This window comes from Rattus rattus, chromosome 1, assembly GCF_011064425.1.
Source record: "Rattus rattus isolate New Zealand chromosome 1, Rrattus_CSIRO_v1, whole genome shotgun sequence".
NCBI lineage: Eukaryota > Metazoa > Chordata > Mammalia > Rodentia > Muridae > Rattus > Rattus rattus.
The window spans coordinates 83,693,483-83,981,840 of record NC_046154.1 but is presented as its reverse complement, the minus strand read 5'-3'; the positions used below and the strand labels follow the sequence as shown (position 1 = coordinate 83,981,840).

The 288,358-nt window shown below is 37.3% G+C and overlaps 1 pseudogene; it reads right to left on the bottom strand.

Annotated features, from left to right (window-relative positions):
- Positions 1-80,769: 80,769 nt before the first annotated feature.
- LOC116896663 lies at positions 80,770-86,303 on the bottom strand (annotated as a pseudogene).
- Between the last annotated feature and the right edge of the window lie 202,055 nt (positions 86,304-288,358).

Sequence of the window (288,358 nt, the reverse complement as noted above, 5' to 3'; positions counted from 1 at the left end):
ATGGCCTTTTTTCCAACACAAATTGACTCAGAATGTACATAACCTAACTCACTGAGTTATCACCTGGAATCTTCCAGTAAGGAGGAAAGGAAAAGGAATGAGTCTCAATCTCTCTCTGGTACAATGTACTCATCAAACATGACAGATGTGAATGAGGATGTATAGATTCTCTGGATCATGGAGGAAGCCACTGAAAGTCAATGGGAGTGATATGCAAAGATGAAAGACAAAAGAGAGGCAATTCTGGTTAAATAAATGGAGTCCTTGATTTAAAGCATCTCTAATATCCAGATATACACTTGTCAAAATGTTTGAAGGATGATGCAGTTTCCTTTTGCATTAGTTCATCTTGCCTAAGGTAATTTTTTGTCTAAGGGTTTATCTCCACTGACTATACCAGGTGATAATTAAGTCTTCTTAATATGAATCTGCTTTTACTCTAAACATTTATAGAATATGTGGTTGTACTCTCATCAGGTGGTCTTAAGGCTTAATGATAGAAGAAACAGAAGATTCTGGGATAAGCCACTCAAAAGAATTTCTAACATGTTCTTTACAACCTTTTTCCTCTGACTTAGTCCCTATTTTTACAATAATCCTACATTTAAATAGAATTTTATTTTTGTATTGGCTACTTTACTGGATGCTGTGACAAAATATTGAGCAAGAATTAAGTTAAAAAGAATGTAGATTTCTCTATTTCTCCCAGACCCCAAATTTCAGTTGAAGTGGAAACTTTAGGGTTCTGTGGAAAGTTGGTTAGATGATGTTTTGCTGGGGCAAACAGATGAAGGAATGTTTTGCTGAAGTGGACACAGGTGAAATACTAAGGCAGACTTATTAGGGAACATTAAGCTGAATCAGACACAGGTAAAAGTATGTTCTGCTAAATCAAACATGTTAAAGGACACATGATGAAGGATTCTTTGTTAATGACACAGATGTGTTGGTGTTCCTTACATTGTATAATAGAGATGCATTTGTCAGAATTTCATAGAGAAATAGACGACAAAAAACTTTGGTGGAGTGCTGCAGTGTATTGACACTTCTAAGGACTCAGGCTGATTAGCAGAGTGATATCAACTGAGACAGATATACATCCTATGTCAAAACACATGCTGACATGACACATGCTGAGGCATGACACATGCTTAAGCATGACACATGCTGAAGCAAGACATGTGGAAGACATGTAGTGTTGGGAGGGTATAAACAGGACTCAATGGACAGTGATGGAGACTGAGTTTGGCTTGCTGGTAGAGGTAGCTGTGCAACATTTGTGTCTCATGTCTTTGTTGATCTTCACTTCCCTGAGAGAGACCCAGCCAAGAAATTTTCCTGGTGTTCCTCCTGGTCCCCCTTGTTGACTTGTGCTACGGCAGAAGCCTGGTTGTTTCTGCTAGGTAGTGCCACCACTGCTGCTATCCTGACTGTACTGATCTGGACTGCCTGTATATCCATAAAGTGTTTGCAAGTGGACCAAGCTGCCAGTGCTAATCTGTGAACTGAACTGTTGGTTTCCAGACAACATGGATTTGTTGCTCCAAAGACCCTTTCTAAAGTGATCCACTCATTCCATATTCTTTTTCTCACTCTCTCTGATGAGTGGTGGGCTAAAAGGGAGGTTAAGGCATTTAAAAACCATCATTAGAAATGGGTTTTGAAAATTTTATAGTTACACTCAGGCTCATCCTTAGTGCTACAACAGAGCAACAGCTATAGTCTCCCTTGTCTCCTCTACGTTTCTCCTATGGGTCCCACAAACCATTGCGTTCTGTCCTCCCTCTCCACTCAATAATGTGCCCACCTCCAACTCCAGCAGACATTCTCTGTTCAAACACAGACCTAACCTTCTGGAAGACTAGATACCCTGCCTGCATGCCTACCTTCTCATGCTCTTTGTTTCATTAGGACCAATGCTTCGATCTCATCTCTAGCATTGCAAAAAATCATAAGCTATGCCCTCCTTTCCCCCTGCCAACCTCTCCTGTGAACCCAATGAGCCAGCTCTTCCTACCTTCCTTCCCCTGACTTTTCATTGTATCCTAGACTCCAATACCAGCAGGTATTCCCTGTGAATATACCATCCATGAAGTCCAGTAAATCAAGCAATAGCCAGCCATCACACTCTGAAATTCCAGAGAAGAATTATAAACCAAGGAACAACACACTAACCCAACTAAGACAAACTAAGTAGTCAGCACTTAGACCTAAAACCTTTCCAAACCATGATGCCTGGGGGCCTGCATGACAACACCACCTATCACAGCCAGGACAATAGGTTTCTACTAGTGTTTGCCTGTCCTACAGCAGAAGTCCCTGAATAATCCAATATAGCTGAAACACTCGAAAAAATATTAAAGCGAAGTATATGAAGATGATAGAAATCTTTAAAGAGGAAATCAACATATCCCTTGAAGAAATCCAGGAAAATACAGTTTGAGGAAATTAAAATAAATCCTTTTAAATATCCCAAAAAAATCCAATAGTAGAAGGAAATGAATAAATGTTCATGTTCAAAGCCTGCAAATGTAATTAGAAGCAATAAAAAAACTGAAAAGGGACTTCTGAAAATTAATAATTTAGATATTTGAATGAGAATGATAGAAGGAAACTTTACCAATAGAATACAAGAGTTGTAAGAGATAATCTCAGATATTGACGATACACTAGAAAGAGAAGAAATGGAACCATCAATTAAAGAAAATGTTAAATCAAAATAGCTCCTGACTCGTAATATCCACATAATCTGGAACACTGTGTAACGACCAAATGTAAGAATAATAGGAAGAGAGAAAGTAGGAGAATCTGAGAGGAATGACCAAGAACATATTTTCATCAAAACCACAGGGAAAAAAACTTATCTCAAAGAAACAGATGCCTATAGAGAGGAACAAGAAGCATACAGAGCACGAAATATATTTGGCCAGAAATGTAAGTGTCAAACTTACTTTCCATAATAATCAAAACACTTCCTATGCAGTATAAAGAAAAATATTAAAAACTTGCAAAAGAAAAAGAACGAATAGTAAATAAAGGCAGATCTGTATGAATTTCAGCTGACCTCTTATGGAGACTCTAAAAGTCAGAAGGGTCTTCGACAAATGTGCTACAAATTCTAAGAGATATCAGCCCAAACTACTATAAATTTAAAAAACATATATTAAGAAAATACAATATTCCATGATCAAAACAAATTTTAATAAATGAAGACCTAAAGATGCTACTAAAAGGGAAATTGCAACTCAAGGACATTAACTACACCAAAGAAGGCACAAGAAATACATAACTTCACACAAACAAAACCAGAAGAAAGAAAACATACAGAGAGAGAGAGAGAGAGAGAGAGAGAGAGAGAGAGAGAGAGACCATTACCATCACTATAACAACAAAATAACAGTAATCAACAATTAGTGTTTCTTGATACTTCTCAATTCCCCTGCCCACCCCCCACCAAAATAAAAGACTCAAAGTAATAGAATGGGTGAAAACTCAGGATCTATTCTTCTGCTGTATCCAAGAAATAAACTTCAACATCACTGAGATATTATCTTGGGTTGTTATGTTGAAAAAAAGTTATTCAAAGCAAAAAGACATAAGAAGCATGGTAGTGAATTCATTTTAACAGATAGTAAAATAGACTTCAAACAATTAATCAAAATGGTCAGGAAGGATACTACATACTCATCAAAGGAAAAAAGTACACCAAGATTACATTTCAATTCCTAACATCTATACCCTAAACACTAGAGCATCTACTTTTCTCTTCTTTTTTCTTTTTTTAAAAGCTGAAGAAAAATCACTGTGTTTTCTTTGATATTTTTCAGAACCTATTCCCTCACCCCTACACAATAAATCTTTTGGTCATTGTTCTAGAAGCTTTGTCTTACCATAAGTTTAACTACCTTTTTTACAGATGCCTTCAAAGTCACATATGTACAAAGGATTTATTCATTTTTAAAATTTCTTGTTGTTTATTTTATTTATTTCCATTTCAGATGTTATCCCACTTCCTGGATTCCCTTCTACCCTTATCCAAACTAACTGAAAGGCATAGAATACCCAAATAGCAAAACAAGAAACAGAAGGGGCATAAAAACAGACACCAACGAAATCCAGAGAATCATAAGGATATACTTTAAAAACAGCTCTCCACCAAATTGTGAAAACAGAAAAAAGGAGGGGCCGTAACTTGTCTTGCTAGGTAACATTTATGAATGTTAAATAAAGGTGACATAATCAATTTAACATAATTATAATTCTTAGTGAAATAGATGTATTCATTAAAATTCTTTCAGGTAAAAAAAATGCCTAGAGCCAGATGGTTTTAATGCAGAATTTTATTAGAACTTTTAAGACCATCAAAGACTACTTAAAGCCAATACTCCTCAAATTATTTGACAAATGCAAACAGAAAGAACATTGTTTAATTTATTTTATGAAACTATAGTTACTCTAATACTGAAACCACATAAACACCCAAAAAAAGAAAGAGCAATACAGACCAATGTTCCTTATGAACATCAATGTAAAAAGTCAATAAAATTCTTGCAGACCAGCTGTGATGTACAAGGTACCCAGAAGACTTGGGACTGAAACTCTTCCCCAACTCATGATTGCCAGCACCTACATGGGGGCAGATCAGCCTGTCTTAGCCTTGTTCTCAACAGCACAATCTGCAGGGCTCTCAGGTGATCTGCTATAGCCAGGGCTACATATTCCCCAAGAGATCTTCTGTAATACAGGGAAACAGAAAAAAGGCTCCAGACAGAGATACCCAGGCAAGCTATCACCAGAGATAAACAGATAGCAGATGGTGAGAGGCAATTGCAATATCATGTGCAACAGAAGTCAATGTACTTTGACACCATCAGGACCCAGCTCTTCCACCAGATACCCCAATACACCTAAAAAACATGATGCTGACCTAAAATCCTATCTCAAGAAGGTAATGGAGAAATTTAACTCACTTAAAGAAATACAGGATAACACAGTTAACTAGGGAGAAGTCCTTAAAAAGGAAACAAATAAATCCCTTGAAGAAATTTACGGAAAAATACAATTTCACAAAAAGGTGAAGGAATAGTCAAAGACTGAAAAAAGGAAGTAGAAAAAATAAAGAAATCACAAACAGAGGCAAGCCTATAAACGGAAAACCTAGGAAAGTAACTAGGAGCTACAAATGGCCAACAGAATAGAAGAGATGGAAGAAAGAATTTCAGGCATATAATATACCATAAAATATACTGACAAAACAGTCAAAGAAAATGCAAAGCAAAAAAACTCCTACCAAAAATCAAAACAAACAAACAAATGAACAAAACAGAAAATCCAGGAAAGAATGAAAGTCCAAATCTAAGAATAATAGGAATAGAAGAGAGCAAGAATACCAACTCAGAGGACCAAAAAACATCTTCAACAAAATCATAGAAGAAAACTTTCCCAACCCAAGCAAAGAGATGGCCATAAAAGTGCAAGCCTACAGAACCCCAATTAGATTGGATCAGAAAAAAAAATCCTTCCTCCACATAGTAACCAAAACACTAAATGCTTAGAACAAAGCCAGAATATTAAAAGCTATAAGGGAAAAGTTCAAGTTACAAATAAAGGCAGACCTATAAGCATTACACCAGACTTCTCAACAGAGACTATGAAAACCAGATCCTAGGCAGATGTCATACAGACCCTAAGGGGACAAGAATGCCAGCCCAGGCTACTATATCAAGCAAAACTTTCAATTAACATAGATGGTGAAACCAAGATATTCCATGACAAAACCAAATTTACACAGTATCTTTACACAAATCCAGCCCTACAAAGGATAATAGATGGAAAACTCCAACACAAGGAGGGGAACTACACCCTAGAAAAAGCAAGAAAGTAATCTTGCAACAAACCCAAAAGAAGATAAACATACACACGAACATAATTCCACCTTTAACAACAAAACTAACAGGAAACAACAATCACAGACTGGATATGTAAAGAGGACCTAGCATTTTGCTGCATACAGGAAACACAATTCAGTGACAAAGACAGACACTACCTCAGAGTAAAAGGCTGGAAAACAATTTTCCAAGCAAATGATCTGAAGGAAAAAACCAGAGTGGCCATTCCAATATCCAATAAAATTGACTTTCAACCAAAAGTTATCAAAAACTATAAGGAAGTACATACACTTCTTATTCATCAAAGGAAAAATACACCAAGATGAACTCTCAATCCTGAATATCTATGCTCTAAATGTAAGAGCACCTACATTTATAAAAGAAACCTTACTAAAGCTCAAAGCACATATTGCACCTCACACAATAAGAGAGGGAGACTTCAATACCCCACTCGCAGCAATGGACATATCATGGAAACAGAAATTAAACAGAGCCATAGAGAAACTAACAACTTATAAGCCAAATTGATTTAACAAATATCTACAGAAAATTTCATCATCAAATAAAAGAATATACCTTCTTCTCAGCACCTCTTGGTACCTTCTCAGCACCATTTTGACCTGCTTCAAAATTTACTATATAATTCGTCACAAAACAGGCCAAAAAAATACAAGGAGATTAAAATAATCCCATGCATCCTATCAGATCACCACTGACTAATAACAGCAAAACACTTACCTAAATATGATAAAAGCAATATAAAGAAAACCAACAGCCAATATGAAATTAAATGTAGAGACAGATCCCACTAAAATTAGAGAGAAGATAAGGTTACCTGCTCTGTACATATTTATTCAATATAATACTCAGTTTTGATAGAACGATAAGACAACAAATGGAGACCAAGTGGATACAAATTGGAAAAGAAAATGTTAAAGTTTCACTATTTCCAGATGATATGAGAGTATATATAAAAGACTCCCAGAATATCTACCAGAGAACTTCTAAAGCTGATAAACAACTTTAGAAAAGTGGCTAGTTATATTAGGTCAAACTAATCAGTAGCCTTTCTTTATACAAATGATAAACAGGTTGAGAAAGAAATTAGGGAAACAATACCCTTTACAATAGCTACAAACAGTATGAAAGATCTGTATGGCAAGAACTTGAAATCCCTGTGTAAAATTTGATGAAAACCTCAGAAGATGAGAAGGTCTCCCATGCTCATGGATTGGTAGGTTTAACATAGTAAAAATGTCCTTCATACAAAAATCAATCTACAGATTCAATGCAATTTCATCAAGATTCCAACACCATTCTTCACAGACATGGAATGAACAATCTTCAACTTCATAAGGAAATATAAAATCCCAGGATAGTGGAAAAATTTCTTAACAATAAAAGAACTTCTGAGAGAATCACCATCCCTGTCCTCAAGCTGTATTTTAGAGCAATAGTGATTAAAACCCACATGGTATTAATACAGAGACAGACAGATTGATCAGTGAAGTAAATTGAAGATCCAGATATAAAGCCACACATTTATGGACACTTGATTTTTGACCAAGAAGCCAAAAATTTACAATGAAAAAAAAAAGCATACTTCATAAAAGGTGCTAGTCCAACCGTGGATGTCTGTATGTAGAAAAATGTAACTAGATCCATATTTATCACCTAGCAAAAAGCACACATCCAAATGGATCAAGGAACTCAACATAAAATAAGATACACTGAATCTTATAAAATAGAATGTGGGGAAGATCCTGGAACTCATTGGCATGGCAGGAAATTTCCTAAACAGAACTCCAATGACTCAGGCTCTAAGATCAACAACTGATAAATGGGACCTCATGAAACTGAAAAGCTTCTCTAAGGCAAACAACACAGTCAATAGGACAAATTGGCAAACTACAGATTGAGAAAAAAAATCTTCAGCAACCCCACATCTTGAAGAGAATGAGGTATCTTGTCCTGTCTCTGCACTAATCCTTGCCTTGCACTCCTTTGTCTCTGCACCAAGCAAAAGGGACCAGCACTCCCTAGACACACACACACACACATACACACACACACACACACACACACACACACACATACACACACACACACACACCTTCCTGTAGGCAGATGCTGGCTTGAGAGCACAGGAAAAGGCAACTTGCCCTAGTTTCAGCATCACAGAAACTTGCCCTCCCTCTCTTGATTAACAACCAGCATTTCTCCAGTGTGATGGCTCCTGGCCTTGAAGGAGACAGGAGCCAATACGCTTGAAGTGATAAAAGCACACTCTCAGACTATGGGAAAAAGGCAATTAAGTGTTCTTAGACAGCTGTGACCATTGTGTACAATACAGTAGCTTCTGATAATGAAATGACTTACTTCTTCCCAGGAAAGTCCTTTTCCAGCTGCATGGTTCTGCCCTTCTGTCTGAACAAATGTTACCAGGTTTGAAGGGCGGCACTCCTTTACCCATCCCTAATCATGTAATGCCATAGCTCAAGAATCTGTTGATGCAGGCACCTATATATAATCTCAAGCCCCTGGATATGAGAATTCCATTCCTAACTTTCGGAGTAGGGAAGGCTTGTGATTCAGGTCAGATCCATATAATAAAGACTCTCTTTGTTCTTCATTGGACTCACAATTTCTGGCAGTCGCCTGGGGTTCTGCAAATTGGGCATAACATTCTGATCGAGGGCTAATATCCAAAACATATAAAAAATTCTAGAAGCTAACCTCCAAAAAATAAAATGACCCAGTTCAAAAATGGGGTACAGAGCTAAACAGAGAATTCTCAACTGAGGAATGTTGAATGGCTGAGAGGCACCTAAAGAAATGTTCATTAGAAATCCTTAGTGATCAGGGAAATACAAATCCTAACAACCCTGAGATTCCATATCACCCCAAAAAGAAAGGCTAAAATAAAAACCTCAAGTGAAAGCAGATGCTGGTGGGCATGTGGAGAAAGAGGAACACTCCCCCATTGTTGGTGGAATTGCAAACTGGTACAACTGCTCTGGAACTCAATCTAGTTGTTCTTTAGATAATTGGAAATAGACCTACCTGAAGACCCAGACATACCACTCCTGTTCATATACCCAAAAGATACCCCATCATACCACATGTGGATGTGCTCTATGATGTTTATAGGGCACTTGTTCGTAATAGCCAGAAGCCAGATGTCCTACAGCAGAAGAGGGAAACAGAAAATGTGGTAATTTACATAATGGAATATTACTCAGCTATTAAAAATGAGGACTTTGTGAATTTTACATGCAAATGTATGGAACTAGAAAATATAATCCTGAGTGAGGTAACCCAGACCCAAAAAGACATATATGGTATGTAGTCACTGGTAATTTGATATTAACCCAAAAGCTCAGAATACCCACAACTCACATACCTTATGAAGTTTAACCAGAAGGAAAGCCAAAGTGTGGCTTCTTTAATCCCATTTGGAAGGAGGAACAAAGCAATCTTGGGAGGTAGAGGGAGGGTTTTGAGTGGGAGAGGGAACGTGAGGGGAAAAGGGAGAGGGTTCAGGTATGGGAAGAGACAGGAGAGAAGTCCAGAAGGCTAGGAGAGACAAAAAGGGGATGTCATTAACTGAAATACCCAAAAGAGGGGAGATGGAACCTAAGAGACCACTTCTAGTAGATAGATGAGGCAAGGGGTCACATACCCACGTCAAATTTTTTTTATCCAGAATTGTTCTTATCTAAAGGAAACATAGGGACAAAAATATGGAGCAGAGACTGAAGGAAAGGCAATCCAGAGAACCCCATTTTGGGATTCAGCTCATCCACAGACTTCTTGCAGACAGAAGCCAAGTCTATCTGCCTTCATGCTCTGCCAGGATCTGACTAAGACAGATGCAGATATTCACAGCCAACTACTGGATTGAGCTCCAGGGACCCTAATGGAAGTGTTAGGGAAGGATTGAAGGAGCCTATAGGGACTGCCACCCCATAGAAAGAACAACTGTATCAACTAACAGAACTTCTCTGAGTTCCATTGGCTAAATCACCAGCACAAAGTTTATATAGATAGGTTCATGACTCCTACTACATATGTAGCAACGGATTGCCTTATCTGGCATCAATGGGAGGGGAGGCTATTGATCCTGTGGAGGCTTGTTGCCTCAGTGAAGCAGGATGCTAGAGGAGTGAGGCAGAAGTGCCTGGGTGGGTGGGTATACCTTATTAGAATCAAAGAGGAGTGAGGATGGGATGAGGTTTTTTTCAGAGAAGAGACTAGGAAGGTGGACAACCTTTGAAATGTAAATAAGTAAAGTAATAAAAAAAGTTCTTGCAAACCGAATTTATGAATACATAAAAACAAACAAACAAGAACATGACCTGGTAAGATTCAATCAGGGTTGATTCAACATACAAAAATGAATGGATATGATCCATTATATAAAGAAACTGAAAGAAAGGAAAAGAGTACAGTCTTCCCTTTACATGAAAAAAAAAAAAAAAAAAGCTGTGTGAAAATTCAAAATCTCATCACAATAAAAGTCCTGGAGAGATTAGGAATACAAGGAACATATCTATGAATAATAAAAGCATTTCACAGCAAGCCTATAGCTATCAACATCAAAATACAGGGAGAGAATTTCAAATCAATTCCATTAAACTTAGGAACAAGACAAGTTTGTCTGCTCTCTGTATATATGTTCAATATAGTACTTTAAGTGTAGCTACTGCAAAAAGACAAATGAAGGAGATTAAGTGGATATGAATAGGAAAGGAAGATGTCAAAGCATTATTATTTGCAGATGATATGGTAGTATAGAAAATAGACTCTAAAAATTCCTCCTAGGAGTCACACAGTTGATAAATAACTTTCAGTGAAGTGATTGGATACACGAATTAAAGAAAGAAAAACAAAAAAAAGGAACAAAACAAAACAGTCCTCCTATATACAAATGACAAACTGAGAAATAAATCAAGAAAACAGCACCATGTACAATAGCCTTAAATAATATAAAATATCTTGGGGAAACTCTAACCAAACAAGTGAAAGACTTGTATGATTAAAAACTTCAAGTAGTCAATGGAAGAAATTAAAAAAGATCTCAGAAGATGAAAAGATCTCCCCTGCTCATGAATTAGGATTAACATAGTCATAATGGCTAACCTACAAGAAGCAATCTACAGATCAACACAATCTCCATAAAAATACGAACAAAATTCTTTAAAAATTCAGAAAGGACAATTCTCAACTTCATGTGGAGAAACAAAAAACTCAGGATAGTTAAAAACAATCTTGGTCAATACAAAAACTGCTATAGGTACCACAGTCCCTGATTTCAAACTGTGCTACACAGTATAGTAAAATAAATACAAAAAAAAACAAAAAACTCCCAAATTTTATGTATTGGCATGTAAACAGACACATTGATCAATGGAATTTAATGAAAGGCCCAGACAAAACCCCCATAAACCTACGTACAGCTGATTTTTGATAGAATTCACCAGAAATGTGTACACACACACACACTCACACACACACACACACATACACACACACACACACAAAGACAGCATCTTTGACAAATGGTGCTCCCCAAAGTGGATATCCTCATGCAGAAGAAAGTAAATAGATTCATATTTATCACCTTTTACAAACACAAGTCCAAGTAGATAAAAGACCTCAACATAATATCAATACACTGTACCTGATAGAAGTGAAAGTGGAGAACAGCCTTTATCACATTGGTATATGGAACTAAGTTTTGATTGGAACAGAAATAGTACAGGCACTAAGATCAACAATTAATAAATGGGGCCTTATGAAACAGAGAAGGGTCTGTAAGGCAAAGGATACTGTCAATTGGAAAAAGGAGTAGCCTCCAGAATAGAAAAGGGTTTTCCAACTCATATCCAACAGAGAATTAATATCTGAAATATATAAAGAACTCAAGCTACTATATCTAAAAACAAGTAATCCCTTTATAAAGTTCTCAATAGAAGAAACTCAAGTGCTGGAGAAATACTTAAAGAAGTAGTCAACATCCGCTTAGTCACCAGAGAAATGCAAATCAAGCTACTTTGAGATTTTACATCTATCACAATGGCTAAGATCAGTAAAATTGTGACACCTCATCAAGGTATGTATGTGAAGCAAGGGGAAATACATATGGAGATTTCCCAGAAATTTGGGAATTGCTCTACTTCAAGACCCAGCTATACCTTCTTGGTCATATACTCAAAGAACACTGCACCCTAACAAAGACACTTGTTCAACTATGTTCATTATATCTTTATTCATAAAATCCAGAAAACTTGAAACAGTCTAGATGTCTCTCAACCAAAGAATACATAAAGAAAATGTGATATATTTACACAATGAAATATTATTCCACATTTTAAAAAATGACATCATGAAATTTGCTGACAAATAGATGGAACTATGGGGGAAAATTAATCAGCCTGAAGCAACCCAGCCCTAGAAAGACAAATATGCTATGTATTCACTTATAACTGGATATTATCCATTAAATAAACCATAGCCAAGATAAAATCTGTATTCTAAACCAAGTTAGGTAAAAGGAATAATCTAGGTGAGGATGCATGGATTCCCCCTAGGAAGGGAAAATAGAATAGATTTTGATGGTGAACTTGGGCAGGCATGGACAACAGGCATGGACAGGAGCGGGGGGATCAGTTTTGTTGAGGAGGATAGGGATAAAAAGAGCAAGTGCAGCTGAATTGAATGGGGTTTGAGGGGTGCTGTAGAAACCTTGTGCAGCTGAAACTTCCTGGAATCTATGAGAGTGATCCTTGTGAGAACTCTTAGTAAGAGAGGATATAGAATCGCAGTGGGCTAGTTCTTGTAGCCAGGCAAAGTTTCCAGTGATAGGACTGCATTAATTTGGTTAAGTGATTGGCCAAAGAGGTCCTAGAGAGATTTCCAAACAATCCAAGCTAATGATAGAATAGAGGTCTGCTCTCTAAAACTGACAACAGGGACACGTTGCCAAGGAAAACATCTATTATAGCTAATTGAACATAGGGAAGTTATGCTGGTGCTTACATAGAACCTTCATTCCTAAGTTCTAGACTCTTTAGTGTGGGAATTTACTCTTCAGGTTAAGAAAGAGGAATCAGGAAACCAGCCCAGCCACAAAACCTTTGACTAACAATCTGTCCTGTCTGCAAGATATGCTGGGACAATGGTGAGACAGGACCTGCCATAGTGTCCAGCCAATGTCTGATTTAACTAGAGACCTACTCCAAGGGATGGAGTCCATGCCAGACACTGCTGGCATCTAGAAACTAAATAGCCTAGAGATCTTGGGTAGAACAAATTAAGACTGGTCAAAACAAACAAACCAATCAACAACAGAGCAGCAGCTGTAGCAACAACAACAAAAATACCAATGAAGTGATTCCTAATACTATTTTGCTTACTCATATATTGGTGCCTTGTCAACTCATCATAGAGTGGTTTCCCTTGGCAGTAGATGGAAGGAGACATAGAGACCCACAGTTACACTTTATGCAGAAGATGAATCTAAATTGAAGGTCTCTATTGGATGTGTCACCTGGGAGCTTGGAAAATCCCACAAAAGAGAGAGCTAAAAGATTATATGAGTTAGGAAGAGTGGAGTATACCAGAAAAACATGGCCCATTGGATCAACTAAGCAGGGAGCACATGGACTCACAGAGACAGAAGCAGCAAACAATGGACCTGCATGGGTATGTACCAGGTGTTTTGCATATGTTGTGGCTGTCAGACTGATAGTTTTGAGAGACTCCCATCTGTGGGAGTGGATATGTCCCTTACTCTTTTGCCTGCTGTTGGGACTTCTTCCTTTCTGTTGTGTTGCCTCCTGCCGCTTTGGTGTGAGGGCATTTACCTTGTATCAGTCAGTTTTGTTTTTCTGTGTTTGATTATAGTCTCTTACAGGCCTACTCTTTCCTTACAGAAGATGGAGGGGAAATGGATCCAGCAGAGACAGAAGGTGGGGGATTGGCCTGGGAGGAGATAAAGGGAGGGGAAACAGTGGTTGAATGCAAGAGAAGAATCTATTTTCAATAAAAATCAGGGAAGAGTTTATTTTTACTAAAAATTTGAGGGTATGACGAGTCTAATCATGGTAGCAAGGACATGAGGTTGATTGGTAATCATGGTGTATCATTGTGTCTGCAGCTAGGAAGCTGATGGTCAACTATCTTTTTGTATTTCTTTCAGGCTAAAACTCTCCCATATAGGATGTTGCTGTTCTGATTTAGAGAGAATCTTCCTCTCTTTACACTATCATAAACACAACAAGAGATGAGTCCCCATAATGAACCTATATCTAAACAGCTTGACAATATTATCCATCAAAATATTATATAGTACTATTCATTATATAGCAAACACCCCTTTTTAAATGTATTCAAAATTTGGACATTATGATTGAAACTTGCATTTCTCCATTAAAATTTCCAGTTTTCTAGAGAGAGCCTTGTAACAGAACTTTTCCTATTCCTATGACATCCAGGCCAATAAAATCTACAAAAAGTTTCAAGTTCTTAGATTCCGACACATATTTGCCTTTTGAGAGAACCACTTACATATTTAGGCAGAGGATTATCCGGGCTGAGTGTCAAAGCACTCCTAAGATAGCCACATGGACCAAATTTAAAAGGTCTGGGAATCTAATTCATTTGAATAGCTTTGAAAGCACTGCTAGCACTATAGCCTGAAATAGGTACTGGGATGATATTAGAAGTACAATATATAGGACCTCTCGTCCTCAAAAGCCAGAGGTCATGTCTAATATCTTTGAAGTGTACTACTAGACAAGTGTACAGTATGCTATCTGAAGCTGTATCCCAAATGGCCACTCACTGGAGATGACTCTGCTGGTGGCCTACAAATTCCCTCAGATGTGCCAAGTTCCTAGCTTTTCAAACTTTCTGTACTTTCCACTGCAGCCTTGGTTTCCCTCCCAGAGCTCCATGTGTCTTTTTTTTTTTTTTTTTCGGAGCTGGGGACCGAACTCAGGGCCTTGCGCATGCTAGGCAAGTGCTCTACCACTGAGTTAAATCCCCAACCCCAGCTCCATGTGTCTTATCAGGAGGTACTTGCTGGTTCGCAAACCATGGCACATCGTGTGAGGCCTTCCAGACTTTTCTTTGGAAAAACTCTTTGTTCCATAAGTCTTAAATTCCTTGCGCCTTCAATTCAAGGACCACAGTACGGAAGTGAAAGTTCTGCTTTTGGATAAAGCTACACCAGAGCTGTTTGAAACCACAGTTATTATACATTCTAAGTATTTAATTACTGAAAAGGAATCAACATATCACATGTAGGTTTATAACAGCATATGTGTACTGAGAATTTTTGTTTCTTTATAAAACACAGAAAAGAAGATTTTTTTTTCCTTTAAATCCCAGGTGTCAGGTGCTTCAGAATGTCCACAGCAGCTGATCATTACTCCCCTCAAGCTGTAGCTGATGAGTGCTTTTGACAGGTGCAGCTAGCTTCTGTTAGTGTATGACATTTTGAATTCCTGGGACTCTTCAGAGGGCATATAAATGCTAAAGCCCCAGTAGAAGAAACTGGGTGGCAAGCTGGTAGCTGTTGGTTGCAGCTTGTTCTAGTTTGTTAATGAGTAGCATGCAAAGAGACAACAAGAAGAAATTAGATATACTCATGGTGGAGATCAAACTTTCCTGAAGGAACTCAACAGGAAGAAGTCTAATGATGTCATTGTTTCCTTTCTCCTCTAAACAGGGAAAATAGGGGCGGTAAGAGATGGAAAAGAAAGAACCCACAAAATAGTCTAATGTTCAGCTACAAATGGAAAATCTGATTTCAAATGCCATAGAGGAAATAGCAGGGTAGGAAAGAATGGATGTTTCTTTTCAAGATGCTTGCAAAAATTTTATTGTGGTCGATTGTACTTCTATGTCCTCTGCTTTGCTTCCAGAGATTTTCTGTTTTTTGTTGTTTTTGTTTTTGTTGTTATTGTTGTTGTTTTAATTTTTATCATTTCTTTCCTATATTCTGTCTCCAAAAAGGTTGGGAGAATAGCTGATCAGTTGTAAAATTTTTAGGTGGAAATGGGGTAACATGAGAAACAAAACATAGTCGAAGTGGGAAAACAAAAGCATTTACTCTGCCCTCTCATTTCTGAAAGGGTTAGAAAGTTGGCTGTACAATTGGAAAAATTGGGAGTGGAAATGGAAGTGGTTGGGAAGAGATTAGTGCTGGAAGAGGGAAGAATAAAACGTTTAGACCCAGAAGTTTGCAACAGGAGGAAAGAAGAAAAGAAGCTGTGACCCCGCAGAATGGCCAGGTTAAAGAAAAGCCAAAGCAGCTCATTTTGAGAGAAAAGGTTAATCTTGAACCAGCTGTGCTGCCAGGGGGGGTAACAACAAAAATTAAGAGCGTTTTCAGATAAAAACAGCCAAGACTCACCAGGTCATAGGGGGAAAATGTATTAAATGGGCTATGGTACTATAAGGTTGTGTTAACATCAAAATGGAAGCCTGAAAATTTTCCTGTTGGGGATGTGGCTTTCTTTTTGTTTCCACAGGACATGAAAAACAATGGATACCATCAAAATTGATAAAGATCAGAACTGGGAAGTAGATCTCTCCTGAAAACCTTGACCACTGATCTGTAAAACATTTAGTTATCAATGTCTCTATTTATAATTTCCCATAAATACAGCACAATTTATGGCTTAACACAGAAGTTAAAGGATAGTGATACTGTTGGTTTCCTTTTTTCTTTTTTCTTTCATCTTTATTAATTTGGGTATTTCTTATTTACATTTTGATTGTTATTCCCTTTCTCAGTTTCTGGGCCAAAGTCCCCCAACCCCTCCCCCTGCCCTTCTATATGGGTGTTCCCCTTCCCATCCTCCCCACATTTCTTCCCTCCTCCCAACAATCACGTTCACTGGGGGTTCAGTCTTGGCAGGACCAAGGGCTTCCCCTTCCACTGGTGCTCTTACTAGGCTATTCATTGCTACCTATGAGGTTGGAGCCCAGAGTCAATCCATGTATAGTCTTTGCATAGTGGCTTAGTCCCTGGAAGCTCTGGTTGGTTGGCATTGTTGTTCATATGAGGTCTCAAGCCCCTTCAAGCTCTTCCAGTTCTTTCTATGATTCCTTCAACGGGGGTCCCATTCTCAGTTCAGTGGTTTGCTGGTGGCATTTGCCTATGTATTTGCTGTACTCTGGCTGTGTCTCTCAGGAGAGATCTATATCCGGTTCCTGTCGGCTTGCACTTCTTTGCTTCATCCATCTTATCTAGTTTGGTGGCTGTATATGTATGGGCCACATGTGGGGCAGGCTCTGAATGGGTGTTCCTTCTGCCTTTGTTCTAAACTTTGCCTCCCTATTCCCAGCCAAGGGTATTCTTGTTCCCCTTTTAAAGAAGGAGTGAAGCATTCACATTTTGGTCATCCTTGAGTTTCATGTGTTCTGTGCATCTAGAGAATTCAAGCATTTGGGCTAATAGCCACTTATCAATGAGTGCATACCATGTGTGTTTTTCTGTGATTGGGTTACCTCAGTCAGGATGATTTCTTTAAAAACACAGAACTACATGAATGTTTTTGTTTTATTCCCAGGTGTTGGACACGGGGCCACAGCAGCTGACTATGATTTGCCTCATGTTATAGCAGGGGAGTGGATTACTGCTGCAGATAGTTTCTATGAATGTGTGATGTTTGGAATTCTAGGGACTTTTCAAAGGACATATGAATGCTCAGTGCCAGATAGAAGGGGCTTGTTGACCAGTTGGTTTTCAGTTGCTGTTGTTTGTTGTTTGTTGCAGTTTGTCAAGTAGACCTCTGTGACAAAATGAAAAGAAATTCAATATCCTGATAGTGAAGGTCAAACTTTCCCAAGGGACTGGACACCCCTACTCAGCAGGAATTCTTCTAACAATGCTGTTACTTCCATCCTCTCCATCTTTTTTTCTCTCTTTCTAGTGTTAGGGCATTGAGAGGGAAAAGGGGAGGGGTAGTGAAGGGTAGAAGTGCAAAGGAACCCACAAATAGCCCAAAATGCAGCTATATTTATGATTATATTTAGCTCATGTAACAGGTTGTCAGTTCCAGCTCTAGGAGATGAACAGCATTATACAAGATATCACAGGGCTTGATAAGGACACTGATCTTCTTTCCACAGGAGAAAGGCCAGGAGTTTAGATAGAAATTCAAAACCAGATTTACATTTGAAAAAAAAAAACATTACAAGGAATGGATTGGGATTGACAAGGAAGGAGAAAGTTTAAGTTGACAGCTAATTAGAAAATTACTATCATTACAATGGATGTGATATTTGTACAGAGGAGATATTGATGAGGATGCTGCAAGATATTTAAGTGCAAAATTAACATAACTGGTGGTCTAGATTGAGGCTGTAAGAGGAAAAGTTCAGCAGAACACTCAATGTAACTGCTTATCTAATGACAAATTGACATCTTATCTTGGAACAAGTGAGTGCCCTGTCCCTGGAAGCATTCAAAAAGAGTACAGACTCCTGACTGACAGGTATTCCTTAGCCAGCAATGAGTGAAGATTGGAGTAGGTAGTCTCCCAACTCTGAAGGTCCAACATGATCTTTAGGTTTCTCTGATTGTCTTTATCACTAAAGGAGCAAATGACTTCTTTAGTCAATGAAGAATATAGACAAACTTCACCTCTCAATACAAATTACCTTCATTTTGCAGAAATCTATCTACTTTTAGAGTTCTGTGCATCCATTACCTCTCTGAAGAGTTTACAAAGGATTGAAACCTAGAACAGAGAAAAAGATTTTGTCTTTCTGCTTCAATCTTTTTTTTAACAATATATACATTTATATATTGAGTTTTACTTATTTTCACCCCACCTGCCTCCCTCATCCCTGACCCCAACTAGCACCCTTTTTCTCAACAAGACCCTCTTCTCCTTTTGTGGGTGGCCAGTGAGTTTAACCAGCTACTTTTCTAGAGCATAGGTATGAAGTTATTCAGTGGAAAAAGAACAGCCTATTTGTGGCCATAGAATTAAAGAAAATGTCACCCCTGCCCCGGGAAAGTTAATTGTTGGTAGTCCCTTTGGGAGGCTTAGGGCCTCATGGGCCTTTGGTTCATCCATGATAAAATGTGGATGGTCCCAGTCTTTTTACAGACAACCATTGCTACAGGGCTGTCCTGTATGCAGTGGCACTGCCATGTCTAGAGGACATTTTTATGCTGCACATCTCCACAATCCTCTGGTTCTTAATTTACTTACTTTGAAAATAAGATCTCTCTACATTGTTTCAAATATATTTTCATTATACTGACTTTGGCCTAGCCATCGATTACTTCTCTACTTCTCTACTTCTCTTGCCTTTTAGGTACTCCTGGACACGTTGTTCTTCCAGCTTATAATGCATTTCCCCTATATAGCCATTCTCGGAGTACACTCAGCTCATTGCCGTGATAATAACTCCATTAGGAATAAGAAGACCATTCACTTAATGTGACTTGTGCAGCGGGTACTGGCCATGCCTCTTTGGGAGCCATGCTCCATTATGTCTCTAAGAGTCCAATAGACACCAAAGTTACACATGTGGAACTGAGGGGAGATAGTCACCTGCTGAGATTTCCAGTCTCTTTTGTCTCTGAACAAAGAACCGGACCCAAGACACGTGGATATCATAGAAATAGAGTCAATTCACTAATAAGAGAAGAGGGGGAAGAGGAGGTTGAAGAGGAAGAGGAGGAGGGAGAGGGGGACAGGGAGGGGGAGGAGAGGAAGAAAAGGAGTCAGAGGGACAGGAGGAGGAGGAGGAAGAGGAAGGGAAGAGAGGAGGAGGAGGAGGAAGAGGAAGAGAAGAGAGGAGGAGGGGGGAGGAGGAGGAGGAGGAGGATAGAATTGGGCTTTCAAAATACAGACTAATTTTCATTTTCCCAGTTACTGACAGAAAGGGGATTTGTATATATATTTTCGGGCAGGGAACAATTGGGGCTGATCAGTGTGCCAGGACTTGTAAGGAAGCCTTTTGTCATAAGTGTCTCTCAGGCTCAGAATGACCCAAAGATTTTCAGGGTCCTCAGACTCCAGTCTCCAATGCGTCTCCCGACCAGCAGAGGGCAGCTGCAGGAAGCCATCCAAGGACAACCTCCACCCCCATTAGAGCTAATTAAGCCGCGAGAGACAAGAGGCAAATGCTTTTCTGTAGCGTGAAAGCAAACAGAAATACTCCTGGGCTGAGGGAGGCGGGGGATCCGCTGGGAGAGACTATTATCAGCTTCCAAGAAACCAGCTGGATGGAGCCGCGGTGGCTGCAAGTGGACCCAGTCCCTTGGGTAGCCGTCCTATGGGCTTTTCCTGAGCCCCTTTTCTTGCAGCAGGCCCACAAAGCAGTGGAAGTCGGGCCCAGAAATGAAGATGCTATGGAGCCGACTGAGTGGCTAGAGGCCAAAGGGCAGATGATTTGGAGGAGAAAATCCAGCCCAGACCCACCAACAAAGTTATAGGATTTTCTATAAAGCCTCTGTGCACTAACTGCTGAAAATTCAGTATATTTGTGTGGAAGCTCAGCAAATTCAAGCAAATCATACGTTTGGCTATTTGTTCACTGAATATACATACAGGGAATATTCACACGCTAACACAGAGTGGTGGTGGTGGTGGTGATGAAAGGCTCATCTACCAATTCATATGCATGTTCAGGTCACATGCCCCGCTGGTTTGGTTCAGAAGACCTGAATTCCTTTTCCATTTACAGCATAAATCTGTGCAATCTTGCAACCTTGATCAAGTTAAGGAACCATTTTGAGAGTTTCCTCATGTGTAAGATATGTAAGCCAGCCCAGTCTGGTTTCTTAAAATATTACAGCCTGGAAGCATTAAGTCCTTGGTGCTTAGGTGACCAAGTTAAGTTTCAAAGGACCCTCAGACAGATCCCCACTTATATATCAAACCTCCAACCTTAGAGGGCACAGCCTTGGCTACATTCTTGTTCCCAGATCCTTTTAGTATCACTAAGGGTCTCTAGACCTATATGACATCCTGCAATCTATAACAGCAAACCTGTAACTTTTTCACCGTAAGCATAATCACACTGAAAATGAGAACTTTTTTGTCTGTCTTCCTTTTTCTCTTAACTAGTACAGAGCATAAGAATTTCATAAACAAGTTTTTAAATAGCCTTGGACTGTTTCCTAACATGCATATATTCACACTTTAAGTTTTCTATTTGTATGGTCCACACACATACATTCTATCTACTATAAATAATTCTCAAGGGAAAAAAAATCTTCATCTCTATATATGTGTTCTCTATTTTGGGATGTAAAAAAATCTAAAATTAAATTGCTAAAAATTAAATCGTATTTTAAGATCTTTTGCTCACAATGCCAAACTGTTTTCCAAAGCAGTTTCCCTGGTTCATGGGCCTGCCAGAAATGCATGAGTTTTGACATCATTGTGTGCGCAAAGCTTTGGCTAGGCTCAGCCCTCTGTTTTATGTTTGAACTTTTGGTTTGCCAACTCAGTGGGCAGAAATATTATTTAGTGATGTTAATAGGCCTTTCTTTGATTCTTAGAGAATGAACCTTTTTTCTTTTTGTTTGCTTGATAACTGGTTGCATGTATTTCCTCTTTGGGGACTTGTCTGCTAATGCTCTGTGTTCATTTATCTGCTGCGGTCTTAGTGAGTTTAATTGATTTTCATGGACTCTTTACATAATAAGATAGTAATCCTTTGTTCTATTTGCTGCAGAGTTTCAGTTTGCTTTATGCCGTTTCCTTTGTACCTTCTCCTGTCAATTCTAAGCGTATGCAGCCACTCATCCCCCCAGAGGCTTGATAAACATTCATTTCTAATTCCATATTTTTTTCTCTCTAGCCGATTTGATTATGCAAGCTCAAGATTCCACAAGACCATTACAGACATGCAGTTCTGGACTTTAAAGATGAGCATTCCCAGCACTGGGTTATGTTCCATGGTATAGATACCTGATGTGTTTTAGATTTCTTATGTACTTTCCCTCATTCCTTATACTGCAACATACTTAAAGATAAGGACTAGATATGTCTCTTTCCACATGTACACCAGGACCTAACCACAGTGCTAGGCATATAGGTTTCATAAGTACTGAATTCCACTTGCCCTGATCCAGACTTAAGAAAATACTCCATGGACCGCAATCAAGACTGGATGGATGGTCAGGTGCCTGAGGCCACCTGGGACAACAGACAAAATAACCAGTACACAATTGCATGGTATGTAGAAAATGATACTAAGAACACAGAATGTGTGTAATCATGATAGGGATATGCTGGATATGGAAATAAAGCTTGATGACTGAAAGGCTCTAAAGTCATTCAGCCACAAAAATTCCATTCTCCACTGTATCACGTGATCTTTTCTAAAGGTGACATCTGAACATGTCATTTGGCCCTCCATTGATCATAAAAGTCCCTTGGAGGTGGGATATAGTTCATACTCATGATAGCCTTCCTTGTTCATTTTCCAAGATTCCTGCCAGTTTCCTTTTGCTCATATACCAATTCTTCTTGTTCAGCAGTCGTGCACAGTTAGGCTAAGCCAATCACTTTGCACAACTGTGGCTGGCAGGTGTAGTAGATGCTGGCTAAATTTGCCTGACCACATTAAGTACATAAACTCATAAGCAACTGGCGTCACAGAGATGAGATATGAACAGATCAGGCATGTATTTCAGAAAAACAATTCAGCTGTCTCCCTTCAGCATCCATCTAGTCAGGAGAACTGAGGTAGCATGGAAGTGATTGAGATGAGACGCTCTTCTGTAAGGAAGATTTGATCCAGGGAATCTAGAGATAGAAGAGGGATATGTTAGTGCTGGAAAGGAAAGAAAATAAAAGTACAGGCATACAACAAAAGATAGCAAGAAGGAAGCATTGTCCACACTCTGTGTCAAACATGTTTCTTCTTACAGCAGAGAAAGACTACTACAGGCATTCACACTGACCAAAATAAAAAAAAAAATTGAATGTGAGATGCCTGTCCTCAGTTCATGTATCTATAGCACAAACTCTATACCTAAGCTTAGGGAGACTGAAAAAAGAGGAGGTGGAGAGATTATAAGAACCAGAGGACTGGGATATCCCCTGCATAGCTGTGTCTTTTACATCTGTAAAGGAACTTGCACACATTAAATCTCAAAAATATGGCTGCTTAAAAAAGGCTCACACATTGACAACACTGTTAGGGATAGGGAATATCTCAAAAGCCTCAAGCTACACATGAAGAGCTATAGAAAATTAATGGCTACTGAGAGGAGGATAATCAATCTTTCCTGGGGATGAGCCTTCTGATAGGTTATCCAATCCCAAGCAGTCATCTCTAAAAATATATATGCTAACAATACTCAGTGGCTTCAGCAAGTTTTCTTTTCTTCTTTCTTTCTTTCTTTCTTTCTTTCTTTCTTTCTTTCTTTCCTCCCTTTCTTCCTTTCTTCCTTTCTTTCTTTCTTCCTTTCTTCTCCGCCTCCTCCTCCTCCTCCTTCTTCTGTGTGTGTGTGTGTGTGTGTGTGTGTGTGTGTGTGTGTGTGTGTGTGTGTATAAAACAGTAATACTTAAGTCATGGATATGAGTGGAGATCTGGGGAAACAGGGAGGAATGAAAACTATTTAATTATAGTACTTGCTTAAGAATAATAACAGGTATTCTATTTATGTCTATGGATTCCAAAGGCTTAGACAGAATCCATGATACTCTTGCCCCATCATGCCAAGCAAGACACAAGAAATGGTCTCCATTTTCCACAAGAGAAAACTGAGGCTCTGGAGTTAACTGAGCATCTCACATGTAAGCAGCTAATACACAGGGGAACTGAGGTCCTTGCCTAGGATCTGCAGGTAAATGTTCTGTGTCACCATTCCCAACTGCAGATGCCTTGCTCAGACCATTGCAGTGGGTGAAATCATGCCTTTAGGGTTAATGATCCAAGTGAATAATTTTCACTGACCTTTGTTCTGAAGAAGAGAATTACAATATCTTGTTCTTCCTTAAGAAAGTTAAAATATCCAAGTCAGAAAAGAGGTCATTTGCTGCCACATTAACTGTAAATGCCATTTGCTTGCAGTGATATCTCCACATCTGACTTTTTCTTCCTTTCCCCATGGCTGAAATTACCAAAAAATAGAGCAAGGGAAGGAAGAGATAAACAAGGGTCAGAATGAGACAAAGAATGACAAATGACACCTCTTATCAAGCAGGCATATGAGCTGGGGGGAGACATAGATGTCCTTATTTCCTCCTTCAAAGAGGGACAGCTCCATTGTGTTAGCAATTAAAGGCATACAGCTATGCAGGAAACAGGGCAAGACTATTAGAGTAGTCTTGGAATCCATGAGTTACAAAAGTAGAGTGACAGCTCTGGGATGTTTTACAACTCTCTTTAATGCAGGAGCTCTTCATCTCCTAACATGGCAAGTCCTAAGCCTAACCATTGTTTCAATGCCAGCTGCTTCATGGAATTTAAAGAAGATATACATATCTGTCATGTTTCTCTAGACATAGAGAAAGAAGTAGAATCAATGGAACACTCAGATGTGCAGCTATCTTTGAGTCTGAGAGCCAAAGTTGAATGAAATTGCGTCACAGAAAAGATTCTCATCTGGAAAAGTCCAAAAGGTATATCAGCCGTTCATATTTTCAGCTCTTTCCAGTTGAATGCTTCCAAATACAAGAGAGATATCCACTTGAAAAGCCATCTCTAGTCATAGCATACATCTGCATTAAGATAAAGTACTTCAAGAAAATATTAGATATATCAATAGAATTTTTATCCAGATGTAACTCCTGTATCCTACCATTCAAGACAGCTGACCAACGATAGATATATTCTAACAGCTGACCTGTTTTCTTTCTCTTCTCGCTACCTTCTTCTTTCTTCTATTTCTCTTCTTAAATTTTATTCTCTCAATCCTTACTTCTTTTTTCTTTTTTCAATCCTTCTCCTTCCTATAAACCACAATCCAGGTTTAAATAATTTCCTGACTTAAGGAAAACTGAGTTCTTCTGACACTCAATCTAAGACATACTGTCTAAAAATCATTATAATAACATTTAAAATTTTACTTTGGCTGTTCAGGCTATATTTGTGCTTATATATAGACATCATTTTAAAGTAAGAGAAAGTGGGTGTGTGAATGCCACAGTGTGTGTGTGTGTGTGTGTGTGTGTGTGTGTGTGTGCGCACATGTATGCGCGTGCGCACACACAGGCACACACACATACACACAAGCATTCACACACAACGAAAGACTACCAAAAAGAAAACAAAGACAAACAGGTAGGGACAATGAGTCATATTCTTTCATTTAGAGATTCAACTAATGAAAAAAAAAAAGAAATATTTGTTGTGAGCTTGCAGTTTTGTTAGGTGCTATCCTGGCCCTATTCCCAAAAGTACCCAGTGTTTGAAGTAATATAAAGCAATTATAACAACCTTGTCACAAAGGTCATCTGCGGACTTCAAGGATAGGCACACAGCAGAAAAAGTAGCTTTAAGATCATCTCTCAGAACATTGAAACTGCTTAAGTAATGACTGTTCATGTCCAGGTAAATCTAAAACTAAGGGAGAGAGAAGAGTTCAAAAAACCAAAATCTCTTAAGACCAATAAAATGCACATATGGTGCAGGAGTTAAAAGCACCAGTGATAAAGATGAGAAAGGACATATTTGTCTATGTGTGTGTGTGTGTGTGTGTGTGTGTGTGTGTGTGTGTGTGTGTGTGTATGTCTTTAAATGGAAAGCAAAAGTGTGGACTATTGAAAAATCTACAAATAGTCATTGTTTCCTGGTTCTAAATCTAAGGATGTAGCAAAATGTGTTGGCAATGAAGAGAAAGGACTATTGAAAAGTGTTTTCAAAATATACTTTTTCCTAAAATGAGACATTGATGGACTAGAGGACAGTTACCTGTGAAGAGATTTTCTTTCTTTCTATTTGAAGGAGAGAAGTCAAAGAACCTGTGTTGAGAAGTTGGAGGAGTGGTGTCAACAAGCAGACAAGTTTATGATTGGCTAGTTTAATCAGTTCCTTGTGCTCCACGGCACATGGACTTTATAGTCTAGTTTAGAACCTAAAATGCAATTAGGTGAATAGCTCAGTGTAGGCTATATGAAAGAGAGGTATTTTTCAGAACAAAATAAAGAATGAAAAGAATAAAAAAGAACTCAAAAAGTTAGACCGCGAGGGACAAATAACCCTATTAAAAATGGGGTTCAGAGTTTTCTGAAAATATACACCTTGTTCAACATCTTTAAAAAATGAAATCAAAACAACCCTGAGATTTCACCTCACACCAGTGAGAATGGCTAAGATCAAAAACTCAGGTGACAGCAAATGCTAGGATGCGGAGAAAGAGGAACCTCCTCCATTGTTGGTGGGGTTGCAAAAACCATTCTGAAATCAGGTTTCTCAGAAAATTGGACATTGAACTGCCTGAGGATCCATTTCTCTTGGGCATATACCCAAAAGATGCCCAAACATATAAAAAGACATGCTCCACTATGTTCATTTATTTATAATAGAGAAGCTGGGAAAAGAACCCAGATGCCCTTCAAAAAATGGATACAGAAAATGGTACTCTAGGAATATTAGCTATCAAAACAACGAAGTTTATGTTCATAGGCAAATGGTTGAACTGAAAATATCATCCTGGAGCTCACAGAAAGACATACATGGTATGCACTCACTGATAAGTGGCTATTAGCCCAAATGCTTGAATTACCCTCAGAACAAATGAAACTCAAGCGGATGATCAAAATGTGAAGGCCATTCATTCCTTTAAAAGGGGAACAAGAATGGGAAGAGAGAGGCAAAGATTAAAACAGAGACTGAAGGAACACCCATTCAGAGCCTGCCCCACATGTGGCCCCATACATATAGAAACCACCCAATTAGACAAGATGGATGAAGCAAAGAAGTGCAGACCGACAGGAGCCGGATGTAGATCGATCCTGAGAGACACAGCCAGAATACAGCAAATACAGAGGCGAATGCCAGCAGCAAACCACTGAACTGAGAACACCCCCGTGAAGGAATCAGAGAATGAACTGGAAGAGCTTGAAGGGGCTTGAGACCCCATTAGTACAACAATGCCAAGCAACCAGAGCTTCAGGGACTATACCTAAAACTATACATGGACTGACCCTGGACTCTGACCTCATAGGTAGCAATGAATATCCTAGGTGGAAGGGGGAAGCCTGGGTCCTGCTAAGACTGAACCCCAGTGAACTAGGCTATCGGGGGAGGGGCGGCAATGGGGGGGGGGGGGAGGAACACCCAGGAAGGGGGGAGGGAAGGGGATGTTGCCCGAAAGGGAAAGGGAATAACACTTTTAAGAAATACTCAAGCAATAAAAAAAAAAAAAAAAAAAAGAAAAGAATGGTATCATAAAAAGTAGAAGTTTTCTAACAAAAAATGAAGGAAATGTGGAGGAAGGAATTAGGACACAAATACAATAGAATTGCTAAATGTCACTAATTTAAGAGACATTGATTAGCATAGTAACAATAGTCTTGAGCATTGCTAATAATCAGATGTCTGTCCTCACTAAATAATTATGTAATATAATGCACTGGTTTATGAGCAGTATATACTCATTTACATAAGAATATCATATTGTGCCTAATAAATATAATTTTATCTGTTGACTGAAAAATATGAGTAGCTGGTAGATACATGTAAATAAAATTTCTTACTCAATTTTATAAAATATATTCTGTGAACTCTAAAGCATGATAATCAGGGTAAAATCAGAAAATGTTCTTACAGCAACATTTCATTGGCAGTGATAGTTCAGCAAGTAAAAATATTATAGTTGTTTAATCATTATTTCCCAAAGGAACTAAGCATATCCTATTTGTTTGGCATCAGTAAGACCTCCCTAACTCCGTCTCTAAACTGTGAAAGAGAAAGTGTTTTCTAGTGGTTATGAGTTACCTGTTTGGAGGAACCTTTAAAGAGATGCGACCAATGCACAGAGATATTGACAATCAGACTAATCGAGTAAGTGCCAGACAAGGGCTACAGTATATTCCAAGATATCCCAACCCTGAGGACTCAAGTATGGTGGGTCAAAGAGAGTAACCCCTGTTGACCATAAAAGTGTTTGAAGTTAAGTTTTCATCATTACACAATTTTGATATACTGGAGCCGTTAAAACTAAGACAGATTTCCTGCAAGGAAGTTGGAGATAGAAAACAAGCAAGGTTAGATGTAGGGTTAATCTGCGGGCCAGCTTGTGCCTTCACAAGGCTGCCAGCTCTCTAACCACTCAACTGGAAGAACTTTGCTAAAATATTAACAGGTCACAGGCAATTGCTGCTTCTCAAGTTAATTAGAACCTGACTGGCAGAAGTGCACTTTTTCTGAAAAGGTTTGTTAGCCAAATGCCACCTCATCCCCAACTCTGCAATTCAGGAAAGATGAATCGATTCAATATGTAGATATTTGGTTGATGCCCTGGGAGCAAAGATAGATGGATTGAGCTAGATGGCAACATAAATCACTTTCCAGTTGGGCACAGTCGTCAGTAAGTCAGCTTATCTTTTAGGTATACACTCATATGAATGCCTTAGGGAAGTATCCAGAATTCCATATCCCACCCAATCATGCTTCCTGACATTCAGGAAGTCCGTAGACTTCTTCAGTATAAGCAATTGCTCAACTTAGGCATTCTCTCCATGAAGACCTTAAGCATTAGCACAGACAGACATAAAAGATACTTTCATTTTCCTCATAGACAGTGATTCATTTGACACACTTGCCTGACCTCTGTGTCCACCACCAAGCAAAGCATGCCATATAGACTCGAAGGGTACAACAAATAAAAATATTTTATATGAAAATACATAGAGGCAATGATAAGCTTAAAAAATCCCTGAGAGAATAGTCGAAAGTTATTGTAGACAGATAAACTTTTAGAAGCATTTATGTTGTAGGTCACTTGGGAACCTCATTTTTCTATCTGAAAATAAATTGCCTTTCTGATCAGTTAGAGATGTTTGTGAACACTTGTCTACATAAAACAATTAATTCAGTGTCATACCTTTTAAAAGAATATTGTTTGATTATTTAATTGATATTTTTCAATTGATATATTGAAATTCACAGTGCTAAAATTCAGACCTACTTATAAAGATAAACAAAAATAGAAAATTAGCAAACTATTGGCTAAAGTACTTTATTATAACAACAGTTTTTTAATATCTGTTGGATTCTTTCTGTGTATGAGGAAATGAGCCAATCTGTTTTCACCTGCTGTCTTGTTCAATCACCACACCACACCTCAGAAACAAAGCAGAAACAGGTTTCACATTGAAAATTGTATGGCACAATGGTTTGGGACTATACTTATTTTGACTTGAGATTCAATTTACATACATATCCAAGTGGAATATTTAAGTGGAACAATAAAGAATAATAAATGCTCAATAAGCAGCCTTATTCTTATGATGCTGATTTTTATTAGTTATTTTATTAACTTACATTCCAGTCCCTTGGTCTCCTGACTCAGTTTGTCATACCATTCCTCCTCCCTCTTTCTTCCATGAAGAGGGTCTTCTCCCATACCAGGCATCCCCCTTCCTTGGGGGCTCAAGTCTTTCAAAGATTAAGTGCATCTTCTCCCACTAAGGCAAGACCGAGCAGATTTCTGCTATATATGCATCACGGGCCTCAGGCTAGCCCATTTATGCTCCTGGTTGGTGCCTCAGTCTCTGGAAGCTCCCAATGGTCTGTGTTAGTTGAGTGTTCTGGTCATCCTATGAGGTCACTCTCCTTTTCAGCTTCTTCAATACTTTCCCTAATTCAACCCTAGGAGTCTCCAACTTCAGTTCAATGTTTGGGTGTGAGTATGTGCATCTGTCTCATTCTACTGTGTTAGAGCCTCTCAGATGATAGTCATGCTATGCTCCATCTGTAAGCATATCGTATGCAATGCCTTACTTCTTTCCTCATTAAAGTTATAAAAAGTAATTGATAAAAATTATTATTTTTACAGGGCATAATGTATTAAGTTGGAAATAAAAACAGAACTTTCATATGTGTTATTTCAAGCATGAATGACTCAACCTTGAAGAGACACACTTGCATTTTGAATTTTGACATTCTGTATACACAATTGTAAAATTACCCCCAAACTAGTCATCGAATCAGCATACATTGGCATGAAACTACACTTAGTTTTCTTCATCCACTTTAAAAAACAATGGTATTCTACTCTGATTTTGGCACCTTGTTTTCTGGTCCCCGAGCCCATTATCTCATTACAGGGAAGGCATAGGTATATACACTCATATACACTATGTATATACATATACATAGGTATATACACTAATATACATAGGTATATTAAACACTCAGAAAGTTTCACACACTTGTCAGACATGAAACCCACTTATAACATTGCAACTCTGCAAGAAAGGGCATCATCTTCTGTGTTTGACAGGAAAGGGTTGGTAATACAGTACTAAAAAGCTAAATATCTTGTCTAAGATCATTCAGCAGATGAATACCAGCATCTTGGTCAAAAATCTCAGATTTTACCCCATGTTCATAATACTGCCAGCTTCCTCCCAAAGGTGAGACACCTTGAGGTGTTTTCAAGACCACACCATGAGTTCCTGTGTATTTTAGGTGAAAATATGAAATTTGAGTCCTCTTCGGCTAGGGACTCTGCATTATTATTTCTTTTCTTAGATGAGTTTTAATTAAGTGAAGGAACCCTAAATAACACTGCCTTTTGAAATACAAACAACATAGGAGAGTATGTCAATAACACATTTTTTTCTAAGATCATTTTAGAAAGTAGATTTGTTGACCCACCTCTGGGAACATATAATTCAGGGAACAATGAGTATGATATTCAGTGTATGGATCTCTGGGGAACTAATTTATGTAGGGGTTGAGAAATGCCTAGAAGGTCTGCAAATAAATCAGGGCACATTCATGTAGCCAGAATTCTAGTTATTGAAGCTAACAAGCCCTCCCTCTGTGCTCCTTCCTTCTCTGCTTTTTTCCAAGAAGATGGGATAAGCTGATATGTTCAAGAATAGCCAAGAAGCGAAGGAGAAAGAGACAAAAAGTTTTCCTTCAAGCTAACATAATTTTATCTTTCGTATTTATTTTATTTTGTATTTTGTATTGGTCATGTTCCTTCTGAGAGTCACCACTTAATTCTTCTTCATCATCACACACATGAACAATGCTGTGGATTTCTTTGCAGAGACACCACTCATAATTCCAGGAACTCATTGTCTTCACCACACCAGGAATCAGAATAACACTGGAAATACCAAGTAACGTGCTTTCCCCTCTCTTGACTGAAAACATCCCCATTCCCCTTTGTGCTCAGGATGAACTATGCTTTCATCTGATCTTTGGGCCCTGAATACCTAAGACTTATATTTCTACTATGCCTTTTTTTTTTAAAAGAACATTCTTGTTTATCAAGCCTGAGACTTGAGTGAGATCAGTGAGGTATTTGGCCTGGGAGCCCAATGGAAGACGATGCCAAAACATTCAGTAATCAAAACAAATAGCACACTAATTTAATACTTTAAAAGAATACAATCAATTCAAGTAAGTCCATGATGAGTAAAACATCAAAAGTTTATATAAAATTTTCTGTGCCAAGCAATATTGGAGCCTGAGGCAAAAGAAAAAAATCAGTAATACTATTTCTGTTTTTTTTATCTAAACTTCTAATATTTTATTCATCATGGATTTTTGGCATTGATTTTGATTTTTTATGTATTAGCATTAAATATCAGCTCTAGTACTGGCAGTTATAGCTAAGATGTGACAGTATCAGATTACAAAGGACTTGGAGAAGTATGGGAAAAGGGGAGATTTACAATTTTAAAAGTCTTCTGGTTCGTGAAAGAGAGAGACTTAGAATGTGGAAATTAATATATGTGGCATTGTGGTGGATGCCAGAAAGTCTTGGAGTTGAGTCTGAGGCAGGAGAAAATGAGTCTGAGGTAGGCCTGGGTGACATAAACAGTTTGAGGCAAGCTTAGGTTATAGCAAAGTTTTGTATAAAACTATATTAAATAAATAGTGGAGAGATGGATGAGAGTTACATAATAGATAATGATATATAGCCAATAGATAGATTACTGACACATAGAAGCACATAGTTGGTAGATAATATGTAGATGATAGACAGGATAGAAAAGGAGATGAGCAATAGATAATATATAAGTAGGTAACAGAATATATATATATATATATATATATATATATATATATATATATATATTAGATCTTAGATATTAAGGGAAGAAGAAAGGAAGGAAGACAGGATGGAAGGAAGGAAGGAAAGAAAGAAGAAAGGAAGAAAAAGGTTGGTTATTGGGAAATGCAGGCAGTCACATAGTTCTAGAAACCGAGCTGGCTTACACTCTCCAACATTTCAAGTCATAATTATAATAGCCAGGGTTGTATGTCATTGACCCTCTTGATGAGAAATTGAGTAATTATTAAAGTTAAAACAGGAATCAGTGGTGAACTGGAACTTTTATTCTAAATCTCTGTATAAACATTACTTTATCCATTCAATCACCAGAAATTAAGCATCTAAAAGGAAGAGTTGCTTGGAATAATACAAGACATTCTGATAATTTTTATTTTAGGTTACTGGTGGCTGCATTTTAGTATCAAAATGTCCTAAACAATGCATAGGATACACTTATCTTACAATCTAGATATCATTGTTGATCAAAAATATGAATATACTACGAATTCTGAGTCTATACTTCTTGAATTTGATAACCACTGAATAAGTCTACTGCTAGCCCTAAACCTGAAATTTTCATACATGAACATGTTATTTACATTATTTCTTTCCATCCCTTCCTCCTCCAATTTTTCATATGTTTACCCCATTCCTTTACAAATTCACGACCTTGTCATAAATTACACACACACACACACATACACACACACACACACATACCACACAACACTATCATCATCACCACTAAAACAACGTCAACAATAACAACAATATCAACAACTGAGCATTTAGTTTTTCTCATATGTACATGTGTTTAGGGCTAGCTACTTTTGAGATAGAGAATATGTAATGGCATTGAAAAACAAAATTTTCTTTCTCTTTGTAACCAATTACTGGCTGAATTTCATTGTGTATGTGTGGAGCCTTATGTAACTTTGCCCATCCACTTTGCCGTGTCAGTTAGGATTATCCTTATGCATGTTTTGCTTAGACAGCCATTTTGTGGAGATTTCATGGATTCTTGTCATGTCTAGAGAACATTATTATGAAACAGGAATCCTGGTCTTCTGTCTCTTATAATTTTTCTTTGGGCCCCCACAAAGTGCCAGAACATTGCTAAGTCATGAGAACATAGAAAATGTGAAATATACCCAAACATAATTCTCATATTCTCATATAACAGGGTGACTGAGATAGTAATTGGTTGAAAATATCACATGAGAAATTCTAAATATAAACTTGTGATAATTTCTTCTTCTTAAAATTATTTTACCTCTATGGATATGTGTATCTGAGTTTATGTATGTGTACCTCATAGATGCACAAACTCCTGGAGGTCAGAAGGAAGATTGGATCCTTTTAGAACTGGAGTAACAAACATGCGTATACCACCATATGTGTGCTGGCAGCTAAACCAGGTCTTCTACAAGGGGAGTAAGTGCTCTTAACCACAAAGGTACCTCTCTAGCCACAATTGTATTGTGATGATATTTTACATTGGAGAAGTTTAGAACATAGTTTCAGGACACAACATGATATAGTTCATTAGAGAATGCTTTCTTGGGACAGAAAAAAATTAAATGAGATGTTGGGATTTATTACATACATAAAATGAGTCTGTTTCACACAAAAATGATAGCTTTGTAGCAACCAATTAGAAGTTGGGAGGAATAAACTGTGCTGAAGTGAGGAGAAGGTCTATCACAGGACATTAATGAGAGAGATATTTGAGGATGTTAATAGGAAAGAAGCTAAGGAGGTGGGCAGATGAGACATAGAGACATGATGCTCATTTTTAGAATGACAAACTTCATTATGGAAAAAAATCCGACCTGTTTTGAAGGTCTTAAACTAGAATCTGAGCTGGCCAGATGCACATTCTTTAAAGCTTCATTGCTTCTAAGCAGGGAGCATAAGAATCAGAAACAACCAAGTAATCTGTTAGGTTCCTCTATAAGTGAAAACAGTAGCAGTCTAGAGCAGAATGAAATCTGAGGACATCTGAATCCAGTGTCTTTGCCATTGCCTCAGGCCATCAGCAGAGAGATGAAATTAGTGATAATGCAAATGGAAAGGAAAGGATAGATGAGGGAGACACTGTGAAAGTAAAATTGTCACGTCTATTTCAATAAATGTCTCTTGATTGATTGAGTAGAAATTATTGTTTGATTCCTTCCACAGCAACTGAATAAAGCACACACATAATGAAACTGTTTAAAGATTGTTTTTTATGTTTTCCTAGCTCTCTTAATGTCATCACATGTCTCCTCTTTTGATTGTGTACATGTAGCACGACATGTAATTAATCCTGCTGGTAGCAGGATGTGTAATTAAGCATATATGCATGGTGACTTGTAATTAAGTACACATTTATTGTGATTGTGCATTCATGAATGCTTCCTAGTGTGTGTAATTATACATGTGTCAGATGGCATGAAATCATAACTCGTCAGTGAACAGGATACAGTCTCAACTCATATCTGGACCTGTAAATTGGTATTAACCTACTTATTTAAAAAATAACCTTGGTCCTTGAATCTGCTCTGCTATAAGAGATGGGGTTAAGAAAAATCCGTATGTACAAAAAGAAATCTCTAATTTCCTTCAGTATGCTTATAGTTCCTTTATGTTCAGTAGTGAGAGGAGGATATTGGAGTAATTTCTGCACCATGTACAATATGTAATGAAATATTCTTATGTACATCAACATTATGACATACATTTTCTAGTAGTCCTTTCTGACAAAGGCAGTAGTTTGGCAAGACTGTGAAGGAGGATATGCCACCATCATTGGTAATGTTTGGCAACAGACCTTAAACCAACCTAACTGTCAATGAACTCCAACTTGTCTGTCTAACAATTAGATTTAGGGCATAGACTGAACTCGGGTCAAGTCCTACAATTTCAGTTCACAAATTGCTTACTGTCTTTAAGCCTCTCTTTTCTCTTACTTGGAAAATAAGAAAATACAAAAAACAACAACAGTATCTTTCCTGGAATCCAATGAGATGGTATCAAAAGTCTTGGCATGATGTAAGACTCACTTCTTAGATATTCATTTCTATAAATTATATCTCAAATTTACTATAATTATACAGCCTGGGTAACATTATTCTATATTGCATATGAGGATTCAAAGCATCAGAAAAGTGAAAGTGTGACACAAGTCATAGGGATAACACAGGGAATTCTAACGCAGGTCTATTGGATTTTACCTCTTTTTTATTTAATGTTGAGATTAATATAATTATATCTTCACCCCCTTCCTTTTGCTTCCTCTAACTTCTTTATGTATCTATCTACTATACTTTTTCAAGTTCATGGCTACTTTTTCTTTATGTGTTGACAATACTCCACATATACATAAATATAACCCGCATAATCATCTAGACAGTGTTACTCAGATTTGTAGATTTTCAGAGATAACCATTTGGCATTATATAACTAATTGCTGTATCTTTTCCTGGAAAAGACTTTTGTCCTGCTCTTAGAAGGAACAGGAGAGAATTAGTGACAGTGATTCCTTGGGCAGACAGGTCTGCAGTGGAATGGTATATTTTATTGCTGTTTATGACTTAGAGGCTGCACAGTATCAGGAGACAAGTAGAGAGTGAACCTACTGTTAAAAACAAACTCTTCATGCAGAAAAAAGGAGTTTCCTAGGAGTTCAGATTTAAGACCCATAAATGATTAGGGCGTGTACTCAGGGTAGTGTTTTTTAGGGTCTTTTCACCACGGCTATCTTGCTTACCATTTGAATAATTTTCTGTTTCACATACTTCACCCGGTTGAAGTTTGAAGGATGTTGAAAAATGAAATGAAATTATTTTGAGATTTCATCAAACCCCAGTCAGAACAATTCTTGTAGAATAAACAACAGAAGAAACTTGAAGGGATATGTAGAAAGAGTAACTCATGTAGTTAGTGAGAATGGGAACTGGTAAAATAACTATGAAATTTGGTGAGAAATTTCTTCCAAAAACCAAAAGTAAAACAGTCATATGACCCATTTATACGATTGCATTGATACTTAAAAGACGTGAAGCAAGCATAGCACATATTCACGCTTGTTGATGTACTATTCACAATAGATGAGAAATGGAATTCATCCAGATTCCTAACAGATAAATAAATAAAGAATGTGTGACCCACATATGAAATACAATTGTATTCATCTATAGAAAATGAAATTACAGCATATCAAAATCTGGTAAATAAGTGACACTACATGCTCAAACCTAAATAGGACATCTATATTATACCTTCTCCTTGTGAGGGTTCAGAGGACAGCATGGAAATTAGGGTGAAAAATGGTAAAATTCAAGGTCAAGGAAGATTGCTTTATTTGTCATCTGACCATGGCAGAGCCATTACACTAAAGAATTGTAGTCACTATTATTGTCTGAAAAGAAGGTTTAGTCTGTCACCATTCCAACAAGGAGGGAAGTTGCTTCTCTCAGCTGAGGTTCCACTGGCAGTTGATCGGCACTGTTGGGGAGAGTCAGTTTTCTTCAGTGATGTGGGCCAAGGGACACTGCCAATGCTTCTGTGGGTGATTCTGGACCCATATCTATATTGTTTGGACTAATTAGAGTCATTGGATTATAGTTTCAAAAACAGGAAAGAAAAAATATTTTGAGAAGAGATTCTCGAGGACAGTCCCTGAGCAGCTGAGTATATGATCCAAATTCATTTATTCATGTATGAACTTACCACAGAATAATTCCACTAAAAAATGTAGAGGGAAAAGGTAAAACTGAAGAGCATTATGTTAAATGAAAAAAGTCAGACTAAGGCAAATATCATTTTTGCATACATACACAGTATACAGACTTAAATTTAATTTTATATTTATGTACACATACATATTTAGGATATCAAAACTCAAACAAAGCTATGAGAGGGGAAGAAGAGGCCTAAAGGAGTAAGGAGTAAGTGATAGGATAACTGAGTCCTGTGGCATAAAAGCCAAGAGAGCTAATATAAGGAAAGGGGGCAAGCAACAGATGAGTACAGAAGGCTCAGAAAAGCAGCAGAGTTGGAGTCATGAATAAAAAAAAACGCAATAATAATAGTTAAATGATAATGATGATAAATATATGTACGAAAATATAACTATACTCTGGTGTCTTTGATACGGGAAGTGCCTCCGCAGGCTACCAAGAAAGAAATGTAAGCTCTAACCCAGCCATAAAACCTTTGATCTACAATCTGTCCTACCTGACAGATATGCTAGGGCTGACTGCACAGAACTTGTGGGAGTAGCCAACTCATGTCCGATTTGACTTAAGGCATATAGGATGAACTCCGTACTTAACACTGCTTGGGTGACCACACGTTAGAAACTAGAGAGCCCAGAAACTTGGGATAAATCCAAACACTACTGGTCTTAAATAAAACAATGAAATGACACCTAATGATACTCTGCTATCTGCATACATTGGTGTCTATTCTGCCATCATCAGAGAAGCTTTCTCCTGCAGCAGATGGGAACGGATGCACAGACCCACATTACATAAAGAGAGAGGGAGAGTCTTTTGAACACACAGCTCTAAATGGAATGTCTCTGAATCTCTCCTCCAATATTCAAGGAACCCTGAGGAAGAAGAGGCAGAAAGAGTGTAAGAAGTAAAGGAATGGAGCACACCAGGACAATAAGGCCCTCTGAATCGAATGAACAAGGCTCATACAAAATCAGAGAGACTGAAGCAACAAGGCCAGCACCATGTCCTCTGTAGATACATTATAGCTTTCAACTTAGCCTTTTTGGGGACTTCTGAGTATGTGAACAAGTAGGCATCTGATACTTGTGCCTGATCTTTGGGCCCTTTTCCTTCAGCTGAGTTGCCTTGTCCAGCTATGATTTGATGGGTTTTGTTTTATCCTATTATACTTTATTTTGTCATTTTTGGTTGTTATCTTTTAGAATCCTGCTCTTTCCTAGAGACAGAAAAGTAAGTGGATTCAGAGGAGAGGGGTAGTACAGAGTAGTAGAGGGAGAGGAAACTATAATCAAGATATATGAAAGAGGAATCTGTTTTCAATATAAGAGAAAAATAAATAACAAATGCTAACTAAAGGTAGTTTTTTAGAGGATTGGAAATGCTCTGTATTTTCTTTTTTATTGTCATTGATTCATTATATAAAGAAATTGGTTCTATGATGACATCTTGGTATAACGTTGTGTCTTAGTTAGGATTTTATTGCTGTGAAGAAACACCTTGACCAAGGTAACTTTTAAAAGGGCAAAGATTTAATTGGGGCTTTTCTTTTACAGCTTCAGGGGTTCAGTCCATTATCATCATGGTGGGAATCATAGCAGTATCCAGGCAGACATGGTTCTGGAGGAACTGAGCGTTCTACATCTTGACTGGAAGGCAGCTAGCAGGTGACTGTCTTAAATGATACAAAGGTCTAATAATTAAAGGTTAAAACAGAATAATCTTAGTGATAGGAATGTGTCTTAGTCTTTCCAAGCATCGTGAAGAAACTGTGTTCCATCCAGTGGATGCTACATATCTGTCTGTATGTCTGTATGTATGTTTGTCTGTCTATGTACTCTGTCTAGTATGTGTTTGTGTGTGGATTGTATTATAAAAGCTGAAAAGCTTAACACAGAGGAGAAAATAGAACATAGAAGGGAACAATAGAAAAAATGGGATCAAAAAGAATCTTGAAGAATTCAGAGCCATTCTTGGTATGTGTTGGGCATCATATTTCCTCTCTCTGAGATATTTTTCTTACACTGGGAACTTATTAACATGGGCATGTTAATACCTTACTCATTGTCTTATTGAGAGAATTAAATGAAAATTTACAGGGGCAACTGGCGGAACTAAGCATATGATGAACCTCGTCCCCCTTCTCCTCCTCCTCCTCCTCTACTTCCATTCCTCTTCATTTCATCTTTGTTCTTTCTTTCCTCCTCCTTAGTATCTTAGTATGCTACCTAGTTGGATTATCTTAGTAAATGTACATTGAACAAAAATTACTAAGATGTTTTACTGAAAATTTGTGAGGTCCATGGGTTTATTTTATTGTTTTAAAGTTTGAAACACTTTAAGGAATGAAATGCATTTCCCTTAGATGAGGATGTCTTTTGCTGCTTTCTCAGAGTTTTGGCCAGGAGATGGGCAGAAAAGGAAAGCTCTCCCCGGGATCTCCCCTTCCTGATTTCCCAGCCATAACCTGTCTCCTTCATCATAGCCTGTGATTCCACTACAAAGCCTCCTGCGCCAGACAAACACTGTCTGTCTCATATCCTCAGTTATCATGTCAGCATGGAGACACAGGTTGTCAGAGTGACAGGGGCCTGTCACAAGGCTGAAATGTTTTCTGTCTGCATGGAGAAAGGTTTTGCCAGAAACAGGGAAGAGAGAATTGCAGACATCTCTTGGGGCCTAGGAGTTGATTTCATTTCTTTGTCATAAATGATATTCACTCTTATGCTAAAGATGGAAGAGAGTGAGGAACTGACGATGGGACGCTAGCTTAAAGGTGGTAGTACCGGATCCATGGAGGAGGCTTGGTACCCACTATGATGAAGAAAAGCAGCCCAGATCAGTTGTCCTTACCCAACTATTAAAAAGATCAAGAATTTCCTAGAGTACCCTAGTCTGTGAAGCCTGTATTGCACATAACCTGACAACAGAGGTCAAAATATTCCCTAGCAACTTCTGACTCTATCCAACAACTTGAACTCTCCTTTTTATTACACAGATTTCACTGTTTCTAGCCCACATGTCTCCATATCTCACCTTGATTGCTTGGTTTAACGTTTCTTCCTATAACATTTAATAAACTCTACTAGAGAATTTTGTTCAGATAGTTTGATTTCCAATTTTGTTTATATGCGCAATCAGATGTATTAAAGAGAATAAACTTTCATCTGTCGAGGAAGCTTGGAGGTTGCTATTTGGATGGCAAAGTGAAACACTTCTTGGGCTTCATTCTTCTGAAGGGATTCTGCATGATATACTATAAACTGTATCTCAATCCAAAATCCCTTTCTACTGTGGATTCCTATGATATTGATGTGCTTGCTGATCAGCCTCTTGAGCCCAAAGACCTGTTTGTGTGAATGACTCACAGTCTTCTCTGAAGAGTGTGGTACTTATATCCGAAGAACAGGAAATACCTGACATTTGTGCCCATGAATCTTGTATATCAGTGCCTCTGCCCAATAAGTTCATCAGTGACAAAGAGTCACCTGGGCCCAGTTGATTTTGATTGGAAATCTGGACTTTATTCTCAATTTCACTCCATTCCTTAGAAATTTAATTTTATTGCTAAATACTTCTAGGAGAGATTCCCGATGAAACCATAAAATCTTCCTGCAAGACATTTTAGACACACCACCCAGGCTTTGCAACTCTTGGACTAACAGTCAGCTCCTGAGAATTCACACCATGACAAATCCCCTTTGCTGTCATAGCATGTAGATTTTAGTGACTTGGCCCTCTATCTAATTGTCTATAGTGATGACCACACTCTCCACTCACAGATAATATATAAAGAGAACATAGAAAATTAAGATGATAATCTGTGGAATATTTAAAAACTCCATAAATGCATGTTGATAGGCAGGAATTTCTCACAGTGACACGAACATGAACACTCATAGAAATAAGGTATGGGTGCTGCCATTAGGAGCTCCTGTCAAACCATTCTAATGGTCAGAAAGGCAAGTAGCAATCATTAGTACACACAGTGCAGTAAAAGTCAGTATGAGCGTAGATGGGGCATGGCGGAAGGTGTGCTGACTGAGGAAGGAAAGTAGAAGCTATATTGTTATAGCAGAAACTCATTTCAGAGAGAAGGATTTGTTAGCATATTAGAGGCAAGCAGTTGACATTAAACTTGACATAGATAAGAATAGCTAAAGAATGAGGATGTCAAAGTTTGAGGATGAGCTATTCTCCATACCGGTTGAGGACTTTGTGTTTTATTTTTTTTTCTATGTTTAGAACTTCGATGTTTTTATTTGTACAAGTCCATTTTTAAAGCCTTTATGATGTTAAAAGAAACGATGTGATTAAACAATGGTAAGAATTCAGTGTTCCACAGAGTAAGTGAGGAGCAAAATGGCTAAACTCAATGAACAGAAAAGAAAGGGTGATAATAAACCTTGAGATGAGGTGCGTGGGGTTCAGATCCCAAGGGATTTAGCTGTGATAGGAATAAGACTTCATCTCTTCACAACAAAAGCTTAGAAATGGAATTGCAGGAGTGAGATAAGTGCTATGCTGTTGGGAGGGGGTTGGGTAGAGAGTTGATGATGAGGGAGGAGCTGAGAAAGTGTTCCTCACATAGCCTGGGAAGACTGAGGAACATGCACAATACATAGGTGAGATGGAACCTTGCAGGACTTGATCCACCATTGGGTCAGAATGACAACTGTATTTTAGAGCCTGGAACTACCAGAAGTCCAGGAGTCTGGTAAAGGAAAGCTTCTGAGTTGCTGAGTTTTAACATTCATTCTTTGATTAGCATCCTTTGGCTCTGTAGGCATTTCAGCAGGCACTTTCAAGCATCTCCTTTTGGAACATCACTATGCTGCAAAGGTATGAAATCCCATCTACAGAGGTGACTCTGTGAAGGTGATTTGCTCCATGCCATACATTCAGTGGGAAAATCTGCTTGACTTCAGTGTCTGGTCACTTGACCATCAATTTCAGATATTCAAACCAGGTAATATGCTTTTCTGAGAATGTATTCCCCACAAGACAAGGGTGCAGGTGCAAACCCATGGGCAGTTTGGAAAGTCAAAGTCTTTTTAAAGTTTAAGTCTAATCAAGCAAGGATAAGAGATGAATCAATTCTAAGTGTACTAGGTGGTGTACAAAGGAATGTATTTGCACATATCCAGATGCCTTACCAAGGCTATAAAATGATTTTATTTGAAAAGGTTACGTAGATTGGAGATAAGTTGGTAGACAAAGAAAGAGGTTTACAAATAGGCAGATGGACTGATAAAAGGGAGAATAAGCCTTCCCAACTACCCTGGGGGTTAACTCCAATAAAATAGCTCTGTTGGAATAATGCAGTGCTTGAGAGATGGGGTGTAATATGCTTAAATGCTTTTACAGTTCCACATTAAAGTAAGTGGATGGAAATTCATAAAATATTGATAGCATTTGAAATGTGTTCATTCACAGCTCTGCCCAGAATCAGGAGCAGTAGCAGAAGGGTTGGCCCAGGCTGGGACCATCCAAGTATACGGGGTGGCATCTGGTCAGGTGACCCTGTACTGAAAACACTGGATAATGCAAGCAATAGGGTAGAGAGGAAGGACATCCATTTGTTGTCTCTGTCTAGCAAGAAAAGTTCTGACCAAAGAGTTATATGCACCATGGCAAAGGAAAAGCGTTCTGTATAACAAAGCACACATTGAGTCCTGCAAATGTCGCTGGACTTTTTGCTTTTCTTCTATTCTGAGTATGAAGTAAGAAAAAGAGCACTTGACCTCACTATCCAGTCTCTGGCACAAACTGATTATCCAAAAAGTGACGATTTGACCACAGGAGGTCAATCAGAATCTTTTCCGGAAAAAATCTTAAGTGCTGTTCCAGAGAACAGCAAATGGCCAGACCCAGGCTACTTGCAACTTGGGAACAAAGGCTTCTATGAATCTAAAACTTTGCAAAGGACAAGCAGAAACAAAGTAGAAAACATGTGTCATAACATTAAAACTATTGCTTCTGTCATCTCATGAGAAATATTAAAGATTTTAACTTCAATAATTAATTACATATAATCGTTAATAAAATCTGTAATATTTCTAGGTCATGTTGAATGTACTGCTAACATTTGTAAACTATTTCCTGGCCTATCAGGTACAACCATATGATTGCTATTGTTGTCAATTCCGTTGTATAGATGAAAAGCTAAGATTTGGAGAAGACACCATTTCCTAGTTTCACACATTTACATCTAAGAATCATGGAAATCCTTAGTTTTAAACCCATACCTTCTACTTCTTCCCTGAAACAAATATGAAACATATAGACTGGATACCTGAGAGTAGAGTTTAGCTTTCCAGGAAATTCAGTTCATTGTCCATACACTAGCCCCATGTAATATCCGTAGACATTGTGTCTTAATACTCTACTCAAGATTTCGTCACCCCGCACAGGCCTGGAACTTCTGAGTGGCTCTGTCAGACTCCAGGGTTTATCACAGAAATTCTGTCACTTCACATTGAAAATGTTATTTTTCTTTCTGCTTTGTTTCTAGATCTTCAGTGAAAACACATTTTGTACACTACCAAATTCATACTTCTCATAAGACATTCAACATTTCCCACAGACTGACCCAAAAATATCTCCCAAGATTCTTAGGCAAGTCTCTCAACACTCTCTGTATACTTCTAAAACAAAAGGTATCCCCATTCAACAGATAGCATCATTTTTCTATAGATAACACTTTGATACCATGAAAGAATAAGGTCTATCAGAGACAGGGAAGAAAAAAAGGGAAGAGAGGCAAAAACGATGCTTGAATTCCTTCATTCTTAAAGACAGAGAGTTCTGAATTTTATGACTCAAACAACACACTGAATTTATCAAATGTGTGGTAAATTATTAAGTGAATAATCACAGCTAGCAGATATGTGTGTGTGTCAAGAAGCCTAGGCTTCATGAATCTGTTTCTATATAGTCCATGGAGAGACAAATATCATGTATTATGCTTGTAATGTCATATTTTGTCATACTTAGCATCTTTAAAGATTCAACAGTAATATGAAATGTACTCATTTTAATTCATAATAAGAAGCTGAAGTTTGTAGTTTCTCAAACTTCAAACATATAGAGAATGAACTATCGAGAACTCAGAGTTGCTATGTGAAGATTGGAATGTGCTTATTTAGAGATAACAGGGAAATTTGAGGTATTTCAATAACTTTGTCTTCAGGCCAATTATTCCACTAACAGAGCAACAATCAGGTTAGAAGTCATGTGAAAGGAGCTTTCTCTCCAGCATAAATCTTCTATATGATGTGTTTTATAGTTGAGAGTTCATTCTCTCCTACAATTGCTCTAACCTCAAGTTTATGATACCTGCACACCCCAGCCACTGCAACACTACAAAAAACACTGAGCATCCACTTAGTCCTACAAAACTGTGGGCCAAATACAACTTCCCATACTCACAAGCAAAACTCTCATTCCATTATGTTTCAGAGACTCAAGAACAAAGAACTGTTTATTCCCAACAATGCTGGGATTTGTTTTAATGAAATCTTGCACAGCTCCTGAATGTTTTCATTGGAACCATAGCCTTTTCTTTCTTTGTGCACATTCTCATTTTAAGTTTCTATCACCTAGAAATTCACTCATCATTAGGGACACCTTTCTGTGGATTAATGGTCATTATATTGAAGTAATAAATATGCTGATATATGAGAATGTGAAGCAGGGCACTTTCTGGGAAGTTGCGGCCTCTGAAGGTCAGTACCACAATGTTTTGGTTTTTGGAGATTAAATTGTAGTGGCCTTTGCCAATAGTTTATAATTCTGACAGAGACAGAGAGAACTACTATTAGAAAAGTGGATTTCAGTACACAGACATTGGTGGACATACTCAACAGATTTAGTCCCGGAGGTGTGTTGTTCCCATGTGCCCTACTGCTGATACGATAATCAGCTCCAACTGAGTTAGCTAGAAGGTATCCTTTAATGTAATGCAAATGCAATTAAATCCTTTTTAATCTTAAGGAGGGTTGTTGCCTGGATGATCCTCATAAAATAAAAAATATTCTGTTTTTCTGTAAACTCTGTTACTTTACCTATATGACATTAAGCAGCAGCTCTTGGTCTCAGTTTCCTCGGAGTCTCAACTTCCTTATTTATTGATGTAACTGACTTGTTCTGGTGGCCTGCTTGAGAACCCACTGATCAGATATCCTTCTAGCCTCTTGTCACATTTTTTCTGCTCATACCTCAATCATGTCTAAGATGAACTTTCATCCTATATTTTCTTATATTTCATTCTAGAGGAAGCGCCCATCAAGATACTACAGTGCTTATTTCTTTCAAGATTGTAAAGATCTTGGAACCATAGCTGACTTTTATTTTGTTTGAACCAGCACCTTTAACAACGTCTAGAGTTATGTGAATGGAGCACAAAATGTTTTGAAAGAATGATAAGTATTAAACCGTATAAAAGCACTAAAATGAAAATATAAAGACAATATTAATCTATAAGTACACATGGAAGTATAATTGATGCCTTTAGTCAGAAGCTTACCAAAAGACATATTATCTCAACATCTTGGCAAAAGAAAATGACAGGCAACCTTATGTCACCAAATATTCAAGTCAAGCCAACCTAAAAGTCTCAGTGGCAGCATTTTGGGCTCCCTCTAATTTTATAGGTGTCAAAGCTCTAAAGATTGGTGAATTTATCTGTTAAGAAAGAGCTAATTTTAGTCAAGATAGATCAAATGGTAGAACAGGAAGGAAGTAATATTCTATTGATTTGAATACATGCTCAAATATTACCTGGAATCATTTTGGCTATATTCCTACTGGGTCAGCCATGAAATCGGAGCAGAGTTCTTCCCACTAAGTTTACATGTAGGGTTGAGGTAAAGCTTCAACTCAGCTTCAGTAGCCAACTCTACAACACACACATCATCTTTCCTAGTCTATCCTACCTCTACGAAAGCTTATTGAGCTTGCCTTTCAAGGACATCCTTAATACAATGGCAAAACTAGTTTACCCCAATCAATAGTGAATATTACAATGTAATTATATTGGCCATCTCTAAGAAATACCACATATACAAATGAGAACTTAACTTTGTATTTTTCTGTCCTCTGACTAGTCCTTGTCCTGTATCTCTACTATTATAATAATGCAGGGAAGTTTAATAACCTCATCACAAGACAATAAGTCAAAGTGGTGTCTTTACAGAGAAATAAGCTAAACATTTAACCAGTATTGGAGTGATATGTTGGGCTTAAAAATAAGATAAGAAGATCACACTCTCCTTCATCATAGAAAGAAATGCAAATAGAAATCTCACAATGCTCAAAAGGAAATTAGTAGGAAAGATAGAAGGGAAGAAAAGGGGGACCTCAAAAATGATAAGTTACATATCAAGTGATATGATTCTTCTCAGTTTTATTTTATGTTTGTGGGTGTTTGGCCTTCTGGTATATCTATGCAGCAGGTGTATGCAGTGTCCAAAAGGTTAGAATAGGGAATCTGCTCCCTTGTAACAAGAGTTAGAGATGTTTTTGAAACATTATACAGGTTCTGCAAGTCTTTCCTGGTTCTTCTGGAAGATTAGCCAGTAATGTGAACCACTGAGGAATCTCTCCAGTGCTTCTTTTTAATTTTGGCTGCAGTAATACTTCTGTTAAAATTAGGCTTACATATCAAAAGCTGATAAGTTGGGTTTTTGGTTTTTTTGTTTGTTTGTTTGTTTGTTTGTTTCTTTGCCCTCATGGTGGTTTCTACCAATAAAGGGGTTAAAATTTACCTTTGGTATAAAATGCTGTAAGATAGAAGCAAAATTCAAGGTGTTTCTAAGAGGCACAGAATCAAAAGCATGTGCATCTCTTATATACCTTACTTAAAGCCTGAATGAGCAGGTACTGTAGGAAGATTCCATACTCTTTCAAAGATTATAATATCTCTTGACTGCAAATGTTACTGTATCTTAAAAAGGATATGATGCTAAATGAATAAAATCAAAACATATAGTATGAAGATCACACTGCTAGGTGGATGTTAACAATCATTTCTAAATACGGAATTCCTGCAGTCAGTCTGATTGGTCAGGCCATGATTTCTAAGCAATCAACAAACTATGCACAAGCATAAGCATCTCTGCACTGAGCAGGATTAGCAATTTACAGGTCTGTCAGTGTGGTATGAAGTTTCTTTTCATCAGGAATCTCACAACTTTGTTTGGAATCAAAAGTAAAAAGTTCAAACAAATTAAGAAAGATGGGAACAGACCGAAACACAGAAAGAATCAAGTATAAGAGATACTAATGGAGAGGAAGAGGGGAAGGAAAGTGAGAATTGTATAAAGAGAGAGACAGAAGGAGGGAAAGAAAAAAGTAGAACATGAACTAAAGGAAATTTTAAGTGGATGGAAAATAATAGAGATAGAAGTGAATGAAGACGGCATCAAATAATTCTGAGTTCAAATGCAAGCTTTACTACATATTAATCATACATGTTCCTGAATAATTTATTTAACTTTCAAAGTCTTGGTTTTCTTATAAGTAAAGTGGGAATGATGTGTACCTTATTACCTAGAATAGTTACGAAGAGTTTTGTAGATGGTAAAAATAAATGTCTGTATAAACCTTAAGGGGAGCTCGTTGTTTAGCAATAATAGATACTGAGGTTATTCTGCATCATTAGGTGTCGGACAAGTTTATCAAAATGTCATGTGTTACGTTAAATCATATTAATAGATTGCTTCATGCTTAAACATCTTTTTACTTTTGGAGTAAACTCCACCTAGTGGATTCTTAACATTTTAGTACACTGCTATTAATATTTTTTCCTACACACCCCTAGCAACATTGTTCACTATTTTTTTTATTTCCTTGTGATTTATTGGTAAAATCTTTGATAGATATTTGGAACCGCTATTATGGTTCTTATGAAATTTACCTACATCCAAGAATGTAACTTGAGGCATCCTATTGCTTCCAGCTAATAAACATCAGACAATCATAAGCCAACCTTATTTTCATACTGTCATTATTTGCCCTTTAAAAATAGACATTCTACTCCTACAGTTTCACAGCATGTGGCTTTCAAAGCCAGTATTTCCCCTTCCAGCCATCATTTCTACTTAGTTGTACAGACAGATATATATTTAATGCTTACCAGCAGGCCTTCTGTCAATGCCTCTCCAGTCAGTTTCATTCTGTGGTGGTTTGCTTAGGGAAGGCTCCTGGGAGCAGTATTTTCTGGGTTCATGCTTTTTGGTAGCAGTTTGTCTACGGTTTTTATACTTGAAAGAAAGTTTGGCTGAGTTCATAGCATATGGCTCATATTTTCTTTTCCTGAGTATCTTAAATATGTCATTCTATTGTCTTCTGACATAAAGCATAGCTGTCAAAGGTCTGATGAGAATGGGATTATCTTCCTATTGTGAGGGACTTGAGCAGTTTGACTCAGAGAACAAAATGTAATTTTTAAATATTCCAGTACTTGTTATTCGGGGTCTTGTTTTAGAAGCGTATGTTCTTCCTTTTGAATATATGGTTTCTGATGTGTTGTTGTTATTTTGAACATTAATTTTGAAGCTATTTTCTTGTAAATGTACTTTTGTTATATGTGCTTTCTGTGTGAATTCAGAGTACAATACAATGAGTATAACATATAAAAACAATGCAACAATATGTGGTTACTTTTCCGATTTTTTTCCTCGTTCTCTCTCTTTCAGAGTTATTTTATGTATATTTCATTTACTTTTTAATTTTAAAAGTTTATTTCTAGGGCTAGAGAGACAACTCAATAGTTTAGAGCTCTTGCTGTTCTTCTGAAGGATCCAAGTTCAATAAAAAGCATACACTGGCAGGAGGAGGTGGGTGCTCACAATCAGAGGTAACTCACACTCCAGAGGACCCAGCACTACTTGTGGCCTTCATAAAGGCACTGTACTCACATGACATATACAGACAGACACATGCACATAAATAAAAATAATTAGGTTATTTCTTTAAAAATGTATACTCTTCTTTATTCATTTCTCATAAGGCATTGCCTGCCATATTCTTTGCACTTGTGATTTCTTTTAGCTTAAATACTTTATCCTGAAAGAGCCCTTTGTTTTTAAGTATTTTGAAAGTTTCATATCTTCAGTTCAGCTTTTTCTTTTTCTGATTTGGTGATTTCTTTTCTCTTTGTATCATTATCTTAATTTATTCTACTTCATATTGGGCACACCTTTTTGTTTTTTTCAGCGTGCTTTCATTGAAGTCTGATGTATTGACAACAGATGTGTCATTATTCTTATTCTCCTTTTCAATGCTTACTAAGTGTGTATGGAACAGTAACTGGATTATTTATCAACTCTTATGCAGAACTAGTTTTCTGTGTTCTTGGAGAAAGCACTGGCTCTAGCCATACTCTTTATCTTCACAGCACTAGAATTGTCTCTTGTTTTGCGTAACATGTACACAGACTTTTCAAGATATGTTTTCTTTCCTTCTTCAGTTTTAATTTGACTCTTTTCACTGTAGTTTTTATCCAGATAGGTTCTTGTTCTGAGAGGCAGCTTACCTGGATCCCTCTCTATGCTCCCTTGAGGATTTCTGTATCACAGTGCATATGGGGGAGGGAGAATCCCAGTAGATTAAGATGCTCCCTCATGTGCTTCTGCCTGCCTCCCCATGAATGCCTAATGAAGATCATATTCTGATGTTGTTCATCATAGGATATGTTACAATTCTGCCTCCTCCTTTGAAGAGTCTGGTATTGTGCAGATCCTAAACAATCACACTTTATCCTCCTCTGTTCATAATTTAAGGTTTTGAAAATACCTTAATATCTTGGTGGATTTTCTTTTTCTGCTTAGATAGATGATGTCGTTGGAGGGCTTTGAGTTTTATCATCGTAGCTCTTTTCGTTAATGAGGGATTTAGGGAGATGCAAAAATCATCTCATCAATGTCATCTTTCAAGGCTTCGCTGTAGTGCCTTTTGGAGTGATCTTTAAAGACTCATTTACAATGACATCCAACATGTACAGCTGCCACAGAGCCAAGAATAATCACTGGATCTATGTTAAAGGTCAGCTCCCACTTGTTACAAATGCTGTCACATAACATCTAAAAACCTTAATAAACATGCACAAGCAATGTGTTTTGAGGTTATTTTAGACAAATGTGTTTTATTCAAACAGTGAACTATTACTTAAATTATTGATTGAGAATTTGTATAATGACAAGATGTAAACATACTTTATCTTTTTCAGGCATACAAGTCTAGTCCTTGAAACTTAGATACAAGGACTCCCAGGCACTCAACACTGACACCCAAGGTTTACTGGAAAATAATCTTAGAACAATCTCATTTAAGAGATGGGACAACATAATTTCCCATAGTTAGAGGAGACAACATATGTAATATGTACATATATGTAATGTACTCCTGGAAAAAGAGATATTAGACTTAGAGTGTTTCAAAAACATTAGCCCAAATGGAACTCAAATGCATTGATTGTACTGACAAAAATGGAGAGCAAATGTATTTTTTAAAAACAAGATATTACCCCCCAACACACACACATGAATGTATTCACATAGTTAATGGAGTTGGTTTCATAGATATGAGGGGCCTCTCAAATCATAGGGTCACATCCTTTGTATCTTGTATGGCTATTGAGGAAAGTCTTATTTAGAGATCTAGAATCAAAAGTTACATTTCTAAATGCTTCCCTGTATACTAGTATTAGATATATAAATTTTTTAAAGAAAATTACTGTTATAGCAGAGACAGAGTTTTGGTGGACTGTACATAGAAAAGTACATTGTCTCACCCCTGAAATGAGATTGTTCTAAGTTTATTTTCCACTAAACCTTGGATGTCAATGTTGAGTTCCTGTGAGTCTCTGCATATAAGTTTCAAGGGCTAAGACTTGAATGCAGCTTGACCTTTCTGGATCCAGTATGCCTCAGACACACACACACACAGACACACACACACACACACACACACACACACACACACACACTTATATGTGCATGCATATATGCACCTTGTATTCTGAAGGACTGATGAGAAATGTGGTCTTCACTGACTGTGGAGAAAAAGCAATTATACCACCTATTGCACAGCAAACCTTCATAAATGTCCTTCTATCATCCGCCTTTCTCCAGTTATATAGCAATTATCACATCATACCTTCCTCCACACCACCAGAATCACTGTACTCCTTTTTGATCTCTTATTTCTTGATGACTTCCTACCTTTTCATCAGGCATGCTTCCATCCAAAGTATCTCCATCCTCCATGACAATAATGGATGTAGCAACCCTTCCATTGACTTCTCGCTATTCTTATGATTCATTCTATGCATAACTTGACTTTGCTAAGGGAGAGCTAACTAAACATCATTTGTTTGTCACAAGATTTGTTTGTCTGTGTTCAGAAAAACAAATAGCATGTAACCTGTGAGTTGAATAAAGCAAATGGTTGATCCCAGTGCTGCTGGCCATTATTCACTATTGAAAAGCCTTAGAGTAGTGGGCTAAATTCACTGCAAATGGCAACATTAGATGGAGAATGGATCTCCTGTCCGTGGCTTCCCCAATTTGGGGATTTTTACTCAAACTCAAATCTATATCATATTCTTTCTTGCTCTGGAAAGTTTGAATAATTTCATCAGCTGTCCTGGTTCTTTATCCTTGCATTGCACACATGGTAAGACTTCTTAGCCTCTATAACTGTGACTGTAGAGTCATTCCCTTTCTATGTATAGAGGTGTATACTTTCTGTTTCATCAAAAACTCTACCTGCCACCTATTCTCCAATCATGATTCTTCTCTCAAACCTACCCTCCTCAGAAAAAAGGTAGATGAGTTTTAACAGTGCTTGTCTCAGGTCCTTATTCGTTCGCTTTTTGAGCTCTTGTAGAACTAAGAGTTTATTTCAAGATACTTGTCCTTCCCACATTATCCAGTCAGAACAAATGACAAAAATATATCTTGTGATTGCTATCAGCGTGGTTGGTTTTTAGATGAACCAAAGACAAGAGATAAAGTATGCTGTTAATTGCTATCATTGGAACTTTAAGAATAAAACAAGATAGGCATGAAAAGGTGAAGTACAAAAGGACATAGAAATCATGGTGTCCTTATTTAAAGTTATAATCCTGATATCTAGATTCACTTTAATTACATAGGAAATGGGGTAGGAATGTCACAATTAGTACTTAGAAAAATAGTGCTATTTTTCTGTATGTGTATTACATATATATGCTAAAGGAGAGAAAAGAACACAAAGAGAAAGAGATAGTGAGACAGAGAGAGAGAGAGAGAGAGAGAGAGAGAGAGAGAGAGAGAGAGAGAGAGAAAAGCAGAATATGAACACAAGAAAGTAAGGACACACAATTGCTAATGGAGTCTGTGATAGTGTGGATTAGAAAAATTTATTCTGGCCACTATAACAAAGCTTTCTATAGTGCACTGATATAAGTCAGAACTTAAGTGTCAGACAGAATGGCCTGATCCTGGAAAGAAAATGAACATTTAGTGAAACACATTCAACTGTGTCTGTAATTACTTCCTCCCAACAATTCTTTCTTATTTCCCTTCGTGCAGATGACTAAGGAGAAATGAGAGGATCTGCCCAAGATCATAAAACTAATAAAAGTTCCTTGACTCTTGAACTCATGTTCTATCCAGTTGCTGGTACTGCTTTTCAAGTCCCCTTTCTCTACTGTGATCTTCAACTTTCAATAAGGGAATCATTTTGTGATGTACTATATAGGGTGTTGATGCCAACCGCCCTTCACATCTCTCCTAGCCAGTGGTGACCATGCAGCTTTTTTTAGAATCCACAGACCCATAGTCAGCCACAGAGACTTAGCTTATCCAGATGGAAAAATGGGGAGGGAGGGATGAGAGAAAGAGGACTAGAGAAAGAAAGAGACAGAGAGAGAGAGAGAGGCAGAGAGAGAGAGAGACAGAGACAGAAACAGAGAGGATGCACTCTCTGTAGACAAACTCTGCAGCCTAATCCTCACTCTCCTTCTAATGCTGGGATCGAAGCCCTCCCTTTTCCCCCCACCAGCATTGCTGCTGAGGATAGCAGCACAGCTGGAAAAATAGATAGGTCTTTCTAACCCTCTCATGCGTGTGCTGTGGGACCAGGTAGCTCTATAAATATGGTAATGGCTTCTCAAGCATGCCCGAACTGGAAATGAGACCAAAAGGCTGGAGAGAGGCTGTTCCCACCGATAACCACTGTGGCAGTCTTGCCAGAGGAGAGAGTGCCTCTGAGGTTCAGGTCAAATTAGCTATCCCCCACCCTTGAGTAGATCCCTTCTCCCCCTCCTCCTTCCTTCCCTATTAATCGCCCCTGCCCACCTGTTCTGTGATTACATTGATGACATCCAGGAAGGGAAGGAGGCAAGCAGCAGCTCATGTTTAGTCTATTACCAGGAGGCCTAGGCTTGTGATAAAAAGCATACACCAGCAACAACACGGCTACATTGATGTGTACAATAGAGAACCAGCTTGACACTTTCCTGCCACGGTCATACTGAGAAAACGACAGCTATAATAAAAAGCCAAATGCCTGTTCAGCCTAAGCAGGCACAAGCTCAACGATGCTGTTTATACGAAGCCCTTCTCCAGCTTCCCTTCACCTAAAAGAGTGGACACCCCCTACCTTGCACGCACACACACACACACACACACACACACACACACACACACACACACACACACACACACACACACACACACACAATACCCTGAAAATATAGTCTGGAAAATAATGCCAAGCATTTTAGTGACTTGAAACAAAACTCTTATGGTTGCTCTAACCTCTAGTTAGTTTGCCCTTTTTCTATCACGTAAAAATGATAATGTCTGATGGTTAGGTTTTATTGCCAATTTAAAACAACCCAGAGTCACCCAGGAAGCAGAACTCACATGTGAATAATTTCTTCAATCAAATTGGCTTGTGGCCACGTTTGTGAGAGATTGTGTTGATTGACAGTTAATAGGTTGGGACCATCCAAAGGGTAGAGGGTAGGGGCTATAAATCTACATGAGCATGAACCAGTGAGCCAATAAGCAGCCTTCCTCCAAAGTTCCTATCTCCAGTTTGAGTTCATACTCTGATTTCCTTGGTGATATCAGATAACCTGGAAGTATAAAACAAATTAATCCTTTCTTCCCCAAGTGGCTTTTTGTCGTAGTTTTTATTATAGCATCAGAATATCAAACTAGAATATCAGTTTAATAAAGAAACTTATTTTTATTAAACAGTTCAGTTATTGGACAGTTTCACATATTTACAGAACGTGTTCTTGTTCCTCTCTCCCATTTATTCTCTTTTATTTTATCTCCCATCCTTAAGCAGCTTTCACTTCTCCACACAAATGTCTTTCTCAAATTCATGATTTTGAGATTTTTTATTACTCAGTTATTTTAACCAGACCCCTGTGTGTGACACTGGATTGGTAATGCTGTTGTGATCAGTGAGATAATACTGAAATCAATGATATTTGTTTACTGACCCTATCAGCAGAAAAACCCAGTATACCTTTCCTCTGTTCATGACTGGATGTTGATGGACCTACTCTTGTGCAGACCTTGTGCAGGTATCCACTATTTTTGTGAATTGGTGATTGCAAAGGTTGTGTCTTAACCAGAAAGTAGCATTTTCCAGTCCTTGTAGAACCATTTAAAATATTAGATTAATATTCTTCATTTACTCTATGAGATTTCTTATTATCATGCCTTTTGTTATGAAGTAGCAGCTAAGACTCTCACTTTTGTGAGCAAAATAATGTCAGCAAGGAGACAACATAAAACAGAGGAAAGGCTTTTAGTTTGAAGCTTAGATCCACAGGGCACTGAAAGAAAATAAATGAGAAACTGCATATTTTAGATTTTCTTTGGCTGGCCCCTTTGGCATTGGTGATACTATGAACACTTTCTCAAAATGATGGTGTATTTTTCTATGTGCATAAATTAGGCCCAAAACCAACTTGAAAAACTAAAACCGTCTCATCCAAGTATCACATGAATACACTTGAAGCTTATTTTATTCAGAAATTAGTAAGGTGTTGTAAACCAATTCAAAGGCGCACTTAGAGCATGTAAACATTTAGGCATTCAAGACGACTGCAATACAAGTGGTAGGACATAGGAAACCCACATGTAAGTAGGAAGCTGACTAAGTGAAAAGGTGGCGGAGAGTTAGTTTCACCTCAAATGAACAAATTTTGCCTCTACAGACAGGATTTACCAGAACTGCCTCCAGGTTTCCTTGGCACTTAGAGCTCTGCAGTAGCCCAAAGGCAGTGAAATGTGGACATTGCCGTAGGGGCCAGATAACTACAGAATGCCCTCAATGTTATCTAACATTTCTCTGAATTCCAGTAGACTTTACTTTTTATGTTTTTAATTATTTCAAAGTTTTGTGTTTTTCTCGACGTTTACTTTCATAGGACTTTAGAAGAGGGTTCAATGTTTACTTGTTTTCTAGTGACTCTTCACTAAAAATTATAGTGTCATATCTATTTATAAACACATTATACTGGGCATTATAAGTGATATGGGAATGATTTTAAATGTATAGTGAGATGTGTGTACCTTATGTAAAAATGCTACCTCATGTGTTGTACAAGACTTGAGTACTACAGGTCCTAGAACCAGTCTCTCATAGAAACCAAGGAACTTTGCATTATTTATAGTCTAATGGGGATGAATAACAGGGTCCAAAAAGAGATAAAAAGGAAAGGAAGAGGAAGAGAAATTTTATTTGCTTGATACTGAACACGAACTAGACACTTCTTAAGAATGATAACATATTCAGGCTCCAAACTGTTCACCACTGGGGCTGTGATTCTGAAGTCTCATGCCATTGGTGATCATAGAATTGTACCTCCTTTTAGCAGCAATTCCCACAATGTGAGTGGTTGCACTTACCTATTTTCCCAGTTAGAACTGAAAAAAGGAAAAACAACTTCAATTGCATAGCCTTAGAATATGATATCACAAGTAAACCTTCATAGAATATTATAACGACCACATTCACCAGGCACTTAGCAACTTCAGTTGGGGTGGCAAATTTGGGCTTCACGCTTGAAGCAGTTCAGACATGGTCAGTACATTTCTGAAATAAGCAATGTAGGAAACAGGTGCCAAAATTAAACAGCAATAAACATGATTAGAGATTGTGGTAAAAGTTTTCAGTAACAGGATAGAGATAAAAATTTTAGACTGCTCTCCTTTAGATACAGGGCAAAACAATTTGAGCTGTGAAGCATGATGAAGAGCTGTTGGCCACAAGGTTAATTTGGAACTGTTCTTTTTTCCAGACAGAGAAAACGAGAATGTGTGAAGTCCCTAGGCCAAGAAAGTGTTTGACAAAATAAGAAAATGGAAAAGCCAGTATACCCAGGGTCATCAGGAAAAGGTGATAGACAATGAGGTCTCAGTTTAGACTTATTCCAGAAATATTTATAAAATAGTCCCCTACTGACTGAGATCTTACTGTTATCTCAGTGAAGCTAGCCTTCCCTACTTAGTAGCTAGCATAGTGGTATGCATTTAAAAGAAGAAGCAAGGGAAAGAGTCATGAATTAACTTGTGTCCCTTCTCCAAAAGTTATGTTGATGTCTATGAATATAACCAAATTTGGAAACAGATATTATGCAGATGTAATCAAGTTAAGATGAAGCCATTAAACTAGGTCTTTCTTGTGATTTGAATTTGAAATGTCTCTCATAGGCTCATGTGTTTGAACACTTGGTTCGACGTTGGTAGGACTCTTTTGGAAAGGTTTGGAAACTTAAGGATGTAGTGTCTCACTGGAAGGCAAAGTTCACTCAGAACAGGTTTTGAGATTTAATAGCTTAAGCCACTGAATATGAATGTGCCTATCATCCCTGCTGCTCTACCTTCCTCAGTATAATAGACAACATTTCTTGTTTAAGTTACTTATTGTCAGGAACTTAGTCACAAGAAAAAGTAAAGGATACAGCTCTCATCTGATATGGCTCATATCCTTATGAAAAAAGACACAAAATTACAAACAAAAGGGGAGATGTTCATTTAATAAAGGTGGAGATTAAAGTACTATATCTGCAAACCAAGGCTGTAAAAACCTGTTGGAAAATCACCAAAATCCAGGAAGAGGAAGAGGCCAGGAGTAGCTTGCCTTTACTGATGATTTCAGTTGGGACTTCTTACCTATAGAACGGTGAGAAAATGCACTGCTGCTCTTTTCTGATCACCCATCTGGAATATAATTTATTAGAACAGCCTCAGAGAACTAAGGTAGAAGGCTTCCTGGAAGAAGTGACATCAGCCTACCATTCAGATTTGCAACTAGAAATATCAGGGCTTTATTTGAACAACAATTTGGAATGTCTTCACCAGAAGTGATATGAAATCTTTCCTTTCTTCACCAGTTCAGAGTATTCAGATTCTGCAAAGGTATCTAGAAGTTCAATTTTCCTGCTAGGTGAAGAGAGCCACGTGTAGCTATAACTTTCAGTGAAGAGGAGGTGGCACCTTCAACATGGGGATGCCCTCTCAAGAAGTGCTGCTTCCACATTCTCTGATATTTGGCACTCGTCATGCTTTATATTTCCAGTCTGACATCTTGTGGCATAATAAATGTAGAAGTTGAGTCTGAGATTTTAGTGAGAATAGAGTTCAGACAGAAAGTCCCTGAAAATCTCTTTTGAAGACTCTGTGATTGACACTGATTGTCACACATTCACCAGAGCCCAGGCCACTTGCCTGTGTCAGTAACAGCAGCATGAGTGGGAGGGGAGTGAATCTTGCCTTGCTATCTTTAATTAAATCACCACTTTACAGATATTCTCTTGGTCTGCAACTTATTACCATAGCCTAGATCTCTTGCCCTCGCTGCTGAATTCCACTGTGATAGATCTCCAGTCCCCTATGTCTTCAACAAATTTCTCTTTGAGTGGAAAAGCTTACATTTTGATTGACTAATATGTTTTCTATCATTTCCATCCAGTAGGAAGTCAGGACCCTGTCTAGTACACGGCAATGTAAGCTAGTCTAGTCTGCAGCTCTGGAGTCAACAAGACAAAGCTTAACTTAATTCAATATATCTAAGAAACCTTCCAGGTCAGTGTAATATGAATGTCACTACTCACCAGGGAAACAAAGTCAGAAAGACCAGATGTCTTAGCAGAGTCTTGACCATAGGCAAATTACATGTCTTTTTTTAAATTTTATTTGCAGTAGTCACATGAAACCATCTATAGTATAGGATTCCTGTGATGATTAAATGATATAAGCATAAATAGAGTACTTATTGCAATATCTGACATATAACAAGCACATTTTAAAGTTGGTTACTGCTATTACTGTAATTGTTATTATAATCAGTTCCTTTGCTGTTTTATTGTTATTATTATAGTAATATTATACTATAGCACTTGAAATGGTATCTTAATACTCAGCTGGACTAAATGTAGGACAATATTATTATAAGTATTAAAGAAATAGTAGAGGAAGACCACTGTGGAAAGGAAGAAATTCCCTCTTATATTAAGCCTAACTTCTTTACTTCATCACCACTGGATTTTCCACAAGTTTTCTCAATGGTGCCTTTACTTTGCAGAGAAACTAGACTTGTTTGGCACTGGTTGAAGTCATAAAGAAAATCAAATATCATAAAAGAGCCCTCCCTGGCCAGAGAACATTTGCAGAAGCCAAGAGCTATACAAGAAGTTATGATCCATGACATGAAACATAGACAATAAAAGATGATGCTAGATGGAGTATACAAAGCAATGTGACAGACAGTCTACATTTGAGATGCCACATTAGGCTAATGGCAATGTAAAGATTGGGACCTGAAAATAACAATGATCAAGATGACAGATACTGTTCCTCTGGAACTTTGGGTGACCCTGGCTATATGGTGGGAAAGCAAACCAAACAAGATTATTTAAACATCTTTTAGAGTTGCAATTTTCTACTGGTGGACTGTAATTCATCCATGGTGAAGCTCAGGTCATCTTATCTCATATGAGGAGTCTTAAACGTGAAGACCAAAACTGCACAACTAGAGTCGTCTTTTTTGTTTAATTATGAGCCATGTAGTCTCCCAAAGGAACACGTTGTATCATGTCACTTCTGTGATCAAGCTTCAAGACTCTCTGTCACAGAAAGGGCAATGTCTAAATTCCTACGCTGTCTACATGATGCCAGAAAAGGAGAAGATGAATGTATAAGAAAATGAAACAATATTTGACAGGACCTAAATTTTGTGTTTATTTGAGAGAAAATCATCACCAGTTGAGTGACCCTGACCCACAACCAGGCACCATTCTTGATTTGCCTGGTATCTTAGTCAAATACATCTACTCAATCCTATCAAGCAGTCACAAGGCACTGAAGTCCTGTTACTGTAACTCCAAATTGGTTTTTGAACTTAGCCTTGTTAAGCATTCCTTAACTATAGTCATTGACCAAATATAAATCATAAAAACACTTTAAACTTGTCTCTCCCTAGTGCTCCCATATTTATCTTTGTAAATGGGAAAAACTATGACTTATCTGTATCAGAGAGATGGGTAAATGGGAAATAGGCCATGAGAAAAAGGTTTATCTAGAGAAGAGGCAACTAAAAATAGCAACTAAAGTTTAGTGATTGATTATTACATACTGGACAGCTGCTAAATTCTTTCTGTTCATTATCTCAGTCCTCTAAAAATTCCATGGAGTAGAAATTATGACTCAAATGGAATGCTAAGTTAATATAACTATAAGTTCTCTGTTGCTTCTCTCATTAAGAGATGGGCTTTAATTTCCCACTTCTTGAATCTAGGTCATGTTAATGACTTGTTCAGTTGGGAGTAGGCAGCAAGAGTGATATACGGAGGTGTTGGAGCCTAGGTTAAGAAGGTTTTTATAGAACTCTTTTGCTCTTGAAACTTTGAGGAACCGTTTAAACCCCTATAGTCCTTCATCTTATGGCTTTGAAAACACCAAACCTTAAGAAGAAATGCTGAATTAAAATGTCCCATGGATATGGAACCAGACATAGAAGTGCTAAAGACATAGGCAAACGATGAAAATTACCACAATAAGTAGGCAAGGAAATGTATCAGGCACCAGCTGACAAGATATGGACTCGATGTGGTATACATATGACCTCCAAATTCTTAACAACAAGACAGTATTGAAAACCATAAGCAATTAAAAGACTCATGGTCACATAGTAGATATGGCAACTGATCCCCAGACCAGGCACTCTTATTCTAGAGTTTGTGAACTTCAACATGGGGCCCCACTGTGTGGTTAAAATTGTGTTTTAAGGTTAGAATAGCAGATATTTCTAGAAAATGACAAAAAAGACACAAAAGGGATGGAGATGAAAAGACCATCAATCACTCCAGAAGTTTCTGTATATAAATGGACAGAGATACTTTCTCCTTGTTTTATGATCCTTGACAATTTCATACATGCATGTATTTACTGAGATTGAAGGCATTTCCCCCAATATTCTCAGATATACTTCTTGTACATAATTTTTTTCTTTTTGGATATTTTCTTTATTTACATTTCAAATGTTATCCCCTTTCCAGGTTTCTCCTCCAGAAATCTGCCAACCTATCCCCCACTCCCTGCCTCCATGAGGGTGCTCCCCGACCCACACACCCACTCCCTTCTGCCTGCCCACCTTGGCATTCCCCTACATTGGAGCATCAAGTCTTCACTGGACAAAGGGCCTCTCCTCCCACTGAGGCCCAACAAGGCCTGTCCTTTGCTACATATGTAGCTGGAGCTATGGGTCGCTCCATGTATACTCTTTAACTGGTAGTTTAGTCCCTGGGAGCTCTGGAATGTCTGGTTGGTTGATATTGTTGTTTTTCCTATGGGGTGGAAAACCCCTCAGTTATCTCAGTCCTTTCTCTAACACCTCAATTGGGGATTCCATTCTCAGTATAATGGTTGGCTAAGAGCATCCACCTTTGTTAGGCTCTCAGGTAACAGCTATATCAGGCTCCTGTCAGCATGTACTTCTTGGCATCTGCAAGAATGCCTGGGTTTGTGACTGCATGTGTGATGGACCCCCATGTGTGGCAGGCTCAGAAGGGCCTTTCCTTCAGTCTCTGCTCCACATTTTGTCTCCATATTTCCTCCTGTAAGTATTTTGTTCACCCTTCTTAGAAGTACTGAAGCATCCACACTTTTGTCTTTCTTCTTCTAGAGCTCCATGTGGTCTGTAAATTTTATCTTGGTTATCCGAATGTTTGGGGGCTAATGTCCACTTATCATTAAGTACATATTGCATGTATTCTTTTGTGATTGAGTTACCTCACTCATAATGATGGCTTCTAGTTCCATCCAGTTGCCTAAGAATCTCATGAAGTCATTGTTCATAATAGCTAATTATTACTTCATTTTGTAACTGTACCACCCTTTCTGTATCTATTCCTTTGTTGAAGGGCACCTGGATTCTTTCCAGCTTCTGGCTATTATAAATAAGGTGGCTATGAACATAATGCAGCATGTGTCCTTGTTATTTGTTGGAGCATCTTTTGGGTATAAGCCCAGGAGTGGTATAGCTGGGTCCTCAGGTAGTACTATGTCCAATTTTCTGAGGAACCTCCAGATTGATTTCTAGAGAGGTTGTACCAGCCTGCAACCCCACCAACAATAGAGGAGTGTTACTCTTACTGCAGATTTCCACCATCATTTGCTTTTACTTGAGTTTTTGATTTTAGCCATTCAGACTCATGTGAGGTGGAATCTCAGGGTTGTTTTGATTTGCATTTTCCTGATGACTAAGGATTTTGAACATTTCTTTAGGTGTTTTGAGGCCATTCGATATAAATAATAAAAAACAAACCTTAAGATAACATATCATTGTCTCTATTTTATTTTCAGGAAAATTTGGTAGACTTAACTCTGGAATTATCAGAATTAAGGATTTCCAACATTTTAAATTACATTTCATTATTTAGTGTTTGTGTATACACATGCATGTGCAAGTTTATGTGCATGTGTTTATGTGTGTACATATGTGTGTGCGTGTATACATGCATGTGTTCATATGCATAGTTGGGGGACCACATATTGAGTGAATTGATATGCAGAGGAAGACTTAAGGAAATCACTTCTTTTCTTCAATGATACGGGACTCAGGATTTGAACTCAGTCGGTCATTATTTGTGTCAGGCAATTATACAAGCTGAGCCATCTTGCCAGCCCCAGAATTAGATGTTAAGCTGAGTTCAAGACACAAAGCTATTATGACCAGTGCTAACTGCTGTTTACATCTAGGTAGCAGGCTTCGGCTCTGCTTTCCCCCACAAAAAAGGCATCTGATTGATTACATAGTCTAAAGCTCTAGGTAGGGTTAGAGTGGGGTAAGGTCAGAAGAGATTTATTCTAATTCTACATCAGAAGACAAAAACTTTAATTAAATGTGAGAAGAAAACCCTGCCAGAGCCTGAGCAGGGAGTCCCTACCATCTGATAGTTTCAATTTTCACTTACAGCTTACTTTCCAGATTGATGTCCTTCCCAGTGCCTGCTGAAGAAAACCGTTGGCTCCTATAAACCACCTTCTAACCTCACAGGCTACTGTTGTTTTAACTCTCATTTTGACAGAGATATAGACAAGGTTAATAATTAAAATAACTCATCATTGACTCCTCTCTGCGTGTCATAATCTATGCAAAGTGTTTGCACCGTCGTTTCTCCTTAACACCAACAAACCTCTATTGGGTAAAAAGTATTAGTGCTTTCATGTCAGATGCTATAATTTTCTTTGAAAATTAGCCTGGTCTATGTAAATTCAGATGCTATAACAAGTCTTTGAAAATTAGCCTGATCATAAGGTAAATTATTGTCAGGGTTTAAATTGGAACTTGTAGATGACAACTGAACTGAAACTTTCCAGGTACCAACCAGACATTCTCATTGGCTCAAGCATAATGCCCCATATCTTTCACTTGAAATCTGAAGACACACAATAGTACTGTATGTTATTAGCACCAGTACATAGCCACACAATATTAAACTCCATTTTATAAACACAGGGAAAAGAAGAGTTTTTACCCAGAACAAGTCAGTCAAATAACAATAATAACTAAAGTTTATATTGTTCTTTTTATGAGTTTTCCATTTTTCTTCTGGTTTGTCCACATGATAATAAACATTATTATCACCCCCATTTTAGAAGTGATCGAATTGATGGACAAATGGAACAAATATCTCTAAAACTACCTGGCTATTAAACAGAAATGCAGAAATACGACCCATTTTTCCTATCTTCTAGTTGTCAGCTTTTACTTCTTTGTAATTATACCCACCACACCTTGTGTGGATATATCTGTCATCTTCATGGGAGAATGAAATAATACTACCAGGGAATGGGTCATTACACTGGATAGTTGAAGATTTGGTGTTTAAGTTCTGGCATATCAAGTAATTTAATTAAAAAGAAAGCACATTGGGGTTCTTCTGAGGAAGTACTTATTCTCAAGAATAGCACTCAAACTGCTTCTATCATGACAATGAGTACATCCTTAAATTCTGAATAGTCACCCCCAGGAAGCCTTACTCTTTACTTCTTACTACTTCTGGCTTTGTAGAAAATTAGCATGGGCCTCATTAGATTCCAAAAATATACCCTGTGGGAGTTGTAATAAGAGATGCTGTCAAATACACTAAATTTTGTCATTTTTGTACAACACGTGGGAGAATCTGCAGAGGGTCCTTCCATTTGGTCATTTAAAGCTAAATAATTGTGTGTCTCTTTGTTTCCAAGAATTACTGATACAAAAAGAAACTCGTCTCATGCCTTGATGTAAAAGTTAAAGGGTTCTTGCTCACAGCCAACCATTGCACTGATCATCCAGAGTCCCCAGAGCTCCCAGGGACTAAACAAGCAATGAAATGTGCACATGGAGGAACGCACAGCTCCAGCGACATATGTATCAGAGGATGGCCTTATCTAGCATCAGTAGGAGGGGAGGCCTTTGGTTCTATGAAGGGTCAATGCCCCAGTGTAGTGGAATGTCAGACCAGTGAGATGGAAGTGGGTGGGTGGTTGGGTGGGGGAGCACCCTCATAGAAGCAGGAGGAGAGGGGATGGGATAAGGGGTTTCTGGAGGGGAAATCAGGAAAGGTGATAACATTTGAAATCTAAAAAATAAAATATCCAATTAAATAAAGTAAAAATTATTAATGGGTTATCATGGATGTTTCCCTCTGCATCCCTGAATCTGAGGGGCATTAGATATTAGAGAAATGATCTGTTTGGGGACCTATAGACAAGTGACCAAAGCCAGACTCTTTGTAACAGTACCTAAGGGAGACATCAGCTCCAGCCTTTATCCATAGTTGTCACCCTACTCTTAATACCTACAGCTGCAATGAAAATATCAAAATGGCATTACAGGTCAGTGGTTACCTTTTAGGTTAAAAAAGAAAAAAAGAGGAAGTTCAATTCTGTAGAGACAGTCTTGGTACTATTAGCCCCAAATAAAATGTGCTAGTAAGGAAAAACCTTGTCTTACAGACATGATATAGCTATTACACTCATGAAATCACTACAGCTGTAGTCTTCTGCACATGACTCTTCCAAGATGTGGAATGGCAATATTCGATCCCAGATGGAGGACAGACTCATGTGGCTCCATTATTCTTGATTGCTTATTTGTAATTAATAGTTATGAGGAGAGAGGCTGTCATTTTCTTCATTTGTTTGCTACTAATAAAATAACCTCACACCTATACTTGGTCAAAGAACTCTAATTAAACTCAGTAGGCCACACACAAAAGGAAAACAAGACACTAAAAATGGGATTTGTTGAGAAGTATTCCAGTGGGAGGGAGGAAAAATTGAGAGAGCAAAATAAGGAGATTTGAAAGTGATGAAAATGTGTTATTTACCTATATGAAACTATCTTGCTATGTAAAAAACAAAAGATGTTAATTGGAAAAATGAACACAGAAAAGCAACTTTATTAACTTCCTAGGTTTATCAGTATAAAATGCTACAGGCTAGGTAGATTAAACCACCAAACAAATTACTCTGTCATAATTTCAAAGGGTCAATACCTCAACATGAGTTGCTGCTCAGGCCATATATCCATACAAAAAAAAGAAGAAAAAGAAAGAAAGAAAGAAAGAAAGAAAGAAAGAAAGAAAGAAAGGAAAGAAAGAAGGAAAGAAAGACAAAAAAACACAAAAACCGCATACCCTAAAAAAGACCATTCACTGTCTGTTCTGTTTTTCTGTTGCTTCTGGAAACTACTGGCCATTAGTGGTGTCCCTGGCAAGTGTCTTTCTATGATTTTTACCCTATAGGCATGTTTCTTTTACCTTTCTATTGGTAACAGTTATTACGCTGGAGTCTACATTCATCCAGTATGATTTATTTTCACGACTACCCTAACAAGGACCTGGTGTCTCAGTAAGGTCACATTCACACAAAGTAGAAGTTAGGACAGCAACATTTCATTTTAAGGGATATGTTTAGCACCTAACAATAACCCAACAGATAAGTAAGATTATTAGCCTAGAGAGGGAACTTCAGAGCATTGAAAGACATAGTATGATTTAGGAAAAGTAGGTATGCTACTTGTTCAGAGGGAGGTATCACAGGATAAAGGGAAGGTTCTGATGTCAAACAGCCTAGCAATTTTGAAACTTGACTAAGGGGATTTAGATTTTCTGAAGCTTGCTATATGGCATATTTCTGTTTTTTAAGGTGCATTCATCTGTTGTGTGGGAAAGATGGATGTAAGATAATTTAGCAGGGGTAAAATATTCCAGGAGCAGCTCTAATTCCAAACAGATGGAGATAGACCATTCTCCTCTTAGACCTCAAGGGCCTGCATCTAATACTCCTATATCCTCTCTTCTGCCTCTTCTAGTCAAAGGTTCTTTACAATTTCCAACTGCATTTTATTAACTTGTAACTTTCTTCTACCTTCTCATTGGTAACCTGGTTTCCCAGATTCACCCTCTTTTGTCTGCTCCCATTAACTTTAAAATATTACGGATTGTATTTAGTTTAATCTCTCTGGCTAATTTCTTATCCTTCTCTTCGCCAGGAACCCAGTTTGCATTTCTTAAAAGTAAGCTTGACCATGAAACACCAATGGGTCTATAGAGAACAATATCTTTGATGGGCATAACCATCAGTTTGCCTTAAAAGTTTACACAGGTAGCTATGTGATTGAAGTGAAGATTTTGCTTCAGTGTTCAAAAGTTGCAGAATAGAGAATGGTCAAATATGCCTTTAGATCTGGAAAATATCAGAGTTTACCACTAAACCCTAGAAGGACAAAGGACACAGCATTTAGGAATTTTTTTTCCTGTTTACAAGTGCGGGAACTGAACTTGGGGAAATTTGAAAGCTCAACCTAGGTAACTATGAGATCTTTGCTAAACTGAGTTTGGAATAATGGCCATCTTTTTCCTGGGATTCCCTCAAGTTCTTGTTTCATATCTTCAAGCACTGCACCACATGGAACCCCGTCCACTTCCTGGAACACATGCTGCTGGCTAAGTCTCCCACTCCTTCCCCATATACTGTACTTGGTTCTCTGCCCTTCTTTAAATATGTTTTCTTAACTCATATCATTGGAAAAAGCCTCTCTTCTTTGGGTTAGCTCTGGAATTCTATTAATACCTCCATTAATTTGATCAGTTCCAAATTTTCCTTGCTTCAAATTGAAAAACACACACATACCAGCACTGCTGTGAATTTTTTTTTTTGAGAAAATTGGACATAGATGCTTCTGACAACCCTCCCATTTCTGAACCACAGTTTTGTTTTTCATTTCTAAAAAGAAAATGGATTCTAGAACATTTTTGAAGTGCTCATAGGTGTAATATAAAGGAAAAAAATCATTTTACCCTTTTATACCAATTAAACAAAGTAAAGGTTTCTACCTTATAAGATCAAATCTCAAAACCCTGACCTTGCCTCAGTGTCCTAGGAAATTCCAAGAAGTCCCTGTTGTTATTAGCAAAACAAGAATAAACAGTATCATCCGCTCTATACAGAGTTTAGACTTCCCTGATGTTTACTATGTAATGTGTACTTCAAGCATCAGCTCATTTAATAACTTTAACAACCTAAATTACCGTTTGAATTGTGTACACAGTGTTACTAAAGTATAGAGAAGTAAAGAAATATGCTTGAGATCACACAGCGGGTAATTGAGAGAAATGAATATCAAATGTTATTGGCATGGGTCCCAAGCCCATGCTCTTAGTTACTAGGTTAAGTTGAGACATCTCAAAGGCTTGGTGTTCTGAAGACGAGCATATGTAGCAGAATTCTTTGGTTTGATTTGTTTGGTTGGTTTTTGTTTGGTATTGTTTTCTTGGTTGGTTTGTTTTTGTTTTAATTTTTAAATCTGAAGTCCCTTGGTCATTCACCCTGGTTGATTTCATCTATTATGGTAGTAAGCAATTCACTAGCTTAAAACTTTGGCAGCGAGAATGTCGTATAACTGGTTAGCTTTACTCACCAGTTATGAAGCTCTGGGTGTCACCACCTATAATACATCTTATAGCAGTCTGTCTGTGGTCAAAAAAAGTTTATATATATATATATATATATACACAAATTACTGCTGACCTGGCCATCCCATTAACCTTGTTTGATTCAGTTGGATATTCAGCCTGAATTCCCCATCACCAGTCTCCTGAGGTCAAACCTTGCCATGTCTTTAATCATGCCCTTCTCCTTGCTAGGAAACAGATATGGTGACAAGATGGGGATGGCCTTGGGACAGAAAAGTATGTGTCTGTTCTATGCATCTGATGTTTGGATACTCTGCTTGTGAGAGCAGAAGACAAAGAGCTCAGCCTCTGTGGGATAGCAAGTATTTCAGAAACATTTGCTGACAAATCAAACTCCTCAGAACTCCATCTCGTCCCTTTTCCTGGCCATCGTCTGAATTTCAGCTTTGATAGTTGAAGCACTGGCTCTAAGCCAAGTAGGTGAGTAGTCTCATAAACTGAAATATTCCAAGTCATATATTTATATTTATATATGGACTATAATGCAGATTTTTTCACACAATGTTCCCTTGTACAATATTTATATGACTTGTAGAAGAAAAATTACTTTTCTAAGTTCATTTTGACTGTGCTGGCACAGTTAGCTTCAGAGTTGGACAATGCTGATTCCCAGATTCCAAGGGAATTTTAGTTTCTTCACTTTTTAAAGAAGACATATTTCTGGAAAATTAAAAGGATTACCTTACTGATATGGTTTATGCAGTGGAACAGACTGGCCCCAAACCACAAACATGTTGCCTTTATTTCTAGTTCTTGGTATCCATGTGATTATATACTCCTCTGTCTTAGTCCTAACACAAATACTGAGACCCTACTGCTGTCATATTTGTAACAAGGAATTTCCCAGTCTGAGGCATCTCCTCCATAAATAGTGATAAACTGGTTGATAGCTGCAAGGATAAATGGATAAATGTTTAAATAACTGAATGAATTAATATATACATTGATCATTCGTAAGGTTAAGACCTACTGGAAAGTTACGAAGTTAAGGAATAACTGACAATATTATCACTCATGGATACCAGAGTCTAAGTGAGTTTAATATGTTTTCCTAAGCATGTGATTTGAGAGAGAGCAAGCCATTTCTATCAGTATGGAGTGTTGCTACCTGGAAGACAAAGGTTATACCAAGTAGAATTGGACTGCTAAACATGCACGTTTCATTTCTCCCCAGGTTATGAATCTCCTCTTCAGATTATTCCTGTAGATAGTGCATTATAGAAGTTAGGTGATACCTGACTGACAATGAAGGGAACAGGGGTAATAGACAGAAGAGTACCAGGCCATAAGATTTAGGTCCTTTAAGCCTTATAGACTTTGGAAAGATTAAACTATAGTTCCGTGAACAGAACTCACTTCTCACAGTGTCTCATTAGGCACAACCATCAGTGCCTACAGCCGGGAGCTAACCTATCATCTACTCACACCTCCTGTTCATAAGTGACAGCCCAGCTGGCTGCTCTCTCCTACATCAGATGTCAAATTCTTGGAGATAAAAGGTAATGCTTTTCCCAAGAAACTGTGGCTTGTATTCAACCAATATTTCCTGGGAACACTAGTACACATGTCCTGATATGTTGGGTGCTTTGAAAAAGAAGAATAAAGATGGTCTTTTAAGTAAATTCGTGTTCATTACTATCGTTCTCGTTGGTTTCACTATTATGATTAAGTGTTTCCTTTGATGAATGATAATCATTATCCCAGAATTTATCAAGAATTCAATATTTCATCTTAAACAATAATGACAATTATTATATGACTTGGCAGTATCCACCAAAATTTCATACCCCTTCAGAATTTCAAAATGTGTTCTCAATTGTAAATACAGTATTTGTAGATGTAATGAAGCTGAGTTATTATAGGACTACCAAAAGTTTTCAGTAAGTGACAAAACCTAGCAAGAAGCAAGGAAAACTTATTCCTCAGAGTCCCTTGAAAGCAGTGTGATCATACCGTGACCTTGATTTTTGACCTCGAGCTTTCAGCAAAATAAATAAATAAATAAATAAAATTTTTGGTTTTAGGCCACTCAACTCATGGTAAAACTCTATGACAGTGCTAGGACCTTAGTACATTATATGTCTTGCCTTTTCTTCCTACAGAAAGCACTACAGGGGTATATAACATGATTTATCTCCTTTTATTTTTCAGATGAAACCCAGAAAGTGGTTATTTGAACACCTCCCTGGTGGATGTGGAAAAAGCATACTTAAAGGAAGGACATGACATGCTCAAGTCTTCAGTTGACTGAATTGTCTCCACCAAGCCGTTAAATAATGTTCACAGTAAGCAATCCCATAAACTCATGAATTAGTGGTGGCCATATACTCTTTCTCTCCAATATCTATCTATCTATCTATCTATCTATCTATCTATCTATCTATCTATCTATCTATCTATACCACATCTACCAAAAATACTTTTTAAGTTAACAGGGACAGCACATGTAAAAGTGAGATCCACCTTGGAAGATTGTCACACTAAGAAAGTTGTACAATCTCTGTGAACTTCTATAATATCTATCTAATAGTATTATAATTGCAAATGAAGTAACTTATTGAAGTAGATTACATGACAAACTATATGGTAGCTATTATTAATCATATTATTGTTTAACCAAAATTGAGTATATGCTGCCCATAGTACACAGAACTTCCTCTTTGTGTCTACTGTTTCACCTAAATATCATTTGCTCCTCATTTAGCAATGGTCTCCTTTTGCATACATTCATTCCTTTTTAGATCCCAGAGATGCCCTTAAGTTCATCTTCCTTCTCTGAGGCAGAGTATTTAAACATACCTCCCTTAAATGACATATGCACTTCCAATATGATGCTGGTGTCTTAGTTTGAATGACAAGCCAGAAAGTTATTATGCTTGTGATTTTAAGGTAAAATATTCTAAAATATTTCAATATTTCTACCTTGTGAACTTTTTATATTAAGAGACTCTAGAGAATCTCTTTAACATGAGAATCATGTTCATTTATTTTCCCAATCCTTTTCTCTCTTTCCTTAGACTTTTAATTGATCGATCTGGACTTTGTTTCTGAAAGAAAAAAGGGATTGTATCATTAATGCACAGTATTACAGCTTCTCCTTCAATCTTCCAGTTATGCAATTCTTCCTACTAATTATGAAGGTTTCACAATACGGTTTGAATGGTTCCTCTGAGAAGTATTTTCAAGTTTAATTTTCTCAGTGAAAGACATTAGTACTGGAACTCTGAATGGTGATTGGGTCATAGAAACACCATTCTTATGAATGAATTTGGGTTTTCTCACCCTAGGTGTTAGTTACAAACAGAGAGAATTTGGCTCCAATTTCTTGGAAATATATGCTTTGTGATGCATTCTACCATACTATGACTAAAAATAGTTCTTCATCAGGTACCAGTGCTGTATGATTGTACTCCCGGCATCTAGAGTCCAAACTGAAAAAAAAAAATTCTATTACACTCTACTCAGCCTATGATATTCTATTATATGAGATAACAGACTAAGACACTAAGCCTTGATTTTGAGACTTATCAAATGGTCCTGTAAATATATTTGAGTTTACCCTAATAGGAAATATTCAGTTGCTCAGAAAGAACAATTTGGAAATTTATTACTGTTCACTCTTTCAAATACCATTCTAAGTTTTTTTTAACATGGATTAACAGATCCAACCTTGACAGTAACAAGTCATCTTTTATTGCCCCTTTCATGTAGTGGATAAAACTAAATCACTGATACCGCAAAGCTAATGAAAGGCAGAACCAGAATTTTCACCCAAACTTAAGCACAATGCCAAGTGACTCTGGAGGAAAAAAAATGTAGGCAGCTCATTTTGGTAAATTAGGATACATGAAATATTCTCCCACCTTCTCAAAATTGGCTATAATGAGGAACTATCAATTGTACTTCAACACTAGGAGAATGAGCATAACTAAGTCATTTGTCCTTTGAATTATGAATAACTTAGTCCACTACATTTAAAGGGCTCAAGATAACAATGGGATAATGCGAATGAGAATAAAACATGCAAATTGTCAACTATATGTCTCCATTGATGAAGTTATGCGTGACATAGGACTACTCTCATAAAACATATCACCTTCTTAAGGTTAAAAAAACTATTTGGAAAAAAATAGAGCAAAAAGAACCTATGCTACAAGACTGCATGTAAAAGTGACTTTAAAATACATTTGAAGTAGATGACAGCAATGCTTGCACAACTCTGCAAATTCACGAGGCATTATTGATTTGTACATTTAAATGCAAAAAAGTAAAACCATTGAAGTTTATAGCATGTAAATTATACCTCAGTAGAGCTGTTAAAAACAATAGGATGGAGACAGTAAAGGAAGACAGTGACACTTCAATTGTTAGGAGCCTGAATATCTTACACACAGACACATATAAGCCCAATCTACAAACCTGTAAGATTTGCAAAGATCAATGATCCTGGAGGTAGAAGTTGCAATATTAGGTTCCAGTCACAGATAAATGAAATCTACAAAGCTTTTTGTTGTTGTTATTTTTTTAAGACAAAATCTAGAGTTTAAGGGTAGAAAATAGCTAAGTATGCATATGTGCTTGCTGCCAATCCTGATGACCTGAGTTTAATGCCTGACAATTACACTGTTAGAAGAACGAGCACACTCCAAGAAAAACATCCACTGACCTGCTTATGCACACTACGGCACAGATGTGGCCACATGTGCCATACTCACAATGTGCTTGCGTGCATAATAATAGCAGGGGACTGAAACAGATGCAGTCCTATAGCCAAACATTGGACGGAGGTCAGGGACACTTATGGAAGAGTTGGGAGAAGAGTTGGAGGCTTTGAAGGGGATGGGTACCCCCACAGGAAGACTAACAGAAAGAACTAACCTGGACCTCTGGAAGCTCTCAGAGACTGAGACAAAAAGCTATGATTGTACAGGGCTATAATGAGGCTCCTGGCACATACATAGCAGACATGCTGCTCAGTCTCCACGGCTGCCTTGTCTGTTCACAGTGGCAGAGGATGCACCTAATCTGCCAGACACTTGTTGAGCCAGTGGAGGGAATACCCCAGGGGGCCCACCATTTCAGAAGAGAAGTGGGGGGGGGGAAGGGGAGGGACTCTGTGAGGAGGTACTGGGATGGGGAGTAGTGCTTGGGGTGTAAATAAATAAATAAAAATAATTTACTTAAAAACTAAAGAAGTACAAGTGAAAATTTCCACTCAATAGTATAAAGATCTAAAAATGTAACAATATATAATTCTGTAATCTATGACTCTGTACCCTCAGTTTTAACTTATGTGAAATGAAGGGACTTTATTTTATAATGTTTTTCTAAGCAATGACATTCAACATACAATCTTAAAATGGCATCACTTATGAGCACAAGTCCTGCACTACATGAATTCCTTGGGCAATAAGGGCAGTGATCAACTTTCCGCAATGTGCAGATTAAAAACTTGAAGCTTTGTAGTCTTCTAATGTTTTTGTTCTTCTTATACTGACTCAACAGGGCCCAGGTAACCTCCAGATATACATAGCTAGCTACTATACTGATGAGTGGATGGGGTTGTGACATAAAAAAAAAAAGCATTTTCTCAAGCTGCAATCCTCAAAAAAGCCACCCAGAAAGGTACTCTTGGGTTATATATGAAATACATTTGAGTGAGCCATTAGAGCAAACCAATAAGCAGTATTTTTTCATGGTCCTTTCTCCAGCTCCTGCCTCTAGATGCCTGCTTGACATCCTGCCCTGATTTTCCTCAGTGATGGACTGTGATCTGAGAGCTTATAAGATGGAATAAAACCATTACTTCCCAAGTTGCTTTTGGTCATTGTCTTTATTGTAGAGACATAAAGCAAATGCCTGGCCCTAAAATTGTGGTACTTTAAGAGATAGTGAGGACTTTAGGAAATGGTATTAGGCTGGAGAAAGAAGTTCATTATAGGTGAGGTCCTTGCTAGTATATTATACATGGTACTTCCTTTGCAGGGTGTGGTAAAGATTCTTTCTCCATATTCTGCTGCTTCCCTGATGTTCTCCCCAAGTTCAAACACCCATGAACTGAATCATCTGAAACACTGAGCTAAAGTAAGCCTGCCCCTCTGAAGGTGTTCATGTTTGGTGTTTGGACCACTGTGATCAAACTCAATATGTAAACATTTCTGAAGGTTATGGGTGTTTAGGAAATCATCACTTAACCTATCTGAATTATATACTCTTTTGCTCAGAAGGCTTAAAGCTCTAGGTTTATCAAGACAAAGAAGATGATCTTAATCTTGGTTGCACATAATGTCATCAACCGTAAGTAAGTAAGAAAAATTCTGAGTTTTGGTTTCTTCATATGTTAAATAGAAATCATCTTCATTTCTTTGAGGATGTATGCTCAATGAAATTTAAAATGGAAAGCCTAGTAGGTACTAGCACACAGAACCTTCTCTAAGCTGTAGTAGAGATATTGGGATCTTCCTTATCAAGTTGAGTGATGAGGATTTTAATTTAAAACAATTTAGTTAAAAACTTATTGTTGACTATGTATTCCTCTGAGGAGTCTTCAACCCTAGACCTATTATTGTGACCTGTTTGTCATTTGATTCGTGTTATTCTCCTGAAGCTGGGGAACAGCCGGCAGAGTCCTATGTTGATTCTGTGGAAGACAAACAGACTGAAGAATTTTTGGCAGGCAAGATGCAGACAAGGGAATGTGGCTCTAGATAGATAGCTAGGGGACTTTTTTCCCCATATTAAACTATTGATTTTCCATAAACTAAAGGCACAAAGGCCAGTGAAAAAACAATTGAATCCAGAGCTGGATGTAAAAAAAAATTAGACAGCCCTATGTCCATTGTTGACCAATTTCATAAAGTAACTTTCTTTTAGAGTAAGGATAAACCCCCTCATTGCTAGAAACAAATGGAAAGAAAAAAGAAAGAAAGAGAGAGAGAGAGAGAGAGAGAGAGGGGAGGGAGGGAGGGAGGGGGAGGGAGGGAGGGGGAGGGAGGGAGGAAGGGAATTTAGGGCAAGAAAGACAGTGTCCAGTGTCAATTGGAAATGAAGACAGAATGTAAGTTCTGGCCTGACAGCTAATGAGAACATTGCTTTTCACCTTTTCCAGAGATGGACAGGTAGGTACTGATGCTCTCTCTACTTGATCATTCTCTGTGTTCCTTATGTGAAGATAGAACAAGCAGTGGGGATCTGACAGGTTTCTGAGAGGCAGATGAGAAGATCCGGGTGGCTTAGCAGATGATTTGGTCTGTTATTGCATGTAGTTTTACAAATATGTTTTTCCTGAGACCAAGGCTGTGCTATCAGCCCACTCCTGGCTCCCCTTTGTTCCACCCAGCTTAGCTGGCGCCACTGACCCAACTTCTCTTTCCTATGGCCTTTGCTCCTGAAGCTCACTGCTCCTCCAGCCCACTCCCAAGACACTTGCTTCCGGAAGGGTCACATTGCTAGCCCCACAGGAGACCTTTGAATCCATGGATAAAGGACACACACTCAGCTTGTCACTTTTCAGGTTGCTTTTCGTGGCACAGTTGCTGGGCATAGATACCTCCTGCCTGGAAACGTGTGCCCTTACCAAACCACCATCTCCGTCTCTCCATTCACCCCAAACTCAGTGGCTGTTCCAATCAGCGCCTGCCAAACAACTCTGGCAACCCGCCAGCAGCAGAGCCGCAGGCCACCGCTGCCCCAAGAGCTTACATGATTTCTGTTTTTCACTCGTTCTCAAGCATAGCAGGGGAGAAAAGCCCCCCCCACCTTTCCCTGCATCTGTTTCACCTCTTGGAATCTGGAATTCCTACCTATCTGGAATTCTTTCTGTCTAGCAATTGGATCCTGACCTTCTTTATTAACAAATCAAGAGCCAATTAAGGAACTATACCATAGTATCATACCTCCCCTTACAGACTGTATTAATTGTTTTTTGCTTCATGTAGACTCTAGTTTTAGTTCACACAATATCTCTACCAAGAGCTCTGATTTTCAGCCAAAAGTAGAGCTGGAGGGTAAGTACTGAGAAACATGTCAAGTAAATATCTGGGCCTTGGGAGAGATTTGAAGTAAGGTTTCCCAAAGTACACACTTAAACCTTTCAGAATAAAATCTTCTCTTTTCTCTTGAGTGGAGTAAGCATGGGCAGAGCACTCAGGGGAAGTCATGGCCCAAGCCACAGTAGAGATATCACTCCCTTCTATGTCAATGGACCAATATTTAACAATATTTACTGAATATAATGGTGGTATACCACACATATCAGCTCAGGAAAATCTTCACAGGGGAGGACAGAAAATGGGATACACCTTAATGGTGTATAACCTTTATGTTAAGGTTACTCTCTGAGAACAAGTCCAAGGATTTCGAGGCCAAGTATGATCTTCTATAGCTTCATATAGTTACTGTATGATACATTTGACAAATGGTCACAGAGTGATATTCAGAATGCACTGCCATTCTTCCTGGAACCTAAAAACTAGGTAGGTCCTGGAGGTCATGCTGCACCTTTTCAAGATATTATCTCTCATCAAGTCCTGGGTTAAAAGTCAATTACTCAGGGGCACTCATAGTTCAGGGACCACCTGTCATATAAAATCCCATGATTTGAAGACAAGATTAATTTACCTCCAACTTTCTAGGCAGAAGAGGTTTGCCTCTTGGGGAAGTAGTATTTTGGGAAGCAAAGCATCTAAGCACATTCTATCTGTCTATTTTGGGGCCCTGGCCTATCTTGCATCTTCCCCCTTTCCTGTAAAACGAGTGCTTCCTTTCACACATGATGGCAATGCTGCCACCTATTCACATACTTCAAGTAAGACACCTAAGTTTTACAAACAATGAACTCAGAACCTACGAAAATCTTTTCTTCTGTATTATAACCCTCTATGAACTCCCTCCTTCTGACATACATTTTCTGTACTCTAAAATGTCATTTAATGATCTCTGAGCCTTCTCCTTTTACGAGAGCTTGCCATAGCTTTTGCAACAGCAAACATTCAAGAAACAATTGTGACTCTTAGTGTGGATCGTCAAGTGCAAGCCATGAGATAAGGGTTGGGTATACATAGTATTATTTTGTTTGAATATATAAATAAATAGCAGTAAGAAAAAGTAGATGTGAAACAAGGTAAAATGGGTAGTCATCAAAATGTAAAATGTTAAGGAAATAATTACTTATGAAATTCATGTAGCTGGTTTAGAGCATAGATTAAATCATGTCATGAAGTGGCAAGAAATTTTTATATATTTTTATAGATTTGTATAGATTTCATACTTGTATATATTTTCTTGAAAATGTTTGTGAAGTGGGTTCATTTCTAACCAACATATATGGGGTCAAAAGGTTCAGTACAGGAAGATCTCAGGTAGGTACTAGTCAGGCCAGAAGAATGGAGTGAGAGGCACACTGCATCTCACCTAGACCTTTTCCTGTATTCTGCCTCTAAGTGTTAGGCATTTGATCTACAGAGGAAGGAGATATTATATAAATGAAAAGAGAAACTATCACATACATAAATTATTAGCAGAGTGAGTTCTGTCCATTAAACTCCTTAAAATACTAGACATATTGTCCCTCTTAAAGAAAAACACTGGATTTGTTTAGGTATTTATACCTTGGACTGACAAAACTGAGATCCTGGTATATGCAGTAATAGATTTAGAGAAATTAGCTGGTGTGGTCACAAAAATACATGTAACTGTCTCAAGAGTAGGGTCCAAGGCTTCTGAGATCAACACATCTTTCTCTTCCCAAAAAAAGAGAGGTTTTTGAGATTATCACTAATGTAGATGAAGGCTGCTTAGGACAGGATCATTTCAATAATGCAATTTAGAAAGGAAAGGATGCTGAAGGCAAGTTGAAGGTGTACAAATAAGTTCTTGAGAGATTTTGCTCTTATTTACAAGTTTTTCTAGTTCACAATCAGTTTTTTTCTCTTTGTGTGATGTAGTTAATATATTTGTTTTTACACATATACATGTGATGTGTATATATCCATCCATGTGTGTGCACATGTGTATATGAGTGTATGTTGGGATATAGATAGATAGATAGATAGATAGATAGATAGATAGATAGATAGATAGATAGATAGAGGGGAGGAGGTCAGAGAACAATATGGTATTAGTCTTTGCCATTCACCTTATTTGACACATGGTCCTTTTGCAGTTTGTTGCTGTATTCCTGAGTTTCCAGGGATTGCCCTGTCTCCTCTTCCCATTTCCCTATCGGAGCCTGGTGATTTCATATATCTGCCAGTTTCCCTGGCCTTACATGGGTTCTTCAGTTCAAACTCAAGACTTCATACTTGTTCAATAATCACCTTTACTGCTCAGCCATCTCCACAAACCTAAGCCTTATTTATTTAAATATTATTTACATGCAATGAAATTTTCCTTTCTAGGTATACAATTTGGTGGGTTTTTATAAATAAAAAGTCATATAAAAATCACTGCCTGACTTAAGGTACAATATTTTCATCATTCACAGAAGTTCCCTGAGAAACATCTTAATTCGTTCCCTCCATTTTCCCTGGTGCCAGGCAACCATTGATCTCACTTCTGTTCCCATAGTTTCTTCTTTTGAAAATGTTATATAAACAGGATCTTACAGTATGTAGCTTTTTGTATCTAACTTGTTTTCACTTAGCATAATGCTTTGAGGTTCATTCATGTTGCTGCCTTTGTTCAGTTTTTGTTGTGGAAAGCATTCTATTGTGTGGACGCATGATAATGTGTTTATCCATTCAGCAGTTGATGGACATTTGGGTTATTTCCAGTTTTGGATAATTATGAATAAAGACACTATAATCAATCCTGTCCATGGCTCTGTATGAACATGCAGTTTTACATTTCTGTTGGATAAACATTTTTGTTGGATTTTTGGAGCATATAATGGCATAGGATGTCATGTGCCACCCCCTAAATAAAGTTTTTACGTTAAAGACTTAAGACCTTAGTGCCTAAAAATATGTATGTAGTGGACATATTTAAAAGAGGAGCACCTGTTAGAGACAGACATCAGAAGAAAAAAATTGATTTTGGAATTCTAGTCTCTAGAATTTTAAGATAACAACTGTTGTGATAAACCATGAAGCCCTGTTATGCCAGCCCCAGGAAGTAATACATGCAGCAAATACACATTATTCTTTTGACAATCTAACAAATGTTTTCCAAACTATCTACACCATTGTATACTACTACATAGAATCTGAGACTCTAACCTTAATTTTGGTAATAATAATAACACTGTGACTATATTCAAATGTTTATTTGGTTTTAGTTCCCATGTATGTATGTTTTGATTATCTGTATATTTATGCGTGCTAAGTGCATAAAGTGACCACAGAAACCAGAAAAGGGTGGTGGATCCTCTAGAACTAAAAATACTGAGTCAGAGGCTACCCTGTTGGTCCTGAGACTAAATACAGGTACTCTGCAATAGTAAAGTGCTCTAACCACTGAGGAATCTCTCCAACCTGACTTCATATTTACAGTTTACTTCTTTTTTCTTTTCTTTTTTTTTTTTTTTTTTGGAGCTGGGTACCGAACCCAGGGCCTTATGCTTGCTAGGCAAGCGCTCTACCACTGAGCTAAATCCCCAACCCATATTTACAGTTTAGATTCCTCTAATGAACAAGTTCTCAAGCTTTCTAATGATGGTAAATCTAATACAGTTCCTCATGTTGTGGTGAGCCTAACCATAACATTATTTTTTTGTTACTTGATTGTTTTGATTCCAGTACTATTATGAATTTTAATGTAAATAAAATTCTAATGACTCTAATGATGTGCATTTCTTTCATGTTTATCAGTTACTATATCTTTGATAAAATATTAGCTTAATTTTAGAATTGTTTTATAATTCCTGCCCTGGGACTTTTAGTTCAAAATCTCCACCAGATTTGTGTTGTGTTTACCTCTGCTGTGACTTGCCATCATGTTTGAAGTCACTGGTTTCTATGAAATTTATCATAATGTCTTTCTGTTTATCATGTATTGAATCTTATTTAAGAAATCTATTTTAATATCCCATGGAGTTTTGCTTTGTCCTTCTGCATAATCATTTGGGGAAGGTATATTGTTCTTTCTGAAGGTATAAAGTTGTTAATATCAACCAAGGATGAGGGACAATCTGAATGCCCCTTGAAAATAAAAAATAGATAAATTAAAAATTATTTTTTAAGAAATTACTGCTCTCAACTAATGTGCCTAAAGTCATGATCTCTTACAAAATGGTTGACCAAAATTTTGATATCTATTAAATAAATTAAATCTAGAGAGAGAGAGAGAGAGAGAGAGAGAGAGAGAGAGAGAGAGAGAGAGAGAGAGAGAGAATTCCTTCAACCACCAACAGTGCATAGAATTTAGAATGACTTGGAAATCAAGTGTAATTTAATCTCAGGTACAATGAATGAGGAGGAGGCAGTGGGAGAGAAGTCAAAGGTCACCTTTGGATACAATACTATAAATTGTGTTTATTTTGTACATATTGGGACCAGGAATAGGGTATATCTGAATTGTATTTAAGAGTTCATTCTGGCTTCAGCATGAAGATGAGAAAAGGGAGTAAGGTAGGTCTGTGAATGGGAAGATATAATTGATGGCTGAGAAGAACATATCCTCAAAAGGAATGTGCAAAAGAGAAGAAGTACTTCTAAGTCCCTTAAACATTTGGGAACACTCTGAACGTCCTGCTTTTATGTTTTCGTTTTTGTTTTAAATACAATTTTTATTATGTTTCCACCATTTGTAATTATCACAAAACCTACCTGTCTTTTTTTTTAGTTTCATCATGAGATAAATACAAAGTAAATGTCATCATTTGTAGATTGATTTATATAGCTATATATAGCTTTCCTTTGTAATAAAATATCTTTTTACCCTAAAGCAGAAAACAGCATAGCACATTATAATTCCAAGGAACAATTTATATTTTAAAAAGAACAATTTATTTTGAACTAAACTCAAGTTCCATTTAATCCCAATGAACAAGGAAATTGACAACAGTGCAGGAACCTTACCTATTGCCTTATATTTTTAATAGCATTATTTTAAACTTATATACAATAACACATGGTTACTCTATTAGAAACAGGAAGATAATTGAGACCTGTATCTCTAATGAACAAATGTTCAAATTCATATAATTAGGAAGTCACTTGTACAGCTTGAATTCTTTCTTTCCCCTCATGCAAATCTTCACAATATGTTTTAGGTCACTTGCAAATAAATTGTAAATTTAGATGATATTCCAATTATAATATTAAATAGTAAGTTTTTCAAGTAAGAATGTCTAAAACATACTGCTACTGCTTTGTACTGATGCTATTCTCCGAAGATAAAAGTCTGCCTGTTTGGAGGAGTTGGTAACTGTGTGCCACTCAGTTTCTATTTTCCCTTTAAGCGTTTCTTTACTAAATTTTCCAAGGAGAAGAGATGTTCCTCTGCATCTCTGGCACAAGTTTCTTAATAGAATCTACTTAAAAAAGGTATCCTGTATTTCCTCCACTTGGACCAGCTGCATTAAAAATTTGTTAAGCAGTGTCTTCTAGAGGTGCAGGTGGACGATAATTAGGATTGCCACACATTCCAACATATAGAAAAACACAGAATGGATTTGGTGTGGAATCATTCACATAAAAAGTGACTGTCTAGGAATGTTGAACATTTCTTTTGGTGTTTCCAGGCTATTCAACATTCCTCAGTTGAGAATTCTTTCTTTAGCTCTGTACCGCATTTTTTAGTAGGGTTATTTGGTTCTCTGGAGTTTAACTTCTTGAGTTCTTTGTGTATATTAGATAGTAGCCCTCTATCAGATGTAGGATTGGTAAAGATTTTACCCAATCTGTTGGTTGCTCTTTTGTCCCATTGACAACATCCTCTGCCTTACCGAAGCTTTGCAATTTTATGAGGTCTCATTTGTCAATTCTTGATTTTAGAGTGTAAGCCATTGGAAATTCAGGAAATTGTCCCTTATGCCTATGTATTCCAGGCTCTCCCTGACTTTTCTTCTGTTAGTTTCAGTGTATCTGGATTTATGTGGAGGTCCTTGATCCACGTGGATTTGAGCTTTGTACAAAGAGATAAGAATGGATTGATTTGCATTCTTTTCCGTGGTGACCACTTGTTGAACCAGCACCATTTGTTGAAAATGCTGTCTTTTTTCCACTGGATGGTTTTAGTTCCTTTGTCAAGGATCAAGTGACCATAGGTGTGTGGGTTCATTTCTGGATCTTTAGTTCTATTTCATTGATCGGCCTGCCTGTCTCTGTACCAATATCATGCAGTTTTTTGTTTTTTGTTTAAATCAGGGTTGCTCTGTAATATAGCTTGAGGTCTGGGAAATGCAAATCAAAACAATTATGAGATTTCACCTCACACTAGTCAGAATGGCTAAGATCAAAAACTCAGATTTTATCAGCAGATTCTGGCAAGGATTTAGAGTAAGAGGAACACTGCTTCTTTGTTGATGGGATTGCAAGCTGGTACAACTACTGTGGCAATCAATCTGGCAGTTCTTCAGAAAATTGGCCATAATACCACTTGCGGCCCCAGATATACCACTCCTGGGCATACACTCAAAAGATTGTCCATCATATAACAAGGAGACATGTTCCACTATGTTCATTGCAGCATTATTTATAATAGCTAGAAGCTGGAAAGAACCCAGATGTCCTTCAACAGAAGAATGGGTATACAAATTTGCACAATGGAGTACTACTCAAATGTTAAAACAATGACTTCTTGAAATTCTTATGCAAATGGATGGAAATAGAAAATATCTTGAGTGAGGTAACCCAGTCTCAAATGGTATGCATGATGAATGGAGATTAGCCTAAAAACTCAGAATACTGAAGGTACAATTCATAGACAATATGACTCTCAAGAAGAAAGACCAAAATGTGGATGCTTCAGTCCTTCTAAAAAGGAGGAACAAAATACTCCTGGGAAATAGAGGGTGTGAGGGACTTGGGAGGAAGATAGGACGGGAAGGAGAAAAAGGATCTGCAGAAACCGGTATGAAAGGAGACAAGGATGTTGTATAGGTCAGGAATTTGAACAGAGCTGTGTAGCAATGGGGACTGGGAAACTGGGGTAGCCACCAGCAAGTTGCAGATGTCAGGAAAGCAAGGGACGCTCAGGACCCAACAGGGATGAGATTTTCCAGATATCAGGAAAGCAAGGGTCTGTCAGGACCCAAAAAGGATAAGATTAGCTGAAACGCCCAAGAAAGTGGAGGAAAAAACCTGTAGAAACCATACCCACAGGTCAGGCAAGACCTCCTGGTTGTAGATGGGACCACCCACACTTCTTAAAATTTTAATCCAGATTTATTCCTGTCTAAACAAAGTACAGGGACAAAAAGAGTGGAGTAGAGACTGAAGAAAAGGCCAACCAGAGACTGCTCTACCTGGGAATCCATCTCATATGCAGCCACAAAAACAGTCACTATTGCTGATGCCAAGAAGTGCTTGCTGACAGGAGCCTGATATCGGAGTCTCCTGTGAGGTTCTGCCAGAGCCTTACTGATACAGATGAGAATGCTTGCAGCTAACCATGAGACTTAACCCAGGGATGCCAATGGAAAAGTTAAAGAAAGGATTGAAGGAGCTGAAGGGGTTTGCAACCCCATGGGAAGAACAACACTAACACTAACCTCCAGAACTCCTAGGGACTAAAACACCAACCAAAGAATACACCTGGGGGGGACTCATGGCTCCAGATGCATATAAGCAGAGGATGACATTGTCTGGAGTCAATAGGAGAAGCCCTTGGTGAAGGTTTTTTCCCCCAGTGTAGGAGAATGCCAGGGGGTTGAAGTGAGAGTTTGTGGGTGGGAGGAGGATCATCCCCATAGAAGCAGATGGAGGGGGATTGGAGAGGTGTGAACTGGAAATGGGGATATAACATTTGAAATGTAAATACATAAAATGTTTAATAAACAAATGACTGTCATAATTCTGTAACTTCCTTTCTCTCTAAAGTCCAGGTATGTTTTTAATTCTTCTTTTCCTACACTTAGTTTGTAAAAAACATCCCATACACTAGGATTTTCAGCAAAGGTCACAGCTCTTCCAGGCTTGCCTGAGAGCCCATGCTGGTTAGTGCTGTCTTGCCAGAAACACTGGCTGTAGTTTGTGATGTAACCAACCAGCTTGTCCTGGTAGGGGAAGTAAACCTTACAGATGAGCAGTAACCAAACACAGATGTCTTTCTGGACCCTGACCTGCAGCACCTGGGATTCCGAACTGGACTGCCCACGGAGGGCCCAACTTAGAAGCTAGGAAAATTAAATGGGATGCCTTTAAAAATGTGCTCCAAAAATTCTCTCTCTCTCTCTCTCTCTCTCTCTCTCTCTCTCTCTCTCTCTCTCTCTCTCTCTCTCTCTGTCTCTCTGTCTCTCTCTCTGTCTGTCTCTGTCTCTGTCTCTCTGTCTCTCTGTCTCTCTCTCTCTCTCTCTCTCTCTCTCTCTCTCACACACACACACACACACACACACACACACACATACACACATACATGTCTCAGGAAAAAAATAGTTTTCAAATGATATTCATCTAAATGAATTAGTGAAATTTTACCAACAACACATGGAAACTTCTTTACAATAGAACACATTTTGTAACACAAAACAAACTTTAAAATTTCAGAAAATATAAAATAATTCCATGTGTTCTACCTATCATTATGCAACAACACTGTAAATTGGCAGCAAACAACTCTGCAGTTAGTACATAAACATACGATAATTACCAGCTTACTATGGAAAATGATTAAGTCAAAAAAATTAAGAAAAAAATAAAATTATTCCTCATCCACATAAAAATAGAAACACAGCAAAACCACAAGAACATATAAAAAGTAGTTCTGATTGGAAAATTTATGTCCTACATTCTTATGTCAAATAATCAAGTCAAATCAAAGATAGTACAAGGAAATGACTGAGTACAACTAAAGAATTTGGGAATGCAGGAAGAAACCAAACCCAAATCCCAAAATTGTAAACAGTCCCACCACAAATATAAAGAAAGAAAGCAATACAAAGAATCAAATTTCTTTAAGATAAACAAAAGTGACAAATTCAACTACCCAAAAGGAAGAAAGACATGAACTAATCAGGAATGAACAAGGAAACAATATAATAAACTTCAAAAACTCAGAATATTATACGCAAATACCTTTAAAACCTACACTCAATTCTACTGTAAATCTAAAAGTGATGAATAAATATCTAGACACGTTCAAATCACCAAGCTAAACAAAAATATTCAACCTAAACCAAACATAACAATAAATATTAAAATCAAAATACATATTGAAACAGCAATAAAAAGCATTTCAACTAAAAAAATTTTACACATAAATTTAGAGAGGACATCTACTAGAGTGTAAAAATAATCTACACCTAATACTTCTTAAATTATTAAAAAAATTGAAAGAGCAGAAAACTCCCAAATCCATTCAGTAAAAGCCACTGTTGCTCTCCCACCACAATCAGGTAAAGACACTAGAAAAATCTGCAGACTAATATCCTCATATAGATAAACATAGATGCCAAGAGATGCAAAAATCCTCAATAAAATACTAATATACAGAATATAGGTATGTGTAAGGTCATTCATCAAGGTCAATTTGGCTTTATCTTAGAAAGTCATGGATGGCTCGATACACATAAGTTAAAAAAATTAATAGATTATAAAATTTTTCATAATGTCAAAACACATGAGCATTGTAACATGGGCAGCAAAAACCTTTGACAAATGTTAACATGCTGTCACTATAAAAGTCCTGAGAAAAGTAGGATAATGATAATGATATATGTGTCAGACTCACATCAAATATCCTAAATGAGAAAAGAGTGGAGCAATCTCATTAAATTTGGAATGAGACAGCAATGTCAACTACCCCTTCTTCATTTAATATAGTACTAACTAAGGTGATAAGTAACAAAATGAAATTAAATGGGTATAAATATGAACAAATGTAGTCAAACTATCTATACTTTTTTTAAAAAAAATAGATGTTATGGTATTATTCATAAGAGAGCTCAAAATTTCCACAAGAAAAAAATGTAAGAAAAAAACATGTATCCATGGCTCCCACTACATATATAGCAGAGGACTGCCTTATGCAACATTAGTGGTAGGGGAGGCTTTTTGTCCAGTGGAGGCTTGTTGACCCAGGGAGGGGGATGAAAGAAGGATGAGACTGGAGTGTGTGTGTTTGAGGGGGGAAGCGCCCTCTTAGAGACAATGGGGAGAGAGAATAGGGTGGGGGGGCTTGTGAAGGGAAAGATCAGGAAAAGGGACATTTGAAATGTAAATAAATAAAATAATTAATAAAAAGAAAGAAAAATACCCCATGTTTACTAATAAATACAACTAATAGTATGAAAATGCCCATCATACCAAATAGAATTTACAGATTCCATGTAATTTCGATACAACACTTCAAAGCATTCTTTGCAGTAATAGAACAACATCATTCTGAAATTTACATGCATGCTGAAAAGATCCCAGATAGACAAGGAAGTCCTCACTGAGAATAATAAAACAATACTAAGGGGACTGCTATTGCAGATTTAAAGATATAATAATGAACAGAAAATGCATAATGAATTAAAAGAAGCATAATGAAGACCTATTAATTTTGAGGGCCAAATATCTGGACAAGGCTTAGCTGTTTCTCTGTAAAGCTAAGGCTCAGTTCTTATCTGGACACATTTTCAAGCACACACACATGGTGACCACATTGATTCCTTGTAGTTTTTAATCCAAATAGTTCAGTTTCTCATTTAGACCACAAATGTTGTTTCTTCAGACTTCCTAATCTTTTCAGGTAGTCTCCTTACTTTCTAGTACCTGTAAAGTCAGCAGAGGAGCAACGGTGGTAACCAGTGTGAATACATAATTAACAGTCATAATGCAATGCCATTCTTTTTGTCAACCCAGACCACCATCTGTGTCATTACTTGGTAGTTAGAAAAAAGTCATGTGTTCTTCCCACACTCAAAAGCACAGAATAAGAAAAGGTCTGAATACACAAGTAAAACTGCCTTACTGCTAACCTTACATTGTGTCTGCCACATCCCATTTAGAGTGAGGAATGAGCGGGTCACACAAAAAGGGTAAGAAAGACAAATGGATGAGAACACAAGGCCAACAATCAATATACTCCCACAACGTAGTAGTGTCAGGAGACAGGGATGGCCTCATTAGTGAGGACTGTTTAAAACGCATTTCTGTGAATGTAATATTTGCACTGAGATAAACTAACGAAAGAACCTGTGGTTTAAAAAATAAGAACGTCTCAAATTTGGAAACTATCTAAACTATGGAGATACTGAAAGTGTAGGAGTAAGTCTTAAAATGAACTCTTGCTCAGTCTATTTTCAAATGATGGTTTGGGCACTAGGTCCTTCCTTATCTTCCAATTAAAGTGACTGCTAAATTGCTATAGCAGGAAGCCTGTCTTCCAGACAAAGGGTACCAAGTGGCTAATGAGGTGAATAGAAGATCATGAGAGGAAACACCAGGAATTTATGCCTGACGGAACTTTTCTCTGTCTGTGATGTCCAAAGGGCCAGGGGAGATAATATATGAAAGATACAGGCCTCAGAATTTCCTGAGAGAAGGCAAAGGCCAGGGATCATATATTAGGTCATGCCAGTAAAGGAAGACACTTTGCTCAGACTGTGGTACGTAACTTGGTAGACCATGGAGACAAGAGGTTAATTGACTGGAGAATCTGATGGCTGCTACATCGAAGAGGCAATTTAAAAAAATAAAATAAAAGTCAGAGTCCTTGGACAGATCCAGAGGACTGTGGAAGAGAGGCAGCCATGCTATCAGTTTCTAAGAATGCACAGTGGGAAGGGTAAGCTCAATTCTGGGCTCAAGCAGGTGGTAACAGTACCTACCATGAATTGTTGCAGGCATGCTGATTTTTGTATTTCCATTAAAGATGTCTTTTTCCTTAGTTACATTGCCTTTTAAAACAGTAACAATAAAAATTGATCAAATATATACAGATATTGTTTGCCCCAGTATACATTTCTAAACATCCTTTTTCTGTTCAAAATAAAATGCTTAGCACAGCACTTGGCACATTGGAGATTTTCAAAAAAGTGATGACCGCTATTAGCATTTATATTATATCACAATTTTCTTCAAGATGTTAAAACAAATGGACTTACAGAGGTATTCTTTAACATTTCATCAACCACTAATTTTATAAGCAATTTGGCAATACCTTATCAACTCTCTTACAGAGATACTAGGCCCTCACACTTATATGCTAAAACCTAATAAGGTGTTTTTGTAGAGTAAGTAAGGATCAGGTAGTTGTAAACATTGTTTAATAGCTAATTACTATACTTATGACTTGTATATAAAATTGTATTGTAGGCCAAGCCAAGTGCATTGCTGTTAATTATATTTATTGACTTTCCAAGTAGTAGGTAGAGAAAATAAAAGCCATTTATGTTGAGGGTCTTTGCTATATTCCTAATGTAACTGGCATAATCAGAAATATATATATATATATATATATATATATATATATATATATATATATATATTTCTTACATGGACAATCCCATCAAAATACCAATTGTGGGAAAATCCTAGAGCTGTAGAAATGCAGAGGAGGTAAAGTCTGCTTCATCTCCTCCATTGGTTGCTTAGTTCATCTGCACAAACATACATGTGTGTGTGTATGTGTGTGTGTGTGTGTGTGTGTTATTCCTTCCAAATAAAAGTATAGTGTCAGAGTTACAGAGTTTCAGAGTTTCTGAAAACTATTTACTCTGTTCCACAAACTATTAATCAGTAGGATAGAACACTGTTTAAGGGAGGTATATATTAACCATTTATCTTTATGTGCAAGTGTGATATATATTTGTATATATGTGTGCACATATTTGTGTGGGAGAGTCCAGGTATACATGTGTCACTATATATGGAGAGGTATCACATTCAGATATCTGTGTATTTATCTTTCATTCCTCTGAGGTAGTTTCTTGTTTGTTTTTTCTACTGAATGTACCAGATTAGGGGGACCAAAAGCTTCTTGCTGTTCCTTCGTGTCTACTTTTCACCTTTCTGTAGGAACACCTTTAAGATTACAAACATGTACTACAACATCGCATTGCTTTTGAGTCCTTGGAATCCAAATGCAGGGCCTCACGTTTGTAAGGCAAACACTTTACCCATTGAGACATGTATCTTCCTCTCAGGAGGCATATGATATATAGTGCCAATAGTGAACCCAAATCTGGTTGTTAGAGAAAGGTTGATAACTTATTGTAAGCTTGGATGGGTATGACAACTCTCACATTATTTAGTTGGGAGAACAATCTGTCACGGCCAACTAAATCATTGTAATGAATAAATTAATGAATGACCAATCAAGTTGCTTTAATAATCCTTGGAAAATTGGCAATTAATTGAGAACTATAGCAATATTTCAAAACTGTAAAACAACAACAAAAAAATCATCAAAATGGTTGCGGGCAGTAGCTGCACTCTTTTCAAAAAGCCTCCTCTGCCAAACACCAAGTTTAAATTTAAGTCACCATCTATCAAGATACTTTCTGTTTGACAGAAACTACACCAGGCTTTGTCAAGGTTCATAAAGAGCATCTCTCCTCTCCAGTGGCTCTCTATTGGGAAAGAAGACAAGTTTTACACACTAATGAGAACATAAAGCAAACAAACATATCTATACTGTTAAGTAGTATTATCTAGAAACCTTCTAAGTGCTTGCACCTTTCATGGATAATCCTATTCAAAATAAGATGTATGTGTAAATCCTGGAGGTATAGAGATGGTGAGGAGGGGTAAGCTTCCTTGCCCTCTCCATTGGTTGGTTAGTTCACTTGCATGAACAACTTATCTTTCTATAAGTAAATGGCTATTCACAGATAAAGAAGTTGGAACTCTCTTGGCTTTTTGCTAGAACATCTGTGAACAATAGGAGTTGGGCAATGAATTTACAATAGCCTTGGTGCTTTGAATTTGTAAGACTTTCTTTTACATTTGTTATTAGTTTTATTGCTGTTTTAATCTTCAAGCATTATCCATATTCCCTCTCTGGAATTTATGTAGATAACTACAAAGATCTTATGGCAATGACTCTATGATTCAAATTATATTTATTTTTTAACAGTAGCCTTAATTGCATGTAGAAACAATCATAAACTTATCTCACCTTCACCTGTTTAAGTAGGAATCAGCAAAGGCAACATAGGAATTTCATACACTTTCAGGAGAGTTTTACAAGATCCCTGTTGCCTCAGAGTCCCAGCCATTGTTAACTGCTAGAGCTCATCCTACTTCCAATATGCAACTGGCACTCAACATCTGGTTTGGGACTGATTGAGATTCCCACTAACCACAAGTACATAGAAGTATAAATCTAGGAATCATGGATAGGTCAGTGTGTGCAGTAGCCTCAAACACACAAAAGAAGTCATTGTGTAAACTTAGCAGTTGAGGAGTTAAGTAGTAGAACTTATATATAATTTTCTCATACTAGAAGACGATAAAAACTTAGAATATATAATTTGTGCTTGACAGATTTGAAGGTATCTCTGTAAGGATATGCTTTTCACTTTTAATATTAACAACTAAACTGTCATTCCAGATTTAGCAGTAATTCTTATAATTCATCTTCCAAAACAACATAACAACAACAGCAACAAAAAAACAAACCCTCAACAGACTGACTCAGTTACTCACACGGTATTTTTCTTAATTGCTCTTTGGTGGTCTCAAGTACTTTGTAATCTTTGCGGCTTCTTTCACATCCTTATTTCTCTCTCAGTCTTCATGGTGATTCATTATCCATTTACTACATCCTAACGTTGCATTTTACAACCTACAAGCCTATTTTTTAAAAATCATGACCATAGTTGTCCTCATTTCCATCAGCTGCAACCCTTACAGCCTATGGGATAAAAGGCTGTAAAGTTTCTACAGTTTTGTGTGCTACTCATGAAATTCCATTGAAAGTCTCTAACAAAATAAAGACCGAAATGTTAATGGCACTACAAGACTGCACTTCTATCAACCAAGATATGTTCTAGTGTGTCTTCCTGCCTTAGTTCTTACTCCATTTTATTTGTCTACATGACAACCTGGTCTTACCAGGCTTTACACATTACATAAAATTCTTTTACTCAGTTTACCACCACCATCATATGCAAATCTTGCATTGCCACTTTATCAAAGGCAGAATAAATTCAGATTCTCCAGTCGAATTAGAAAGCTTTACAAAATAGTGCTTTATATTTCTTCTCCAGTTGATTCTAAAGCATCCTCTCATAGAACACTATGTTTTGGGCTCCCTGGCCACCTGGAATGGCCATTTGTTTGGTTCAGCAAATCATATCAAAGTTTAGAGGCTGGAAAGCATGAATTAATATTTAATATCTCTCCCACTTTCTGTTAGTCATGAGTTTGGGGAAGCTTAGCTAGACTGATCTATTAATAAACTTCACATTCGACATATTCACAGAGGATGCTGTCATTCAAATAATAGATGGGGCCAGCATGACCATTTATAAGGAAGTCACCTACATGGCAAATTTGGTGCTGATCTGTACTTAGACCATTTCCATATGGAAACTCTAAAGGCATCTGCTCAACTCTGTGACACAGCTTATTACAAAAAGCATTGGGTGATTGCAGACTACTCTACCAATATCTCTTATAATCTATCAGAAGTCACATGTAACTTCTGGTATAGTGTCAGTTATCACATACCAGTTTGAATAACTGTGGCAGGACATAAGAACCATTGAACCCTGCTGGGGTCCAGGTATCACACTAGCTTCTATGCTGTAAATCTAGAGAAAGTATTACATAATAGGGTTTGTTGCTATTCTTTCTCACAAGAGTGTCTTCCTTCCCTAGAGTAATGAAATAATTTCTGCCTACTATCATATAATTGATTACTCACCTTGCTTCTTTAAACATTGCTTCTAGGACCATTTGATTTGAAATTGTTTCTCTTGGTAGGGAATAAAAAGTATCAGTTGTTCAGGCAGAATGAATTGTGGAGAGCCAGTCCATAGCACAGTATTTGTGTATAACAATACTATATCAGTCTAAAAATGTACCAGTATGAAGGAGTACTTGCCTATCTTGTACAAAGCCCCAGAATTGATTACTAATATAGCAAATAATAATAATAGCAATATAACTACTTGCATAGTTGAAATTTTCTTAAAGAGTAGATCTTAAATCTTGCCACCATGCTCTCAAGAGAATATACTATTCACTTCATAATGTTTGCATATGAAAAACAGTGGCTGGAAAGAGACTGGAAAGTTTTGAGACTACATGAAGTTCTCAAGGGAAGTGATATTCCTGGATGTTAACATTAAATACTAAATAGCCGCAAAGTTTATAGACTCAAGATCTGGCTGCTGGCTTAGAGCACTATTGGAATCTGTACATCTTTAAAAGATGAGTGGGATCACTAAAGGAAGTTAGCTCATAGAGGTGCACTTTTGCAGAATATACTAGGAACTTAGTTCCTTCTCTTTCTTGTTGTTTCCTAGTGACAAGGAAGTGGTCAAGTTTACAGATCTTTCTACCATGATGTTCTAAAATAATGTCAAAGAATCAGAGACTGAAACCTCTATAATATAAGGCCAAAATAATTTGCCTAAAATATTAGTTTAGAAGGAAGGTCACAGTGAAGAAAAGGTATCAGTATTTGATTTTGATGTGTTTACTCTAGCTTTGTTTATGTACATGCACATATACATGCACCTGCCATTTGCAGAAGCAAGAATATTAAGAATATTAGCAGAATGAAGACACAAAAAGACAAGGCATAATGTCATTGTAATTAAATTTAAATCATTGAATTAATAAAAACATAGAGTGTAAGTTTGATCAAATGAGATTTTGATCAATAAGTACCAAGCTTCCTATAAGATGAATATTGGGGATCTTATCAGAATTGTGGTATCTCTAGTTAATATCTACAATTTTTTATTTGAAATCTGGTTAAGATATCATATTTGAAATGGCCGAGCACTTTATAATGTATATATACAATGATAAATATGTATAGAAAGTGATGAATAAGCTATTTTGATTGTTTTTCTGCATGGTCCATATGTGTCTTAAATCATTTCATTATTCCCTAGAGTATATTCAAAATTTGCCAATTATATCTTAGAAGTCTAAGGCAAATTAAATGAACAAACAAAAATAGCCCCCATTTCTGCCTCACTACTTTACATATTATTTTTCCTTTGGTAAGTAGAAAGTTCTTTATTATTCATACTGATAGTCCAGGGCCAGCGGGCATTGTAATCTATAAGTTGCTATAAGGATTATATAACTCCTGTAAAGAAGTACAAGACTTCAGAGGAATCTCACTTGAAAACAGACCAAACAATCATGGGTTATAGGAGGAAAGTATTATACTATGACAGATGAACCTTGGTCCACATGAGAGAATGTAACAGGATATTCTTAGGGCTTACAAGAAATTTGAAAGTTGCATTTATAACATAAATTTTAAAAATTTGGTACTACATTGTAGTTATCTAATGCTATATTTTGTATACTATAATATCAAAAATATGCTTTTACACATGAGCTAATTGTATGTAGTATACATCATGGATGTTTAGATTACACTTATAAACCCACATATTATTTATAGTAGACAATCCTATACAATACACTATTTTTCTCCTTAAATATAGGTTCTAAACTACTTTAAATAGTAGAAAACTGAAGAGGCTAATTTATAAATTGATTTGTACTACATAGTGAAAAAACGTTTAACTCAGAGACAAAATGTTCTTTTTCCAACCTGAAAGTTAATTACATAATCAATAAAAGATATCTAAGTAAAAATAGTTGCAAAACCATAGGATCATTCTATTGGATGAAGAAAATGCATTTAAAATGCCATTACAGGAAAATATTATTAATTTTTAATATTATTAATTACAGGACATTTCTAAATAAGAGAAACAGTATCTCCTCCTGGCAAAATAACAAATGATAAACAAATGATATCTCTTACACATGGTGATATTGTAAGAAATGGTTTATTTAGTCTTGCAAATGTAATTTCACAGTGTATGCATACATAAAACCACGATGATTGAAAAACATGGAACTCAGTAGCTAGGACACCTCAATATCTCATTTGAACATTAAAGAGGCTATTATAGGTTTCATATTACAATTTTAAAAACTATTCAAATAACCTTCAGAAATAATGTCAACTAAGATCAGATGAAAATAAAAGTTTACATAAGAACATATTTTAAACTCCATATACTTATCCACTGATATAAAAATAGAACACATTTATATGCCAATTATGAAAATGAAATATTAATTTTGTGAGAAAGAAATGCAAGATACTATATAACAGGAAAAGGATGTACAGAACCTGTCATATAATGATAGTAGAAAAATCCCAGCAAAAATAAAGACTTTTATTTTCAATGGATCATTAATCATAGAACAATTGGGTGGCTATATATAAATTAAACCTATATAGAGGATAGGGATTCTGCTCAGTGGGAGAAAGCCTGGGAAGAGCAAAGAACTGAGCTTGATCTTCATTACTAAGGAACAAAAGAAAGAAGCAGGGTGAGGATAAAATAATGAGCATCACTTTGACATATTGAAAATGCATTCAATTTTATTCCTAGATACAATGTGATTTAAAAATCAACAGATATTTATATCTCATTAAAAAACATAGCTAATTGTTAAGCCCAGTATGGGTTTTACAGTTCAAAGCAACTGTAAACTCATTTTCTCTTGTTAAGCAAGCAAATGACACACATATTCTGAATATAATTTTGTAGTGTAAATTTTATAACATTGGATTTCAGATATTTGAATGTTATAAAGCATCTAGAACACCACTTGAGGATTAACTTGCATAAAGCTTGCATAGGTATTCTTTACAATATAGGATTTAATTTCCTTAGGAATTCTCAAGTGAGTTTTAGGGTAATTGTTGAAATAAAAATATTTCCTTTGATTCCTAAAATGCTAGGATCTCAATCACATGTGTATTGTTACATTTATAAAATATTTCCATGTTTATTAGCATGGATATTAGAGAAGAAATTCTCATATTCTGTTCATTCATAGAGATTGCCCCTAGAATGACTTTCTCTTATGTTTTCAAACACACTGACAACCCTTTCCTACAGAATGGAGACAAGCTTTCTCGTCTATGTTTTAAAAGGAAATGGGCCATCTGGCAGGTTATGTCATTCCTTAAAAATGGTTTTCTTTATTGTGAAGTCTTTCATGTCTTTAAAGGAAATAAGGACATTGAAGGTACCCTACATTCCTCAGTTTAATCAGTTTTCTTTCCAGTATGAGTTCTTTCATGTTCATGAAGGTAACTGGAACATCTGAAGGTCTTTAAATATATACATTACCACATCATGGGGGCTTTCTCCAGTAAAAGTTCTTTCAGGAATTGAAGAGACATGTAAAATCTGAAGACTGTATCACGTTTCAAACAGTCATAAGGTTTCCCTCCAGTGTGAGTTATTTTATGTCTATAAAAGGAATCAGATTATCTGAGGGCCTTACAACATGCTTTGCATTTATATGAACTTTCTACAAAATGAGTTATTTCACATTTTCTAAAGCATCTATGACCTCTCAACACTTCACCACATTGTTTTGTTACAGGGCCCCTCAACGATGTGAGTTATGTTTTATAATTAAATAAGATAAAGGAAAATTTTCATCACTGTTTTTAAATTTATAGGATTTCTTGCTTCTAAAAAGCATTTGATGCATTCTAAGCACATGAGAAAAGATAGACATTTTCCAAAATTCCATCCACTGTGTTTGTTAGTCTAGTCCTTGCTTGTGTTGCCATTATCCCCCAGGTTTTGCAAAAATAAAGTCTTTCCTACAGTTTACAATTGTATGATTTCTCTCGAAATTCCTCGCAATCATTTTCATATATCCATAACCAAGTTGTTTGTGTTCAGAGTGATACCTGGTATGTCGTCCAACACAACACAAGCACAGGAAGAATCACCATTGCCTCTCATGCCACATCCAAATGTTCTTACTCCATTAAGAACTTCCTTCAGGATATACTTACTCCACTCGGCTGCTTCCTTTCCTTTCATACAGCATCTTTAATATGACTTCCTAGGTTTCTTCAGGGGTTTTGCTTTTATTATCTGTGTTTGGATCTTATCATTTGCTTCCTATGACCCGAGTTTCCTGAAGGTTTACCATAGTATATTTCAGTAGGTATCCTGAAAAGTTTTGTCCTACTGGGTCAAGAACTCAGAAACAGCTTCAAAATCATTTACTGTATTTCGAATATCTGAGTATATACGTCAATAAACCCACCATTTGTGGACAACAGAGTATCGTGGACAAAGGAAATGATGGTTAGCATGGAAGCAGAACTCAAGTTGCACAGTAAACACAAATGACAAAGACCCTAACACTGGTACTTTTCCTGATAGTTGTTACTAGAGGTTCCAGGAACTGTTTTGCCCAATTTATTAATTGTTACTTTCTAGTATATGTAACTTACTTTGACAATGTATAGTACATTAAATGTACAGTAAATATGTGGAAAATGATTAAAAGAAGAATTTTTCAAGTTGAAACACATATAAAAAACCACAGTTACTACAGAAATAGAATTAAAAATTCATTACTTTATTAGAAAAATTTACTGAAATCATATACTGAGTATTCAGAGACTTAGAGCAATAACTTTAGCTTTTGAGAAAAAAAACATATTTATCATGACAATTAGATTAAGATGTCACCCACATTTCATTGCTCATTGCATTCAATCGTTTGAAAGTATTTATTTTCTTATAGTGACACAGTGTAAGAAGCATATGAAGTAAATCTTTCGTTATCAGCTGACTATATCAGAATCGGGCTCTTCACACACAGGACACCCTTACATGTGCCAATGTTAGAGCTTCTGATTTTATGAGAAACACTAATTTTATGATTCATAGTTGTAATCTTGATAGTCTGAACGAATAACAGAAAAGTTGAAAATACTCAAGAATGGGAAAAAGTCCAGAGAACAGAAGTTTAAATCCAGTCTGATTTTAGAACTGAAGCAAAGTCCCTGGAAGCTGTTGATCTGGAAAATAACAATTGAACTTATGCAATTCTAGAAAGTAGAAAGGAAAAAAGCGAATGCATAGTCATACAAAGAAGACGTACAAGACAATGTAAGGGGCAACAGGACATGAGAAAGATAACACCGGAAAGAGCTGAGAACCAACAGAAAGATCGAAGAGACCAATACAGATAGACCTGTTCCCTCCTGAAGCTAACCACTTTCTCTTATCTGCGACTGAGTCATTCAGTTTCTCCTGCTTACCTATGATCATCAGAAACTTTCACCAATTCTCAGGCTATTCTTTCCACATCACATAGTATTGTTCTTTCTTATCTGAGACTAGAGTCACTATGGACCTGCACTGTGCTATATTTTATTGTTAACTCCTCAGTGTATATTCTATATCTTATTGAGGTAATTGCTAAATGAAATTATGATCCTGGGCTTGGCAGCAGACGAAGCATAACCATTGGTCAACTTTTAGAAGTTCTGCAGAAATAACCATTATGAAAATCAATCTGTGGGTGTCCCAGAAATTTAAACATAAAATTATTCCATGGTCCAGCAAACCCATAAAAATGAAAATGAGTCTTCTAAGAGAGATCTGTCCTTCCACACTAATTGCAAAATATAAAATACACACAATAGCCAAGATATAAAAGCAAACTAAGTGGCCACCAAAAGAAGAATGAATGACAGCATAAATGGAACACAATAGAATATATTTAAATAGAATCAATAAAATAGTGTCATTAGAGCATCAGGGATAGAACCGGGGACATTTTTAAGTGAAATAAGCTAGGAACAGAAGGATCAATTTCACGTGGTTTTTGAGGAGTGGATCTCATGAAGTAGAAAGTACAAAGGTGTGAAAAGCTACAATTGATAAGGAGAAGGAGATTATGCCAGAGAAAAACATTTCAAGTGAATCTACTCTAAAACCAGAGGACAGTAGCAGATAAAAAATACAAATATAAAGGAGAATACTTAACACATTACTCATGTTCTCACCACAATAACAGCTGTGTGAGTGTGAACCTCAATGCTATCCATTTAACAATACAAAAATAAGTAACTACACATTAAAGATTTTTAGGTGATTCCGAGACCAGCATGGAAATTACTAAATCTGAATTCCAAGAATTCTGGATTGAGGTCATGGCTCTTTTACCTACAGTAAGTCACCTATCCCTGAGGCTGTTTCCTTATTGGGAAGAAGTTACACTAGACCACACATCTCATATATAATAATGGCCAAAGGCGAGAGCACAGATGAAATGCTTAGCTCAGTTGACAGTGCTAAAAGGATGCTCAGCGAGTCTTCATTATTATCACTTTGCAAATGAATTCATGATATAAAAGTTAGTATTTATAGGATCCAATCCAAACGGGTTAGTTGTAAAGCCAATGGTTATATGTTTGTTTCCAACTCCTGTTCCATGTCAAGGGCTCCATGCCAATTCTTTCCAGGGACTGTGACCCTGTGAGAAGGCAAGAAAGGTTCTTTTCTTTAATCACAGGGTGTTGATTAGGTATGATTGCATGTTGCATGGCTAATATTGATCTGAGAAATGATTGATGCTCACCGATTATCACTGTCTCATCTTTGCTATAATTGCATGACATATTTGGTGAGGTCGAGCACCGCTCACTCAGAGCATTAAAAATAATTTCTACAAATGTGTTTCCTTGGAAGAAATTGAATTATTTCTAATAGTCCTGTGTATCTTCCTTGCAGTCCAGAGAAAAGTGTATCCATAAATTACTCAATTGACACAGTTGTGGATCAAAATGGCAAGATAGTTGGCTGCAAAGTTTTCTTCCCAGATCTATTCTGGAAGAATGGCAGGACTGGCAGAGGCTTAGGGGTGCCACCCTAGTTACCAACAAGCATGACTTGTGGTTTCTCTTAAATAAAGTGGACAGGATACTAATCCATGTTAGAGTTTTGGAATATGACAGCTATGACTAACTTCTCTGTTGTGATCTTTTTATGAGGATTTGCTGACTTTTCTCAGCTAGAATGAGATGGGAAAACTCAGAGTAGAAGGTGTGCATGAAAAATCAATCACAAACTTGAATGCAAATGTTTGCTAGATCACTATGCATCGAATGCGCTTTGACCTTCAGTTTAGTCATCTTTTTTTTAAAGATTTATTTATTCATTTATTATATATAAGTACACTGTAGCTGTATTCAGATACACCGGAAGAGGGAATCGGATCTCTTTACAGATGGTTGTGAGCCACCATGTGGTTGCTGGGAATTGAACTCAGGACCTCTGGAAGAGCAGTCAGGTGCTCTTAACCACTGAGCCATCTCTCCAGCCCCAGTTTAGTCATCTTTAAAATGGGGCTGGGTTAACATGTTTGTATCTATAAAGCTCCTGGTATACTCATAAAGTGCTTTTCTTTGGGGTTAGTTCAAACACTAGACCTAGGGAGAATTCTTTAAATGTTTTCTTTACCATCTCTAGCAGTTTAATTTCCCAAAATATTAGCTATTTGCAAAGCACATTATATTCCCAACAAATAAAAAGAAATTCTTCAAACATTTAATTTGTTATTCGATGCAGCATTCAAAAGACAAGTGAATTAAAAAGTTAGAAGCTAGAATAACCAAAGAAAACAAATTATTTATTTTCATAAAGAACCAATAAGTCAATTTTTCTGAATTTAAGTGAAGTCATTTCTAATTTCTTTTATACACTAATAATGAATTATTTTCTAGTTGCTTTGGCAAAGATAGTTCAATCAGAAATGCCAAGGTGTAAGCAAGTTTCATCATGCATTGTCAATCCTATGCTAAATCTGTATAAATCTATTTCCCACTGTTTATAAAAAGTTATAGTATTATAAAGACTGTAAGCTTTGTGTTAAATATTTTATGAGTGTTAGCTAGCACAATCTTAAGAAGATTTCATTAAAACATACATTGTTTCTTGTCCCTAATATATAAAAGGAAAGTTATAAGGGTGACAGGTACCCAGATACATTTCCTAAATCACACAGTAGTACATTCAAAACAAGGTCTGCCTAAGGACCAATTCAAGGTCGTTATCACTATGCACATAGACCTGATGTTAATAATCTGTCTTAAGTTTTTTCAAACTTTTGAAATTAATACATATTCAAGAGAAAGCATAATTTTAAATTTAGAATTTTTATCTTTCACTGGGCTACAAATATGTCACAAGATTCTGTCATAATGCTAGAAGGCTTCAGGGAGATTCTTCTTCTAATCACAGTCACATAGCCAAGGGTCTGCAGTCCTCCTCCCTCTTCTCCTCCCAGTCACACTCTTAAAAATCCCTCTCTCCCTTTATTCCCCCCTCTTCTCCTCGGAGAAAGAGAAGCCTCGCTTTGATACTACCCTGCTTACGGACATTTAGTCTCAACAGGAATAAGCACCTCCTCTCCCACTGAGGCCCAAACAGGCTATAGAGGTAGGAGAAAGGTAGCCATTGACAACCATTAGAGTCGAAAATAGCCCCACCCCACCCCACCCCACCCCATCCCACCTGGCTGCTCCAATTGTTAGTGAACACATATCTCCATTTGTGACCAAGCTGCACGTCGGTTACAAATTTGTGGGGTTTCCAAGTCCAACCTCTGCAAGCTTTTCAGTTGGTGTTCAGTCTGTCAGCCCATATGGGTTCAGGTTAGTTGACTGTGAGGGTCTTCTTGTGGTGTCCTTGACTCTTCCAGATAGCTCAATTCAATCTCCCACTCTTCCACAAGACTTGCCAGCTCTACCTCATATTTAGGGTTCCCTGCTCTGTTTCTGTCTGCTGCTGGACGAAGCCTCTCAGCAGACAGTTGTGCTAGGTACCTTTCAGCAAACATAGCAAAGTATCATTGATAGTGTCAGAGGTTGGCTCTCTCACATGGGATGGGTCTCATGTTGAGTCAGTCATTTGTTGGCCTTTTCCTCAGTCTCTGCTCCCAAATTTTGAATTAAAGTTTTTGTTGGGTGGGTTTATATCCCATCCCTCCCTAGAAGTCTTGTCTGGGTGCAGGACGTGGCCACTTCAGTCTCTATACCCGGCTCTGGTAAGATTCTCAGCTAGGGTCAACCCCACAGATTTCTAGTACCCTCCCCCATCTCAGGTCTCCAGCTAGTCCCAAAGATGCTCCTTACTTCCACTTTCACTCCCAGCCTTCTCCTGCTCCCTCCCCACACTCCTGATCTAGATCCCCATGAGACTCCTTGTTCCCTCCCACACTCAGTTCAGTTTCTCCAGAAACCTATGATGATTATTTTGTTTTCCCTTGTATGTGATATTCACACATCCTTTCATAGCCCCTCTTTATTACCTAGCTTCTTTTGTCTGTGGATTGTAGTATGGTTATCAGGTGCTTAATGGCTAATGTTCAAATATAAATGAGTCCATACCATATGCATCTTTCTGTGTTTATGTTACCTCACTAGGGATGTTGTTTTTCTAGTTTCATCTGTTTGTCTGCAAGTTTCATGATGTCTTTGTTTTTAACAGCTGAGTTCTCCTCTATTGTTTACATGTACCACATTTTCTTTATTCATTTTTCAGTTGAGGGACATCTAGATTTTTCCTGTTTTGGGCTAATATGAATAAAGCTTCTATGAACATACTTGAGGAAGTGTCCCTGTGGTATAGTGGGCATTTTGGTGTCTATTCCCAGGAGTTTATATCTTAGTCTTGAGGTAGAAATATCCCCAACTCTCTGAGAAATTGCAAAATTTATTTCCAAAGTGTCTATATTTTGTACTCCCACCAGCAATGGAAGTGTGTTCTTTTTGCTCTCCATCCTCTCCAGAAAGTTCCAGCACCTGAGTTTTTTATCTTATCCATTGTGATAGATGTGAGATGAAATCTCGGGATTGTTTTTATTTATATTTTTCTGATGACTAAACATATTCTTTAAGTGCTCTTGGCCATTAGAGATTTCTGTGTTAAAAATTCTCAGTTTGGATCTGTGTCACAATTTAAATATGGGTTATTTGATTTGATGATGTCTGGCTTCCTTATTTTGGGTGGCAGCCCCCTGTTAGATATGTAGCCCCCATTCTAGAGGCTGCCACTTCATCCTATGGACTGTGTCCTTTGCTTACAGAAACTTTTCAACTTCATAAGGTCCCATTTATCAATTGTTTTAAGTGCCTAAGTCATCGGTTCTGTTCAGGAAATTGTCCCCTGTACCACTGCTTTCAGGGCTATTCAACACTTTCTCTCCTATTAGAATCAGTATTTCTGATTTTATGTTGAGGTCTTTGATCCACTTGGACATGAGTTTTGTGCAGAGTTGTAAGTATGAATCTATTTTCACTCTTCAATATATTCACAGCCTCTCAGACCAGAAACATTCGTCAAAGAGGTCTTATTTTTTCCATTGTGTGTTTTTAGCTTTTGTCAAAAATCAAGCATCTGTTGGTGTGTAGGTTTATTTCTTAGTTTTCAGTTCGATTCCATTGATCAATCTGTGTGTTTCTATACCAATACCATGCAGTTATTGCTATTGCTTTATAGTACAGCTTAAAATCGGACATGATGAGTCCTCCAGAAGTTCTTTTTTCATTCAGGATTGTTTTAACTATTCTGGGTTTTTGTTGTTTCATATGAAGTTGAGAATTGTTCTCCCAGGGTTTTTTTAATATGTACAGCCTGCATTCTTTAGAGACTAATGAGAGCAAAACAACTGGTAAGGGATTTGTGCATCTTAATGACAACCAGCAAGTGAGAATTCCTTGTGTATTGACTTTATCAATGAGCTCAAGGATAAAAATAGCAATGTCAAATCTTGACTTATATGACAGTAATCTTCTAAGCAGCTATTATGTATCAGGAATTAGACTTACTACTCCATACACAGAATCATGATGAGCTCAGACGTTTATACTGTCCACTGCCAAAAACCAGCTTCTGATTAGAAAGAGGTTCTGAGATAAGAGGTGTATGGGTGTGTCAAAAACAAATAACTTGAGGTTAAATAGAGGATACAAGATGACAACCTGTGTTCTACTTGATACAACTTTCCAGTCTACTTCTCCCTATGTTCTGCTTTCTCTCTGGAGATGTTTCTGTCTATATTCTGCTTGCTTGTTATTCTAAGAGATCTCTGTCGTGTTCTGCCTGCTATTCTAAGAGGTCTCTTTCCATGGCCTGCTTGCTTGTTTGTGCGTGTGTCAGTTCTCCAAGCAGCTCTCTTTTTCTTTTTATACTAAAAAGTTCTCTGGATAGCTATTTTACATATCAGTCCATTCATTTACTCCAAGTTTTCCTTGTGATTATCTTATGAATCCGCATCCCATGACCCCAGGGCTTTGATTTTTAGGAGACAGCAAGAATATAATTTTTTTCATAGCATTGCAAAGCAATTCAGAGATCTGTCTGATTTTGTTTTTTCTGATTTTGTTTATTTATTTATTTATATTCCAATATTGGCCCCATCCCAGTGCCCCTTCCAGGAGCTGTTTACCCCATTTCCCCTCCTGTTTGCCTTTGAGAGAGTGCTCCCCACCTACCCTTACCTAACTCCCCCACATATCCCTTGCCTAGGGGATCAAATCTCTATAGGATTATGCAAATCCTATCCCACTGAGATCACACAAGGCAATCCTCTGTTACATATGTGCTGGGGGTTGGGGCACTGACAAGCCCATGTATGCTCTTTTCATTGTGGCTTAGTTTCCAGTAGCTACTAAGAAGTCTGGGTTATTTGATACTGTTGGTCTTCCTATGAGGTAGTCATCACCTTCAGTTCCTTTAAACCTTCCCCTAACTCTTCCATAGAGGTTCAGGATCTTAGTCCAATGGTTAACTGTAAATCTCAGTTACCTGTTGGTAGAGCCTCTCAGAGGACTACCATGCTAGACTCCTGTCTGCATACACAACATGACATCAGTAATGATGTCAGGTTTTAATGCCCATCCATGGGATGAATCCCAAGTTGTGCTGGTCACTGGATGGTCTTTCCTTCAATCTCTGCTCCATTTTTGTCCCTGTATATATCGAAATGATGCTCTACCATTTCACAAGGACTTGTGCTCTACTATGTTCATAACAGCCTTATTAGTAATAGTCAGAAGACAGAAACATACTAGAAGTCCTACAACCGAAGAATGGATACAGAAAATATGGTTCATTTACACAGTGGAATTCTATATAGCTATTAAGAATGAGGATATCATGAATTTTGCACACAATTAGAACTAGGAAATAGCATCCTGAGTGAGAGGTATACCAGACCCAAAGGACATACATGGTATGTACTCAGTGATAAGGGGATACTAGCCAAAAAATACAGAATACCAATGATACAAACCACAAACTGTAAGTTTAACAAGCACAAAGGCCCAACTGAGGAGGGAGTGACCTATATGGGAGGGGAGAGGAGGAGAGAAAAGGGGGTGCAGGATCAGGTATGGAGAGAGGCAGGAGAGAAGCCCAGAGGGCCAGAAGAATGAATGGAAATATGGATGGGGTGGGACCTTTGAAAAGTTCCAGAAACACCAGGACTCAATGGGAATGACTTTAGCTGCGATACCCAACAGTGACGAGATGGGACCTGAAGAGACCACCTCCAGTAGATAGACAGGGCTTCAAGTGGAGGGATAGAGTCAGCAACCTACATAACACAATTTTTGATACAGATTTGTTACTGTCTGTCTGTTTGTTTAGCACAGACACTAAACTAGTTGGGTGGGACCCTGCCCTGAGATTACCACTTCCACCAAGCCTGAGCCTAACCTTATGATATTCTAAGCTAATCCTGAAGTCAAGAATCCATCTGCCTTTGTAAGCATAAACAAAATTTTATTTGTGTGGGATCATCCTAAACCTCTTTATCTCTTTCTGTAGAAATTTTCTAACAAGGTGGCTTACAGTGCAGATCCTTTGTCCCTTTAAATTCATGAAGCCCCTCATATCATTCATATTGCATCCTTATTTTTTACACAGTTGAGAAATTATGTTTTCAAAATCATTTATTTAGACTTCTCTCTCATAGCCTCAAGGACTGTTCTAAAGCTTCCAGTCACTTTGCTGAGAGAGAGCCATATCTTCAACTTCTGGACTTATACTGTCATTAACGTTAAAAGGGAGGACATTTCTCAGAAGGAAAGAGTACTCTACTGCAAGTGGATCCAGAAAATATGTACATTGTTACAAAAACAAGCATTATGCTCACAACAGCCATTGACAATTGTGAAGGCTCACACCAGGAACCTATACTAGGAGTAGGAACCATGTCACTTTGTTCCTAACAGAGCCACATTGGCCTCAGCAGTCCACTAAAACTTACATCTGCAGTTGTACTAAAAACAGGGATTGGGATTCAATCAGGAATACTAGAAACACATACTTCCAAGCTTGGGGAAATGTAATGAAAGAAAGAAATGGGGAGGGTGAATTTGTGTTTCTATATGTAGGCTTGTTGAAGGATATCAGGAAATTTTCTCTTACTGATTTGTCAGAGAGAAGCACTATAGGTAATATCAACAGTGAAAGTCAGTTTTATCTATACAAGCATGGGGAAGGCAGGCATTCTAGGCAGATATAAAAGTGTTCACGAAGATCTTGAACCTTGAACATATATGTATTTGTCTTTAGGATATGAAAATCAGGACATCTAGCTAACACAAAGGGAGAAGAAACATGCAAGGCTATGTTCTCATAGATGGTCAAAATACTTCCCAGTCCACTTGGTTTTCTCTAATATGACGCTACCAGTCCTCTCTTATAAGATGGTGGTTATTTCCTGGTACCCCTGAAATCAGTAAGCCATGTAATAAATCTGAGCAATTATATTGCCATGCCAATGGGTCTTTGTGGAGTAGCTTTTCTTTGTCCTACTAACATATACTTCTTTGTAGTTAGAAGCCAGATTCTGTGTAAGAAGCATGACTACTCTGAGAACTTCATAAATTTAGAACCTAAATTCTAGAACATCGTGAAGTGAAGCATTCCTTTCTCAATGATAATTATAATAGGCATGTACAAATAAACATAAGTTATCCAATAAGAAGAAATGAAATATTTTTACTCTGAAGACACTTTAGCAAAAGTGTCAGTCATGATTATTTGTATTTGACAGAGACATGGAAATAATCAGTAGGATGGTTGTGTTCATTGTTTTTAATTAATATATGAATCACTTCTGAATCTCAAAGAAATATTTATTTTGTCTTGTGGTTTTAGAGATTTCAGTTCACAGTTGGTGAACTTTCAGTCTGAAACAAAATTAAACATCATGGCAGGTACCATGTGGCAAGTTCAAATACCTGACTCTGGAGCCAAAGGGGAAATAAAGTCACAGAAAACAGCCAGCGGGGGCTGGAGAGATGGCTCGGAGGTTAAGAACACTGTCTGCTCTTCCAGAGGGCCTGAGTTCAATTCCCAGCAACCACATGGTGGCTCACAACCATCTGTAATGAGGTCTGGTGCCCTCTTCTGGCCTACAGATGCATACATACATGCAGGCACAAAGCTGTATGTTGTATACATGATAAATAAATAAATGTTTAAAAAAAAGAAAAGAAAACAGCCAGTGCACACGCTCCTCTTCAAATGTGTATTGTACAGGACCTATTTCCTACTAATTAACCTCTGTCTTTTTTCCCCACTAACTTTAAACAAGGCTATCATACCACAGGACCCCATTGAGGTATTTACCCAGGATCTAATTGGCTCAGAATTATTGCGTCATATGCTTCTTGACTGTAGAAAAAGATTCTGTTTAAGAAGTGTGGCTAGTAGATAGACACCAAGATTTAAATATTGGGCCTTTTAAGGCAAAAGAAAAGCCTTAGGTGAGTGGTGATTAGAAGTTGTTGGTTTATGGAAATGAAGGTGAATGTCACCTTTAGCAACCATAGTCAGCTTTCTCTGATGGGTCTGACAAAGAAGTTTATTTACATTGGCTTCCTGGACTGGGTTCTGCAATCTTAAGGGTAAAAGCTTTATTGTTATATAGGCTATGCTCATTGCAGTTTCCGTTTACATACTAAATACCCCACCTACTTACAAAGTTTAGATTTCACTAAGACTATTGTTCCACTGCTATATTTGTGGTTCAGTGCTTTATTCCGTCATGATCTGATGATGGGCTTCCTCAGGTAGTTCATGGGAGAGATGCACAGCAAGATATTATTCAGAGAGGGGGGGGGAGAGAGAGAGAATGAATGAATGAATGAATGAATGAATGAATGAATATAAATGGGATATCTCCTTCAGCTCCCCACCCCCAGAGTTTATGAATCCCCACAAAAGACAGTGAAGAAAGGTGTGTGAGCCAGAAGGGACGAATGACATCAGTATAACAAGGCACAAGGCACTGTGAGTCATCTGAACAACGCACATATGAGCTCACAGAGACTGAAGCAGCAGGCACAGGCCCTAAATAAGTATGAACCAGGTCCTCAGTGAATGTACTATACCTATTAATACTCTTAAGGAATTCCTGCTTGTGAAAAGGACTGTGTCTTTGGATCTTGTGCCTAAGCTTGGTGCTGTTTTCCTTCTGTTGGGTTGCCTTGTCCACTTTCAATATGGTAGGCTTTACTTTATCTTGTTATATTTTAATTTGTCATGTTTCATTCTTATCTCTTAGACGCCTGTTATTTTATAATGAGAGACAGGAAGTACATGCAATAGAAGAGAAGAGGTGGAGAGAAGCCTGGAGGAATAAAAGGAGGGAACCTATAGTCAGGATATATTACATGAGAAAAGAATCTATTTTCAATAAAAGAAAAATAATATTGTTGCATACATGTCAGTTAGAGTGAGTTTTGTATTTAGCAATAGACATTCATGTAAATAATAAGTGAATGAACCGTATATATTTCACATAGCAGGGACTTTTATGTTCTAGAAAAAAAATGTGTTGAACAAAAGAAGCACTGTCCATCTCATGAAATGAACAATCTCATGGCAAGGAGATAGATAACAAACTAAGAAGTGAATGATAAATAAAATAAAAAGTACTGAACAAAAAGTGAACAGAGGGCTCTGTAACACCTATGGTTTGGTTTAGAAAAAGCAATGCAGAAAGGGCCTTCCAAGTGACAACATGGCATAGCAATAAAAGGAAATGTTACAAATAAATGGAGAGAAGGCGCACTAGATGAATAGCTATGCAACAGTCCTGAGGCAGGAAGGAACTGGGTTTAGATGCCTGAAAACAGTTGTTTTCTCCCATGTACTATGATCCAGAAGTCAAGGAACTTTGAATGAAGTAAGAGTCAGATGATTTTCTTGGCCACTGGGAGGAAGTGTCATCCAATTTAAGTGTTATAGTTAACCTTTCATTCAGAGAGCTGAAAGAGAATGAAGAAAAATCTTTATCTAACTTACACTTAAAGAGTATCATTTCTTTTGGTTTTCCAAGATTACCCTTTAGAAGGTGTTAGAGTATATTTGAAAATTAGACCCCATGGTCTAATTTATGATAAGAGAACAAAGCAGAGCTGAGCATGGTGGAGGCATGAAGGCCAAGGAGAGGGTGTGACATTTTTTAGACATAAAATATTGTTATAAGGGGAAATCTCTGAAAACATACCCACCAATTGAACAGCCTGAAGTCATAGTAGTAATCAGAAACATAAAAGCCATAGCTGACATTTACTTTGACTATACACCAAACAATCATGTTTGATGGCTTGTTTAGTCTTCATCTTCTCTTTTTTAAAATCAAAAAGATTGAAGCTCAGAGCTCAGGGAGTTAAAGGCGGCCTTCATGTTTTATATTTTGTAAATTTCTATGCTGAAGACAAACTGGGTATGTAGTCACCTGAATATACAAGGCATATTTCTTATATACTGATATCATATATCAAGATAATGCTCTACCCTTAAAACAAGGAAATAACTAAGGAAATGATCAGAAGACCCACCTATAAAGAGTGGGAGAATGTGATTGCCAAACAGAAAAGAGAATGGGAGAGAAAGGCAAAGAAGGAAATAAGGTGTGAGACAACTAGCACCAAAGGCCATTTGAAAAACTACAAAAAATCCTACTAACAGAGAAGCTTATTGCAATATATGGAAGAAATGTAAATGGAGTCAGCAAATAACTGGAGATAACGCTATCACTTAGATAATTCATGACACTGAGTAAAATCCCTAGTACCAGGAATGGGTTAGTTGATACTGAGTCATTGGCCTCAGGGCTCCTATGGAATTCCCTGAATATCACAGACTGTTTCCAAGGCTGCTGGTTCCTCGTTGTAAGCTGATTGTAAGACGCTCTTACTAAAGACAACACTTACTTATGTTATCAAACATGGAGAAGTAATGTTGGTGCCATACTGTAAGTGTGCAGGATATAGAAAGGTACTCTTTAGCACCATCAGAGGAGGACCGTGGTCATCCATATCTGCCATCTGCAAAACCTGAAACCTTCGAAAACCTGCCTGCAAGCTAACCTGGTACAACAGTGGCATAAATGTTCTGGGAGTCATCATTGTCCTTTTGATTGGACTTAAGGCTCACCCCCTGAAATGGAACCCATGCTTGGCACTGCTAAACTGGCTAAGACCCTGTGACTAAACTGGCTAAGAACCTGAGACTAAACTGGCTATGAACCTGAGACTAAACTGGCTATGAACCTGAGACTAGATAGAGGATGGGGAAATCGAATATTTTATTGAAAGTACAAACCAATAAGATGACTTCTAATAATATACTACTATACACACAGATAAGGGTCTCACTCATCCCACATCTGAGAAACCTCTTACTTCAGTAGATAGGAATTAAAACAGATTTATAATAGAGATTTATAACAAATTTATAACAAAAATTTGCAGAGAATGAGAGACTCTGGGGCACTCAGCTCTAAATGGGATATCCAGCAAAGCCCTCCCCTAAAGTTCTGACATTTACGTGGAAAAGAATGTTTAAATGAGGTAACCCAATCTCTCTCTCTCTCTCTCTCTCTCTCTCTCTCTCTCTCTCTATCTCTCTCTCTCTCTCTCTCACACACACACACACACACACACACACACACACGGCACACATGGTATGCACTCACTGATAAGTGGCTATTACCACAAAAGCTCAGATTACCTAGGATACAAGCCACAGACCACATGATAGTCTAGAAGAAGGATGAACAAAGTGTGGATGCTTCACTCCTCTTTAGAAAGGGGAGCAAAACTATTCATAGGAGGAAATACGGAGACAAAGTTTAGAGCAGAGACTGAAGGAAAGGCCATCTAGAGACTCCTCCACCTGGGGACCCAGTCAATATCCAGCCACCAAACCCAGATAATATTGCTAATGCCCAGAAGTGCATGCTGACAGGATCCTGATATAGCTGTCTCCTGAGAGGCTTTACCAGAGCATGACAAATACAGAGGTGAATGCTCGCAGCCAACCATTGAACTGAGAATGGGGATCATCAATGGAGGAGTTAGAGAAAGCATTGAAGGAGCTGAAGAGGTTTGCAACCAAAGAACAACAATACCAACCAAACACAGCTCCCAGGGACTAAACCACCATCCAAACAGTACACATGAACAGACCCATGACTCCAGCTGCATATGTAACAGAGGATGGCCTTGTTGGGCATCAAAGTGAAGAGAAGTTCTTAGTCCTGCCAAGGCTCCTTGCCCCAGTCTAGGGGAATATCAGGGTAGAGAGGCAGGAAGGGGTGTATACGTGGCTGGGGAAATACTCTAATAGAAGCAGGGGGAGGGGAGAAGGGATAGGGAGTTTATGGACTGGAAACCTGGAAAAGGGATAATATCTGAAATGTAAATTTAAAAGTCCAATAAAAAAATACTGTGAGAACCAAAGTTGAATGACTCCAAGGAAATAGTGCGTTCTAACACAATAACATAGATGCACATATGGCCCCACAGAGACTATGGCAGCACACATAGCTCTAATCAGGTTCACTCTAAATGGATTTGAAGCACTGAAAGGAATAGGTGGACACTGGGTCTTTCTAGGTCCTGTCCCTCACCTACTGCTATTTGTAACTGATTACCAATGACAAATAGTGATCTATTTATTTCCAATTACATGTTACAGACTTATCAATATTTCTCCCGGGTAGGCTTCATACCCAAGAGAATCTGACCAATGCAAAATGAAGTAGATGCTTTTCCAGTGGAGTTTTTATTTTGTTTTGGCATTTGTTTATTTTGTATTGTTTTGCTTTGTTTTTTTTTTTGCTTTTTTGTTTTGTAGATTTTATTTTAACCTGTGTGTGTGAGGGGTTTGTGTGTGTATGTGTGTGTGCATGTGCACACTCACGCACGGGTGGGGAAGAGAGGGGGGGAGAGAGAGAGAGAGGAGAGAGCCCTCACATGTACATGGATTCTGTTGTTTTTGCTTTCTCATTTGAAAGAGATTGAACAGAAATTTTGATGGTTAGCAAGGTAAGAGGAACAGAAGGGAGTTGGAATACAGGAGAAGAAAAATGGTCAGAATATATTTCATGATTATTTTGTAATTTAAAATAATAGTAAATCTAAGGACAATGGATAAAAAAGTTAAAACTCGTTGTAAACAATGTATAAAGGACCCATCCATACTTGAGAGAAATGAATTTCTCTGCTATCATCATTGCTCTTCGGTAGGCCTTGCCTATGCACATACTCAGAGATATGCATGTATCTGCTTGTATATATGCCCAGAGATAGGTATGACGGGTATGCATTCTTTTCAGTTTTGCAAGAGCAGCAGATGGATAATTGCATCCCCTAAATGCCTAATCTGCTCTCCGGGACACGGGCAGATTTCTGAGCCAACAAACTTAATTGAACTTTCTATTCCAGCTGGAAAAGGTTACTGTGTTGCTGCATACACAGCCCTGCAGAATGAAAAGGTCAGCAGCTCAGTCCTCTTTGTAATGGATTGACCAAAGGCATATTGTTTTGTTTAGCTTTCTTTTTTCATTCTAATTTTAAAAAATATTCTCCACAACCACAGGATTGTAGGACTTAATTAGGACAGTTCTCCCCTCCCCCAGTGTGTGAATGCCTGCATATTACTCTGATGTCCGTGTTTCCCAGAGAGGCCACTTAAACCTACGTGGAATGGATAAAACATTTTGTTAAAAGTTAAAGTGTTTGGGCTTTTGAAATCTAGAATACATAGAGGTCCAGAAAATGAATTCATCTAAAAGGTAATATTCGCAGAAAGTTCCCTGAAAGTCTATGAAAAGGTAGATGCTGCAGCCTATGTCCCAGACATCTGCCCATCAGATCTAGGTGAAAATTTTCATTCTCCTGCCTGGGAAGTCCCACTACTGTATGTGCTCTGGGACAGTTCTAGTGTCATCTCTCTGATCTCAGGTATAAACACTAAGCATCCTTCCTCTGCCACCTATCTCAGTTCAAACAGCTGAACTTTCCTAATGATTAAGTGTCTCAGTAATGACCTTACTTAACAAAATGAGAAAGAGCAAAGAGAGATCGAAGCCATGGAGAAACAGTCTCAACTGCTACTGCTCAGAGAAACAGTTTTCAGACCAAGTAGTATGATGCAACTGAATATCCACTTCAGACAATGAGCCAATGGCTCATGGATCCTTGCACGCTAATATTTATTCCCAGGAACTAAGTTATGGACAAAGCCCAGGTGTGTATCAACAAAGAAACAGACAGAGCAAATATGGATTACATACATCATGAACTTTTTTCAGCTACAAAGAAAATGAAGTTATGTTATTTTCAGAATAGTGGATGCAACTGGAAATAATCACATTGGGCAAATTAAGTCGGTCTCAAAAAGACAAATATCACAAATATTCTCTCATTTGTAGATCCTAGACCTTACACAGATACATAAAATTATATATCTACCTATGACATGAAAGCAGATATTAAACTGTCTAAGGAAAAAAGGGAGCTAATGGTGGGACAAGAAGTAAGAAAAAGAAAAGTATGAATGAACAGATGGATGTGCTCAAAGTATACTAAAGTCTTACCTGAAACATTTTATGTGATCCAGTACAATACAATTTTAAAACATAAAAATATTACTACATTTTAAATTAATTATTTAAAAATATGCATAGATGCTTTAATAGATGCACCTCAAATTCTCCCCGTTGGCATCTCCAACATATCTGCCACCTTCAAGTTCTCTGCTCTTTATCTTTTTTAATAATACCCACAAATCGTGTTAGTGCTGCCCATGAACGTGACATGAACCATATGGGTACATGCAACCTAGAAGAGGTCAAAGCACCAGAAAAAGTGATTGTTTCTTCCCTAGCCCATCATTTGTATGGCTCCACAGCTAACAGTAGGACATCAGCAGCCCCTCTGCCATCCAGGCAGGAATTTTAGCTTTCTTAGTTTTACATAGATCTTGCACAGTAAGCCAAAGTTCCTGTGAGTTTATGCATGAAGCAGGTGCTGGTGCATAATTATTAGAAGAAAACATTTCTTAGTACTCCTCATCTCTTAACTCTTACATTCTTTCTATGCTCTTTTCTGTGAGGTTACCTAAATCTTGAGAAGAGGTTAGTATAGATAGCCAACTTTTGGTTGAACACTTACTCACTACTCAGCACTTTGACCAGTTATGAGTCTCTATGTTATCCACTTTTTACTGCACAAAGCTTCAATAACCAATGTTCAGAGCTGCATAAATCTACTGGTGTAAGCATATATATGACGGTATAAAAGCATTTAGCAAAAGGACAAACAAAAGCAAAACAAAACAAAAACAAATGTACAATATATTTTTTCCTAGCTCCTAAGACATTTCAAATAGGGGTTTTTGGTCACATTTGCCCTACCAGGCATGAATTTTGTCCTCTAAAGCTGTCTTCAAATCTAATCAGAAAGTGGTTAGATATTCCATTAAGAATCTTGCTACTATTTCCATTACTGATACTACATTACTTGGCTGTCCGTCCTAAAGCACATAACATCCAAAGCTCAGAATGATGACTGATGTCTTTTCTTTCCCACTACCCTAATTTTTAGAACTATGAAAGCTAGTGAACATCAACTTACCTGGTCATTTCAAGGCAGATTTCTATGTCTTCTGACCTGTCAGTTTTGAGTCTTTCTTCCGCATTAGAGTCTTTCAAACCAGTTGTTTTAGTCAACCAAAAGCAATGGGAATAGTCTTCATGTGTTTTGGATGCCTCTGTGTCCACCTGACTGGCAACTCAAAAGGTGGTAACCATACCTAGCACTGAAGATTTTCATTTTGTTAACCATGTGTTTTAGGACCAGCATTATCTGCCTGTAGGTGGTATCTTTGCTTAAACTTCTTTTTTAACTATGGTTAACTACGTTTGTGTGTGTGTGGGGGGGTGAGTTGTTTGTAATTTTTTTTAAATGTTACAAAAAAGTAGGTTCTCATAAGGCTTTTTCATATATCCTTAGTTTTGTTTAACCCACAGCATCTACCTCTATACCCTTTCCTAGCTCTCAAACCTGCTTAAACCTTTGCCACCTAATATGTATCCTCTGTTCTTTCATACCAAATGTATTTTACTTTCTTCCTTTATTTTATTTTATTTTACTTTACTTTACTTTATTTTATCTTTTACTAGGAATATTTGCAAGATTGATTATTCCCATATTCATTTTTTAGTGCACCCTTCGATTTGATTTGCCTTTTTCCACACCCCTCATTTAAGAGAGCGCTCATATCTGAATGCCTACTTGAAGCTGGAATTGATTCATAGATACATGACCTCAGGGCTCTGTGATGATACTGAAGCTAGACTTTTAGATGGAGAGCAAAAAATATGCTAGGTTGATGGGGTTGAATATTATTAAAAAAACTAAAACAAAAATGAGATGAAAATAAAAACTGTAGACAAACTTTGTTCCTGATGTCAAATATTAAAAATGATGTTGTGGAGAACAGGGAATTTATTTTATCACTGCAGCTCCAGAGGATAGGACCTGAAGTTGGGGCAGGAGCAATGTGACATCAACCCAAGAAAGCCATAGAAAGTAGCCACTTCTAATAATTAAAGAGGCAATTAAGCATGGCTTCAGGGATTTTGCTCCCTACATTGGAAGTCCTCAGAGACTAGAAAGCAGCTTAGCAGAGAGGCTGTAAAGCAGATTGAAACATTCATAGAAAGTTGGATTACATAGTTAATTTTTCCCACAGTATTCTATATACAATTAATGTTCAATAAATGTCAAAATAACTTATCTCTTGATTTGCTGCACTTTCTTCCTACAGGATTTCTCAAATGGGTCCCTTATGACCTCTTACTTGAATTTCTGGAGTAGCTTTTGATGGGACTTTCTTGCTTCCAGTTTCTTCTGTCATTAAATTTCTCATTTATGTGGCTGCACATAATCTATTTAAAATGCAAATATTACCATGTTATCTTGTGAATAAATTTATTCTCTATTTAATACCCTTAACTGTTTTTCATTTTCTATAAAATAATTGTCAGTCTCCCTTGTCTATTATACAATACCTCTATGATCTACACACTGCTTAATGGGTCTCAACACTTGAAACTTCTCCTAAAATAAAGAAGCAACCTTGGAATTTCTTTCATATAATACTCTAGAGAAAACCTCTATGCCATTGCTCAAAGAACATTGTCAACTTGAAATACGAATATCCATTCTTTACTTAGTTATTATTTGATTTGTTTTGTTTGAGAGAAGATCTCACTTTGTAACTCTTACACTCAATATCACCCAACTTTACCACCCCAAGGGCTGGAATTACAGATATGTTCCAATAATATGCCTCATTTGCTTTTCTGCATTATTTTCCCATCAACCTTGCTAACCACTACCCACCCAGACTGTTTTACTTTACTGTTGGATAGGAGTTTGAAGTAGTAAGAACTATTAAGTTGTATGTAGGTTATAAAAGCATTGTGTAACAGGCAAAAGGAAACTGACAATTTAATAGACAATAAAAACAGTTATCAACGATTAAATTTATCCACAAGAAACTTTGGATATTTGCATTTTAAATAAATTATCAGCAGCTACATAAAGGAGAGATTTAATGACAGGAGTAACTGGAAGCAAGAGATTCCTATTAAAAGCTACTCCAGGAATCCGAGTAAGAGGTCTTAAGGCAATCATTCTAGAGGATGTTCACCCCCAACTAACTCAGATTGGAATGAAAATAAAGAAGCACAGTCCTGTCAATTAGAGATGAAGAAATTTACTCTGATAACTTATGATTATGTTAATGGGCAAAATATTTTGAAATTCATACTTAAGGGATATATTTCCAAAAATACAATGAAAAGTCAAGATGTGATTGTGTGTTCACCCAAGACTGTGCTTAAGTGCATGTATGTGTTTGAGTGCATGTGTGTATATGCGTCCATACATGTGTGTATGTGTATGATCACTAAGAACCACTTATTTAAGAATCTGCATATGAGTGATAGTATGCTAATAGAAGATAGATGAGTATATTGGATTCTCTGTAACTGAAATTACAGGTGCTTATGAGCTATCATGTAAATGATAAGTAAGAATCGAACCTGAGTCCTCTTGAAGAGTAGCCAGTGCTCTTAACCCCTGATCTATCGCTTTAGCTCCATTAATTTCATTTTTGAAATAATGTTTTTATTCTTGTGAAGTTCTATAAATTTATGAAATTATATTGATCATATTCACCCACCATCATCTATCTCCCTGACACTTTCTTGAGTCCCCAAATCCTAATTACAATTTAAGATCACAGGTTTAAGGTCAATTTCATGGGAACATCTTATACATTTAATTTTTTATTCTGTATATTTGACAAGAATTTTTTACAAATACATAAAATATAAAAATGAATAAAATACTGAAAGTCATATATACATATATATGCATATATTTGTGTGTGTGTGTGTGTGTGTGTATTCATTTAGATCAAAGACAATCATTGAAACCTGAGTTTTACAAAGCAGAGGGACAGAGGGATCCATGTCATCCAGTCAGCTTCACCATAGACTAGTTCTGTTCTAAGAATAAAATGATGTCATCTTCTGGCACGAGGTGCTTCTGTTTCCCATAAATATTTTGGCTCAAGATAGGCTGGCTCACCAGGTGAAGTTCAAGATTGATTGATTATTGGTTTCTTAATCTAGAGATGAGTTAAGAGGAGACATATACCTTTCCTTCCCTTTCCTGATGACTGATTCCCCAGTTTAATGTTTCCAATCCTCACCTAACAGAGTTTTAGTAGTCAAAATTAATTTTTGTCAATAGTTTTTGTTGTATACTTTTATCTTTGGAAAAACACAAAAATATAATATAATCTATTATTTGAGGAAATTTCTTAAGGAGGAACTTCTGTTGACAGTTTACCCTGGGTGCCATGGTTGAAATGAAAGAGTGAGACTGAAGACTTTTTATAAAGAAAGAAAGTTTCCAGAAATCTAAATGGCAATTCTAAGCATGTAGAATCTGTATTTTAGCATTTTTAAAAGAATGGGCTTTGTAATGGCTCAGTTATGGATTGATATTTGTTTTATTTGCAAAACTTATGGTTCATTGACTAGAGGAAGAGGCTTCAATCTTTTACCTCTCACTATAGCTATATCCTATACAACATGAATTTTGTAAGCTCTTTCATCAGTATATGAATGTTTTTCTACTCTTCTTAAAGTGGACTAACCAATTGAATGTGAAGAAGTTACACAGTTGGTTCTAAAGTTGCCTTCAAGAAAGCTTGATTATGCTTTCCACACATTTATCTCTTGGTGAACACATTAAATGAAAACGGATTACAACTGTTAGAACAATTGACAAGATGATGAATTATACATAGTTAAATTTATCTCCCACATTCCAGATAACGTTTAGTCATTGTTAGGCTATGAGTATGGTCATACCATGCAATCCAGTCCTAAGTTGATTTGCCATCTTACTGCCTATTCATAACTGAGCTCCATCAATATTAGAAGTACCTTCATCAGATCAGCATATGTATACATCTTATCTAAGGAAGATTTATAAATAGTCAAAGATTCCTATTTAGGTCACATAGATGGAGGTTGGCTTTCCACGATACTACAGTTGGCACACATAGAGAGTCAGTAAGTAGATCTTTCTAAGATTTGATACTCTTGCTGCTCATTTACAAATGTATTAATCATTAACTCTTCATAAAATTATCATGAATAGTTTAGTATATCTATATTTTTGTAACATGATTAAACTTGGGAAATTTTGTTGAAGTTTCATTTCTTTAACAGCATGTAGACTCCAATATGACACAACTTCTCAATGTTCTCTCCTTCCCTCTTCAGCCACTCTTCCCACACAAAATTCAAGAAAATAAAGTGTCACTGAAACTCACATTTTCACCGAGTTCTAGAAAGAGCTGTTTCGGTGAAACTTGACATCAATCCATGGCTACTAAGAGTAAGAATGCCCATTTCCCTGAAGAAATACAGGATAAAATGAAACACACCATTATTATCACCACAAAATTGGATGGGAGGAAACATTAAATGTTCCAGGAGTGTGCAGGACACCCAAAAACCTAAAGAATAGACTAATCTGTACCCATAGGGGCACAAAGAGACGGAGCCACCAACCAAAGAGCATCTATTGGACAGACCTAGGTCACTTACACTTATGTAACAGATATGCAGCTTGGTCTACATGTTGGATCCGTAACAACTGGAGCAAGGGATGTCTCTAACTATGTTATATGTTTCTGGTCTACTCCCCTAACTAACCTGATTTTTCAAGGCTCAATAAGAGAAGATGCGCCAGTTCTATTGCAACTTGACATGCCAAGCAGTGTTGATATCCATAGAAGTCTTCCATCCTCTGAAAAGAAAGGGAAGACAGAATGGAAAAAGGGAGCAGAGAGTGAGGGACAAAGGAGAAAGGAAGGGGGAATGGTGGTTGGGCTGTAAAGTAAATACTTTTTTAAAAAAATAAGCAAATATTCCTGTTAAATGAAAAATGATATATAATTCTTCATTTTCAAGACAACAATGATTATATTTCTATAACCTTCCAATAATCCCATAAATAAAGACAATTATACTGGTATATATTTCCAAAATAATAATTGTCACATGCTTTGTTTTAGACTCTGCACTAGATAAATTTTACTGACTAGAGTGATAAAGTAATTTGAAACAAGGCTTACGGTAGCCAATCACCAGTAAGATGCTATTATTTGACAACTGGAATTTTAAAACTACTTCTAGAAGTTCACCTATACATTTGTAAAAGTGTTCAGCATATTTTTTAAAGTTTTTTGTCATTTCTATTTCTGGAAATGGAAGTTTATGCTTTCTATGTTTATAAATAAACACGTTAACATTACATTAAAATTTGCTTGTTACTTGTTGAGTTTTGAGAGGTAATGGAACATCTTTGCTGTTATGAGTATAGAATTTTTTCTTTTGTAGAAAGGTACCTTTGATGACCATCTTACCTTCATCTATCTTTATAAATAGAGAAATTTAGACCTAGTGAGTGAAATAGTTGACCCAGTCTCACTATACTTTGAAATCATGAATGCAAAAGAATTAATAGGTGACACTTGATAATATTGATTACAACTTTGATTTGAAAAGTCATGTACATAGTAGTTATTATATGCTAGCCATTATACCACATATATTTTTCCACATTTGATTTAAAAAACTAAAATTAGGAGAATGATTTCAAGAAGTGAAGAAATAGACAGGTAGATGGCGGCATTATGGCTCACTGAAGAATTCCTGAGTTTAGCTACTAAGTAATGCTTGGTGAAATGACTGCTGTGACCGAAATCACCTCACTACTTCTGATTGAAAGAACATTGGAAATTGGCCATCCTTTAATAAATTCTATTATTGTGCTCATGCTGCAAAGTCTGAAGTTCTTTCCCATACAACTTCTTTCACAGAATGAACTGGATTATAATTTTAGATGTTGAAAAATTAAAGCTCACAGGAAGCAAACATTCATAGAGATGTAACAACTTCATAATTCCAAAACAGTTGTTTGGGCTTAGGTTTGAGGAATTCCTAGGCATTCTCAAAATTTGGAAATAAACTCTGATAAAATAAAATCCTATATACAATTTAAATTCACATGTAGAAATCCATTATCAAATGTTTTAGAGAACAAGTAAGTTGGGATGATAAATCCCAAAATATCAGTCACAGCAATGTAAGCAAAATATATATTCAATAACAATGGGTTTCATTTAAGGTCTTTATTAAGAATGTCTACAGAACAAAAATTAAGGAAATAATTTTGTAATGCTTTGCTATATACTAATAAAGCATCTAAATCAAGAAAAACAAAAGAGAGAGAACAAGTAAGATGGCTCAATGCGTAGGGTAACTTACTACGGATTCTGATGACCTGAGTTCAATTCTCAGAACCCACAAGGTGAAAGATGGCAATGGAACCTTGCAAGCTGTAATCTATCCTTCACTTATGTGTTGCGGCATATGTGTTACACACACACACACACACACACACACACACACACACGCATTAAAGAAACACTAAATGAATGCTCTTGGAAAACTCAAGTGTACGTTTTGGAGGTCAACTATTTTGTTTCTAAATCACCTGTTTCTATCACATCATAAGCTCAGATCATAAGCGCTGTGTGGATGCTGATGAAGCTTTTCACTTCAGAATTCAAAGAACTCACTCAGTAATATATAAGCCAGTACTTCCATTACATTGGTTCAGAAATATGTCACTTTTCTGGTTTTATTTATTTTTAAATCATTTTGTTTATTTACATTCCATTGCTAACCCCCTTCCATCCTGATCACGCTCCCACAATTTCTTATCTCGTTCCTCCTTACCCCTGACCTGCCAGACATTGCTCCTCCTTTCCTCCTTTCAATTTAGTCATTCCCCTTTCCTGAGACCTCAAGTCTCTCACAGATTAAGGGCATCTTCTCTCACTGAGGCCATACCAGGCAGTCCGCTGATATGCGTGTGCCAGGGGCCTCTGACCAGTCCATGTATGCTGCCAGGTTGGTGGCTCAATCTCTGAGAGCTCCAAAAGGGTCCGGGTGAGTTGAGACTGATGGTTGTCCTGTGGAGTTGCCCTCCCCTTCAGCTTCTTCAGTCCTTCCCCTAATTCAACCTTAGGGGTCCCAGACTTCAGTTCAATGGTTGGATGTAAATATTTGTGTCTGTTTCAGTTGACTGCTGGTAGAGCCTGTCAGAGGGTAGCCATACTAGGCTTCTGTATGTAAGCATATAGAGCATCAATAATAGTGCCAAGCATTAGTACCCTCTCCCTACCCCCATAAGATGGATCCTATGTAGGGCTAGTCACTGGACCTCCTTTCATTCAGTCTCTTCTCCATCTTTTGTCCTTGCAGTTTTTTTTAGACAGGATCAATTCTGAGTCAGTAATTTTAACTATGGGTTAATAAACCCATTCCTCTGCTTGAGGCCCTCTCTATCTACTGAAGGAGAACTCCTTGCATTCCCTCTTTCCATTGTTGAGCATTTTGGCTATGGTCACCTCCATTGAGTCTTGTGACTCTCTCACCTCTCAGGTCTCTGGTACTTTCTAGGGGATCCGTCTCTCTCATTCCCTGCCCTGAAGCTACATATTTCCATTCATTCTCCTTGCCCTCTAGGTTTCTCCCTTGTTCCTCTCCCCCAGACCTAATCTTGTTCCCATTTTCCTGTCCTGGTCCCCTCTCCTATCCAGATCTCTTCTCTCTGCCTCCTGTGATTATTTTGTTCCTCCTTCTGTGTGGGCTTGAAATTTTCTCACTTGGGCCTTCTTGCCTGTTAAGCTTCTTATGGACTGTGGGTTGTATCCTAGGTATTCTTGTGCTGGTCTAATTGGCAGTGTGTATGCAGAAAAATGATAATAGATTCATATTAATCACCTTGAACAAAGCTCAAGTCCAAGTGAATCAAGGACCTCAACATAAAACCAGATACACTGAATCTAATAGAAGTAAAAGTGGGAAAGAGCCTTGAACTCATTGGCCAAAGGGGAAATTTTCTGAACAGAACACCAATGGCTCAGGCTCTAAGATCAACAATTGATAAATGTGACTCAGTGAAACTGAAAAGATTCTCTAAGGCAAAAGACACCATCAATAAGACAAATTGGCATCCTACAGATTGGGGGAAAAACATCTTCACCAACAGTACAGTCTAGAGGGTTAATATCCAAAATATATAAAGAACTCAAGAAGTTAACCTCCAATAAACCAAATGACCCTATTAAAAATAGCTGAGAAGCACGAAAAGAAATGTTCACCTTACTGAGTCATCAGGGATGTCCAAATCATAATGACCTTGAGATTCTACCTTACACCAATCAAAATGGGTAAGATCAAAAACTCAGGTGAGAGTAGATGCTTCAGAGGATCTGAAGAAAAAGGTACACTTCTCCATTGCTGGTGGGATTGCAAACTAGTACAAAAGCTTTGGAAATCAAGCTGGTGGTTCCTTAGGAAACAGTTCTACCTGTAGAACCAATTATTCCACTCCTGGGCATATACCCAAATGATGTTTCAACATATAACAAGGACACATGCTCTACTATGTTCATAGCAGCCTTAATTGTAATAGCCAGAAGCTGGAAACAACCCAGATGTCCCTCAGCTGAAGAATGGATACATAAAATGTGGTTCATTTACACAATGGAATACTCTTCAGCTTTTAAAAATAAAAACATGAATTTTGTGTGCAAATGCATGGAACTAGAAAATAACATCATGAGTGAGGTAACTCAGACACAAAAAGACACGAATGGTGTGTACTCAGTTTAGTTAAGGTACGGAGGAAATTAGAAGTCATTAGTCTACCCTAATTGTACTATTCTTTCCTCACATTTTCAGACAAAAGTTTACTTGTACTAAGTACTAAATATATGCAATCCTGATAAACTCAGAAAAAAAGTATAATGGGAGAAGTGAAATCTCTCATGATCATTAGTTTTCCCTCACCTTTGAAATTTAATGTATCATTTGGAGACATTTAAAATATAAAATCATAAAGGCTGAAGTCATTTTAAGGAATAGTATGTAAAAATCCAGTTTGAAATTGTAAATCCATATCACAGATGATTCAGCATTTTGCACTAATATCTATCTTCTGGCCAGGGATCATTATCCTTGGTGGAAGAAAAATGTAACAAGGGAGAAGTTCATTCCATATTCCATAGACCATTGAATCTTGGCTTCTACTACATGCCAGCAATCTTCTAAGGTAGGAATTGCTCCTGAGGCATTGAACCATGACAACTAAGTGTCATTAGTATCTTAAGCCTATACACTGTCAGTTCAGGTGGAATTCTTAGAGGTAATTTGGGTTTGCCTCTCATTTTACAGATAGAAAAAGTCACACAGCTGGTGAATGGCAGATTTGGGCATAGACCTCAGTGTTCAAAATGATTGAATTCACTGTCTTTTCCACATGCCGTCTCCTCTGGCTTCTCATCTGTCAACAAAGAAACTGTAGCATTTGCCTCTTAGCAAACAGTCTTTGAAAATATGTAAGAAAACTTTCAGATACATTGCATGTTCAACTAGAACACAACATTGATATTACTATTAGAGCCAGTTGTTCAAATCTGAATTGATTTAGTGTATAATGAACTTCATACTAGTTATGAAAATTTTAGCAAAGGCTAAAGACAAGACTCATATAACTATCAAATGAATACATGCCTTCTTTTTTATAGCTTAGGAAGTTGAACATAAAAAAATAAGAGACTAATGTAGACATTCAAGTAGATGTAAAATTGTTCAGTATCTAGAGGTAATACCTCAGTTGTCCTTCTACTAGATGCATTTGCATTCCTAGGTGATAATAATTCATATCAATTTTTATTCAGTGAATAATAAAATAATTAAAAAACAATAAGATATAAGCCAGCATGAAGACAATTCAATGTGGATACTCAACCTTTTTATTCTATACTCAACCTGTAGGCCAGTTATTTCAAAATGGATACTTCACTTCTGTCTATTTTTCTCCAAAAGCATGGCTTATAAGGCATTTCCAGTCATCTCTTTGTGCTTATCTCAAAGTTGTGCACAATTTTTCTGACAGCACCAACTAATGTCGAATTTTCCTTTGAAAATAATAGCTGCAAATCATTCCAACCATAAAAAATGTGTCACCACCTTGCCATCGGTAATCTCTGTTCCTTACTTGCTCACTCTCTTCTTTCTGACAAAATACTCCACAGTCATGTCTCACCATCCTCCCCAAATTATCCCATCCTATTTTCAAGACAGTTGGGGAGCAAAATATCCATATGGAGTCAATCCTTCATTCTTACTTTATCTCTTGCTTAATAACTTTTGAGAAGATGTAGCATTATGGGCATAGCTTTATTTCACAAGGTTTTCAGATGACATATATGACATTGAATATCTTTTTTTGACTTGGTGTTTCATAACACGTGCTGGGATTACATTTATTTATTTAAAGGATTTGAGGTCAATAGAGATAGGTTCATGGTTATAAGTACTTCCTCTTCTTGCAGAAGGCTTTAAGCTCTAAAGTAATGAAGATGCAACCCAATAAAAACAAGAATGTCAATCAACCAGAGATTCCAGGGACTAAACCACTACCACAAGAATATACATGGACTGACCCAGGGCTCCAACTGCATATGTAGCAGAGAATCAAGGGAAGGGGACACCATTGATCCTGCCAAGGTTGGACCCCCAGTGCAGGGGAACATGGGGAGCAATAAAGGGGATGTATAGAGGGAATACCTGTATGGGGGAGGGAGAGGGGAGGGAATGGGGACTTATGGACAGGAAACTGGGAAGGGGACTAACATTTGAAATGTAAGTAAAAAAAATATATCTAATAAAATTTAAAAAAATAAATAATGAAGAAATATCAAATACTACAACACACACACACACATACACACACACTCTCACACACTCACATAGAGACAGAGACAGAGAAGAGAGAAAGAGAGAGAATAAACATTTTTAAATGACTGTTTTCAGGAAGGAATATGGATCACTTATAAATATTTATTAAAATGAGAAAAGAGGTCATTATCAGCACCTGTGGTATAGTTATCTCAGTAATCATAATTTATAAAGCTTTGTTAAGTGCCCACTATTAGGTGCTTTGTTTTCTAGACATTTTTGCATTAGTTTAAAGTTTATTCTTATTTATAAAATATTTGGCTTGTTTTATGATTTAGATTAATTTATTTTATATTTACAAGTGTTTCGCCTGCCTATATGTATGTATACCACTAGTGAGCCTATTAACCACAGAAGCCAGAAGAGGGTGTCTTATCACCTGAAATTGGAGTTATAGGTTTTTCTGAGTGGCCATATGAGTTTTTGCAACTGAACCCATTGCTTTTGCAAGAACCAAGGATTGTTCTTAACCAAAGACACATTTATGCATTTTTTTCCTTTATAGAAGTAGGAACATAACCATCTCTACTGTGTAATAGAAAAATCATCACAATAATTCATTCATGATTTAAGAAAGCTCTATCCAGGTGCTGATGCAGGTCTCTGGATAGAAAATCCATGTTCTTTAAGCTATGCCACACAGACTTCTAAGGAGGCTAACTACTGGAATAGGAACATACTGTCCAGTTCTTATCCCTATAATAAATCATCTTTTATCATAATTATAACTTCCTTTAAGATTTTATTTGGTGATTTTCCTATGTTACTACATAACAACTATATTGAATAAATTCTGAATCAGTCTCTTTGAAGGGGAGATTTATTGTATAGTTTTTTCCTAATTGAGGGCATTTAAACACTTCTATAAATCTAAGGACTTCAGGAAAGACATGCAGATGGATTCTATAGTATGGCTGAGTTTGTCTCATGAGTTTCTCAACCATGATTAAATATAAATTCTTGGACAATTTTCTTAAAAATTTTATGTCACCACATATCTTAAACTCAAACAACATAAAATGACAATTCAGACTGGTGTTTGACTAGTCACCTGTAGTCTAATAAACAATCAATAAACATTAGATATCTTTATCAATGTGCTTTGTAAATTGTTATGAACATAACAAAACAGCTCAAAGCATAGAAACTGAAGCAGAAATAAACTGGTTATAACTAATTGTCCAAAATAATGATTGTGCAGAGACAATGAACAGTCTCTTCACAGATTCTACACAGAACAGATGAATATTCATCATCAGAACTTCATTGAAGATAATAAAATTTCTTTGTATCTTGCAGTGTTTGAATATAAAACTAAAGATCATGCATATACTATCTCTATATTTGTATATAATTAAATTGAATAGTAATATGAAGCTTGGGTCTCTGACTAGGCCCAGAGCTGAAAGCCAGTTGCAAAGAGTGCTGAAACAACTAAAAGCAGAGATAAGACCAACTCTTCTGCTTCAAGCAACCCTCCTGAAGCCTTCAGGAAACACAAACCCAGGAGCAGTCTGGAACAGGAAGCTTCTGGTTTCTATTTGAGTCTGGAGCTGACCCGGGCCCACAGCTCTCTGTACCCAAATCAGGAAGGGGAGAGAGCTGGACCCTCAGAAGTAATGACAATCCTGAGAGCCCAGGGAAGGCAACCACTTCTGCTCCTATTCCTGGCCCAAAAGGAACCAGCCTAGAGCCCTGTGGACACAGGAACCTAGAAATGGTGAGGGAGAAAATAGTTCCAGTCTCTGTCTGTGCCCAGAGCTGAAAACCAGTCACCAGGCACACTGACATACCTCAGAGCATAGGAAAGACCAACTCTTTTGCTCCAAGTGGCCCACCAGGAGACCTCAGGACATACAAACCCAGAAGCAGTCTAGGACATGACTCTTTCAGTTTCTGCCTGAGACTGGAGCTGACCCCATTCCACATCTCTCTCTACCAAGATCTGACTGAAAAGATACAGGTCTACAGGAGTGCTGACACACAGGTTTACAGGAGGGTCAAGCCACTGTCAGAGGCAGCAAGACTAGCTAACAGAGACAGCATGATGGCAAGAGGCAAGCACAGGAACCTAAGCAACAGAAACCAAAACTGTTTGCCATCATCAGAGCACAGTTCTCCAATCAAAGCAAATACAGCATATCTCAACACACTGGAAAAACAAGATTTGTTTAAAATAACATCTCAAGATAATGATAGAGGACTTTAAGAGGAACATAAATAACTCCCTTAAAGAAAAACAGGACAACACGTGTAAAGCAGTAGAAACACTTAAAGAGGAAAGACAAAAATCCTTTAAAGAATTACAGGAAAACATAACCAAACAGGTAAAGGAATTAAACAAAACCAACCAGGATGTAAAAAAATGGATAAATATATCACAAAAAGAGAAAACCCAGAAGATAGAAAAACTAGGAAAGAGATCAGCACTCATGGACACAAGCCTCACCAATAGATTACTAGGGATAGAAGAGAGAATCTCAGGGGCAGAATATTCCATTGAAAACAATGACACAACTGTCAAAGAAAATGTAAAATGCAAAAAGCTCCTAACTCAAAACATCCAGGAAATTCAGGACACAATGAGAAGATCAAACCTTTGGATAATAGGTATAGAAGAGAGGGAATATTCTCTCTTCTATCTTCAACAAAATTATAGAAAACTTCCCTACCTAAAGAAAGAAATGCCCATAAACATACAAGAACTCTAGAGAACTTGAAATAGATTGGGCCAGAAAAGAAATTCTCCCATCAGATAATAGTCAAAACAATAAAATAGTCAAAAACAGCAAAATAACAATATTAAAAGCAGTGAGAGAGAAAGGTCAAGTGACATATAAAGGGAGACCAAAAGAATTACATCAGACTTCTCAGCAGAGACAATGAAAGCCATCCTAGGTAGATGTCATATAGACCCTAAGAGAACACAAATGCCAGCCCAGACTACTATATCCAGCAAAATTATCAATTAACATAGATGGAGAAACGACTATATTCCATTACAAAACCAAATTTATATAATATTGTTCCACAAATAGAGCCTTACAAAGGATAATAGATGGAAAACTTCAACACAATGAGGGAAACTACACCGTAAAAAGAGCAAGAAAGTAATCTTGCAACAAACCCAAAAGAATAGAGGCACACAAACAATTCCACCTCTAACAACAAAAATAAGAGGAAACAACAATCACTATTCCTTAATATCTCTTAACAGCAATGAACTCAATTTCACAATGAAAAGACATAGACTAACAGATTGGATACAGAAAGAGGACCCAGCATTTTGCTGCATACAGGAAATATACCTCAGTGACAAAGACAGACACTAACTCAGAGTAAAAGCCTAGAAATCAATTTTCCGAGCAAATGATGCCAAGAAACAAGCTGGAGTAGCCATTCTAGTATCTAAAAAAATCAACTTTGAACCAAAAGTTATCAAAAAAGATGAGGAAGGACACTTCATTTTAATCAAAGGAAAAATCCACTAATATGAACTCTCAATCCTGAATATCTATACTCCAAATGCAAGGGCACCTACATTCATAATAGAAACCTTACTTAAGCTCAAAGCACACATAGTACCTCACACAATAATGGAGATTTTAATAACCTGCTCTCATCAATGGACAGATCATGGAAACAGAAACTGAACAGAGACATACAGAAACTAACAGAAGTTATGAACCAAATGGATTTAACAGATATCTATAGAACATTTCATCCTAAAACTAAAGAATATACCTTCTTTCCAGCACCTTATAGTACCTTCTCCAAAATTGACTATATAATCTGTTACAAACAGGTTTTCAACAGGTACAAGAAGGTTGAAATAATCTTATGAATCCTATCTGATCACCACAGATTAGGGTTGGCCGTCAAAAACAACAAAAACATCAGAAAGCCCAAATGCACATGTAAGCTGAACAACATTCTCCCTAATAATATTGTGGTCAAGGAAGAAATAAAGGAAGAAATTAAAGTCACTTTAGAATTTAATGAAAATGAAGGCACAACATACCCAAACATATGTGACACAAAGAAATCAGTGCTAAGAAGAAATCTCATAGCTCTGAGTGCCTCCAAAAAGTAACTGTATAGAGCATACATTGGCAGCTTGACAGCACATGTACAAGCTCTAGAACAAAATGAAGCAAATACACCCAAGAGTAGTCAACATCAGGAAAAAAAATCAAGCTCAGGTCTGAAACCAACCAAATAGAAACAAAAAGTATTATACAAAAAATCAGCAAAGGAGCTAGTTCTTTGAAAAATCAACAAGATTGATAAACCCTTAGCCAGACTAACAAAAGGGTACCACGAGTGTATCCAAATTAACAAAATCTGAAATGAAAATGAGACAACACAACAGAATCTGAGGAAATTCTAAAAGTCATCTGATCTTACATCAAAAGCCTATATACCACAAAAATGAAAATCTGAATGAAATGGACAATTTTCTAGATAGATACCACATACCAAAGTTAAATCAGTATCAGATAAACCAACCAAAGAGTCTCATAACTCCTAAAGAAATAGAAGAAGTTATTAAAAGGCTACCAACCAAAAAAGGTCCAGGACCAAATGGGTTTAGTGCCGAGAATTCTATCAAACTTTCACTGAAGACCTAATAGCAATACTGTCTAAATTAGGCATGAAGTTGAATGAAATAAAACAAAATAGAAATGAAAGGAATACCAGCCAATTCCTCTATGAAGCCACAATTACACTTATGCCTATTTCCCTTGTGAGTATCATTGTAAAAATACTCAATAAAATTCTTGCAAACTGAATCTAAGAACACATCAAAATGATCATCCATCATGATCAAGTAGAGTTCATCCCAGGAATGCAGAGATGGTTCAATATATAAATCCATCAACTTAATCCTTGATATAAACAAACTCAAAGGAAAAAAAACACATGAACATCTCATTAGATGCTGAGAATGCATTTGACAAAATTCAATACCATTTTATGTTAAAAGTCAAGGAAATATCAGGAATTCAAGGCCCTTACCTATACATAGTAAAAGCAATATGCAGCAAACCAGTAGTGAACGTCAAACTAAATGGAGAGAACGTTGAAGCAATACCACTAAAATCAGGGACTAGACAAGGGTGTCCACTCTCTCCCTACGTATTCAATATAGTACTCGGAATTCTAGGCAGAGCAATCAGACAATGAAATGAAGTCAAAAAATAGAAATTGGGCTGTTGCCTGAACTTCTCTGATCCCTGCCCACAGCTTTATGCTCCTAAGTCCCTTGGGAGACAGACCTGATCAACTAGAAGTGCGGACAATCCTGAGACTGCAGGGTAGGAAAGACTGCCACTTCTGCCCACATTTGTCCACATCCCTGACCCAAGAGGAAACTGAATAGTGCCTCTGGACAGAGGAATATAGGAGCAGTCAGTTGTAGGAGCCCTGCGGTCCAGATCTGAGCCCAGATCTGAACTGAACTGGTCAAACAGCCAAATCCTATGGTTGGGGTAGCTAGACCCTCAGAGGTGCAGACACCCTTGAGTGCCCACAGAACACTCTGATCACTTTCCTGACTCACTAGAAAAACACTTAGTGCCACCTGTGCTCTCTGCGCAGAGGGACCTAGAAGCAGTAGGGGTGGAACCCTTCCTTCTGGGTGCTGCCATCATGGAGAGCTGAAAGCCAGTAACCAGGAGTGACTACATGCCTGAAAGCAGAACATTCTGTTCCCATAACTGGCTGAGAGAAAACAGGAAAACAGGTCTACAGGAGTGCGGGCACACAGGCCCACAAGAAGATCATGCCACCATTAGAAACAGCAAGAACGGCTAACAACAGAGGCAACTTAATGGCAAGAGGAAAGCACAGGAACCCAAGCAACAAAAGCCAAGACTATTTGGCATCATCAGAAGTCAGTTCTCCCACCAAAGCAAACACTGGACATCCAAACACACTGGAAAAGCAAGATCAAGATTTAAAATCATGTTATATCATGATGATGGAGAACTTTAAGAAGGTCATAAATAACTCCCTTAAGGAATTACAGGAAAACACAAGTAAACATGTAGAAGCCCTTAAAGAGGAAACACAAAAATCCCTTAAATAACTACTGGAAAAAACAACCAAACATGAGAGGGAAATGAACAAAACCAACAATGAGTTAAAATGGAAATAGAAACAATGAAGAAAGCACAAAGGGAGACAACCCTGGAGATAGAAAACCTAGGGGAGAGATCAGGAGTCATAGATCCAAGCATCTCCAACAGAATACAAGAGATGAAAGAGAGAATCTCAGGAGCAGAAGATACCATAGAAAACATCAATACAACTGTCAAAGATAATGGAAAATGGAAAAAGCTCCTAGCCCAAAACATACAGGAAATCCAGGAAACAATGAGAAGATCAAACCTAAGGATAATAGGTATAGAAGAGAGTGAAGACTCTCAGCTCAAAGGACCAGTAAATATCTTCAACAATATCATAGAAGAAAACTTCCCTAACCTAAAGAAAGAGTTCCCCATAAACATACAAGAAGACTACAGAACTCCAAATAGATTGGACCAGAAAAGAAACACCTCCCATCACATAATAGTCAAAACACCAAAGGCACAAAATAAAGAAAGAATATTAAAAGCAGTAAGAGAAAAAGGTCAAGTAACATATAAAGGCAGGCCTATAAGAATTATGCCAGATTTCTCACCAGAGTCTACAAAAGCCAGAAGATCCTGGACAGATGTCATACAGACCATAAGGGAATACAAATGCCAGCCCAGGCTACTATATCCAGCAAAACTATCAATTAAGATTGAGGAAGAAACTAAGATATTCCATGACAAAACCAAATTTAAATAATATCTTATTACAAATTCAGCCCTACAAAGGATAATAAATGGCAAAGCCCAACACAAGGAGGTAAACTACACTAGAAAAAGCAATGAAGTAATATCCTTGTTACAAAACAAAAAGAAGATAAGTACACAAACATATTCCCACCTCCAAATACGAAAATAACAGGAATCAATAATCACTATTCCTTAATATCTCTCAACATCAATGGACTCAATTCCCCAATAAAAGGAAACAAATTAACATACTGGATATGTAAAGAGGACCCAGCATTTTGAGGCCTTCAGGAAACACACGTCAGAGTAAAAGACAGACGCTACCTCAAAGTAAAAGTCTGGAAAGCCATGTTCCAATCAAATGCTCTGAAGAAGCAAGCTGGAGTAGCCATTCTAATATTTAATAAAATCAACTTTCAACCAAAAGTCATCAAAAAAGATAAGGAAGGACACTTCATATTCATCAAAGGAAAAATCCACCAAGATGAACTCTCATTCCTAAATATCTATGCTCCAAATAAAAGGGCACCTACATACATAAAAGAAACATTACTAAAGCTTAAAGCACACATTGCACCTCACACAATAATAATAGGAGATTTCAACACTGCACTCTCATCAATGGACAGATCATGGACAGAAATTAAACAGAGACATAGACAGACTAAGAGAAGTTAAGAAACAAATGGACTTAACAGATATTTATAGAACATTCCATCCTTCTTCTCACCACCTCATGGTACCTACTCCAAAATTTACAATATAACAGGCACAAAACAGGCCTTAACATAAAATTAGAAATAACCACATGTATCATATCAGACCACCATGGACTAAGGCTGGTCTTCAATAACAACAAGGAAAGAACACCCACATATACATAAAAGTTGAACAATGCTCTACTCAATGAAAACTTGCTGAAGGAAGAAATAAAGAAAGAATTTAAAGACTTTTTAGAATTTAATGAAGATGAAGGTAAGACATACCCAAACTTATGGGACACAATGAAAGCTGTGCTAAGAGGAAAACTCATAGCTCTGAGTGCCTGCAGAAAGAAACAGGAGAGAGCATACATCAGAAGCTTGACAGCACACCTAAATGCTTTAGAAGAAATAGAAGCAATTATAACCAAGAGGGGTAGAAGTCAGGAAATAACCAAACTCAGGACTGAAATCAACCACAGAGAAACCAAAAGGACTATAGAAACAATGAACAGAACAAAAAGCTAGTTGTTTGAGAAAATCAATAAAATGGATAAACCCTTAGCCAGACTAAACAGAGGGTACAGAGAATGTATCCAAATTAACAAAATCAGAAATGAAAAGGGAGACATAACAACAGAATCAGAGGAAATTAAAAAAATCATCAGATCCTATTACAAAAGCCTATATTCAACAAAACCTGAAAATCTGGAGGAAATGGACAATTTTCTAGGCAAATACCAGGTATCAAAGTTAAAACAGGAACAGATAAACCATTTAAACAACCCCATAACTCTTAAAGAAATAGAAGCAGTCATTAAAAGTCTCCCAACCAAAAAGAGCCTAGGACTAGATGGGTTTAGTGCAGAATTCTTTCAGACCTTCATAGAAAACCTCATATCAATACTCTCCAAACTATCCCACAAAATAGAAACAGGCAGAGTACTAGCAAATTCCTTCTATGAAGCCACAATTACTCTTATACTTAAACCACACAAAGACCCAACAAAGAAAGCGAACTTCAGACCAATTTCCCTTATGAATATCAACGCAAATATAATCTATAAAATTCTTGCAAAGTGATCAAAACGATCATCCATCATGATCAAGTAGGCTTCATCCCAGGTATACAGGGATGGTTCAATATATGGAAAACCATCACTGTAATCCACTATATAAACAAACTGAAAGATAAAAGCCATATGATCATTTCATTAGATGCTGAGAAAGCATTTGACAAAATTCAACACCCCTTCATGAAAAAAGTCCTGGAAAGAAGAGTCATTCAAGGCCTATACTGAAACATAGTAAAAGTCATATACAGCAAACCTGTAGCTAACATTAAACTAAATGGAGAGAAATTTGAAAAAAATCCCACTAAAATCAGGAGCTAGACAAGGCTGCCCATCTATACCTATTTATTCAATATAGTAGTCGAAGTCCTAGCCAGAGCAATCAGACAGTGAAAGGAGGTGAAAGGGATACAAATTGGAAAGGAAGAAGTCAAAATATCACTTTAACAGATGATATGATAGTATGCTTAAGTGACCCCAAATTTTCCACCAGAGAACTATTAAGCCTGATAAAAAACTTCAGCAAAGTGTCTGGGTATAAAATTAACTCAAACAAATCAGTAGCCTTCCTCTACACAAAAGGTAAACAGACCTAGAGGACCAGTGGAAGGGGAAGCCCTTGGTCCTGCCAAGACTGAACCCCCAGTGAACATGATTTTTGGGGGGAGGGTGGTAATGGGGGAAGGATGGGGAGGGGGAGGGGTTAGGGGGATGTTGGCCCGGTAACCGGGAAGGGGAATAGCAATCGAATGTAAATAAGAAATACTCAATTAATAAAGATGGAAAAAAAATAAATCTAAAAAAAAAGGTAAACAGACTGAGAAAGAAATTAGGGAAACTACACCCTTCACAATAGTCTCAAATAGTATACAACACCTCGGTGTGACTTTAACCAAGCAAGTTAAAGATTTGTACAACAAGAACTTCAAGACTCTGAAGAAAGAAATTGAAGAAGACCTCAGAAGATGGAGAGATCTCCCATGCTCATGGATTGGCAGGATTAATATAATAAAAATGGCCATTATATTAAAAGCAACCTACAGATTCAATGCAGTCTCCATCAAAATTCCAATCCAATTCTTCATAGAGACAGAAAGAACAATTTACAAATTCATTTGGAATAACAAAAACCCAGGATAGCTAAAACTATCCTCGACAATAAAATGGCTTCCAGAGGAATCACTATCCCTGACCTCAAGCAGTATTACAGAGCAATAGTGATAAAAACTGTATGGTATTGGTGCAGAGACAAGCAGATAGACCAGTGGAATAGAACTGAAGACCAAGAAATGAACCAATACACATATGGTCACTTGATTTTTAACAAAGGAGCGAAAACCATCCAATGGAAAAAAGAGCATTTTCAACAAGTGGTGCTGGTTCAACTGGAGGTCAGCACGTAGAATAATGCAAATGAATCCATTCTTATCTCCTTGTATAAGGCTTATTTCCAAGTGGATCAAGAACCTCAACATCACACCAGACACATTCAACCTAATAGAAGAAAAAGTGGGGAAGAGCCTTGAACACATGGGCACTGGGGAAAACTTCCTGAACAGAACAACAGTGGCTTATGCTCTGAGATAAAGAATCAGCAAATGGGACCTCATACAATTTCAAAGCTTCAGGAAGGCAAAAGACACTCTCATTAGGACACTACAACAACCAACATATTGGAAAAGAATCCTTAACAATCCTACATCCAATAGAGGGCTAATATCCAACATATACAAAGAACTCAAGAAGTTAGACTCCAGAGAGTCAAATAACATTATTAAAAATCAGGTACAGACCTAAACAAAGAATTCCCACATGAGGAATTAGGAATAGCTGAGAAATACCTAAAGAAATGTTCAATATCCTTAGTCATCAGCGAAATGCAAATGAAAACAACCATGAGATTTCTCACAACTGTTAGAATGGCTAAGATCAAAACTTAGGTGACAAAAGATACTGGTGAGGATGTAGATAAAGAGCAACACTCCTCCATTGTTGGTAGGATTGCTAGCTGGTACAACCACTCTAGAAATCAGTCTGGAGGTTCCTCAGAAAATTGGACATTGCAATACCTTGAATATACCCAAAAGATGCTCCAACATATAACTCGGACACATGCTGTACTATGATCATTGTAGACTTATTTATAATATCCAGAAACTGGAAAGAACCCAGATGCCCTTCAACAGCGAAATGGATATAGAAAATGTGGTATCTATGAAATGGAGTATCTATCAAAAACAATGGCTTCATGAAATTCACAAGCAAATGGATGGAACTAGTTTATATCAACCTGAGTGAGGTAACCCAATCACAAACAAAAAACAAACAAACAAAAAAAAACCGTAGTATGTACTCACTGATAAGTTGATATTAGCTCAGATTACCCAAGACACAATCCACAGACTATATGAACCTCAAGAAGTAGGATAACCAAACTGTGGATGCTTCAGTCCATCTTAAAAGGTGGAACAAAAATATTCATAGGAGCAGATATAGAGACAAAGCAGATATAGAGACTGAAGGAATGGCCATTCAGAGACTGTCCAACCGGGGGATCCAGCCCATATACATACAGCCAACAAACCCAGACAATATTGCTAACATGCCAAGAAGTGCATGTTGACGGGAGCCTGATGTAGCTGTTTCCTAAGAGGCTCTGTCAGAGCATCACACAAACAGAGGCGAATGGTAGCAGCCAACCATTGAACTGAGAACAGGGTCCCCATTGGGGTAGTTAGAGAAAGTACTGAAGGAGCTGATGGTGCTTGCAACCCCATAAGAACAACAATACCAACCAATCAGAGCTCCCAGGGACTAAACCACTACCCAAAGAGTACACATGGACAGACCCATGTCTCCAGCTTCATATGTAGCAGAGGATTGCCTTGTCCAACATTAATGGGAGTAGAAGCCCTTGGTCCTGCCAAGGATGGACCCCCAGTGTAGAGGAATGTCAACTGGGGGAAGCAGGAAGGGGTGGTTGGTTGGGGAGGGGGAGCACTCTCTTATATGAAGGGAGAGGGGGGATGGAATGGGGTGGTTATGAATGGGAAACCGGAAAAGGGAATAACATTTGAAATGTAAATAACAAAATCCAATAAAAATAGTGTACCTCTTTTATCTATATTTTATAAATTAAAATAATTTGTCTTTGATCTTTGGAAAAATCTCCTGCAGTTCAGTTCCTCCCTGGTTCTCCCAGGTCAAAAAATCTATAATCTAATTTCAGCAACCTTTGTCTAAATGGCATGTGTAATGTTTCATTTTCTCTGTCATCTTGATTGAACTTGGAATCAACAAGGTGACACCCAACTGGACTTTTCTATCTTTCAGGGTTATCCCATAGAAGATACAGCTGAAAGTTAAAGACAGAGAGCAATACATGTAGTACTATCCCTGAAACAGTCTTGGCCCAATGGCATGGAAAGAAGAAAGTGAAGTGTAGAGAGTTATTTAACCACTTATGCTCTCTGACTACAGATATAATGTTTCCAGCTATCTTAAGCTCTTTCCACTATTATCTGAAATAAACATTTTTTGCTTTAGCTAGACTTTTATTATGATTTTTCCCTAATATGAATTAGAGGTTGTTTCAGATCAATCTGAACCCTCAATCTGAGACCCTCCCCCAATATTTTCTTTCTGGGAAAGTTTCATTTTCAGCTTCAAGGTCAAGTTTATATGTCACTTGTTAATTAACCCCCCACCCAATAAGAATTATCCTCTAATTTGCATCATTATTAATGATGCCCCCTAATTTTGAGTGTCTTACCATGCATGCTTAACTTCTCTTTATTATGTTGCAAGTTATTTGAAGACAGAAATAGCATATAATTCATCTCTACTTCAGTTAAAATGCACCTGGTAAAATTTTGATAACATAATAGGTGTTAAGCATTAGATAAAATCAGATAAATTTTGGATTTGAACTTTTTTTTTTTTAAAAAAAGTATGAGTTTGAGCTCAGGATTTCAAAATGATATTCCTGGTTGTGGAAAAGGCATGATGGAAAGCATGTGAGATAGCTGGTTAGATTGTACAGTCAAGAAGCACATATTTTCAAATGATGTCAAGTGAAAAAACTACATGGAAGTATGCTAGAATGGAATATTTTCTATTAATTAACTTGGTTACTACTTACTACTCAATAAGTACTAGACACTGATTTAAGTTACATATACAATACCTCTTAATTAACTCTGTATACTTTTTCTTCTTATGATAAGATCTTGCTGTACAGTACAGGCCAGCATTAAACTCTTTATGTAGAACAGTCTGGCCTTGAATTTATAACATTCCTCCCTTAGTCTCATTAATGTCAGGATTATAGACATGTATAACCACCTAGCTTCATAATTCCTAACAGAATTTTTTCACTGAATTTTTTGCTTCTTACGGTTACCCACATCCTACATATCAATGAACTGAGACCTGAAAACCTCCTTACCTAAGGTCATATATCTAATGAGTAATATATGAGTTTATTCTCAGATTTTACCATTTCAATGACAAGAAATATTTATTCAAATGCAGAGGTGCCCTCACATCATGGTAAGTGTTTAATGGGAATTTAGGATCAAGAATACTGTAGCATTTCCTACTTTTGGGGGGATGTTAGCCATCTATGGATATTTGTCTGGGCCCTAGTTTTCCTGTCCTGTTTTCCCTAATAAGGATCATCCGGGCACTGCAAGGACCAACCTCATGTAGTTGAAGCCAGAAAGCTTGGGCTAGAACAGTTAAGTCTGAAAATATAATTGCAAAATTCTCCTGCTATTTTGTCCTCAGAATGGAGAGTTAAGAAAGGCTGCAGGGAAGGTTTTCCATGGCCCATTCCCCCTCTCTGTAATGTAGCCAGAGACTTAAATACGATTGAGTTAATCTTTGAAGAAAACAGAAAATACTGTAACAATAAAGGCCATAACATGGTTACAAATGAGAGCTACTGCTCCCTTCTGCATTCTAAATTCCAAGGATAATTCTGCAGAGCTTCATTACCAGAGTATAATTGTGTTATAGAACGCTAAATCACGCTGCTACACTTAACTGGCAATAACATTAAGATAGCACAGATATTCATTTTAATTAAAACATAGCCTCAAACTATTTCCCTGCTATAAGAGGCAAAACTTTCTGCATTTTTCCCACACACACGGAAACTTTCATTTGCTAACACATCTATGGCCAGCAGTAGATGGGAGATTTAAACACAATTAGAAAACCTTACCTTACAAGCCAAGTGCAGTTAGTGCTTTACTGAAGAAGATGGATAACAGAAAAGTGGGCACTGTTTTTAATCTTTCTCTACTCTGTGAGGGAGAACCATCAGTTGCCTTACAGAAGTTGAGGTTTACAAACAGTGATCTCCAGACCTGTGAAAATTGGACATGAACTGTAATAGCCCTGGTGTTAATGTAATTCTCAGTAGCCAGCAATCTTCTTATCCACTGTTTACAGAATGAACATTCACTAGTCAACAAATACTTACAGAATATCTACTTTGTGCTACATGCAGAAGATACATGAATAGAACCTGGATCCTCCCTCAAGCATATGTCTATCTAACTAGGGAAATTATCATATGAGAAAAAATACATCACAGCGTGTTCTATGTATAACATAGTGTCAAAATGCTGTCTTTCTTTAGGGATGAAATTTGGCATGGATGTTGAAATGCATGAAGTTTTCCATGCAGTCAAGGAAATGATGACGGTAGAAAAATGTTGTCAACAAATAAAAATTGCATAGATTAGCTATTGTATAAGTAATACTAAGCTATTTTGGAGACTCTAAATGATGCAGTATGGCTAATTTATATTATGTAAAGAATTAAGAGGAAATGAAACTGGTGAGGTCCAAGATGTGAAAGTTGGAAATGTATCTATGCATCTGTGTAGTGGAGAATTGCTAAAATTTAGGGACAGATTCACTTTATGTAAGTATGGATATGGAGAATATAGATACTAAAGTTTAGCACAGCTAAAAGCAGTTCTTCAACTTAAAATTCAAGTTTTCAAATGCTGTTTATGTCCACACAGTAATATTAAAATAGGATTTACAGTTAAAACCAGATCTATAGCACTGGTCAATATTTCTAACGTGGGTTATATGTAGAATGCTTTGTGAATTGCATTATAGTTAATCCTTAAATATGTAGGGGTGGATGCCTTACCACAAGAGAAAATTCAGGCACAGATTCAATGATTTGTCCACTGAAATTATCAAGAAATAACAGGGATGGTTTGATTTCAAACTAGTCTCCGAGCAAGTTTGAAAATGAGAACTAAAAGCAAAGAAGTACACTTTTAAGGAGTACTGTACACCTGTATTCTCAGCTCATGGCAGAATAAAACAAGAGGATTACTAGTTCAAGGCAAAGCCAGGCTAGGTTACATGGTAAATTCCAAACGATCACTCATGACATCTTGTTTCATAGACATATAAAGTAATTACAGGCAGGTGTACAGTATTCCACCCAGGCTAGGTTACATCAAGCTGTCTCAAAAGGTGATAGGGGGATGTAGAATACTTCTCCTCTACATTGTTGTGCAGAAGATAACTGACTTTATATTTCTCTGAATAAAAACAGGGCATTTACCAGATTATAGTGGTACACATCATAATTCCAACACCCAGGAGGCAGAGGCAGGCAGATCCCTTCAAGTCTAGCTTGGTTTACATAATGAGTTTCAGGACAGGCAGAGCAACATAATGAGGCCTTGTCTCAGAACACAAGTACTGAGCCATTGCACTGTCATGGTGGGTTATTCCTTTAATTCCAGCACTTATAAGTTAGAAGCATAAGGAATATGGATCTCTGTGAATTCAACAAACATTTGGTCTACCTAGTAGGTTTCAGACTAGCTAGAGCTATACAGTCTGAATGTGTGTGTGTGTGTGTGTGTGTGTGTACATATATGTGTGCATGTGTGTCCATATATATATAGATGTGTGTGTATGTGTGTGTCTATGTATCTATGTATATGTATGTGTGCATGTGTGTATATATGCATGTGTGTGAATGTATGTATATGTATGTTTATGTGTATTTGTATATATGTCTTCATGCATGTATATATCTACTATTCCTTACCACCACCACCAAAAAAATATGTAATTTGTCATTAGTCTTGTCCATAGTCTTTGAACTTGAGTCACATAAGTGAGAAGATAAGTTTGCCTGAAGGAGTGAAACTTATGCAGAACCCCAAGACAGCTACACTGAAAAACAAACAGTATTTATTACTGTGACCACCACAAGTTCAGAGCATATAATTATTTTAAAATTTTGTTCACATCTTTTTCTTAATTCTCAGAGGATTTACTAATATACCAGGTGTATGGCTTTCAAAAGACTTAATACAGACTTAAACTACTTCAACCTTGGTCATTCTAATGTGTATCTCTAGACTACTCACATATAAAATGAGAAAATGCTCTTCTAATTCTTTTTGCAAAATTTATATAAAATAAACTGTAAAGTGATAGATACATGCAAGCATTTAAGTATAGCTTTGTCGTTGTCTGTTCTTTTCTAATTTGTTGTTGTTTTTATAGGGAATGGGAAATATCATCAAACTGAGTTTCCCAGACATTGTGGATACTACCATACAGTCTGGTCTAAAATGCATGAGCAATAAAAGAGTTGAGTCAACATTCTTTATTAAGTATCTGAGAAAATAAAACAAATGCTTTGATAAGATTAGGGGTTTAGGGAATATTTTTGAACCAGTCTTTCATAAACTGTATATTGTCTTTTAGATTACTTGGTTATGAGTTTGCTTCCAGTTAATTGTGACTCTTAAATTTTATTTTCTCAAACATTCCTTTTAGTTACATTTGTAAAGCTTTAGTAGCTGGAAAAATATTCAATGTTCATTTGATATTCAAAATTACTCTGCAAAGTGAGAAGAGTAAGAACCAATAAAAAATGAAACAAGATACAAAACAGCCTATCTGAAGTGAATGTTAGCACTGGTCCTCTACATCCTAGATTAGCAAACATCTCACAAATTATGTGACCATTCTTGGTAGGATTTCTTTGTCGAGGAGTTACGCTTTAAGACCTGTTTTCAACATTATCCTCAACATTTCCCACAGTACATTTCAATGTCTTGCTATTTCTTTCTGGGCATCTATTATACCCTAGAACTCAAAACCTGTGTTGGAGCCCTTGGGTACACTTGTTCAATCCTAGGGAAACTCAGGGGTTGTTGTTTTTTTAAACTTCCTCTACATCACATTGATAGATGCAAATTGAAAAGAGCTGAATATGGTTTGGATTTCTATTGCTTCTGTGAAACCCTTGCCACACTCCAAGACTCAGCTTTGGGTGCTCAACAATGAAAACAGACAATGCCTGCCGGCTTCCAATGCGAGATTTCAAATATTTCTAATTTCTTCAATTTAGCTTCATTTAAATTTTAGTGAGAGGTAATTGCACTGAATTAATATAGTTACAATTATGCTGAAATCAATCCATTAACATCTTGAAAATTTTTATTAAGCTGGCAGAAATGTTATGGATAAAAACAGAAATACATCCTCTATTTGGAGTGTAGATTAATATAATAAGAATGCTGGAGTTTAATTTCTCCAGGATATAAAATGCTTGAGACAAGAGACTATAAGTTAGTTTTCTGTTCTCTGGCTTTAGAGAGCTGTTTTGAGGGCATGAAGATAATATTTGCATGTAAAAGTACATGGATCCACTTATCCTCATTCTGATTTTATCAAAGGAAACCTGATTAGAGTCACATCCCCATAGGTACTTGCTTACCATTTCCTTTCAAGGTGCTCTCCCACAAATATGCTTGAGATAAGGAGTGTGACATCTCCCTTTTCTCTACTTTGTATATAGGCAATTTTTGGGTTCAGAAAATATGCTCAATAAACTGATTCCTGTGATGATGGTCACAGTAATAACAGTGATAAAGATGAACCTAAACCTCCAGTAATCATGTTTAACTTCACAATATAGTAGATGGCTTAAAATGATGTTCACCACATGGGACTTAGAATGTACTCAGAATACATTCTGAAGTTGTGCAAAGTACAGTCTCAACATTGATTTTTTTTAATCACCAATATGCCATTTATCTACATCTGTTATCTGATAATTATTTTTCAACAGGATTCATTCATTTAGCTAGTGATTATATGTAAAATATTAAGGCCTCCCCATAGCTGTGTATTAGTGATTAAAATGGGACATACCCTGCATTCGTGGAGTTTATAACAATAGCAAAGCACTAAAAGAAATCAATAAATGAGCAATCTAAAACTATTGTTTGCAAAAAATCGTATTATTTTCAAGGATTTGTATAGAATATGAAAAGATTTATGAAGGAGAATAAAACATGCTAGATCTAATGGCCTTAGTTTATCTAAGAATCCAGTATTCTTTTCCATGATTCTAGAACACAGAGCCTGAAGTTACAGTGCAAGGTAAGGTTAGATATGTTAATAGAGACCAAATTATGTAGGATCCATGGTCCAGTATGGAGTACTACAGTTTTATTTTAGGCACTAGGCTGTTCAAAGCAGGAGAGTAATGTCTTATGGTTAGGAATCTGAAGCCTTCCTCTGGCTTCCTTATGAAGAAGAGATTAGGTAAGAGTCGAATAATCCATTGAGGTACTATAGAAGAAAGACTGGAAGTTGGAAATTCATGGAAGCATGACACAGAAGGCACTACAGCGGACATAACTCTTCTATGATGAATCAGTGAAGCAACTGAGTGTTACAGAGAGAGCAATAGAACGAGATTAAGGATGAAAGTTTGAGCAACTAGATAATAGTAGTGCAGTTATATGAAATGGTACGCACGTCACAAAAGATTCTTTAATGTTTGAGAAACATAAGGAACACATATCAGGTAGACAATAAGAAAACTCAGAAGTTTAATGATACTTTTGCTCTAAATATTTATTTGGGAGTTACCAGCTTACATTGTGGCTTGAGGATTATGAAAATGTATAGTTTCAGAAAAATATATGAATTAAGTAGAAGGTTGGAGTAGGTTCTTCAATCTTTACAGATCAGCTTAAGGATGAGAAATAAAAGAAAAATATCATAAAGACAAGTCACAGGAGAAAAGACTATTAACAGTGGCTATTTCAAATAAGAGGAAAAGTATGGAACTCTGACTAAAAATTAAAAGATTGGAAACGACATAGACAAGAAAGTATACAAGTAGCCATTATATTTGAAATACATTAATTTTTCTTGACAAAGAAATAAATTAATTTGACAAACCATCAGTGTCATTGAAAGAGTTACTTTGATGGGTTATTGGACAGAAGACAGAAAGCAAAAGTCTGAAACGTATTAGAAACATGACATGAGGAGAAAACTTACTTTTAAAATTGACACGGATGTTAAAAAGGAGGACAGAAACTTTTCAGTGACATAGAACCCACAAAGAAAGTTAACTGAATTATGGAATGCCAAAGCACGAGGGGGATGATGAAGAAACTAGATAAACATGAGAGCAGAAGACGGTGAGGAAGTGACAGGCGATGGAATCGGAGAACTTAGGAAAAATGGACGCCAGTGAAGTGAACAAAGAAACATTTCATCTAAGCTTCCTCCCTCTGAGTCTTGAGATTCTTTAATTTCCTGGGTCTCTGGTACATTCTAGAAAGTCTCTCCACTTCCTATCTCTGGAGTTGTATATTTTCATTCATTCTGCTGACCCTCAGGGCTTTACTCCTGGTCCCCCTTCCAAAACCTGATTATGTTCTCCCTTTCTCCTCTACCTCCTTCTTCCCTCTACCACCAAGTTACCTTCCTCCTTCTTCCCTCTGAGTTTTCTCCCTTCCTAGTGGGATTGAAGCATCCTCATTAGGGCCCTATGGCCTGTTAACCTTTTCAAGTTCTATTACTTGTATTCTGGGTAATCTGTGCTATTGGGGCTAATATCTACTTATTAGTGAGTGCATACCACACATGTTCTTTTGGTTCTGAGTTACCTCACTCAGGATGATATTTTCTGCAACACTCAGGAAACTTTTAGAATCCACCTCCAGTAGAAAGAGCATCAAGTGGAGTGATGGGGTTGCTATCCCATAGTCAAATACTCTGACTCAGAATTGTCCCTGTCTAAAATATCTGAGGGGACAAAAGTGGAGAAGAGACTGAGGGAAAGGAGGTTCAGTGACAGGACCAGATTGGGATTCAGCTCAATGGGAGGCCTGGCACTATTACTGATGCTATGATGTCCTTATAGACAGGAGCCTAGCATGGCTTCCCTCCAACGGGCCCAACAAGCAGCTGACTGTGAGAGATGCAGATACTTATACCCAAGCAATGGACTGAAGTGAAGGACCCCTGTGGTTGATCTAGGGAAAGACTGGAAGAAGTTAAGAAGGGCAACACCATAGGAAGACCACTAGTCTCAACTAACCCAGACACCAGAGATCTCTCAGAGACTGAGTCACTAACCAGCCTATACTAGCTGGTCTGAGGCCCCTGACACATACACAGCAGAAGACTGCCTGGTCTGGCCTTAATGAGAGAAGATGAACCATACCTTTGAGAGATTTGAGGCCCCAGGAAATGAGGAGGTCTGGTGGGGTGGGGTGGGGGTGGGGACAGCCCGTTGGAGACACAGGGGAAGGAGGAATGGAAGGAAAACTGTCAGAATGCAGAAGAGGAGGGGGGTAACAATGACTGGGCTGTAAAAAAAAAAAGGTTAAAGATAGTTAAAAATTTTTCTAGCAATCAGGAATATGTGAAAAAGGAAACAAAGAAACAATGTTTCTTAGACTTATTAAATGGAAAGACAACGATGTGTCTATGTGAATTTAAAGAAACTTCATAGACATTTCCTTTGTTAATGAAGTTCTGGCAGAGAGGCTGAATTCCAAAGACTGTGAAGTGTGAATACTGTCACCTCCATGTCTATAGAAGTAAACCAACTATACAGATGTATGAACATCTGTAGTATTGCAGAACTGTTGAGATGGGACATGGTGCCTTTATCTAGATACATTCAGATACCTGTAGGCAGAAAGACTTGGGAGAGACATTGATGGCACTCTACTTCTAAATAGGAGTCAATATAAATAAGAGAACAACAAAGGCATAGACAGATTCTATAATATGCTAATCATAAGGCCACCTGCACACAATCCAAATGCAATCAGAAAGGAAACGAAGGTGAGAGATGGCATGTGTAGTGTTAAAGTGCAGTCATTAAAACGAAAGGCACACGAGGATGTTTATAGTGGAGATTCTGCATATAATAATATTCTAAGTGACATCTAAATGACACAGGGTATGGTCCCAGCACTAAATATCTGAGGCATATGACATGAAATTGCAATAAAATCAAGTATGAATGTTAGGTGCCTTAGATATACGGATTTTGACATTTCCAAAATGATGAAGGGAAATAAAATGGGAGCAGCAGGAGGATATTTCCTGATCCCAAGCAGGAGAAAGAAAGAAACTTGGCCAGATACGGGATTTTGGAGGACCCTCTAGAATGTACCAGAGACTGGAAAGTGAGAGACTCTCAGGACTCAAATGGGGACCCTAGATGAAATGCCCTACAGTAGGGAGAGGGAACGTACTGAAACCACCTCCAGCAGAAAGACAGCGCATCAAGTGAAGGATAGGATTGCTCTCCCACAGTCAAAGCTCTGACCCATAATTCTTCCCATCTGGAAGAAATACAGGGATGAAAATGGAGAAAAGCCTGAGGAAAAGAAGGTCTAGCAATAGGCCCAAAGTGGGATTCAGCTCAAGAGGAGGCCCCAAGACCTGACACCATTACTGAGGCTATGGGGCATTCACAAAAAGTGACCTACCATGACTGCTCTGCAAAAGATGCACAAAGCAGCTAAAAGAGTCAGGTGTGGATATGTGGATATGGTAGGTATATCCTTGTGGAGACACAGGGCATGGGTGGGTGGGTGGGGGAGAGTTGAAATTCATTGATATAGACATGACAGGTAAAACAATTTTAATGCTGATTTCATGGAATTATTCACTAGTGATCCAATATTAATTTGTGTTGTTAGTCTTTTTAAAATTTTAGACTGAAAATATATTTTCTTTCATACAATAAAAAAAGAAAAAAACTTCAAAAACTACCTACAGTGACACCTTCCTCCAGTCAGGCTAGACCTGCTCCCTAACAGTCCTTCCACTGGAAAACGGAAAACAACAACTGAGCAACGACACTGAAGAATAATAAATGCTTTCGTTGATAACTACCATAAGGAAATAGGTAGTAGTTTAATGTTTTAAAGTTTGGACTTCTTAACAATTATTCGTTGTATTATTTTGGAGATTCTAATATAATTACATTGCTTCCCTCTTTGCTGTCCTACCTGCAAGTTCTCTTATATCCCCCTACCTCCTCTCTTTCAAATTCATGACCTCTTTTTAAAATGAACTGTTAAATGCATATGTGGATATTATATACCTATAAACATAACATGCTTAGTCAGTATAAAATGATTTATATGTCTGGCTTCAATTTCTTTTTACAAAATACAGACCCCATTATAGAAAATTACAAGCAGTTGAAAAGATTGTAAGAATCAGAGAGAGTTCGGTGAAAAACTGGAATTTTGCAAATGCCAGGGAATCTACAATGGACAAAAGAACTTTTGATTTTCAATTTTCTGATACATAGATGTGATGTGTAAAAGAATGACCACGAGTGATATAATATCAGAGAGAGATATATTTTACGGACAATTAGATGAAAATATTGTGAAAAGTTATAGTTCCCATAGCTAGGACTCTATAACTCTTGAGACAAACTGGAGAGAGTAGTTTCGGGGCTAAGAAATTGGATCAACTTAAGACATAGATACATTGATCATATTTTCTTAATTAAAAGATTCACAGTAAAGATAGACATAGATATAACTAATTAAGAACAATTAGCAAATTGTACATATCAGTTACCATTGTTCCTATTGAATGGGTATGAGATTTGGAGGTCGTAGACTCCCTAGTGGAATTGGAATGCGAGGTCATGAATAAGATCAAAACATAACAAACTTGTCTTTAATGCATTTATTTTTTACTCTATAAATTCTCTATCCCCTAGCATAAATAGAATATAAGTTGATATTACAATAAAAAAGAATATTCATATTTACAGACAGAGCATGGACACAGTATTTCATGCTACTCGTTGACAACAAAACTAAGAAACTAAACTAAAATAACAATATTGTTACACATTTGTATTAAAGTTAGCAGGTTTTGATTTCTGATGCTAATTAGGATTATATTTACTACTGTCATAGTTTTGTGCCTTTGAATTCTTATTTTTGTTTTACCCGTCCTGGTTTTTCATGTATGTGAAGAAAAAGACAATATCACTGGACATTCAAAGATCACATGAGGACAGAACAAGATGCCTGAAAAAACAAAAATTGCTGCACAGATAATTGATAGATATTATTATCCATTTTATTTTACCCAGAACATAGCCAGAAGAGAGAGCCTGCCTTTTAAATTTACTTGTAAATAATTTATCCATATCTGTGTTTCAGTAACTGTTGGCAGTTACCTAAATTTCAAATGTTTTCCTTTTCTACAGTCATATTAGGCCATATGGATATGATATGATAGAAGTATTAAAGTGATACTGTAATTCAAAACTCCCTCCTCTGAGAACTGGGCCAATTCCTGAACCATTAAAGGGTCCAAATGCTAATTTCATCACCTGAGACTCTACTGTCCTAAAACAGGTATATTTTAGATGTACTCATGGATACTTCTAACAGAATAGCAGGATGCTATGATGCTGCAAACCTCTAAAATCAGCAAATTAGTTGAAAGTGCAAGTGCTTGATACAATAACATTAATATAATGTTGTTCTATTTTGCTACACCTCTTTGCCTTTTCCCACAGTGATTATTCGCACTATGGTGATTAAGGGTCTTTTATCCATTAGCCTAAACACATATCCACTCACTACTCCTTACTCAAACTTGGCCAGGAGTAACGTGTTCATGTTATATTTTCTGCATTTAAAAATCATGCAAATAACAGAAACCATTTCAACAACTTTCTGTATTAATAATATCTGTAAGTACTTTAAGAAGTTGGTCTATTTAGTGCTTTCCTAAATATTAATGACAGTTGTTATTCCTCAGTCTCTCTATATTCATCAAGATGGGCTCAACACAGCCAACCTATCACAACAATATAGAGCATAATTTGTAAGCTAAGTACCTTCAACAAAATGGTGCACAACAAAGAAAAGTGGTAGAAAATGCCTGAAGACTATTCACACACTGAATTATTACTCCATGAACTCAGATCATCAGATTATAGGCACACAGAGCTGTTCCAAACTGAACTCAGCATAGATTGCATTTTCTAAGAATTGTAGCTTGTAGAACCAAACATTTTATTCCCCTCGACTTGAGCCTGAAGTAGTAGGATTTGCCTAATCATATCAACTCTCTGTGCCCCGACCATAAAGTGGAGACTGGTAAGATTGTTCCCAGTGATCACCTCTGGTTCAGACACTGCAGTCCCATCAGGAATGCTGTTGTGCAGTGATACAATATGGAAATTGCCAATGCGAGTAAGTGAAACCTCTACATGAACCGTGCAGAGAGCTGGCTATTACACAATGGGAAATGTCGAGAAAATAACCTTATGGAGTGGAAAGTATTGAATTGTCTGATTATGACTTACTCTCCAATATAAAGATATAACCATGCTTGGCTGCTCAAGGGTGAAAATGTGGTAATGTGTTAAAATGCTAATGAAATTGAAATCCTATAATAGATGTTTAGAACAGTTTAGGTTACCAAGACATAGGAAGTTAGAGAGCATAGCTCATAAATCCTGTTGATAAGGCCAAACTCTTCAGAACATTCAAGGCCCTTTATAGCTTGATTCTAAGTTCCCCTTTCAAGCTCATCTCCTTTTACACACCCTGTGTCCAATCCATAATGAACCGTTTGACATTCTCCACGCACAGCAGGTTCTCCAGTGTCACATATACACAAAGCCATTTTATTTCCAACCTCTTATTTCACAATGCTGCATCCCATCGCCAGTGTCTATTCTAGATCAACATCATTCACCCCACAAGAGTGCTTATACCCTTTCTTGCCTGGTCAGCCAGCTCTGGTGATTTTTCAGTCTGACCCAGTGTCCTCATCATCACCAAAGTATTTTTTTTCTTAATCATGCATCCAATCAATTATGCTTGTGTGGCTTATGTTCCTTTGGTGATTATTCCATTGCCTCTAAATATGTTAGCCGAAATATTGATAAGACCAGTAAGACCCTTCAGGATCTTGCAGTTTTTAACTCCTCACCATTTATTCTGTGTCATTTGCTTCTCTGAACACATGTTCTAACCTTGCTGTTGAAAACATCACTTTTTCAGACCAGATAACATCTCTTTAACTCCACGTCAATTGAATGCTCTTCCCTGAACCTGTAACCCAGCTTTCTAACTGGTTCTTGCCTGATTCACTACTACAAAGATACACCTCCTTTCACAAATAGGATTATATGGTATCCCCTAGGCATGTGTCTTCGTGCCTCCTGGATTTTTTTTCTATTATAATACTCCCATATTTCTGTGATACAACTGTCTGTCAATGGTATATATTTTATTTTACTTATATTTTCTAAGTAAATTTAAACTTGTCAAAATGAAGATCAAATGCTATTCCCCTCAGAAAACGCTCCCTGATCTCACTAGGCTGTTCTTTCCTCCATCTTCAGTGCTGTCACAGAAATCCATACAGTGCTCCATTTGTCACAAGTCTTAACAGTGATGACTAGAACCTGGCTCAAGAGACATTTTAATCTGTGGCACAACCAGATATACTACCCTGTAGGGATCAATAATGTGATAAAGAATTCAGGCTTTAAAATAATTTAGAAATAAAATAAAATAAATGTCAATACCTAACTCTTTGTTTAAGGCACATACTATATTCTTTTATCACACATACTATACTATATACATAAATACTATATACACAGATACATAGCATGCCATAGTGTTATAATATACTTAATATAATATACATAGCTTCATACACAAACACACACACACATAAATACACTCATACACACTCATACACACACATACACACATAAACACACACACACAGATGGTAATTCTTAGAAATTTCTGCTTAGCCATGTAACTCTTTTCAATGCAGTGGTATATTTAAACTCTTGTTTTTTTCAATTAATAGCAGTATTTTCACACAGCATATGCTTCAAGTTCTCAATAAAATCTGACCAAAATCTTTAATAACATAATGATCTTCATGTTACAATATCAATCAATAAGTAATTTCATAGCTGGACAACTATTTTTAATGACACAGCACTTAAGATCTATTGTTTTATGTATCTTCAGATGATGTGCTACAGGACCTGTCACCAAAGCACAGCTTTAAGTCCTTATCCTATAATCAGGAATCAAAGCAGCATTGCACTAAATTAACACTGAAATTTTGGTGTCTTTCCATAATACTAACGTCCATTATATGTGAGCTTTGGATTTTGATATTTAAATGGAAATTAAAGAAAGTCGTAATAGACACTGATTACTTCCAAGTGTAATTTTAATAGCATTAATGTTATAAAAAATAACCCCAAGAAAGCATTTTGACTAAGTCTCTTTTTTATTAATTAGCAAAACCAAAGCTCATTAAATCGACGTAAACTAAGATTTTCAATTGGAGCCTTTAAAAAAATTACAGTTCTTGTTACAACATTAGAATAACCCTAAAATTGACCTAATATTCTCTGAGATTTTAATAGATTGTCACATATCTTACATGTGTCTGTCATCTATATATTAAGAATATATCATCTGCCTACCATCTACCTACCCTTCAATCCATCATCTACTTATTGTCACTGTAATTCTCTTAGACTCACGTTGGTTTCAGTTGAATACCTTGGTAGAAATACCCATTATCTTTAAAAACCAACCTTCATTTCTTGCCACTTAGCTAAGGAAAAGACCATTTGTGGTAGCTTCAGATCTTCGATCAAACAGTCACATTATGAATCTTTGAACACACTTTATATTTCTTAAACTTCATAATTTATCTCACACCACTCCCTCTTCCTAATGTGCCTGTTCATAGCAATAACTTATGAGAACCATATTCATGCTTCCCAGTCAAAACATTTCCCTCTATTGGAGGCTTTTCCTTAATCTCATACCTAACCCCCTGAAAATTGAAGATACCCACTTCTATTTTCATACTTTCCCAAGTACTTCATTTGGTTTAATTCTATGTCAATTATTTTCTTCCTCTTTTCTTAATTATAAATGCAGCTTACCATCTTTCTTGGTAATCATTAAGCTCCTTAAGTTCAACTTCTAATGTTCTTATCTGTGTACTGTCAGATCACTGGATTCTCTCCATCTTTGCTCCATTATTTATGACTAAACAAGTGATGGCTGCCCATTTGAATCTCCAGGGAAGTTTGATATTCTCCTGCCCTGTAGCCAGCTATATAAACTAACAGATTAGCCAGATTCTATTGGACTAGACTTGCTAAAGGATCATCAATACTCTGAATTTAACTCTGCCTAGAAAGGAATGCATTGCAAGTTTGAGAATGAGATATCTGATCAGTCAACATTAGCCAAGGCCTCTGGTGTTGAAAGTGATATTTGTTGAAGAAACACTACCCTGAAAAAAGAAAAAAGAAAAACAACTAAAAGCTCCTAATCTCTGAGAGAAATATCAACCTCTGACTCTTTGAAAAATGAGGATTTTTTCCCCTTTAGTGAAGAGTTCCATTTATTGAAATCAAACCTGGTTTGGTAACTGTTAAAAAAAAATCAGGCTACATCCCATTTTTGTTTATTCAATAACTCTTTGAGGGCTGAGAGGTACCTATCTATAGATCTTGCTTCCTTCTTTTTTCCTTTATTTTCTTCCACCTGTCCTTCCTTTTTTTCTTTTGATAGATAGCCAAATATATAGATGATAGATATAGACAGGTAGGCAGGTAGGTAGATACATACATACATACATACATACATACATACATACATACATAGTTGATTGTTAAGTAAGTACGTAGATGAAAGTTAAATGGATGGATATATACATGATTATGTGATGATATATATTTATATATATATATGTATATATATGTAGAGATAGATGATAGATGAAAAGTAGGTAGATAATAGGTGATATATGAAAGGTTAATAGATACTAGCTAGATGATAGAAAAATGGATGACATATAGACAGACAGACAAACCCAAGGACAGAGAGACAAACAGAAAGACAGACAGACAGATAGTTCAGACATTTAGGCAAACAGACAATCATATATGTAGATAGATAATAAGAGAGATAGGCATTCAAGAAGAAAGACAAAAGGATACACAGATATTTCTGTGTTGGAAATAAGGTTAGAATTAAATGCTGTTAATGTCACATTAAACTGTTGTCATAACCATGGTAACTAGGAGACCTTTAAATAGTGTCTTAAGTCTCTCATCACAAACTACTTGTAAAATGTTAAGCAACATAACAAAATTGTCCCAGTTTTAGTGTAAAATGTGAACTTTGGAAACTAGTAAGTTGAGTCGCAACCATTTTTTTTTTCTTATTCTTAGCCCAAAAAGAATTTTAGATCAAAGTAGACTCTATTGCATTACATAGAATGGCTTAGGCCAAATAATCTCACCACCAAGGTGTGAGGGATAAAAGTAACTCATATGACCTACCGTTGTAATGAATAAAATGGTCAATTAAGCAGGGAACGACCAAAATAGTGATAGAAACTATCCTATTCATTTTACAACTCCAGTAACTTTTATCCAAGATTTTTAAAATATTCAGTTCAATATAAAGCAAACAAATAATCAAACAAAAAACAAAACAAAACAAAAATGTGAATTTACTTATGCTCAGCAATGTTCAAGATCCTACTACTCATGGTTGGAGGGAAATAGTTCCTTCTTGACTCGGTAAGGAAAGCCCTTAATTTTTTTCCCAGAGATTAATATGTCTGTTCCATGCCTAGTATTATGAGGACAAAAAGATAAGTACAATCTATGTCCTGTAAGAATTATAATGAAGAAGGCATAGAAATAAATCATTTCAAATCTATATGATGAGAAATTATAGAGCTGGTTAAGTACTAGCCATCCCCCAGTTTAGCAAACTACTGAAGTGCTCTGCACCCTCCTGATTACTGAGTTATAATCAGACTCCAGGCTCACCATCATTGTATTTTTCCATGCTGGCCATTACTCAAAGTTTGAATCCAAACTTTAGCAAGGACCACAGGACCATATTTTAAATAAAATTTGTAACCATTATGATTTTCTTTTTTTTAGATCCAATTGATAAGATATAATTGCCCACCTAAACATACAAAGCCCAGTACCATCCATCCCTTAAGAACAATAATAACCACCTGTAAATACACAGAGTGGAATCTTAATGTCACTTGTCATAGCTTCTCTCCCTCTCCCTCCTCTCTTCCTCCTTTCCGTTCCAGTCTCCTCCTCTTCCTTCAAACTTCTCTCCTGCCCATTTTTCCTTCTACTCCCAAGATAACCCTCCTTCTATCCTGTTCCTGCCCTCACCTGTATTTTACAATTTAAATGGGAGAAGGTTCTGGTGAAGTCACCTGAGTCCTGAATACAGGACTAGACAGCTGTCCTTAGGGCAGTGGAATTAACATCAAAATACAGGTAACTCCAGGGCAAACCACAACATTTCCCCCTTTTTCTCCAATTAAAAGGCCTTTCACTTATATGTAAATTGAGTACAATTATTACCACTCTACAATTTATAAACATATGATATACTTAACACTCAGTCCATCACTATATCAGTTAAACAACATTTAGTTATCCATTCTAGCTTAAGAAAGGCTTAAAATCTATATTATATCTTAGCTAGCTTGTATATAATCTGATAACTATCTAATAAGATATGTATTTTCAGAGTTAAACAGTCTGATAGGCTATGAGATTGTAGTCAGTCTTCAACCCCGTCAGAAATCTGAGAATAACCAAATATCTATACACATAGGAAGCCTCATTACGGCTTCCAGAACTGAAAGGTAGTAGAGACAAATCTCCACTAGCACAGTCCCCTGTTAACAACATGTGAGCGCAAGTCTTCAGCCTTCTGGCCCAAAATCAAATGACAGACTGTTGAAATGCAGATATTGAAGGGCTGATCACCCTGTCTTGGCAGGGTTTTTGTCAACTTTTCTGCATAATTTATCCTTTTCTGGACAGTACTAGTCTGCAGATGAAACAGGCAATTTTGTCCAGTGCTGCCTAGCCACCAAGTATTGCCTCGCCTGGAGGTAGAGATGTTCAAATTCTTCATTAACTCCACCAAAGGGGAGCTGTTAGAAGCAGATATGTCTCAACAAAAGATAAATAACTTTCAAGCTCAAATTTTGTGGTTTTCTGACATTTTTGAAAACCATCTATCTATATAAAACAATCTGGACTGTTGTCTTTATATCTTAATGTTATCTTGAAAGTACTCTCACAAAGTCAGATCCCTGAATTTGCTATTTGGCCCTTAACTCACATGTGTAATCACCTCAGAAATTTGTAATGACATAAATAGAAGGACTGACTCTAAATCTTGTACTTTTAAACTTTTTTGACAAATAAATTCTATACCAAAACAAAGATATGATTTAAGCTTAGTTACCAAATGAGATTGACTGCACAACTCAATCTACCTAATTCCTCCCTGTTAAATTCCAACTAATTTTAAATTCCTCATAAAAACAACTTTAGAATAACCACTTTCAGCCCTCCAAAAGTCCATGGAATTGGGGCGACAACTCCTCCATAACTTCTTGAAGCTGTACTTTGGTGTTGAGATATCCTTGGGTATAGGGGGTAGGAAGAATGAAGCAAATGCTGTAGCCAATATGTGATAACTAGACCCAGCTGAAAATCTTTGAAACCAGGAATCCAAGTAGGCACACTCTGTAAAACACAACTCTCAAGACAAAAGTTTAGAATTGAGGTATCTTTTTGTTTGATTCTCCTGAATCAATTTTTTTCAGGCAGTCTACCTCTATCAAATCTGATCAGTATGACTCTGTGAGGTTTCCAGAGCCTAATGACCTGTTTTAAAAATAAACTTTGGACAAAATCTTTCTCTAAAAATACTGTGTTCCGTAGTCTGTAACCAGAAAAGCTTGTATGTTGCACTCTCTTCCAGAGTAATAATATAACCAAAAAACTCAAAGTCACACCCATTATGAAGATTAAACAATTTTAAAAAGGAAGTAAGCTAAACAATGAGTCTAATAGGCTTTTGTACTCTGTAATATCAGGAAATCAACCCAAAATTCCTGTGGAGCCCATGTTAAGAGAATCTGAGCTTCCTGTTGTGGTTGATATAAAAAATAACCACAAACCCTCGCTAGCAGGCATCAATGAGCCATATGGCCTTTAGCGGGGTAATTCATAAAACAAACTAAACTTCTATCAATTCTAATACCAATAAACAACTTATCAAACCAGGACTTTAGCCCAAAATATATGGATCTGTTAAGCTCTCTACCCAAAGCCACAGATTTTTCTTTAATCTTAATAACTTGTAAATACCTTCTATCAATTCCAATATCAATAAGCAGCTTAAAAATCAGGACTTTAGCTCAAAATATATCTGTCTGTTAAGCTCTCTACCTGGAGCCACAGAATTTTATTTAACCTTAATAACTTCTTTAATATATGTCTGCATTCACTCTGTCTGGTGTTATCACAACTCTCTACTTGGAGTTAGTGACTAATTTTTCCCTATCTAAATTCTGCACTGTGGATGAAAATCCCCACCTGATTCAGATAATCTCTTTACTCTCTTTTTTCTAAAACCAAACTTAATCACCTTTTAATAATACCTGTAATTGGGGTTGGGGATTTAGCTCAGTGGTAGAGCGCTTGCCTAGAAAACACAAGGCCCTGGGCTCGGTCCCCAGCTCCGAAAAAAAGAAAAAGAAAAAATAATAATACCTGTAATTAAGAAGTAACTTGTCTAACTAGGATTTCAACCCAAAATTCTTGTAGAGCCCACGTTAAAAGGAATATGAGTATCCTGAAAGACTTTCTAAACAACTTTCTTTAAAAAGCAGCTTCTAATCTCTAACTCTCTGATCTGCCATTACTTATCACACAGCCTGGGACCTACATCCTGCCAGCCCAGACTACTTCCCTGTTTCTTTGTTAAATTTCTGCGCTTGAGATATCACATGACTTAATATGGCACCGGCCTCCTCTTACATAGAAAATAAAAACTTTCTCTCAACTCTTAGGATTACTAGTGGATTCTTGTCCATCACATTGGCTCACCATCTATTGTGGTAAAGATATATATATATATATAGTACTGATTGTCTTTTATCCTGCTAGGTCTGGCACCTCAGTGCCCCAAGATATCTGCTAGATATCTTGGCGGAAACACACATTCCAATTCTGTGGCAGCCCAGACCAGCTGCCCCACTCTCCATTACACTTAAATTTACACATGAAAGAACACACAAACCAATAACCTTAGATCCAATTGATAAGATATAATTGCCCACCTAAACCTACAAAGCCCAGTACCATCCATCCCTTAAGATCAATAATAACAACCTGTAAATACACAGAGAGGAATCTTAATGTCACCTGCCATGGCTTCTCCCTCCCATTATGATTTTCTAATCCTTAAATATGAGCAAAATAGAAGTATGCACAAAATTCCATACTATACTATAGTATAGATATTATACTATACTATATAAAAATAGTGAATAAAATGTGAATATTGATCAACATGTATAAATAAAGCTTCACAAAGGAAGGAATATTTGGACAGAGGAAGTTTACTCAGTGGGTTTTCCCAGTCAAATAACGGAATTAGGAACAAAACGGAAGTCCTTACAGTAGGAGGAAATATGCTCAACAGGATTTGGAGGTAAGTAGGGAGAGCTGGTAAATGAAGATTGGTGCTTAATTTTTTAAAACTTCATCAAGGATTGCATGAACCTAATTTTCTGAACAATAATTGTTGTTGTAAAAATATAAAAATAAAATAGTATTGTTGTCTTTTACCCTGCTACATCCTCATGACAGTGTCCAAGATATCTGCTAGATATCTTGGTGGAAACACATCCCAGCTGCACACTTTCCTACACTCAAACCCTCACATAAAAGAACACACAACACAATAATATTAGAACCAATTGGTAAGGTATAATTGCCCACTTAAACATACAAAGCCTGGTACCATCCATCCCTTGAGAACATTAATAACAACCTGTAAATACACAGAGCAGAATCTTATCACCTGCCATCTTGTCCTATCCGACTTCTCCGTCTCTCCTCCTGTCTCTTCCTCTCTCCCTAGTCTCCTCCTCTTCCTTCAAACTTCTCCCTGCCCATCCTTTCTTCTCCTCCAATGACCAGCCTCCTTCTATCCTGTACCTGCCCCTCACCAGTACTTAACAAATTCAATGGAGGTGGTTCTGGTGAAGTCACCTGAGTTCTGAGTCCTTGACTAGGCAGCTGTCCTTGGGGCAGTGGAATTAGCATCAAAATACAGTAACTTCAGGACAAACCACAACAAATAATTCTCATGCAGGATGTATCATAATAACTGTTTCTGGTATTAGAAAATTAATGGGAAGAATGTCAGCTTTCTTTCTTTCTCGTTTTTTATTTTCTGTTTTTTTTTCCTGTATGGTTCCACAAAATAGTCTATAAGTTAGATTTGTCTGGTATGATAACAAAAATCAATACCTGATCTCCAAATTCTTCTCATCATGTTCTATAAAGTGCTAATCAACTATTGTCCTTCTCATGATGCTCATTGAATGAATAAAAGTCATTTTGTGTATTATGTATCATGGCAGTTATTTCTCATTGCAAGTCATCACTTTAGTTTTGGGTAGATTTATGCAGAGACTAGAACCCAGGAGCTCAGGATTTCAGAGATATCAATCTCAAGGCTTTGTGCAGACCGGGTGCCCAGTGCTCTCCCAATTCACTATTTACTGCTCTCCATCAACTTCCATCTCTCTGAAACACTGTGTTATTCTCCCCCCAGAAGATAATATGTATGGGTTCCTTCCCTTTGGCCTTTTTAATAAGATGTTCCATAAAATAAATCCATCTTGCTATCATCTTGGGGACAGTGGTAAAGCTCCAGAGACTCCTTTGTGCAGCAAGATCAATCAGCTCTAGCTCAGAATCAGACCTTACAAATCCCTATCGCATTGTGTTCAGCATCCAATGTTTATCAGTCCCCATGAGACAGAAGACTAAATGTTACCACAGAGGGGTTCCTCGTATCAGAGGGTTCCTAACCCTCGGAGGTATCTACACAGGAGAGAAACAGAGAAGACAAACATAATTTCTACCAGTTTCTGGATACATGTTGTTTTCCTAAGTTTATTAACTGAGATTGACATCTCCAGAATAATATTTTCTCCAGAATGTTAATAAAGATAATAGGTAATATATAAGCAAGAGGGTTCAATAATAAGTTGTGCCTCTCACCAAACAAAGGTTAATTCTATAAAAGTTTTTGTTTTCCTTGAAGGGCTTTAGCTAGTATATTGAGTTGGAGAATCTAACAAGAGAAGTTTTTCCATACACAGTCCATCTGAAAATCTTTGTGTGAGTGTGCAAATTCACATGCACATATGTGCACTATTGTTCATGGACCACATGAGGACATCATGTGAAATGGTTTATCATTCTCTGTCTTACTCCCTTTAGACAGGTTTTCCCACTGAATGTGGGGATAGGTTGGTAGGCAGCAATGCCAAATGATCTTTCTAGCTCTTTCCTTCCCAGTTCTAAGATTACAGGCACATAGGTAGCCATGCTAAGATTTGTAGACAAATACTGGGACTTTAAGCTCAGATTCTTCTGCTGGTGCAGCAGGGGTTCTTCGTCATTTACTCATCTCACCAGGCCAAGCTGATAAACTTTTGCTGCACCTTATGACATGGAAGATATTATTCAGCCCTGAACGGATATGGACCTATTTGGCATTTCTTTAAATTTCTTTATTATGGAGCATATGTGTTTTCTCAGGCCAATCACACCCTTAAAAGGGAGCCATTTGGCAAAAGGTCCTGCAATCTTGACACTTCACTTGCTATAAGGGCTTGGTAGTGTTGTGACTGGAAATCTAACTCTGAATGTTCATAATTTATAGATTGCTTTCCTGATTAATTCTGGCAACCAACTCTTCCAAGGCAGAAAGGTGTGCATATGTGTATGCATGTGTATTTTAGGTACTTTTCTTTATTTCTGCAGTCAAAATTTGCTATCTATTCCTACCATTCATTTCCTTTCTCTAAAGTATGATAGATTACATGCCCTAAACTATTGTGCTCTTAGCAAACCTGAGAAAATCTGCTTTGTATGATAATGGAATCTGTAGTTGTTTGCTGAAATTTAGTTCTGATAAAATTCTACCTTATCAGAAATGAAAGTACAATAAGTTATATAAATCAACATTTGGCAAATGATATTCCATGCTGACATTTCTATTCAGGAATTGGTATTTTATTTGGGTGAGAGACATCTGAATTTATTAAAAGAAGTTGACTTGTCTTAAAGGGTGAGCTACTATGAATTTATTTGTTTGTTTATTTATTAGAAATTTTAGCAGTTTCTTGATGCTACTTGATGCACATGTCTCTCTTTTATTCAAAAGTATTTATTGAATGCCTACTAGGTGCACATGACTATGATAGAGTCTTGGGGCATAAAAATAATTTTAAAAAGCCACTTGGATGGCTTTATGTGATAGACAGATTCCTTGTGTTGAAGTTTGGCTGGAACATGTGCAAAAATAGAGTTATAGAAATTGGACTAAATTTAAAGAGGATACCACAGAGTGCATTCTTCTGTCTCCTTTTACCTGAGTTCCAAGCAAAGAGGGATATATTAAAACTTTAGTTCCTATTATTGTGGGATCTTACCAGCTAGTAGAAACTCCAAGGATCTGAGCAATGAAGGTTTTGGTAGGGTGTCTTCAGGCTGCAGAACAAAAATCAATGGGTTTTCAGACAGCTCTGGGGCACCAGCAGCTCTTAAATGTAATCATGCAGGAAAACCTCCATGACACCAACAGTTGCGGGTGTCCTAAACATCATCTGCTCTAATGTTAGCATTGGTTTGATTTGTAAGGATTTTAGCAGTTGATATAGGATGGAGTCAAGATCAGGGAACCATCTATTTTAAGAAATGGGGGCTTCCATATGCCATTGCTCTCTTGTAGGCTATCCTGAATGTGAGTCAGGATCAATAGGCAGATATAATAAAACAGAATTCTGTGTTCCACCTCAGAGATTCTAATTCAGTAGATCTAGGCTGTATCCCTCAAAATTGTGTTTTTAATGAGATCCCTGGTGCTTCTGATGTTATTTCATTTGGAACTCTGTTCTCCACAGATGTGGAAGATCTTGGGCACTTAAGTATCTCTACCTTCAGGATGCATTATAAGTGAGAATATTATTTGTTCTACTGACTTCGGGGTAAAAGGAAAGAGAAAAGGTCAGATCGAATGGAACTAAGATTTCTGAATGCTTACTCAGGGTCTTTCATTTCATTTAGTGTCGCCACACTCTTGTCAGTTTAACTCAGGCCAAAGTGAGAGGCAACTCATGAGACAGGGAACAAAGCTGTTTTCCTCTGTAAATAATGAAGTTTATCAATCTTTATGATATGATAAACTAGTCATATGTTTATCATCTATTTATATGAGACCAAAGTGGTCTCTGGCTTTTAGAAAAAACTTAATTAAATTTTATTTATTGATGGTATATGTTCCATGGCTCACATATGAAGGAGCAAAGACAACTTGTGGTACTTGGTCTTCTTCTTCTATCGTGTATTGATGATCAGACTCAAATATTTAGTCATGAAGAAAGCTGTCGTTTTTACCCATTGAGCTGTCTTTCTGGCAATGTTTTTTTTTCTATTTTCAACATAGTTAAACAATAATAAACTTTGAGACCTACTTCATATAGTGAGAGAGTTACAGCATCTGTGCATTGGGAATAATTAAAGCCAAGATATCTGGGGGCTCCCTACAGCTCTTCCTTAGTAGATGCAGTTATTCTTACCACCTAAGTTCCCATAATATTTTGAATGCTTCTCTTATGTGTCATACCTTACATATAGTTGAATTTGCATCCCATGCCGTAATGTAGCATCATTTATTTACTTAATGTTAATTCTCACATTTTTTCTGAGAAATTGACCTTCTACTATACAAAGAAAAACAAATATCTACATAGGATTAAGAGAGTCTAAAGTTCTCACACCTAAAAGATTCCATTTATGTTAAATTTTTTGTTAGAAGTCCAAAAGATCTCCTTTAGGTACTGACTTATTTCTCTAGTAGGAGAAGATATTGTCTATTAATTGTATAAAATGATAGGTTTCACTTATTTTTTTCACTCATGTATCTATATCATGGGCTGATTATGATTTTAGTTTTCTGAGGAGCTTCACACTTATATTCCAAATGACTCTAATAATATTCCCCCACCTAAAGGGTTTAAAGTTCCTTTTCTCTCATACTATCCTGCTAGAAGAATTACCTTTCCTCTAGGGAACTTAGTAAACTGTAGTGACACTTCTACTTACTGAGATCTTCATTCTTTGAGCTTCCAAGGAAAGACATGAATTTATCTAATTAAAATTTACTAATCTTGTGTAAACTACCATTAGTTCTCATAACTAAGCTAACTTGAGGTTCCACGAATATGCCCATAGCTTGAGAACCCATCTATCAACTGGCAACCCTCTCAATTAAAACATCATTATACCTCCAACCTTGGCTAGAAAAATCCCAGACATGACTTCTTAGAACTCTATGTTGGAGGAGAAAAACAAAAACAAACAAACAAACAAACAAAAAACAACAACATCAAAAACAATATTTTTTTGGTGAAAAATCCAGAAGAAACAGGAATCACCTGGCAGGAAAGTACAGAAAGAATAGGTAGTAAACTGCATTTGTGATTAATGGCCCAGTTTTCTGAGAATAATGCAAAGAGAAAAATATAGGCTATGAAGGAATACTTGGATTTCAGGTTTAATTATCTGTCTGTTCCTAGAAAAAGAATTACATATCATCTGATATGGGCTCACAAGCTGATGAATATTTAATAGACAAATAATGAATTCTGGAATGAATATTTAATAGAGCAACATCAAGGTATATAGGTTTGCGGTGTGCTAAGGAAATAAGGCTGTAGACAATAAGGCAATTGAGCTGGAACTTGAATGAAGATTGGTCTACGGAGTATTATTCTCTCTGAGGGGAAGCCAGGTACTCTTTGAAATAGATTTCGTTCCTCAAATAAGAAAACAGATTAGCTACTTTGCAAAATATGAACCATGGAAATGACTGGAGGGACTAGGTTTATTATCACTTTCAGTATTTATTTGAAAGACAATGTTAGTTTATTTACTTGGAAGTTGCAACCCTTCAGGGAGGTAGTATAAGCAAAATAAAAATCGAGGTGGGATGAGATGAGCATTCCTTGGAGAGGTTACAATTATGTTTTCAGGTGTATAGACTGCAAAGAATGTCTTTTCTACAGGAGAAGAAAGAAATTGAAGAGCTCATGGAGAGCTCAAAGAATAACTTCTACATTCTGGAATTAACCCTGACCAACAAAGAGTATGGGTTAGGGAAATGGAAAGAGCAAGGAAAATGAGAACCTGTGGTTCCAAAGTTCACTGTGGAGAATGGAGCTTATCCTTCAATGAGTGTGTAATGTGAGTATTAATAAAACAAGCCCAGAAATGAGCCTGTTACGGGAGCTTGAGTGTAAATCAAGCAAGACACTTTTGGAAAGACGAGATTCCAAGTTAGAGACCAAAGAGTAGTTTTCTGACATTGTAACAACCTGCTTAGCTAGCTCGTATAATTTAGTAGAGAGCCACATATAGACAAGTGCTTGTTGTCAAAATATGGAAAGAATCTGGATGAAAAGTGCAAGGGGTTTTGACAAAATACAGGATTTCAGTTTGGTCCAAAAAATGGTAGTTAAGAATAATATACAGTCATGATGGAAAACTTTCTGTGGTGCATGTGGGGGTTTGAGTGTGTATGTACACATCCACATGTATAATTTCAGCCCCTTGGGATACTATCTCGTTGCAATGTTGTGAAGTGAGAACAAGAAAAAGCTTGGTGAAATTGCCTCATACAAAGTTTCTTAAAGAACTTCAAAGTAGGAATCAAAAATAGACCTAAGCCCCCTTCTCTTCCTCTTCCTCTCCACAATCTATCAGCCCCATTTCCCCTGGGAGACTAGGTTAACAGTATCAGAGCAAGGAACAGGGGTATAGTTGGGGGACTTTTCTTGCTACCAGACTTTTCTTGCTTCCTGAGAGGTAGAAGAATACCAAGTTTGAGTCTCACTTAAATATTGTACGAGAGGAGATGAATCTCCTACTCAAAGCCACCTGGCTTAATCTTAGGAAGAAGTAATAGGCTACTGAAGCCATATGTGACTCTCTGCGCAAATGATCTGATAGTCCAAGAATCCTCTGTTAAGAGCACAGTACTGTATATGTTTAGAGGAAAAAGAATGGGGGAAGATCTTCTTAATGGAGTTTCCTATCTTCTTGTTAAAAGAAAACTTTCCTAGTCTTCTTCCTAAAGATGAGCTAGGGTCCTCATATCAACTTGGAAACAGTTGTTTCTAAGTAACATCAAATAATACAATTCTTTCCAACTCTCCATACATAATAGGCAACTGAACCTTTCGTTTCTGGGGTTCAGGATTCCATGGAGGCAGTCAGTCAGATTGGTGTTCTGTTCATTTTGTGGTAGGTCCTTACCTTTCAGTTCCATCTACTCAGTTATGAACTTGAATTAGAACAGAGCAGAAGGTGGCTATAATTAGTGTCTCATAAATGGAGAACTTGCTTATCTGTAGGCCAGAACCTAGATACTGTTTCATTCTCTTCATAGATCTAAGAGTCCTTCAGTCAAAAACTACATCTGGGATCCATTCCATCCTTTTCCTACTGATAAGGAGCAACGATTCCAGATTTCCCATGATCTTCTGTATTTGTTTGTTTTAATGTGATGCTAGAGAATATCTTTCAACTTCTCTCGAGACAACACTCACACAACACTAAATATCCTTACAGAAGCTTATAATCTGTGAAAAAGGAAAAAAACTCAAATTTCATGACACAACCTTTTCTTTTTATTTGGATTCTAAACAAAGATCTATTTGATCAACTGACTCTGGCCATTGAACTGAATTCCAAGACAAACAGGGCTCTTTCTTTGTCAGACTTATAATCTAGCAGAAAATCCCTGTATTAACTGTTATTACCATAACAACTAAAGACAACGCAACTAAAACCAAAAGAAATAGTGTAATGTTCTTGTTATCTAAAATATTTATAACAGAAATAGGGTCCAGTGTTCTATGACTGGCATTGGCAATGTAGGCTGACTAGGGGAAGACTATCATTTCTAATCTTGATTTTCTCAAGTGCTAGCTTGCAGTTCCATTGCAGTATTCTTCAGTATAAAAGGTTCAAAATTTATTCCGTACTTGCCTACCACCCTCTATTCAGAAATGAAAACACAGAAGCACCATATTCCTTTATTGCTACTTCTCAGAATAGAAGAAGGAACAATATCATATCTTCTATGAGGCAAACCCAAGAAATGTCAGCAGTCTTAGCATCTGGCAGGATGAAAGGAAGTTGTTGTTGTGTCAAAAACTAACTTTTTCTTTCCTTTATCTTTATATACACTCTTTATGCCAATCTAGGTAAACCTAGAATTCACAACAACCTTTCTGCCTCAGCCTCCCAAGTGCTAGAATTTACAAGTACAAACCACCAGTGTATTCTCTTCATTTTAGCTTTAGTATTATGATTGCTTCCCTGTCAGCCATAAACCAAACGTGGATATGCCATCTTGTATGCTTTGACATAATGAGAGTTTCTAAAAGATTTCATGGTCATGATTGTCTCATCTTATTTATGGAAATAGTTCTTGAAGTAAATTCAGGACCAGGGATTCAGAGGCCAAAGACTTCAAATATATTATTTGATCAAATTCCAATTCTAATTCAATGCAATCCCCATCAAAATTCCTACTCAATTCTTTATAGAGATAGAAAGAGCAATTTGCAAATTCATTTGGAATAACAAAAAACCCAGGATAGTGAAAACTAAACTCAACAATAAAAGAACTTCTGGGGGAATCACCATCCCTGATCTCAAGCAGTATTACAGAAGAATAGTAATAAAAACTGTAAGGTATTGTACAGAAACAGGTGGATAGATCATTGGAACAGAATTGAAGACCCAGAAATGAACCCACACACCTATGGTCACTTGACCTTTGACAAAGGAACTAAAACCATCCAATAGAAGATAGATAGCATTTTCAACAAATGATGCTGGTTCCACTGGAGGTTAGCATGTAGGAGAATGCAAATTGATCCATTCGTATCACCATGTACAAAGTTTAAGTCCAAGTGGATCAAGGACCTCCACATCAAACCAGATAAAAACTAATAGAAAAAAAAGTGGGGAAGAGTCTTGAACACATAGGGACTGGGGAAAATTTCTTGAACAAAACACCAATGGCTTAAGCTCTAAAATTAAGAATCAACAAGTGGGACTTCATAAAACTGCAAAACTTCTGTAAGGCAAAGGACACTGTATTAGGACAAAATGGCAACCAACAGATTGGGAAAAGATCTTTATCAATCCTACATCAGATAGTGGGCTAATATCCAAAATATACAAAGAACTCAAGAAGTAAGAATCCAGAGATCCAAATAACCCTATTAAAAATGGGGTATAGAGCTAAACAAAATATCCTCAGTTATATTATCCAATAGCCAAAAAGCACCTAAAGATATATTCAACATCCTTAGTCATCAGGGAAATGCACATCAAAACATCCCTGAGATTCCACCTCACACCAGTCAGAATGGCTAAGATCAAAAACTCAGGTGACAGCAGATGCTGGCAAGGATGTGGAAAAAAATGAACACTCCTCCATTGTTGGTGGGACTGCAAACTGGTACAACCACTCTAGAAATCAGTCTGGAGGTTCCTGAGAAAATTGGACATTGCACTATCTCCTATACATTGCTATACATCTCCTGGGCATATATCCAAAAGATGCTTCAACATACAACAAAGACACATGCTCCACTATGTTCATAGCAGCATTATTTATAATAGTGAGAGGCTGGAAGAACCAGATACCCTTCAACAGAGGAATGGATACAGAAAATGTGGTACATCTACACAATGGAGTACTACTCAGCTATCAAAAACAATGACTTCATGAAATTCATAGGCAAATGGAATGAACTAGAAGATATCATCCTGAGTGAGGTAACCCAATCACAGAAAAACACACTTGGTATGCACTCATTCATACGTGGATATTAGCCCAAAAGCTCGTATTACCCAAGATGCAAACCTCAGACCACAGGAAGCTCCAGAAGAATGACCAAAATGCAGATGCCTCCACTCCTTCTTAAAAGGGGGAACAAAAATATCCATAGGAGGGGATATTGAGGCAAAGTTTAGAGCAGAGACTGAAGGATCAGCCATTCAGAGCCTGCCCCATATGTATGCATATATATACAGCCACCAAAACTGGATAAGTTTGATGAAGCTAAAAAGTCCATGTTGAGAGGGACTGGACATAGATCTCTCCAGAGAGACACAACCAGAGCATGTCAAATACAGAGGTGAATGCTAGCAGCAAACCACTGAACTGAGAATAGGACCCTCTTTGGGGGAATTAGAGGAAGGATTGAAAGAGCTGAAGGGGCTTGCGACCCCATAAGAACAACAATGCCAACCAACCAGAGCTACCAGAGACTAAACAACTACCCAAAGACTATACATGGACTGACCCAGAGCTCCAACTGCATATGTAGCAGAGAATACCCTTGTTGGGACACCAGTGGAAGGGGAAGCCCTTGGTCCTGCCAAGGTTGGACTCGCAGTGCAGGGGAATATCATGGGGGTGGACGGTAAGGAGGGTGGATGTGGCGGGGGGGATCACCATATGGGGGGGAGGGGGATGGGGTGTTTATGGACAGGAAACCGGGAAAGGGAATAACACTTGAAATGTAAATAAAGAAATGTATCGAATTAAAAAAAAAAGAAAAAAATTTAATAAAAATTCTTACAATAAAAAAAATCCCCATTCTATAAAGGCCCTACATAAGACCCGTGAATTGATATTGGCTAAACATAATATACAGAACTGTTGTCAAGGTCCTGATAAGGTGCTAAACAACAAAGGACTGCAAAATATTCTGCATATGTTAAGTAGCATTCAAACTCCAAGGCACCACTTTGTATTTATCTCAATCAACTAATGAAGACTGGTTTTCTCTATCCACAAATTGGAAAGTTCAGTGGTACCTACTTCCTTGTATCTGAGTAACATAATGTGTGGAACGTAATTCATTTAATTGCCTGGGCTATAAGAAGGGCTCAGAAACATTTGTTTTCAATTTCATCTCCTCTGTCTTACTGTTCTTTACAATTCTCCTTACTTTTATTATTATTAATTTTGAGAAAACCAACCTTGTCCTTTCCTTCATCACTGGGCATCAATATGGAATAATGAAACACTGGTGACTAATGGAAACCTGTGACTTCAAGGGACATTCTACTTATGTAGGAAGTAAATACAAAGTCTCATTAATGGAAAACAGATATTTCAGATAACATTTTTAGACTGCCTGTAACTAGTACCATGTTTGTCTTCTAGGTACTGCAATAAATGAAATGGTCCACAGTGGATTCATTGGTTTTAACCCACAGAGAGAAGCGCACATATACAGACTAGGTTTCAAGACAGAAACTTTTTACTTTTATCCTTACAGTCAGTTACAGAGGATCACAGCCAACCTAGCACTTATGGTTGTGGCTTCTACTCCACACCTTAGAGACTGAATCCTCTCAGCATCCTTTGCCTTTATTCGTCCAGACTCCCATGGAAATAGTGCACAACTAATTCCATGGCAACATGTTTAGAAGAAGGAAACAGCTCAGTTAGTAACCAAATAAAACAACTTACCCCCTGTTATCCCTGGGTCATGCATGGGCTCATAGCCTCCTTAGCCTTGTTCAGAGAGTGGCAGAGAGATGGGGAAAGAGCCTCATTCAGCAGCACAAACCAAGTATCTGCATGAGTTGGAAAATGAAATTACTGATACCATATAATTAGGCCTTAATTATTTATCATTTTTGGTTAATTGCTGCCACTTGCAAGTTAACAGGTTGTAAAACTGTTTATTAAATATCAGATGATCATTAGCACAAAGGTGCCATCTTCTAGTGCTGATGAAATATCCATTAAAATCCATTACTATGATTGGTGCTGGACTTGAGACCACATGGAAGCCAGTAAGTGGGGTTTGAAATTAATTGTATACTTAGGGAATGAGTATTTCACGTTTGAAAAGAGGAATTGAATAAAATATGACTATGCCTTTGTGTGCCCTTCCATTTTTCTTCTTATGTATGGGAGTTATGAACAAATGACAGGTGGCAGAGAGGAGAAGCAAGAAGAGAAAGATATGTAACAATGACTGTCACTGCTTCTCAAGGGCATTATATCTAAAGGTTGGCTGTTAGAAAGTCATTTCTTGGAGGACAATGTTATCTAAACTCTGAAGATATCCCTCAGTAAGTGTATATCCCCAGGAGAAATTTATGACTCACAATTAACTGGAGAGAAAATGTAACTTTGCAAAGACCCTAATGCAGAGGTTTTCAATCTGTGTGTCATAATCTCTTTGTGGGTTCAGTGAGTCTTTCACAAGGGTCTCATATCAGATAGCCTGCATATCAAATATTTACATTACAGTTCATAACTGTAGTGAATGTATAGTTATGTAAGTAGCTACGAAAATAAATTTATGGTTGGGGTTACCACAACATGAGGAACTGTATTAAAGGATCATAGCATTAAGATGGTTGAGAACCACAGCATAATAAGAAAGGCCTAAATGTTTGGTCAATCATTTATTTCAATCAGTAGGCATTTTCAGGCAACCAGTGGTGAACAGTAAGCATCAAGACTTGAACAGAGGGAACTGAAGGGATTTTTGAAAGGTTAGAGAGTGTCCAGAAATGTTACCTGGATACATATCATGGAATATGTTTCCCTGGATGGTGTTTTCTCAGGAATGGGGATATTGAGCTGGAAAAGCAAAGGATAGATTTTCATATGCCTTGAAAACTTCATTCAGACTTGAACCAACTTCACTTTGCATGACTTCTACATAGAAGCATATTGGCAAAGAGAACTTGTTTATAACATCAGGAACTGTCTAAACTATGGACAGACTCAGAAGGTGATGAGTTCACTTTATCTTAGATTTAGTTCCAAAGAAGAACCCTATGTGACCAGCAGTTAAAGATAGCTACATGTCTGAACAAAGGAGTTCAAAGGACTTAAAATCCCATGACTTCAAAGTCATTGCTACTTTAGCACTAACATATGAACTACATGCCTTTCTTGGCTGTAGAAGTTGGCTACAGTGATCACCGGATAACTGAAGATGAAGTGGAGGCTTATTGTGATATACAGACATGCAGAGAAAATTAAAAGCAAACATAAATAAAGCATCTGCATACAAGTGTGGAGATGGTGGAGAAGGTGGTATGTGGTATTTTTCTTTCCTAATCACAGTTTCATTGTGCAATCCTGCTGGCCTTGATCTTGAGATGTTCCTCAAGCAGCCTCTGTAGTATTGAGATTACAGCTCTCAATACTCATGCCAGGCTCTGTACAACCAACTGTCATTTGGAAGAAAGGAGAGTATCATCTTCTGGGAGTTGAGTGGACAGAGTTTTTGTTGTGAGCATTCATCACAGATTTCCAGATGAGGGAAACAAAAATTTTAGTTTGCCAAATACATTTTCCTTCCACTGCGCTAGGTATTTCTCATCTGAGCCTTTGTTTCTCCAACTGTAAATAGGGATCTCAGCTAGAAGGGCTTTCTGGAATTCTTTGTATGAAATGGTTTTGGTTTCTAATGTGGGTATGGCTGTGACCTCAGGCCACATTCAGACCAACTTGAGTATCTATTTACTCACTTAGTAAGCATGGAAAATGATATCTGCCTTGAAGCTCTCTCTGTGAGATACTATAAGGAATAATGAGGTCATTTGTCACTTCTGCAAACTCTGTGCTGAGTGTTCAATCACCATTGAAAAGAACTTGCATGCAGGCATTTTGTGTATATAATATAACATTATAGGAATAGAAAAACATAAGAAGATCAGTAATTAAGATAAAGAATTACTCAAACTATCCTTTTCCATTCATAAGCACAACCCAAGTAAGTGCCAAGAGACTGTATAGAGGATCATAGCATATGCATTTGGGTCTTTCTATGTTTAGTGTGAAATTCAGCCCTCAATTAAGACAAGGCACTGGTATCTATCTGCCACTGATTTGTAGGGATTTGACACTGTGCTTGGGAAATGAGAATGCACTGTGGAGCACAGTGAGCCAGTATGGAGTATCTCTTTAATGACCCTATAGTCTATAAAGGGAGAATAAAATTGTACAATAGTCCATTTTTTTAAAAATGGTTTAGTATTGGCGACTCAACTCAGGCCCTCACCTGCTATAGCAGCAAACACTGCACTACAAAACTGTATTCCCCAGCTTATTTTTGTTTTTTTTTCTTTTCTTTTAGCTGCCCTTGGAATTTTCTGCAGTTCAGACAGACCTTGAATTTGTAACCCCTTTGCCTCAGACTCTGGAGTAACTGCAATTACAGGACTCACCATGAGGGTATGCTCCAAAATAATGCTTTTTTATTAATAATTTTATCTGTTTACATTTCGAATGATAGCCCCTTTCCCAGTTACCCTTCCAGAACATCCCCAATCCCATCTCCCCTTTCCCCCTTCTCCTTTGTATCTATGAGGGTGCTCCTCCACCCACTCACCCACTCCTGCCTCACCATTCTAGGATCCCCCTAAGCTGGGGCATTAAACCTACACAGAACAAAGGGCCTCTCCTCCCTTTGGTGTCAGATAATTCCATCCTCTGTTACACATGTATCTGGAGCCATGGATCCCCCCCCCATGTATACTCTTTGCCTGGTAGTTTAGTCTTTGGGAGCTCTGGGTGGTCCAGTTAGTTAATATTGTTCTTTCTATGGGGTTGCAATCCCCTTAAGCTCCTTCAGTCCGTCTCCTAGCTCTTTCATTGGGCTCTCCAGGCTGAACAGAGACCGAAGGAAAGGCTATCCAGTGACTGCACCACATTGGGAACTACCCCATCTGCAGACACCAAACCCAGATACTATTGCTTATGCCAAGAAGCACTTGCTGATAAGAGCCTGGTATGGCTGTTCTCTGAGAGCTTCTAAAAGCACCTGACCAATACAGATGCAGATACTCACAGCCAACAGTGCTTTTTCAAAATACATAAATAGAGGCTGTTATGTCATCTCTGGAGACCAAGTGCCCATTACAGTGCCTAGCAAACTGTAAGCATTTGCTAATTGCTTTATGAATAGATCCTTGAAGGAAAATTCTCCATAACCTGGAAAGAGCAGAACAATTATAGCAATAATATGAATCAAAGGATAGAAAGTGTTTTAACAGCTAAGGATATAACAAATGTTTCCTGAAGAAGCTTGACTCAAAAGATTTGAAAGGAGAGGGTTGAGATAGGACTTTCCAAAAGAAGCTTCACGAAATCCAGAGAAGCAGACAGGGATGTGTAGGCCAAGTGTGTAGTACACTTTCTGAAAGATTCATTCTTTCTTCTCCTGCTGACTTGGTGACTTGCTGACACACTTTTGATGTTTCTGTCCTATGCTGTGCATCATTGTATATCCTAATAAATAAATCACCATTATGGTACTGCCCTTGTCAGATCATATGTAGCTGTATGGGCCTCAAGTTCAAAGTCATTCTTAGCTGTATGAGTCTCAAGTTCAAAGTAAAGGGACTTAAACTTTAGTGATCTGGCAGCAATGTTTATATAAATCTGTTATTATTTCATAAGCTAATCCCTTGTAAGGTAGAATTACCTACCTGCCATCATGGGTGATCCTTTCTTGTTTCCTGGACTAATTAATTATATTCTCACCTCTTAGACTGCCAGGTCTATGTTTTACCCAAAAATCATGGTCAAAATTTTGTATCACATTTCAAAAAGCTTTGTCTTGAACTTCTACAGATCCATCCATAATTGCCTCTTCCTCTGCCTTTAACTTAGAATGCATGTCTGCCTTTCTAACTGGTTAGCTAGGTACATACTTTATCTCCTTCATCCCATAAAGACAAATTTAGTTGATGGAAGTCTCCCCAGTACCTTAACCTAAATCAGCACAAAGAGGAATTAATCTATGTATGTGAAATAAATCTCACTTGAGTGGCTATCAGATTTCTAGAGACACCCATTCAGTGACTACCTAGACATCACACTGCTTTCTGCTGGTGGACGTTTATTCAAGCAAAGGAAGAGGAACTAGAGAAATGGCTCTGTGGTTGAAATTTTATATGTCCCTTGCAGGGTAATAGAATTTGATCCCAGCACCCATGTTGAATAGATAATAACCACTTGTAACTATAGTTGGGAGGAACTCCAATAACTCAGTTCCACAGGCATCTTCACTCCCCTAACACATCTACCCAAACATGCAGGCATACTTGCAAGAATACACACACACACACACACACACACACACACACACACACACACACACACACACACACAGGAGAGGAGAGGAGAGGAGAAGAGAGGAGAGGGGAGGAGAGGGAGAGGGAAATGGAGAGAGAGAGGGAGAGGGAGATGGAGAGAGAGAGGGAGAAATGAGTTAGTTTGGGTCCCTCAGGGAGACATGAAATTGGGAAATGGTACAGTGGTTAAGAATATAAACTACACTTGCAGAAGACTCATGTTTGTTTCTCAGCACCCAAGGTGGATGGTACAAAATTACCTGTTAGTTCAGCTTCAGTATAACTGATACCCTCTTACAGCCTCTATGAGTACTGTACTCACATGCACATAACCACATAATGCACAAAGACATACACAATTGTTCACAATAAAAAATTTTAAACAAAATATTTTGAAATGAAGACATACATCAGCTCAAAGTAGTGTAACTGAGTCTTGTCATAGATGGACCTATAAGAATGACCATGGAACTCTACCTGCTAAGGTCTTGATAATTGCTCAATGCTTGCTTTTTAATAAACCTTCGCTTATCTTTAAGCAGAGTGTAGATATATCAATAGTGTAAGTGGATATGGATGTAATGAGGTATGTGTCCATGTGCTCAGACACAGAGTTTAAAAGAGGACACTGAGTGTCCTGTTCTATCATTCTCCACTTTATTCCATTGAGAAAGAATCTTTCATTGAGCCTGAATCAATTCTCAAGGCCAGTAAGCCCCAGAGATTTTCGTGTCTCCACATCTCCCCCTGGACCAGGAGTCTAGGCCCCACACTCATGACAAGCATGTTTAGCGTGTTGCTGTTGTTGTTGTTGTTTTGTTTATTTTTGTAAGCTTGCGTAATCATGTAGGTGCAGTGAGGGCTGTTACTGGCAGAGTCTTCTTCCTCTCCAGCCTTTTTTAAGAATTCTTATATCTGTCATTGCACCATTTTGCTAGTGCTCCCATCACCAAGTATCACTAATTGAGTGGTCTTTACAAGAAAAATGTATCTTTTCACTGTTGTTAAGAAAGAAACCTAAAATTAAGGTGATATCTTGTTTGGTTCCTTCTGTAGCCTCAACAAAGATCTGTTTTGATAACTCTCCTTGGTTTCTTGGTGGTTCCCTTTGCCTTTTTCAACCATTTATTGCTTTTATATACTTTATATCCTTACAAAACTCCTCCCTCTTCTCTTTAGTCTCTCTCTTACAAATTCCTTTCTCCATTACTCCTTCCCTTTCTTCTCAGTGAAGGGAAAGCCCCCCACCCCTTTGTTACCACCCTGCCCTGTGATATCTAATCCCAGCAGAACTAAGCAATCCTCTCCAAATGAGGCCCAACCAGGGAGTACAGTTAGGGAAAAGAGAGCGAGGGGCAGGCAACAAAGTCAGAGACAGCCTACCTCCAATAGTTAGGGGACCCATATGAAAAGTAAACTGCTCATCTGCTTCAAATATGTAGGGGGTGTAGTTTCAGTGTCTGTGAAACCCCATGGGCCCAGTGAGTCTTCTTGTGATATTCCTGACCCCTGTGTCACACCCTCTTTTATTACCACAAGACTCTGAGAGAAACATGTGATGTTTGGCTGTGGGTCTCTACATCTGTTTCATTTACCGCTGGATGAAGCGTCTCACAAGACAGTTATGCTAGGCTCCTGTCTGCAAGCCTAGCTGAGTGTCATTAGTAGGTTCAGGAGTTGGACCTCTCATATGGCATGTATCTCAAACTGGGGCTGTCATTATTTGGCCATTCCCTTCATCTCTGCTCCTTCTTTATGCCTTCAGATCTTGTTGGCAGGACAAAGTTTAGACTGAAGGTTTTTTGGGTGGGTTGATGTCCTCTACTCTCCTCTGGAAGTCCTGCCTGGCTACAGATGGGAGGTGGTCATTTCACTATCTGTATCTCCCACTTGTAGGAATCTCAGCTAGGATCAACCCCTAGATTATACATCCTCCCCCATCCCAGGCCCTAGCTATAAACAATTGTAAATATGCCCAAAAGATACACAATTATAACACAGGGGTATTTGCTCAACTATATTCATAGCAGCTTTGTTCATAAAAGCCAGAAAAAATGGAAATAAATTGGGTGTCTCTCAACTGAAGAATGGATAAAGAAAAGGTGGAACATTTATACAACAGAATATTACTCAGGTATTAAAAACAAAGACATCACTAAATTTGCAGGCAAATTGATGATTCTAGAGTATAGCACCCTGAGTGAGGTAACGTGGACCAAGAAAGACACATATGGTATGTAATCACTTATGAGTAGACATGAACTATAAAGTGTAAGATAACCATGCTACAGTCTACAGATTCAAAGAAACTGGGTAATAAGGAAGGCCCAAGGGATAATGCATTATCTCACTGAGAAGAGGAGGCAAAATAGTTATTGGAGGTAGATGGGAGAGAGAACTTGATGCTGAGCAGGTGAAGGAGCAAAAGGCAATGAGGATCAGAAGGAGGGATGTGGGAGGTGGGAAAGGTCTTGTTGGAGAGCAAAGATAAGTGGGGGCCATCTTTGGGTGTAGCTGGCTCCATTGTTTCATGTCTATTCTCCGCGTGTCCGTCTCTGTACCCAAATTTCTCCACTATAGTGGGACAAGTCATGTTAGATCTAAGTTTCCTTGATCTCACTCAAACCTGACTTCAGCTTACAAATTCTAAAATGTGTCATGGGCTTGAGTGAGCAGAGTTCATTTAAGGCTCTTTGAATTTCTGTTAGTTTTATTTTAATAAGGATCATAAATAATGACAAAACAGTGTCATGTTCTAAAGTTTTCAAGATTAACATTCGAACACATTAGTATTGAAAGAGCAGAACTCAACCTATAAGAAAGTATTAGCTCTTGGATATATGAGCTCCTACATATTCCACATTTTCCTTCTTTAAAACATTCAGGTTTAAGATGTTGGTCATCAGAAAACTTTAAAAAACTGTATAAGTAAATGTATGAATGTAAAACCAACAGAACAATTAACAGATGAGAGGGTAGGTCATTACAAAAGCAATTGAGCAAATAGAGTTACATACAAACTGGGTCTCTCTCTTCAAAAACACACTGCCCTAGTTCTACACTGTAACTAAAACCATCAGTCCATCGGGTCAGTACTAAGCAATTGTGGAGTATAGGTCCTTATGGTCACTGCCCGCTTTTGTCTTTTAAAAGTATCAACTAGATTATATTTCATTAGAGCCAAGAACAAGAAAGATAAGACACTGTCTCCTTTGCTAAGTGCACATTGCTTCAAGGAATGAAACAGAATATCAAGTACTTAGGAGGAAAGTCACATTTTATTTTCATCCAAGGAAAATGATGGGGAGGGGGAAGTAAGAGGGATGAATGTGGATATGAATCTCTTTCTGTCTCTCTTAGGAAACGCAACCTGCCCATCAGCTAATTTTAACAAATATCACCGAGTACTGACATGGTTATCAGAGGACCAGACAGTGTCTTCTCTTTCTTCCTAACATATTAATTGAAAAGTAGAATTGTTAGTGGAGGAAATTAAAGTCTTGTCCTGCAGTACTTTTAACATAGAGTCTTTGACCATTGAGGATAACAGAGTAAGCAGCTTGCCTCCTCTTAGAACCCCTGTCATGACTTTCTGGCTATCATCTGACCTGTGACCCTGAAATATGTAGAGGAACTCCTGTCTGACCTCACTGACAACCTGCCCTACTAATGGTTATAGGTGCTTTGTGTGATCCTCCCTGCCCCGGGAAATCATTAGCTGATATGGGTCCATGAGAGCAAGGGGAGTAGAGAGGATGGATGGGAAGTTTGGCAGCCCTGTGAGTACATATGGTAAATGATGCCACCAGGACGAACTGCAGAGAGGCAGATCAACTTTACTTGGAGTCATTCAAGACATATAATTTTTGGGACAGGGGTCAGAATATGCAGAATGAGCAAAGTCCCTTGGCTGAAGACTTATGGTACTAAATATCTCATTAGCATGGAGAAAGATTTCAAGAATCTCAGGAACTATTTGCGAGAAAGTTGAACCTGTTATCTTAACCAAAGCTATGTGACATTCTTCAGGTAGAGGCATGTATATGTCTGTGTGTGGTGGGGGTTGACCTCCCCAGACAGGGTTAGAGAAGCAAAATCCCTGCCAGATAAGGGACTCTTCCACATTGTGCTGAGCTCAAAAGGCTATTGAGACAATGATAAATTTTGAGCTTAATTAGCACCGTTTTCCCACAACTCTTTATCTGATCGTCACTGTCCTGTAGGGAGGGACACCTTTGTTCTCTCCAAGATACCTATAGACAAATAGACATTTATTTTTATCACTCTCTCTTTTTTCTTCTTATATTCTTTCTACCTCCATCTATGAATTCCATATTAAGTATGAGGAATTCACTTAACAACTGCTGCATTGTCTGTCTTATTCAATGTAAACTTATAAATATAATTTTAACTAAAGCTCTTCATGACCATTGTATACAAAGTCTCCTTATAAGAACTTTCTTTCACCTTACATTCTGTTAAGATTTGAATATGAAATGGTTCACACATGCCATGTGCTTGCATTACTGATCTCTAGCTTGTAGCACTGTACCAGGTAATTGTAGAAACGTTGGGGCTTGTCTAAGTCTAAGCTTAGTTCTCCTGATCAAGCAAGGTATGAACAAGCTGTACAATGTTCCCTTTCCATCATCAATTGAGTTGTTTCAGGCACCATGTCTTGTATAATGGCCTGAATCGCCTGAAGTTATGAGTCAAAATATACCTTCTTCTGACCCTGCCTTTAAGAACCCTGTTTAGGGGGTTGAGAATTTAGCTCAGTGGTAGAGCGCTTGCCTAGCAAGTGCAAGGCCCTGGATTTGGTCCCCAGCTCTGTAAAAAAAAAAAAAAAGAAAGAACCCTGTTTAGTTTGATATCTTCTCCACTTTCTTAATAAAAACAAGTTAATAATATGCACAACTCAGAACCTTTGATTATATAGTTTCCCCAGCTATGATGCTTTCTATGCAGCATATATATTGCCTATCCTTTGCTTTATTAAGTTTTTGTTTAAAAGTTACATATTCAGAGAGGCAATGTCTTAATATTCTATTTAACATACCATCATCCAATTTAACATCCTAGCATCATGCTTTATGATTTTCACTGCACTTATATGTTTGATACTCTGTTAAGTTTATTTGTTTATCATTTTTTGTAACCCATTTGCTAGACTCTGTGTGTGTGTGTGTGTGCGTGTGTGTGTATGTGTGTTTATAATAAATAAATATTAACAGGACAAAATATCTTTCTTTTTGTTTTGTGTGACTATCCTTCATATTCAGTTTACAAACATTCCAATGGGATAAAAACTTTTGTGCCCAGCTTCATAACCCTTCTTCTCTCCATTCTATCATTCTCAATGACATTATTTCTCTTGTTCTTCATCTGTTAAATGGGTATAATATTGTAATCTGTCTCCCTAGGAAAGTTTTCCAATAAAGACAGTGTATAATTTCTTATAAAACTAGCAGAATTGAGTGGATATTTAGAAACATTAAGGAGGCGATGGTGGAGACAGCTCTAGCTGATTAGCTATTGCAGTGATTGCAATCAGCTCCCAAGGGCAAATGAGCCAGCACAACTTACCATCTACAACATTGGAAGCTCCTGAGACTGCAATGTGTCCATCAAGACACCTCTGATGGAACAGCTAACTAGGACGCTGCTTGTGAAAACAAGAATAAATCCAATTTGAATTAGACATAGAATACATTTTGGGAAACATCTCAAGAATAGTTTTCATGTAGGATGGTGACCAGCTGTTGTTCTTCCTTTAGGAGGAGGGAGGACAGCCACAGGGATGTGGGGACTAGGTGTAGATCATATTAATTCTGGGACAATGTGGTTTTTAAAAGTCACAGAAGAAAGAAAAAGAGCTGTGGGCTTAATATAAGTCTGTATAGCTATCTTTAGGTAAAAAATATGCCTAGGTATGCTGGTACTTACAATCTCTCAATGGATCTACTTTACCCTTGTTAAAGAACACAGGAAAACACAGTTGATTACTCATTAAATGCCTATGGGTTTGTCGTACATCCTAGTATTCAACCCAAGGTGCCGTAGTTTCTATAAGGAATGTCTCCCATAAGTCCATGTGTTTGGATGTTTGGTCCTATGCTACTAGCTTATGGAAGGTGTGGTAATTTTAGGAAGTGGAACTTGACCAGTAGATGTCTGGGTTGGGTCTTGAGATTTTGTAACCTGGTCACCTTTATTTTCCTAACCTTTCTTTTCCTAACTATAGAAACAATGACAGATTGCCATATGAATTGTATTTCTCTGGAACTACAATTCGGAATTAATCATCACTTTTTTTAAGTTCCTTTTGTTTTGTTGTTGTAACTAACACATAACACACAACATTTTACATATGGTATCAGTACTCTACCTAAGCTGAATCCCCAGTTCAGCTACTTGCTTTGGAAGATCTTCCATTAACAAGCTGCCAGCATCATCTTCTAGTCCATTAAATACCATTATTTTTATCCACATTGTATTATCAGATATCATTAATATTTTACACCAACACATTTATACACAGATAAACCCTTACTGCTTCTTTGTTATCAATTTGGTTTTATGTTTTCTGTTTCATAAAGCAATTCTACCTCCCCTTCACCTTATCCCATAAGACTCAGCTCTGATTTCCTTTTCAATCAGGACACTGTAGATAGATATTTCTACATACAAAGTGACACGTATCATTATATCCTATGCAAAATTTATAATAGTCATAAACACATAATATTTGATGGATGAATATTTAAAAATGCATCTCTCTATGTCTAAGGTATGTAATGTCTCAGTGTTTTGAAACTTCATGTAGAGTCGTAGAACAGAAAATATTCCTAGAATACTGAATGCATTACAAGTGAGAGTAAATAGGTAGACACTTAAATATTGTTGGAAAGAAATACCTTTCTTTCAGTGCTCATTCTGGAAGTCATCTTAAGAATAGGTTTCAAGTGAAACAATGGCCAGCTGTTATTCTCCTTCCTTACCCCTTCTAGATCTTGGTAGAAATTTTATATTCAAACCACAATGTCCTAGATTTAACTAAAAAACAAACAAAATATTCAGAAATAAAGCCACATGCATTTGTCTGTGTTATTTCTATCAGAGAAATGCAAACCCAAATCATAATCTGTAATATCTTAAATATACCTTTTCATGACTGGACCATGTTCAGTCCATTAAGCCTCAAGGGCATGGTTTGCTTTAGGGACAAAATATAAAAGCTTGTTTAGAAATGAGCTTCCATGTCTGATCTCTTTGATCTTAGGTCTTTTCATATGACCATATAAAACGAAAGAAAACTAAAGACACAGCCAGGTAAAGAACACACTGTGGTAAAATGCCCCAATATCATCTGAGACCTGTGTGGTGTAGGGGTTTTTGGTCTGGATATTGTGGCAAGTACAAACTCAAAGAGTACAGATGACAATCAGGAAGAGAGTAGTTTATACATGATAAGTAAAGATTGTTCACCAATTGAGAAATAAACCTGCTATCACTGATTGTGGGAAGATTATTACAGAAGTGAAACCTGACCTCATAAGAAGACAGCTTACAGAAATAAAACTTCAGTTTGGGTCAAAGCATGCTCTGGTATAAGAATCAGGAACTAAAGCACACTTTTAAGCAAAGAATATGATGCCTCTGTTCATGATGGTGAATCCTCACCCTGCCGTAGAACACATACGTCCTTCCCTGCCCTCTCCCTCCCTGAGAAATAACCAGCTATTATCTTCTGAATCACTCAGATTCTATTTTATCAATTATCATAGGGCTTTACAATTATTCCATTTGCATGCAGTTTTACCCACTGGACTCTTAAGCAGGAGATATGATTTATTATCCTTTGCTAGAACAGCACTGAAACTACCTACTCATCCATTAAATAAATATTTTAAGCACCTTCAATTTATAGGCCCCATATGGAGTTTAAGGAATACCTAAGGAAATATAAAATGGGATTATACTCAGGAATCTTACAACCTAATAGGAAAACTCAAGAAAGCAGAAATTGTAGCATTGTGAGATTAAATGTTTTGATACACTAACGTTAACTGGAACTATAAGGTAAAAAGAGAAAACATCAGCTTTATTTTTAGACCCAGAAAATTGTTCTGTAGAACATTTTTTCATATAAGTTGAAACAAAATAGAATGATCGCTCATATGAGTAGTAACAGAGGAGATAGATGGGTGAGGGTGAAAAATCACAGGAAAGGAGAATGACTAGAATAATCAACTTTAGCTGGCAGAGAGAATATGAGATTAGAGAAGAATGCATTACAGGCTCTAGAGGACAGAGTATATTTGTGACTGGACAGATGGAAAGTAGAAAATTTCATTTTGTTCTGTGGATAATTGAAAGATTTCAACTGTACTTAATACAGGACAGATTTAGTCCAGGCATTAAATAATACCCCAGTATGTATTCAATTAATAAGAGGGGCATGAAAGCAGTTGAAGGGAGAAAAGGGAAAAGTGATAGGTGATGTAATTATCTTTTAATAAAGCATCTGAAATAAATAGGTAAGTTAGAAGGAACATGTAAATGAATAAATGAATCTCTAAAATAGATGATTCCAAAGATGATTTTCTCTAATGAAGTCTCTGATGATGCTGTGATCTCCTGGCTGGGCAGGAGGAATACAGAACGGATGAAGTAGCCTAATCCCTAAAACATGAACATGACTGGGTCATCTTTCTAGGGTTTCTTTTTAAATTCTTCTCTCATACATATTGGCCCTTCCTTCCACTCCCACTGCCTTCCCACATACCCATACACCCCATCCACTGATGTGGGATATAAAACCATGTGAGGAAATTTGGTAAGGCAGAACAGGTCAAGACCTGGAAATTTGATAGGCACACACCTGAGCTTAGGGGACTCTCAGGTCCCTGCCAGACTTCCGACTTGGAACATGTGTTATGCTTCTCACATGAAAGAGGCATGACATGTGGTCATGTAGGCTCAAGAGGTCTCCATGTTAATGATACCTAGAAGCCCAGAGGGCTTTTCTAATAAGCTTCCCTTCCTAGACATTCCTCCCTACAAAAGATATTTAATCTCAGGCCCACCCTAAGAAGCAGATTATAGTTTTACCTATCCACTTTCTGCCAGGACAATAAACTGTCTCTTTTCATCAAGATCCACCATGGGAGCCATGGAGAAGGCCTTTGCCTACAGATCCACAGCTTAATATCCTCTCTGTGCTATCAGCTACAACTACCATCAAGCCTGCCTGCTAAACACAGCCCATACCCTCCTCCCGCTCCAGCCCCAACTCTGTTCTCTGCTCTTCTGTGACTCTCATCAGTGCTTGGATGTTCAGAAATCTGAGAACCTCACTGCCCTGGCCTTGTCACTGGTCCAGGAACTCCCAAACCATCTCAGACTTTCCCATGTCTCAAACTGTGCTTTCCTACACCTGGAGCAATGTCTTGGTGCTTCCCTATAGCCCAGCATCATGTGGGATAAGTGCAGTCATTTGCCCAGCATTCTGCTTTCCCAAGCAGCCATGTCCTGTGATAGAGCAGATGCCCCAACCCTGTAACACTGACCTTTCATTTCCCTTCAGAAAACAACAGGCCTTCCAGGGATATCAACTGAACACAGTAAAACAAGATGAAAAGAATAGAACAAATGCATATCCAGGATGGACAAGGCTACCCAGCAGGAGAAAAAGGGTCCCAAGAGCAGGCAAAAGAATCAGAGCCACCCCACTCTCTCTGGAATGTTTCATTGATGTTAGGCTATGTAGAGGAAGATAATTTTGAGTCCCTAAGGTGATGCTTTACAGTTCAACCATTAGGTAGCATATATACTAGAAGTCAGGCCTGGTTTCATTAATTGAGTATCCTGATATGGTTATATAAATGGATCTGGGGTTGTAAAATTTTTGACAACATTGTAAATATTCTGAATAATATAAAATTAATTCAAATCACATGTATAATTAATCTGATGATGCTAATATGACATCATTGCAGCCTTGGATCTAGACACATATAAGAATAGTTTACATGGCCTAAGACATTATGCCACACAGCCTGAAAGAACTGCCTGAACTCAAGACAAATGCTTTCTGTAAACTATAATGTTTTTACTGTACACTGACATTTTTTCTCATACAGAAAGAAAATTGTTTAACTATGAAAAAATAAAGGCAGTAGTTTACTAGAATCATATTTTCACCATCTATCAAAAGAAAATATCTTTAGACTATATTGTCTTAGAATCTTTGATTTTAAAATATGTTGTCTGAGTTACTGATGCAGTTCCATTAAGAAAATTTCATTGAATTTTGGCTTACAATTAGGATAGAATTTGTAACAATTTTTGTAATGATCCTAAATATACTTTTGTTCATTTATATTTTATTTTTCTGCAAAGTGGTGGTATTCACATTAACAATTGTAAAATCAAAACATCAATCAACCACTGAAGATGCTGTGCATCCTCAGTTTAAATACTCAGCCAAGGTCTAATTCATTCTGCAAAAATGAAAACAAATCCATCTCATTATCATGCAATTTCCCTCCTTCTTTCTTAAATAGTAAAGCTATATGTACAGTTAAAAATGTTCCTTATTTATTTGTCACCAACCACTTTTTTCAAAATATTTGTCTATTTTTTATACATATACGCAAAAGCTCATTTAAAATTTTGTCATGCTAGCAATTAGAAAAATGTTAAGAACCCCTGGTACAAAGTATCCAAAGATGATACCCTGCCCTTTTCAAAAAGCCAAAGAATAGTTCTCTAAAAAATACAGCAGAAGTGTATAATTGGTTCGTTTTGATTTGATTAAAACATGCAAACTTAGAAATCTTTTTTGTTCCTGTTCTATTAAGTTCACGTACTACCTACATCTGGAAGGATTTTTGCTAGACTCCATAGCTTTTTGTTTTGTTTTGTTTTGTTTTGCTTTTTAAACTTTAATGATCAGTTGGAAATCAATATTGTGTTACTAGAAAAGCCTTGAACCTACTCCAAAGCTCCAAGGTGGTAGTGCCAAGGAAAGCACATTTTCTTTGAGAGTCCATCTTTATAGTACTTTTCTGAGAGCTCCAAGGAAATCAGAGGATGAAGTTTTATTTCAAATATTCAAGGTCCTATGTTAGATATCAAAGTGAAAAAAAAGTAAGAAGGTAATAACTAAGATGTTACAATCCTACAGTGAGAGAATAATTAGAAACAACAAATACACACCTCTAAGTCCATGTTGAATAAAATAAAAGGCAAAAGTAAGAAAATTAATTTATAAGAGAGGACATAAGGATATATTATGGAAGATTGCATTTTCCAGAGGATTTTATTTAGTATTTCAGTGAATTGAAATGGCAGTGCACAGGAAGGAAGTCTAGATGGAGGAAATGGAATCTGCAAAGAATTGTGGAGAGCACAGAGAAGATAATGCAGAGACAGGAGGATGATTGATTGTTATGCAGGAAATGGAAGCTAAGCCAAGGGTTTGGAAAGAAAGTTGGCTTTCATACATAAAAGTACTGGAATTACTTGCTAGAAAGGAGAAACTCTGGGTGTTGGGGATTTGGCTCAGTGGTAGAGCGCTTGCCTAGCAACCGCAAGGCCCTGGGTTCGGTCCCCAGCTCCGAAAAAAAAGAAAAGAAAAAAAAGAAAGGAGAAACTCTATCCTCTGGTAGATTGGAGAATCTGGGATGCTTTGAGAATGAAGATAACATAGTTTGAAGAGTCCCATTTCACAAAATCTGCTGTCCATAATTCTTAGGCAAGAGGTAATTGTATCCTTTCATTCAACCTCTGTTTTATTATGAAATCTAGAGCTTCCTGATCAAGGAAGAAATGTCTGTCCCCTATTTCATTAGGTACCTAGAGGGAGCATGTGTGCTCATATTTATCATAGCTACCCAAACTACTAAATTAACCGTCATCTTTTAATGGGTTTGGCTACATCTAGAGTCATCCAATCAAGAATATTAATGAGCAGCCTTTGACCCCACTGTCTTCCACATTTGGACTACAGATCTGCAGCAGTGATTGCCAGAAACCCAGAAAGCTGGAGCAACAATGGACATGAGAAGAGAAATAAAGTTCCTCAAAGAAACACCCTGAAGAATTTAGGATATGGTAAAATAAATATTCTATGAAAGAGAGGGAAGGGGAAAGTGATGCATTTTCTTTTTATTATTATTATTATTATTTTATTTTTCAATTTATTTCTTGTATTGGATATTTTTATTTACATTTCAAATGCTATTTCCTTTCCCAGTTTCTCATTCATAAGCCCCCTATTCCTTCCCCTTCCCCTTCTTCTATAAGGATTTTCCCCCCTCCCACCTCCCCACCTTGACATTCCCTTACACTGGGGAGTCCATCCTTTGCAGAACCAAGGGCTTCTCCTCCCATTGGTGCCCAAGAAGGCCATCCTCTGCTACATATGTATCTGGAGTCATGGGTCTGTCCATGTGTACTCTTCGGGTAATGGTTTAGTTTATAAGCTCCAGTTGGAAGAAAACAACAGGTGATAGATAGGACCATGAGTCTTACAGCACTATTCTCACCTGTAATTTAGAATATGTTTTCAGAGTAGGGAGCCTACTAATTTCACCTCCTTAAGTCTATTTTCCAAGCTTTTAAACCATAAGTGGGTGACAAATAATCTTTTCCCTAAGAATGTTTCAGTTTCTCCAACAATACCAACCGAGACCATTTCCTCTTAAGCCTAAAGAAGGGATACAAATTTGGGCACAAACTAATCAATCTAAAAACTAATCAATCCCCTTTGCTATAGTTTGATTTAATTAACATTCGTGGATTTGCATCTGATTTGGATTTGAGCACCTGATATGTAGAAGGTATTATCACATCATCCTCAAATAGAGATAGCAATATATAAATAAATTAGAAAAGGACCTAGAGATCTTGGTGAACCTCAAACGGAGCTCAAATGCCATAAACAGATTCCAGGAAATTGATAGAGGAAGTCATAAACTAGGTTGTAATAAGTTTCTTGGATCCATCAACCTTCATAGAGTATTCTGATCTGAGGTAGTTTTAATACAACACATGGGCTCATTCTTAATAACAATAACAAGAACATGGAATAGATTTGTAGCAAGAGGAACTGACATTAGTAGAAAGTTGGTGAGAGATAGATGTATTCATAAAATTGTCAAGTTGCGGGGTTGGGGATTTAGCTCAGTGGTAGAGCGCTTGTCTAGCAAGCGCAAGGCCCTGGGTTCGGTCCCCAGCTCCGAAAAAAAGAAAAAAGAAAAAAAATTTGTCAACTTGCACATTTAATCAACAATAGTATAAGAACTTGCAATCGTTCATTCTTAAACTGTGGCTAACTAATACCTAAGTAGAAAAAGGAAAAGTCAAAAGATGGAAATAGTTTCTAATATGTGATGATCTATTTGGATTTTGCCATAACAAGAAACAAAAAATATGGAAATAGCTTTTAATTTTTAAATCATCCCCTAAAATTCTCTTCTCTGGCACCATGGATCAAGCTGCCTGCCATCCTGCCTTCAATTCATATCAGAGTCACTTCCTATAGAAGCAAGGTTGGCAAACCTTGAGCTTCTTCTAGGATCACATGCTGCATTTAAGAACAGGCCGAGAATTTCACAAAATGTAGCTTATTTGACAAGGCTTCAGAATGGATGGCAGTTACAAAAGGTTGGGAGTGAGCCCCCACCAACTTACCCAAGCCCAAGAATTCCATGTTCAAGAAATAATAAATCTTACAGGACATTGAGAATAGAGGCCACTCAGATCCCAGACTCCCATGCTGCTCCTTTGCATCTTACTGTTACGTGCTCACCCATCCTTCTAAGGCCTCCTCTCTGCTTTTCCTTCTCATTTTTCTACACAAGGTTGCTTCAAAAGGGAACTAGACTCCTAGAAATCAAGCCAGGGAATAACCTGACTATTTTTTGCTGAGAAGTAATAATTATGGCCCTGGAAGGATGCAATCTGCATACATTATTGCAAGTTATGCCAACAGAATGTCAACATTTGTGTCAGGAGGAGTCTCGAGCAGCAATTACTCCCAGTCTTGGTCTGGCTTTCTGAGCCAGAGTTGGCAATGCTAATTGCAGGGGAGGAAAACTAGAGGGAGGAAAGGTTATATAAGGGGAAACAGAAGAGGAACCAAAAACTTGAAGGTCAGAAAGCAGTGGAGACAGACAACAATGCAGACTATCTGAATTATAGAAATCATTGTGATGGAACAATTTTAAGATGGCCAGGGGTATTAGATGTAATCAATTCTTTTTTTTTTTTTTGGTTGGTTGGTTTGGTTTAATCCTATATTTTTCCTTTTTCCCTTTAAATATAGTCTGCATTTAAAATTGTCAAATTTCTTTTTTTAAAAAAGCAGGAGCAGGATAAATACCATCAGTGCACCCACCTGTGCCTTGTTGCAACTGTTGAGCATCCACACACCAAAAACCACAATTCAGCTTTTAATTCAACCCCTGTGAACAAAGTAACAGATAAGTATAACAAAGCAAGCTAACTATGAAAACATACAAACTTACCAATGCTTGAGATGGCAAAAATAGAAGAAAACGGCAGAATAAAAGGTGCTGTTTCTTGAAGGACTTTCAGCACTGATTTAAGGGATGGCTGAGGAAATTAGAAGGGGTAGGATACTTAGATGAAGCAAGTAAATTTATGTGGAAAATAAAAGAAAAACATCACCATTTCTAATATTCAATGAGAACTAAATGTAAGCACAGTCGGAATTTGAAACAATGTAGAAATACATAGCTGGTAAGTCAATCTGCTAACTATTGATAGTTAAAAGACACTGATACTTATCTTTATTTCTGCCTCTGCTCATAGGAGAAGTCATTGAGTCATTTCTAGATACATTACAAGAAATAGCTTCTTCAAAATCCACACAATATTATTTCACAATTTTATTCTGTCAGAAACTATTTAAAATAGTTGAAAGGTACCCAAAGATGTACATAAGGGGGAAAAGATACAAATATGTATAACCTTCTAGATCACAAGTTCTATTTTTTTATATCATGCAGTTTCCAAACAATTTCTCAAAAGAGGTTTTGTTTTCTCATTACAAATAAAATGACTTAATTGGTCCAAAGAAAAGGGATTAGCCACATCTTGTTGAAAGCATCTTTCTCTATAAGAAATAGATGGTGAGACATTCAGCCTACACAAACGTAGCATTTCCTTTGCTTCGGAAGTAGATTTGGGTTGTAAAGGAGTAACTGGGAAGCTAAGGTATTTATACATTTGGACGTACCATTCAGATTTATCCTGTGAAGTTCTGCTCAAGTCTGTAATAGATGCTATACCTATCTTACATGGTAGGCTATGTGGGAATTTAAACAGGAGTATGAACAATCAGACAGGAAAGATCAATGGGACAAATAGTTATACCTTAGAACCCAGACAAAAGATGGAGAAAAGATTCTTTTTTTTTTTTTTTATCTTTATTAACTTGAGTATTTCTTATTTACATTTCGATTGTTATTCCGCTTCCAGGTTTCCAGGCCAACATTCCCCTAGCCCCTCCCCTCCCCCTCTATATGGATGTTCCCCTCCCCACCCTCCCCCCATTACTGACCTCCCTCCAACAATCACGTTCACTGGGCGTTCAGTCTTGACAGGACCAAGGGCTTCCCCTTCCACTGGTGCTCTTACTAGGCTATTCATTGCTACCTATGAGGTTGGAGCCCAGGGTCAGTCCATGTATAGTCTTTGAGTAGACAATCACGTTCACTGGGCTTCCTTCAGGACCAAGGGCTTCCCCTTCCACTGGTGCTCTTACTAGGCTATTCATTGCTACCTATGAGGTTGGAGCCCAGGGTCAGTCCATGTATAGTCTTTGAGTAGTGGCTTAGTCCCTGGAAGATCTGGTTGCTTGGTATTGTTGTTCATATGGGGTCTCAAGCCCCTTAAGCTCTTTCAGTCCTTTCTCTGATTCCTTCAACGGGGTTCCCATTCTCAGTTCAGTGGTTGGCTGCTGGCATTCGCCTATGTATTTGCTGTATTCTGGCTGTGTCTCTCAGGAGAGATCTACATCCAGTTCCTGTCAGCCTGCACTTCCTTGCTTCATCCATCTTATCTAATTGGGTGGCTGTATATGTAAGGGCCACATGTGGGGCAGGCTCTGAATGGGTGTTCCTTCTGCCTCTGTTCTAAAGTTTGCCTCCCTATTCCCTGCCAAAGGTATTCTTGTTCCCCTTTTAAAGAAGGAGTGAAGCATTCGCATTTTGGTCATCCTTCTCGAGTTCATGTGTTCTGAGCATCTAGGGTAATTCAAGCATTTGGGCTAATTGCCACCTATCAATGAATGCATACCATGTGTGTTTTTCTGTGATTTACCTCACTCAGGATGATATTTTCCAGTTCCATCCATTTGCCTATGAATTTCATAAAGTCATTGTTTTTGATAGCTGAGTAATATTCCATTGTGTAGATGTACCACATTCTCTGTATCCATTCCTCTGTTGAAGGGCATCTGGGTTGTTTCCAGCTTCTGTCTATTATAAATAAGGCTGTTATGAACACAGTGGAGCATATGTCTTTGTTATATATTGTGGCATCTTTTGGGTATATGCCCAAGAGAAGTATAGCTGTGTCCTCAGGTAGTTCAATGTCCAATTTTCTGAGGAATCTCCAGACTGATTACCAGTCTGCAATCCCACCAACAATGGAGGAGTGTTCCTCTTTGGACAAAAGATTCTTAATTAATAACCCATTGGGTCTGATGAGCAGAATCTCTAATAGCATCTGTAGCATCCTATCTGCTATGCACTCCTTCAGGACTTTCAGGGCCAGCAGCCTATGAACCTGGAAGCAGACATCTGTGATACAATGTTCCTACCGTCGTGGTTGACACATCTTGATTAGTTTCTGTCCCTTGAACTTGGGTCCATTTCTCCCAAGGATATGTTTTTCAATTCTTCAAAGAGAGTGGCAAGTGGTAAGTAAAGGCTTTATCATGATCAGTAACTGACTCAAGTGGGGTCAGGGTGTTGACTTAGAAAATTACTGTTTTCCTAGAGTCTAAATAAATCTAGTACCAGACTCAGGTCTTTCAGGTTTAGAGAATTTAATTTAGAGAAATTGATTTATCCATTGTGAACAGGTGGACTCTATAAAGTATTTTTGGACAGGATTTATAGCCATTTTCTCCCCGCCAACATGATTTCATAAAAATGTTCCATGGTTGCAAGTCCATTCCCTATCACACAGTGCTTATGTCATGAGATAAAAGGAATGAAAGTGGTACCCTAATTGCAGTGTGAAACTGTTGTCATGAATGACAAAGAGAAGGGGGGCAGTTAAGTGCAGCCACCCTCTTGAGAGACCAAAGATTCTTTCCTTCGGGCAGTTTGCAGTTTGGCTTTCACTACTCTTATGCCTGCTATGAATCATTGCCACAACTATAGGCAAGAGAAAGTAAATAAAAAGAGCAAGATAAGTACAAGTCACCCTACTGATTCCTTTCTCTTTTATATACATATGGGAGCATTGACATAAAATAAAGTAAATGTTTAGAGAATTGGGACAAAGATTTGATCTGTAGATGGAAAGTTAGATGGTCTGTAGGTAATGAGACCATTGAGGTTATTACAGAAACAGGATAATTGATGTGTATGAGGGGTAAGGTATAATCACACACACACACACACACACACACACACACACACACACTATTGTTCATGTATGCTTATTTATCTGTGTCATTATGAATGTGTTTGCACAGGTGTGTGAATATGAAGTCTACCTGTTGATATTGGCTGTCTTCCTTGATCACTAACCACTTAGTACATTGAGGCAGAATCTCTCCCTTAAAGATGGCTCATAGATTCATGTAGTCTGGCTAGCTACTTTGCTCCAGAAATCCCTTCTCCAGCTCTTGCACTGATTGGTTAGAGGAGACAGGCAGCCACACCTGCCTAACACTTACATCGCTATTGAGTGCTTCACCTTCATTCCTCATACTTATACATCAAACATTTTAACCAATGAAAGAGTTGGCCAACTCTTCAACCGCTCAGAAAGAATTGGAATAGCTACCAGAAGCCAAAGTCAACAGAAGGACAAATCGTTAACAAATTTTTATTCTGCAAAGGTTAAAATAGTAAACATCTTAGGTTTTGGAAGTCATATGACCTATGTTATAATCTGTCAGCCATGCCACTATAGTGTGAAATTAACTGTAGGGAATATATAAATAAATGAAAACACAGTTATCATCTGAAGTAAACTATGGAAAGGAATGTCATCAGGTAGTTGCAGGATAATGGGAATGTATTGTTGGGACTGCTCACATCCGATCTTAGTGGAACAGGGAACAAATAGTAGACAAGAAGGAGTCAAGCTATAGACCATTAAGTTAGTCCGCTAATGACATACCTCATCCAGTGAGGTTACATCATCTAACAGTTTCAAAGCCACACAAAGTATATTCTAATAATGAAGATGGTAGATATCTGCCCAGCTCTTGTGCTGTTTAAGGCTTATTATAAATATAAAGATCGTCTGTGTTTTTTCTCCAGGAACTAAATGATCAAAGGCTCGGTAGAAACCTCAGGTAGGGATTGAATAATTTCTACAACGGGTGAGTAGATGTTTAAGCATATTTACTTATATGGAAAGACATTTCACATTCAAAACATAATAGATCATCACAGGATCCAATTCAACCTCTGGAATATATCTGTGAGGGAATCAGCCATTGAATTGAACAGAGAGAGAGGTAAATTCATAAACATTCATGAATTGTGTATTAGGAGCAGTCCTGTCAAAGGACATACCTCTGACAGGTCTTACTATGTAAGAGAGGAATTCTTACTAGTCCATTGCAGTCTGACTTCTAGCAAAAAAGAATTTCCCATACTGTCTCTAGGTTAGAAATGGCTTTGTGATTTACTTTATCTCTTAAATTGTGAGCATATGCATATGACAAGCTCTATTTCTAAAAATAGACTGTTTTACCATGTTGACAAAGTCTCCACAGACATGAGAGCATATGCCAAAATGGGCATGCTATAGGCTGGAAGTCGGTGTATGAGGACCCTGTGGGGGAGCATTCTGGCAAGTCTACACTTAACTATATGCAGATGTAAAAAATAATTAAGGCAATGAGAGTATGAGAAACTTTGATGTCATTACTACTGTATAACTTTGTCAATGTCATTGGTAGGAAAAATGAAGGCAAGACTAGAATCAGTACCTCAACAAGGATGTATAACAAAAATAAGGAGGCACGGCAACCTTGATCTTTATGTCTCCAAGATTTCATTCTACCCCCCAATGAAAAACATTAAATATAAGGGCATATGCATGTGTCCCTAAATATACTGATACTTGTTGTTGAAATGTGCTTTACATTAGAGAAGAAAATCTTTACCATGCCCTGCAAAGACTCATGTTTTCTTTGCAATCCATTATATAAACAAACTCAAGGAAAAAAATCACATGATCATCTCATTAGATGCTAACAAAATATTTGACAAAATACAACAGCCCTTCATGTTAAAAGTATTAGAGAGATCGGGATTTCAAAGTCCATACCTAAACAAAATAGAAGCAATATGCAGCAAACCAACAGTCAATATTAAATTAAATGGGGAGATACTTGAAGCAATCCCATGAAAGTCAGGGAAAAGGCAAGACTGCCTACTCCCCCCTTATCTATTCACTATAATATTTGAAGTTCTAAACCACTCTTGGGCATATACCCAAAAGATTCCTTAACATGCCATAGGGGCAAGTGTTCCAGTATATTCATAACAATCTTATTTGTTCTATCCAGAACTTGGAAAAAACATAGGTGTCCCATAACAGAAGAATGCACACAGAAAATGTGGTTCATTTACACAATGGAATATTATTTAGCTATTAAGACTGAGAACATTGTAAGTGTGCATGCAAATGGTTGAAATAGAAAATATCTTAAGTGAGATGATTCAGAATGAAAATGACATGCACAGTATGTATTCATGTATAAGTGGATATTAGCCAATAAAGTACAGAATATTTAGGATACAGTTCAAAGAACTCAGGAAGATTATCAAACAGAAAGGCCTAAGTGAGGATGCCTCAGTCCCACCTGGGAGGGAGAAGAAAGCAGTCACAGGAGGAGAAGGAGAGAGGAACCTGTGTGGGAGAGGGAGTAGGAAGGGGAAAAGGTGAACATGAACATGTACTGAGAGGAGGGGAAGAACTGAAGTGAAGCCCTGAGAGCCAGGAGAAAGAATGGAAACAGGCAACCTCTGGAGGTAGGTGGTTGAGGGACCCTCTAGAATGTACCAGAGACCTGGGAAGTGAAAGAATCTCAGGATTCAAAGGGAGGGACTTTAGATTAAATGCCCAACACACCTCCAGTAGAAATTAAGGAAATCAAGTAGAGTAATGGTGTTGCCATCCCACAGTTAAAAACTGACCCAGAATTGTCCAAGTCTAAAAGCACTGCAGGGGAAAAAATGGAGACTAGACTGAAGAAAATCAGATCCAGTGACTGACCCAAATTAGGATCCAGCTCAAGAGGGGGCTCCAAGGCCTACCACTATTACTGATGGTATGGTATGCTTACAGACAGGGGTCTAGCATGGCTGCCCTCTAAGAGTCCCAACTAGCAGCTGAAAGAGTCAGAGGCAGATAATTTTGCCCATCAATGTACAGAAGTTGGACAGCCCTGTGGTTGAGTTAGAGAAAGGCTGGAAGAAGTTGAAAGGTAGGGTGACTAACCATCTCAACTCACCTGGACCCCCTATATGTATCAGACATTAAACCACCAACCAGGCAACATACAGTAACTGATATGAGGCCCCTGAATCATATACAGAAGAGGATTGTCTGGTTTGTCCTCACGGAGAGAAGGCAACTAACCATTGAGACACTTGAGACTCCAGGGAGTGGGGAGGCTCGGTATGTGTGGGGGAAATATCCTCTGGGAGACAGGAGAGGGTAGAAATGGAATGTGGAACTGTGGGAAGAGGGTCTGGGCTCTCTGGACTGTAAAAGAGTAAAAGTAATTTTTGAAAAAAGCTATTCACATGTGTCCATAAATATAATAATATTGTTTTGATATGTACTTTACATGAAAGAAAAAGTCTTAATTTTTACCAAGGACCATAAAAGTTTAAGTTTTCTTTGCATATTTTCTACCTTTTTTTTTTTCATTTGACCTATTCAGGCTTTCTCTCGCCAAGTTCTTGCAACTCTGCTTTCATTTCAACTTCTTGGTTCATCATCATCTGTCTTAGGTATGTAGTAGAGACTTTCATTCATGATGAGACTGACACTCCTTATATAAGTCTCAGTTTAATGCTCTTTTCCGTAGAAATGCTTGCTCAAGGCCATACAGAATGCCCCTATTGAAATCTCTACATTGAATAAAAAAAAACAGTATTAATTATTTATTTATTTCTAGGATTGTATACATGTTTGGTTAATTTTTTATGTGACTTACCCAAAGGGGATAGAACATTTTAATATTTCTCTTTAACTGCATCTAGCCCAAAGCATAGTGCATATTAGCTGCTTATCAATAATGTGATACTCTATGTCAACTTTCACACTTCCCATCCACATAATTGCAAAGATGCTGGATTTCCAAATCCAGCTTGTTATCTATTAGTTGTGTAGATTCAACGAGGCATAAGCCAGCACATAGTGATCTACGCATATAAAACTAGCAATAGCTTCTTTGATGAGCTAGAGATTTTCATTGTCTGGACTCTACCATCAGATACAAAATATGGAGTTCCACATACAAAAACATCTAGCTCGTGGGATACTCTGAGTGGATAAAGTACTAAGGTGTTACTTTTATGACAAATAACTCCATATCTGTTTTCACTCGATATCTATTTAAGGCATCACTAACCACTTATTGATTTTTTAAAAGACCATACTAATTGAATGAAAAACTAGTTCAAAAGACAAAACAAGTTATGATGAAAATAAATCCAGACTCAGAATCATTGTCATAGATTTTCTATGTGTCACTGGTGAATAAAAGTAAGTCCTCTGGAGTGATGATGATGATGATGGTGATGTTGACAACAACAATGACACCGTGTGTGTGTGTGTGTGTGTGTGTGTGTGTGTGTGTGTGTGTGTATACTTGGTATGTGTACATGTGCACATGTGTTTGTTTAATCTGAAAAATAAAGGCTACATCTATTCAAGTATAATATGTAGACAGCTCTTGTTATTCTTTTCACATGTTTTGGGTGGGAAAGTAATCAACCACATCACCCAGTATCTTCACAATTCTGAATAATCATTTAGTTTCTCCAGGCCTCAATTTCCATATTTGTAGAAAGGAAGTGTAGCCACTATTTCACCTAAAGATTTTAGACATCATGTACATAATGGTACAGGATATTACTCAAATGTAAAAAGTTCATTCCTCAAAGGCAACTAAATAGCTTGGTAGTGAGAATCTCTAAGTAGTGGATTTGTTAGGCCCTGCATGAAGCCAATTTTCTAGGTGTTCTGGAGGCTGAAAAATGCTCTACTAAACCAAAAGTGCCGCTTCCCTCCCTGAATCTCAGCAGATCCAGTATAGCAAGAATATATATGCTCCTTCCAATCCTGTTTCCTGTCTCTAAGGAAGGAAGAGCACAGTAGTACCAGGAGCTGGACAGCATATCCTACTCAGCCTAAACCTGAAAAGAACAGTGTGTTCCTTTTGTCCCAGAGGTGCTATGTAAATAGAAGCTTTAATTACTATATTTAGCTCATGTTTTGGCTTCTTAATAAGAGTGGTCATACCTGACTTTCTATAGCAATGGGGTCTAAGCAATCTGAGTCCATGGAGGGAAAAATGGGGAGTGATAGAAGGAATTGGATTAATTGATAGTGAATTAGCCAAACAGGCAGGACATCAAAATCGCTGCCTCTAGCTGAGGTGGACACAACAATGTGGAAATTCCAAGAGCTCACGACTCTGTCCCTGTTGGTAATTCCTCAGGGCAGGGAACATTTGATGGCTTATAAGACATCTGGATGCTGAGCCTTCAGTTCTCATGCAACATGAAGTGTTTGGACTCGAGTGGTTAAAGGCTTCAGATTCAGATTTTCTCCAGATTTGAATACAAGCTGTGCCACTTATCAGTTTTGTGTCCTTGAACACAGGCCATCACCTTTCTGAACCTTTTTTTTTCGGTACACAGAGCAAAGCAAACATTTGATAAGAGAAAGAATGCATGGTATAGCAAGGTGCCTTGCGTCTGAGAACTGTTATTCATCATCTTCTTTAATCCTCACAACAACCCTCAAAATATGAATTTCCATCTCATTTTATAAGATGAAGAAACATGCTTAGATAAGGTTATAAAGTCCTTTTACATGATCTGAGTAGGCTTCAAGCTACATAGTAAAACCCAGTTTGTTTATAGGTTACAGAAGCTGAAACAAGAATTTAAGAGCAATGGTTGCAACAGAAGCACTGGTGGCAACATCATGTGTTAGTGACTTTTATGTGACTGTAACAAAGCCCTCAAGAACAACTTGGAAGAGGGTATGTTTTGATCACTGTTTCAGAGAACTCAATACAAAATCACTTGGCCCTTTGTGCTTGGGCAGAGTGAGAAGTGACATCATCTCTTGATTGACAGAGCAAAGAATAACAAAGAATGAGGAAAAAAACTAATCTTCACAAAAAAGCTCTACCTCTTAAAGTTCCCAGAATGTCCAAAAACAGTGCCAACAGCTTGATTCCAAGCCATTTACACATCCGTTGATTAAGACTGTTTATATTCAATCTTTAACACATTAATTACAGCAACCACCATTTTGGGTGATTCCTCTGTGCATTAGACATTTATGGCACCTATTCCACATAATGGCACCATTAGTCAAAGAAACAGAGAGCAAAACTCAGTGAATATAAATACACAGGTGAACAGCATAAAGATTTTTTCAAAACCTAGAACACAAGTTAAAATCAAATGCTTTAATAAAGCCAAATATATGGAAAGGTATAGTTACCACACTACGAGTAACAAGGAATTGAATGGCTTGTCCAACCTCGAATAGGTAAAGTAGGAGGGATGGGACTTCAACTCAGTTATGTCAAACTCCAATGTTTATGTTTTTCTTCTCTATTCTAAGAATTAACATAAATATTAGAGACCATAAGTTAGTGGAGAAGAGTTGTCACAGAAGATAGCCTCTTCCAACCTCAATTCTACTTTAATGAATAGATATGCTTAATTTTTTGTTGTTTTTTTATTTCTCCCATTTACATATTTTTTGAGACTTCTGCTTTTCTTTCTTTTTCCTCCATCTTTATTAAATTGGGTATTTCTTATTTACATTTCAACTGTTATTACCTTTCCCAGTTTCCAGGCAAACATCTCCCTAACCCCTCCCTCTCCCCGTCTATATGGATGTTCCCCTCCCCATCCTCCCCCCTTTACTGCCCTCCCCCTGTGGCCCATACATATACAGCCAGCAAACTAGATAAGATGGATGAAGCAAAGAAGTGCAGGCTTATTTTTAATGAAGAACATCTATTTATACTCAAACCATTAACCAAGTTTCTTAAAAAGCTATTGATTTAAATAAGTAGATGAACTCTCTCTGGTTGCCTCTTTACATATATGCTTAGCAAATCTATTTTCTCAGAGAAAGTGTAAAGAAATTACAAGCTCTTAGTCAGTAAAGTAAAAAATAAATAGATTTTATTGTAATGGCTCTAAGCTTGATATAACCCCAATGTTGGGTTTTGTGCTGTACTGGAGATTTGTAGATAATACCTTAATGTCTAAGCTAAAATAATTCTATATATCATAAGGGTGGGTGACTACATCCTCAATCAAAGTCAAAGTTAGACTTGTACTCCAAGTGATCTTTAGTCAGTTTTCATCACTTGTGTTTTCTGTTTCCAGCATACCTGCAATTTCTAATATTAAAATAAATGAGTGCTAAACCTTGAAAGGGATTTAAAAGTAGGTTATCTTTAATGTGGATAGAGGAAAAAACCTCCAAAGCAAACACTGAGACAATAACAAAATATGATGGAAAAAGCAAAGAAATTTAAGTACTATGTTTAGAAATATTCACTTAGGACACACAAAAGGAGGGCAAGAAGCCTCATGAACAAAAGAGACATGAGATATAAAATGCACTTAACGGTGATCATTCTTGCATACTTTTGTTGTGACTGTGATGAAAACTCTTTCTTCTTTGCTTCATTTAGACCTCACCGAATGCTTCAGAACATAAGCAATTAAGATGAATGGAGCAAGCAAACACCACGTTCTATGCTAAATTTTTAAAATATTCTCCTGAAATTAGATTTAGAAAATATCCAATGTTATTCTTAAAATGTGAACCAATTAAACAGTGTGAAAAAAATAAATTTAATTAAATGTTGGAAGGGTAGCTAAAAACATAGTGGAGAGACAAGGCAGAAAAATAGTGAAGAGAGGGGGAGATGGAATCATGCGTGGGCTTAAACTTTGACTTTCCCATTGGCTGGGAAATTCTGGGAAGGCTTATCAACCTTCAGTAGCTCTATTAATAATGTTAAGTTTGTAAATGCTAAGTGTGATCTTGTATGCCTATAATACCAGCCCTCCGGATGAAGTAGAAGGACTGTGATATGTTCACAATGCCAAGGACTATAAAGCAGTACCTTTTTTCAAATGCCTCTAGATATAGAAGCTAATGAGGAGAAATACCTACACATAAGATTTTTGAGGAAACTGAATATTTAAGATATCAGGAACATACATGTCATGAAAGAATGTTATTACTTAAATAGTATAAAATCTCATTATTAGAGAATCCAAAAGATTCAATAACCTAACCACTAAAAATAATAAGAATCCATTACATTCCAACAAAAAAATAAAGGGGTCATATTTATTCCTTATTCTTCTGTAATGAATGCAAATTACACAAAATAGACAAACAAAACAAACAAACCTATACATGCTAAAAAGATGCAGAATGAATGCATTTCTGAATATCCAAGAGATTAGCTAAAATTAGATATGGAGGGAGAAGCAATGATGTTGTAAGCTAAGTAACTCCATTCTTAGCCAGTAGAGCTATAAAACAGAAGTCCGGATGAGTTCACATTGCCTTTTATTGTTCAGCTCTACAGGTAAACAATGACTATAGGGCCCTTGGGTATATCACTAGCAGCAATCTATCTTCCGATTGGGATAATCGATAATGAAAATTCAAAGCCACTGATTTCACAATTTCCCAAATCGTATTCTACTCATCCTATACACACTTTGAATTCTCTTTATCATGATTCATTTCACCTGAAGGAAACACATTTTCCCATCTACTCTATGACCAATACCTCCTTGTCTTTTTAGAACTCTCTCAAATGGTGCCTTCTCTGCAAAGCCTTTGTGGACTTCCCAGGCAGTTTCAAAATCTCCCTGCCTTGTCCTTTGTCTGTCATATTTAGCTGAGAGAGGGATTACAGTTTGAAGAACTTAAACTGACATTTATATTCACAAAATCATTACTTGATTTATTCCCTTAGTTTCTTTATACAGAAGAAACCACATAGCTCCAAAATCCAGCCCCCCACTTCTCTAAAAGAGAGAGAAAAAGCATTAAGTACTTGGAATAGGGCCAAACTCTCAGCATTCTTAGGAGATTTTCCCATGAATTCCTTTTGCAACCAATTCCCAGATGAGAATTTGGAGAAGGTTCTTAACTTCACAGGAACTCAAAAGGGAGAGACTTTGGAGAAAACGTGACATAAACACAAAAATAGAGACACAATGTTGTCTTAAATCCCTTTTCCCTAGGAATCTAGACTTAGAGCAGATGTTTTCAGAGCAGTTTTGAACTACAAGAGTAGGAAGATGATGAACTATTCCTGGGCATTGAAGGAAGACATGAAATGCTTAGGATGCGCTTGGTTTCTTCTGATGTTGCAAACACTCTGGTCATGTTTAGCAGACCCAAAATAAAAACTCTTTTGGTTGCAAGAGGGAGAAAGTTGAAAACTGCCAGATGTTTGAAACAGCCAAAGCTGTATCACCTTGTTCTGTAAGTAAAATAACTGATCTATCTACCAAGAAACAGAATATAAGACTAAGCTGTTCAAGTATACATTTTTTCCTTCAGTCATTCATTCACAAAATACCCACCATTACCTACAATGTCATGGGACATGATGAAGATAGGGCAGAGTCAAGGTCACAATCTCAAAAAAAAATCAATGAACTACAGTTATATTCAGTATGATAATAGAGGTGTAGAAAGGCATTTGAATCTATCCACAAATGGAGAACTAAGCTAGCACAGAGGTGTGAAAGCTTCAGGGAAATTCTCACAAAATGAGACCTGAGATTGAAGCATGAATAGACTTTTGGACTAGGGGTGGTGTGAAAAGCACTCTAGGTCACCATGGTGGTGTTTAGAAAAGCCCAATGATAGAAAAGCATTTTAAACCTTTAAGAAAAAAGAGAAAGTCAGCATAAAATAACAGAAAGTTCTGGGTATAGAGTGAAACAAACACCAACAAGAGCCAACACATGGGTAGATACTGTATGTATAATGACTGAAAAGAATGTATTAATGATTATAGACTTCATTTTAACAGCACTCAGAACATATAAATTGGAGGGTCAGGATTCACATTGAATAATTTCAACCCAACAAAATCCTGTCAAAGTCTAATAACCCACTTGATTTTATCATGATACCGCTCTATACATAACTTGTTATATAGAATTCAAAGGCCAAAGTTAAACTAAAATACTGTCTCTCCCTCCAGCAGAAAGGGGTACATTGTGTGACTACCTTCATACTGAAACCTTCTGTTTCACTACTGTGAGACTCTATTTGAATCTTCATATCTTCCTAGGGATCCAAATTAGTGATCTTCACATTAAAACTGGACCATCAGCCCTTCTGAGTACCCAGCTTGGCTCATGTTGTAATTAGCCCACGTAAGCTTCTGAAACACCTTATAGTGTATCTCTTTCTATGAATATAATTACCTTTTATTTCCCTGGAGAAGCCTAACTCAAACAGCTCCGGTGAACTGTGCTTGTCCACTAGCTCACTAGTAATGTGAAGTTATAGGCAGGCCTACAAGTCATTCCTCGGATGGTCCTACTATTCATTGAACAGACACTTGCATCTCAAGTTGGAAAGAGTGAAAGAAAGCCATAGGTTAATTTTTTTAGCATAGCAAAATGCAACTCCTCCTCTATGGTTTTTGTTTAACTTGGCTTCCTAAATTTCTTCTCCATCTTTACTTCTCAACACCTTACCCCTAACTTCCATTAGTTGACAATGACACCAGAGCCTTATATCAACTGTTGAACCAGCTACTCAAATTTCACAAGATCTAATTCTTACCGAAGTAAAAGGCCTGGTTTTATGATCAAACATTGAGTGGAAGTACCTTCCTATGTATTCTCTAAGACATGAACCAATACTTTGAATCATGTATCAGAAGGGGCATGTATCTTACAATTCCCCTCCTTTTCTTGTATTATTTCATATCCATCTTCCTCATACACACTTCTTAACTCACAGTGGCCTATATTTTTTAATTTCTTTAATATCTGAACTTAATTGCCTTCATGTTTCACACAACTTTTTTTCTTTCTAACTAAAATATAATCTTTTGTAGATTTCTGTCACTTTTTTTCCCTTGGAGATGATATCACTTCCCAGAGTCTCCTATGAGTCTGTAGAATTAGGTAATTATCTCTAATATTGCCACAAGAGCATCAAATACTGTATGCCCTCATCAATACTTGTTGTATAAATATTCATTATTTCACTGTATCTGTCTTCTTAAAAGGCCAAGTCTTTACTAATGCTTATTACAACATACTGACTTCAAAGTTTGTACTATCTACTGAGTATATGCAAATGGGCAATGGTTTTCCCAACAGCAAGCTCCATCCTTTATCAATATATAATATATCTCTTAGCATATCATAATGAATTCTGTATGTGTTTCATTCTTGGTGATAAGTATACCATACAGTCACAAAATACATGATTTCGAATAACAAAAATGAAGCGAGGTTTCTCTATTATGGTTGAGTTTAAAGCAAAGATATAATCCTGGGTGCCATTGCCTAAATACTTGAGTACCAAAGAGATTAAGCATATAACAAATCATTACTCTAAAAACAAATATAAAAATGAAGTTATTATCTTCACTAGTGATTGTTAGTTGACTTCTCTTATTCGTTTTTGTTGTTGTTGTTGTTGTTGTTGTTGTTGTTGTTTTTCCAATGTGACACAAACTAGTGCCACCTGGGAAGAGAGAACTTCAATTTGGACAAAAAAAAAATTGCCTCCATCAAATTATCCCTTACAGAAGTCTGTGGGGTCAATTTCTTGTTAATGATTGATGTTAGAGGGCATATGTACATAAATGTATGCATATATATATATGTGTGTAGATACATATGTGCATGTGAATGTGAATGTGAATGTGTGTGTGTGTGTGTGTGTGTGTGTGTGTGTGCATGTTTTTAGAGTACCAATGGGGCTAAGAATATAAATAATCATTATTCAAAAAGATTTCAAAACTTATATACAAAGTCATATGTCTTAAAGTTACATGAGCATCACACCAAGGCATTTCACATTATTTGTGACTATTGCAAAGGGTGTTGTTTCGCTAATTTCTTTCTCATCTCATTTATCCTTTGAGTAGAGGAAGGCTACTGGTTTGTTTGAGTTAATTTTATTTCCTGAGGTTGTTTATCAGCTGAAGGAGTACTCTGGTGGAATTTTTGGGGAATCACATATATACTATCATATCATCTTCAAATAGTGATATCTTGATTTCCTCCTTTACAATTTGTTCTCCTTTTGTTGGCTAATTGCCCTGGCTAGAACTTCAACTACTATACTAAATACCTAGGTGGAGAGGGGGCAGCCTTGTCTTGTTCCTGATTTCAGGGGAATTGCTTCAAGTTTCTCTCCATTTAGTTTGATGTTAGCTATTGACTTGCTCTATATTGTTTTCATTATATTTAAGCATGGACCTTAATACCTATTCAGTCCAATACTTTTAGCATGAAGGGGTGCTGTATTTTGTAAAAGGCTTTTTCAGCATTTAACAAGATGACCATGTGGGTTTTTTCTTTGAGTTTATTTGTAAAGTGGATTATGTTGATGGATTGCCATATATTAAACCATCCCTGTATTCCTGGGATGAAGTCTACTTGACCATCATGAATGATAATTCTGATGTGTTCATGGATTCAGTTTGTAAGAATTTTATAAAGTATTTTTGCATCAATATTGATGAGAGAAACTGATCTGAAGTTATCTTTCTTTTTTGGATCTTTGTGTGGCTTAGTTATAAGTGTAACTGTGGCTTTTTAGTAACAACACAGATTGACCCATTCTTATTTCCTTTTATAAAGCTCAAGTCCAAGTGGATCAAGGACCTTCACATAAAACCAGACACAATCAAACTAATAGAAGAAAAGTGGGAAAGAACCTTGAACATATTGGCACAGAAGAAAATTTCCTGAACAGAACACCAATGGCTTGTGCTCTAAGATCAAAAATTGCCAAATGGGACCTCACAAAATTGCAAAGCTTTTGTAAGGCAAAGAACACTGTCATTAGGACAAAGAAGCAATCCACAGATTGGCAAAATATCTTTACCAACCCTATCACTGATAGAGGACTAATATCAAAATGTGTGAAGATCTCAAGAATTTAGATTCCAGGTAATAAAATAACCCTATTAAAATGGGTTACAGTGCTAAACAGAGAATTCTCAACTGAAAAATCTCAAATGGCTGAGAAGCATTAAAGAAATGTTCATTGAACTACCTGAGGACCTAGCTATACCTTTCTTGGGCATATACCCAAATGATGTCACAACATATAACAAAGACACGTGCTCCACTATGTTCATAGCAGCCTTATTTATAATAGACAGAAGCTGGAAAGAACCCAGATGCCCTTCAACAGAGGAATGGATACAGAAAATGTGGTACAGCTACACAATGGAATATTTACTCAGCTATCAAAAACAATGACTTTATGAAATTCATAGGCAAATAGATGGAACTGGAACATATCATCCTGAGTGAGGTAACTCAATCACAGAAAAACACCCATGGTATGCACTCATTGATAAGTAGCTATTAGCCCAAATGCTTGAATTACCCTAGATGCACAGAACACATGAAACTCAAGAAGGATGACCAAAATGTGAATGCTTCACTCCTTCTTTAATAGAGGAACAAGAATACCCTTGGCAGAGAATAGGGAGGCAAACTTTAGAACAGAGGCAGAAGGAACACCCATTCAGAGCCTGCCCCACATATGGACCATACATATACAGCCACCCAATTAGATAAGATGGATGAAGCAAAGAAGTGCAGGCCAACAGGAACCGGATATAGATCTCTCCTGAGAGACACAGCCAGAATACAGCAAATACATACGCGAATGCCAGCAGCAAACCACTGAACTGAGAACGGGACCCCCGTTGAAGGAATCAGAGAAAGGACTGGAAGAGCTTGAAGGGGCTCGAGACCCCATATGTACAACAATGCCAAGCAACCAGAGCTTCCAGGGACTAAGCCACTACCCAGAAACTATACATGGACTGACCCTGGACTCTAACCTCATAGGTAGCAATGAATAGCCTAATAAGATCACCAGTGGAAGGGGAAGCCCTTGGTCCTGCCAAGACTCTTCAGTACACCCCAGTGAACGTGATTGTTGGGGGAGGGTGGTAATTGAGGGGAGAATGGGGAGAGGAACACCCATATAGAAGGAGAGGGGCAGGGGTTGGGAGATGTTGGCCCGGAAACCGGGAAAGGGAATAAAAATCGAAATGTAAATAAGAAATACTCAAGTTAATAAAGATAAAAAGAAAAGATTAAAAAAACAACAATTTTACGAAATTTGCAGGCAAAATATCATCGTGAGTGAGATAACACAGTCACAAAAGAGCATAAATGGTATATTTTAGCCAAAAAGAAGATCTGAATGCCCTTGATAGAACTGACAGACCAAATGAAACTCAAGAAGAAAGAACACAACAAACTCTGGGTGCTATAGAACTACTCAATAGGTGGAAGGGAAAAATCTCTGGGAAGTGGGGTGGAGGGGGATCTGAGAGGGAGAGAGGAGGTGAAGGGATAAGGGGGGACAGTTCAAATATGATAGCAGATTGGGAAGATGTACAAAGGGTCAGAAATTTGAAAGTAGGTGTTTAACAGTGGGGGAGAGGGTACTGGTGGTAAACAGTAGAAAGTTCCTGAGGCCAGGGACCCAAGAAGATCTCAGGGCCCACCAGGGAGGACTTTAGCTAAAATATCCAACAAAGGGAAGATAGTACCTATAGAGACCATATTCAGTGGATAGGCATGGCCTGCAGTGAAGGATGAGGCGACCCACCCACCTATCTCAAAAATATGAATTCAGAATGCTTCCTGCCAAAAGGTAATGCAGGGACAAAGAAAACTAAAGGAAAGATTATCCAGAGACTGCATCACTGAGGGATCCATCCCATCTACAGACACCAAATCCAGACACAATTATTGATGGTAGGAAGTGCTTACTGACAGAAGACAGATGTCCCATGAGAGGCTCTGCCAGAGTAGGACTAATACAGATGTGGATGTAGACAGCCAAACATTGGACTGAGTGCAGGTACTGCAATGAGAAAGTTAGGCAAGACTGTAGTTGCTGAAGGGGTTTGCATCCTCATAGGAAGAACAACAATATCAACCATCCAGAACCCTCATTGCTCCCAGGAACTAAACCACAAACCAAAGAGTACACAGGGGGTACCCCTGACTCCAGCTGGATATGTAGCAGAGGATTTCTTCACTTTAAAGAGGAGTCCCTTTGTCCTGTGGTGGCTTGATAACCCAGATAGGGGAATGCTAGGCTCCTAAGGCAGGAGTGGGTAAGCAGGTGAGGCAGGGGTAATGAAAGGGGAGATAAGGGGCTTGTGGAGGGGAAAGCTGGAAGGGGGGAAACATTTGGATTGTAATTAAATAAAAGAACCAATAAATTTAAAAAAAAAAAGTAAAGAGAGCTATGGGAAGCAAGACCTAAGCATTTTTCTTGACTCTGCTTCTTCTTTGGTTTCTGTCTTAACATTCAACAATGATGAGATATAATCATAGAGATTGTTTGAGTCATAGTGGATCTCACAGCAATGGGAAAATACCAGGGAGTTATGTGCCCACTGATGATCTAATCATACTCCAGTCGATTATTATACACTCATAGCCATGGAGGCAACCCTGCTTAAAGTCAGTCAGACACAGAACAAGCCAGAAAGACATGAAATTGGAAAGTGATTTGTATGGAAGAGTGATGTTTCAGTTAAGTGAGGCAGATAAGAAAGAGTAGAAATGAGAGTAATCAAAATGCACATTGTACAGTGAACACATAACAATATATTTAATACCAATGAATAGATTTAATTTAAGGGTTATAGTATAAATTAAAACAAATTAACTAATACAATTGAATAATTTGATACTTATAATGTCATAACTAATGATAGTTTAGAAAATTCTTCAAGCCTTAAAATGATAAAGATTATATGTAATTGGCCATAAAATAGCATCAACTATTTGGGCAAAAATAAGACAGCATCTTTCTAAGATCTGGGCAGAGAGAAAGCTGCCTGCTTTTATCCAATGCCATATAAAAAGTATCAGCCAGAGTATTTAAGGAAAAATTAGTATTAAATTAAATTACATTATAATTAGAAAGAAGAAATCAAACTGTGACTGTTTACAGATGACATGACATTATGAAAACAAACCCCTAATGATTCTATAAGAAAATCTTCAAAGTTAATTAACAAAGTTAACAAGATTGCAAAAACATAAAGTTAATGTATATATCTCAGTGTCATTGTCATACGCCAAGAAGTGCTATCTGAAACAGAAATAAAAAATAGGAATATTGTTTAAAATAAATACTAAAAAAGTACATATGAAGAAACTAAATAGGAGAAGTCAATTGCAATAAAAATTATAAAGTATAAAGGAAATAAAAATAATACAAGCTGTAAGAAGACATCTTGTACTCATAGTACCTAAATTAATTTGTGTATTTGTTTAGTTTCTATAAAAATACCAACGACATTTTTCACATAACTAGAAAAAACAATACTAAATTTAGGAAAGAATAATAATTGTTAAAATTCCTTCATAGCCAAAACAATCTTGATAAAGAATAATTCAAAAAGAAATTAGCTATATTACATATGTAAATCATATTTGTTTTGCCTATAACAATATATCTAATTAAAGGAAACATAAGACGAAAGGTTTGTTTTGGCGCAAAGTCTCAAGATCTCAGCTTATATTGTTAGGGAGGATAAGATAAAACAATCAAGAGGTAAAGAGGAAGGATGCACTCACTAGCTGGTTTTTTTCTTCTGCCTGTTATTCCCTCTGAGCTCCCAGAATTTGTTTGCAATCATGGTGACAAACATACTCTTTTCAGGTCTGTCTCCCTTAGTGAATCCTATCTGAAAAACATTTTATGAAATAGCCTTGCAGACACACCCAGAGGTGCGCTTTACTCATCATGTAGTTGGTTCTCAAGCCACTGTAGTTGTCTGAAATATTAACTATCACACTTACAGATTTAGAAATGTCAATAACCAATGCCGTCATAACCATAACGGATTGGCCTTATCATGTAAACAGAAAGAGAGCAGTAGAAAAGAACCAGAAGTAATTTGGGGTATGTACTATATGGAATTAATGCTAAAGAAAAGTTCTATGAGGCTACACTGGAGAAAGGACATTTGTTTCTGTAAATGGTTCTAAGATGATGAGAAATCTGCATACATGGGAGAAATCCAAACTACAATGAGATGTCAACTCACTTAGAACTGCTGTTCTCAGAAAGACAAGAATGCTGGCACAGATGTAGGCAAATGGGAACCCTGCCTGTTTTGGTAAGAATGAAAGTTAGCACAGCCACTGTGAAAAACAGGGAGGTTCCTCAGAAGATTAAAAATATAGGTGGTATAATATCTATCAATTTAACTTCTGAATACATATTGAAAGAAACAAAAGTAATGTGTTAAAAAGTCATTTGTATTCTCGTATTATTGTAGGATTGATAAAAGTCAGGAATTGAAGATAACTCTATAAATCAACATTTAATTAAGGATAAAATGTTATATATATATCTCCTGTGGAATACTATTTATCATTACAATGAAATCTTTTCATTTATGACGACAAAAAGAGTATTGGAGATCACTGTGGTAAGTGAGATGATTCAGATGAAAAAGCTAAGTTCTACATGACCTCATACTGTTGTTTCCAAGTCATTGAGGGTATAATAGTTTTTGCCAAAATCTAGAGAGAGCAGTAGGTAAGGGCAGCACATAGAGAAAGAGTTAATTAGTGGGCATTGAGTTATAATTAGGCAAGAGTAAGCTCTGAGGTACTATCGAGGAGTGGGTTGGGTTTATTTAGTGATTTTTGTACCATACATTTCCAAAATAAAGGAAATGTGATTTTGAGTATTTCTGTCATGGAGACAGGATGCATCTTTGAGAATAGATATGTTTAACCCATAAAACAATTGCACACCTATGAATATTTCACACTACTCATTTGCAGCATTACTATTGGCTTGTTTTACACAGGCATCAGGACTAAGATGGTAGTCCGGTGCATCAAAACACGCACTGTCCCATAACTGAATTTTAAAACCTATTATTTTATGGAATCTCAGGCTAGATGCAATATCTGGCTTTGAACTTACTATGTAAACCAGGCATTCCCTGAGATTGTGACTCTCCTATCTCTCCCTTTGGGATCATGGAAAATAGACCTGGCCTGACTTATCTTTTATATATCAGTAAAAGAATATATGTAAGGCAATTCTTGGGAAGGCATTTTTTCCAGTATTAAAAATGAATGTACTTGAGATATGCAAGATTACTTCACATAATGAAATAAACAATAAAAGAGAGCATAAACACTATAAACAGTTGTGCATATATGTTAGTTTAATATATTATTTATTAATTTGTCATGTAATATATGTTTATAATTCTGTCAAAAACAAAAATGTGGGATTGAAGAAATGGCTCATTGGATAAACAAATTTGTTCCACAAACGTAAGAACCAAAATTAAAAGCTGAGAATTGCTACATGTGCTTGTAATTCTAGCTCTGGGGTACACAAGAGTTCAGGAGCTTCATGACCAGGCAACCTACTTAAACATGTGAGCTTCACGTTCAGTTCAGCATCAGACTGTTCCACAGTCTCTCCATACATACACACACACACACACACACACACACACACACACACACACACACACACACACACACACACACACACACACACACACACACACATACACTCATGCATGCACACACATTTAAAAATAATATTTGGATTTTTGAAAGCAAAATACCATCCAGTACTCTGAGTTACCACCAATTTTGCAGTCGCATCATCATCATCATCTAATATCTTGCATAACTGCTTAGTCCACAGATGGAACAGAGAAGAAAGAAAATCTCTTCCAGTATTAATAACCTTCAGCATTTCCACATACATGTGTGATGTTTATGAAGTCGTCATCATAGTCATGCAAATTTTGTGGAGTCAGATTTGTAGACCTGCAAGAAAAAATAAAATTTTCTAAATCTTTATAATGATTCACTGAGTATGATACACAATGAAAATATTAAATGCATCACATAGCAAATTCTAAGAAAAAGTATTGTCTTGACACTTAAAGTGTTGGGCGGAAACTGATAAAAGACAAACCTAAAAAATAAAATTTGACACACACCAAAGTATATTACAGGGAGAAATTGCAAACAATTTTACAGAGGTCTGTGAATGCTGTCCAAATTTATAATCATTGACTATATTTTGAAGTTTTCCTTTGTGATGAATAGCTGATACCCTGTTTTAAAATTGTTATTTCAGAACAAAATGCTCCTTGGACACATTGGCTCTGTACATGGACTTACTCTTTCCGTGCACACACATAGACCATAAGGTCAGTAAAGTCAGTCCTTACTGTATAAGCAAAAGAGCTATGCATGTCTTCTAATTCTTCTATACACATGATTCCTTTTAGAAACAATTGAAAACTTTTCTGCCTTCTTCAGGACAATATCTTTTCAGCAGGAAACAATACCAATGGAGACAAGAGATGCAGTTTTAGCTGAAGTTTACATCATTGCTGTACGATGTAAAGTCAATCTCCACTGAACTCACCTTTCTATGTGTTCTCTGTATGACATGGGAAAGACATCTCTCAGGATTTCCCCATGTAAGATTTTAGTTTTACATGTTAAAGATAATTATCTTCTAAGATTTTAACATTTCTGATAATGCCATTCCCTTTCATGTGCTTAAATATTATGTTTGGCATTACTTTGACCTAATCTGGTCTAGTAGTGAGTCAAACTGTGTGGGGTGTGTGTCTGTGTGTGTGTGTGTGTGTGTGTGTGTGTTTATGTGTATTCATGTATACAACATATATGTATATATTATTGCTGAAAACTATTTTGAAAATGTACCCAATCTAAATTAACAAAATTTTTGTCAACTACCCATGTGTTTCTCACCTATGCAAATTTGAATAATAAATTTATACTCTCTCAGGAATTGTCCATTTTACTGACAGTTAAAAATGCATTTTAATGAGCTACATCTATGCTGTATAACCGAGGCTCCTATATTAATGATGTTGATAATACATGGTTATTTGTAATATTTTTCTGAAAGAAAGTACATGGTAATTTGTAACTGTTTTCTTTTTTCTGAATTTAAGAATTGTTCCTTCAAAGTATGTAAGAATTGTGTTGGAATTTCGATGGAGATTGCTTTGAATCTAGATTGCTTTTGGTAAGATGTCTTTTGGTAAGATGTAGCATGTTTTCATTATGTTAATCCTACCTACGCAAGAGTATGAGAAATCTTTCTATCTTCTAATATCATGTTCAATTTCATTCTTTAGAGACTTGAATTTCTTGTCATATAGATCTTTCACTTGCTCCGTTAGAATTACAACAAGGTATATTATATTATTCGTGGTTGTTGTAAGGGTGTTGTTTCCCTAAGCTCTTTCTCAGCCTGTTTGTCATTTGTATAAAGTTCTACTGACATTTTTAAGTTTATACTGTACCCAGACACTTGCAAAAATTGTTTTGTCAGCTGTAGTAGTTATCTGGTGTGTGTGTGTGTGTGTGTGTGTGTGTGTGTGTGTGTGTGTGTGCACCCGCGCGCGCCCGCGCGTGCACGTGTGTGTACGTGCACACGTGTACTTTCCTTGTTTTTGCTTGCATGGACTTACTTATTCCCTGCGTTTTCTTGGAAATAGTTATCATCTTTGAGTTGGAGTTTTCCTTCTAGTATTTTCTGTATGGCTAGATTTGTGAATAGATATTGTTTGATCTTGGATTTGTCTTGAAATATCTTTTCTCCATTTACAGTGATTGAGAATTTTACTAGTAGTCTAGGTTGGCATTAGTGGTTTCTTTCTAGCTTATTTGATATTTCTCCAGGTCCTTCTAGCTTTTAGAGTCTTTGTTGAGAAGTTGGGTGTAATTCTGATAGATCTGCCTTCATATTTTACCTGGCATTTTTCCCGTTCTGTTTTTGATAATCTTTCTTTGTTCTGTAAATTTTGTGTTTTGATTGTTATGTGGTGGGATGGTTTTCTTTTCTGGTTCAGTCTAATTAGTGTTCTTTAAGCTTCTTGCATTTATACAGGCATCTATTTCTTTAGGTGGCTAAAGGTTTTCTATAATTTTGATGAGAAAATTTTCGGGGTTTTAGAGCTGAGATTCTTCATAATTTTCTCTTCCTAGTATTATTAGGTTAGGATTTATCATGGTACCCCAGATTTCCTGGATGTTTTTTGTCAAGAATTTTTTAAATTAAACATTTTCTTTGACTGATGTATCAATTTCTTCTATTGTATCTTGTATGCCTGAGATTCTTTCATACCCTGAAATCTGTTGGTGATATGTTATTCCTGTTCTATTTCCTTGGTTTTCCATTTCCAGGATATCCTCAGATTGTGTTTCCTTTATTTTCTCTATGGCCACTTTTAGGTCCTGTGCAGTTTTATATATTTTCTTTCTCTGTTTAGTTGTATTTTCCTATATTCTTTTAAATGTTTATTCATTTCCTTTTTAAAGACCTCTATCATATTTATGAGATTGCATTTAAAGTCATTTTCTTGTGATTCAGTTGTATTAAGATATCCAAGGCTTGCTGTAGTGGGACAGCAGTGCTTTGCAGGTGTCATATTGCTACAACTTTGTTCATGGTTTTCTTTTGAGGGTCTCTAGCTCTCAAAAGAGGTTTTCTTTTGGTCCCTGGATGTTCTTGTTGTGGTAGGTATTGGGAGGGGGTGAACCTCAATGCTTCTGATGTGGCAGATCTCTGATGCCTGTCTTGGTCTCTATGGTTTCAGACCTACATGTCTCTATGGTTTAGAAGCCTCGGGTCTGATAATGGTGTTCTGAGAGATGGCAGTGGAACAGAGGTCCCCCTGAGATAACAGGCTCCACAGGGGAGCTTGACACAGAGGGCACAGAAAGCATAGAATATTGATGTGGAATGGAGCTAATTCATATGGTTAAGGAGTCTCAAGTCTGATGAAGGTGGGAAAGGAGGTAGCAGGAGAACAGAGGTCTGCCTGCAATAGCAGGTTGCTCAGGGCCGCTTGGTCAAGTGTAACTTTTAAGACATTATTGAAATGTCACAGTTTTGACTTACTTTGAATTTTAGAATGCTACTGGGTAAGGAGTATAACAGAAAACAATTCTTTGCACTTTAATGAAATTTTTTTGGAAGAAAAGTTTGTATAACATTTTAACATGTCTTCCATTTTCCATTTCCTGCTTTCCACTCATCTTAATTTCCTAAACTCAAATTACAAGGAATTTCTTTATCAAGAAAGGAAGAAAGAAAGAAAGAAAGAAAGAAAGAAAGAAAGAAAGAAAGAAAGAAAGAAAGAAAAAAAAAGTGATTTCTAAATGTAAACCATTAGGGACTGTGAAAAGTTTTCCAGATGGGAAATAAATACATATGAAAAATCCCATCTGAGTGAAAGATGAATCTCCCAAATAGTGGCATGTGATGAAAAACCTAATTCACTCCAACTATATTGGTCATACTGTAACAATATTAAAATGCCAGATGACTCTTTTAGTACCATGGACAGCAGCTGGCCTTCCATTAGGAATGTTTTAAAATGAATGCGGGGCTCTTGCTTTCCAACAGACATTTGGCTAGTATTTGAAGTCCATTAAATAGCACAGTCCTCATATTTCTGCTAGATAATTAGTGATTTTAATAATTTTAAGCAAGTGTTTTATATCAGGTTTGCCCTTCAGAAATCTGTATTATTACATGGTATCATTGAACATTGTACAGGCTCTACCATAATTCATTCAATTGAGACATAAAAATCAGTTTCTTAGTCCTCAGTCCTACGAACCCCCTCAAATTGTGAAATACTCTTTATACCCTTAAAACAGACGTTTTTCAGGGTTGGGGACTTAGCTCAGTGGTAGAGCGCTTGCCTAGCAAGCACAAGGCCCTGAGTTCGGTCCCCAGCTCTGAAAAAAAAAAAAAAAAAAAAAAAAAAAAAAAACCAGACGTTTTTCCTTTATTAAACAGTAATATACAAATGTTAATCTACCACCCTTCCCAATTCCTTACTCATTAGTTTTGAGTTCCCTTTTCATGTTTTAGCAGTATTCTTCCCGCAAACATATCATTTTCAGGGTTTTCTTCTTTGAATTAAGTATGCTATTCTTCATAAATACTTTTCAATTCTCTGGTTTCCATCACCATTTTCTTGACATTCATAAAAAACAACAAAATAAACAAACAACAAAAAATTAACTAAAAAAGGGGAAAAAAACAATACTACTACCACCAAGAACAACAATAAAACAAAACAAAACAACAACAAAACAAAACAAAACTCATCTCTTTTTTGGCCCCATTCCCTTGTCTCATTCCCAAAACCCTGTATGACATTTGAACTGGTGACCCTGACTCTAAAAACATGAATTCTAAGTCTTGTAAATCTTTTTAGTTTACCATTTTTTTAATGTCCAGCAAATCAGGTATATTGTATTTTGTGAGGTCTTTTCCCATCCTACATCTTAAATTAAATAACCATGAATTTACATTTTCCTTTTCTTTTATTGGTTTTTCTTTATTTAAATTTCAAATGTTATCCCCTTTCCCAGTTTCACCTCTGGAACCCCCATCCCCTACCTCCTCCCCCTGCTTCTATTAGGGAGCTCCACACCAACCCACTCCCTCCTGCCTCCCCACCCTGGCATTGCCCTATACTTGGGCCTAGAGCTTTCACAGGACCAAGAGCCTCTCCTTCTGTTGATGCCCCACAAGTTCTTCCTCTGCTACATTTTCGGCTAGTGACATAGATTGCTACATGTGTATTCTTTGGTTGGTGATTTAGTCTCTGGGAGCACTGGAGGGTCTAGATGGTTGATATTGTTGTTCTTCCTAGGGGGTTGAAAACCCCTTCAGCTCCTTCAGTTCTTTCTCTAACTCATTGTTAGACATTGGACTCTGTGTTCAGTTCAATGTTTAGCTGCTAGTATCCACCTCTGTACTTGTCACACTCTGGCAGAGCCTCTCAGGAGACAGCTATATCAGGCACCTGTCAGGCATGCACTTCTTTTCACCTGCAATAGTGTCTGGGTTTGGTGAATGTATGTGGATGGAACCCCAGTTGGACGATCTCAGGATAGCCTTTCCTTCATTCTCTGCTCCACACTTTGTCTCCATATTATCCATGAGAATTTTGTTCCCCTTTGAAGGAAGGACTGAAGCATCTGTAAGTCATATCTTGGGTATTTTGAGCTTTTGGGCTAATATTCACTTATTGGTAAGTACATACCATTTGTGTTCTTTTATGACTGGGTTACCTCACTGAAGATGATATTTTCTAGTTCCATCCAATTGCCTAAAAGTCATTGTTTTAAATAGCTAAATAGCACTCCATTATGCAAATATCCCATATTTTCTGTATCCATTCTTCTGTTGAAGCAGATCAGGGTTCTTTCCAGGTTCTGGCTTTTATAAATAGGGCTGCTATAAACATACTGGAGCATGTATCCTTGTTATATGTTGAGGCATCTTTGGGGTATACCGCCAGAAGTGGTATAACTGTGTTTTTAGGTGTACTATGTCCAATTTTCTGAGGAACCACCAGACTGATTTTCATGGTGGTTCTACCAGCTTGCAAACTCACCAACAATGGAGGAGTGTCCTTCTTTCTCTACATCCAGCATCTGATCTCACCTAAGTTTTTTATCTTAGTCATCCTTACTAGTGTAACATAGAATCTTAGTGGTGTGGTGTCAAGCTGCTAGTGTATGCTCACTCCAGTTTTGTTTTGGAGGCACTCAGAGCTATGAATTTTCCTCTTAGCACTGCATTGTGTCTCATAAGTTTCGTTATGTTGTGCCTTCATTTTCATTAAATTCTAAAAAAAAATCTTTATTTCTTTCTTGACCAGTTATCATTGAATGAAGCATAGTTCAGCTTGCATGTGTCTGTGGGCTTTCTGTTGTTTTTGTTGTTATTGAAGACCAGCCTTAATCCATGGTGATCTGTTAGGAAGCATGGGACTATTTCAATCTTCTTGTATCTATTGAAGCCTATTTTGTGACCAATTATATGGTCAATTTTGGAGAAGGTACCTTGAGGTGTTAAGAAGAAGGTATATTCTTTTGTTTTAGAATGAAATGTTCTATAAATATCTGTTAAATCCATTTGGTTCATAACTTTGGTTAAGTTTCACTGTGTCTCTGTTTAGTTTCTGTTTCCATAATCTGTCCATTGGTGAGAGTGGGGTGTTGAAATCTCCCACTATTATTGTGTGAGGTGCAATGTGGGCTTTGAGATTTAGTAAAGTTTTTTTTTTCTTTTCTTTTCTTTTTTTTTCCTATGAATGTGGATGCCCTTCCATTTGGAGCATAGAGAATTGAGAGTTCACCTTGGTAGATTCTTTCTTTGTCATGTATGAAATTTCCTTCCTTATCTTTTGTGATAACTTTTTGTTGAAAGTCTATTTTGTTGCACAGGAGAATGGCCACTCCAGCTTGTTTCCTGGGACCATTTACTTGCCAAGTTTTTTCCAACCTTTTACTCTGAGGGAGTGTTTGTCTTTGTCACTGAGGTCTGTTTCCTGTATGCAGCAAAATGCTGGGTCCTCTTTACATATCCTGTCTGTTAATCTATGTCTTTTTATTAGGAAATTAAGTCCATTGAAATTAAAAAATATTGAGAAAATGTGATTGTTGTTTCCTGTTATTTTTCTCTTAGAGGTGGAAATATGTTTCTGTGGGATTCTTCTGTTTGGTTTGTTGGAAGATTTTTTTTTTCCTTCCTTTCTCTAGGGTGTAGTTTCCCACCTCTTTTTGGAGTTTTTCATTTACTATCCTTTCTAAGGCTGGACTTGTAGGAAGATATTATGTAAATTTGGTTTTGTCATGGAATATCTTGGTTTCTATGACAATTGAGAGTTTTGCTGGGTATAGTAGCCTGGGCTGGCATTTATATTCTTTTAGTGTCTGTATGACATCTACCCAGGATCTTCTAGCTTTCTAGTCTCTGGTGAGAAGTCTGGTGCAATTCTGATAGGTCTGACTTTATACGTTACTTGACTTTTTCCCCCTTAATGCTTTTAACATTCTTTGTTTTGTGCATTTGTTGTTTTGATAATTATGGGATGGGATGAATTTCCTTTCTGGTCCTATCCATTTGGAGTTCTGTACGTTTCTTGTATGTTCATTGGTATCTTTTTCTTTACTTTAGGGAAGTTTTCTTCTATAATTTTGTTGAAGATATTTACTGGCCCTTTAAGTTGGGAATGTTCATTCTCTTCTACACCTATTATCTTTAGGTTTGGTCTTTTCATTGTGTCTTGGATTTCCTGGATGTTTTAGGTTAGGAGCTTTTTGCATTTTGCATTTTCTTTGATGGTAGTGTCAACGTTTTCTATGGTATCTTCTGCACCTGAGATTTTCTCTTTTATCTCTTGTATTCTGTTGGTGATGCTTGCATTTATGACTCCTGATCTCTTTCCTAGGTTTTCTATTTCCAGGCTTGTGTCCCTTTGTGATTTTTTATTATTTCTATTTCCATTTTTAAGTCCTGGATGATTTTGTTCAATTCCTTCACCTATTTGTTTGTGTAGTTTTTTTTTGTTTGTTTGTTTGTTTTGTAGTTCTTTAAAGAATTTTCCTGTTTCCTCTTTAAGGGTTCCTACCTGTTTACCTGTTTTCTTCTGTATTTCTTTATGGGAGTTACTTATGTCCTAAAGTCCTCTATCATCATCACCAGATGTGGTTTTAATCCAAATCCTGCTTCTCCAGTGTAATTCAGTGTTCATGACTTGCTGGGAGAGCACCGGGTTCTGATGGTGCTTAGTTGCCTTCTTTCCTTACTTATGTTCCTGTGCTTGCCTCTCACCACAGGGTTATATCTAGTGCTACCTGCCCTTGCTGTCACTGACTCCTGTGATCCTGGTTGTGTCCGAACCCCTCAGAGTACAATTGTCGATGCAATCCTGAGATCCTTTTATATCAGTGCTCCTGGGAGTCAAGCTTTCTCGGGGTGTTGTAGGAGTGGGTGAGGAGCCAGAGCCCTGTTTTTCCTCCAGGCACAGGTTCAAACTGGAAGGAAACCGTGCCTCTGTCTGGGTGGGGTTTGAGTTTCCCTGGTTCCTGTGGGGGACCTCAGTTATGCTGGGTGTTGGCAAAGATGTTGTAGCCTCAACTGTGATCTTCAGTGAGTCAGAGATTTAGTGCTCTTGGGTGTGTCTGATCTCCTGGGAGTCGAGCTTCTTCTATGATCCTGTGAACCTGGGCATTTCAGAGCACCTGGGAGTTGGGCTTCCTCTGAGTGTTTTAAGAGTGGATGCAGAGCCAGCCCCTCAGGTTTGCAATGGGTCCAGCGTTAAACTGGAAGGAACTCATGCCCCTGGTTTGGTGGAGGTTCCTGCATCCCTAGATCCTGGGGGAACGAGTTTTTCTGGGAGTTGGGGTAGATGTTATGTCCCCTCCTATGATCCTGAGCATTTCGGAGCACTTGGGAGTTGGGCTCCCTCTGGGTGTTGTGGAAATGACTGCAAAGCCAGTGCACAAAGTCTTCTTAGGCCACGGTTTCAGACTGGAAGGCGTCTGTGCCACTGGCTGCGTGGGCTCTCATCATCTTTCTATGTGTCTCTTCTTTGCCCACTGTTTCTCCCTCTCCCTCTCCTTCTTCCCCTCCCCCACTCTGTGTGTGGGGGGGGAGTTAGGGGTGTGTGTGTGTGTGTGTGAGTGTATTCTCCTTTGAATAAACACATTTCAGTACCTAAAACCTGTTAGCTATTCTTTACTTCCTTCGCACATAAGCAAACATGTCAAAAGCTCATGTTGTAACCCTGTGGCCAATCCACTCATGCTAAGGAAAATAATTTATTTCTTTTAAAGGCAAGTACTTCTCTTTTATCATCTTTTGTCAGTTACATCTTTTGCCAGATACAGTGGTTGTATCTGTCCCCAAGTTGGAAACTAACTCTATTTCACAAAGAAAGTTTCACATGGCCATTTTCAAACTTTTACCCTATTTCAAGGTTCAGTTCATTTTTCTTTTGGTCTATTTTCTGAAAATAAACCAATTTAGTGGAAGGAATTTGGGCTAAGAAGCACTTCCAATGTAAGTTTTAGCATTGGGCTTTATACCACTGTGTATATTGATGTCATCTTTAAAATTGCCCTGTATATAAAAGTGGTGAATAAAAATAAGACAGTCATTTGAAGAAATAAAAAAAACAAAAACAAAAACAAAAAAACCCCAAGTACAATTAGCCAAACTCTTAGCTCACAGTAAAACCTCCAATAAATACTTTTCTACTTTTCCCCGTACAACATACATCTCTTGAGCCTTTCCATTCTACTCTATTTTTAATAGAAATGCCTAATTGATCTTTCCATACTGTTCTGTGAAATGTTCTACTAAGACCCCATTGACTGCAACATAAAGTTCAAATTTCTTAACTGAGCATTCCAACCTCTCACTTAAATTACCTCAATCTATACTTGTAATCTAATTCCACATTCTAGTTCATTGAAACTACGGTGAAGATTACCCTAAACTTCGTATTTCCTGACAAATGTCCTGTTCATGCTGTTTTAGTTTGTTTAGTTTTGTAGGACTAAGAATAAAGTTCCCAATTCCAAATTCATTCTTTTAAGTTCTACCTCAAACATATCCCCTTCATGGTGACATACCTTGAATGTATATATATTCACCATGAGCTTGTCTTGTGTCCCTGGATGTTAGATAGGCAGTCTGTTGGGTGTCTCTAATTTGAGTTAAAGATGGCTGTGAATCACCACGTAGGTGTTGAAAACTGAGCCAGGGACATCTTCAAGAGCAACCAATGCTCTTAACTACAGAGCTATCTCTTTAGCCTCAAGTATTTCTTTCGATTTAAATATCTCCGGAGTAATTTAACAGCACTAATCAGGTGGCATTGATCATATTTTACTTTGTTGGTTGCATATTTGCAGTTTCTATTTTATGTCTGCTAGGGCATTGCTTGCTGTAAAGGTAGGACGTAAATGATAATTATCTGCATCACCCACAGTTCCTAATAAAATGTCTTAAGTGTTCAATAAATATTTGGTATTTTGATTATTCTGTTTATTATCTTCACACTTGTTCCTGTCTTCTCATTAGTGAAAAGCCTTTGCAACTAGAAAGGGATTCCAACAATAAAACAGTTATAGTATAATCCAGCTATCGAATAGGTACTTATAACAGTTATAAGAAAATGTAATAACCTGAGAGATGATCTTTAAACTTTGGACAACCTTATGTTAGGGTGATTCCAACTCTGACTGGTTATACATATTCTTAGGACTTACCTTCTTCTCCTTTCATTCCTAGCTAATTAACTTATACTTAAATCGATGAGTTTTCTATTTTTGTGACCAGATATAAACCCAATGAACAATGCAAAAATGTGATAAAGTGGAAACACATTTATTTTTCTACAGAGAATGCAACTTATATAAATGATTAATTACTTATGTTATCATAGGCAGTCTTACTGTTACTTTTGTCTTTGAAGCGAACAATAAAATCATGAAACTCTATAAAGGAAGGACAAAGATTAAGTCTTCCATCCCAACTGTCCTAGTAAGCTTTATTTCCCCAGAAGTATCTATATTGTAATGTAAATGGTAAGAGTACTTGGGGGTGAGAAAAAAACTAAATTGGGGAAAGTAAATTTAATTCATGAAATACTGATGAAAGAGTGAGTCTCTCTTGAGACAAACTTTGAGTGAGATAGGTAAACTAAATGATAGATATAGCAATTAGCTGATTTAATCATTAGATACTCTTTGTATAAATTAACATGTTGTACCTCACAGCAATGACTAATTATAATTTGTAAATTATGAAAACATGTTAAGATTATCTTTAAATAAAGAATAGGTAAATCCTGTGGGGGAGAGAGAGCTGGACTCATAGAAGTTCAGACAATCCTGGGAGCTCAGAGGAGATAACTATTTCTGTCCACATTCCTGACCCAGGAGGAACCTGCCTAGTGCCCCCAGTGCCCTCTGTGCACAGGAACCTAGGAGCAGTCAGGGGTAGGACACTTCCAGTTTCTGCCTGCTCCAAGAGCCAAAAGACAGTCACCAGGAGTGCTTACACACCTGAGAGCAGAGGTAAGACCAACTCTTCTGCAGGTTTCTTGAACCTGCCAAGTGGCCTCAGGACACACAAAGGCAGGAGCAGTCTAGTAAAGGAGACTTCCAGTTTCTGCCTGTCCCAGAGCTGAACTGCTCCCACAGCTCTCTGCACCCAAATCCCATGCGGAAGAGAGCTGAACTCTCAGAACTGCTCACAATCCTAAGAGCTCAGGGGAAACCACCACTTCTGCTCACATTCCTGGCCCAAGAGGAGTAGGCCTAGTGGCCTCTGGATAGAGGAACCAAGGGGCAGTCAGGGACAGGACCCTTCTGGTTTCTACCTGAGCCCAGAGATGAAAGTCAGTCATCTGGAGCACAGGCACACCTGAGAGCAGAGGTAACACCAACTCTTCTGCTCCAAGGGCCATCATGGAGGCTTTAGGACACAAACACAGGAGAAGCTCTCTGTTCCCAGATCGACTGGAAGAAAAGAGGTCTACAAGAGTGCTGACACACAGGCTTACAGGAGGGTCAATCAACTGTCAGAGACAGTATGACAAGCTAACACCAGAGACAGCATGATGGTGGGAAGCAAGCATAGGAACCTAAGCAACAGAAACCAAGAGTACTTGGCATTATCACAGCCCAGTCCTCCCACCAAAGTAAATGCCTGATATCCCAACACACCAGAAAAGCAATATTCAGATTTAAAATCACATCTCATGATGATGATAGAGGGCTTGCAAACCCCTAAGAACAACAATGCCAACCAACCAGAGCTCCAAAGGACTAAACCAATACCCAAAGACTATACGTGGACTGACCCATGGCTCCAGCTGAATATGTAGCAGAAGATGGCCTTTCTGGGCACCAATGGAAGGAGAAGCTCTTGGTCCTGCCAAGGTTGGACCCCCCAGTGTAGGGGAATGTTGGGAGGGGAGGGTCTGGTTAGGGGAGGGGAACACCCTTATAGAAGGAAGAGAGGGGATGGGATAGGGGGCGTATATCCAGGAAACTGGGAAAAGGAAATAATGTTGAAACATAAATAAAAATACCCAATAAAAGAAAAAATTTAAAGAGAAGGATATAAATAACTCTCTTAAAGAAATACAGGACAACATAGCTAAACAAGGAAAATCGCTTAAAGAGGAAACACAAAAATCCCTTATAGAATTACAGGAAAACACAATCAAACAGGTGAAGGAATTGAAAAAAAATCCAGGATTTAAAAATGGAAGTAGAAACATTAAAGAAAGCACAAAGGGAGAAAACCGTAGAAATAGAAACCTAAGAAAGAGACTAGGAGTCATAGATACAAGCATTACCCACAGAATACAAGAGATAGAAGAGAGAATCTCAGGGGCAAACAATACCACAGAAAACATTGACACAACCCTAAGATGCTGTAAAACGCAAAAAGCTACTAAACTAAAACATCCAGGAAGTCCAGGACACAATGAGAAGATCAAACCTAAGGACAATATGTTTAGAAGAGAGAGACTCCCAACTTAAAAGGCCAGTAAATACATTTAACAAAATTATAGAAGAAAATTTTCCTAACCTAAAGAAGAAGTGTTTATAAGCATACAAGAAGGCTACAGAATTCCAAATACATTGGACCAGAAAATAAATTCCTCCTGCCACATAATAGACAAAATACCAAATGCACAACCCAAAGAAAGAATATTAAAAGCATTAAGGGGAAAAGGTCAAGTAACATAAAGGTAGAGCTATCAGAAATATATGAGACATTTCAACAGAGACTGTGAAAGCCAGAGATTCTGGATGATGTCATACAGACCCTAAGAAAAAACAAATGCCAGCCCAGGTTACTATATCCAGCAAAGTTCTCAACTAACATATGTGGAGAATCCAAGATACTCTATGGCAAAACCAAATTTACACAATATTTTTCTGCAAAACTAACAGTTTTGCAAAAAGAAAAACTGCAAAAGATAATAAATGGAAAACTCCGACAGTAGGAGGGGAACTACACTGTAGAAAAAGCAAGAAAGTAATCGCCTTGCAATAAAACCTAAAGAGACACACACACATATAATTCTACCTCTAACAACAGAAATAACAAGAAACAACAATAACAGTTCTTTAGTATCTCTTAACATCAATGGACTCAATTCCCCAATTTAAAAAAAAAAAATAGACTAACAGACTGGATACAGAAAGAGGACCCAGCATTTTGCTGCATACAGGAAACACCTCAATGACAAGGACAGACACTATCTCAGAGTAAAAGGCTGGAAAATTATTTCCAATCAAATGGCCCCAAGAAACAAGCTGGAGTAGTCATTCTAAAATCAAATAAAATCAACTTTCAACCAAAAGCTATTTAAAAAGATAAAGAAGGACACTTCATATTCATGGAAGGAAAAATCCACCAAGATGAACTCTCAATCCTGAAAATCAATGCTCCAAAGGGTACCTACATTCATAAAAGAAACCTTACTAAAGCTCAAAGCATACATTTCACCTCAAACAAAAACAGTGGGACATTTCACACCCCACACTTATCAATGGACAGATAGATCATCGAAACAGAAACTAAACATAGACATAGAGAAACTAACAGAAGTTGTGAACCAAATGGATTTAACAGATATTTATAGAACATGTCATCTGAAAACAAAAGAACATACCATCTTCTCAGCACCTCATGGTACCTTCTGCAAAACTGAGCACATAATTGGTCACAAAACAGGCATCAACAGATACAGCAAAATTGAAATAATACCAGGCATCCTATCAGATCACTGTGGGCTAAGACTCGTCTTCAATAACAACAATAAGGAAAGAATGCCCACATATACATGGACGTTGAACAATGTTCTACTCAATGATGACTTGGTCAAGGAAGAAATAAAGAAAGAAATTAAAGACTTTTTAGTATTTAATGAAAATGAAGGGACAACACACCTAAACTGATGGGACATGATGAAAGCAGTGCTAAGAGGAAAACTCATAGCTCTGAGTGCCTCCAAAAAGAAACTGGAAAGAGCATACATTGGCAGCTTGACAACACACCTAAAAGCTCTAGAACCAAAAGAAGCAAATACACCCAAGAGATGTAGAATGCAAGAAATAATCAAACTCAGGGCTAAAGTCAACCAAGTAGAAACAAATAGAACTATACAAAGAATCAACAAAATCAGGAACTGGTACTTTGAGAAAATCAACAAGAGATAAATCCTTAACCAGACTTACCAAAGGGCACAGTGAGTATCCAAATTAATAAAATCGGAAATGAAAAGGGAGACATAACAGTAGAATCTGAGGAAATTAAAAAAATCATCAGCTCCTACTACAAAAGTCTATATTCTACAAAACTGAAAAATCTGGATGAAATGGGCAATTTTCTAGATAAATACCAGGTACCAAAGTTAATCAGGATTAGAAAAACTATCTAAACATCCCCAAAACTCCTAAAGAAATAGAAGCAATTATTAAAAGTCTCCTACCCACCCCCCAAAAAAGCCCAGGAACAGATGGGTTTAGTACAGAATTCTATCAGACATCATAGAAGAACTCACAACAATACTGTCTACAATTCACAAAATAGAATCAGGGCCACTACACAATTCTCTCTATGAAGTCACAATTACATTTATACCTAAACCACACAAAGACACAAAAACAAAAGAGAACTTCAGACCAATTTCTCATATGAATACCAACGCAAAATTACTCAATAAAATTCTCGCAAACTGAATCCAAGAACACATCAAAATGAGCATTCATCAACATCAAGTAGGCTTCGTTCCAAGGATGCAGGAATGGTTCAATATACGGAAAATCATCAATGTAATGAACTATGTAAACAAACTCAAAGGGGGGGGAAAACACATGATCATCTCATTAGAAGCTGAAAAAGCATTTGAAAAAATTCAACACTTCTTAATTTTAAAAATCTTGGAAAGATCAGGAATTCAAGGCCCATATTTAAACATATTAAGAGCAATAAATAACAAACTAGTATCCAACATCAGAAAAAATGGAGAGAAACTTGAAGCAATCCCACTAAAATCAGGTATGAGATAAGGCTGCCCACTCTCTCCCTACTTATTCAATATAGTACTCAAAAGTCCTAGCCAGAGCAATCAGACAACAAAGGGATAGAAATTGGGGAGAACAAAGCCAAATATCACTATTTGCTGATGATACAATAAGCGACAACAGAAGTTCTGCCAGAGAATTACTAAGCCTGATAAACAACTTCAGCAAAGTGACTGGGTATAAAATTAACTCAAACTCAGTAGCCTTACTCTACTCAAAGGATAAACAGACTGAGAAAGAAATGAGGGAAATGACATCCTTCACAATAGTCATGAATAACATAAAATACCTGCATGTAACTAACCAAGCAAGTGAAAGATCTGTATGACAAAATTTCAAGTCTGTGAAGAAAGAAATTGAAGAACTCAGAAGATGGAAAGACCTGCGATGCTCATGGATTAGCAGGATTTATATGGTAGAAATTGCCATTTTTGCCAAAAGCAATCTACAGATACAATGCAATCCCTATCCAAATTTCAACTAAATTCTTCACAGAGTTCGAAAGAACAATTTGTAAATTCATTTGGAATAGCAAAAAACCCAGGAGAGTGAAAACTATTCTCTACAATAAAAGAATTTCTGGGGGAATCACCATTCCTGACTTTAAGCAGGATTACAGAGCAATAGTGATAAAAACTGTATGGTATTGGTACCAGAGACAGGCAGGTGGATTAATGGAATAGAACACTCAGAAATGAACCCTCCCATGGTCACTTGATCTTTGACAAAGGAGCTAAAGCCATACACTGGAAAAAAGATAGCATTTTCAACAAATGGTGCTGGTTCAACTGGAGGTCAACATGTAGAAAAATGTAAATCGACCTATTCTTATTGCCCTCTACAAAGCTTAAGTCCAAGTGTCAAGGACCTCCACATCAAACTAGATACACTCAAACTAAAAGAAGAAAAATTGGGAAAGAGCCTTGAACACATGGGTACTGGGGAAATTTTTCCTGAACAGAACACCAATGGCTTATACTCTAAGATCAACAATCACCAAATGGGACCTCATAAAACTACAAAACTTCTGTAAGCAAAGGACACTGTCATTAGGACAAAACAACAACCTACAGGTTTGGAAAAGATCACTACCATTCCTATATCTTATAGAGGGCTAATATCCAATACATACTAAGAACTCAAGAAGATAGACTCCAGACAGCCAAATAACGCTTTTAAAAATGTGATAAAGAGCTAAACAAAGAATTCTCATCTGAGGAATATCAAATGGCTGAGAAGTACCCAAAGAAATCTTCAACAGCCTTAGTCATCATGGAAATGCAAATCAAAACAACCCTGAGAATCCACCTTATACCAATCAGAATGGCTAAGGTCAAAAACTCAGGTGACAACAGATGCTGGCAAAGATGTGAAGGAGGAACACTCCTCCTTTGTTGGTGGGATTACAATCTGGTACAATCACTCTGGGAATCAGTCTGGAGGTTCCTCAGAAAATTGGACATTGCACTACCTAAGGACCAACTATACCACTCCTGGGCATATACCCAAACGATGCTCCAACATACAACAAAGACACCTGCTCCCCTATGTTCATAGCAATATTATTTATAATTCCAAGAAGGTGGAAAGAACCCAGGTACCCTTCAACAGAGGAATGGATACAGAAAATGTAGTACATCTACTCAATGGAGTACTACTCAGCTATCAAAAACAATGCCATCCTGAAATTCATAATCAAATGGATGTAACTAAAAAATATCATCCTGAGTGAGGTAACCCAAGCACAAAAAATAACCCACAATATGCACTCACTGATAAGTGGATATTATTATCCCAGAAGCTCGAATTATCCAAGATATAATACATAGACCACATGAAGCTCAAGAAGAAAGAAGGCCAAAGTGTGGATGTTTCAGTCCTTCTTAAAAGTGGGAACCAACAAATTCATAGGAGGGGATATGGAGACAAAATTTGTAGCAGAGACTGACAGAATAGCCGTTCAGAGCCTGCCCCACCTGGGTATCCAGTCCCTATATATACAGTCACCAAAACTGGACAATATTGATGAAGCCTAGATGTGCATGCTGATATAGCTGTCTCCTGAAAGACCAAGCCAGAGTGTGACAAATACAGAGGTGAATGCTAGCAACAAAGCATTGAACTGAGAATGGGGTCTCTGACAGAGGAATTAGAGAAAGGATTGAAGGAAATGAAGGGGCTTGCAACTCCACAACAACAACAATGCCAACCAACTAGGCCTCCCAGGGACTAAATCACTGCCCATAGAGTATATACTTAGACAGACCCATGGCTCCAGCTGCGTATGTAGCAGAGGATGGCCTTGTTGGGCACCAATGGGATGAAAATCCCTTTGTCCTGACAAGGCTGGACTCACTAGTATAGGGGAATGACAGGGCAGTGAGGCCTGAAGGTGGTTGACTGGGGAGAAAGAATTCCTTTATAAATGAAGGAGAGAGGAATGGGATAGGAGGTTTATATCCGGGAAATGGGGAAAGGGAGTAATATTTGAAATGCAAATAAAAATATCCAATAAAAAAGAATAACTAGAACAAAGGATTATACTCCACTAAGTAATCCTACACAGACATTTAATGCACTTGAACTTTTCCTGCTATACTGTGTGCTAAAATAACTTTCCTATGGGATGATTAAGTTGGAATCCATCTGCAAATTTCAGACTCCTCATATCTTGCATTTTTTCATACTGATATATTTTTTCTTGCAATCAACATCAATTAAATGCTGATCCTTAAGAAGAGAAACCTATATGGAATTCTTATGCATAAATTGATAACAGTCCACCAGTTCTGTGTATACATGCACTGTAGCAGCAAACTATGTCTAGGAACACAGAATTAAGCCATTTTACTTGTCTAGAAAATATTCCAAGTTGACTTGATTCACAATATTTGAGAAAGAACTGAAAAAAATAGAAACAGAAAACAAACCAAAAACTGTTATATTCAAGTGAAATTCTACAGACATGGCACCAAAACAACACATGGTGAACATCTAATCAAAATATGTTATATTGTTTACTTAGTCCAACCTTCCAGGTATTTTAATCCAAATTTGTTTCATTATAGTAATTAATCTAGTCTCTGAATTTAGGCAAACTGCTTTGGGTTACTATAGCAGAAGCCTTTTCATAAAGACAGATTTACACTCTCATCTTGTCAAATTCAACTATTTGCTTTGTGATTGTGGAAACATTTGGAGAGAAACATTAATTTTCTATCAATAAACTTTGGTGTTTCTGAACATCCCAGAGGTTGAATTGTGAAGCTGCTTAATGATCTTGTGGCTGTTAGGAAGGTAACAATATTATGATAACAATTTTGTTTGAAATAGAGAAATATATGATGTAGAAGAGAGATTCGCTTTCATTTTTTTTTCAGGCTGTACCAGCTTTATTCAAAAATTAAAAGTAAACTATCTATGATTAGCTCCTGAAGCTAATAAAAATAATAAAAGCTCCTAGTTACAGAGAAACTATTGCTCCTAGTTACAGCAAAACATGCTGTGTGACATTCAATTGTTTTCAGCAAGCAGACATATAATGTGTAAGAGAATAGGATGGAAAGAAAAATAAAGAAAGGAAAGAAAAAGAGAGAGGGAGGGGAGGAAGGGATAGAGGGAGAGAGGGGGGAGACAGATATACAGAGATTGATGGAGAGATAGGGAGACAGAGAGACAAAGAAAGAAGTAGAGTAGTGACGAACACAGTCATTGGGTCATGCTTTAGTTTTGCTATAACACTGCAACAATTCCACAGACAGTGATAAAAATGAACAACATGAATTTGTGCCATCAAACGTTCGTGCATGGGAGACTCTATTTCTCCACTTGTAAGTGCTATGGCACTAGCTAAATCTACAACCTCGTTGAGACACAGTAGCCTCCTCTACAAAATAGAGATTTTAAAATGTTGATACTAAATGACCATTTGATGTGAGCAGAACTGCAACGACTAAGCAACTAACTCCAATAATGAGTTTTCTCTAAAGGATTTTTTTCATTCATATATGTAACAAAGGGAATTTTTCCCTGCTGCAAACAATGATTTTTAATGTCTCTAAAGTGAAGGCATGCAGAATATTTTTATGGATTTTAAATGGAAACTATTACAGATTAATTTCTATTACCATGGCTATTACATATGACCATACACATATCTATTATGTGCTGTTTCTTTTGTCAATTCCCATAGCATCAGTATACCATAGAAGTGTTTATCAGAATTGTTTGGCATTGAAATAAGTGCATACTTGACTCCATGATACATCATGCAATACATTTTATCAAGATAAATCTAAGACACCAGATTGTTGAGTTGTAATTTTTTTATTTTGCTCGTGATTCAAAGTGAAATACAGCCTTTTCAGGTACTACAGGATTTAGGTTGTAGAATGGTAAGTGAGCTAGCTTTTTCTGTGCTGATCCTATGCAATTATGTCCCATAAAATATCTGTTTCATACAAATCTCTAGTTATGAACATGTCTAATTTATGATTCAGTCTTTTTGTAGATTGCTTAAAGTCCCTTCTATGCAATTAGGAGTTTTGGGGGTCACCAGGTAAATTGATTTGAAAGCCACTGACTATGTGCTCCAGTTATCCCCCCTACAGTGTCAAAAATTTAATCATTAAAATTAACTCCTTTGGGCTTTGACAGATTTTCAGTCACAGAAGCAATAAAATTCAGGAGCTCAGAGTTCCTTAGACATCATTTACTTCAGCTTCTTTATTTTATAGGTGAGCAAACTGAAACTCCAGAAGAAAGTAACCTCTTCCCTCCAAGGTCGAATGCTAAATTAAGATCAGAGCCCAGCCTAAGCATCCAGTCTCTTTCTATCCTGTCTGGAGAGCATCTTCCTGACCCAACAATTTTCCTGATGCTCATAAGTCCCCAGAGCAAAGAGAAGCCTGTCTTCTTTTATCCCAAGGAAAGTTAGAACTTCGGCTTGTTCGTACACTTATTTTTGGTGCTGACTCTCCTCTGGACCAAGCAGAGTTGCTGATGCTTTATGTTTCATTACAGTAGAGAGCTTGGCTTGCTGAAACAGAAAAAAAATATCACAAATGTAACAGCTTTTATAAAGGAGACTATCTGGCAGAAAATTTATTCCTCTGATACAGAAACAGGATTAGACAGGAGATGGGGCAAAGGCATGAATCAGCATTCACTGTCTTTGAATTGAGAAGTGGGTGAGTTTGCACTATGCAGTGGAAAGGGGCAGGCTAACTGCTACCAACTGTAAAAACATATTTCCTGTATGTGTGGAAGTCTAAAACTTTGTATGTACATCTAAAACGGAGAAATATTGAAGTCACTGAATATGGTGAAGGGATTTTGCTATATGAAGATAGTTTAGATTAGCTGAACACCTACTTTGCACTTGGAACTCTGCATGTAGGATCACTGAATCTTGCAAAATGGCTATAAGATCTTACATGAATTCACATTCCACAGAAGAGAAAACTAGGCCTAAGAAATGTGACACAAATTGCAAAGCTAATGGATGCTAGGAGAATATCTAAAATCATAGCTTGGTTTCCCAAACCCCAGTCATTTGAACAGCTATTAAGTCAATCAGAATATATGTCTGGTGTCTTAAATCTGAATCTTATTTATATAAAAATAGAACAAGCCTGCTATTGTTGGCTGTGTATCAGAACTTCTATGTCTCTGTTCTTCATCGTTTAATACTGCTAGTATAAAAATAAAATAAGACCATGAGTGTGAAATCTTTTTCCAGACACATGGATAATAGTACAAATATGATCTTTAATAACTATTAGATTCATTTGCATTATTTTTGGAAATATGTCCTTACTTAAAGATTTTTGACATATGGAAAGTGTGTGTGTGTGTGTGTGTGTGTGTGTGTGTGTGTGTTCACATTTTGAAGAAATCAGACAATCCTTTGAAAGGCTTCTATAATGATTCCTAAGTATTCTGAGTAATGGCATCTGTAGATAGAGAAGAGGCATATATGTATTTAATCAGTAAATTAAAAACATTGAAAGGATAGAAAAAGGTCAAATATAGTGAGCTATGGATTCATTAGCGAAGAAAAATGCTTCACAGACTGAGCCACAATATTCAAAAGGAATGAAAGTACCAGAGAAGGAACTGCAGAACTGAGTAGGGGTGGCCTTGACTCAGCTCTTAGCCAAGTGAGTGACTGGAAGCTAACTTGACCTCTGTAAACTTTAGTCTATTCCATCTTTCATTCTGTTAAATACTGACCCAAGTCTAGTCAAGTCAAACATCAACAAAATGTACCTGTTCATTCTGCGATTTTCTAGAAGGGCAGCAAGAAAGCAGTCCTATTCATTTAACAAACATCTATTTGTCATCACTAGAAGAAAAGGCACTGCACCAGGCTCTAAAGGGGTCCCCAAGATAAAGGATACAACGTCTGGTTGTGCTGATTGCTGGTACAGAAGCAATGTAAAACCCCACAAGAGAGCCATTGACTTAGAAAAGTTTTCCGTCTATGGTCATTTTCAGTGAAAATATAAAAGAATCTCAATTCATCTTCTCTCTTATTATTTTCTTTATTCCCAAAGAATTGAAAGGCAGGAACCAGAAACAACATTTCCAAGGGCGAGTTGTTAGGCGAGGAAGAAAGAAGTATCACTGGCTGGTTCTAATCTGCGGAGAGCATCTCTGTCTTCCCAGCAGGAGCAGCTAGAAGCAGGCAAGCTAACAGCACAGCTGGGCCTCTCCTTTAAACTCACTGCTGAACTCTTTAGTCAAGATAGAGAAGAACACGTCCAAAGTCAGGATTTTAAGACTCCATTGTAAAACAAGTCTGGCTCCTTCCTTTCTGTTTTCCTCCTCTATTTACTCTGTTCCATTTTCTTCCATTTCTCTTTTGTCTCCTGTCATTGTTTCTGTATATTTCCCATTTCTTCCTGATTCCCTCTTTATATCTCTTCTGTTTCTTTTACATGTTGTTGCCACCATATCTCTCCCTCCTGGATACCATTCCATACTTCATCCTAAACATCCTTGTTACTTCTCACATCTCAGCCCTTCATTCTGTATTATCTGTCTCTGTGATAGTCTGAATAAAAATGGCTCCCATAGGTTGATAGGAGTGGTGTTACTGGGAGGTGTGGCCGATTGTGATTAGGTGTGGCCTGGTTGAAGGAAGTGTGTCACTAAGTGTGGACTTTGAGTCTTTAGAAGCCCAAGCCAGGCTCTGTGGCACTCTGTCTGCTGCCTGATGATCCAGATGGAGAACTCTCAGATCCTTCTCTGGCACCATGTCTGCCTGCGCATGACCAAACCATGTTTCCCACCATAATAATAATAAACTAAACCTCAAAACCTGTAAGCCAGTGCCAATGAAATGTTTTCTTTTATAAGAGTTGCCAAGTTCATGTTTTCTTGTCACAGAAATAGAACCATAACTAAGACAGTTACTTAAATATTATCACTGCCATACATTATACTATAACATGTGTCCCACACAAAATCTTAGAATTTCATAACTGATAAAATTAGTATATTTATGGGCAAATTTGTTTAAATCTTCTCTATTAGCTATACTTCAACTAGCACACTTTAAATAGCCTGAGATATACTTTTATTTTCTAAATCTTCACAAAGTCAAATTGACTTTGATCTCTTTTGCTTACACAGAGGCCCTCTTTATCCAACTCTTGATTGTGTGTCATACTTCATAAAGGCAAACACATCTATGGAATTTGTCCTTGCTTTTCTCATAAGGAAGGGGTGACACAAAACCAGAAAGCATTAATCTTTTTAACAATTACTACTCTAATTATTTCAAGTAGTAGCAACACATATGTGTGAATTCGCTTTTTTCTTTGAGAAAGATAAAGTTTGAGGTATCTTCTCTCCAGAAATTATCTAGAGAAAAAGAAAAGCAATATTCTAAAAATCATGTGTTTTATCTTGCACTGCTTGTTAGGCTCTGAATTAAATCCTGACAGAAACTCTACACACATTGTAGAGGCTTCACAATTTTCTCCTGATAACTCAGTAATGAGATAACTGCACCATACTTATTCCATTTTGTAGGTGAGAAAACTAAGTCTTCATAGGTTAAAAGTGGGCACAGGATCAAATAAAAATCAGCAGATCAAAGATATGAGCATTCACCTACAACCTTTATGACTGACTTCTGGCCTCGAATTAAAGTGGAAAATAAAGTTTATATGGAGTGACTGGGCTAGCAGGAGACGTCACTGGAGAAGAATGGTTTTTAAATGGCCTCACCTAATGTCTGAGAATGGGAAAGACTTGCTGTTGTCCCTAGCATGCAAGTGGGAAGGTAATGGTTTGTAATTGAACATTTGGATTCCAGTGCAGACTCAACCATCTTACTGCCATGGGACTAAGAACAAGTCTATTTTCTGATCATCCCCTGCTCAATAGCCATGTAGCATCACTACACAGTATTCTGTTAGGCTTTCTTACTTGAACGCCTTTGGGGGCATACAGTTTCAAAATCTTTCCACTACTTGCTCTTACTGGTTCATAAATAAACTACACTACAAAGATGTACAGGATATTCCCTCAGTGAGCTAGTGACAGAATCAAGATTGAAATTCAGGTCTCCTGAAACATTGTCCAGAAACCATACTTCATTCTTTCTGTGATAACCTAATGGATAGCATCTGTGCAGTCCACCAGAGTCAATAATCATAGCCGACATTGAGGCCCACATGCTCTCAGCCTTCCTTCATATTCTGTAATCTCTTATAGTGATCTCTAAGCTTCTGCTTTGCCTGCAAGTGACCCTCATTAGACTTGATTGTGCTTTGCTCTGTTCTAAGTTAACAGACACTTGTGATGCTCCCTGTAAATTACCCTAACATTTTCTAGGTTTACTTAGATAGACCCTCCATCACCCCTTAACAAATTAAAACCAGATATTTTCATCCTCCCTCATTTCTGAAAAATATTTTCTGTGGAAAATTTTCTTTAATTAGCCTTTCTACTCTGTAAGGGAAAATCTATCCTGTACATCTTTGTTTGTGGAGTTATGTTAGTGTGGGACATAAAATGTAAATAATGAAGCTTCATTATATACACAAATTGAATGCTTCTTTCTCTGATGTTGCTATTGTGTGAGCTAGGCCAGTTTTCAAGCTTCTGGTTTTTGTCTGTAAAATAAGGATAATGAGTTTGATCACTTCGGATTATTGTGAAGGCCAAAGAAGACTGGGATAGTGGTACACTTAACTAACATTTATTGAAGTTCTACCAATAAACCAGATAATCTTTTCTATGTGTTCAAAGTATGCATTCACTTAATTATCTTAAACACATCAAATTAAATGTCGTTATCACAATTGTGTAGGAAATAACATCGAAGTCCAGAAAATTAAGAGTTTAGACCATGATTCTAAGACCAGTGAATGTCATAATGTCTGAAGTCTCTCTATGAAGCACTTATCAAAGTGCCTGGTACATAATGAATACTAAAGAAAAGAGTTGTTTCATCACTTTTCTTTTTTCTTTCTTATTTCTTTTTTCTTGGATATTTTCTTTATCTACATTTCAAATATTATTCCCCTTGCTGGTTTCCTCTCCAGAAACCCCCTATCTCATCTGTCCATGCCCTGCCTCCATGAGGGTGTTCCCACATCCACTCATTCCCGCCTCCCTACTCTGTCATTCCCCTACCTGGGCATCTAGACTTCACAGGACCAAAGGCCGCTCCTCCCATTAATGCCCGGCAAGGCAATCCTTTGCTACATAAATGGATTGAGCCATGAGTCACTCATGTGTACTCTATGGTTGGTGGTTTCGCTCCTGGGAGCTCTGGGGAATCTGGTTGGGTGACGTTGTTGTTCTTCCTATAGGATTGCAAACCCTCGGAGTTACCTCAATCCTTTCTCGAATTCCTCCATTGGAGACTGCATTCTCAAACCGATGGTTGGCTACAAGCATCTGCATCTGTATTTGTCAGGCTCTGACAGAGCCTTTCAGGAGACAGCTGTATCAGGTTCGTGTCAGCATGTATCTCTTGGATCCATGTGGGATGGATCTCCATATATGGCAGTCTCTGGATGGTCTTTCCTTCAGTCTCTGCTCCACATTTTGTCTCTATATTTCCTTCTGTATTTTTCTCCCCCTTCTAAGTGTCCAGATTTTGGTCTTCCTTCTTCTTCAGCTTCATGTGGTCTGTGAACTGTATCTTGGGTATATTAGTCTAAAAAAGGGTAATATCCACTTATCAGTGAGTGCATAACATTTGTTCTTTTGTGATGGGGTTACCTCACTAAGGATGATATTTTCTAGTCTCATCCATTTGCCTAACAATTTCTTAAATCATTGTTCTTAATAGCTGAGTAGTACTCCACTTTGTAAATATTCCATATTTTCTATATCAATTCCTTTGTTGAGGAACATCTGGGTTCTTTCCGGCTTCTGGCTATTATAAATAAGGCTGTTATGAATATAACGGAGCATGTGTTCTTATTATATGATGAAGTATCTTTTGAATATATGGCCAGGATTGGTATACCTGGGTCCTCAGGTGGTACTATGTCCAATTTTCAGAGGAACCAGCAGACTGAAATGAACCCACACACCTATTGTCTTTGACAAAGGTGCTAAAGCCAACCAGTGGGGAAAAATATAGCATTTTCAACAAATGATGCTCATTCAACTAGAGGACAACATGTAGAAGAGTGCAAATTGATCATTTTTATCTCCTTGTACAAAGCTCAACTCCAAGTGGAACAAGGATCTCCACTTAAAACCAGATATATTCAAACTAATAGAAGAAAAAGTGGGGAAGAATCTCAAACACATGGGCACTGGAGAAAATTTCCTTAACAGAATACCCATGGCTTATGCTCTAAGATCAAGAATCGACAAATGGGATCTCATAAAGCTGCAAAGCTTCTGTAAGGCCAAAGACATGATCATTAGGACAAAATGGCAACCAACAGATTGGGAAAGATCTTTACCAATCCTATATCCAATAGAGAGCTAATATTCAATATATAAAGAGAACTCAAGCAGTTAGACTCCAGAAAGCCAAATAAGCTTATTAAAAATGGGGTACAGAACTAAAGAAATAATTCTCAGTTGTGAAATATCGAATGGCCATGAAGCACCTAAAGAAATGTTCTTCAATATCCTTAATTATCAGGAAAATGTGAATCAAAACAACCCTGAGATTCCACCTTATACGAGTCAGAATGGCTAAGATCAAAAAGTCCGGTGATAGCAGGTACTGGTGAGGATGTAGAGAAAACTCCTGCATTGTTGGTGGTATTGCAAGCTTGTTTCATCCTTTTTCAAATTAAGACTTCCCTTTCTTTTTGCTGCCTAGGTGAGTTCCAAAGAAGTGTATTCTCTCCTCCTATGCACCACAGGTTCCCTGAATTTAGAGCCAGTAGAAACAGCTCCATGAACAAGGGAGAACTACAAGCTAAATAAGAAAGGGGAAAGGGAGAGAAAATTGAAGGTGATTTAGCATTATTCAAAACTTCTTTATAAAATAGCCAAATACTGGTCACTTGATTGTGATTCCACTGAGACATGGCCATGGTAGGATGAGTACAGCATCAATAGAGAAGGCAGAGACAGGGAAACCATAGGCTCTGCATGCCACATCTGGTGTGATATTTTAAATTGAATCTAATACCCTATGGATCCCTTGTCTGAAGATCTGCAACACTTACTGAGTGTTTTCTCAGTGGATCCCCAAACACTATTTCCAAGCACTCTCAATTCCCTCTTGACAACATAGCAAGAAGAGAACTTACCCCATCATAGCATGTACCATTAGCTGCTAGCACATGACTCTCAACTGCTACAATGACTTTCATTTGACCCCACACAACCCCCATGTTCACTCACACATATAAAATGTGTGACTTGCATCTAAAGAATTCTTCCTTGGGAAGCATGATTTGACAGCATTGGCCTAAAGACTAAAACAACTGTTTGAATATCATCTTATACTTCTGGAGCACATTGTTTAGTCAAGACCTGGTTTCAATATCTACCTTTAACTCCAAAGACTTCAGATTGCAGATGTGTGCTACAACACCCAGATTTAGTGATTTCTTCTTTGCATTGTGGGTAGGAGTAAAGGTGGTGCTGAGCAACTGAGTAAATGTGATCTATGTATACAACTGCTAAAAAGAAAAAGAAAGAGAAAGAAAGAAAGAAGGAAGGAAAAGAAAAAAAGAAACCTATCATTTACATGTATACTATGAATATTGTGAAGTATTGCACAATCCATTATCAAATTTAATAATTAAATAATACTGTGAAGGGATTACTTTCCCTGTTCAGTAAATGAGAAAATTGAGGTTAAGAAGAATAAAGAAATTTTCTATGTAAGTCAAATAGATATAATGAAAGCTCTTCTGCCTCAAGGAATCTGAAAGTGTGGGAAGGAGAGAGTTAAGTGTGTGCCTCTTTTCTAACCCAAGTGATTCTTGCACTCCTTTTAATGCAGTGCCTAGAATTCACAGAACTGAAGGTCATGAAGCAAACCAGAGCCACATCCACAACCCTCCCTTCTAACCACATACACACCCACTCTCAGAATAGTATTTTGATTTCCTGTGATTGAGGAGAAAGTAAAAAGAGATTGAAAACAAGCCACGGTCATTTCTAATTTATCACTTTTGTCCGAGAATTTTTACTTAAGATTGAAATAGCATTTTTCTTCTTTCCTACACCTCAAATTGCAAAGCAAAATCATAAGAGTGGGAGAAAATCTATTAAAACAAGATCCTTGCTACTTTATGGTAATTAAAAGCAATAAATATTCTTGCCCAGAGTGTTAAAAATCTCAAATAGCCTTTGGGTCAATACTGTTTCTCTGGTTGGGCTGGTAATAAATCTTTATTCCTTTTGAGTCAAAATATAGAAAGAGTTTTATTCATGAGTTCTAAGACCTGATACTGCAACAATTTCTAAACAAGCATCATTGGAATTTTCCCACCAAGTATATTGATATGCTTTCTCCCAGCACACTTTCTCTACCTACAGTGTGTCTGTCTTCCTGTGGTCATTTTATAAACACAATATTTTTCTATTGCATCATACTGACAACATGGTATGGACAGTCTCTCTTCTTTCTTACCATTATTGTAACCTGATAACATCCTCTACTATGTTGGAAATTAAAACAGTTGTGGTTGTTTGAATAAGTATGTCTCTCATAGTGTCACATGTTTGAATGTTTGGCACATAGGGAATGGTACTATTAAGAGGTGTGTGTGACCTTGTTGGAGTAGGTAAAGCCTTATAAGAGGAAGTATGCAGTCATTATGTATGATAAATATATGCATATATATACATATATACACACACACACAAACACACACACTCCACATATATATGTCTTACCAGTATGATATAGTCTCCCCTGGATATCTCCTGGTCAAGATATAAAACTATCAAGACCTCCAGCCCAAGTATGCCTGTACAATGCCATACTTCCCACAATGATGATAATGGACTGAACCTCTGAAACTGTAAGCCATCCCCAATTAAATAGTTACCTTTATAAGAGTTGCCTTGGTCATAGTACTCTTCACAGCAATAGAACTCTAAGGCAACAGTTTAATTTTGGACTTCTCTAGTTCATTATTCTCAAATGCTATTGTAACATCAATGATGTTGCTTGTGGTCCATCTCAACCCCATTAGATGACCAACAATATCAACTAAACCAGAGCTCTGGGAGCTCACAGTCAGTGGCTCCAGGCACATATGTAGCAGAAAACTTCCTTTTCTGACCTCAGTGGGAGAGGATGAGCCAAATACTATAGAAACTTGATGCCATAGAGAAGGGGGATGCTGGTGTGTGGGTCAGGTGTGGGTGGGTAGGTGGGTGGGGGAGCACCCTCTCAGAGGTTAAGGGGATGGGGGGCGGGCAGGGGTTGATTGACAAACTCTGTAGGAGGAATCAGGAAGGGGGAAACATTAGAAATATAAATAAATAAAATAATTTAATAATAATAATTTTAAAAGATGATTTTTGATTTGGTTTAGTTTTTGTTTCATTTTGATCCTTTAAAACTCTTCACAGCAACTCTTAGTGTCATTTTCTATGTGTCTATTATGTTCAACTTTTATTTAAAAAATGTTTATGTTAAATACAATCAGGGAACATTAGATTTTAATCAGCTGTCCCCATTGCTTTGATCCCAGTGACCTAGACCATATTTTACTAGGTTTTTACATTTTCTATATAAGATCAATGGGGAGATTCAAATGCACAGAGCTTGGCTAGTTGAACTGCTGCTGAAAAATTCCTTCTTAGAAATACCACGACATAGTAATATTGGCCTAAAGACTAAAAGTAATGTTTTCTTACACAGGAAAATCATTTATCTTATGTACAGGGTGTAACACAGTAGATAAGAAGGCCTTATTGCATCCTTTAAGGACATGTTTCCAATGTCCTATAGACTTTCTCCTTGGTCTTATATCTCAAATTTTCTACCATGTCTGAAGACAGAATCCTGAGACCAAGCCTTGGTCAAATGACCACTGGGAGACACTCAAGATAGCACTAGAGCAATAGTTTTCCCATGTTAAGATGTTTGTTTTCATTACAACTAGCACTGTTCACTTCTGAGTGTAGGCAGTGAGTTAGACTTCTATCCAAAGGAGATAGCAAAGCTATATGCTCTAAGGGCTGGTTCAAGGAAGCTACATATTTTGGGGAAAATATTTTACTTACTTGTTGAGTGGGCTTTTGAGTATTTTTCAAGGCTCTTCCATATACAATGATTTATGATCTATGAGCCATGTATACTCTGTCTCAACTCTAGCTCAGTAATAGGTCCTGCAGAGAAAGCAGAGGCACAGTAGAAGTAGAAGCTTCCTTCAAGTTAAATTGTTCGGCAGGTCCACCCTCCTCCTCTGGACAAGAAGCAATCTCATACACCTGATTTTGTATATAAAGCTTATGATAAGCTCAAGTTGTCGAAAAATGGCACTTTGTTGGGGTGACTCAGGGGTGACTTTAACATTTAGCTAGCACAGCATAATGTGTATCCGGCTGGCTTAGAGATAAGTGCATGAATGTTCATAAGACATACACAAAATCAGCAGCATTCTAAAAGGTTTCTGGCCCAATTTATGCATAGGCAACAATGCCCATTTTATTTTCTATAGAGAAAAGAAAACACCTCGGAGAATAGGTTTGCTGAATAAGATAGACCCTTTTCATGCCTATTTATTGCATCACAGGTAGACGGTAGAATGTGTTATGCTAAAGAGGGCTCAGGGTAAAGAGTGGGGAATGTCAAGAGTAACTGCATGTCTGTGAATAACACTATGGAAAATCTTGCTTACTAAAAAGAAGACTATACAGCAAGCTTCATTGTTTGCATGTCACTATTTTCCTAACCCCCAATTCAGCACCACACTTGTAAATCTGAGCCACTTTGCATTATTTTTTCTTTGGGAACCTACACTAGTTGAGAAAGGGGAGGGCAAACATTGAGTTTGGAATTCGAGACCAACCATGAGCTTTAACAATGGGTAAAAGGCAAACTTGTGATTTGAAATCAACTCAAGTTCCCTGAGCTGGTCTCAAGGGAAGGGAAAAACCTAGGCCTGATAATGCAATGTCAGTAGCTAATATCCCAAGTAAGTCATAGACCCTGTGGCCAAAAATGGGACCGAACAGTATAAATAAACCCTGACTGGAGAGCTGACTCCAGAAACAAAACAAGGGTCCTGTTGATGCCAGGGGAGAAGATGCTAGTGACAGAGAGATAAAGGTGAACATAGCATAAGCCTCAATGATCTGTTTTCTGTTCTGTCATCTAAAGAGGAAGCTCACTCAGTGCCACATCTGATGCTCAGATTTAACTTTGAAGACATTCTACATTATTCTTAAAGCCAAGAGTGGAATAATTGTTATGTCTTTGAAAGTTTTGCTAGTTCCTGTTTTTTTGCCAGAGGACAAAAACTAGCATTTCAAGGACATACACTGATATACAACTAAACAATTAATATAGCCATCATTGAGACACTTGACTCTGGCTCAATGGGTATAATGTTTATTGCACATGTATAAGCACATGATTTTGAATCTCCCTGGCATACACATAAACAATAAAGATGCTAAGCATGGAAAATTAAGTTAAAGGGGTACCAAGGAAATGATTCTATATTCAAGAGGCTAAGAGAAGCTAGGGTCCTTGTTCTTGGTCAATGCAAGCCATCAGAACAAAAATCTTCTCTTTACTCTGTGACTTCTATTTCCTTAGTAACTTCAGTAAAGGTGTTGCTCAACAGACAAAGTGTAGCAGACATAGGTGGTGATATCCACTTCCTCAGGCTATATCTTTTCAGTACATACCGTCTAGTTACAAATGCTGGCAAAATTGTCTGGTTGCTGAGGATTATTTTGGGCCTAATACTCTGGAGCATTGTTTTCATATGAGGCAAGGCACAGATTCCATGTACTCTGGATAAACCTCAGTGGTCATCATCTGGGCCCCGAGAAAAGTCTCAGTAGGTGTTCGTCCCCATCATGCCTCGCACTGTCCTACTGCTATTTCCTGACCTTGATTCCTTAACTCAAATCTCTGTGATTGTTAATCTTATCAGCCTGATAAAACCTAAAATTATGCCTATAGTTTAATTACATTGATCATATAAATTGATAAGAAAACACCTGACAAATTTGAAGGAATCATTTCCTGATGAATCTTATAAGAAAATATGAAGAAAGGAAACTGAACCATAGCATTCATTCATTGTTCTATGCGTTCTACTTCTGGATGCGTTATGACTTAGCTAATTTGAGATCTTCCTGCCTTCACATCCATGCCCCAATGAAATATACATTGGGCTATAAGTCAGAATATACATTATTTTCATAAAGTCACTTTTGTCAGGATATTTTTACGATAAGAGTAGGGGAAAAGCAAGGAAATCTGTTTATGAACAAAAAGAAAAGCCAGAATCAGAGCACCTTGAGAATCTGTGTGTGTTGTTTACTATACATTTCAGAAGGAAGACAAAGTTGACATTTCAGGAGACACTGAATGTTCAAGGATGCTCCAGTAATGGACTTTGAAACTGGGCTGAAAATTAGAGCCAACAGGAAAATTTTCAGTTAAGTACATATAATTTATTCTGTATATCAGGATAAATGTTTCAATAAAATAGTCTTAGGCCAGAAAATTAACATTTGAAAAAGTACCTAGGTAGTTCTAGTGCTCAAATCTTTCAAACAAAGCAGAAACTTTCTAATAAATATCCACCTCTTAATATCTGGAGCCTTTGACTGTGTCTTTTTTGTGGAACAAAGAGAAACTAAGGTTACATCAACTCATGCTTCCTAATCAACTGACTAGAGGTTAAAAAGAATACGATATTCTAATTGAGCCACGTAACCACTGCTCCTCAAATGTACAAGAGTAAGACAGAAATATCAGAAGCAGATACACAAGTATGACAAAGACTTGACTGTGTGTCATTGGTTTCGAGAGCAGGCAAATGGTTCCACAAGCCAAGAAATACAGCCTTCTAGAAGAGGTAAGATTCAAGGAAATGGGTACCCTAAAGTTTATCACATAGGAATGTAGCCACTGTGATACTTCAACTGTATGTCAGTAAGGTTGCTTTTGGACACCTACCTTTATTATATTAAACCTGGGTATCTATCAAGAAATTATAAAAAGAGACATGGGGACAAAGGGAGAAAGATGAAATCAAAGGCCTAAAGAAATAGGTTAAACATACAATATTTCTCAATAATAAAATTCAATGTAATCAAAATTTCAATTTTCCCAAATTGATGTGTAGGCTTCACGTGATATCTCCAAAGGCCTTTAAAGGAAGTTCTGCAGATGTAAGCAAAATTACCCTAAAGTTCGTGTTAAAATTTTCATCACCTACACTAAAATACTCTTGACAAAGAAAAAAACAACAATCACTACTTTATACAGTCTTAAGGATGGCTAAATCATGGTCACTGAGATAGAGGATACAGAAAAGAGAACTATCAAATATAACCCTGTTAATTTTTTTACCAGTACAAAAACAATATAATGGAACGTAGATTGATGTGATAACAAATAATGTTAAAATTACTGTTAGAGCAACAGGATATCCACAGGGAGAAATGATCCCTAAGTTAAAATTCATGTATTACATAAAATTAAGTCAAAATGGATTATAGAATTAAATAAAACATAAAAATATAAAACTAATATCAATAATGAGAAAATCGTTGTGGCTTAAGGCTACATAAGTCAATTTTAGACAAGGAAAAAAATGGATTCATCAGATCAAGTCAAAACAGAAGTTTTTATGGTAAAAGTTACCGTGAAATTAAAGAAAAGACAATGTAGGTAGACTGGGACAAATTATTTATAAATCAGGTGTCAAATATAAAATAAAGCAGTTTGGCACACTGGTACATGCCTGTAATAACAACTCCTGAGAGTCAGGGAAGAGAGATCGTAGAGTACAAGAACTCTGGATTAATAATGAGCTCAGGATAGCCTGAATTATACTGTAAGACTCCATGTTAGAACAAACAATCTCAAACAAATAGGGCATGGTAACAATGGCAAACTAAATTAAAATTGAAGTGAGTACTTTAGAGAGAGGGAGAGAGGGAGCTAGGGAGGGAAGGAGAGAGAGAGAGAGAGAGAGAGAGAGAGAGAGAGAGAGAGAGAGAGAGAGAGAGAGAGCCCAAGTACCTACAGTGGCCAGAAAAGTTCATCAGATCCTCTGGAGCTACAGTTACAAGTGATGGTAAACATCTGGACATGAGTACTTAGTACTAAACCTGTTCTTCTGCAAGAGCAATTGATATATTCTTAAAATCTGAACTCATCACTCTATCCACAAATAGGAATAGAATACTTTTATAAAATTAATCATGCACTTATCATAACAATCTAAAATTGAATGTTTATCTCATAAAATTAAATATATTTACATAAAAAGCTGTATATGAATGTCATAACAGCATTACTCTCATTAATATGAACCTTGACACAATCCAAATGTCCTTTATTTAATGAGGAATTGAACTATGCAATAGTCATACTACATAATACTATTCATTTATGGAAAAAGAAAAAAACAATGATTTGCATAAGCCATTTGGTTAGATCTCAATTAAATTGAATTGTTTTGGGTTTTGCATTTTTAATAAAAGCTTTCAAAATTATATTCTATGCAATTCCATTTTTATATCACAAATTAAAAATAAAAATCTTTAAAGGTTTAGTGAACAGGTTAGCAATTACCACAGTTTAGGGTGGATGAGTACAAAGAAGAGTGGTCGAAAAGGAGAAATGGAGGAACTGTGAATGGAATGAGTAGATAGATGACACTAGAGACACGGAAGGTTTACCTGTGAGCCATGGCAGTTTTCATTGAGGATTGCGGGATTTGGGCATTGGCAAAAAAGTTCTGAGAATCATGTGAGACCATGAGCCATACCTATGAAGGAAAAATTCATAACCAGTTTTGTAAACCTCAGAGTCTGGGTTAGGTATTATAGAAAGAAAAAGAATTCCAATACTATCTCATACATTATAGATAAATAAGAGCACTGTTTCCCAAAAGGCAGTAATCCCTATACTATCATCAACGTATTTGCCCTGTCTCTATTCTACTTATACTATTATATATTCAGTCTTTGTTTAAATTGACTCAGGTCTAACATAACAAATATTTGCATACAATAAGAATTCTGCCTGAGTTCTCTCTAAGGCCATCTGGTGCCCTGTCATTGGTACACATCACACATTTTGTGAAAAAGGAAAGGAAAGGGCGTACTGAACAGAGGGAGAGGTCTGAGCAGAGCACAAAAAGCCTGTCTCATTCAGGGTTAACAGTGTCCATCTCTGAGCATGCTGGACAAAGGGCTGGTGGAATATGCTATGAGGAAAAGGACTGGTGAAGAAAGATCAGGGTCCAGTTGTGAAGGAGTAAATTCACATCATAAAAACCCACCCACTCTTTGTGTTGTCTCTCGGGCAGGCAGGACGGAGCAAGTGTTTTTAAACTGCATGTTCTTATTCTATCCTCCGTCTGCAGGGGTGTGAGCAGCCATGTGTGGCTGTGTTAACACAACATGACTAAAACCAATCCCCCAGCCCCCTCCTGCTTCACACCAAGCAGCCTCCAGTGCTTCCAAGTGCTGATTTGCATCAGGGCAGGTTGTGTAAACAATGCTGTTCGGGGAATATAAATAACCGCAGCCTGGAATGTGGTTCAATAGTCTGGTCTAGGGAAATCAGAATTTCCACTTATCTCCCCGTGGCAAGGTAGAGCCTCTTAACTGCCTATGGGGTGTTTGCTTCTTAACTGCTCTCTCCCAAGATGCTAGTGCAGATGCACAGTACTGGATGCGTCTCCTGACCAGCTTCTCCTCCACTGAAACCTTTGCAACTATAAATGTTAAATTGCTGAAATATCAGACAGAGTCCAGCTCGTCTCTCAGCCCACCAGGGAGGGTAGGGCAGGTGCTGAGCTTTTCTAAGACAGGCTCCACATCCACACAGCAACCTTCTCAAGGTCAGGAACTCCACCTTATCCCTTCCCAAGTCCCCTAGTGGGCTGACTTAGTCTCCAATCTGTATATTTGGAGGAGAATCAGTATTGCTCAAAGTTGGGCATAATTTCAGATTCCTGTAGAGTGACCATGGACAAATTTCTTAAACTTTTAGAACAGTTATTTTATTTTCATCTTCATTTATTTTCAGGCTAATAATTATGCCTGATTGTTAGCATTACCAAGAGAAGAAACTTTAATGACATATTCCAAGGGCTTAGCTGGTTTCTTGGGTAATGTGAGTGGTAAGTGCTAGTTAAAGACTGGCTATTGTCAGCACTGTTCTAGCAACAAAGTGGTATAATGTGAGTACACCGCCAGTGAGTTAAGGTGACTCCCTGTGCATCCTAGTTTTATTTCTGGAACAAATACTCTGCCAAAATAAACATAGGGAAAAATTTGGCTTATAACGACAGGTGACACTATGTCCTTTCCTGTGTCTGTGTGTCTGTATGTCACATGAATACATGTAACCTGAGATGGCAGGAAGGTGCAATGGATCCTTTAGAGTTTAGATGAATCCTTATGGTCACCATGAATGGCCACACGTGTATTGCGAACAAATTTCAACTTCTATGGAAGACTAATACTCTTAGCCATTAAACTATCTTGCATCCCTGTATCATTTTGAGAAAATCAAGGCAGTGACTCAACAGTTCAGTCAGATGACATCAACAGTCAGGAACAAAATAGAACAAATACATGACTGCTTCTTCATCTCAGTTGTTACATAGTTCAAGGCCCAGCCAATGAAATGGTGCCATTCTCATTCAAGGTGATTCTTCTCACAAATGAAACCAATGAGAAGAGTATCCCACAAATATACCCACAAGCTAACCTGATCTGGGCAATCTACCTCTCAAACTCTCTTGCCAAGTGACTCTACTCAAGAAGATCTAGGAAGCTGGCATTTAGAAATATCCATTATACTATGCCTCTGTAAATCCATAGGTTAGTTTATGACTAGATGAAGCAGGGAGGTCATGAGAGAGTGGAAAGTTTTCAGTAAAGGAATACATACTAGTTTTACCAGGCTCTTAACCCCAGATCCTGGGTTAAGAAGGCAAAATCTGAATCTTAACATAACTGTGTGAGATCCATCTGATTTCTGACCACTTCTGTAAATTGCAGACTGGTCACCCATGATGTGACACTCTCATGATTTGCTTCCCAAGGTTTATCTCAGGCCCAAGTTAGATATACTTTCAAATTCTGTATTGGGATTTATTTCTTTCAATATTTCTAAGACTTTGTATCTTCTAAGATAGTAGGCATTGAAAGCACCTTGATGATCTGAATTTGGCCTTGCCTGGAGGAGAACTTAAAGACATTTAATATCATCATTGAAAGTTTTAGAGTTTCCTCTTAGATAAACTCTTGTCTCAATCAAGCTCACTCTTCTCTCTCATCACACTCACTTGAGCCTTCTTCCTGGTATCTGAACCCTATAAACAGTTAGTCTTCGGTCTTCCTTATGTTTTCTCCCTAGCTAGATGTTTTTTTGTTGTCGTCATTTTGTTTTCTTTTTTCCTAAATAACAACAGGGACAACACCCTTCTCCAAGTTATTTCCTCTAACATCCATTGCTAATGTCAAATCAATGACTCCCCACTCCATGCTCACTGTGCAATTTTGTGGTCTGCTTAACACTTGGTGTCTGAATCCAGCAAGTCTATTTATTTATCTGTTGCTCCCATTGGAAGTTAGAATTTGCAAAGTTAGAAACTTAGTCTGTTTGTTCGTTGCTCTAAGTCAGAGCCTGGAATGTACCAAGTTGCTCCAAGCTTAAATGTTTAGAAACTGAATTATGCTGAAGAAAGGACGGAAGGAAAGCCATCAGACTTTCTCTAGAGACACTTGCCATCCAGAGGAAGTCTTAAGATTTACTATAATATCTCAAGCACACTGTCATGCAGGGAAGCAGGAAAATGTGCATTTATCAAGATGCATTGTCAAGTAGAACGACTGCAGAGAGATGGTCTCATTGAATTTAGAGAAGGTGAAAAGGAAGTTAAAATAAGGTCTTTCTCTTATCAGTGGTGCTGCTCACAAGACACTGTTTTAACAGGGCATAGAGAGAGGATGGGCATGTAGGAAGTGAAGAAAAGAACCTTGAGGATGACTTTACTTCTGTACGACTGTATCAGATCACTTCTGCTTTAAGGCCATAACATCCTAAGCATATTTACTACAGCAGCTACTATGCTAAAGGCATTTAGATTCATTACCTCATTTAATCCTCTTAACATCTTTAGATTGTTATTATTGTTGTTGTTGTTATTGTTTTATCTCTAGTTAAATAAAATGAATATATAATCCTCTAACTTGTAAACTTCTTTTTCCCACATAACATATTTATAGATTCTCTGGGAGTATCACGTCAAGTACCCCAGTCACAGTCATTTCCCAGTCTTTGCATGTCTGCCTCCTACATCAAGATCTTCCCCCCTCCCCCAAAAGAAGGAAAAATAAAACAAAGAATAAGTAAGCAATTTGGATTATCTATAAACTTACTGGTACATGGTTAAACAGAAAATGGCCTGAACCTTAAGTAAAGCCGATTTCTTCCATACCCTACCTCTTCCATAAGTCCATAAATTGTGGAAAACTATTCTTCAGCATTTCCACAGTTCTCTTTAAGATTTCTTGTTAGAAATCTTTCTGTCTTGGCTGTTACTACTTTTTGTCTTGGTTTCATTGGGGGTGGGGGAAGTGGGTCGCAGCTGTCATAGAAGCCTTCCGTGCCCATCCCTCCCAACTATGCATCTGCATTCATGGATAGCACAGCAAAAGTACCCCTCCTTGCTTCTTACAGTCAGTAGAAGCACAGATAATGTCCCTCCACACTCTATTGACAGCAGAGACCATTAACACAGCCCGCTGCTTTGATAGGATCATGTACTCACACAAGCACTACAAAGGTTACCTAGAGTATGGACATTACCAGGGACTCAGGTAGAGGCCATTTGCATTAATTTGGCTCCTGTCAGTGGCATGGCCTACCCACATCAATGAGGCTTCAGACTGTAACACAGACAGTGAATATGTTCATGGGCCCGGTGCTAACATGTGCAGTAGACATTACCCTGGCCCACAGCAGAGTGGGTCTTGGCCAGGTACTTCCCTCTTTGGGGAGGGGTATTACCAGGCCTGACATCCTGTTCCTCTACCACATGCCTGCCCCCTAAAGTTCTTTATGCAAACCTGAGTCTGCTCTGGCCTTCCCTGTTGTAAAAACTTGGGAACTCTGCTTACCTTCTTGGCCATATCCCACGTTTTAAATACAAACACACACACACGCATACACATACACACACAGACAGACACACAGACACAGACAGAGACACAGACACAGACACACACACACACACACACACACACACGTATTTTAAGAGGAAGTAGTGGGAGGAGAACTTAACATTATTAGTGTAAGAGTTCATATCCAAGAGTCTATTAAAACAAATCCTTCAATGATTATCTCACTATCCTGAAAGAATGTCCATCTGACAAAACAGGACTTGCTTCAGTCCTTTTGTGTAGATTCTATTATATAGTTCTCTTTTCTAGTGAGCCACCAGAGGACTCAGAACAGAACTGAATGCCTATGCTAGCGATATCTATTAATCCATTCCTATATTCAGTAGCAAGAAAAACAACTGTGCATATGTACAAATGTATAGATATCCTAGACAATTTCTGTGCTAACTGGTTGGTTCAACTAAGAAGAATGGGAAACATACTTCCCTCATTTTAATTTTAAATCCATTTTACTGTATTATAATTTGCCTTAATTGACATTTTATTTTTGCATAAATCCGTTTAGGAAGCTTAGTAGAGCATAAACCTTAAGGTAATAAAGCCACAATCTTATGTCATGGAGACATAGGGATACAATCATTGCACTCTAATCTAGACAGGTATGAGAGTAGCAGTCTAACATCAAACACATGTAATTTCCATCTTAATATCAACAAGAATTCCTTTTCATCAGATAATCCCAGGAACTCATGGTTCTTCAGAGATGAAAGTAATTTATATTTCTTGGTAAAGCAGTGTTAATAAATAGTGTCCAGTCATTACAAGTGCACTTGCTGGGTTGGGGAGATAATTCAGTTGGAAAACTGTTCTTTGTGAATGCATGGGAACATGAGTTCACTTCCTGAAACCACATTAAAAACAGCAAGCTCAATCAAAATAAGCCAGGCATGGTGGCAGAGACTTGGGGATAATAGCACTGAGGAAGCAGAAGTAGGCCCATCTCTTCAGCTTACCTGGCAATCATCCTGGCTTGGAGAGTTCCAGGCCAGTGAGAAACTAACTTTCAAAAGACAAGGTAGCTAATGCCTGACAAATGACGTGTAAGGTTGACCTCTGACCTTTTCACACACACACACACACACACACACACACACACACACACACACACACACACACACACACACCTAAAGACATATGTACATACCACCAACCATATAGTTCAATCACATACAGTGCAATTTCTGAAATGCAAGAAATCCAGTCTGAGACTGAAAGCTGTGGGATGTATTTCTTACTACAATACAAAGCTAGTAACTTTCACCATTTCCAGTGGTAGCTAGGCCCTCTCAATTCTAACCCCATAGTGACTCTCCTATGAATATCTGCCTTCATGACTTGTCTCAAGTCCCATAAACTATGGCTGCAGTACTCTTCCTCTGGTGACCACAGCTCCTGGTCTCCAGGTGGTCCCCTCTGTCCCTGTGATTTCTTATATACCATTTCTTTGTTCTAGCAGCTTCATGTTTCCATCTTTCCAAGATTGAAGACTATAGCTTTTATCTTAGCATTCAAAACTCAATTCTCTGGTAGAGCCTCTAAGATCTTTTATTTATAGAATCATAGCATCTTTCTTCAATCTGGCACCATTATTAGGCCAAAAACTTATCACTGTATAGATCAGATCCTATCAGAACCTACTACTACTATTGTTCTGTTTCATATTCATATATCTGTCCGTCTCCTAATAGTATAACAATAACCATAGATTGAGGCATATTTCAACTGTCACTAAAGTAACTTCTGCTTGATGTAGATGATGATCATTGCAGAGCTCCACAACTTCCATGGTTTAGAGAATAAGAAGCCTCAGAAGTCTCAGCCCTAAATGGAACCTATATACTACATGATCCCTTCCAAAGGCATTGCAAACCAGGGAGCAGGCAGAAATGTAAGAGGGTGCAGTAGTGAATATCAAGGAAACCACACATTCTGGACACAGCACGGCAGGTGCACATATGAATCCACAGGTATAGCATTGTGCACAGACCACTGAAACCCCAAGCCAAACAAAATGCCAGTATGGAAATAGAGTTGAGGACAAAGTTCCATCCAACTAGCTAAAAAGATAGTTGCAGATGTTAGCTGCTGGGAACTTGCGCCAGATTTCTGTAAAACTGTAGTCCGCGATAAGACAATCATGCACAAAGGCATGTCAGACATCCAAAGGTATTTGGTATCACAATATGTCTTCTTCTCTCGCAGACATGTGGTAGGACGAGAGATCAAAATGCAGAATGGGGAAGATTCCCTCTTCATTTTTGAAGTTGACTTGTTCAGTTCCACATCACCACCTGAGTTATGCTCCCAATGGAGTAGAAATGACATAGAATATGCCTCACAGATTATCAATGAGACTACCAATTTATAGAAGGCATGAACATTTTTAAGTCACTGGCTAGCATATAGTTAGTGTCTAAAGTTTCTAGACTTCTTTGCATCCTACATGTTAAATCAAGGCAAGCTCAAGACCAGCTTGAGACCCATAATCCTGACTCATGCCATAATTCTTCCCATTTGAGACCTATCATGCTGATGTACTGGAAAATGTGGGAATGAAACCTAAGGAAGAGCAAGGAGGGGAAAAATTGTTCTAAAACCAAAAGCCACCACTCAGCATACAGGTGGGTTTCCAATTACAAGACCAAATAGAAGGTGAAGAGTCAAGACTCTTTTCTTGTTGGCTTTGATGCTTATCTTATCCTTTCGTACATTGCTATGCTATATTTTCATCCTTAAACATATTTGAGAATCTCCTTTTCCTAGGTGGAGTGAGAGATAGATCCACATATAACTCAACTCATGATATATCAATAACTTGTATACCAATTGATTCTATACCATAAACCTTCACTCTGGATTCTCAAGTCAGTGTACTCATATAGATGAACTTCATTCATTCACTTTATAACTGATGATTAGAAAAGAAGGCACTGAAAGAGTCTTGGGACTCCAGCAGTAAAGAAAATAAATCAGTTAGTAACTTCTTTTGAGTTCTAAAATAATGTCAAAAAAGTAAAAAAGAAAATCATAACTAAATAATCAAACCAACACCACATTAAATTTGCTCAGGGAAAGCCACGGTCTATGCTATGGATGGAAACATCAAAGCTCCATATGAAAAACAAAATGTAACAGATGTAAGTTACATATCAGGTGCATCAGAAAGGTTTCTTAAAAGACGAGTAAGACAAAGAAGATTCTGAGAAAGAAGGAAGAATCCTGAGAAGAATTAATATGTGCAAAGGCCCCAAGGTAGAAGTCAGAGAAAACCACAGCGTCTGACAATGAGCAAGCATAGGTCTTTTGAGCAGGAGATGAGGACCAAGTGGAAAGCAGAGACAGATTCCCTATCTACCTTTAAACCACAATTTCAATGTCACTTTCATAAATCATTCCCAGGTCACCATCTCATAAGAGTTTATTGGCCCAATTCTGTAGTTCATATCTCTGTTTTATTTGTTTTATATAATACATAGCCACTGCTGTCCATGCCTCTCTTCCTGTTACTAGAGAACATGACATTTTCTAACCTTTATTCTGAATTCCCAAAGCCCTGTAGTTACCTTACTACTTTATCATTCATTTCCTAAATGATGATTTCACTTTCTGAAACACAAGGTTGTTGATTCGTCAGGATTAAGGGACTTGATTAAGGACATCATCATTAATGATTCAGGTTCAGACATTCAGGGAAAGATAAAAAATTAACCCTATCCCTGCTTCATCCACTCCCTCTTGTGTATTGTCCACACAGGGAAAAGACTGATAGGGGGCTGGCAACTATGTTTATATTTGAGATAAAATGCCACAGAGAAAACTACTTAGAACATACAGAGAAGATTTCAAAAGAAAAATAGTGTGAAGCAGATCTTTGACATTCTCATTGGATACAACTTGCTTCATGTTTCCTTATCATTGTCTATCATTATTTTTCTGTTTTCGCTCCAGCTGTGTTAGATAATTAATTTCTTATTAGTGTTTCATAATCTGAGCAGCCGCTGATAGATAACACACTGCAAATAACTTGATTCAAAGATGCTCATTTTGTAAGAGGGAATTATTAGGGGCTTCAAAGACTAATAAATAATCAATGCCCAGAGGGCATTTAAAGCTTGCAATATAAAAGGAAAATACAATGTAAGTGATATACAGATCACCATGGACCATCAGGCTTGGGTATTTTGCTACAGAGAGATTTTAAGAAATACTGAATGCACTCTCCTCAGTCACTGATTATGGAGAGAGGATAGCTCTTGCGTGCTTAACATATAGAATATTAAAAGTCCCTCCAGCTAGCAACAGGCCTTCGCAAACCACAACTAATGATTATGTGCCACTCTACAGGGAATAAAAAATTTAATTCTGAAAGGTCAAGTGTCAGAATATAAGATGAGGCAATATTTCCTCGTTTTTTTTATGAGATATTTGTGTTACATTTTACAGAAGTGAGTATTCAATGGTAACAAATGATCTATAGCTGAAATTGGAAAAGTTCTAAGTCAAAAAAGAAACATTACTTTTTTCTTGTCTTTTAACAGTATTTAATATTCAAATATATAACACTAATAACATAGACTTGGAAATCTTGTATAACATTGCCCAAATATATTTGAGCCATACATTATTTTCTCATGGATATCTATCACAATTACTTATAAAAATGACTAGAAAGTTCACAAAGTAAAGTTCTTAGAATAACCGAATAAGTTGGTAATATCACAGCCTCTACAATGAGAAGGCTTGGGTTGAAATCCCTGCTGAGTCATTAAAAAGATCTCCTTAGTCATGTCCCTTAACCTTGATACCTCAAAATCCTTGTGTGTCAAAGAGAAGTGAAATAATCAGTTGCTATTTTACTAGCTTACTGGGATAATTAAATACGTTAATAGATGCTGAGGCTTTTTAAGAAGTGTGACCACAATATAATTTTTGTTTTTATTGTTAATAAAATTCTCTATAAAGTCCAAGCATCCGGAGAAGGACTCAAGCAGGCCTACCTGAACAATGAGATCCAAGGCAGAAGCAAAGGACGGACAATGAAGAGAACCATCAGCACTGGTCACAGGCCATACAAATTTTAGTACAATAGACAGTGTTCCTGAAACCACTACACTGAAGGCCAGTTGCAACCACCTGCTGAGTTTTTTCTAAAGAACTTTACGTATCTGTTTAGCAATTTTGCTGATAATAGTAACTGGGGTTTTTCCAAGAAGAAACATACACAGCTACATGAAAAATCAAGTCTATCTATAATAACACAAGTGCTACCCCATATGGCTGAATATGTTTTTGTTTTCACAACCAAGTATTTGAATCTCTAGTCATATTCACATGTATATCTGCTTTCCTTGAGGCTCCTGATGGATGTGCAGCTCATCTCTGAATAACATGATTATATATACTACTTACACACATTGAGAAGATATTCTACACCTACAGAGGAATACTGAGATCTAGTCCAGCAGTAGCACATTCCTGTTAAATATGTCAGAGGAGGAGTTCAAAATCTCAGAGAGGAGGGAGGAGAGAAAGGGAGAAGGAAGGGGAGGGAGCAAGGAGAAAGGAAGGAAGAAAGGAGGGAGGAAAGAAGGAGGAAGGAAGGAAGGGAGGAAGGAAGGAAGGAAGGGAGGGAGGAAGGAAGGAAGGAAGGAAGGAAGGGAGGGAGGAAGGGAGGAAGGGAGGGAGGGAGGGATGGAGGATGAGGGAGGGAGGGAGGAGGGAGGAGGGAAGGAAGGAGGAGGGAGGAAGGGAGGAGGGGGGGAAGGAGGGGAGGGGAGAAGGAAGGAGGAAAGGGAGGAGGAGAGAGGAGAAGGAGGGAGGGAGGGAAGGAAGGAGGGAAGGAAGGAAGGAAGGAAGGAGGGGAGGGAGGAAGGAAGGAAGGAAGGGAGGAAGGAAGGGAGGAAGGGAGGAAGGGAGGGAGAAGGAGGAAGGGAGGAAGGGAAGGGAGGAAGGAAGGAGGAGGAGGGAAGGGGAGGAGGAAGGAAGGGGAGGAAGGGAGGAAGGGAGGGAGGAAGGGAGGAAGGGAGGGAGGGAGGGAGGGAGGGAGGGAGGGAGGGAGGAAGGAAGGGAGAAAGGGAGGAAGGGAGGAAGGGTGAAGGGAGGAAGAATGAAGGGAGGGAGAAGGGGGAGGAGGAGGGAAGGAGGAGGAGGAGGAGGGAGGAGGGAGGAGGAGGGGAGGGAGGAAGGGAGGGAGGAGGGAGGAGGAGGAAGGAAGGAGGAAGGCAGACAGTCAGGCTTTCTTTCAGTTGAAAACACACCAAATTGAGACTTCTCGATCATAAGGAAACCACTCTTCTTATTTTTTGGTAGGGAGGGGAGATTTTCCTATATCATTTCAAACCTTTATGAAAAGCATTTTTAAATGAGTACAACAATTTCGATTCCTTCTAACAGAGTAATAAGTCCCCATTTCTCCACATCCCCACAAATCACCTATTTCTTGTCATCTCTATTCTAACATATGTGAAGTAATGTCTAAATGTGGCTTAATTTGCATTTCTCTGGCGATTACTTACTCTGAACATTTATCATTTTTCAGTTGGCATTTGCATGCTTTTTAAAGAAATCTTTAATTGAGTCCTTTGCCCATTTTAAAATGAGATTATTTTTCAGTTATTGAGTTTCTTTAGTTCCTTACATATTTTGGATGTTCACTTCTTGTTAGACATAGAGTTTAAAATATCTTTGTCATAATGTAACTTTGTCTGCTCGCTTCTGACCATTTCTTTTTATGTGAATGTGAATGCATTTTAATGTCATCCCATTTGTCTATGTCTGCCTTGTTACTTGTGCGTTTGGTGACATATCTAAAAAAAAAAAAATCAACTCCCAAACCAAATCATGGAGATTTTCTTTTATGTTTGATTCTAGAATTTGCACAATTTTAGGTCTTGGATTTGTCTTTAATCCATTTTACTTCTTGTGGTATGAATCGTGTGCATACTTTCATCATTAAGCATGTGGATATCCAGATATTTTACACCATGTACTGAAGATACTACCCTTTCCCCATGAGTGTTACTGATATCCTTCTTTAAAATCTATTAATTGCGAATGTGGATATCTATTTCTAACCAATGTTATCTTTGACTTATAAGACCTTTTTCTTTGATCAGTACATGCTGCTATGATCCCTATTGCCTTGTAGCATAATTTGAAGTCAGGTTTAGGATTTATAACACCTTTTTTCTCCTTGTTTAATATTTCTTTAATTATTAATGGTTTACTAATTTCATTTTTGTTTGATCACTTTGCACTTCTTTGACCTCTATGAAAAAGATCTGAATAAGGGAAGATTATATTTTGTGAAAATATGGTTCAGGAAATAATTTTAGCAGCTGTTATGTAAACTCATATCCATAAAACTAAAAGTCTCTGAATAAATATTAGAATTTAAAATGCCTGGATCTCAACCCAAAATTCTTTGTTTTCTAAGATGAAAAATTGTATCTACTGTTGAAGAAAGAGGTATGGAGTCTATTTGGGAAAATAAGGAATGGTAAAAAGAGGGAAGAGTGGGGACAAGAGATCAATATGAGGAAAGTCAAAATTAAGTTACATGCACATACGAAAATTTCTTCCTTGAGCACCTTTGAAATAAAGACATGGATTCAAATCCAGATATAGACACACATAATTTGTATGCCCTAATTCAATTTATTCAGTACCTTTAATCTCATTTTTATAATTTCAGGCAAAGGTATAATAATGTCCCATATTTAAGAGAAGAATGTTTACAAGCATCTATCACAGAACCAGGATTGCAATAAGCTCCCTAAATTCATCTCTCTTCCATTCTTCTTATCCTCTCCACATCATTTCATTGGCAATAGAATGGAGGGTAGCATTTCTTAATAATAATTGTACACAACTCCAAACCATACTATTGTTCCTTTATCAGAACAGATAAGTGATTTTTCTGTGTGTTATTTGTTACAATGCAAACCGTGATCTCCATACATAAGATGCTTTCACTCATTGCTCTAATGACACACTGGAACCTTTTCCAGAAGAGTGACTAGTGTAACTCCATGCAATATGGAAACACTTCCACAATTTTCTCATTTCCCTGATGAGACTCTTACTCAGCTTTTCTTTTCACCCTTATAAAAAGGAAACTGCATGGGGTCTGTTCTTAATGGAACCCCTGCAGAGGAGCTGTTTTGTCCGAGGCTCCTCCAAGTATTTCACAAATAACACAAAATTGGGTGCACAGTGAAGCTTTTCTAAGTTGTTAAACATTGCTTAACTGTTTTTCAAATGTTTTGGCATCAATAAAAATTCTCAAATACTTTGGAAGCCAACCATTGGTTCCATTAATATTTTACACCCTGGATGTTTTACATTCATTCTGAAGTTGTCTGCTGATTTCTTTCTAAGAGTTTTTGGATGTCCTACCAGCTGTCCTAACTGTGCAAATTTCTGAATAACTTCTTCCATCCTCACCTATCTCCTGACTTCAGGCATTGTGCATGATCTCAGATACTGGGGTTCTAGAAGCAGAAAGAAACCCCTCTGGCAGAACTAGTTAACTCTTTAAAATCAATTCAGAGCTGTTCTAATATTATAAAAGCTCATGTCTGGTAGGTTGAATGGAAGCTCTTCGTGTTCATATACAGAAATGGTATAGCTTGATCACATGGTACATGTGCCTTTAGGTTTTTTGTTTTTGTTTTTGTTTTTGTTTTTTAAGATTTATTTTATTTATATGAAGCTGTCTTCACACAGAAGAGGGCATCAGATGCCATTACAGGCGGGTTGTTCATATGGTTGCTGAAATGAATCGACTGGAAGAGCAGAAGCACAACGGCACATGTATCCTTTAGGTTTTTCCAGTTTTTGATTTTTTTTTTTTGTTTTTTTTTAAAAGATTTATTTTATTTATATGAGTTACACCATCACTTTTTAATTTTTACTTTGAAATATTAGAATATCACACATACCAGAAGAGGGCCTTGACTGTTTTATCTCATTACAGATGGTTGTTTTTTAGCCCTATCCAACATTTGGTTGCTGGAAAAATAAATGAACCTGGAAGCCACAAAGTAAGAATGTGAAGAGGGACAAAACAATAAACCAACAGATTGGGAAAAGATTTATCCTCTGAGCCACCAAAAATATAGCCCATCCTTTAGGTTTTAAAAAATGGGTTTCAGAGTCCAAAGAATGTCACAGCTGATTATTGAGAAACAATTTTTTTCTTTAGGGAAATGAAATCAAAACAATCCTGAGACAGAATAAATCAAAACTGGACAGTGAAGGATGCAGAGAAAGAGGAACACTTGGGGGTTGTTCTGGAAATCAGTTTTAAAAGATTTCAACTGCCTGAGGATTGTATTTAACATATAAAAAGACATGGTGCTATATGTTCATCGTTTATAAGCCAGAAGTGGAAAGAACCCCAGATGCCCCCTTCAACAGAGGAAATGATACTTTTTAATGGAATTTACTTTGAACGATATTATTTGGGGGAAATGGATGGAACTATTCCAGGATAACCCACTATAAGAAATGTTTGAATTCCTTGATAAAATGGTCTCGACGGATGATCAAAATAACGTAGCTCCTCCTTCTTTAAAAAGGAACAAGAATACCCTTGGCAGGGAAGAGAGAGGCAAAAATGTATATTGACATCCCTGCAGTAAAACCCAATTAGAAAACCAAAGAAGTAGTTTTGGATGTAGTCCTTGAGAGACACATCCAGAATACAGCAAATACAGAGGCGTAAAATAGCAAACCATTGAACTTTGGACTTGAAGGAATCAGAGAAAGAACTGAAGAGCTTGAAGGGGCTTGAGACCCCTTAAAAAATGCCAATGCAACCAGAGCTTCCAGGACTAACCACAAAGACTATAAAGAATGGACTCTGACCTCATAGGTAGTGAATATCTAGTAAGAGCACCAGTGGAAGGGAAGCCCTGTCCTGCTAAGGGAACCCCAGTGAACTAGACTGTCGGGGGGGGGCGGCAATGGGGGGGTTGGGAGAACACCCAAGGAAGGGGGGATAATTGCCCGAAACCGGAAAGGAATAACACTCAAAATAAGAAATATCAAATTAATAAAAAAAAAAAAAAAAAAAGAATGTGTCAGTCTCGGTGGTCCTCTAAGGGACCAGATTAGTTGATTCTATATATTTCCTTGTGGCTTGTGGGATCTTTGACATCTCTGACTCCATTAATCCTTTGTCCTCCTCTTCCTTAGAATTTTCCAAGTTCCCCATACTGTTTGAATGTGGGTCTCTGCTCAAATGAAATCTTACAGTAGTTGCTTTGGTTTGCCTTTCACTAATAGCTGAACATGTTTCTCAGCCATTTGAGTATCCTCCTTTGGGAATTCTCTGTTCGGACATACACCTCATTGATAATTGGGCTATTTGTTCGCTTTGATATCTAGGTTTTTGTGTATGTTAAATATTTTGGATATTACCCTTCTAGCAATGTGTAGCTGGTAAAAAAATTTCCATCTTTGTAGGCTGTGGCCTTTGCTGTGCAGAAGGTTTTTCAGTTTCATGAGTTCCTATTTATCAATTTTTTATATTAGTCCCTATGCTATGAGTGCTCTGTTCTGAGTCCTCTCCTGTGCCAGTGTATTCAAAGTTATTTCTCACTTTCTGTTCTATCAACTTCAGTGTGTCTGGTTTTATGTTGAGGTTTTTGATCCATTTGGACTTGAGTTTTGTACAGGATGATAAGTATTTGAACTTGTCTAACTGCAGCCATAGAGTTTGACCACCAATGTTTGTTGACAATGGTTTCATTTTTTCTCAGAGTGTATTTCTGGCTTCATTATGAAAAACCAGGTTCCAAGTCTGGATTGATGTCTGGGTCCACTGATCACTGTGTCTGTTTTTGCCAAATAATTATAATTATAATTATTATTATTATTATTATTATTATTATTATTATTATTATTATTATTATTATTATTATTAATTGCTATAACTGTATTACAACTTGAAATCATATATGGTGATACCTTCAGCAAATCTGTTATTTTTCAAAAGTTTTCTGCTAACCTGTTTTTTGTGTGTTTGTTTTCATATGAAGTTGGAAATTGTCCTTTCAAGATCTGTGAACACTTACACTTAAATTTCAATGAGGATTGTATTGAACCTACTGATCCATGAGCACAGGAGATCTTTCCATCTTCTCATATCTTCTTAAGTTTTATTCTTCCAAGATTTGAAACTTTTAACATGTCATAAAAGTCTTTCCCTGTTTGGTTAGGGTTACACGAAGATATTTTATATTACTTGATTCTATTATGAAATGTTTTCTTTATCTAAATATTTCTTTCTCAGTCTGTTTGTATATACGAGGGCTACTGATTTTTGAGTTACATTTGTATCCAGATACTTTGCTGAAAGCATTTATCTGTTGGAGTTTCATATTGGAATTTTTAGTTATTAATGTATACTATCATATCATCTGCAAGTAATAATATTTTAATTTCTACTTTTGCAATATCTATCCTCTTGATGTCCATCAATTGTTTTATTGCTCTACGTAAGAATTTATGTTTAGTATTTAGTAGATATAGAAAGTGGTCAACCTTGCTTTGTTCCCCAGTTTAATGCAATTGCTTTTAGTTTCTCTCCATTTAAGTTAATGTTAGTTATGGACTTGTTGTGAACTGACCTTATATCAAGATATATTCCTTGTATCCCGAATCTCTCCATGACTTTTACATAAGACGGTATAGGATTTGGGCAAAGGTATTTTCTGAAACTAATGAGGTGATCATGTGGTTTTTGTCTATTCATGTATGTTGAACTGTATCTGCATCTCTGGGATAAAGCCTACTTGTTCATAGTGGACATTTTTTTTTGATGTGTTCTTGGATTCAATTTGTGACTATTTTATTGAGAATTTTTGCATTTATTTTCAAAAGAAAAGTTTCTCTTTCTTTGTTGCACCTTTATGCAAAGTGGATATCAGCATAATTATGGCTTTATAAAATGAACTGGACAATGTTCCTTCTGTTTCTAATTTATGGGATAATTTGAGGAGTACGGCAGGTTACTCTTCTTTAAAAGTCTGGTAGAATTCTCCACAAAAACCACCTGTCCCTGGGCTTATTTTGAAAGCATAATGTTTTAATTTCAGCTTCTATCACATTAAGTGTTATGAATGTGTATGTATTGTTTTTTCTGATCTTGTTTTAACTTTTATAAGTAGCACCTATTGAGAATTTTACCCATTTCTTTTATATTCCAATTCTGTGGATTATAACTTTTTAGCATATATTTTAATAATTCTCAAGATTTCCTTCAGTTTTCTGTTAAGTCCCCATTAAATTTATGATTTTGTTTATATGAATAATTCATACTAATTTTCTCAAAAAAAAACCCAACTCTTTGTTTCATTGATTCTTTGACTTGTTTATTATTCTCCTTGTTGTTCTTGTTTCTATTTTATTGATTTAAGCCCTGAGTTAAGTTACTAGTATGAGATCTCTCCAACTTTTTTATATAGGCAGTTAGTGCTATGAACATTTCTCATAAAATCACCTTAATGCATTCCATAAGTTTTGGGATATTGTGTATTCATTTTCATTCTAATCTATAAAGTCTTAAGTATCTTTCTTAATTGCTATCTTGATGCATCCTTTTCTTTCAGTAAAGAGTTGTTCAGGTTCCATGAACTTGTAAGCCTACCATTTGTTTCTGTTCTTATTGATATCCAACTTTAACCTATAGTGGTCCGAGGGGATGCATGGTACTATTTTACTTTTCTTATGTTAATTGAGACTTGCTTTGTGTTTGAGTATGTTATGGTTGGTTTTGGAGAAAGTTCCATGGCCTGCAGAGAAGAAGATATATTCTTTTGAGTTTGGGTCAAATGTTCTGTAAATATCTGTATGTCCACTTAGTTTAAAACATCTGGTGGCTCTAGCATTTCTCCTTTTTCTTTTTTTACTGTATGACCTGTCGATTGGCAAGATTGGGGTATTAAATTCTCCTATGTTTGGTCTGTGAATGCCAATATATGACTTAATAATTAATATTAATATTAATAATTGTAATAGTAGTTTTGTTGAATTGTTTGGGGTATTTTTGTTTTATAATCTTTATAATTCTTGTGTCTAGGGCATAGATGTTAATAACTGCAATGTCCTCTTGTTGAATTTTTTCCTTTGATGGGTATATAATATCCTTCCCTATCGCTTCTGATTAGTTTTGGTTTGACATATAAGTTGTTAGATTAAAAATGGCTACACCATCTTGCTTCTTTTGTCCATTTTCCTGGAATGCCTTTTCCCATCTTTTTACCCTAGGTGATGTCTATCTCTGATGTTAAGGTGAATTTTTTTGGATGCAGCAAAAACAATGGATCATGCTTTCATGTACATTTTGTTAGTGTTTTTATTTTTATTGGGGATTAGAAGCCATTGATGCTAAGATGTATAATGACGCAGTGTTTGTTGATCTTATTATTTTGTTATGCTGTGTGTGTTTTCTGATTTTATTTTTGATTATTTGAACTATTGGTTGTTCATATGTGATATGGAATTTCAACACATGAATAATTTCTTTAGTTTATCCCTCTGTTGCATGTCAATAGTTTCATTCCATTGAGATCAATAGAGATTCTTTGTATAACTATGGTCTTAAATGTGATGAGGCTGCTTGTTTTGTTAATATATGTTCTATCATAAAGAACATGCCTTGTACCTTTCAAAATATGGTATGTTCTGTTTCTATTGGGTAGAACTTCTTATGTCTGAGGTTCATGGTGTTATTCGTAGCTACTGTTTCTTTTTGGTTCTGCCCTCTCTGTGTCCTATTAATAACAAAAAATAATGTATCAATATCTCATTGTATTATTATATGGGCTTCAATCTGCCCTTTAGTTTCATCAATGTATGGCTTAAATTGTATGTGCTCTGATGATTAGTTACATATTTGTAATATTTGTCATTTTGATGGTGACTTTTATTATTCTATGCTGTCTCTTGTAAATTTAAGTTTTTCCCCTATTAAGGAAGATTATCATACAACAACCTAAAGCTTCATGAAAGTCCCAGACCACCTTCAAAAGGTACATATATAGCACAAAAAAAAGGAAGAAAAGAAATAGGCAAAGAATAACAAGATATAGCTAGTGAAATACAAAATTTAGTAGCACAAGAAAAAATGAGATAAAAAAGACACAATCAATATATTGGCAATGTTAAGTCTTTCCTTGTTGTTTAAATACAAATTAAGTTCTCCAACTAAGAAATATAAAGTAGCTGGAGGTAGGGAAAGATTTAAATGTGTGTTGTCTATAGGATATATATTGAAATCTTGGTGAAAAGTATAGGTTTCATATGAAATTATAAGAAAGTGACCAGCAGGCAACCAAAAGAGCAGGAGTGACTAAATGTATGTCAAATAAAACATACCTTAACTCAAAACTGTTGTAGCCTTCTATTGATGTCTATATTGCCAGATCTTTCTATGCTATGAGATGCAGACTAATTTGATTAGTTGAGTAGGTAAATGATTTGGGAAATTTTTATGTAGCTTATTCAGTTGAGCATGGTTGTAATAGTACTTGTTTTGCTCAAGCAGTCATGTTTCCCAAAACGTGTGTTTGGCACAAAAAAATGAAGAACTGAGTGCCAGAAACTCAACGATAAACCAAGATTCTAGGATGCAAAGAAGATCCAAAGGTCCCACCATAAGGAACCTAAGTATGGCATGTGAACTTCGCTTAGAAGTCATAGAGTATCAGATGTAATCTTCGGTTTGTCTTCCTTCATAATAACAGTAGAAGCTGGAGGTTTAAAGCTTTTTGCCTTAGGCCACACCAAAATGTCTGAAAACTCATAATATCAAACTCATAGCATCAAAATTCCTATTTCTGTTTTTCATGCCTCTCTTCTAGTATGTAGGATTTTATAGCCCTCAATGGCTTTGACTCCTCCGTCAGTCTCCTTTTCATATGCCCATAACTTTCCAGATCTGTCTCACACTCTGTCACTTGTGAACATAGCCTGGAGTTTTTGTGGAGCTGACACCTTTAGGGGTTTCTACAGTATTCTATAAGATCACTTCCCCTTGCCTCTAACCTCCTCATCCCAAGCTTTGGTAAATCTGCTCAAAGTTATCTTTATGAATTCTGGTCTGGAAAGATAACATATTCCAATGAATTCTGCTATGAGATTAATCATTGCACTCTAAGTACATGGCAGAAAGTTACATGTATCTAATGTAAAATAAATTTAAGTGAATCACAAGATTCTGGGTAAAGAACCCTTTGCTACTGGAATGCCTGTCTGGGCATCTCTTAAACTCCACAGTCATTTAGAAACATGGAAACTCAATCCATCAAGCAAACAGGAACTATGTATGTATGTGTATCTGAAGAGTTTATTTCCAGAACAAGTAGAACAACAAAATACTTTCAGTATCATTGCAACATGGGCTTCAGCTGTAAGATAAGGGACCAGAAAGTAGGGACGTAACTGAAAAACAAACAAACAAACAAATAAGCAAACAAACAAACCAAAAAACCCCTTAGATTCAGTGAAAAGAAAAGAAAAGAAAAGAAAAGAAAAGAAAAGAAAATTTCAAGATGGCTCCTTGAGATGAGGAAGACAGTAAAAACAGGGACAGTATTATACGGTTCCATGTACTTTACATCTGAGCAAGTTAAATAGGTTTCTGAAGGGAGGAATGAGGGGAGAAGAAGGGAAGATAAAGAAGTAAAAGGGAGAGGAAGGGGGAGAGAGGAGGCAGGTCACACTCAAAAATCTAAATTCTAACTTGAACAGCATGTTTCAAAATTGATTTGTATACATTTGTTAAAAGGCATTGAAACACCTTTTTCCATTATGGTGATGATACAACAGGTCAGACCAGAAGTGATGCTGACTCAACCTGCCTTGATCAAAGCACATATGCAGGGAGGAAAGGAGAGATGACCTGGAGGTGACAAAGTAGGCTCCTGTTTAGATGGTCTTACATAAACCTGGGTACAATTTACAGTTGTGGCATTTAAAGCAGTTTACTGGTCTCTCATACCTCCTAAATGCCTTAGCAGTCTTCACCCAACAACAGATGAAATGATTTCTTCACAAGATCAGGATGAAATGAGATTTTGCAGAACCTGGGAAATCAAGGGAAAATTCAATACAAATGAATCAAATTTTTGGAAAAATGGGGTGAACATCTCAGATAGTTATGCTGAGAGGCCAAGGGAAATAGTTAATAATTTCCATTCTTGTGGTTCTGTAGCTTTTAACATCTTCTCACTAGGCAGTGTTTGTAGCATCCTTATAAGTGGAAGCCACATGAATCATTTTTCTGGTGTAATTATGAGCAAGCATTGAAGAATTGAACTTTTACCTGAGCCCAAGCATGCACCAGAGATGTGTTCGCTTTGGGACTTTAAGCATATCCTCACTTGTCCAGTCCCTCCTTGGTAAACTGTATGCAGGCAGAAATGTTTTCCACCTTAAGATTAGCCAGGACATTAGCAGAACTAACTCCTGTGCGTTTAGTACAGTGTATGTAAAACAAAGAGCACCCAAATATACGAACTATCAACATAATTTTACATTTCATAGAAAAACACAGCACTAAGTCCCAGAATAAACAGAGGCTTCTTTAATAAAGGGTTTTATGAAAGAAATAGAGGTCTATGCTACAACATGACATTAGACTCCAAACTCAAAGGCCAGTCTTTCAGAAAGGTTTTTGGGGCTGACTGCTGATTTGCTTGTCAGTGGAACAATCATCACCTTCAGGATCTCCATTTGAACCAATAACACTACAAGGTAGATAAGTGGAAGAAATTCTCCGAGTTGCTGAAGCATGTTGTTAGAGGAACCACTGGCATTGAGAAGAGATGGTGAAGACATTCACATTGGCTGGTCTCTTTGGCCAAAATCAAAACTTCTCATCACTTACTTTCAGATGCTAATGGGAGGTTATATTGGTATGACATATATGTGTGAATGTACATACAAAATACAATCTTTTTTTTCCTCCATCTGTTTGTGTGTGTGTGTGTGTGTGTGTGTGTGTGTGTGTGTGTGGGAGAAAGAGAATGAAAGAGAGAGAGAGAAGAGAAAGAGAATTCAGAAGACAGAGAGAAGAGAGAGAGAGAGAGAGAGAGAGAGAGAGAGAGAGAGAGAGAGAGAGAGAGAGAGAGAGAGAGAGAGAGAGAGAGAGAGAGAATCTTCTCTGAAAGCCCCAAAACAGCATAGAACTGATGATATTTTTGAATAAGAATTTTGAATGAAAATAAAGGAAAATAATAAGGAAAGGTGCTCCTAGGTATGGTGGAGGAGAACATTTACTGTAGATCAAAAGGACAGCATAGGTAGAGGCAGGGATATCCAGGACAGTCCAGAGTGAGCATGATGATAGTGAGATGAGTCATATGGAGAAAGGAAGGGGGAAAGGGAATCAGATGGAACAGCCAGGAGTCCAAAGACAAAAGGGGTTTGGATTACAGAGGGAAGGGCAGCCAATGCCATATGACAGCCATGCTGTGCACCAGGTACTAACTGTATGATTCTGGGCTAACCCTGGCAAACAGATATGCTCTGATGTGTTAAATAGACAGCTCAGCCTTTTGACCTGGGGATGAATCATAACATCTTTTTCTTTGTAAAACCTTCTAGTGTTAAAATCTATTGCAGTTTGAAGACAGTTTGTCCACATTATTCCATGGTAGCTGTTTTTAACTTAAAGTCCAGTGGTTGTAAATTGCAACCACATCTACAAAATACCTTTGTAATAGAATTGATGTTAATATTTGACCCCAAATAAGTTATATAGTACAACCCATAAATAACTCATCAGATGCCAATTCAAATGTGCACTCCTCAACATGTTGCTGCCTCAAGGCTTCCTATTTTACCTAAATGGCATCCTGTAGTTTGTCTTTGTAATATGGATTTATTATAATAAAATCGCTTGAAAAATTGTTTGCTTAATGGGTATAGATTATAATGTCCATGGTTATTTTTGGATCAGGATTTATGTATTCTTGAACAGTGTTTGACTCAGACTTCTAATTCCCATTTATAGGAATATGTAAACATTTTCCTTTGTGGATAGTTCTCTAAGGGAGGTGGTAACAATTTAGTAATGGATGCATCTTTCAACCTAAGCCCCTCTGCCTTTGACAAATAAAGGGAGATTTTGTTTTCCTTTGCTTTGCTTTGCCTTTCTTTAACAATGATGCTTATCACTTTGAAAAATTTCAGTAAAATAGATAGAGGAATCCTAGAAAACAAAAGAGGGCATAGACATTCATTTTCTCCTTCACATGCACAGAAAGTCTGGCCTTTGAGGAGTTATCAGAGCATGGTGGAGAGAAAGTGTCAAAGTCTGGAAAGAAATGTTCAGATCAGTTTTCTGCTTCATCTTTTTCCTTGTGCACTTGGATGGCTCCTCTTCAGGGATTTATTGCCTGATTGTTCTCTTTGTTCCTGGAATTTTTAGATCCTCCATTCAGAAGAAGTTATCAATGTCAACTGGGCAGGATGAGCTAGAATTTCCTGCCATGTGAGGGGCTTTTAGCGCTACATCCAGTGAAAATGGCAGAGCTGTGCTTTGTTTTAGGTACTGTAAGGCATTTCCATGATAGTAGAAAAGAACTGGTATCCCCAGGTGAAGGTTGCTTAATAGAAGCTAGGAGGAGTTATGGAGTAAAAATCAAGTATGATCGAAATAACATGTATTGAAGTTTTCATAAAACTTTGTAGACTTGCTAGTAGATTTGGGGGATGATGGAGTACAGAAGGATCTTTATTTGAAGATATATTCCTTAGTAGGTGGGATGATGAGAATTCAGACTTGAATATCAGCTGACACCAAAGTATCTGAGGAGGATATGAATTGCTCTGTAATTCAGGTTAATTTGGGGTTTCCATGACAGTCTACATGTTAGAAAGTGAAGAAATAATAACAAAGAAAGGATCTGTGTGTGTGTGTGTGTGTGTGTGTGTGTGAGAGAGAGAGAGAGAGAGAGAGAGAGAGAGAGAGAGAGAGAGAGAGAGAGATGATAATAGGCTATGGTTGTAACTCTTATCCAAAGCTACCCTTCTTTATGTTTGAGTATTGCAAAAATGCCTGGGATGAGAACCAGTGGTGATAATTAGAAAAAACTCCAAAACAAAACAACAACAAAAAAATCCCAAACATCCCCACCCTGACACACACACACACACACACACACACACACACACACACCAACAACAACAACAACAAAAAAAAATAGGTTGAGCTTTATGTCAGAGTCATACCATACCAAAAGAAGTCAGTTTTTTATAATAAAGTTCAACTCTGAGGCCCATGAACTAAAGATGTTGTCACAGAAACTTCCACATATTGGCAGGAAAGCTGATTTACCTATATCATGTAAAATAGGCAGGGCTTCAAAGAAGTTGTGTGGACCTGAAAGAAGTTGACAGTGAACAAATGAGATCATGGGATCATTTCATCCTGTCATGCTCACTACTCCCTGCAACACACTGTCACTTTTATCCACGTGGTGGGCAGAAGACTGAGATGGCACTGCACTGTGAGCTGGAGGCACCTCAGGGTCTTATCCAGGTTAACAGTTCACCAATGTCTGATAACGAAAACTAGGACAAATTATGGGTAGCACAGTCACTCCGGTGCTTGCTTTGTAAATACAAACATCTAATTTTGAGACCCAGCACCTATGTAAACAAAACTGGGTAAGATAATATGCACTTATAATTCTTGCCCTGAAGAATGAAGGTAGGAAAATCCCTGGGGCTTGCTGCCTCCTAGATTAGCCTACTTGAGGAGAGGCAGCCAATAAGAAGACCTGTCCCAGAAGATGTATATAACATTCTTGAGGATAATACCCAACGTTATCCTCCAACTTCTATATGCATATGCATGTAGGTACACATGTTCAAACACACAGAGAATGTTTACACTTATTAGTTTTATGTTTATAAGTGTTTTCTTGCATATATTCATGCCTGGCAGCCACAGAAATCATGAAGGGTCATTAGATTTCTGGAAACTGGAGATAAGGGTGGTTGTGAGCCACTCAGTTGGAAACTGAACCCCAGTCCTCAACAAGAGCAACCTTTCTCTTGAGCACTGAGCCATCTCTCTAGTCACCATACATAATTTATAGTAGGATAAAACTATCCAGGTGGTTTTTACCTAGTTAATGTTCTTCTTAATACCTAGATCCTATATGAGAGCAATGCATGATGGGAACAATTCCCAGCATCACATAGCTAGTAAATACCAGATGTAAATGCATGCTTTGTGCGCTGGCATGTACTAACTTTAATCCTTAGAATGTTCTACTTCTGTCTGCCTACATAGTCATTTCCCAAAACTGATCATTGTGCTTCATTCTTTTTTCTAATATAAAATTCTACCATTGGTCTTCCCTGACTTTACTATCTGTCTCTAAGTAGGCATCAGTTATCTATCCCTGCTGCTGGCTGTTCCACAGATTATTGCACTTTCATATCACACATCTCCCTATACTCACAGATGATATGCATCCAGTTTATAAGCAGCTCCACTTGACTTGTATTTCAAAAATATTTGCATTAAGGATTCAAAATGCCAACCAAAAGAAAATAAATAGGCAACTAAAAACACCTTGGGTGACAGGTCAGTAGTTCTGAAAGATACAAGACAGTGCTATTTGAAGATTTTATTAGAAACTCATCCAACCATTCACCCTCTGATTTATTCATTCAACAAAACTTAATTGAGCTTTTGTTACAGCTGGAGGATGTGGATGAGATGCAAGAATGATAAGGACAGAAAGCTTTGTTTGCAAAGAGTTTACAAACATACATAAAATGCACAAAAAATGTCAGTGAAGTACTCAAGGAGACTGCATGACTCTTTGTAAAGGACAACATGGATATCATCCAACTTTAGATGTATGTTTAGACAGACTAACTTCAGCTCCCCTAGAAGCGTTGAACATTTAGATCATAACTGCTGTTTAGAGTATATCAAATGCCCAAGGACATAGATCTTTCAATCTGTGGAAGCAGGGAAAAGTCCACAAGGTGTGCAGGCACTGTACAAAGAAAGGGTTGATTCATTTGCAAACAGAATAATCAGAGTTTATAGAGTCTAAAGTATGTAACCTTTCTGAAAGCCAGTATCCTAATCTCCAAGACAGGGTTAATTATGCCTGCCCTGACCAATACTCCCTGTAGCTCTGAAGATCAAATGAGATGCCTAAAGTACTTTGTAAACTTGAAAAAAGTTATGCAAGTGTAATTTTAGTTACCCACTCTATTGTTATTCTCCTCGGTTGTATCCCAAGGTAAGATCCTACTATTGAAGACTTACATACTTTCCACATACTTTCATCACCCAACTGGGAGAATCAAGCTGATACTGATCTGCAAGCCTCTTTCCTGCAAGCAATTAGAAGATGCTTTGCAAGCTGCTAAGGGTGAAAAGAACCTAAGGCTAGAGAAGTTATATATCACAGAGAAGAAACTACCACTACATTTTCCTAAATTGCTATGGCCTCCAGCTGTATTCTAAATACTTAATCTTATCCCCATAGATAAGTAACTAGTTTGCAAATTTCACCAAGAAGCATCCTTTTTGGAAGAATAAGGGAAAACTGGTCAACAGCAGAGAATTAGTGACCGTGGTGCACTTAAGCCCAATTATTACACAAAAAACACAGCCCTTACATCTAAGTCTGAATGATCATTGCAGAAGAGGCAGCAGACAGAGTATAAGAGACAGATAACTGGGACAACTGATATAAGATGATATCATATAGACACAACAGTGAGACTGCACTCTGAGAATCTGAGCAACATATTTACCTAAGCAAGAACTGCATATGACCATACATATACTTCATGCCAATGTGGTAAGGAAAATTTAATAATTTCTCACTTCAAGATGGAGAACTACAGTCATGTAAATTAAAGGTTAATGAACTATACAGAATATGTTTTCTGCAGATACAAAATCCTAACACATTTACTAATCCTAATGGTCAGTTTTAAACACATGTGCAAATGGGAAACACTAGCTGGACTTGGTAGGATATACTTATATGAGTTTATATATAATATATGCTGTTTATGTAATATTATATTTTATATATAGATATATGTTTAGTATACAGAGTATATATAGCATTTATATATACATATATTTAACATATTATATACACACATATACATATACATATATATATTTATTTATATATATGTATACATATATACCAAAGAAGAGGTAATGAAGTCAAGTGGAGGTTAAGTTTGTGGGCACAGGAAGGAGGAACTAGAGGAGAAACAAGAGGATTGGAAATGATGAAAATACAGTATACTCATGCCTGAAATTCTTAAAAAGAATCATATCTGTCCAAATTTAATGGTAAAATTTCAGACAGACATGAAGAAGCAGGATACATCTTTGAACTGAGGAAGTCTCTTTGAATGGCAAACCACCTGACAGGATGCTGACGAAAGTTTTAGTTAACTGAAACTTTGGTCTGGTGATAGCAAAACTTCCATGGCTTTGGGCAATACCATTGAATTTCTTGCTTCAGTCTATGCTGTCATATAAAAACAATAATAACAAAAGAAAATAGTATAATGATTTTTCCATCACTTTAAATTTCTCTTTTCCCCAAGATAGACTCTCTAAAAACCAAAAGGTGTGCCAAATGTGTTTTAGCATAAACAAGGATGTCATAAGGATAAGCAAACCAGGGATCTCAAGGTCCAAGGGCATCCACTTGCCATTTCTATGTTCAGTGCAGTCAAATTTCATAGAGTGCTTATGACTAGCAAACCCAGTGGTAAGCAATGTGGGGATACACAGAGATCAATATGACACGGTTTTGCCCTCAAAGCCTCACATATTTATGAACATCCTGAAAGTGATAAAGAGAACAGACTAGATTAAATGGTTCATAAATCAAGATAATGGCATCAGTCCTGGAGCAGATGCAATCCGACGGTTGACCTCTGTTAACACATCTTGCTGCTGGTTTGTGTTCATCTCTTCTCAACACTGAAAGAAACCCATTCAAATATCATCTTTAAACCTCTTGGAAATGTTGGTTTTCTATCATCTGAACAATGAAATCTTAGCAAAATATAAATTTAAAAGAAGCAGTATTCAAACTTGTAATTTATGCACTAATTATACAATATTTTATTCATCTTGCATAGTAAAATAAAATACATGAATTAGTTATATATATTTTTTCATTTCAAATCAGCAAATTCTTTTTTCTCAACCTTGTTTTGGTTTGGAATATTTTTTTTCTAGGACTACCAAATGGAATGAAAAGATCAAGTGATTTGAAATCAATGAGCTTCTGCAGTGTTTTAGTTTTATTTACAAATAAATAAGAACATATTATGGTTATTATAGTGCTCAAGAATGTTCCATACAAGATACCTAGCAGATATTCTTTCTCTTCTCCCAATTTTTATCCTCTCCTTTCTCTTTCTCCTATGCTGTTTCTTTCCCTTTCTATTAGCATATGTACATGCATGCTGTCTCTCTCTCTCTCTCTCTCTCTCTCTCTCTCTCTCTCTCTCTCTGTCTCTGTCTCTCTCTCTCTCTCTCTCTCTCTCTCTCACACACACACACACACACACACACACACACACACACACACACACACACACACACACACACAAACACTAACAAGATTGAAAAGCCCTTTCTAGAGAAAAGATATTTGCACTGAACTGATAAATCTTAGGCCAGTTCAACCACAGTTTTCCTGATCTCAGAATATGGAGGTTAATCATCATCAGAAATCTGCCTATAGAGAGTCTGTTTACTGACCATCCACTATTCATAATTTCCATTTCAAAAGTTTAATAGTCCCTGTCATGCAAAAATATGGCTTATGGGAATTTTACAGTAAAACATCTCTCAAGACTAAACTACGACTGGCTTCAGATTTCCCCTTTCCACTATTAGTTAGTCTATTGCCATGTGGATCAGTATTGATCACTAACATTGAAAAGGGGGTGGGGGTTGCTCTAGAACTTCTAGGATAGAACATAATTTTCTAAGATGGACTTAATTGAAGATTGTGTTTTTCTGTCTATAGATATGACCTATCTATAAGTAACAACTGAAATAGCCATAGAGTGTATTGTGAGTATCCTGAGCATGAAGTCAATAACGTCATAGGAAAGTAGGGTAGGAGCTTCTACATAATAAATCAGTATTCACTTGAACTTCTCAATAGATAAAATGATGTACTCGTTCTCAAGCCATCTTTATGTTTTCTGTTCATTGTAGCTAAAACTTTTGTTACTTATATGTCTGTCATTAGCAGCACTGCACTATAGTTGTGAATTTTGACCATCTATATGAGCACAGGCATAAATGCTGCACTAGCTACACTGTGAAGCCTATATTATCCTGGTAGTGCTAACAAGAACCTATACACATATTAACATTACAAGGACTGCCCCTCCCTAAAGTTGTTACTTCTGCATTTTATATCAAAAGGGTAGAGAATGAATTCCAGTCCACATTGTTTTCCTGACCCCAAAGTCACAGTGTTTTTGAGTGCTTGTCAAGTGCAATGTAAACAGATGAACACTTAAGAGTCAGGAAGCTAAAGTTTAAATCCCAGCTCTTCCACTTGATAGCAATGTGACCTTATCCATTTTGTTTCACCCTCTCTAAGTTTTTTTTTTTGCAAATGTCAGATAAAGATGATAATAATCTTTGCCCACCCCATATTTTGGGGGAGAAAGTAATGCCAAATTAGAAAATGATTTGAAATTGCAAATAATTGCCATTGTTGTTTGTAGAAAATAATGCTATTCCGAAAGACTCAGGCTCAATTTATAAAATTCTATCACTCTCACAGGTTTGACAACAAACAGCAAATCTAGAGTGCAAACTATGCTAATGATAGTCACTAGGCCAATGTTCCCTATGCATACTAGCATCCTTGCTTATGGCAATATATTCTACTCAACCTTCTGTCCCAGGGAGACTTTGTGCATCAATGGCATCAGTTCATGAGTTGAAATATTGTAACACTGCTACCAAGAATAAAAACCTATACTTCTTAGATTCCCTTGGAGCTAGACATAACCAACTATATGATCAAGTTCTAGTCAATATGTTGCAAGAAATTGGTGTATGGAATCTCAAGAGAGGATTTAAGGAACAATTGAATCACTTTTTACAATGCTTTTTAAGCACTCTGTCTTTCCTCTTTTCACCAATTGCATTATAAAGTGAACAGCTGAACAACTAGACACTATATGTGACCATAAAGTAGTCTTGGGTTAAATTTAATACCTTAGAATCACAAAGAAAGACACAATCTTGTATTCTTGGTTAAATCTTGCTCTGATTATGCTAGCTATGAAACTACCTATTTTCAGTTATCTCTTCATGATAGAGAATGAAAGTTTAGTTTAAACTGCATTTTTTGCTCTCTGCTACTCATAGCTAAACCTGTTTCTTGGTTTACACATTTTCTACCTCATTCTGCTTTCCTGTGGGAAATAATAAGTGACTATATGTAAAGAAGAACATATACTAGTATTCTAATCAAAGCATCTAAGACAAGAGACTGTTGTTCTGAAATATTCAAGATATCTGATGAAAATTCTGCATTATTCTCCATAGTATAAGACACAGATTTATCAATTTCAGAAATGTAACCATAAAATATAAATTAAACAAGGGGGAGATAAATATCTAATCCACATGCTTAGTTACATGTGTATATATTTATTTATGTGTAAAATTATACAAGTATATAACACAAATCAAAAAATAAAGCATGTTACAATTTCCACAGTGCATATCATATCAGTTATTTTGTATTGAGGAAACAGAAAAGATCTTCATCATTACCTTGTAGTGTCATTTTGAGATTTAGTGAATCATTCACTGTGGTATACATAAGGGATAGATCAGGAATTCCAAGAAGTCTGTCATGGGCCAACAGCTGTGGCCTTTCTACAACATGGTGGAAAACAAATTAGTTACAATCTTAATAGGCCAGCTAACAAGACATCCAGTAAACACTGGAAGAATACATAACACATTGGGTTGCTGGGCTCCTTTGTAAGTTTGCATATTTCAAGATTATTCAAAAAAGAGGTTTGAGTAACAAGAAATGTATGAGCCATGACACTCAGAACAGATGGTTTTAAAGCTTCAATTTCTGTTATTTCAATGGTAAGGTTTTAAAACATTTTGCATAACAATAAACCTATGTCGTGTGGTATATGTCATCTTTAGCCCTATAGTATTATCTTCATAAATATGTGCGTCAGTCTCTATTCTCTGAAAATATGTCCTGGATTCATTGTTTTCAAATTGTTCTCTCATCGGATTGACTTTATGAAATGTTAAGAAATTAGTTTTATTTATTAACTTTCTGTGTATTTTTTATATTCTATATTCTAAAATAACTTCACAAAACTATGAGATAATTAGTTAACATTAATTCCCAGGGCTGTCAAGGTTCAATGTTAGACAAGAACAAAAGCTGCTGCTCATGTCTGCCTTTGGTCCAGACATTACTTTACATGGATTATCTCATTTATTTTTTCAATCAGCACCATAGACTAAATAATACTGCCATTGCTGATTGGAAAAGCAGGAAAACAAGTCACAGGAAGAAAAGTGCTTTACCACATAGGAGAAGAAGAAAGTGGTAGAATACAATTTTCTAACAAACAATTATATGCAGAAGAAATCTTGAAAGCAGAGTAAGTATAATAATGGAAACACAGTTCAGTTGTACAAGGTGTCCTCAAATCTCATTGGCTTAACATAATTGTATATTATATAATTCATAATATGTATATATAATTTATATATGTACTTATAGGAAGTATGCACACAGACACACACACACACACAGACACACACACACACACACACACACATATATATATATACATATATATATAATTGCTTTTTTCTTTCATGCTTTTTTTTGTACAATACTTCAAAGACCATAGTTTTCTCTTTTTTCTGTTTTTTTTCCATCTTTATTAAATTGGGTATTTCTTATTTACATTTCAAATGTTATTCCCTTTCCTGGTTTCCAGGCCAACATCCCCCTAAGCCCTCCCCCTTCCCCCTTCCATGTGGATGTTCCACTCCTCATCCTCCCCCCATTACTGTCCTCCCCACAACAATTCACTGGGGGTCCAGCTGTGGCAGGATCCAGGGCTTCCCCATCCACTGGTGCCCCTACTAGGTTATTCATTGCTACCTATGAGGTTGGAGCCCAGGGTCAGTCCATGTATAGTCTTTGGGTAGTGGCTTAGTCCTGGAAGCTCTGGTTGGTTGGCATTGTTGTTCATATGGGGTCGCAAACCCCTTAAGCTCTTTCAGTCCTTTCTAAGATTCCTTCAACAGGGGTCCCGTTCTCAGTTCAGTGGTTTAATGCTGGCATTTGCCTATGTATTTGCTGTATTCTGGCTATGTCTCTCAGGAGAGATCTACATCCGGCTCCTGTCGGCCTGCACTTCTTTGCTTCATCCATCTTATCTAGTTTGGTGGCTGTCTGTCTATGGGCCACATGTGGGGCAGGCTCTGAATGGGTATTCCTTCTGTCTCTGTTCTAAACTTTGCCTCCCTATCCCCTCCTAAGGGTATTCTTCTTCCCCTTTTAAAGAAGGAGTGAAGTATCCACATTTTCCTCATCGTTCTTGAGTTTCATGTGTTCTGTGCATCTAGGGTAATTCAAGCATTTGGGCTAATATCCACTTATCAATGAGTGCATACCATGTGTGTTTTTCTGTGATTGAGTTACCACTCTCAGGATGATATTTTCCAGTTCCATCCATTTGCCTATGAATTTCATAAAGTCATTGTTTTTGATAGCTGAGTAATATTCCATTGTGTAGAAGTGCCATATTTTCTGTATCCATTCCTCTGTTGAAGGGCATCTCAGTTCTTTCCAGCTTCTGGCTATTATAAATAAGGCTGCTATGAACATAGTGGAATATGTATCTTTGCTGTATGTTGGGGCATCTTTTGGGTAGATGCCCAAGAGAGGTATAGCTGGGTCCTCAGGTAGTTCAGTGTCCAATTTTCTGAGGACCCTCCAGACTGATATCCAGATTGGTTGTACCAGTCTCCAGTCCCACCAAAATTGGAGGAGTGTTCCTCTTTCTCCACATCCTTGGCAGCATCTGCTGTTGCCAGAGCTTTTGATCTTAGCCATTCTGACTAGTGTGAGGTGGAATCTACAGGGTTGTTTTAATTTGCATTCCCCTTATGAATAAAGCTGTTGAACCTTTCTTTAGGTGTTTCTCAGCCATTCGGCATACCTCAGCTGTGAATTCTTTGTTTAGCTCTGAACCCCATTTTTTCCTCCATCTTTATGAACTTGGGTATTTCTTATTTACATTTCGATTGTTATTCCCTTTCCTGGTTTCAGGGCCAACATCCCCCTAGCTCCTCCCGCTCCCCTTCTATATGGGTGTGCCCCTCCATGTCCTCCCCCATTACTGCCCTCCCCCCAAAAATCAGGTTCACTAGGGGATCAGTCTTGGCAGGACCAAGGGCTTCCTCTTCCACTAGTGCTCTTACAAGGCTATTCATAGCTACCTGTGCAGTTGGAGCCCAGGGTCAGTCCATGTATAGTCTTTGGGTAGTGGCCTAGTCCCTGGAAGCTCTGGTTGGTTGGCATTGTTGTTCATATGGGGTCTCAAGTTCCTTCAAGCTCTTTCAGTCCTTTCTCTGATTCCTTCAATGAGGGTCCCCTTCTCAGTTCCCTGGTTTGATCCCCATTTTAAATAGGGTTATTTGTCTCCCTGCAGTCTAACTTCTTGAGTTCTTTGTATATTTTGGATATAAGGCCTCTATCTGTTGTAGGATTGGTAAAGATCTTTTCCCAATCTGTTGGTTGCAGTTTTGACCTAACCACAGTGTCCTATGCCTTACAGAAGCTTTGCAGTTTTATGAGATCCCATTTATCGATTCTTGATCTTAGAGCATAAGCCATTGGTGTTTTGTTCAGGAAATTTTTTCCAGTGCCCATGTGTTCCAGATGCTTCCCTAGTTTTTCTTCTATTAGTTTGAGTGTATCTGGTTTGATGTGGAGGTCCTTGATCCACTTGGACTTAAACTTTGTACAGGGTGATAAGCATGGATCGATCTGCATTCTTTTACATGCTCACCTCCAGTTGAACCAGCACCATTTGCTGAAAATGCTATCTTTTTTCCATTGGATGGTTTTGGCTCCTTTGTAAAAAATCAAGTGACCATAGGTGTGTGGGTTCATTTCTGGGTCTTCGATTCTATTCCACTGGTCTATCTGCCTGTTTCTGTACCAATACCATGCAGTTTTTATCACTATTGCTCTGTAATACTGCTTGAGTTCAGGGATAGTGATTCCCCCAGAAGTCCATAATTGTTGACCATAGTTTTAGCTATCCTGGGTTTTTTGTTATTCCAGATGTATTTGCAAATTGTTCTAACTCTATGAAGAATTGGATTGGTATTTTGATGGGGATTGCAATGGATCTATAGATCACTTTTGGTAAAATGGCCATTTTTACTTTATTAACCCTGCCAATCCATGAGAGTGGGAGATCTTTCCATCTTCTGAGATCTTCTTCAATTTCTGTCTTCAGAGGCTCGAAGTTCTTATAATAGAGATCTTTCACTTGCTTGGTTAAAGTCACACTGAGGTATTTTATCTTATTTGGGACTACTTTGAAGGCTGTCATTTCCCTCATTGCTTTCTCAGCCTGTTTATCCTTTGAGTAGAGTAAGGCTACTGATTTATTTGAGTTAATTTATACCCAGCCACTTTGCTGTAGGTATTTATCAGGTTTAGTAGTTCTCTGGGGGAACTTTTGGGGTCACTTAAATATACAATCATATCATCTGCAAATAGTGATATTTTGACTTCTTTCTTTCCAAACTGTATCCATTTGATCTCCTTTCGCTGTCTGATTGCTCTGGCTAGGACTTCAAGAACTATATTGAATAGGTAGGGAGAGAGTGGGCAGCCTTGTGTAGTCCCTGATATTAGTGAGATTGCTTCAAGTTTCTCTCCATTTAATTTGATATTTGCTACTGGTTTGCTGTACATGGCTTTTATTATGTTTAGATATGGGCCTTGAATTCCTGTTCTTTCCAGGACTTTTATCATGAAGGGGTGTTGAATTTTGTCAAATGCTTTCTCAGCATCTAATGAAATGATCATGTGGTTTTTATCTTTCAATTTGTTTATATAGTGGACTACGTTGATGGTTTTCCATATATTAAATCATCCCTGCATACCTGGGATTAAACCTACTTGATCATGATGGATGATTGTTTTAATGTGTTCTTGGATTCAGTTTGCAAGAATTTTACTGAGTATTTTTGCATCATTATTTGTAAGGGAAATTGGTCTGAAGTTCTCTTTCTTTGTTGGGTCCTTCTGTGGTTTAAGTATAAAAGTAATTGCGGCTTCATAACAGGAATTCGGTAGTGCTCCACGTGTTTCAATTTTGTGGAATAGTTTGGATAGTATTGGTATGAGGTCTTCTATGAAGGTCTGATAGAATTCTGCATTGAACCCATCTGGACCTGGGCTCTTTTTGGTTGGGAGACTTTTAATGTCTGCTTCTACTTCTTTAGGTGTTATGGGGTTGTTTAAATGGTTTATCTGTTCCTGATTTAACTTTGGTACCTGGTATCTGTCTAGGAAATTTTCCATTTCCACCAGGTTTTCAAGTTTTGTTGAATATAGACTTTTGTAGTAGGATCTGATGATTTTTTGAATTTCCTCTGATTCTGTTGTTATGTCTCCCTTTTCATTGCTAATTCTGTTAATTTGGACATACTCTCTGTGTCCTCTCGTTAGTCTGGCTAAGTGTTTATCTATCTTGTTGATTTTCTCAAAGAACCAACTTTTGGTTCTGTTGATTCTTTCTATGGTCCTTTTTGTTTCTACTTGGTTGATTTCAGCTCTGAGTTTGATTATTTCCTGCCTTCTACTCCTCCTGGGTATATTTGCTTCTTTTTGTTCTAGAGCTTTTAGGTGTGGTGTCAATCTGCTGATATATGCTCTCTCCTGTTTCTTTCTGCAGGCACTCAGAGCTATGAATTTTCCTCTTAGCACAGCTTTCATTGTGTACCATAAGTTTGAGTATGTTGTACCTACATTTTCATTGAATTTTAGGAAGTCTTAATTTCTTTCTTAATTTTCCTTGACCAGGTTATCATTGAGTAGAGCATTGTTCAACTTCCATGTATATGTGGGCGTTCTTTCCTTATTGTTATTGAAGACCAGCTTTAGCCTGTGGTGGTCTGATAGGACGCATGGGATTATTTCTATGTTTCTTTATCTGTTGAGGCCTGTTTTGTGCCCAATTATTTGTTGAACTTTGGAGAAAGTACCATGAGGTGGTGAGAAGAAGGCATATCCTTTTGTTTTAGGATAGAATGTTCTATAAATGTCTGTTAAGTCCATTTGGTTCATAACTTCTGTTAATCTGTCTATGTCTCTGTTTAATTTCTGTTTCCATGATCTGTCCATTGATGAGAGTGGGGTTTTGAAATCTCCTACTATTATTGTGTGAGGTGCCATGTGTGTTTTGAGCTTTAGTAAGGTTTCTTTTACGTATGTAGGTGCCCTTGTATTTGTAGCATAGATATTTAGGATTGAGAGTTCATCTTGGTGGATTTTTCCTTTAATGAGTATAAAGTGACCTTCCTTATCTTTTTTGATGACTTTTAGTTGAAAATTGATTTTATTTGATATTAGAATGGCTACTCCAGCTTGCTTCTTCAAACCATTTGCTTGGAAAATTGTTTTCTAGCCTTTCACTCTGAGGTAGTGTCTCTCTTTGTCTCTGAGGTGTTTTTCCTGTAGGCAACAAAATGCTGGGTCCTCATTATGCATCCAGTTTGGGAATTGAGTCCATTGATGTTGAGAGATATTAAGGAATAGTGATTGTTGCTTCCTGTTATATTCATATTTGGATGTGAGATTATGCTTGTGTGCTTTTCTTATCTTTGTTTGGTTGCCAAGACGATTAGTTTCTTGCTTTTTCTAGGGTGTAGCTTGCCTCCTTATATTGGGTTTTGCCAGTTATTATTCTTTGTAGTGCTAGATTTGTAGAAAGATATTGTGTAAATTTGGTTTTGACATGGAATATCTTGGTTTCTCCATCTACGTTAATTGAGAGTTTTGCAGGATACAGTAACCTGGGCTGGCATTAGTGTTCTCTTAGGGTCTGTATGACATCTGTCCAGGATCTTCTGGCTTTCCTAGTCTCTGGTGAGAAGTCTGGTGTAATTCTGTTTGTTTTTTCTTTTTTTCGGAGCTGGGGACCGAACTCAGGGCCTTGCGCATGCTAGGCAAGCGCTCTACCACTGAGCTAAATCCCCAACCCCAGTCTGGTGTAATTCTGATAGGTCTGTCTTTATATGGTACTTGACCTTTTTCCCTTACTGCTTTTAATATTCTTTGTTTTGTGCATTTAGTGTTTTGACTGTTATGTGATGGGAGTTTCTTTTCTGGTCCAATCTATTTGGAGTTCTGTAGGCTCCTTATATGTTTATGGGCATCTCTTTCTCTAGTTAAGGAAGTTTTCTTCTATGATTTTGTTAAAGATATTTACTGGTCCTTTGAGTTGGGAATCTTCACTCTTTTCTATACCTATTATCCTTAGGTTTGATTTTCTCATTGTGTCCTGGATTTCCTGTAAGTTTTTGGCCAGTAACTTTTTCCATTTTCCATTATCTTTGACAGTTGTGTCGATCATTTCTATGGAATCTTCTGCTCCTGAGATTCTCTCTTCTATCTCTTGTATTCTGTTGGGGATGCTTATATCTACGGCTCCTCGTCTCTTCCTTTGGTTTTCCATACCCAGGATTGTTTCCCTTTGTGCTTTCTTTATTGTTTCTATTTCCATTTTCAATTCCTTCACCTGTTTGATTGTGTTTTCATGTAATTCTTTCAGGGATTTTTATGTTTCCTCTCTAAGGGCTTCTACTTGTTTACTTGTGTTTTCCTGCATTTCTCTAAGGGAGTTCTTTATACCTTTTTTAAAGTCCTCCATCATCATGATCAAATGTGATTTTAAATCTAGATTTTGCTTTTCTGGTGTGTTTGGATATTCAGTGTTTGCTTTGGTGGGAGAATTGGGCTCTGATGATGCCATGTAGGCTTGGTTTCTGTTGCTTGCATTCCTGTGCTTGCCTTTTGCCATCAGGTTGTCTCTGGTTTTACTTGTTTTGCTACTTCTGAGAGTGGCTTTACCTTCCTATAGGCCTGTGTGTCAGGAGTGCTGTAGATCTGTTTTCCTGTTTTCTTTCAGTCAGTTATGGGAACAGAGTTTTCTGCTCTCTGAATTGTAGTCATTCCTGTCCACTGGCTTTCAGCTGCCCCTGTGGGTGGGAACAAGAAGGGCCTGCACCTACTTCTCCTAGGTCCTTGTGTGTAGGGAGCCCAGATGGTGCTATGTGTTTTCCTCTAGGGTCATTTATGAGGGCAGAGAGTAGTCTCGTCTGGTCTCCCAAGTGTGTCTGCCTCTCTGGCGGTCTAGCTGTCCCTCCCATGGGATTTGGGTGCAGAGAGCTGTTTGACCGGTCCTTCCAGATCCAACTGCAGTCTGGACCACAGGGCTTCTGCAGCTTGACTGCTGCAATCTTCCCGTGCCCAGCAGCACTATACAGTTTCCTCTTGGGCCAAGGATGTGGGCAAAGGTGGGCAGAAGTGGCTATATCTCCTGCCCTGCAGTCTCAGGATTGCCCACACTTCTGGGTGATCCTCTCTTTCTCCCTTGGGGTTTGGGAGCAGGGAGCTTTGGGCTGGGATCAGCGATGTCCTTTTCTCTCATTCTTTACTTACAGGCTTCTTTATCAGAACCCCATCTACTTCTTACCTACCAAAACCATTTCTATGCTCATGAATTATACTTCTTGTTAAGTGTCTTTGTGTGTGTATGTGTGTGTGTGTGTGTGTGTGTGTGTGTGTGTGTGTATAAATGAGTGTATACAGATATGTAAATTTGCTTATATACATACCCAGGGCACATAAGTGGAGGTCAGCGAACTTTTTCAGGTGTTAATTCTCACCTCTCACTTTCTGTGAGGTATTGTCTCTTTTTTTCTTTCTGCTACTTCTCTGTGTACTTTAGGCTAGCTTGCCAGAACCTTCTGAGTGATTCCCCTGGCTCTCTCTCCCGTCTCACCTTAGAAACATTGATAGTACAGATACATTCCACTCCACTGGCTATTTATGTGGTTCTCAGGGATCACTCTCAGGTGCTCAGTGTTACACGCAAGCATCATTATCGTATAAGTTCACAGTCCTGTATTGTATTTTTCCAGATGATATTCCAAATTCTTTCAAGAGAGTCTTACATCATTATGTCTCTTCAAACTTCTGGTCACACTTATTTGAATGTATTTTTAAACAAATGTACACCAAAAATTCTTCTCTGAAACCAGTACTTCAGTAGAAGCTAACACACTGAAACCGAAGCTATTCCACAATTTTTCCGAGTCATCAAAAATACATAAAATCCAAATAGCTCACAAATACTTTCTAAAGTATTTTTATTATTTTGTTTATCCTATGGTCAAAAGGTGTGAGAGACTAGACTTATAAAACTTGATGAACCATATGAAACAAAGCAGTTGTTTCAAAATATTGCTGATTCTCCATTTTAATCAGACAGACCTTAACATCCCATTTATAGATAAATTCAGAGTTGTGTAAATGATCCTTTTTCTTTCTATGAGATCTAAACTCATTTGTAAATACTTTGTTCTGTGTAGTGACTGACAAATTAATTGAACAAGTGGTTAGAATTCACAAATGATTCTGAAAAAAAAAAAGACTTAGATCCTATTTTCAGAAATTCCATTGTTAAAAATATGTCTTTTCTCTTGTTTCTCCAACATCAATGAATGGTATCTTTTGATTTTTATCTTGTTGTCAGGCCAGAAAACAGAGTAGTATTTGCTCATCTATCTTATTCACCACCTCTCATCTTTAATTAACCACCAAGTTCACACAGCTTCTAATTCAGTTCAAGATTTAAAAAAAAAAAAAACTCACAAAGCTAAACAATATTCTTATACATACTAGTAATACCCTCCCTAGACCAGGATGAAATCACTTCTTCAAAAGCTGAAGATTTTAGTAGGGCTCTTTGAATTTTGAACTTCCTAACATATTGTCTCATTTGTATCCATACGCAGATCCGACCCACTTATATTAAAAGTCCTGTTCATATAATAGACCTGTGCGACACATTCTAGGGCTACATCCCTGGAGTCTATTGCACACTCCAGCAAAGCATGCAATTCTGTTTCTGCTCTGCTCTTACAGCTCTTCCAACTCTTTCCCACAATGCTCTCTTTGAGCCCCATAAAACTGAACCAAGTCCATAGTAATGAGGGACTTGAAATGCCAGGTTTAGAGAGGGAGGACTATTGATAAGAAAATAAAAATTATAAACTGGAATCACGTGATCTTCATGAGCTGATGAACAAGTTTATTAAGAGATAAAATATCTCACAAACTGTTTACAAGGCAGGCATGGAGCAGAGTCAGCATAAAAGTCATGGTACAAGGGGACAAAATTAGCAAAAATCTAATAAGCCGCTTTACACAAAGGGAATACAAAATTATCTACAGTATGTCACAGACTGAGCATACTGACTGGCCTTGAGAGGGTTAACTGTAGCTCTTTGGGAACTAAAGACTCTGCCTTCTTTGACCTCCTGACCCCAGTCCTATTCTTGCCCTTGCCAAATGTGCCTCTGGTTAAGGACAAAGAACTGATGTTCCCCTTTGTTCTTTTATCAAGCTCTCAGAGGAAGTCTTGCATAGGTCTGATTTCCAAAAGCAAATACCTTTCAGGTTCCTAAATATAGCTTGTTTCCTTCCTGCCTAAGCTTTTGTTTTTCTATCTAGATTCATATGCCTTAATTTACTCTTTTTATTTTCTTATACCTCCTATTTACTGTTCAGATTACAGTTTAGCTTTCTTTTCATTTCCAAGACTAAGTTAAGTATTTCTATTTTGTATTCTAACATTCTCCTTTTCTTCATTCCAGGAATTGCAACATTGCTTATACCTCATATTATTTCCTGGCATGATGTCCTGCACCAAAAATATTTGGAATATGGCCTTAATTATTTAAAAACATAAACACACTTTGTGTGTATAGAAGGACACACAGCCAATAAAGAGACCTTTCCTGTCCTTAGGATCAATGCATTGTGTTAATGGAAAATTTCTTAACAGTAAAGTATGGGCAATATAAAGTCAGAAACCAAAAAAAAAAAAAAAAAGGAAAAAAAGAAAAATATGTACTAGTAGATGAATGAGCTAAGAGCAGGCAGCTTGAGCACAAATTCTCTAGCAAAGTTCTTTCATTCGGGAGCCACAATTTTCTCATTGGAAAAACAAGATAGTCACATATAAGTAATAAATTTTGGAGTTGGAGGGGATATTAAAACATTTTTTCTGATACTTGTTAGATTTTTCTCTATAAAACATTTAAAGTTTCCCTACTGCCATTTTCCCAAAATAGATTCATAAATGTTGCAAGATATTTGATCGCACTGTGAGTCCCAAGATTGTGTCATTTACTGGAAAGCCTTGTTTTTAGTTGTGGTATAGCCCAGCCTTAGCATATCTTTAATCTAAGAGCTTTCTGCTTGAATATTGTAAAGAGGATTAAATAAAGTTAACCATAGGTCTAGAGGCAGAGTGAGAAACCAACTGACAGGCAATAAACATAGGACTATTAAGAAAAAAAAAAAAAAAACCATAGAAAGTAAGAGGGAGTCAAGAGGACAAGCTAAGCCTGCTGTGAACTGAACATGATACGCAGGCTTATTAGACCAAGAATCTCACTTTAAACCAACACATCTATAAATGTGGGTGGAAAATAAAGCCACAGAAATTAAAAACAAGATTTAAAATCTAATCAGATGTTCTCTCAGTTTACTGACTACTTCTATGGTGCTATCCAACTTTATTAGAATTTTATTCTGTAACACTCGGAGTGAGTCTTAACTACTAGTGAGACAGCCCAAGTAAGACACAAGAATGAGTTCGATGCAAATGCAAGAGGTTTTTCTGGCTCATCGGGGTTGACCTTCAATCAGCCCCTTGTGGCACGTGACTAGAAGGTGACCCAGAATGGCTGTAACAAGCAGTCTTTATACTTTTTAGGGGTACAGGTTACATCAGCAAGTTTACAGTTTAAACTTATATGACATGCCTTCGAGCTCTATCTGGGACCAGAGGGTTACATGACTGTCAGTACATTCTGTGGATTTTCAAGAATGTCCCTGCTCCTCCCAAGAACTGTGGGTGAAGAATGGAACTTGGCCTAGCCTGGAGCTGAGGCAGGATCTGGTACTTGGGCTAATCTTGATCTGAGGTGGTAGGTATAAAGCTGGGGAAAGCCCTTAGGATCCTCATAACCTACCTACTTTCTACCAGGCTAAGCCTCTTAATAGCTCTTACACTTTAGTAAGAACTAGGGTCCTTTAATTCTGTGCTCTGTATTAAAGTGACATGTACATTAATTTGTAGCACTGGCAAAAAACTCTATTAAAAAGGTACGAGATTCTAAGTGAGATTCAAGCATCCTGACTCAGACCTTTCTTCTTGTTTGGCTTCCTTGGGTCTATGGACAATAATGTGGGTATCCTACATTTTATGGCTATTATCCACTTAAGGGTGAGTACATACTATCCATGTCCTTTTGGGACGGGGTTACCTCTCTCAGGGTGATATTTACAAGTCTCATCCAGTGGCCTGCAAAATCCATGATGTCTTTAATAGTATAACCTTGTGTAGATACACTACATTTCATTTATCAATTCTTCAGGTGAGATACATCTAGGTTATTTCCAGTTTCTGGCTATTAAGAATGAGTCTACTATGAATACAGTTGAGCAAGGCTCCTGTAGCATAGTGGGGCATCTGCTAAATATATGCTCGGGATTGGTATAGCTGGGTCTTGAGGTAAAGATTTTCCCAGTTTTCTGAGAAACCGCCAAATTCATTTCCAAAATTTTTCAAGTTTACACTTCTACAAGTAATAGAGGAGTGTTAGTTACCCTTGTTCTGCAATTGGGTGTGAAAGGGGATGGGGAAAGGAATGTGGAGGGTATTTCAAGATTAGGAGTGGGGAGAGACAGAGGATATAGCCAGATGGCCATGAGAAAGAATAAAAAACTGCGGCTAGCAGGGGTGGGGAGAGGGGATATCTTGAGGACAGGCCAGAGAACGGATAGGAGAAGCTCCCAAGAAACAATGGGGGTGACTTTGCTGAGATTCACAGAAGTGGACATATGGAACCTGAAGGGGCCAACTCATGTTGCTAGGCAGGAACTCCAATGGACCAATAAGGACACCAACCTACCCTCAAAACTTTCTACCCAAAATTTACCCTATCTACAAGAAATGCAGACACAGGTGATGGAGCAGAGACTGAGGGAATGGCCAAGCAAAAACAGATTCAACTAGAGACACATCCCATGGGCAAGCACCCAACCTTGACACTATTAGTGATACTTTGTTATGCTTGCAGACAGGAGCCTATCCTGGCTGTCCTCTGAAATGCTCTATCCAGCAGTTGACTCAGATAGACACAGAGGATACAGCTAAACATTGAATGGAGATTGGGAATTCTTATGGAAAAATTGGGGAGAAGATTTGAGGACCCCGAGGAGGATAGGAACTCCACTGGAAGACCACACAACTACAGAGCATATATGGTCTGGACCTAGCCCCCTCCTCCACATATGTAGCACATGTGCAGTTTGATCTTCGTGCGGGTCTCAAATTCCTGGAGAGACAGCTATATCTAAAGTTGTTGCCTGTCTGAAATCAGTTCTCACTTGTCTTGTCTGACCTCAGTGGTAGAAGTGCCTAGCCCTACAGAGACTTGACGTTCCAGGGTGGGATTCCTAGGGGGTCAGGGGACCTCTACTCTCTTAGAGGAGAAGGGGAGGGGGACAAAGAGAAACTGGGAAGGCAGACCAGGACAGGGGACAGTGATCAGGATGTAAAATGAATTAAAAAACAAAACAAAATCGACACAACCTGTTAATATTTTTCCTCACTACTGTCTCTGGGTTTTCAACAGGCTAATAGGGATTCTTTTGTTTTTATCTCATGTCTGGGACAGAAACTGTGAAGCTTCTTCAAGGCTAGTTCCTGCTGGGTTGTTAAACACAGCAGGAACCCTGACTTAAAGGTATGTTCTGTAATTGGCTGTGAGGGCCAGGAAGTTTAACTTTCTCATTCTTCTTCAGTCTCTCTTTATCTTGACTGTCTTGTGAGTTTATAATCATTCTCTAGTTAAGCTCTGACTTGAAAGGGGTAATAACTCAACTAGAAATGCAAGGTCATCCTTGCCTCCCAACATTGATGACATAATGTTCCATATTTCCAAATGTAAAAACTGCAGCTCCCAACCAACATCTACAACCTGGAATTGCCTCCATCTATCAGACCCATCCTACCATTCACTGGGTCACAGTTATTGTAAAGTAGATAAAATCTTAATTCATTAGACCTTTTCCATTTTACATGCAAGGAATCTATGGCATGCAGAGGAAGGGACAGAGAGAGGAAGGGAAGGAAGAAAGACAGAGGAAGGGAGAAGGGAAGGAGGGAAGAAGGAGGGAAGGATGGAGTGAAGGAGGGCAACAGAGAGAGACAGTGACAAAGACAGAAGGACTGAGAGACAGAGACTCATGATCACAGAACAAGAACAAGGCTGAATCAAGGTTGAGATTCAAATCTTCTGGCTCTGAATATAATGCTGATTTTCCTACTATGTAAATTAGGTAACATTTCTTACCACATCAGTTCAATCTACTGACCCATGCTTAGAGTGATCACCTCCCTGAACTATATATATATATATATATATATATATATATATATATATATATATATATATATATGAATGGATGACACATAGCCTCTATGTTTACTTCTCTGTGTGAGTTTCAAAGCAGCTTCATTATTTGTAGGTATACTGTGTTTTAGACAGATCTTAGTTCTGTGGATAAATTAGCCAGTTCTTTATGTCAACCTCTTAACACCAGATATTCAAAGAATCCATCATATCAACTCAGCCCTGTCATTTATCCTGAATGGCTATA